At 40.6% G+C, this 278449-nt stretch overlaps 1 protein-coding gene and 2 long non-coding RNA genes across 3 annotated transcripts; 2 read left to right on the forward strand and 1 right to left on the reverse strand.

Moving 5' to 3' along the window:
* Positions 1–55636: 55636 nt before the first annotated feature.
* On the reverse strand, positions 55637–83482 carry LOC122464522. Its single transcript, XR_006288630.1, has 3 exons — positions 83311–83482; positions 68592–68595; positions 55637–55647 (listed from the first exon to the last, which is right to left on the reverse strand). It is a non-coding gene; the product is annotated as an uncharacterized LOC122464522 (long non-coding RNA).
* Positions 67107–236182, forward strand: CTDP1 (CTD phosphatase subunit 1). The gene is given in 15 exon segments (XM_037892990.2): positions 67107–67659; positions 74900–74983; positions 80137–80230; positions 82083–82211; positions 87468–87618; positions 99019–99109; positions 100638–100753; positions 100756–100803; positions 102169–103264; positions 105563–105565; positions 116751–116885; positions 119404–119634; positions 136638–136803; positions 186879–187054; positions 235161–236182. Coding segments are annotated over 15 exon segments (2967 nt in total). The 5' UTR covers positions 67107–67354; the 3' UTR covers positions 235303–236182.
* Positions 236183–248500: 12318 nt separating this feature from the next.
* Positions 248501–276981, forward strand: LOC122464523. Its single transcript, XR_006288631.1, has 3 exons — positions 248501–250768; positions 254954–255079; positions 276323–276981. It is a non-coding gene; the product is annotated as an uncharacterized LOC122464523 (long non-coding RNA).
* Positions 276982–278449: the final 1468 nt, after the last annotated feature.

Raw genomic sequence — 278449 nt, forward strand, 5'->3', positions numbered from 1 at the left:
TAAGTTAATGCTGAATTTGAAACACTGAATAAATCCATCCTTAGTAAACAAATCATTTAAGTACATGCTTAATATTAACTATAACAGGATTACTCACATGCTTAAGTGCTCTTTGCCCTGATTCAGCAAACATCCCTATTCAGCAAAGCACTTAAGCATGTGGTTTTCAATTTCATTGCCTTCAATGAGGCTTAAGCTCATGCTTAAATTTTAGCATATACTTAAGCACTTCACTGAATAAGAACCTAAACATCCAGAACTCTTTTCCACTTCTTTCTACTGAAACAGATAGACCTTAATTCAGGCTCCTTGTAATTTGAGGTGGAAAACAACATACAGTTCAGCGCATCCATTCCCACATCCATACACAAGAGTATAAATGGGCGTGAGCCACAAAGTTTGGATCTAGAATGAGCTAGCTTTCACTTCATTGTGCTGTGGAGGTGGGGACCCAGAGACTCCTTTATAAAGTCTGCATACCATTTCTTTTTCATCCAAATCCCCATTTATCAGAAAGCTTCATGTGTCCCCAAAGACCTTGGTATAAGCAGACTTTTATTGTCAAAGCCATCTGAAGTGGAGGCAAAGCCATTTTTCACTTTTTTAATATAGAGATATTGTTTATATGAATACAAGTGAAAATTACTTTCCCTCGCTGCTTTTGAAACTTCCAAAATCGTCTTAAGTCACAGCCAAAGGTAATGTAGCTAAGTTTCCCCAGGAGAGTGTCAGTACATGGTACTGCTGTGTGAAAAATTCTTACTGCCAGCTAAACTGGTGCGAAATCATGTTTTGGTGGTTTTGTAATAAAACAAAATATTTTGTGGCTTGTTTCTAAAGAAACAAAAGGCAGTTTCTGTAGCTACAAAAATAAGGAAATAGTTCTGTACAACAAAATTATGTTCTAGTCCAACGTTAAGAAAATTCACAATTTTGCCAATGGCAAAACAGTACTGAGGTCAGCAGCTACAGAAACCTTGCTGTGTTTGCAGTTAAAGTCTGTGCTTTTTGGAAGAGATGTTTTCCACTAGATCAGAATTGTGAAGCTTAGTTCTGGTATTTTTGCACAAACACATTTACACTACTTACTGTACAAATAGATTGTACCCAAATGCCTAAACCTGCAAAGATGCTAAAGACCCTCAAAAGCAATTGACTTTAGTGGGAATTACAAGCATTCAGAACTAGAGCTCTGTGGATAACTGAATTTTCAGTTCAGAGCCAAACTAGAAAATCAGGAAAAAAAATTGTTTTGGGTCAACCCCTCCCCCCAATATATATATAAATGAAATTTTTCAATTTTTTAGTTTGCCTTTTGGCAAAAAAATTTTTTTGGCAATTTTGCCTTTTTGGCAATTTTTGGCAAATTTTGGCAAAAACTGAAAAATTTCATTTTGGGTCTTCATCCGAAAATGAAATATTTTGTTTTATTTTGGGGCTTCTCTAACCCTTTTATTTTATAAAACTGCAGTAACATTTTAAATGAAAAGGTGTTTGGAGTTGAAAAATCAAAACATTTCATTTCAAAAATGTCAAAAGGAAATACTGTAAATTTTTTTGGAATTTTTGCTTTGACTGAAACTATTTGGTAAATTCACTTTTTTTTGGTCAACCTGAATCTCCATTTTTTGGCAAAACAAATTATTATTATTTTTTTTTTTACACAAAAAAATTACCCAGATCTAGTCACAACTTCATCACCATGTATTCTCGCTACTTCACAATTCTGCAGTTTTATAAAGGAAGCAACAAGGTTTTTTGCCTGATTCTGCATTCTTTACTGACCCGATTAATCTCACTGGATTATCGCAAAGCTGCAGTTACAAGCCTTTTATTTATGAGATGGTGGCAGCTATAACTGTGAAAGATGTTCTGACAAAAAACAGGGAGTGGGGGAGGTACTCAGCAATATCTGCTCAGAGTTTTCGTAATGGAGAGTCTGCTTACAAACAGGCAGTCTGTTAGGCTGGTTATGCATAATGTGGAAAATATTAAGTAGATCAATACAATAAAATAGGAAATCCACAGCGGGACTGCTGTCAGGATGGTTTTTGATGACATAGCTACTAATAGTACACGTTATTTTGATGGGAAAGCTACAAACATGGAATTTTTATGTTGCAGCGTTATCTTCTGGAAAAATAGCATATGCCGTATTTAGTGAATTAGGGCACGTGTGAGTACCTATCTATCTGGACTGCTAGGTGGGAATACAAAATGATGAATAAATGCTAGTTTTTTTCACTTAAAGTATGTCCTGAACATACTCACATTGCCCCTTGTATGGGCAAATGTGTAAAAAGTATTATGACTATTGTTTAACAGCAATTTCTGCAAGCCTCAAAGCACTGCATTGACTTACAGCGGACAATGGATCACTTTTATAAGGAGCTCATTCACAGAGGGTGAAATTCACCTCTATGTACAGGGCCAGCACCAGGCTTGTATACCACTTACATCTTGACAAAACGTTGCATACATAGTGCATGGGACACCACAAAACCTTCTGCAAAGGGGGGAATTTCAACTTGAGAGAATTTGGGATATTATTGCGGGGATGGGAATGGGCTCTCTGCTCCCCCCTCCCCCAGGTCCCACTGTTTGTTGTTTATCTCTTCTCCCCCAGTTGGCAGTCTTTGGGGAATCTCTCTGCAGGCAGTTGCCCACAAGCTGGGGTTTAGCTCCTGTTCTTCCCTTCCCTTTGCAAGAGGGGAAGGTCTGACTGGACCAAGGACCTGCTTCTCAGGCAGCCCCTAGAGAGGCAGCTCCAAGGGCTCAGTCTCAGATTCTATTGCCCCTTTAAAGGGTTTCTCTTCTATCCCCTCTTCCTGGGGCATATTGCTTTACCATCGGTCAGGGCAGCTTCAGGGGTGGTGTGTCTCACAGCTGATTCTTCCTTGGCTGGATTCTCTCTGTTGCCAGCAGTCCATGGGCTGAGCATCCTTCCTCCTGTTCACCGCCCTGTGGTAAGTTTCCCCCTTTTAAGCTCCTTCCTCTCCAGACTGATCAAGCCTTAGAGGTGTGTCTCGTTAGCGTTGAACAGGACCAGAGGAGCTCATTAGCCTCCTTCACACCAGGGTGAGGGTGTGTCCCTTCACATACCCCACCCCTCAAGATAGGAAGACCATTCAGGGTTGGGTTGTCTCCATGCCCGATCTCCCATGAAAAGAAAGCTGTGTTAGTGTGGTCCTTTCCCTCCCGGTATACTCAGAAACTATAAGGTTGTAGTGCAACATACAATCTCATTATATGAGGGTTCATATCCCCCATGGTCTGGATAAAGCATAGTGGTGTGTGATCAGGGAAAAGGGGCTACCCAACAGGTACCCAACCCTGAAGGCATCTACCACCCATTTGATAGCTAATGACTCCTTTTCAATAATGGAGTATGACTTTTCCCTAGGAAATAGCTTTCTACTTAGGTAAAGGACCAGGTGTTCTTCCCCTTTGAAGTCTTGTGAAAGAATGGTGCCTAGTCTGATGTCCAAGGCATCTGTGTATAGCATGAATTCCTGAGAGAAATTGGGACTGAAGAGCACGGGCATAGTTGTGTTTTCAGTTCTCTGAACGCTTCCTTGAACTTCCAATCCCGTGGATCTTAGGGTGGTTGCCTTTTATGAGGTCCATAAATGGGGCTGCAACTGAGGTGAAGCTGGGAATAAACCACCAGTAATATCCTGCCAGGCCAAAAAAATGTCTGACTCGCCTCCTCGTCTGGGGGACAGGACATGCCATGAAAGCCTGCACCTTATTGACCACCAGCTTCACCAGGCCACCTCCTATGCGGTACCCCAAATAGGTCAATGCGCTTACAGCCACCTTACATTTTGCCTGGTTGGTTGTAAGTCCTGCCTCCTATAGGTCTTCTAACACCTCCCTTAAATGCTGTAAGTGATTTTCGCAGGTGGGACTGTAGACAACGATGTCGTCAATGTAGGCTGCAGCATATTGGTGGTGGGGGTTGAGGATCTTATTCATAAGCTGTTGGAAGGTAGCAGCAACTCTATGGAAGCCAAAAGGCACAGTCTTAAATTGAAAGTGCCCAAAATGGGTGGAGAAAGCCATTTTCTTTTGCAAGGTAGGGGATAAGGAGATCTGCCAGTAACCTTTTGTCAGGTCAATAGTGCTTATGTGCTTCACTGGTCCCAGCCATTCTAATAACACATCGACCCTTGGCATTGGGTAGGCATCAAATTTCATGATGGCATTGACCTTCCTGAAGTCGATGCATAATTGAACCGTACCATCTGAATCAAAAACTATGAGGCTCCTCCATTCACTTTTGGATTCTATAATCATCCCCATCTCCAGCATTGCTCATACTTCCTCTTGGACCATCTCACACATCCTTCCTGGTAAGGGTATAGAGTTCACTTGGACTACGGTAGTCTCTAGGTGATGCTGGACCAAACACGTTCTCCCTGGGCAGTTGGAAAACACCATGACAAAGTCCCCAATTAGTTGGAGGAGTTGTTTCTTTTGTGCAGTGGAGATCCCTTCACCCCCTTGTATTGTTGCTGGAACTTTGCTGCTTGACATCTGGGGCTCCAATTTTGGTTCCGTGCCCTCCAAGGTTTGAGACGGTTCATGTGGTAGACCTTGATTTCCTTCCTCCTCCCTGGTAGATTGATCTCATAGTCCATGGGCCTTACCTGCCTGCCCACTTTGAATGGACCCTGCCATCAGGTCATTAATTTAAACTCAGCTGAGAGCAGTAGTAGAAGAACATGATTGCCTGGCTGAAAAATTTGTAGCCAGGCCCTTTTATTGTAATTTTTTTCGAGGGTGCACTGGGCCTTTCTCAAATTCTCTCTGGTGAACACCCCTATATTTCTGAGTTACTCTCTAAAAATGCACAATATATTGGGTTGTGCTTAAGGCTCCCACATATTGTTCTTCCCACCCTTCTCGCTGCAGGTCTGAGATGCCCTGTAGTTGGCAACCACAGAGCAACTCAAATGGGGATAACTCTGTACAGGCTTGTGGGACATCCCTTATGGCAAATAGGGAGTAGCCAGTCCCACTCCTTGGGTTTGTCGCTGATAAAGCATTTCAACATCCCCTTCGAGGTCTTATTAAACTGTTTTACTAGATAGTCGGTCTGCAGATGGTACACTAAGGTCTTCAGGGACTTGACCTTCAGAAGGTAACATAATTCCTGCATCAGTTGGGAAGTGAAGTTAATCCCTTGGTCCATTAATATTTCACAGGGAAACCCTGTGCATGAGAAGAGATTCAAGACCTCTGGAGCTCTAGCTTTCACTTTTGGGGAGCGGAGAGGAACAGCCTCCAGATACCTGGTTGCATAGTCTATGATCACTAGTATATACTGATGCCCTGTGCAGTTTTTCTAGGGGTCCAACCATGTTTGCCCATATTCTTTCAAAGGGGGTCTCAATCAAAGGCAGAGGGACCAAGGGTGCCTTGGGGATCCCTTTGTGGCTAGCTAGATGACACTCTGGGCAGGAGGAACAATATTCTCTCACTTCATGGTGTACACCTTGCTAATATCTGAGCCAAAGTCTTTTCTCTCCCCAGGCATCCCGTGCAGGGGATGTCATGTGCCAGCTGCAACATGGCCTGGCACGGTACTAGCAGCTAGTCCTGCACCACCCCCATTTGATGATTCTTCACAATTCGACACAAGCATTCCTTCTTGAGTGCAAAGTGTGGGTATTGATTACCTCCCTGAGACACTGTCATTTCTCCATCTATGGGGGCCAGTTGTTCATATGCACAGTTTAACATAGGATTGCTCCTCTGTTCTAACACAAAATTCCTGTCCCATAAGAGGGCTTCCAGGTCCTGGTGGCCTGTCTCTTCTTCCCCTGTGGGGGTATGTGGCTGTGTTGCTCAGGATGTTCCTTCCCTGGGGTCATTGGCTTCTCCAAGGTTTACCAAGCTCCAGAGAGCTGGTATCATTAGCCCCTGTTCTCATTTGCAGCCAGGGTCTGGATTTTCATTATAAACTGGATAATTGCTTTTGCTCCTTCTGATAATTAACATGTAGGAGTTTCCTATGCTAATATGCACCAGTTCATTTTCCATTAGCTCTGTACGTGGTAAAATCCTGACTCCCAGATACAAGCTGGGGTCACTTACACAATTCATTTATTGCCCAAAGCCATGCAGATGTTGAATGTTTGGCCATTTTTAGTACCCAGAAGAAAGCAATGAATTATTACTAGACATTTACATTCACTAGCTTTAGGTTCAGTTTTTCCACAGGTCAGATTCAGAACAAACATTCAGTGTTTGTCTCTTGTGTCCAGTTGATTTGACATGGCTACTTTATTGAAGTACAGTAATTAGATTTGCTCTTTAGTTCCTTATAAGTGTGATGGGGTGTATTGGCCCCGCACTGGTGAGGTGAAAGTTATTTTAGCTGCTCTGGATGCAGGAAGCCTCGCTTCCTCACCTGGGCATGCCCCCACTGGAGGGAGCATTCAAAATGGAGCAGCTCAGTTGCAGCTGACCAAGGAAGAGAGCAGTTGTGTGCAGCAGCCTCCTGGAGAGAAGCCACTGGGACTCCAAATAGCTGGGACGAGGCCTCTCAGCCAAGCCACTGGAAGCCCTTTGACCTCAGGAGCTGAGGGTGACGATTCAGTGCCAGGGGAAGAGACTCTGGAGATGGACCAGGAGAGGTCCCAAGACCAACCTGTGGCAACGATGGAGAGATCAGAACAAGGATAGAAAGCTACCCAATGAACACACATGAGCACATGTAGGGGCTACTGTTTCAAAAGGCCCTGGGTTGGAACCTCCTGGAATAGGGTGGGCCCAGGTTCCCCTACTTCCCCCCTTTATGTTGTAGCTGCTAGGCAAGTCAGCCTTGGACTCTCGCCACTGGGCAACACTATCCTGAAGCGTAGCTGCTAGGCAAGGCAGATTACTCGTCATTGGGCGACACCACCCCCCACCCCAAAAATAAGGTAAACCAGTGATTCCTCTTAGATGGACATGTCAAGTTCACAAGTACAGTGAGTCTGCAAACCAAATGCTAACTGTAAACATAGTTCAATCTGTTTCAAATAATCCAAGATTATTTGTTTAGATTTATAAAGCACAAATATTAGGAGCATCTATTCCAAGCTCTTGGGCCCATTCCAAGCTCTGAAATCAGTGGGAGTGAGGTGCCTAAATACCTTTTGAGGATCTATGTTTGGGCGTCTGTTGAAAGATTTAAAATTTGCAATAATCACAAAAATTACATTAAACTGCTTAAATCCATTGCCACTGACCATCATAAGCACCTGGCCCAAACTTAATTATCCTATGTCCAAAAATTAAGCCCTCACCTCACCTCTTCTCCAAAAGCCTAAGAAAAAAAGACTAATTTTGCAGTAAATCTAGAAGCTTAACAAAGGGTGTTCCAGAGTTGAGGCAGATGTCGCAAAGAATGTCCTGCTGGCAGCTCCCTGGCAGCTTCTACATTGATGGTACTCCAGCTTGAGTGTCTTTGCTGAATGACAACCATGGCTGAATGGTAAGGGGAGAGAGACTGTCTATCAGGTCATCTAGACTTCAAAACATTTATGGCTTTTAAAGGTCAATACTGATACCTTGAATCCTGTAGGCAGCCAGTGCAACTCAAAAAGCATTGGTGTTATGTGTTGTCAACTTAATCGGATTAATAAACAGATGGCATATTCTTAATTAGCATCAACTTCTGAATGGTCTCAAGATGTAACCCAAAGCAGAGTGTGTTACAGTAGTCTGTGGTCTTGTCACCTTGAGATTAGAGCAGCATAGCAAGGTCCAGGTCCAGAGTTAAAAGTCTCACACACTTTACCAAGACCTTTGAGGCTAAAAGTTGGGAAGGAGAGGAATGAGGAGATGTGTTGGGGGCACATAATATTACATCCAGAAAATCTACATTAAAAGAATATTAAGGTTGCAAAGTCAACTCCAGAGTTAGGAAATGACAGAAATAAGGTTCAAACTGTGAAACTTTAGTTCAGTCCCCTTCGTGTGTATGCATTAAGATACAGTGATTAATTGTGTGTTCACGTATTAGCCCCATCTGTTATAATGAATGGTATAGAGAAGGCCATTAATGAGTGGCAATTAACCCTTTCCTGTAACACAAGAATAAAAGTGTGTCCTGTGAAAGTAAAAGAAAATAGATGTTATTACAACTTGAATTAAAAACTTTCTTATACAATCTGTAGTTAATCCATGAAAGTTGCTGGTGCAATGGGTTCTTGAGTCACATCTCTTGATGAAAGATGGCCCCAATCTAAAACCCCATATTCAAGCACCTCAGAACTATGGTTAATTAATTTTGTAAGTGAGGATCCAGACCCAAACTTTGCTGATTGGCCCATATATAATCTTGGTACGATTTATCTTTTTTTAAAAGGACTAGACATTTATATGAACAAGATTAGCAACTGTAATTAAACTAGCTAAGATTAAAGCAGCTTTGCAAATTTGTCCTGTAAATTTACCATCCTGGAAATAGATCTATTTGTCCATGCTTTACTATGCTACTCAAAAATGAAAAAAATTATAATTTACTTGTCTATTCAAAAATAAATTGAAATTGTAAACCTGGGCAACGTTTTTTTCCCCCAAAGCTGGAAAAAAAAACCATGAAGTTGATCAATTCTTATGCTTAAGGATATAAACTGATCACCAGCTAGATAAGGCATTGGTTCCTTGTGATACTGCACAGTTAAACAGGTGTTTTATAACGGTTTCACACCATCCTTTAAAGTGTCCAGGATTGCCTCTGTCAGAGAGAGGCTACCAGAGCAGATGACATGTTGGGTTCTTTGGCATGGAAGCAGTAGAAAAGTCAAGTTTGTGTATGGAAATGCACATCTTGTGTTAAGTACAATTTTGTCTGGACTGTGATGCCCTACTAAAGTTGGCTTAACTCCCATATTCTTCAAAGCTCTCTGACTCTTACAAGATAAATGGGTATTTAAATTGTAGGAAGCACTTTGCTGTGTTGCATTAAAATTAATGACAGGTTTCAGAGTAGCAGTCGTGTTAGTCTGTATTCGCAAAAAGAAAAGGAGTACTTGTGGTACCTTAGAGACTAACAAATTTATTTGAGCATAAGCTTTTGTGAGCTACAGCTCACTTCATCGGATGCACTAACAAATTTATTTGAGCTTAAGCTTTCGTGAGCTACAGCTCACTTCATCGGATGCATTCAGATGCATCCGATGAAGTGAACTGTAGCTCATGAAAGCTTATGCTCAAATAAATTTGTTAGTTTCTAAGGTGCCACAAGTCCTCCTTTTCTTTTTATTAAAATTAATGAAAATCTTGCTGTTTCAACTGTGGTAGACAGAACAGTGGAAAAATATTTAGCTCTGGGACTAATTAATAAAACAGGGGAATTGAATACATGGGGCCAAATTAATCAGACATTGATTTGGCCCATCCTAAATAAATGGTATAATCATATATTTTGTGTGGCTAATGATGTTAAATTCCCATATAATACAGTTCTCTAGACACTTGTGCAAGTCGAACACATAGCTTTATCCAGCCCCACTTACTCAAACTTGCATTTTGTTCAGAAATGATGAACAAGATATGATTAGGGCTGTCGATTTAATCGCAGTTAACTCACCTGATTAACTCAAAAAAATTAATCACGATTTAAAAAATTAATCACGATTAATCGCAATTTTAATTGTACAGTTAAACAATAGAATACCAATTGAAATTTATTACATATTTTTGAATATCTTTTTACGTTTTCAAATATATTGATTTCAATTGCAACACAGAATACAAAAGGTACAGTGCTCGCTTTATATTACTTTTGATTGCAAATATTTGCACTGTAAAAATGATAAACAAAAGAAATTGTATTTTTCAATTCACCTCATACAAGTACTATAGTGCAATCTCTTAATAGTGAAAGTGCAACTTACAAATATAGATTTTTGTTTTGTTACTTAACTGTACTCCATAACAAAACAATATAAAACTTTAGAGCCTACAAGTCCACTCAGTCCTACTTCTTGTTCAGCCAATCACTAAGACAAACAAGTTTGTTTACATTTACGGGAGATAATGCTTTCTGTTTCTCATGGGCGACATGTGAATCATGGGCTGGGGGAGGCCAGCCCCGCCCCTTCTATAGGGTTGCCAACTTTCTAATCACACAAAACCAAACGCCCTAGCCCCTTCCCAAGGCCCTGACCCCCACTCATTACATTACCCCTCCCTCAGTGGCTCACTCTCCCCCACTGTCACTCACTTTCACTGGGCTGGGGCAGCAGACTGGAGTGTGGGATGGGGTGAGGACTTTAACTGGGGGTGCAGGTTCTGGGATGGGGCCAGAAATGAGGTGTTCAGGCTGTGGGACAAGGCTCTGGGCTGGGGCAGGGAATTGAGGTGTGGGAGGGGGTGAGGGCTCTGGGCTGGGGCTGGGGATGAGGGGTTCAGGGTATGGGAGGGGGCTCTGGGCTGGGGTACGGGGGGTGAGGGCTCTGGGATGGGGTGCAGGCTCTGGGATGGGGCCAGGGATGAAGGGTTTGGGATGCAGGAGGGGGCTCTGGGTTTGGTGGGGGATCAGGGCTGGGGCAGGGGATTGGGGCATGGGGTTGGGGTGCGGGCTTACCTCCGGAGGCTCCCAGTCAGCAGCGCAGCGGGGGTGCAAAGGCAGGCTTCCTGCCTATCCTGGCAGTGCGGACCACGCTGCACCGCAGAAGCGGCCAGTAGCAGGTCCGGCACCTAGGGGGACATGCACAGGCGGCTCTGCTCGCTGTTCTCGCCCGCAGGCACCACCCTCCCGGCCAATGGGTGTGCAGAGCCTGTGCTTGGGGCGGGGGCAGCGCGCAGAGCCCTGTGGCCCCCCTGCCCAAGAGCCAGACCTGCTGGCCTCTTCCAGGGTGCAGCACAGTGTCAGAATAGGTAGGGACTAGCCTGCCTTAGCCGGGCAGCACCAGCAGCCAGACTTTTAACAGCCCCGTTGGCGGTGCTGACCGGCTCTACAAGGCTCCCTTTTTGACCAGGTGTTCTGGTCAAACCCTTCCACGTGTCTTCCACGTGCCCCAGTACCCAGAGTGCCCCCCACCGTGGCTCCCAGCCCCCGCCCCAGGCTGGCTAGTGCCCACGGCCCCCGAGCCCCGAGGCACCAGGAGGGAGAGCGTGTGGTGGCGTTGTTGCAGCCTCCCCAGCCCCAGGAAGGCAAGTGGCGTGACCCCAGCCCCTGGAGCCCAGCAGCACCACCAAAGCAGGGCCCTGGGGCGGACTGTGAGCCTGGCTGTTTGGGAAGGCACAGCCGCCCCTACCCGCCGCCCATGCTGCTTCTTATTTACAATGTCCCCTGAAAGTAAGAATGGGAGTTCACATGGCACTTTTATAGCCAGCGTTGCAAGATATTTACGTGCCAGATATGCTAAACATTCATATGCCTCTTCATGCTTTGACCACCATTCCAGAGGACATGCTTCCATGATGATGTTGCTTGTTAAAAAAAAAAAATTGTGACTGAACTCCTTGGTGGAGAATTGTATGTCTCCTGCGCTATGGTTTTACCCACATTCTGCCATATATTTTGTGTTATGGCAGTCTCGGATGCAGATTTGCAGATGTGACAAAACACAAAGAAGGTTCCAGTATCAGATTTCTAAAGATAGCTACAGCACTCGACCCAAAGTTAAGAATCTGAAGTGCCTTCCAAAATCTGAGAGGGATGAGGTGTGGGGCTTGCTTTCAGAAGTCTTAAAAGAGCAACACTCTGATGCAGAAACTACAACCACCAAAACCACCGAACCACCAAAAAAGAATATCAACCTTCTCTTGATGGCATCTGACATAGATAATGAAAATGAACACACATTGGTCTGTACTGCTTTGGATCGTTATTGAGCAAAATCCGTCGTCAGCATGGACGCATGTCCTCTGGAATGGTGACTGAAGCATAGGGTGACCAGATGTCCCGATTTTATAGGGACAGTCCTGATTTTTGGGTCTTTTTCTTATATAGGCTCCTATTACCCCCCACCCTCTGTCCCGATTTTTCACACTTGCTGTCTGGTCACCCTATTGAAGCATGATGGGACGTATGAATCTTTAGCGCATCTGGCATGTAAATATCTTGTGACTCTGGCTACAACAGTGCCATGCAAATGCCTGTTCTCACTTTCAGCTGACATTGTAAACAAGAAGCAGGCAGCATTATCTCCTGCAAATGTAAAAAGACTTGTTTGTCTGAGCGATTGGCTGAACAAGAAGTAGGACTGAGTGGAGTTGTAGGCCTTAAAGTTTTACATTATTTTATTTTTGAATGCAGTTATTATTTTTTACATAATTCTACATTTGTAAATTCAACTTTCACAATAAAGAGATTGCTCTACAGTACTCGTATGAGATTAATTGAAAAATACTATTTCTTTTGTTTTTTACAGTGCAAACATTGGTAATAAAAATAAATATAAAGTGAGCACTGTACACTGTGTATTCTGTGTTGTAATTGAAATCAATATATTTGAAAATATAGGAAACATCCAAAAATATTTAAATAAATTGTATTCTATTATTGTTTAATAGCGTGCTTAATTTTTTTAATCGCTTGACAGCCCTAGATATGATATATCCTTTTTATTACTACTGGATTTTGCCAATGATTTTATTTTCTTATATAGTGCTTTAGGGTTATTCTGCCATCCTTACTCATGCTGACTAGTACTTTACTTAGGTACTTCTCAGTCAAATAAAAGCAGGAACTCCAATGAAACCTGAAGTGTGTATAGACAGCTCTCCCAAACACCAAGTTCTTGGTTCGCCAGTGTGCTTACCTCGACCAAGGGTGTGAGATGATAACAGGTGAAGAAAGGCAACAAGATATGAGCATGCTCCTTTCTGGCTGCTTAATAATAATGGAAGAACATCCTAGCCATGTTCTTAGTGCAGGGGGCAGTGAAGGAGGCAGCTTCCAGAAGAAGCAGTGTGATGAAGTGTATTAATCATAGGACTAGAAGTTGGCCTCCACTACATATTTGATGTGTGGCCTTTAGACAGTCACTCCAACTCAATCTGCCTCAGTTCACCCAATCTGTAAAATGGGAATAATTGTATTTGCTTATCTGCTAACCTCCCTGACAAAGATGCTGAGAAGATTAAGTAACTGGTTAGTGTTTGTAAAACCCTGTGCGTATGGAAGCACTAAATAAGTTATAAGTATTTTTATTTTCAGTCAGTTCAGGTGATTCTTATAATTAGGTCAATAGCAGCACTCCCTGGACAGTCTGGAAATTTTCACTGTCATTTTTTTCTTCCATAGGTTTTTAAACTCTGTGAATAGTGTGAAACTGAAATGAGTGTGAATATTTTCAGTTCTAGAGTATATTTAAAAACAGAAGCACCATTCATTTTCATCAAAGTTAGGATGCAATGGAAGGATTTGGGCTGACCCTAGTGGACCTCCAAAATGGGAAGTGGACTAGCCAAAAACAAGCATTTTTAGTTCACTGCACTGCTGATACTGTCTCAAAATTTGCTGAAATGAAGGGCATGCCTAAGAAGAACAACTGTTGCTTAAACAGCCCCCTAAAATATGGATTGAAGGCAGATGGATGGACACATGCATATTCCCATATACAATAATATCTGCTAAATAAAGTTTACATATAAGACATTAGCAATCCAGAATTGCAAGCTGGCTGTTGACCGTCCCTGGAGTCTACATTCCCCAAGACCTTATGAAATCAGGTTGCCAGTTTATGAAAAGTACAGTGCTGCTCCCACATGTCTAATACAAAATTTCAGGAAATTGCACTCATGTTTCTTCCACCAGCACTCTCTAACAAGACTCACTTTTCAGTGGAAAGACATTCAGAAACACATATTAAACAACTACTACCCTCCACATGGTCTAGGATTTCACAATACTGAAGTAGAGTCTGGCGCATAAACCCCAGACTGCCTTTTACATTTCAAAGCAAGAAGATCATCAAAATGTCATACAGAGCTCTATTACATCAAATCAGTAGAGAGAGCAACTTGCCTCCTACAGCTGAGTGAAATGAAAGATAGAGGAGAAAAGCAGGCAGGCTAGTCATCCAATGGAGATTAGCAAGGCTAGATTAAGGAGAAAAGGACATCCAGCCTGTCAAGGTTCCTTCCCCACTCTGAACTCTAGGGTACAGATGTGGGGATCTGCATGAAAGACCCCCTAAGCTTATTCTTATCAGCTTAGGTTAAAAACTTCCTCAAGGTACAAACTTTGCCTTGTCCTTGAACCCTATGCTGCCACCACCAAGTGTGTTAAACAAAGAACAGGGAAAGAGCCCACTTGGAGACATCTTCCCCTCAAAATATCCCCCCCAAGCCCTACACCCCCTTTCCTGGGGAAAGCTTGATAAAGATCCTCACCAATTTGCATAGGTGAACACAGACCCAAACCCTTGGATCTTAAGAACAATGAAAAAGCAATCAGGTTCTTAAAAGAAGAATTTTAATACAAGAAAAAGTAAAAGAATCACCTCTTTAAAATCAGGATGGTAAATACCTTACAGGGTAATCAGATTCAAAACATAGAGAATCCCTCTAGGCAAAATCTTAAGTTACAAGAAGACACAAATATACACAGGAATATACATTCCATTCAGCACAACCTATTTTACTAGCCATTTAACAAAAGGAAATCTAACGCCTTTCTAGCTAGATTACTTACTAACTTAACAGAAGTTCTGAGCTGCATTTCTGACCTGGTCCCGGCAAAAGCATCACACAGACAGACAGACCCTTTGTTCCCCACCCCCCTCCAGCTTTGAAAATATCTTGTCTCCTCATTGGTCATTTTGGTCAGGTGCCAGCGAGGTTATCTTAGCTTCTTAACCCTTTACAGGTGAAAGGGTTTTGCCTCTGGCCAGGAGGGATTTTATAGTTCTGTATACAGAAAGGTGGTTACCCTTTCCTTTATATTTATGACACGCCCCCCAAATCACAGATAGGGTGAAACACTGGCTGTGATTTCTTCCTGGAGCCATAGGAGAAAACAGAGTTAATAAGACACATGTACCTCTAAATATACTACCAAGTGTATAAAGACTAACAATATTTTCCACATCTCAAGGATGATTTTAACCAGTTGATTCTGGGAAATTTTCACGGGAGAGTGCATCAGCCACTTTGTTAGAAGCTCCTGAGATGTGTTGGATATTGAAATCAAAATCTTGGAGAGCTAAACTCCACCGAATAAGTTTTTTGTTATTTCCGTGGCAATATGAAGCCACTGTGGCGCAGCATGGTTGGTTTGGAGGTGGAAACGTCGTCCCCAAACATATGGGGAGTAGCTTTTCCAGAGCGTAGACAATGGCATAACACTCTTTTTCACTGACTCACCAGTTGCTTTCCCTCTCAGACAGCTTCTTGCTGAGAAACATGACAGGATGGAATTCTTGATCCGGTCCTTCCTGCATTAAAACTGCTCCCACACCACGCTCGGACACATCTGTGGTTACTAGGAACGGTTTGTCAAAGTCTGGGGCCCTTAGCACAGGGTCAGACATGAGTGTCGCTTTAAGCTGGTTAAAGGCCTTCTGACACTCTTTGGTCCACTGAACAGCATTTGGCTATTTCTTTTTGGTTAGGTCTGTCAGTGGGGCGGCGATTTGGCTGTATTGTGGTACAAATCGCCTGTAATATCCAGCCAAGCCTAAGAAGGATTGGACCTGTTCCTTTGACCTTGGGACAGGCCACTTTTGGATAGCATCCATTTTGGCCTGTAGGGGGTTGATAGTTCCTTGACCCACCTGGTGTCCAAGGTAAGTCACTCTGTTTAGGCCTATTTGACACTTCTTAGCCTTAACAGTTAGTCCTGCCTCCCTTATGCACTCAGTGGGGGGAGGGATAGCTCAGTGGTTTGAGCATTGGCCTGCTAAACCCACAGTTGTGAGTTCAATCCTTGAGGAGGCCATTTTGGGATCAGGGGCAAAAATTGGGGATTGGTCCTGCTTTGAGCAGGGGGTTGGACTAGATAACCTCCTGAGGTCCCTTCCAACCCTGATATTCTATGATTCAAAAACTTTTTGTAGATGTTCCAGGTGTTCTGCCCAGGAATCCAAAAATATGGCCACATCATCAAGGTAGGCGACTGCATATTCTCCTAATCCCGCTAGGAAACCATCTACAAGTCTTTGGAAGGTGGTGGGTGCATTCCGCAGCCCAAAAGGGAGTACATTAAATTCATACAGCCCGACATGTGTGGTGAAGGCTGACCTTTCCTTGGCGATTCATCTAGCGGTACCTGCCAGTACCCCTTGGTTAAGTCCAAGGTAGAGATGAACTGGACCCGTCCCAGTTTCTCTAATAGTTCATCTGTGCATGGCATTGGATAGTTGTCTGGGTGAGTTACAGCATTTAGCTTATGGTAGTCCACACAAAAACATATCTCCCCATCTGGTTTGGGAACTAGAACCACTGGAGATGCCCATGCACTGCCAAAGGGGAGAATTATACCCATCTGTAGCATATCCTGGATCTCCCATTCTATAGCAGTTTTAGCTTGAGGAGACACCCGGTAAGGTTGGACTTTAATTGGGTGAGCATTACCTGTGTCAATGGAGTGGTATGCCCGTTAAGTCAGTCCTGGGGTGGCTGAGAACGTTGGCGCTTAGCTAGTGCACAGCTCCTTGATCTGCTGTCACTGCATACGCCCAAGGGTCATGGAGAGGTTCACCTCTTCCACGCCACCAGCACTTTTCCCTTCGTAGCAGACACCTTCAGGCCACTCAGCGTCATGTCCTCCCTGGGCTGTAAACTGACAAACCTTTAATTCTCTGGAATAAAAGGGCTTTAGAGAATTAATATGGTACACCTTAGGTTTTAGGTTGGAGGTGGGTAATGCTATGAGATAATTAACAGCTCCCAGGCACTCTTGGATCGTGAATGGCCCTTCCCACGACGCTTCCATTTTATGGGGCTGGAGTGCCTTTAAGACCATGACCTGGTCCCCTACTTTGAAGGAATGCTCTCTGGCATGTTTATCATACCAGGCTTTTTGCTCTTTTTGAGCATCCTGTAGGTTTTCTTTTGCAAGGGCTAAAGAGGGTCAGAGGGTGTTTTGTAGGTTGGTTACAAAGTTTCTGGAGAAGATGTAAACCCCTCCCATTGCTGCTTCACCAACTGTAATGGCCCCTTAACCTCGCGGCCATACACAAGTTCAAATGGTGAAAACCCTAAACTGGGATGTGGTACAGCTCTGCAGGCAAAGAGCAACTGCTGCAACACTAGGTCCCAATCATTGGAGTGTTCTTTTACAGTTTTCGTATCATGGCCCCCAAAATTCCATTAAACTTCTCCACCGTGCCATTTGTTTGATGGTGATAAGGAGTGGCAACCAAGTGATTTACCCCATGAGCTTCCCAAAGGCTTTCCGTAGTTCCTGCAAGGAAATTAGTTCCTGCATCTGTGAGGATGTCGGAGGGCCAATCTACCCTGGCAAAAATGTCTGCTAGTGCCTGGCACATACTTTTAGCCCTGGTGTTGCTTAGAGCTACTGCTTCCGGCCATCGGGTGGCAAAATCCATGAAAGTCGATATGTACTGCTTTCCTCGGGGTGTCTTTTTCGGAAAAGGACCCAGAATATCCACAGCTACTCGCTGAAATGGAACCTCAATGATTGGGAGTGGCTGGAGAGGGGCTTTGACCTGGTCTTGGGATTTTCCCACTCTTTGGCATACCTCACAAGACCGGACATAGGTAGAAACATCCTTGCCAATTCCTTCCCAGTGGAATGACCTCCCCAAACGGTCTTTGGTCCTGTTCACCCCAGCATGGCCACTAGGATGATCATGGGCTAAGCTCAAGAGCTTTACCCGGTACTTAGCTGGAACTACCAACTGTCTCTGAGGATGCCAGTCTTCCTGGTGTCCACCAGAAAGAGTTTCCTTGTATAAAAGTCCTCTTTCTACAACAAACCTGGATTGATTAGAAGAGCTGAGAGCTGGTGGGTTGCTCCGTGCCGCCATCCAAGATCTTTGGAGGCTTTCATCTGCTTCCTGTTCGGTCTGGAACTGTTCCCTTGAGGCTTGAGACATCAGTTTCTCATTGGATTGTGGATCTGGGCTTGGTCCCTCTGGAAGCAATGTAGGGTATGGGGCTGTTTCCATTGACTGTGAACCACTTTGAACTGGTGCACTATGTTGGGGTTCAGGCTCCGGCTGAGCCTCTTGTGTCGGGTTATCTGCTGCTGCCAGTGCAGGTTCGGTGGGGCCCACTGGTGTTGGGGTTGCAAGTACTGCTGGCAATGGTTATGGTGCTGGTTGTTCCGCTGGTTCCGGTTCTGAGACTGGCTCTGTCTGGTCTCTGTGACTGGATCCACTACTGTTATTGCAGACATTGGCATGGGGTCCGGTTCCATTACCTCTGACCGGGTCCTGGTAGAAGTTTCCGGAACAGAGCTAGGTGTGACAGCTTGCTTAGCCTGGCTGCGGGTAACCATTCCCACCCTCTTGGCTAGCTTCACATGATTGGCGAAGTCTTCCCCCAACAGCATGGGGATGGGATAATCATCATAGACTGCAAAAGTCCATGTTCCTGACCAGCCCTTGTACTGGACAGGCAACTTGGCTATAGGCAAGTCAAAAGACTTTGACTTGAAGGGTTGAATCATCACTTGGGCCTCTGGGTTGATTAAGTTGGGGTTCACTAAGGAAGCATGGATAGCCGACACCTGTGTTCTGGTGTCCCTCCACGTGGTGACCTTCTTCCTGCCCACACTCACAGCTTCCCTCTGCTCTGAGGGTATCTGTGAGGTATCTGGGCCTGAGGACCTCTGGGGTGACTCCAGTGCAATGAACTGTAGTCTGCTGGGGTTCTTGGGGCAGTTGGCCTTCACATGCCCCGGCTCGTTACATTTAAAACATTGTCCAGCTGACAGGTCACTGGGGCGAGGTGGGTTGCTGGAAAATGGTGTGGCAGGATGATAAGGTGTCTGGAGTGTTCCTTAGTGTGTAGTTGGGGCCTTGGGCTGTCCCCGGTAGTAGGGTGAGGTTGGAGGTTGTGCCTTCTGGTCTCCGCTCCAACTGCGACCAGGATTGTTCCTCTCTCCTCCCTCCACCCGTTTTGTTCCAGTTTGCCCCTTCTGATATTCGCCCCAACTGCTACTAGTTTTTTTCTTTTCTGCCACCTCCACCCATTTGGCTCCAATCTCCCTCACCTCAATTACAGTTGTGGGCTTCCCATCTAGGATGTATCTTTCTATTTCCTCAGGAACACCCTCTAAGAACTGCTCCATTTGCATTAGGAAGGGCAAATCTTCTGGAGATTTAACACTTGCTCCTGATATCCAGGCATCCCAATGTTTCACAATGTGGTAGGCATGTCGGGTAAATGACATGTCTGGTTTCCACCTTAGGGCTCTGAACCGCCGAGGGGAATGCTTGGGTGTTAGCCCCATTCTGACTCTCACCTGGGTTTTAAACAGTTCATACTTGTTCATGTGTTCCTTAGGCATTTCAACCGCCACCTCTGCTAAGGGTCCACTGAGCTGCGCCCTCAGCTCTACCATGTACTGGTCTGTACAGATGCTGGAACCAAGGCAGGCCCTTTCAAAGTTTTCTAAGAAGGCCTCGATATCATCACCTGCCTTGTAGGGGGGGAACTTCCTAGGATGTGAAGTAGTACCTGGAGAAGGATTGTTATTCCGCTGAGCCTTTGCCTTCTCCATCTCCAGTGCATGCTTCCACTCTTTTTCCTTTGCCTCCATTTCTTTTTCCTTTGCCTCCATTTCTCTCCTCTGGGCAGCCTCTTTTTCCTCCTCAGCATGCTTCCATTCTTTTTCCTTTACCTCCATTTCTCTCCTGTGGGCAGCCTCTTTGGCTTTTTCTGCCTTGGGTTCTGTCATCTTAGCCTCTCTGTTTTTAACTAACTTTTCACCCGAGAGTTAAAAAAACCAAAAAACTGGCTTGTAAAATTTTTGTGCTGTAATTATGTTCTCTGATAGCTATTCTCAGCCTACAGAAAAATCCTTTGTCTCCAGGCAAATAGACAGAAAAGCCCTCTAGTTGCTCTTAGCTAAAAAAAAAAAAAACCCTCTTCAGGTCCTTGAAAAACTTGTGAATTTCCCTGCAGGAGGTTAACTACTCTGCCTTGAGGTAGAGAAAACTCCAGCTCAAAAAAGACAAATCCCTTTGTTATGCTTACTGCTTTGGCCCCCAGGCAGAGATAGAAAAACTCTAACTGCTTTCAGCTTAAAACCTGTTTCCAAGCAGCCCAAAGAGGGGAGGAGGGGGAAATGTCCTTTTAAAATCCTACTGTGCTTCTGCTTCAAAATGATCTCAAAATGATCCCACTGCTCTGCCACCATGTCAAGCTTCCTTGGGTACAGATGTGGGGACCTGCATGAACTCTAGGGTACAGATGTGGGGACCTGCATGAAAGATCCCCTAAGCTTATTCTTACCAGCTTAGGTTAAAAACTTCCTCAAGGTACAAACTTTGCCTTGTCCTTGAACCCTATGCTGCCACCACCAAGTGTGTTAAACAAAGAACAGGGAAAGAGCCCACTTGGAGACATCTTCCCCTCAAAATATCCCCCCAAGCCCTACACCCCCTTTCCTGGGGAACGCTTGATAAAAATCCTCACCAATTTGCATAGGTGAACACAGACCCAAACCCTTGGATCTTAAGAACAATGAAAAAGCAATCAGGTTCTTAAAAGAAGAATTTTAATACAAGAAAAAGTAAAAGAATCACCTCTGTAAAATCAGGATGGTAAATACCTTACAGGGTAATCAGATTCAAAACATAGAGAATCCCTCTAGGCAAAACCTTAAGTTACAAGAAGACACAAATATACACAGGAATATACATTCCATTCAGCACACCTATTTTACTAGCCATTTAACAAAAGGAAATCTAACACCTTTCTAGCTAGATTACTTACTAACTTAACAGAAGTTCTGAGCTGCATTTCTGAGCTGGTCCCGGCAAAAGTATCACACAGATAGACAGACCCTTTGTTCCCCACCCCCCTCCAGCTTTGAAGTATCTTGTCTCCTCATTGGTCATTTTGGTCAGGTGCCAGCGAGGTTATCTTAGCTTCTTAACCCTTTACAGGTGAAAGGGTTTTGCCTCTGGCCAGGAGGGATTTTACAGCACTCTATACAGAAAGGTGGTTACCCTTCCCTTTATATTTATGACACAGCCCCTGCATGATCCAGTGCTATAGAAGGACAGTAGACTCCTGGGCCTCTCCAGGAAAAGGGGAGTGAGGGTTCTCACGAGAGTGGTCTGTGCCTGTATATATGTAAATAGATATGATGCCAGTAGCTGGCACTCAATAATATGTAGCATAGTTCCTGGATCTTGTACAACCATTTGAACTTGTGTGCTCTACAGATGGTTTCTTCTTTGCAATTTCTTACATCAGCTCTCGTCAAGGGTGTAAGAGAGAGTGGGGCATTCCCCCAAGAAGACAACACAGGTAGGGAAAGGAGGGGTCTATTGGAGGGACTTAGGACCTGTTGTGTGCCCCAATATTTGGTTAATTCAGAGAAGCTTTTGGTACACATTCATACTGAGTCAAACCTTCAGACTTCCTAAGGACTACCTGTCCTTACGGCAACAGAACACAAAAATACAGCAGTGCCTACTGCTTTGTTTTTTAACGTCACCTCCTGGCGACAATGAACATAATTTGTCTGATGGTTCCACGGAGAAGTTACATAATCACAGGCCTATGTTTCACTTGTTTCATTTTATGGAAAACGTCTGGATAATTAATTGTGTAACAACCTTTTGGTCTTAAGAGGTCTGTCAATACAAATATATGTACTTCAAATAATATTAGTCTCATTTAAGGTGGACATTCTGTGGACAGTGAGGTGAGAGGGAACTAAGAAATTAGGCTGTGCTTGCCAGCTGGAGCAAAGCATCTTGAATAATCAGCATATACACAGATAACACCCAACCTATTAGCTGAGCACTAGCCATACACAGGAAAAGTTCAGATCTGGAAACTCCTTCTAATATCCAGAGCTGAATGGCAGAGGGATTTGAAACATGATCCACTGCCCTGCTGGTGCTTGGAGATCTGTAGGCACTGGGGACAGCGTGATTGTATTCTAAATGTCGAGTGAAATATTCTAGTTCAACCACAAGTTATCAGGTTCTGTGCAGGAATCGCTGGGTGAAGTTCTCTGGCCTGTGTTAGAGGAGGTCAGACTTCATAGATTTTAAGGCCAGAACTCAAGAATTTTGCAGTACCTTGAAATGCTTTAGAAAACCTCCAAGAAGACTGATTCATCATGAAGAAACTTTGTTTTATCCCCATCATTACTATTTGATGTACATAGAAGCAAAATACACCCCCGGGCTGCCTTATGCTGAGAACTCACCACTATCTTCTTGAAGTTCCCACATACCAATGGAATGCTCTCAGTTACCAGAACACAGAGGCTGGAGCGGCCAGCTGTGAAAATGGTGGGGTTTCTTTTTTTTTTTTTAAAAAAAAGCTCATTTCAGAAAAATGCCCTGACTCAAATGTTCAGTTGGGTTTGTAGTTGCATGCAGGCATCTGGGTTACACACCAACTGGTTTAAAATTGTTGTTTGTCCACAGCAAAGGCTTTGTAGCAAACTGACAGTGCTGCATGTTCAGCCAAATGCTAACTTGAGCCACACTAAGAAAGAGGCTGAGCTTCAGGAGAGGATTTAATTTACACACTGAAGGAGGCAACAGTTTGCATTAGAAGAAACACTAGAAAACAAAATATCCAGACTGTGTTTCACAACCTGCTTGTAAAAAGCCCCGAAGGGTATGTCTACACTGCAGAGAAAAACCTATGGCGCCAAGTCTCAGACTTGGGCTTGCGGGGCTAACTATAGCAGGGCAGACATTCCCACTCAGGCTGGAGCCAAGACTCTGAAACCTGGCAAGGGGGGGAGGGTCTCAGAGACCAGGCTCCAACCTGAGCGGGAATGTTGAAACTGCTACTTTTAGCCCAGCAGTCCGAGCCCTGTGAACCCAAGTCAATTGGCCCAGGCTCTGAAACTTGGTGTTCTGGGTATTTATTTGCATCGTAAACAAACCCTAAGAAATCATTGTTGGGCTGCAGTTTTGCCAGGTGAATCCATTTTTGGTTTAGCCAGAGACCACACAACATGGAATCGGAGTGACAGGCAGAGGAAGGTTTGAAATGTGATTCACTGCCCTGCTCATGATCAGAGACAGTTGCTCAGATGCCATGGTGATGAGCATGAAATAAATGCCTCGATAGATTAGTTTATGCTTTTTAATATTAAATAAAGGGACTTTTCATTTTTGTGGCATAGCTTTATATATATGAGGTAGCTGGCCTGTGAGGAGTCCTTACTTTTTTTCAGTGTTGCATATGGAACACATGCTATGATGCTTGTGTGCATCTTACTTGTAACAGAGACAACAAAGGGACAATTCGTTCCAATTAGTGTTGGAGGTATTCATTCCTTAAGGCATCTGAAAGCCTAACCCAAATATAATTAAAACCAAGAATTCTTTAAAAAGCAGCATGACCCAGTAAACAGATCCTAGAGCTGGCATAAATCTCTTTTATCTGTCTAGGTGCTTATACAGCCTTAATTACCATAATACCTGAGCATATTTTAAAAAATCCCCAATAACCTAATACCACAGCAACCCATAAATAAGCCCCTGTCTCGAGCCTCATACAAACAAAGGAGAAAGGAACAAAGAAGAATGTAGCAACTTTTGGAAGTAAATTGAGGACAGCACTAGTCACTGGACCTTGATGGAGAAGGCTCTGGTACCTGTCTTCTGAAAAGGACATCACACAATGGCCCGAAGTTTCAACCCAGGGGATCTCAAGTGCCACAGCAAGAGATAGGTCAGTAGACAATATTCCAGATTGGTCCTATATTGTTTTAAGCTTGAATACTATAATGGTCTTGATGGGCCCTCACTGGCAGCCAGCCATTCAGTGCAGCTTGCCAAGCACTGCCAGCATCTCTGACTCAGAACAAATGCCTTGAGCAGTCATACTGCCATATTCTGCATTAGCTACTATCTGCACATTCATGACTGTAATCTAGTTTGCAGTAATAATGGGTGAGCACCACTGTGGTGAGACACATACCTAGAATAAAGGTTGTATATTCCAAAATGTCCAGAGTTGGAAAAAGTCACTTCTGACCACAGAAAAAACATGGGCTTCCATGTTCAACACACAGTTAAACAGACAATAAAAACCACCTCTCACATTGTGAATCATATTTACCTCCTTGAGACAAATCACTTCTATAGAGAGGTTGCCACCGAAGAGGCCGCCACTACCATAGCTGGAGCCCCCGGCCCTTTAAATCAAGATTTAAAGGGCGCAGGGATTTAAGGCCCTGCCTCTTCCGGTTGAGGCCACGCCCCCTGCTCAGGACTCCGGCACACCGGTAAATCCTCTAACTTACTTTCACCCCTGCTGCTAGGCAACATAATGGCACTCAAGATAGAATTGCTGGAGTCTGGAGGATAATAATACAATGCTGGGTACCATCAATGTTCTGATGTTAACTCAGGCCATGACACTGAATCAGCTTTCTGTGTGGATTTATACGCACAATAAACAAAGATCACAAAACCAACCACTACTGTATACAAGAAGGGCTCTTGGGGTAAATGATTTATTACTCAATATCACTGAGTGAAACCTCCTTTGAAGCAATGATAAGGACTCTAGTCCAACCCAGTTAATTGATTAAGTCAGTTCATCAATACCTTGTGGTCAATGATATCAAAAGCAGCTTGATAGATATGACATTGCTTTTATGGAAAGCTGGCTCTCAGACAATGTCATCCCAACTATCAGCCTCTCTGTGCTGTACTGTGGCCTGGAATCAGAGTGGAAGAGGTCAATGAATCCCATTCAGTCCAGATATTCCTGGAGTTGTTCACCTATCACGTTCCTGATCACCTTCCCAAGAAAAGATAATGTAAGACTGGACAATAATTAGGTCCTCAGAATCAAGTGATGGTTTCTTAAGTGGAAGTTGACAATTGGTGTATTTCAACTGCTCTGATATCTTGCCCTGCCTGAAGAAAGCACTATTAGTGGAATTCTTCACCAGGATAATGCATCTGTGGTGGCTTTCACAAGCCAAGAGAGGCAAAGATCTTGACCATGGATCTAAATACTGAGGACACTCTCTGAACACTGTTGAGGCTCTGCAGAAAGGTAAAACAACTGTAAGTTTTACTGATCATGTTTGCTCTGTATGAGCATCCACCTATCACTGCCTAACATCCCAAAGTCCTTTCCAAGCATGTAATGGGCTCAGAGTATAACTATCAATGGATTTCCTGGGAACAGTCTCTTCATAGGCTCTTCCAAAGTTCTTTCTAAAATTTGGCAGGGATTTGCCCAGGACATTACATTCGCCTGTCAGGAGCAGGTGTAAGAACAGTAGTGAGGCAGTGCAGAGAGGCTTGCACATACCACTGCCCATGCTGTACCTGTACTGTGGCTAGACAGAAGATGTCAGTTTTCAGAGATGTCAATCTATTGCCTTCACCATTACAATATTCCTTAAGAAGGAGAATATTTTTAGGTGGAAATATTTTCAGAGCGGCCTAAGGTCCTCATGCCACATTATAGTGTTCACTAGAATAATCCTTGGTTAGTGGTTGTGTCTTTCCTGTTGCTTTTCAGAAACCTTCAGTAGTAGCCAGGTCTTAAGGTGTATTCTTGGCTGGTGTGCTTATTTGATCACTCTCTCTCTCGTTATTAAAACTAGCTAAATAAAATGATATTTCAAAACCATCAGGGACTTTCCTGGTCTGAATGTCTTACAAAAACATTTCACCAACCACACAGAAAACTATTTAAAGAAAAAAGGGAAACAGCATGTTTAGAACAAGCTGAAAAAATAAGCGTGATCTAAACTTCTCCTTTTTTTTTAATTCAAAAGTGTGTCCTTTCCATATTTTTAAGGAAAACGTGCCTATGTGCAACAGTATGCAGTGCCTGATTGTCTCTGAAAGGAGAGATCATCTGTAAATTTTTTAATGGTAGAAAACAATGACAAATCTTTCCTGTTACTCATCAGAACTGAAGTCTTGCTGATGATTACTGCACAGTTTCCTGAGCTATCACACTTGCATTGGTTATAGCTATATTTCCAGAGTATAAGGTATCTGACTGATTTTGTACTTAATTTAGCACAGAATATTTACAGCAAGCAGATGAGTCAAGTCTGAGAGAGCTTTTTCATGTGCTAACATTTATAATAAACTAGGAACAGGAAAAAACTCAATAAGCTAATGTTTAAAGTAAATATTTTATGATTAAAAATGGGAAAATATGCAGCAAATATAATATTTAACAAAAATAAGTAAGGGAACATTTTAACAAAAACTAATCAGGTTTAGTTTTACAGGTTTAGTAAATATTTTAAAAAAATTACTCAGTTAAGTTATATACTTTATCATCACATTTTTGTGGTCTTTTTTTAACTTTTGCTACAGCTTCCATCTGTCACTTTGCTCTCTGATGTGTCTCACAAGGGAAGGAGTCTGGTTAGAACAAGGGAGTTAGCAGCCAGATACCCTGGGTTCTGTTCCCTGCTTTGCCACTGATTGTGTGTGATCTTGGCTAGTCATTTTAAGCTCTTTGTGCCTTGATTTCCCTGTAAAAATAAGTATGCTAATACTTAGGTATTTCTCAGCCGTGTTGTACGACCAAGGGCCTACTAACTCACACATATAAACCTATTGACTTAAATCCTGATCCTGCACAGACTTATGCACAAGCTTAACATTATTAACCTTGATTCAGCAAAGCACTTGGGTTCTTAACTAAGCACTTACTTAATTCCCATTGACTGCCATGGGACTGAAGCACATGCTTAAAATGAAGCACACGCTTAAACACTTTGCTGAATTGGAGCCTGAGAATAATCCCACTGAAAATACCAGGTCTACTCGCTGGCCCCATGTCAGGAAAGCATATAAGACATGCTTAAATCCAGCTGAAGCAAAACTGCAAGCATATTTGTGTCCCTGTTTGAACTCATATAGACATCTAGGTACTGTCAGGTAGTTCAGACAAAACATTTCCAAAGTGGCCTCCTTGGGCCTGATTTTTCAGAGATCCCAAACCTCTACAGCTCCCATTCACTTCAACTAGAGTTGTGAATGCTCAGCATGTCTGAAAATCAGTGCAATATTAAGATTGAGCACCCAAAATCAGTAGACATTTTTGAAAATGTTGGTCTAGGTTTCCACAAGGATGCAGTTGTTGGTACATTTTATATCCAACTTTATTTAATTTCAGCTACAAAATTCTCCCCTCATTTTTGAAAAAGTAACCATAAGACATACGCAGCACTTAAATATGTTAAAATATTTAATATCTACTTCTGCAAAAGGACAGAGGTTCAGATAGGGGCAGCCAGCTCCACCTCAGATAGTGTCTATTATGCCCATTTTGAAAGTCCCCTGCATAAGCAGAATAACTTCATCACATTCACGGACCACAGTGAAAGACAAGAATGGGAAACCATTCAGGTACTCCACCCACATGAGGAATCTGTATCTGGGACATTAACTGTATAGAATTATAACAGACCAGTTCCAGCACAGACATCTACAATGGTTTTGGGAGCCTGCTTAACTACTTTTGAAGGTAGCATACTTGACATACACAGTAGGTTTATGCATTAAAATTCAGCCTGCTGTATGCAGATTTAAACTCATAAATATTTATTGTGGAAGGTCTATTCACTAGCCAATATATGTAGTACCAAGTACAGTTAAACATTCATTTGTAACATAAAAAATAAGAGGATGTAATGAATTTCTGTTTAGATTCTAGACCTGAAACAAATGACAGCTACAGTAACCTTTTAGCCTTTTCTACTATATATTTGAAAAGTAATGGCAACATAAAGAATCAGATTGAAGGAGACATACATGTTTCTGATCTACACCAGTACATAAGAAGAAAGATGAGCCAATGATAGGGAAGATAATGAAGCTATTAGTTAAGTGTCAAAGGAAACAAAATACAGTAGGATATGTCATGGGATTAAGAGATTGATGAACATGAGATCTGGTCAGAATTTTAATTTTGCATGGAAAATTTCAACTTTTTGGTAAAACGGAAATATTTTGACTGAAAACAAATATTTCAATTCAGAAATGCCATTGCAATGCCTCATGGGAGTTGTCATTCCGGTGCCTCATGCACCTATTCTCCTCCATAGGTCAGGCTTCCAGCCTGACTTCGTCTTCCATGGTGCACTAGAGTCTCCCCTCTTGGAGAGGAAAGGCAGTGCACCATGGGAGAAGTCAGGCTGGGGAGCCCAGCCTGTAGAGGAGAATGGGAACATGAGCCCATCGAACTTACAACTCCCCTGAGGCACCAAAGTGGCATATCCAAATCAAAATGTTATGTTTTTCAGCTAAAATGTTTCAGTTTTTGATTTTCAGATATCTGTTTTTTCATAGAGTCACAGATTTCAAGGCCATAAGAGACCATTGTGATCTAATCCAATAGTTTTCAACCTTTTTTCATTTGTGGGCCCCTAAAAATTTTAAATGGAGGTGCAGAACCCTTTGGAAATCTTAGACATAAATCTGTGGACCCCAATGGATCCGTGGACCACAGGTTGAAAACCACTGTTCTGTGGTAATGACAACCTTTCATGGCCCCCTTAGACATAGTCTGCAGACCCGCAGGTTGAAAACCACTAATCTAGTCCTATATAATGCAGGACATAGAACTTCCCCAAAATAATTCCTGGATCATATCTTTTAGAAAAACATCCAGTCTTGATTTAAAAATGGCCAGTGATGGAGAATACACCATAACCCTTGGTAAATTGTTCTAGTGGTTAATTACTCTCACTGTTAAAAAAATGTATGCCTTATTTCCAGTCTGAATTTGTCTAGCTTCAACTTCCAGCAATTGGATCATATTATATCTTCCTCTGTTAGACTGAAGAGCCCACTATAAAATATTCATGCCCCACATAGATATTATAATATATTGTCCGAGTGGTTCAAAACAACTGTAGAGGGAACCAGAATCTGGCCTGCTGTGTTTTTTGGTAAATTCGTTATTATGTGAATAACACTTTGACATCTTTCTAATTACTATGGAGCGATTTATAAATTAAAATGTGGACAAGACAAACAAATTGGAAACTCTTTTTTTCCCTTTAAGAACTCTTGCATTTGTACATACATCACTCAAAAATTTGATGATGTCAATGTGCTGTCACCAGGTCACTTAAATTGCAGTTTTCTTTCCATTGTTTGTTGCTTTGAAAACCTCTGTGAAAGCAGTGTCTGTCACAGAAGCTGGTCTTGCCAGTGAAGCTATGTATGTTGTACAGTGTATTTTGAAAGGATTTAGCTGATGAGGGAGTGGGAAGTGAAGCAAACAGTCGCTTCTCTACTTTCTTACACAGCTCCATCAGAAAAGTCATGTGGGCCTGATCTTTTCCCTAATACTAATCACCTAATAGCTTGTTTTCCCTCCTCTGCAATGATGGGTTGATCCAATCTTTCCTGGGATTCACATGATAAACTAGAAATTTTTCTAACCTGCAATAGAAATTCCTATGCTTCCACACTGCCTTTTACTTTCAGAGGCCTGTGTATTAATACTTGATAAAATGGAAGGAGAAGGTATTATTTGTCTCTTGCTTGAAGAAAAATCCTTAATTTCACAAGGGTCTTCTAGTGAAAGTATCTGATCCTGTTACTATTTTTTTCTTTTAATTGCAATGGAAAGATCTTATCTTTTTACTACCCCCTTATTGTGACAAGTGCTCTAATGGCTCACTCTCCACAAATGGCTTGGCTTATATGTACAACTGGGACAGCAGTTTATTCCCCCCCCCCACACGCCACCCCCTCCACACACACACACACACACACACACACACACCCTTTCCTTAGACTTAATCATTTGCCTAACAACTGAATTCTGCCAAAGTGGTTCATGAATCCCTTCCAGTGCTGCCGTTTCCTTCTCAAATGCCTGTTCTATGTCTGTCTCTCTCTAGTTTCCAGGCACAGAGCAGGCTTGTGACTCCTTCTCTAATAACTGCCTGAGGTGCAGGAGACCACTTTATAGGAATTCAGGGAATTCACACAAGCCTATGTTAAAATAACAGTAAAAAGAAATTTGTGGAGGAAGGGAGCTATCGCATGTGAGGCAAAAGCCCACTACACCCTTAACTCAGCCTCATTGTGGCTTTACACTGTAGTATGTTTAGCAGTGTAAGGTACAGTGTGTGGAAAATATGGTTTTATGGATAAAGCACAGAACCAGGACTCAATAAATCTGGGTTCTCTTCCCAGCTCTGCTACAGACTTCCATGCATATGTCACTGAACCAGTTTGCACTTCCGTTTCCCTACTTGGGCACTAAATCCAATGGCTTAGGTCTTCTCTCTCCACATGGGACACTGCAGCAGCAGGTGGGATGAGCTCACAGGTGGAAGACTCTGGAAATTCCAAGACTTTCAGTGTTCCCAAAACAACCAGCTCCAGCCAGTGTGCAAGGGATAGGTAAGTTAGGGCCTTCTAGGTGTCCCTGCTCCCTCACTGAATCCAGAAATACCAACCTTGGACATTGACCTCTCTTCACGTAAGAAACTGTAGCAGCCAACTGAGGAACCTTCATAGCGTCATGATTCAGTCAATTCTGAAACTTCATCTATGGAGATTTGGGGGTGGGGGAGTTGTTGGTGCCCTTCATCCCGCATCTCTCCCACCACTGCAACACCTCACCTGGACAGCTTCACTCTCCCTGTACTTCATGTTTCTCACTTCCACTGTTCCCTTTCTTCCTCCCATTCACCTCCTTAACCCTTTGTCCACTTCCAGCTCTTACTCCAGCAATCCCTTCCCAGCTCCACTTCAACCACACTGTAATCCAAATCAGACAAGTGCTTCCTCAAAAAGTCAAACTAAAACATGAAAAATAAATACATAGCAAACCTGACATGAGCCTGCCATCGCGGTAGTCACTTTGTTTATGTCATCCTCCTTTCTTTTCCCTTTGTCTGGTTTTGTCTTTTAGATTGTAAACTCTTTGGGGTAGGGACTCTCTCTTCCTGTATATTTGTTCAGCGCCAAGCAGACTGGGGCCCCAATCCTGATAAGGGCCTCTGGGCACTACTGAAATATAAACACTAATAATCTATATAACATGAAGATCAAAATATTTCCCTATCTCACAGAGGCTTTGTGAAGCTTAACTCATTAAATATTGTGGAGTGCACTATGTGGTGTATGTAGCTATGAAATTGTGGTTTCTTTATTTTGGGGGGTACTGTATCTTTAAATGTCTAAGAGTGTTGTCTCTAACAGAGAGAGCAGCCTTTTTGTTCTGAGACCTACCACAGTCTGTTTCAGACGAACACACACACTATGCTCTCTCATAGAGCCTTTGCTCTTGTTCTTTTATGCTGTATTCCATAATCCAAAATAAAATTAATTCAGGCTGAAGACATGGTTGTTCTTGGTCTGTGAAAGAAATTATTACAAATCCAGGAGGGAAGGATAGGGAGATGCCCTGAAGTGAAATTCTCCTCTTTATAGACACAAATGAAGTTTATTTGTAGCTGTCCTGCAGAGAGAAAATTTCAATAATTTTATTAATATTTGCTGAATGCCCCCAATACTCAGTCTAAGATTGGCATCCAGCATCCTGTGTCCTATAAAATGTATCTGTCTCCTTTCAAGTCCTGCAGTATACTTTCCCATTACATGCAGGCTGGAGCTGAAGGCAGCAGGACCATGTCACAGACATCAGAGACCCTCTGGAGTTGTCCTTTACAGGGGGAAGTAAGTGCTGCCTTTTTGTTTTGTGAAGCCTTTGTTATACTGCCAGCAATGCTGCATGTACTGTAAATTTTATTTGTTTAATCTTTCAATTGGTTTAATGTGTTATTTGGAATCTCTGGACACATGTACATCAATTTAAAAACAAAGAATATAGTAACAAAACTGACGAATAGCTACCACTAGAAGAACTCCCTTCACATCGTAATTAAAACTCAAACCATGTGCCTGAAACAAAAGTCGGAGTAATTAGATGAGCCATGCCTATGTCCTGAGTGTAATCCAAATCAGGCTTTTTTCCCCAAGTGGGGGAGAAAGGGGGGGAGTTCCATAGTTAAGGTCTGAGAATGCCCTGCCTCCAGTCCCCTACACTCATATCTGAGGTCTGTTAGCAAATATGCCTCAGCAGACCTCCGCTGTTGGGATGATGCATAAGGAAAGCACCCTTGTTGCCAACCCAAGAGTTCAAAAATCATGAGTCAAGCCTGAAAAAAAATCAAAAGATTGGCTTAAATACTGTGAAATTTTAAAAATAAAAAGTATTGTATTCTTTTTCATTTGCCTTCTCATTTTTGAGCCTCTAGAGTTCACATTTTTAAGCTGTTCACTGCAGCATGAGGGCTAGAAACTTGCTCTTTGTAAATGGAAGTGGAGATTCACACACAATCACAGGAGTTGGGCTTTAAGAAAAACTAGAGCAGGTTAGAATAATTGTGACAAAACCTTTTTTTCATTCAAATTGACTGATTTGTCTTTATTGAAATGGTCTGTGCAATGTTTTGACAAAATTCATTTGGAACCCAGGAAGCTTTTGAAATCTGCCACCAGTGTCCATGACTTCCAGAGCAGCCAGCCAGATAGACTGCCCCAAGGTGGGGATCTTAGGGATTCCAGGGTCTCTGACTCCATAGCAGCCAGGTAAGCAGATGGCCCTGTTGCCGGGGTCCCCAAGGCTTCCAGCATCCACGGCCCTGAGACAGCCAGACCGCCAGGTGGATTGCCCCTGAGTTAGAGAAGTCAGGGCTTTCCCTTTTGTGGAGAAGTTTGAAATTTTTGGTTTCATTTTGATTCTAAATTAAACCAAATTTCAAAACTTCGTAATCCTTCGCTAAATGGAATTACGTTTCTCTGTACAGCTCTAAGAAAAACACAAAATACTGCAAGATTAACAATAAAATCATAAAAGCAGCAAAGAGTCCTGTGGCACCTTATAGACTAACAGACGTATTGGAGCATAAGCTTTCGTGGGTGAATACCCACTTTGTCAGATGCATGTATTCACTCACGAAAGCTTATGCTCCAATACGTCTGTTAGTCTAAAAGGTGCCACTGGACTTTTTGCCGCTTTTACAGATCCAGACTAACACGGCTACCTTTCTGATACGTAATAAAATCATAAGCATTGACAACACTGAATTCCAACTCTAGGGGCTTGTCTACATGTAGTTCTTGTACTGATTGAATTAAATCAATAGAAAAATTGGTTTAGATAAATCAGTGCAACCCTCTGGCATGGAGACAATTATACCAGTATAAAGGTGTTTATACGGGTATAGTTTGTTTCAGTAAAATTTCACAGAATGTTCAGCAATATAGCTGTTACTGCTCTTGGCATTAATGTATCTCTAGCTGATGTTTTCTGCAATGCATGCTCATCTGAAGGCAAATTATTTTTTAAATGTGTCCAGAGGTTAACAGGAGGCTAGTAGCTGTGAACAGCAGTGCCAGAAAGTTGCTTATGGGTTCACAAATCAATAGAATCAACATAAATGGAACCTGGGGTTGAAAGTTTTCTAAACATACTCTTTAATGTACAAATAGGGGACATACTTTTGGAAGCCAACCCCCGAACTCAAAAAGCACTTAATAGCTACAATCTCTACAGTCCTCACAATGTAATTTCGGGTCTCTGCTTCTATTAAGAACCATTTTATACAGTGAAAGTTGTAAACTGATCAATTATATAGTCTGCATAGACGCTAAAATCAGGACTGAGATGCAATTCTGAGACATAATTTTTCATGACAGGATCTCAGAGTCAGCAGCTGCAAGCAGCACTTTCCCCCTGTTCCATTAGGGATATTATAATCCAACCCTATTTGAGAGGAGCCTACTGTATCTTTGTTTTCAAAATGGAAAAAGCATCACTGTTTTTAATTTTCTGTCTAACTATGTTGCCACATGCACACAAGACACGTACACACTGTGCAAATCCAGAGGCAGAAAACTAAAACCTTACACTGCCATCCTGTGGTGAAAGGTAAGAAGACATTATATTGTCCAGCTCAATAGAGTCAGATTATTCTCTACAAAATGTGAACATTGGGCTGCTTTGGAGACCTTGAGGCAGAATTACCAAGAGCTCTGCACTGAACTAGTGATCATGGAAATCAATTTCTTACTCCTTGGAAGAGTAGACCGGGATGTTACGAAGGTGTGACACTCTCAGCTTTGTATGAAGGGAGAAGGTTTTCTGATACTCTGGCTTGGTCTATGCTAGGAATTTAGGCCAGCATAACTATATCACTCAGTGCTATGTCAACCGGGGGGCTTCTCCCATTGACATAGCTACTGCCTCCTGGGGATGTGGAGTACCTATGTTGATGGGAGCGCTCCCGTTGGCATAGGTAGCATCTTCATTAAGCACTACAGTGGCACAGCTGCACTGGTGCAGCTCTGTAAGTATAGACAAACCCTCAGAAGCAATCCCCACCAGGCCCTGATCCTGTCTATGCAGGGATCAGAAATTTCCTGGTTTAAGCATGATTGTTGCAAACCAAGTTCTATAGCTTGTATCCCTGACCACTGTGGATAGGGAATTGTTTTATATTAAAAAAAAAAATAAATCTATGACAGTTTTAGAAAACTCTGTCCACACTGTGTAGGAAAACTATGCTAAAATCCTGATAGCAACAACCATGCACACAACCCAGCATATTTTTGATCCCATTCTGTATGGTAGCGGATGAAGCACATTCTGCTCTCAATTATGCCAGTGTAAATGCAGAGTAACTCTATTGACTTCACTGGAATTACTCCAGATTTTACACCAGCATTGTCGAGAGCAGAATCTGGGGTAGTATTTTATTCATTTATCTCTGTTCTTGAAATAGCACCTGAAACCTACGCACCTTGCAAACACAGAAGACATGCTCTCTGCATTCTGAGCCGAGTTTAGTTAATTTGGTCAGGGTGCGGTCATGTGACTGAGTAGCATTCAGGGAGATGCCACAGAAGTCAGTGGGAGCTGAAGCATTCAGCACTTTGTAGGATCTGGCCCTAAATGCAGTTTTTGGAGTGGTGGTTGTTTTTGTTTTGTTTACTTGGGAGGTGGGGGTGGGGGAGTTTGTTTTTGTAGACTTGTGAAAACAGGGTGAACTCCATTTTGTAAATATGTCATAAATTCCTTTTCACTGGATAAAAGGACTGTTTTCCAATGAATCAACACAGGGCTTTAATTTTTTTTTTTTTTTTAAAAGGAACAAGCCAAAAGGAAAAGACCATAGGTCAGCTAATAGGGGAAAGAGAGAAAAAGAGATGTTATATAGATAATGTGCAAAATATGCAATGAAAAGGTAGAATGTTTACCAGAACGTCTGGTCTATAATTGAACGCTGCAGGGACGGTTCTAACTTATGCTCTGACACTTCAAACATGGTTTTAGTCTGAAGCCTTTAGACCACAATTTATTATTTCAGAAAAATGTGGATTTAGTATGGTGAGCACTATACCCCTGGAGAGCTACTCTTTTCTCTTTCAAGCTGTGGGACATGGAAGCATTTTTTCCAAAAAAAAATATGTAGAACATGCATTTATCTAAATACTTGACAGCTAGGTTTGACATTGAAGCCCACAACTGGCTTCCCCAGTCCTTACCATGTCTCCTTTGAGGTACTGGTCCTATAAAATAAGTCATAAGTTAGGCCTGTGTTAACTCAGGAACTGCCTCTCCATCTGAGTTGTGCTGCAGGAACTGTGAGCTGCTGGCATGTAGTGGCTTAGAGGACCTCAGGTAAAACTACTAAGAAACAGTGGCAAGGCTTTCTAAACTTAGGGTCCTGAGCTATGGAACTGCCTGTCAACAGAGATCAGGATGAGCCCAAGTTTTGCCATGTTCAGGGCATGATGCAAAAGTCACCTTTTCATAAAGGCTTTCCCCAAATAATGGAGTGGAAAAACAACCAGCAGCATTCATATGAGAGACAGAATTTTTGGGTAAAATAAGGGAAAGGAAAGATTTAGATTCCATTTTAGGCAGAATTCACTGTGATTCTCAGTGTATGAACTTATGATAATAGGTTCCTTAGTAATACAGTTAGACCATAAAGAACTCACTCCCACCATCTCAGCCACTTAATCCTAGCTTTACGCTCTCAATCTGTAGTTTGCAGGACAACATTATGTGGCTGCTGTGTGAGCATTCTATATTCATGCTGCAGCTAGTATGTCATCTCTGGTCACTCATGTAGGTATACACATATTCCCCCATCCCACTTAAAAGTACTGGTATCATCCTCTCTTTTGCAAGGCAAAATCCTCACGTTACCCTTCCTCACTTGCTAATGACCATCCTGTGGCCAGTCTCTTTACTCAACAAGAAACTGAAGAAAATTCTCTTCTCATATCTCCCTTCTCAGCGCAGCTTCCTTAATCCCTTTTGCTTTCCTTCATCAGGCTTCTCACTGTACGACAGTACCCCTGGGGTCCGCAGACTATGTCTAAGATTTCCAAAGGGGTCCACACCTCCATTCAAAATTTGTAAAGTCTGCAAATGAAAAAAGGTTGAAAACCGCAGCTCTAGGGTGTTTCTTCACTTTGCTTCAATCTTGGCCATCATTTCTGTGCAGATGAAAAGCACCCTGTGAACCACTTCAAATCTTACCTGGAAATCTTCCTATTCAAATTAGTGGATGAGGAATGTTTTTATTTCACTCATCTCAGTCATCCCTCACTGTGACTAGTGTAAAGGCATGCTTGCATCTTCCCAGTTGAGCATTCTTTTCTTTTGCTTTAGCCATTGTTTTTCATTGTTTTCTCTTTCTGTATAAACAAGAGTTATTAGACCCAATATTTTGCAACTTCATCTCACTCTGTTGAGCATTCTGTGGCATTTTGTGCAGAGGAGCTATAGACAAATATTGTATCATAGGCAGACTTTAAAAGAAGTCCATTTGTGCCACCTTGTGGGAATAGATAATAACACAAGCCACCGTATCTAGCTGCACTACTGCCATCAACTTGTCTTGAATGTGTGTTCAGAAACATTTCTTTTTCATATTTAAAAGGAATAAGGTCTATTTGGCCTGTGGCAGAAGTCTGTAAAGGTTTTTGTTTGAGTAATTGAATCTTTATATATACTTAATGAAAGCTCTACTCTTTTATTTAAAGCGTTGCAGTTAGGAGGAGATCCTGGAGGCAGACTGTGGAAATTCCCCAACCCTTTTGGCTACTTCACCAACGCACCCATAGCTGTGGGTGCAAAGGCTATGTCAGAGCCTTCCCTCATGCTCTTTGGCTCCATCTACTCCAGGATCACTTTACAAAAATCTTCCACTTTTGCTAAACAGGGTTAAGCTCTACTGGTTTAGCAACGTTAGAAGCCTTAATGTAGACATCCCATTAGTGGCTGACACTTCTAAGCACCATCATCTCACCTGCTCAGAGCAAGTGTACTAGACACAATGCATCAAATGGTGTCGGGTGCCGGCAGGCTGTCGTGTCTACACCATGACACTAGCGCTCCTAACAATGGCGGAATTGAACAAGTTTTAGCCTATTGTAGACATGTCCTTTTTGGTCAATGAACTTGTCAAGAACTTTTTAGAGGACCTGTACTGTGATGCTACAGAAGCCTCTATCATGAGCTGCAGCTGTCTCCCCTCCCTACTGAGGGAGGAGGAAATGCTGAGTCATACATCTCCGCCCTACCAAGGGGACTGGAGAACTGCTGAGTCATGCATCTCAGAGAAATTTGAGCTTCAAGGCCTCAAGCCAAATCCTAACAGTCTCATAGAAGTAGCCCCTTGGAAGGCAATGGGATTGCTTTTATGAGTAAGGATGCCTTCCATAAGGATTTACAAGATCAGGCCCTAAGGACTTGCCTGCACTGGAGATGTAGTTGTAGCTACATTCATGTAGATGTGTTAGTGCAGTGTAGATGTATTGCAATTTGCACCTGGTTTGAGACAGGTAAGCTGCACTGGCACAAGTCAGTTTTTACACTGGTGCGCCATATATACACGAGGGCTTTGCATTAGTGCCGCTATGTCTGTGTAGTTGCAGCAGTGCAAAAATACCCCTTTTGTGCACAAAACCCAGCTGGGATCATTTAAATGCTACCATTCATGGACCCATTTCTTTTCTTTCTTTTTTGCTTTCAGGTTTCCTTTAAAATAAATAAGTAAATATAAATAAAGAAGCAAAACTAATCTCTGATATGCTTCCACAGAAGTCCATAAAGTTTCACCAGGGGTGTTTTTGCAAAGAAATGAAATGCAAGAAACTATGCTAACTCAGCAATGAGGCTCCATTTTCAAACACAGAACCTGAGGTAGCATAAAAGTTAAGATTCTCTTAGTCACATTAACTCACTGACATTGCACATGTATAATATTGATGACTATTATTTATTAGGATATTAAGAGTTTGCTTATTCTCCCTAAGGCAATAACAAAGCTTCTGTTGACTTGAGTGAGAAGAGGATTGAGTCTCAAATGTACATTTTATTATATGCAGTGTAACAGAATGAGTGTAGACTCTGCACCTGTAAAATTGGCACAAACCTTGGCAGAGGAGAAGCACGGGAGGAACTGCAACAATGGAAAGCATCTGCAACTGCACCTCCGCTGGGGCTCACAATCAGCCAGTTTAGCTTCAGTATCAGATAGTGTCAGCTGGATAAGAAGTGTGGTTAGAGTGGCTGGGGGATCATACACATCTCCTTTGAAGCCTCCTCGAGGGGGGCTTTTGTGGAGCACCTTGCTGAGATTAAAACTGTCCTCCCCTAGCGCAAATCCCAAGGTAAGGCATGTGGCAATGCCACCGTTTGCCCTCCCTGAGGTGAATCATACCAGCTAGGGTGCAGTGAAGTTATATTAGCCCAGTATGTACAATGCAGGTGAGGTAATACTACTAAGAGAACTGTATCTTTTGAATGTCCTAATGGCTGTGTTCACATGTTTAAACTTAGCTGCACTTAGCCCTGTACTACCTCCCTAGAATTACTACAGTAAGGTATCAGTGCAATTTAAATATGCTATGACAGATCTACACAGCGGAAGTCACCCAAGCTGAACAGAAAAACAGACAGCCATCCTAAAGAGACAGCATTTAATACACATCAAGTTTCTTTGTTAAGGATCGAATGCCTAAAACAGGGTGGGGTATATTTTATTTCAAGGGAAGAGGAGTTCAGGTTAGTGAGGTAGAAGCTAAAATAAGTTAACTGTCAAGTATCTTTTTTACCTTCTCACAAACCAATCCTGTATTTTAAAATTCCTTCAAAGCCTTCACTCATCGATCATTTGAAAATCTGGTTTGCTCAGGGAGATGTAGCTACAAGCCCAATGCCTTACAGGCTGCAGTCCTGGGAAGCTGATATCTAGAGCTAATGACTTTGTTCATGTTATGCAGTTAAATAAGTGGGTGTGGTTAATTCTGATGTCCTTTTCTAACTGAAGACTGTGGAAAACATCTGCTTTTTAATGTAAACCATCTGCTATTACCAGACACAAAGTCAAGCATTTTAACACAGTATATGCCTCAGAATTACACTTGCTGAACGGAACAGCATTACAGATTCGCCTCCCAATGTTCTCATCACACACCAACTCAGGGATTTTCCCTTGCACCTTATCTGGGATTGATCAGTGCAATTATTTTGTAAAGGTCTTTGTCAGTGAATTCAAAATAACTAGAAACAATAATTATTATTATTTAGGATTTAACTTGTAATCTTCCAGCTGAGATGCTGCCTTAGCTTTGCACAGTTACAGGTGCAGCGAAAGTCAAAAATTGTTTTTGTGCAGTTGTGTGTGTAGAGCGAGGGCGGGGGGCAAAGGGTTGCCGAGCTAGTTCATTACTATTTGACATGTGGAATACTCATTTAAATACTTAGCATTGTTGCAAAAGCTACCCTGCTGAGTTTTACAGAGGTCAGGAATTTGCAAACACCAGAGTATTAGGAAGCGTGAGGGAGGTTTTCCTTGCCTTACTGGGAATCACCCCTTCCCAATGGAACAACATTGGCATTTCTAGCCCTGCAGGGCCATGACATATCAGACTTTAAAGTCATGACATTTTTACACCTACAAACCGTGTCACTGGTAAAGGTCTGCATCTTGTCCACTCTGACCCTCAGGAAGCTGTACATTTTTGGATGGTGGGTAGGGTGCAAAGAGTGTTAGGCTGATTTTTAAAAACTGGCAGCGGTTTGGAGTGGCTCATGGTTCAGAATGTAAGAATAAATATTGGAGATGAACTAAGGTGAAAAGAGTAGATGTGGCTGTCAAAGGCTCATGATAAATTCATTCATCACATGGTTCTGCAATTTTGTCAAATGGATCTCACCTCACACTGGATCTTGTTATAGGGGGCTACTGCAGTTTGACAAATATTACTTGTTTAATGGAGGTGATCTAATACAGACTGAGTAGAATTATACTCATTGAGTTTTGGGATACTTTGAGTGGTCTCTTAAGGCACAAGGTTGCCTAATCAGGGTTGTTGCTACTGGTGGAAACCAAACAAATCACTGCCGTAATCAAGAGCTGATCTTGAGTCTCCACTCCCCTTTCCCAATAGGTCCAGAGGATGCAGTTGCTAAGTGGTCAGCTGTTTCCCTTTCCCCCATGACTACTTCTCCCCATGGGATAGAGAGGTTTTCAGTGGCTCTCCACACCCTAGCCTGTCTTATTGCTAGCCCCAAGGAAATTTCCTGAGCAGTTCTCTTGCTCCCCGGTGATATGTCTCCTTCTCTTTTAGCTCTTTGGTCTCAGCAACCTATCTGTTCGTGGGATCCCTTTTCTAATCCCTTGAGCAGAAACAGGGACATCTGAAGAGGGAGGGGCTCACAAACACAGAGAGCAGGTCTCAGCATCCTGCCCAAACACACTGGCACAGGCACTTTGTGCTGCCTACTACACACAGAGGGAGCCGGAGGGAGCCTTATTGAAGAGTGGCAGGAACAAAAGGGAATGGGAGGCAGCAATCAAAGACATAATCTCATTGGTCAGAATGAGAGTTGGGGGTGGGACTCTTCAGGCTAGCACATCCATTGGAGTTCCTGTGCACTGGGGGTCTCAGAGTGCAGTCCAGTGTGTTCTGTTACTCTCCTTGATGCTTGTTGCTTGCATAGGTTTTGATTTCTCATACGCAAAGAGCAAAACATGGATATTTCAGTCTTACTTACTTTTATTTCAGATTAAACCAAAAACAAAACAAAACAAATGAACCCATAAAGTCTCCATGAGGGTGAGAGAGAGAGTGTGAGAGAGAACAGAGACTCACTGTGTAACATTCTGTATCTGAGTTGAAAAACCAAATGCCAAGTGCCTCCTACCTACCCAAGCAACAGTCAGGCAAGATTTCTGTACATTTTAAAAGTGTTGTATGCAAACAAAGAACAGAATGACCACATCTTCTTTCAATTATATTGCTATACTACACACACAAAAACTATGCTAGAAGAACACTATTAAGGTTGTAAAGTCAAGCACTCAAAAGTTAGAAATGTCAGAATTAAGGTTGCCCAACCTTAATTTGCTCGCCTTGTATATATGTGTTAGGGTAGCATCTTTAATTACACTATCACATACTATTTTTTCCTCAGGATCCCTGTCAAATTCAGTGCCCAGGATGGATCTGCTCTGGGAAGGAAGCAGGCTTGTGTAGTAAAAGAGGTTGTCAGTAGGCCCCCTGCTTCATTTGTTGGGGAAGTTAGAAGGTGTGTACTATTTGCAAGTACTGGGACAGGTAGGTTCGAAGGTGGGTAATGAAGGAGGCAGGAGACTGCTGGGAAAGTAAGGAGGGTCTCATAATTAAGGCAGTTGAATGCTGCCCTGGTGGCACACAAGTGGGAGTCATAAGGGGTAGAAGCATGGTGTCTCAGGTGCTCTCTGGGGATTGTGCAATGCACAGTCTGGTCAGCAGTAGGAGCTATCAGAGTCTGAAGCATGCTCATTGAGAACAGAACCTTTGGAGAGTTTAGCTGCTAAAACCTAAGAAAACTCTACTGAGCATGTCTGACCTGTGATTTGTGAAAAACTTATAACTAGGGCTTCTGACTTTTGGTTCTAACCAATAAAACACCGCCAATACAAAAACAAAGGAAAAGGAATAGGTGTTAATCCAATAAACTCTGGAAAAACACTGGAAATGTTTACTTGAATCTAAGGGCTCGTCTATGCAGAGCAGCTATGGGGGTGTGATTTCTAAAGTGCACTAATGTGTTGCACATTAATTGGTCCATGTAGACCCTGCTGGTAAGCCTAAAAGTTCCCTAGTGCACTTCAACGAAGTGTTGTTTGAAACAGTACTATGTTAAAGAGCACTTGGGAACATTAAAAGAGATTACTCATTACGTTATACACTGCTGTAATGAGTCACATATATAACATACATTACTCATTACAGTAAATACAAAAATTAAGATGTAGAAAACCCTGATTGGTTTGGACATCTACATAAAACTTTGCTAAAAAGACATCCCCAAAAATGAAATTAATAATCCCCACCTCCAAAAAGAAGCCCAACTTCCAACTTGGACAAATTTGGGCAAAGAGCCACACTCCTGCCAAATTTCAAGTTCCTCCTCCAAAGCATTAGGGGAGGCAGGGTGCAAAAGCATTTGAAAGAGAAGGAAATGGAAGAATTTTTAATGTGGGAAAAACAACATATTTTCCCCTTCCTCATTCTTGGAAATGGCTGAAAATTTTTGGCTGAAATATTCAACACAAGTATGTTTAGCCTCAGGCAGATGCCCAGCATGGAAACTTTCAACCTGTGCAATTAAAGTTCAGCGAAATTATAAGCAACTGAAAACAGGGGCTTATAATGAGAAGTGTCAGGCAACCCTCATACAGTAGAACCCCATTTATCTGATCCTCCATTATCTGTCTCTCGGTATTAACTGAAACGGGTGGCAGGGCTTGGGCTGTCAGCCCTGGGTGGTGGGGCTGACAGCTGGAGCACCACCTCCTGGGGTTGACAGCCCAAGCCCTGCTCATTCTCCTAATTATCTGAATTTTTGCTTATCCAATCTGGCTGGCCCCAGTCCCAATTAGATTGGATAAATGGGGTTCCACTGTAGTAGGTGGTGCTACCAACCTGTCTATAATTCAGAGTGCTGTGTATATCTATTCAATCTATATTTTCTTTATTTAAAGAGAATTTCTTATACTCATGAAAAGGCACTGGTGGTCTAGAGTTTTCATTGATTATCCAGAAAATAGGTACAAACAGTGGCAGTAAAAGCTTTCTCACCTAATGGGCCTCACTTTGGCCTGAAGAGACATCCTTTGTGTGTGACAGGGTAACTTAATATACAGTCTTTGGCCTTTCTGCTGAGACCACAAAATAGGTGCTAGTAACTCTCAAATGTGGCGGTGGCTTTTGTGATGTGACCTGATGGTTTTTGTGACATAATCATTTCCCATAGACTGAACAGCCATGAGATAGTAATGCCTTTCAGCTACTATTGTCCTGGGCTAAATCTGAATCAGTGACCTAGAGTTCACAGCCTCTCACCCTGATTCTCTGGTACAATGAGGCAGCTTTGTGCGGCTCCACCTGTCCAAACCTGTCCTAAAGTTATCAAAGTGTTATGCTGGAGCTTGGGTAGCTCCCAGTTAGTGTGTCTTTGATCTCTGCATCGTAACACACCTCACTGAGGCGACACCTACATTTTGAGCTGAAGGTGTGATTCCCCCCAGCTTCTCTAGACATGCTAGCAAACTAGAAAGAGTACAGTAGTTGTGGGCGCACAGCCAGTGGCAAGCTGTGGCACAGGCTAGCCATCCTGAGTACATAACCACAGGATCCAGGCGGACTTGTTCTGGGGGCCACGTGCTGCTGCCTGGGCTGCCACAGCTACACTAGTGTTGTTAGTGTGCCAGCTTGATGACAGCTAGTGCCAGTATGTCTGTGTGAGCTGGAGATCACACCCCTAGCTCCAAGTGTAAACATTAGCCTGAGCGTGAGGGGGGTGCTAACTGGCTTCTGTTTAGGCTGAATGAGGGAAAAATTAAATGCTCCTTTGTTTAGTGATCGCTGAAACAACAGATGCCACTAGCCAAAGATTAGACTGAATCCAAATGCTAGAGCTGGGGGCTAACTGGCAGAGCAGTGTGTCTCAGAAACAGCCAGAAAGCAGGCAGAGAGCAGCAGAAAACCAGGAGACAGCAAAAGAAACATGTAGTGTGGCCCTAACAGAAAAGAGGAGAGTGATTTTAGGGTGGAGTGCTGGCTGAAAAGGCAGGCTTGGAACCGCGAGCAAGGGAACTGAATTGTGTTGCCTGTTCCCACTGTGTTTAGGGAAACAGGACTCTATGTACATTTTGTAAATAAACAGGATTGCATCAAAGAAATACCTGACTCTGTCATCCATTTCTCCTCCTAACAGAAACAACCTGGAAGGCCCTGAATATTGGCTAACTGCTTGGGTCAAAAGTTATAACAAAACCTAGCCATGGGGGGTGATTCCACCAATGTAAAGGATTCCTTCAGTGGTGTAAAAACAGTGTAGGGGCTCCTGTGTCAGCAGTGGATGGCAATTCCTATGTCCTGCTAGTCCCTGTGCACTGGACCAGTAGTTGGGGCTATAGGACAGTTTAGACTAGCCTTCTGAACGCTCTAAAATTCACCTAGGGATTGGCCTAATTCTCACCAACTCCAGGAGTGGATAAACTTCTGGCTAATGTCACCAGTACTACTAGTCTCCTGAGAGGGGAAAGGGTGAGGGCAGCTCTGAGATGGCCTGCTATTGGGAGGAGAGGCACATGCTTTTAAAGGGTGGCAGAGTTCCTGTTCCAGCATGCATTTTAGGAGAGTTTCTAAGGAAGATAGCCAGAATTTCTCCAGGGACTCATGCTCCATCATGTGCCCATCATCACCCCTTCTGGTGCCAGCCATAGATTTGTTGCCGCAATGTAGCCCACAGGGTGGTGATGCTGACCCTCCAGAATACATTAGGAGCCAGAATTCTTTCTGGGACTACTAATGTAGCATGGCCCCACTATTTAACCCTTTAGGCCAGTCCCTTTAAAAGTCAAGATAAGGGATCATATTGGTACACAAAACCTTTCCTGGGCTTTCATTTTTCTTTCTATTACTCAGAATGGGGTGACGCTATAAGAAACAGGTAGGCTGCTCTGTTCTCCAATTTTAAGTGCTTTGAGATGCCTGGAAAAAGCGCCAATGTTAACATAAAATTGATCTTGAAAGAACTCCATAGAATATGGGCATGGTTTATGCATCCTGCCCTCTATACCAGTCAATTTGTGTAGGGGCAAGGTTGCGGAAGATTGGCGAGGAGCTAAGTCGCGGACCACATACGTGACTGAATGTAAGTGGAGGATGCAGGCAGTTCAATGAACTTTGTCCAACAGACCCTGCCAAAATACAGTTTAGCATAGTTCAGCATACTTTTTGCCTGTAAACAAGTCAGTTTATATAACAAGCATAAATCATGAATCTAACGGATGTAACCAGCTGTTGACCCCATGTAACCTCGAGATAAGCGCGGAGAATATAACACCGCAGGGGACTCCCCGCAGCGGAGTCCTGCCTGGTCAGCTGTCCCGAACGGCCAAAGTCCCCTGCAGCCTCTCCGCACGCCCTCGGGACTCCCCGCGCAGATTGGAGCATAAGTTCTTTCTTCAATAAAGCGTAGCTTGCTATTCTTAGGCCTGAGTGTCATCCTTTCGCTGGTATCTCCCCACCTTGCGGGCACAATTTGTTAGATCATCTGAGTACCATGTTGCTGACTGATAGAAACTAACATATTTTCATGTCTCTTATTCTAATCAGTCATGATCAGATAGGTGCCAGATGCTTTGACAATGAACACAATCACCTATGTTTGAAGCAGGAAGCAAATATTTCAATTGCTTTTTTGTTAATTATGTAAAGCAGTCTGAGCAATAGTGGCAAAACATTCAAATGAATAGCAAGAAGTTCCACAGAGATGCTGTTTATATATAGAAATGTATATTTGTTCTGGTTTTCTTAGGTAAATATAACAAATGATTGAAAAACATTGTTTCAGCAAACCTATGCAATGGAATTCTGTTCTGTTGATCCTCGTTTGCCATGATCATTTGGCTATTTGGTTCTAACCTTACTTTTCAAAACCTGTTTCATATTGGATTTGCGCCTCACTTATACCAATTTTCGGTTTTAAGGGTCAGAGTGAAAATTATTTAATTGGTACAGTATTTCAAAGGCAGGGAATTTCAATGGGATTTAAACACATGCTTAAAGTTAAGTACCTAATTGAGGAATCAGGCGCTGTGAAAGGAAGAATAATTTTGTGCTTCGAGCACTCTGGACAGGAACTCTGCTCTGGCCCAACTCTACCACAGGCTTTCGGTGTGACCTTTATTTGGAATCAAATTTTTTAAAGTGGCCACTAATTATTGGTACATAATTTTTTTGGATGTCCATCTTGTGTCACCTTAGGCGTGATATTCAAAGTTGAGCACGCAAAGTTAGGGGACACTTTTGAATATTTTAAGCTTAATCTCTCAGCGCCTCTATTCCCCATCAGTAAAACAGAGTTAATTAAACTTCTCTATCTCACATGTGTGTTGTGAGAAATTCATTATTGTACATGAAGGGCTCAAATGATGCAGTCATGAGTACCACTGAAGTTCTTATAAATTTCTTTAAATATATAGTTCATTGGATTTAAAGATCCTTAATCTTTGGTCATTAGTCTTCTGTGTTTTTTTAATATTACCATTTGCTAATGATGTCCTATGCTGAGTTATTTATCTTTGGGTAATTCTGGAATCAAATATCAGAGGGGTAGCCGTGTTAGTCTGTATCCACAAAAACAACGAGGAGTCCGGTGGCACCTTAAAGACTAACAGATTTATTTGGGCATAAGCTTTTGTGGGTAAAAAACCCACTTCTTCAGATGTGAAGTGAAGTGAAAATTGGAGTGAAAATTACAGATGCAGGCTCTCAAGATTCCCTCCCCACTCTGAACTCTAGGGTACAGATGTGGGGACTCGCATGAAAGACCCCCAAAGCTTATTTCTACCAGCTTAAGTTAAAAACTTCCCCAAGGTACAAATCCTTCCTTGTCCTTGGATGGGTACAGCTGCCACCACCAAGTGAGGTCGACAAAGATTCAAGAAAAGGACCACTTGGAGTTCCTGTTTCCCTAAAATATCCCCCCAAGCCCCTTCACCCCCTTTCCTGGGGAGGCTTGAGAATAATCTACCAACCAAATAGGTAAACCAGGTGAGCACAGACCAGACCTTTGGTTTTCTAGGACACTAAAAACCAATCAGATTCTTAAAAAACAGAACTTTATTATAAAGGGAAAAAAAAAGTAGAAGAAACACCTCTGTAAAATCAGGATGGAAGGTAATTTTACAGGGTAATAAGATTCAAAACACAGAGTATTCCCCTCTAGGCAAAACATTAAAGTTACAAAAAAGAGGGATAAACCTCCCTCTTAGCACAGGGAAAATTCACAAGCTAAAACAAAAGATACTCTAACACATTTCCTTGCTATTACTTACTATTTCTGTAAATTAGATGTATCATTCAGTAGGAGCTAGATTACTTGCTTGGTCTCTCTCTTTGTCTCCGAGAGAACAAACACAAAGAGACAAAGCAAAAACCTTCCCCCCCACAGATTTGAAAGTATCTTCTCCCCTTATTGGTCCTTTTGGTCAGGTGCCAACCAGGTTATCTGAGCTTCTTAACTCTTTACAGGTAAAGGAGGGATTTTATGCTACCCTTAGCTGTATGTTTATGACACAGGCATAAATATACTGACACATAAAGAGAAGGGAGTTACCTTACAATTGGAGCACCAGTGTTAACAGGGCCAATTCAATCAGGGTGGAGGTGGTCCACTTCCAAAAATTGATGAGGAGGTGTCAATACCAAGAGAGGGGAAATTGCTTTTGTATTTTTACTATCTGGTTTTTTTTAATATATATAGAAAAAGAAGAAATGCTGAATATTAAAATTGTATATAACTTTTATTCTCTTTTAGACTCAAAAACATTAATGTATTTGAAAACAATCAGTGTATTACATAAAAATCTTTGTTAAAGCTATACATCTGACAAAATATGGGCTCAAACGTATAAAACTTACATAGGTGAGTAACCTTCAATAGGACTACTCATGTGAATAAAGTTACTCGTGTGCATGCTTGCAGAATCAGGTCCCATTTTGGGAATGTATACACAAGTGCATTCATGGCCAAATCCTATATTTCTTAAACAGGCAAAATTCCTATTAAAGTCAGTGGGAGTTCGGCCTGAGTAAGAAGACAGCATGATCTTTTGACCATTGGGAAAAAAAAAAAAAAAAAGAGAGAGAATATTCAGCTCTATCCACTACTCCCTCATGCATCTGTGAGTTGTAGGGTGACTATATATCCGAAAGTAAAAACAGGACGGCCTGGGCTCACCCAAGATGCCCTTCTCCCCACCCACAGGACTCGCCAGAACTACCCTTCGCTGCTCAGGACTGGAGCTGGGGCCGCCTCTCCCCCTTCCCCCGCCTGGGGCTGACAGAAATCCCTGAAACTTTTTAGTATCATAGAATCATATATTTTAAGGTCAGAAGGGACCATTATGATCGTCTAGTCTGACCCCCTGCACAACGCAGGCCACAGAATCTCACCCACCAACTCCTGTAACAAACCCCTAACTTACGTCTGAGCTATTGAAGTCCTCAAATCGTGGTTTAAAGACTTCAAGGTGCAGAGGATCCTCCAGCAAGTGACCCGTGCCCCACGCTGCAGAGGAAGGCGAAAAACCCCCAGGGCCTCTGCCAATCTGCCCTGGGGGAAAATTCCTTCCAGACTCCAAATACGGCGATCAGCTAAACCCTGAGCATGTGGGCAAGACTCACCGGCCAGACACCCAGGAAAGAATTCTCTGTAGTAACTCAGATCCCACCCCATTTAATATCCCATCACAGGCCATTGGGCACATATACCACTAGTAGTCAAAGGTCAATTAATTGCCAAAATTAGGCTATCCCATCATATCACCTCCTCTATAAACTTATCAAGCTTTGTCTTGAAGCCAGATATGTCTTTTGCCCCCACTGCTTCCCTTGGAAGGCTGTTCCAGAACTTCACTCCTCTGATGGTTAGAAACCTTCGTTTAATTTCAAGTCTAAACTTCCTGATGGCCAGTTTATATCTTGTGTCCACATTGATACTGAGCTTAAATAATTCCTCTCCCTCCATGGTATTTATCCCTCTGGTATATTTATAGAGAGCAATCATATCTCCCCTCGGCCTTCTTTTGGTTAGGCTGAACAAGCCAAGCTCCTTCAGTCTCCTTTCATAAGACAGGTTTTCCATTCCTCGGATCATCCTAGTAGCCCTTCTCTGTACCTGTTCCAGTTTGAATTCATCCTTCTTAAACATGGGAGACCAGAACTGCATACAATATTCCAGATGAGGTCTCACCAGTGCCTTGTATAACAGTACTAACACCTCCTTATCTCTTCTGGAAATACCTCGCCTGATGCATCCCAAGACCTCATTAGCTTTTTTCACGATCAACCAACACTCTGAGGTCCTTTTCCTCCTCTGTTACTTTCAAGTAATGCATCACCAGTTTATAACAGAAATTCTTGTTATTAATCCCTAAATGCATGACCTTGCACTTTTCACTATTAAATTTTATCCTATTACTATATTACTCCAGTTTACAAGGTCATCCAGATCTTCCTGTATGATATCCCGGTCCTTCTCTGTATTGGCAATACCTCCCAGCTTTGTGTCATCCGCAAACTTTATTAGCACATTCCTGCTTTTTGTGTCAAGGTCAGTCATAAAAAGATTAAATAAGATTGGTCCCAAAACCGATCCCTGAGGAACTCCACTAGTAACCTCCTTCCAGTCTGACAGTTCACCTTTCAGTGTGACCCGCTGTAGTCTCCCCTTTAACCAGTTCCTTATCCACCTTTCAATTTTCATATTGACCCCCATCTTTTCCAATTTAGCTAATAATTCTCCATGTGGAACCATATCAAATGCCTTACTGAAATTGAGGTAAATTAGATCCACTGCATTTCCTTTGTCTAAAAAATCTGTTACCTTCTCAAAGAAGGAGATCAGGTTGGTTTGACACAATCTACCTTTTGTAAAGTCATGTTGTATTTTGTCCCATTTACCATTGACCTTAATGTCCTTAACTACTTTCTCCTTCAAAAAATTTTCCAAGACCTTGCATACTACAGATGTCAAACTAACAGGCCGGTAGTTACCCGGATCGCTTTTTTTCCCTTTCTTAAAAATAGGAACTATGTTAGCAATTCTCCAGTCATACAGTATAACCCCTGAGTTTACAGATTGATTAAAAATTCTTGCTAATGGGCTTGCAATTTCATGTGCCAGTTCCTTTAATATTCTTGGAGGAAGATTTCCAGGGGCCCCGATTTAGTCCAATTAAGCTGTTTGAGTTTGGCTTCTACCTCGGATGTGGTAATATCTACCTCCATATCCTCATTCCCATTTATCATCCTACCATTATCCCTAAGCTTCTCATTAGCCTCATTAAAGACTGAGGCAAAGTATTTGTTTAGCTATTGGGCCATGCCTAAATTATCCTTAACCTCCATTCCATCCTCAGTGTTAAGCAGTCCCACTTCTTCTTTCTTTGTTTTCTTCTTATTTATATGGCTATTTATATGGCTTCTTATTTATATGGCTTTTACTGTTGGTTCTAATTCCCTTTGCAAGGTCCAACTCTACATGGCTTTTGGCTTTTCTCACTTTATCCCTACATGTTCTGACCTCAGTAAGGTAGCTTTCCTTGCTAATCTCTCCCATCTTCCACTCCTTGTAGACTTTCTGCTTTTTCTTAATCACCTCTCTGAGATGAAAAAAGAAACGGAGTACTTGTGGCACCTTAGAGACTAACAAATTTATTTGAGCATCAGCTTTCGTGAGCACCGCTCACTTCATCGGATGCATGCAGTGGAAAATACAGTGGGGAGATTTTATATACACAGAGAACATGAAACAATGGGTGTTACCATACACACTGTAATGAGAGTGATCAGGTAAGGTGAGCTATTACCAGAGGAAAGGGGGAAAAAAACACTTTTGTAGTGATAATCAAGGTGGGCCATTTCCAGCGGTTGACAAGAACATGTGAGGAACAGTAGGTGGGGGGGAGGAGGAGAATAAACATGGGAAAATTTTCAAAGTTTTACTTTGTGTAATGACACATCCACTCCCAGTCTTTATTCAAGCCTAAGTTAATGGTGTCCAGTTTGCAAATTAATTCCAATTCAGCAGTCTCTCGTTGGAGTCTGTTTTTGAAGTTTTTTGTTGAAGAATTGTGACTTTTAGGTCTGTAATCAAGTGACCAGAGAGATTGAAGTGTTCTCCAACTGGTTTTTGAATGTTATAATTCTTGATGTCTGATTTGTGTCCATTTATTCTTTTACATAGAGACTGTCCGGTTTGGCCAATGTACATGGCAGAGGGGCATTGCTGGCACATGATGGCATATATCACATTGGTAGATGTGCAGGTGAATGAGCCTCTGATAGTGTGGCTGATGTGATTAGGCCCTATGGTGGTGTCCCCTGAATAGATATGTGGACACAGTTGGCAACGGACTTTGTTGCAAGGATAGGTTCCTGGGTTAGTGTTTTTGTCGTGTGGTATGTGGTTGCTGGTGAGTATTTGCTTCAGGCTGGGGGGCTGTCTGTAAGCAAGGACTGGCCTGTCTCCCAAGATCTGTGAGAGTGATGGGTCGTCCTTCAGGATAGGTTGTAGATCCTTGATGATGCGCTGGAGAGGTTTTAGATGGGGGCTGAGGGTGATCTGTTATTTTCTTTGTTGGGCCTGTCCTGTAGTAGGTACCTTCTGGGTACTCTTCTGGCTCTGTCAATCTGTTTCTTCACTTCACCAGGTAGCTATTGTAGTTGTAAGAACGCTTGATAGAGATCTTGTAGGTGTTTGTCTCTGTCTGAGGGGTTGGAGCAAATGTGGTTGTATCGTAGAGCTTGGCTGTAGACAATGGATCATGTGGTGTGATCTGGATGAAAGCTGGAGGCATGTAGGTAAGTATAGCGGTCAGTAGGTTTCCAGTATAGGGTGGTGTTTATGTGACTGTGGCAAATTGCCAGTACGATTATGATGGGTCCCGTGCTTCCTCTTCTTGTGGGGGGGTTCAGGGAGCAGTTTCCTGCCCCAGAACTAGGGTATCTACTGTCCCAGTGTAACCCAGAGAAGGGTAGTGGAGAGGGAGGGACCTGGGCCCACCCTCTACTCTGGGTCCCAGCCCAAGGGCCCTAGGGATAGTGGTAAACCACTTGAACTAGTGCTTCCTTCCCCTGGGCTACTTTCCTCTCCTGCTCTTCAGCTTGTGGGGCTTCCTGCCCTCTCTCTCAGCACAAGCCGGGTGTCTCTTTACCTAGGGTCTTGGTCTTCTAGCCAGCCCCGGCACTTCTCCAAACTCTCCTCTGCTCCAACTCCAAACCACTCTCTGCTCCAACTCCTCCTGGTCTGATTGAAGCAGGGGGGTTTTATCATGTGAGTGGCTTCAGGTGCTCTAATTGGCTTCAGGTGCTTTAATTAGTCTATAGCAAACTTTCTTCCTTCTACAGGGAATAAGGCTCCCTTCTAGTACTCTCCTGCTGCCCTCTGGCCATGCTGTATCACAGTGACCATCACTTATTAGCACTGTAGTGTCCAGGAAGTGGAACTCTTGTGTGGACTGGTCCAGGCTGAGGTTGATGGTGGGATGGAAATTGTTGAAATCATGATGGAATTCCTTAAGGGCTTCTTTTCCATGGGTCCAGATGATGAAGATGTCATCAGTGTAGCGCAAGTAGAGTAGGGGCATTAGGGGACGAGAGCTGAGGAAGCGTTGTTCTAAGTCAGCCATAAAAATGTTGGCATACTGTGGGGCCATGCAGGTACCCATAGCAGTGCCGCTGATTTGAAGGTATACATTGTCCCCAAATGTGAAATAGTTATGAATGAGGACAAAGTCACAAAGTTCAGCCACCAGGTTTGCCATGACATTATCGGGGATACTGTTCCTGATGGCTTGTAGTCCATCTTTGTGTAGAATGTTGGTGTAGAGGGCTTCTTGCTCATCCAGCTTGGTCTACAACTCCTACCTATTAATTTTTTCCCATTTCTTGGGATGCAAGCTTCTGATAGTTTCTGCAACTTTGACTTGAAATAATTCCAGGCCTCCTCTGCCTTTAGATCCACAAGCTTTTCAATCCAATCCACTTCCCTAACTAATTTCCTTAATTTTTTAAAGTTAGCCTTTTTGAAATAAAAAATCCTAGTCACAGATCTACTTTTGTTTATCCTTCCATTTAGTTTGAACTGAATTAGCTCATGATCACTCAAACCAAGGTTGTCCCCTACAATCATTTCTTCTATGAGGTCCTCACAGCTCACCAAAACCAAATCTAAAATGGCATCCTCTCTTGTTGGTTCAGCAACTACTTAGTGAAGGAATCCATCAGCTATCGTATCCAGGAAAATCTGAGCCATATTATTATCACTAGCACTTGTCCTCCAGTCTATATCTGGGAAGTTAAAGTCTCCCATGATCACACAATTCCCATTTGTATTTACTTCATTAAAAACATTAAAGAGATCTCTATCCATATCTAGATCGGATCCCGGAGGTCTATAGAACACCCCAAGCACTATCCCAGGGCAGGCTCTAGTAGTTTCTTCCCCAATGTGATTTTTGCCCAGACAGACTCTATCTTATCAATTCCATCACTTCTTATTTCTTTACAGTCTACCTCATCATTGATATACAATGCTACTCCACCACCTTTGCCTTTATTTCTGTCTTTCCTAAACAGCACATACCCTTCAATACCTGTACTCCAGTCATGACTACTATTCCACCATGTTTCTGTTATCCCTATAATATCTGGTTTCACTTCCTGCACTAGTAGCTCTAGTTCCTCCATTTTGTTACCTTGGCTCCTTGCATTAGTGTACAAACATCTTAATTTTTGCCGTTTGGCTTCACTCACATTCTTTACCTGACTGGGCACAGACATTCTACCACCAATATTACCTATTAGATTGGTATGTACACTGCCCTTCCGCCTTATATCTATTCTCCCACCCACGGCTGTATCCTTTCTTGCTTCGTTTTCTTCCCTCTCAAAGAGAATAACTGGCGTGGAGATTACCTGGACATCTCCCAACCATCTCCCCCACATTCCTAGTTTAAAGCTCTCTTGATCAGTTGTGCCATCCTCCATCCTAGAAGTCTATTTCCCTCCTTACTCAGGTGAAGTCCATCCCGAGATGTTTGTGGGAAATGCTGCCATGTATCGCAAATGCAACCTTCTGTGTTGCAAATGCTGCTTGAATAAAGAATTCGGCTTTGAATGTCTATAAATGACAAAATACTGAACAGTATTTCATCATTATACATCCTCAACTCTGTTATTTAAATTAAGAGCTACGTGGGAATTGGGTTTCTTTTGCATTGCATAGAGTACACCATTTGTTATCAGAGACAGCTTCCCACCCACAAGGAGGAGCTAGAGCTAGAACCTCTAATGGCCTGAGCTGTGCAACGTATTATATAATAGGATGTAAATAGTAAGCACCAGGTAGATTAGAGTAACAAAAGTTAAGGAAGCAGTCAGTGCTGCAGCCCTGTTTGTAATATCTCAGATATATGAAATACAGGTCTGTTATTGAAAAGTTTCAGGGATTTCTGTGTATTATTGACAGAACCAGAACATGGTGTCAAAAGTAAATGTGCCACTGCAAGTACAAAGCAATTAGCAGATCTGATTGTTAGACTTATATAAGCAGACAACTAAACACAAAACTCAGTCATAGCAACAAACCTGCTTCTGTTCCTGAAGCCATGGACATGGAAGGGGATGTGTTCAACAACTGACTGTTCTTCAGAGCACAATTGGAAAATTATGAAATTGCCACAGGACTGAATGAAAAAGATAAAAGAATACGGGCTACAACAGAAAGAATGCCACATGCTCTTGCAGCACCTGGACATGCCACCAACAGTCAGCAAAATTTTGGGTGCACTCTAAAAACATTTTGAACCTACAAGAAATGTTAATATGTGAACACTATCTCTTCCAATGTAAGCAAGCATCTACAGAAACCACTGACCAGTATATTGTCAAGCTGCACAAAATGGGGCAGATTCATGTGAGTACGGCATTTTGAAAGAGGATTCTTTAGTCATAGGAACCAAAGACAAAGTTCAGATAAGAATGCTCAGAAACCCCAAGTTAACACTGGCAGGAGCCATAGAAATGTACAAAGTGAGTGAACAAGCTCTCACTCAAATGAAGATGATAAACACACATGAGATTGAGAGTATACATTATATATACAAATACAGGAATCCACAGGAAATAAATAATAACGCCACATAAGTACTGGAAAAAGGCAAACACACCTCACAATGAAAGCTGTGGATACTGTGGTACAAGACAAATGTCCAGCTTACGGACTATATGCAGGAACTGAAAAGTAACATTGAAGTGGTGGCACAAGGAAGAAATAGAATGCCAAATAGATAGTGGAACATCTGTAAATATAATGGGATAAAAGGACTTCCTCAACATCATGCAAGATGGAGCAGCAAAACTGCAGCCAAACAATGCAAAATTAAAACTGTATGATGGTATCATCCTCACAACACTAGAGCAATGTGTGTTACAGGCAAACCAAGGGAAGGTATACTAGCTAGAATTTCAGGTTGTGAACTCCAGTCAGAAACCACTTTTATCAGCCAGTACAAGCGAACACATAAACCTCTTGCCTACAATTCATACAATCAACTAACAAGCAAAAGAAACCAATGCACACGGACAAACACAACCACGTGGTATCTCCATGACTTGATTCCTGAGGAATTACAATGATGTTTTTTGAAGGAGTGGGGTTCCTCTCAGGCACACTACACTTGCACTGGCTAGGTGGTTGCATCTCTTTGCCACATCTACCATGCAGAATCCCCATAGCATTAAAAGAAAAAAATACTGAAAGCAATAAAACAAATGGAAAAGGGTGGCATTATTGCCAAAGTGACTGAACCTGCAAAATGGATAAACATGGTGGCCATAGAAAAACCAGGAAAACTTTGTATATGCATAGACCTAAGCAATTTAAACAAGATGCTGTTGAGGGCTCATTACCCAGATACCCACAAAAGAAGAAATTATACCTGACCTTGTTAAATCAAAGATATTTTCAGCGATGCATGCAAAAGATGGATACTGGCAAGTTCTACTGAAGGAAGAAAGCAGTTATCTCACCAACTTCCGGACACCAGCAAAATGATACAGATGTCTGATAATGCCATTTGGAATCAAACCAGCTGCAAAAGAATATCAATGCCACCAGCAAGATGTATTAGCAGGTCTCAAGGGGATTAGCATTATAGTTGAGGACATTTTAGTGTATAGGTGTAGAGACACAACGGAAAAGATCCAATATCAGATCATGATCGTAATCTCATTAATCTCCTAGAAAGAACCAGGGAGGTCAACCTAAAACTCAACAAAGAGAAGATGACTCACAGAGGTACCACACATGGGATGCCTGCTGACCTCACAAGGTCTGTGTAGGGGGCAGTCACGCGGCTCCGGCTCAGCAAGGGTTAAAAGCCAGCCTTTGGAGGGGGCTGGGGCTGAGAGCCAATCAGAGAAGGCTGAGAGGCAGCTAATCAGGGCCAGGCTGGGCCCTATAAAAGGGCTGCAAGGCCAGAAGGTAGGTAGTCTCTCTCTAGCTGTAGAGAGAGAAGGACCTAGCTGCCTGGAAGCTCAGGATACTGGGAGTAGCGCAGTGCTGGGGAAAGGCAAGAGGAGTTGGGGAGCTCCAGCCTGGCAAATTCCCAGGCTATGGACCTTGCTAAAGGCCAAAGCAGGTACTGGGGTTGCAGAGGTGCAGCCTGGGGTTAGGCAGAGGTAGCTGTTCCGACCCCCTTGCCAATGATGAGTGGCGATTACAGACTGCAGTCTGCCCCAGAGAAAGGGGGCTAGATGATGACTGGCAGTAGCCACTGAGGCAAGGTGGGCTTAGGGGGATGGGGTTCCCCTGGGAGGGGAAACCCACAGTGTGAGGGTACTGCTGGGGGCAGAACCCTGAGGAAAGTGGCACCAGATCTGGAAGGGATATGGGGGCTTGAGGCAGGCGAGACACTGGCCAACAGAGGGCGCTCTGAGGCTGGAAAGAGCTAATTCCCAGATGACCAGCAGGAGGTGCCGTGCCAGTGAGTCATCGCTCTGTGACCAGATCCAGAAAAGGTGAGAGCAATATAGCAAATTCCCAAACCTTCAAACACCAACGCCTGCCATGGCTTTTAGGATTTGTAAATTACCTGACCAATATCCTTCCTTGTTTTTCAGAGGTATGTGAGCCTCTTAGACACCTACTAGATACACGTGCAATGTGGATTTGGCTACCCAAGCATGACACAGCTCTCAAGCGCATTGAAGACTTGGTCACTGCAACCTTGTACTAAAATATTATGATGTGAAAGAAGCAGTTACCATATAGTGTGGTGCCAGTGAAACTGGACTTGGAGCAGTCCTCCTGCAAAAAACACAGTAAGTAGTCTTTGCATCAAGGTCCTTATCTCTGACAGAATGACAATATGCTCAAATGGAAAGAAAAGGTCTAGCAATAGTACTTGCCTGTGAAAAAATGTATCAGTACATACAAGGTGAAAAATCCATACATACTGAAAGTGATCATAAGCCTCTTGAAGTCATTTTCAAGAAATCACTGCTATCAGCTCTAAAACACCTCCAATATACGCTATTAAATGACAATGTCACAACCTAGGTGTATGCTAATAAAAGGAACCAAAACGTATATAGCATATTTCCTCCCCAGTGAAACTGTGCCTCAAGAAGCAGGTACAGATGAACAAGAAATCCTTAACCTAATTAAAAGAAATGGAAAATATTAATCAAGCCAGCTAGGACTATAGAAAGTCCCTGAGCATAAACTACAGGATAAAGAGCTACAATTTCTGACATCTCTTATGTTAAGAGGATGGCCTGACACACATGAAGAGGCCACTTGTGAATACTGGAACTCTTGTGATGAATTCAGTGTGAAGGACAATATTATATTCAAAAGCAACCAAATACCTAAACCCTTAAGAAGAGAGAGATCCTTCTATACCAGCCCTTCTGGTATAGAAGGTGGTCTGTGAAAAGCTAGGGATGTAGTATTGTGATGGGATCCCCGGGGTACAATCTGGACATGGGGTACCATTGTGTCCCCTTAACTCTCCAGCCTGGGCTGTCTCTCACAATGCTTTGCTAGTGATAAGCAGCAAACCCCTTCAGGCACTGTTATCCCTCAGTATGATAGCATGTGGAGCCCCACTCCCAGCTAAATTGCATGTATGTTCCTTGAGCCAATCAGAAAGAGAGAGGCACTAGCAAATTTCCCAAGCCTCCAGCCTTGCACCCCAGAACTGTACCATCTTGCCCTGGTCAGAAACCTGACCAGTGTAAGTTCATTATGCAGTCTGCCCCTCCCTCAATGTGGAGAGGACACACACTGGCCTTTAACCTGAAATGAGATTTCCCAAGCACTTCAACCAAAACACATTGTTTTAGGTAAAATATAAAACAGATTTATACTACAGAACAATAGATTTTAAGTGGTAGGTACAAATGGTCAGAGATACTTACCTTTTATTTTCTTTGGTAACTATGCAGTCTAAATCTTAAACATTAACAGACTAGATGGTATTTGGATCAAGCACTTTCTTTCACCCCACTGGATGTTGCAGGTAGATTACAGTTCTTAATCATAGGCTTTCCCTTTAAGCCTGAGACCAGTCCCCTTAGTTCAAGCCTTTGTCTTCCAAGGGTTCTTATCGCCTTCAGCATAGGTGGAGGAAGAGAAAGGTAAAAGCACAATGCCACTGTCCCTTACTTTATACCCTCAGTCTATATATGCCTGGAAAATACTAGCGTGGACGTGTCCTGGTGGGCTTTGTTGAGTCACAGCAATACCCCCATTGTGGGATGCTTGCACAGTTCTCTTACAGTTTTGTAAATCTCTTGTTTACAACTCACCTGCTGATTGATGGTCGTTTCACACCCTCCTAGGAGTGGATCATCTTCTTTGCTGTCACTGGAGAACTGGCAGTGCACACCTCTCAAACTTACAACATACTTCAGTGGTAACCAAAGAGCAAAATCTCATAACTTCATACACACTAACAATATACATATTTTGACAGAATAATGGGTTTCAGTAGATCATGACATTTCATATGGTACATGGCATGCTTTTTATGAAATATCACAACAATAGATGAATGATGAATATGGAGGTTTCAGAGTGCTTCTTTGAGGTACAGAGTGGAATTTGCAAATTTTGCTAAAGATTGGACATTTAACCATGTTACAACCTCCCTTACAACAGTCAGTCCAATGGCAAAGCTGAATCAATGATCAAAATGGCAAAAACTCTCTTTAAAAAAATCCTTAAAGAATAAGGAAAACAAATGACAAGCTATCCTAGAACGGAGAAAAACCCCCACTGAAGGCATGACCAGCAGCTCTGTTCAACCTCTAATGTCCAGACACACATGCATACTGGTACTTATAGTCAATGTGCTATTACAGCCTGAAGTAATGGAAGGAATCACAAATCCAATTAGAGAAGAAGCGCAACAAAGCTAAAACTAGGCCAGAGACTTTCCGGAGGTACAATCTGGAGAATCAGTTAGAGTGTGATTATTTCTTTAAGTCAGATCCTGCAGATGGAAATGGGCAACATGTATGGAATAGATAAACCTCCACTCCCATAGTGTTGTGGTTGATGGACATACCTATCATTGGAACAGTGAATTAATCCATCCACTACAATATCCTACAGCCAAGGAAACCTGATATGGGGTGAGGAGAAAGGTAAGATCCTCCAAACACTGATAATTTGAATACATTGAATTCGCTACCTAACAACACACACATGACAGGAGTGGAACCACTAGAATATGCCACCTAACAACATGAAAAGACAAGTAAAACCAACACCAATGACAAGTCAAACACATCAGCCTTTCCTGGCACATGAAGAGACATCAAACCCCATACTTTGTATTGATTGAATGGTAAATGTTTGACCCTCCCAAACTATATCAACTGTTGTTGCAGTCAGGTCTGTTCTGGTATTTGTTGTGTTATGAAATTTTCTTACAGAACCACACTGTGGTGTTGAGGTACACTGCCCTAAACAAACATGATAAAGGGGATGTTATGCGAGATAGCTTCCCACGCACAAGAGGGAGCTGCAGTTAGAACTTCAAAGGGCCTGAGCTGTGCAACATCTTGTATAACAGGATGTAGAAGAGAGAGACAAGGTGGGTGAGGTGAGGTACTGTATGTTATTGGACCAACTTATATCAGTAAAAGAGACAAGCTTTTGAGCTACGCTCAGCTCATGTGTAAGCTCAAAAGCTTATCTCTTTAAAACATAGAACATAGCTGTAATTCTGCAAAGCTGTAATTTGACTCCAACTGGTTCGGTAGCAGCTAATGTTAGTCCCCAGACCCCCATCCCCACTGTAAAGGCAAAGCCGGTGTCCCCTTCTGTCCCCACCTTACAAGGGTAGGATGCCTCGGGTTACAAAAATTGCCCCCTCGGTGAAACTCTATCCTTTAATTACCAAGACTGTTGTGGCTTGCCCAGGGGCAAACTGACGTCAGGCTACCACTATGCAAGTTTACACCCATGTGCCATTCAATCCAATAAACTTAGCAGCTTTTAAAACACAGGCTGGGGAATTCTCAACAAACCCAAGCCGGTTTATTTCAGTCTTTAAGGGGTGCCTCAGTAGTCACAAGCCGAATTAAAACAACTGTAATTACCTCAGACAGCAGGGTTCTTAGGAGGATAAGCCAAATCAGGTTACAGCTAAGGCAAGGGAAGCGTCAGCTTTCAAGCAAAAAAAAAAAAAAAAGGAAGCTATCTGTCAAGTCCCTACCCCAAGCACTCATAAACGGCTCAGGGCATTTCTGGGTATGGCAGGCTTTTGCAAAATATGGATCCCAGAGTTTGAACTATGGCCTAAACCACTGTAGGACTGTGTGTTTTTAAAAAAAAAAAAAAAAAAGGGGGGAGGGGGTGCAAATCATAACCCCTTCTATTGGACCCCAAAGGCTAACAGGGCATTTAAAATCTTGAAAAGAAAGTTAACGAAAGCCCGGGCTCTGGGCCTGCCGAATCTCTCTAAGCCGTTTCAGTTGTATGTACATAAACAAAAGGGGGTGGCCCTAGAAGTGCTCACACAGCTGTTAGAAGCATGGAAACGTCCCGTGGCTTATTTTTCTAAGCAACTGAATCAGGTTGCAAAGGGTTGGCCGGCATGTTTACGGGCGGTCGCAGCTACTGCCCTAGTGCTTAAGAAAGCCAAAAAGCTAACATTGGAAGGGGTTATGCAAATTTATACTCCCCATATGGCTGAGCCCTGCTAGACACCAAGGGTGGGCTCTGGCTCACCCAGGCTCGGATTGCTCGATATCAGGCTAAGCTGTTAAAAAACTCTAAAGTCACCTTACAGCCTTGCCCCTCCCTTAACCCAACCACCCTCTTGCCCAAAACAAAGAAACAGGAACATGACTGTTTAAAGATCATAAATGTCCAGTACTCCAGCCGTCTGGATTTAAAGAATGTACCCCTCCCAAATGCAAATTATAAGTGGTACACTGATGGTAGCAGTACAGTAATAAATGGGCAAAAAAGGACGGGTTATGCTGTTGTAACACTCCATAACACTGTAAAAGCTAAAGGTTTGCCTGCTGGGACCTCTGCCCAGCTTGCCAAACTAATAGCCCTAATCCGTGCACTTAAACTGTCAAAAGAAAAGCGGGCAACATTTTTACCAATTTGAAGTATGCTTTTGGGGTGCTACATGCTCATGCTGGCCTGTAAAAGCAAAGGGAAATGCTAACAGCTCAAGGCTCTCCAGTCAAGTATGGGCCCCAAATCCTCCGGCTCCTAGAAGCCGTACAACTTCCCTCGGAAGTGGAGGTGGTACATTGTAAAGCCCATCAAAGGAAAAATCAAAATATGGCCAGGGTAATGCTAGAGCAAATAAAAAGGCTAAGCGTGCTGCCACTCTGCCATCCCCTCAAACTAAAAACGCACATATGCATGCCCTTATCCCATCAGTAGGGAAGTTTCCAACCCCTCAGTACTCTGGGAAAAAAACCCAGCTAACTGACAAACTCGGTCTCTGGAAAAAGAAGGAATAGCTCCATTCCCCGGAAGGAAAGGTCCTCCTACCAAAGGGCCTAATCCGGCCGATGCTGCAAAAACTACATCAAACCACTCATGCTGGCAGGAAAGCACTTATCCAACTAATGAAAAAATACTTTATCACTTCCAGACTCCAACCCCTGGCTGCCCAGGTACAAGCGGACTGCTTAGTCTGCCAAAAGAATAACCCCCGACCGGGACATCCTGTGCCACCAGCTGCCCTAGAACCCACTCCAGGCCCCGAACGGGTGTGGCAAATAAATTTTACTAAGTTTCCCGAGACCCAAGGGTTCAAATATCTCCTCGTCTTAGTAAATCGGTTCAGCGAATGGCCAGAAGCCTTCCCAGGCCGTAATTGCACTGCCAGAACAGTGGCCCTCAAGTTTGTTAAGAAGATCATTCGTCGCTTTGAACTCCCCCAGTGAATGAAATCTAACAACAGAACACACTTCACGTCAAAAATCATTCAAAGCATCTCACATGCCTTACAAATCCCCTGAAAACTCCATACGCCCTGAAAACCGCAAGCCAGTGGTGTAGTAAAGCGTACCAATCAAACCCTTAAACAACATCTCTCAAAAGTGTGCCAAAAAGTCTCACTGCAATGGCCTGATGCTTTGCCCCTCTTCCTACTCCGTATCCGCGTTCTCCCTAAGGGTAAATTAGGGCTTAGTCCCTTTAAAATTATGTTTGGAAGGGCATGGCCTATAAATGGCACCCCGGTTCTGTCGGGAAATGGAAGTTGGGTGATGTTTTTTTGTCTCAGTATATGTGTTCCCTGTCTGCTGTTCTCTTGTCTCTTCACAGGTATACCAAGAATTCCCAGCCTCTCCCCTTGAACTCTCCCATCCACTCCTTACAGCCCGGTGATTCCGTGCTTGTTCATACCTCAAAAAACAAGCCTCTCCAAAAAAAGTAAAAAGAACCCTATACTGTCCTGCTAATCTCCCATACAGCGGCAAAAATCAAGAAACACAAGAACTGAATCCATCACTCTCGAATAAAGGCAGTACCCGCCCCCTCGTCAGCAGAACAGTGAACCGTCCAACCTGCTGACTCCTCATCTAGTAACAATCTTGGGCTAAAGCTACTGTTTAGAAAACACAAATAGCGGGCACCTTAACGCCAAAATGGGCCCACCCAGGTACTGAAGACCCTGGGTTGGGAAGACTCTGGTAATAATTAATTGGGTAACATTGTTATTCTCTGTATTGTTATTTCCAAACTGAGCTTATCGAAAGCATAACTCCTTTGTTTCGCTTGCGCACCATGTTGCTACTTTAACAAACCAAACTGATTACTGGGTATGTGCTCCAACTCCACTGTCCCCCAAAACGGAAATGCCCCTTAACATGCTGCCCCTGACCCTAGCAAAATTAGCCTCCACCAAAAAGCAAAAAAGAACGAACTTGCCGTTCTGGAACAAGACCTCTTTACAGCAAGCCACCTGTCAGAACCAGAAGTATTCAGTTGCAGCATTCACTAAGAAAGTATTATGTGTTACCCGAAACCAATCTGATCACAATGGGCGTCCTGTGAAAAAAAAGCTCCTATGTTATTACACAGTGGGCTGATTGATATTAAATAAAGACCAAAAGGGAAGGCCAGCAGTGTGGGTGTAATGGTTCCTCCCCTTTTAGGAAAACTCTTACAAATAATCTTACCACAAAAAAAGGGTTTGGAAATATAACTTGCCATCCAGTTAATATCTCCAATGTAGCAAGCCAATGGTGGGCTTGTAGTGGTCCCTATGGCAAGTGTAACTTAAACAGCACAATTAAAAACACTCCCACTTGTATCCAATCAGAAGAATGGGATGCCCCCTAAGGGGCATATAAACTGTTTGAAAAAGCAGCCAAAGCAGCCTTAAATATCCCAAAAATCCCCTTAAAAAACAGTCCTTACTGGGCCCTACAGGGTCACTATTTTGTATGTGGCCAAAAGGCTTACAAGGTGCTGCCAGCCAACTGGACAGGCAGCTGTTATATAGCTCATGGAGTTCCTCATCTGTCAATAACTGCCACACTGCCCAAAGAAAAAATACCTCTGTTAAGTCATAAAAAAAACCCTGCGGCAACTAGCTACGGCATTGGAGGGCAATATAAAAAATTCCCTCACAACCGAAAAGCTTGTAGGGTGCTCTGTACTAAAAATAGCGCCACTGTTTACTGGGCCAGCCATGGCATGCATAGGCCGCTATACTGTAAGGCTGCAAATGGTACTTAAAAAAGTTGCCTTAAAGTTAAAGGACTCGGTTAGTAATTTAGGGTCAGCAGTAAAAACATTATATAAAGAGGTACAGCAGCTCAAAACCTTTTCCCTCCAAAACAGGCTGGCTTTGGATTATCTCTTGGCATCCCAAGAAGGGGTTTGTGCCCTCGTCGGGCCCCGATGTTGTGTATATGCAAATAATAGCAGTTATAAAATCTATGAAAAGGTGGTACAGCCTAAGGCCCATGCCTGAGCCGGAGCACAGGTTGCCTATACTGCCCCCGAAAGCAATTGGTTGCAAACCTTGTTTTCAGGCTGGGGTTTGTCGTTTTGGCTTGGTGGTTTATTTAGCCTGTTATTGAAACTTCTCTTTCCTGTACTGCTTGTATTAATGGTATTATGCTGTGCAGTATCATGTGTCAGGACCCTTTTGCAAATGTTAACAAGTCATTCTCTTCAAGGCTGTCACAAAGTGCTTATGCAAAGTCCTATTGTAAAAAGATAAGTAGCCCAAGTAAGAAAACTCAGAGCCAAGGCTGTTAAGTGTTCTCAAAGAAGGGAGTAGTTGTTGGGGACACTGGGGCATGGCCACTAGGTAACTCAAGGGAATAAAAAACCACAAGTGTCGATAAAGCCCCCTCACACTAGGCCCAAGTGTCCTTGCCCCCCCCCCCCCCCCCGCCTGAAGGCACTCGCAGCAGTTATGCATACTAGGCCCAAGTGTCCTTGGCCCACCCCCGCCTGAAGGCACGCACAGCAGTTATGCTAAGGATCTGCAACAATATGTGGCAGAGTCAAACTGCCTAAAACTAAAGACCAAACAGGGCAAATATAAAAGAACAATACTAAATAAAGCAGCTTTATGTATGGTTTAACAAATGGTACAAAAAACAAGAAAACTAGCTGGTAACTGAATTGGCTGGCTATATAAATACTGAGGGCAGCTTGCTATTAAATAAGTATGCTAAAAAAAAATGTATAAAAGCCTGTGTGCTTTGTGTGCAGGATTTAAGATTCTATTCTCCCTGTACCTTGTTTGCAGCTGCAAATAAACTTTTCTGCTTCTCCACCCCGTTGTAATTATTGGGTGACGCACACCGGGTAACAAACTCCTGCTGTTGTTCGCCTCTGGCACAGGGTGCCGGCAACACGGGATGCTCGTTCATCCAAATTGGATACAATTAATTTAGGCTTGAATAGAGACTGGAGTGGTTGAGTCATTACACAAAGTAAAACTATTTCCCCTTGTTTATTCCCCCCCCCCCCCCCCCAACATTCTTGTTAACTGTTGGAAATGGCCCACCTTGATTATCACTACAAAAGGTTTTCTTCCCCCCCGATCCCCCCACTCTCCTGCTGGTAATAACTCATCTTCAGTGATCACTCTCCTTACAGTAAAAAGAAAAGGAGTACTTGTGGCACCTTAGAGACTAACCAATTTATTTGAGCATAAGCTTTCGTGAGCTACAGCTCACTTCATCGGATGCATACTGTGGAAACTGCAGAAGACATTATATATACACACAGGTTTCAGAGTAACAGCCATGTTAGTCTGTATTCGCAAAAAGAAAAGGAGTACTTCTGGCACCTTAGAGACTAACCAATTTATTTGAGCATGAGCTTTCGTGAGCTACAGCTCACTTCATCGGATGCATACTGTGGAAACTGCAGAAGACATTATATATACACACAGGTTTCAGAGTAACAGCCATGTTAGTCTGTATTCGCAAAAAGAAAAGGAGTACTTCTGGCACCTTAGAGACTAACCAATTTATCTGAGCATGAGCTTTCGTGAGCTACAGCTCACTTCATCGGATGCATACTGTGGAAACTGCAGAAGACATTATATACACAGAGACCATGAAACAATACCTCCTCCCACCCCACTCTCCTGCTGGTAATAGCTTATCTAAAGTGATCACTCTCCTTACAATGTGTATGAAAATCAAGGTGGGCCATTTCCAGCACAAATCCAGGTTTTCTCACCCCCCACCCCCAAACACACATAGATAACACCCATTGTTTCATGTTCTGTGTGTATATACAGCTCCTCACTGTATTTTCCACAGTATGCATCCGATGAAGTGAGCTGTAGCTCACGAAAGCTTATGCTCAAATAAATTGGTTAGTCTCTAAGGTGCCACAAGTCCTCCTTTTCTTTTTTCGTTCATCCCTGCCAGCCTCTTAGCCTCCCGCTGTGCCGTGTAGCCAGAACAGCGCACACCGAGCACCCCGCCCACTCCTCTGCGCTGCAGACTACAGAGCCCAGCATGCAGCGCGACTTCCCTTGCGGGCCCACTCTGAGGCTCGCCCTAGCAAGTTAGTGCGACGGGGAAGCGCGCGGGGGGCAAATGGGAGCAATGCATTTTGGGAGTGGTAGTTCCGCAGGTGCTGGGAAGGTCAATATGGAGATTTGCCTGCCGGGAAGAGTAGTTCTTGTGTGCCGCGTTGCATGCCGGGATTCAGGCGGGTTCCTGAGTGTGTAGAGCACCTATTGAGTTCTGGGCGGTAAGTACGCGCTCGCTGTTGATTGTGAGGTCAGCACGTGGTGCCGGAAGTGTGGGCTGGAGGGGCGTGGCTGTCACTTTCCTTCCCTAGAGCGGGAAGAGTCCATGTGCGTGAGTCTTTCCCTCGCTGGCTCCGGGAAGCGAGTTCTGCGTTACTGTCCCTTTAAGTCTGGACGAGCGCGTGCGTAGAGTGCCCTGCGCGTGCGTATCGGGGCCGTGACCTCGCGCCCAGTCGGCGCCGCTCGTGACTGTTTGGATTTTTTTTTTAGGGGGGGGGCGGGAGACTAACAGCTCAGCGTTCGAGCCCCTTATTGAGTCAGTGGCGCGAGTGTTGCCATAGCGACCTTCTCCTTGGCGGCCTGGGGCCGGGACAAGCCGCCGCCGGAGCCATGGAGCAGACGGAAGAGGCAGGGGCCGCCGAGGGCCCCGGGGCGGCGGTGACCGAGATCCGGGTGCCGGGCCCGCGAGCGCTGCGGTTGCTGGAGTGGAAGGTGTCAGCGGGAGCGGCGGTGAAGATCGGGTCGCTGCTGGCGTTGTGCGCGCCCCTCCCGCCGCCCGGCCGCGCCGCCACCCCCCCGGCCCAGGGCCCCGGCGCCCGGCCCCCGCGAGCGGCCGCCGAGCGCCGAGTGAAGGCGGAGCGGCCCGGCGTGGTGCGCGAGCTCTGCGCGCGGCCCGGACAGGTCATCGCGCCCGGGTAAGGGGGCGACGGGAAGCGCGGCCGCCCTGACTGCGCCGCGGGCTGAGGGAGGCGGGCGGGAGGCGGGGATGCCGCCGCGGGCTCGCAGAGCCGGTGCCGGCCGCAGCATCGCTCCGGCCCGACTGAGCCTGCCGTGACCGCCCCCGCCGGGCCGCAGCCCCGGGGCTCGGGCAGCGCTTCGGCGAAAGGGGGCCTTGGAGGCGGCGGGCTGGGCTGGGCGACTCGCGGGGTCTCTCGAAACCATGCGTGTCTCCGCCGCCCCCCCGTCTCCTGTGGGTGGAAACTTCGTGGCTGCCGCGGGCAGAGCGTCCTCGCGGCGGTGCGGCCCCTCCGCTCTCCCGAGCGACTAGCTCGTGGCGCAGATGCGCTGTCGTAGGGGTGGGAGTTGTTCAGGTGAAATTACGGTTTCGGACCAGTTCAGCTTCAGAGAACTTCGTTTTCTGTTTCCTCTGCTGAGTGTCCGCTGTGTGCTTTGAGCTCCCCTTTCTGCGGCTAAAACAACACAACGATCACCAGTTACACCGCGCTTCTTCCATCTGCTGCTGGTCATATCCCCTCGCTTACGGGACTGGGGCTCCCAGCCCCGAATTCTAAAACGCCCCCACCGAACTGACATAAGTTATTAATCTGTAGTTCACGCCAGTGTAAAAGTTTAAGTAACTTTCAAACACCAGAAAATTTTAATTTAAACTGACAGCATACATTTTACTTGGAAAAAGTTCTATAACCAGGAAGAATGAGTTTAGCGTGTCTGCTGCTATACCACTAAAATGTGGACACTTACAGCAATAGAAGGGATTTTTTGATCACTGTAGTAAGTGCACCTCTTGGAGAGATGTTAGCTTGGTCTAGGGAAAAATTCTTCCCAGCAGAAAACTTTCACAGTCCTGAGTGATGTAGCTAGGTAATCCTAAATTTTAGGAGTGCACTAGGCTAGCCCTTGATACTGCTGATATCTATGTTAAAGAGAAGGCAAGGTGAGTTATAGAAATAGCTTTCATAACAATGTTTCCTCTCTCTCTGCCTCAAATTCCTCATCTGTAATATGGGACAACAATATTTCTATGCCTCACAGGGTTATTGTGTGGCTAAACTATTTCATATTTGTGACCTGTTCAGATCCTATGACGATGAGTGTGACAGAAAAAGCCTATAAAGAATTATACTGATGGTATATGTCTAGCAGAGAAAGGGATAACATAGTCCAGTGGCTGGAGGTTGAAGACAGACAAATACACCCTCTGCATATGCTCTAGAACACCACTGAAACATTGTACGTGGATTATCATTTAGTGTTAATACAGTAGTGCTTTCAACACAGATCTGCGCAAATAGGTGCATGCAGTTTTTAATGTATTTTTGAAGCAGTAGTTTCCTGTTTGTTTTTGTATGTTGCAGGAGTGAAGATCAAATAGTGAAGGAATCTAACATTTTTCTGTTTAAGTTGGAAGTTTAATCTGGAGATCAGTTTTCAGTAATAGAAGAACTCTTGTTTAAAAACTACAACATAGTTGCTATAAACACTAAAATATTCGTATACCAACCCTAGGTATTAAAACATTTTAGTGACCCAGCTCTCATTGAGAGATATTAAATGACAAATATTTCCCATTGTTTAACAGTGTTCATATAAACTATTGATTTGACTTCTGACTTGTTAAAAATGTTAAATAGTTAGTCTTTGCATTCCCAGCTGTGAATAGCATGTTTCAGCTCTCTGGGTGAAATTGGGCTAGTGGCTTGCTACCCTACACTTCAAACAGGTCTTTCTCAACAGGAAACCATTGAAACCTCCTACTTCCTTTGTTTTACGATGGCAAGTTATTTTCTTTTATTGCAGGTCTTTTGATATTTAGGTGGATGCAACCAGGCCTAAATTTTCTTTATGGAAAATAAGTGGCATATACAGAATATCTACGTAACTTTGGGTCTTTTCTAGGATCCAAGAAACTAGTATCAAAGCATATATAAATGATTTTTATCAGTCAGTAATAGAAATAATAATATAAAAGACCACTGAGTTCTTCTTCCCAGTGAGAGCACTTTCTTTTAGTCATTTTTATTCTTGTGATAGAACGGAGTGTGGGGGGGAAATAGAACTACAGGTTTCTACAAGTGCTGCCTCAGTATGAGGCAAAGTATATTTTAAAAACATTATATGTTTTGTCGATACTAATCTGGAACAAGGGTATGCCAGAAGGTTCTGCTAAAGTTATCCAAGGGCTTTGTGGTGGGAAGGATACAGAGCGTATGAGGACTAAAACTCTGAAACAATAAATTGGTATTTAGATGGTGTGGGAGAGATACTAGATGGTGTGGGAGAGATACAGTTATGTACCTTAACCAAAAACAAGGACATCTTTACCATGATGTGTCAGTGCAAGGCTTATATTTGTCTTTCTCATTTCTAAGTCATAGTTAAATTAACATACGTAATCTTATGTGACTTGAGACAACATAATTTTCAGACGGCTTGCACATATTAAAAACTAGTGGAGTGTGGATTTATGTTAGACTTAGTTTCCAGTAAGTATAAACATTTTGATGTTGGTGCATGCACAAAAGTTGTGCACAAATTGTGTGTTGGATTCAATTAATGCTTATCCTCTTGATTGGAATTAACAAATGTTTGCGTTAGACCCTTCAGAAAAGAAATTCACTGGTTGATTTCTGATCTCATAATGTTCTACCGTAGTTGCCATATAAGCTGCGCTTGGTGTTGTAATATTGGTTTGGGGCCAGTTGTCATCTTCTTGAGTTTTGAATATTGAGTTAGTACATTTATTTGTAGGTCACTGTTAACTTAGTATTTTAGGAATAACTAAGAGAAAATTGACGTCCTGTAACAGAGGAGGAGGATGGTCCAGTGATTATGGCTCTAGTCTGGGACTTGGGAGAAACAGATTCTGTTTCCTATTCTATTCCAGACTGTAAAATGTGATGATAGCACTTCCCTATCTCACAGGAGTTTTGTAAGGATAAATATATTAAAGATACTACAGTTAAAGGGGGGGGGCATATTAGTACCTATATAGAAAAATTACATGTGTATACATTGATCTCTTGGGATGTTGGAAGGGATTTGTTGGCCTTTCAGTTTGGTGCAGTTGGGTCAGATGTTACTTCCAGCTTCTTTTGTTAAAAACCCCAGATGTACAGAAATGTTTCTAAACATTGTTTGTTTCTGAAAGTACTGGTGAAAACAGTTTATAAAATTTGTATTTAAAACCACTGTATGGAAATGTTGTTGTTTACAACCCAAACACTTACCATTGAGCTAGTTCGTGACAGCTTAAAAGTTAAATTGACTATTCTCTCTACCTGGGTGGTAACAGAAATACAAACAGTAAGCAGTATAAACCGATTTATATTTTTTTAGAATTATTTCCATTTTAATTCCCTTTAGGCATGGTTAATAACAAAACAAGTAACGACATCTTTAATGTGAGTGTCCCTTTAAGGAAGGTACATTAGGGGTCTTAAGAGGTTGGCAATTTCCCTGTTTAACATTGAACTATGATTAAAATGTCACATGGAGGTGAGGGTGCACCTGTAAATAAAAATAATCTACCGGAGAGATCAAGGAGCTGAGAACTGTAAATGGCAGGGGTGGCAGCAGCAATTGTGTTAACATCAAAGAATTCTCACCAACTACCATGGCAGCAACAATGAAGAACATGCCAAAGAATTGCTGGCCTGTGCTCTGTGTATTTTTAGGGTGTATATTTGCTTCTTTCTTTTTTTAAGTGGCAATGAACTTTTTAATACCAGCTGTTTCCACTGAGGTTAGTGTTAAAGGGTATGTCAGGGCATTGTACTGGAATAGTGTTTTATGTAAGATTACATAAAAAAAACCAAAGCAGTCTTTATAATGTGAAGCTGTTATTCCATCTCTGGGTCCTGATACCTACACAGACCATTTGAGTTCACTTTCATTATTCATGTTGGCAAAACCTCTTAATGGAATTACTACCTCAGAATTCCAAGATGCTTGCCTGCTTTATCTTAATATCCGGCTCTATTTATTATGTGATACATTTTATAGTATATCTTAGTCGTAGCATTCTCCGTTGCTGAAATGTTTTTTAGGATTCCAGTGAAAAAGACATTTAAGAGGCGACTGATTTTTGATCAAAGCGGAAAAAATGTCAGTTGCTAAAAATCTTACAATGTAAGGTGTTGCTGTTTGGATTTTTATTTCATCTATAATTTGACTTTAAGAAAACTGAAGGGAGAGCAGGAATTGGGGTGGGGGAAATGACCTGACTCCCGTTAGCCTCAGGACTTGGTCTGCTAGCTACAGAAAAAAATCTTTGCTCTCACTCCCTCAGAGATACATATTCTACATTTTAAAGGAATAACATGTCTGTGTACTGTTGTGTACTATAGCTTATTTTAACATGATTAGATTTTAATAATATTTTAATAAATCTTGTAGGTAGCTACAGCTAGTCATATAGAAATATTTTCCTACTATATTGTTCGGTACAGTTCCCTTGCATGTGTCAAATATTTGGCCAGCTATAGCGCTGATAGATACGTTTGGTTTATTCATATGCTTTTTTGCAGTATTCAGTCAGTGAAGAAGTTGGTCAAATAACATTTGACCATCACAACGTACTACATCTCTCCAACTTTCTTTCCTCCTTTGACTTCACTCTACTTTTTTTCTTTCTAATAATAGTTCACAATGTATATTTTCCTGTTTTTCTCCCCCCCCCCCCCCCCCCCAATGTCTCCTATCTTCCTTCTCTCTTCCCTTATTGTGCACTCTCCATTTTTCTACAGGGTTTCCCCTATCTTTTCCCCTGTATTTTCTCTCCTCTCCCCCAATTTATATATACACATTTCACATCTCTCTCCATGTATCTCATCAATTTAGTCTTCTCCACCATTGCATAAGGCTTGGACACTCTTTTGTCAGGCATTTGTTAGAGGGCTAAACCTAGCAGCCATAAATAGATATGAAAGATGGTGGAGACTGTCTAAGAGGTAATGCCTAGGGTGAGAAACCAACCCCACACTTGTGACTGAAATTGGAGTAGTTGCTGGGATTCTTAGCAGGATGCTGTAAGTGGAGAGTCTTCCATGTTCTACTCCTTCCCCCATCCTTTTGTTGTGGTGTTTTTGTTTTGTTTTACCCTCCATAGTGGATAGATCCATTCTGTGCCTTTTCTGCTGCTTATAACTTTGCAAAGGAGTCCCAGAGTGAAATTGGCAGCAGTGTAACTGGCAAGAATCAAGTCAATGAGATTCTGGATAGTACCAGTGAAGCCTAGTCAGTTTTCACTCTGGTGCAACTTGGCAAAGCAATGTGCAGGGGTATTGGAGAGTTGTCTGTCTGCAGATGTAGGAGAATAGCACTGCTTACTTTCATATTTATAAAGTTATTTTTGCAACCATAAAGGCTATAAATGCAAATTTAAATTCTGCTGAAACTGCTGGGACCTATCCATGAAAGCGTCTTACTTGCCCTGGATGAGTGGGTTGTCTTGAGGGCAAGTGTGACTTTTTCTTTTTGGTGGTGTTCAGGAATATACACTTTGATGTAAAAATATGACCATGGTTCATGACATATTGCACAAGTTTATGGAGAGTGTCCTTAAATTTTTAATGTTTCCATCTCTTCTTTGATTTTCCCAATGGGAAGCTATGATGATCCTTCCCTTTTAGGGGTTGTTATTGTCTGCAGTGTTGTTTTTATTTTCATGATAGTCTACTGAGACTGACTTGGTATAAAAGTGAAGCTGGCAGTGAATCTGTGCACAAAGCTTGAAAATCACGTATTGCTGGAGCTTTACACATCAATTGGGAAGACTGGAAATTGTCAACAAAAACAAAAGTTAAATGGACTGAAATTGAAGTTAGAAGTAGGATCCTGCTTTTCCAAAAGGAGGAAAAAAGTCTCAACATTAGCATACTGGAATCTGCAATATTATCCTCAATTCTGTGAACACCGCGGTTTTCTTCCCCATCACTATGAAAAATGTGACTATGCTGGAAGTAAGCGTCTGTAGGTGTCTTTTTAAAAATTAATTCCTTGTTGGAATTCTACAACCCATAACGTCTGCGCTCTTCACTGAGAGAAGATTTGAGCACGAGAGTTTGAGCTTTGAGTAGATGCTGGCTTATTATGCCACAGGTTTCAAGCCAAAGAGAATTTATCAGAGCCAAAATATGTACTGGGAAAAGCATAGGGTTAAAAGGGCTGCCATATTATTTTTTCAGCTAGTTAATTTCTTTTTGTATTAAGTCCTAAAATGTTCAGGATATACATTGGGGGGCCCACTGTCATGAGCAGCTTTTGGGGCTTAGTTATATTTTGTCTTTTTTGTTTTTGTGTTTGGTTTTTTTTAAGTTCTTAATAGGTACAGTGCTTTCTGCTCTCTGATTTAGCTCCTCAGAGACTGTTGATGAAATCCAAAAGTCTCTTGTATTTCAGCTCAAATCATTATATTTTAAAACTGTTTTGAAGCTTGAGAGTTGGATTTGAATAATGAAGTACTTTAGTTGCATCACAGTTGAGTCTGCCTGCTGTGTATGCAGGCTTCCTGTGTCGTAGACAAGGTTTGGTCTCAGAAGTGAACTAAGGTCTCTCCACTTCAAGTTTTAATTTTTACATTTGTGCTTTTTGACCTGTTGCCTAAGAAGCTAAATGATGCTGTGTGTATTTCATTTTAACTTACAATACGCACACAACGTGCCTATCAGAGACCTTAGGCGCTTGTGTCATAAAGGAAAATAGTCACATAAAAAGATTGGACCAGTAGATATTCCTAACCCCCAAACAAGAAAATAATTAACCAAAGATTAAATCCAAACTTAATCAGTACCCCTTTCTCTCATGATTAGTGGGATACAGTGTGCAAGTAGCAAGTTGTATCTAAGTGTAATTTGAGGAGAGCTATTTGCCCAAACCTTTTGTTTGGTTAATATACTGTATTCATAGTCTCTGCCCTGGATCCAAACTGACACCATTGCATATTTGGGTGTTTTTTAAAAAGGTTTAATTGAATTATTCAATCAGTAATAATGAACTGTTCTCTTCTTAAACCTTTGAGCCCCAAAGTACATATCTCTTATTGAATGGGCCATTTAAAGCAATTTTGAATCATGATTGAAATGTATACTTCAAACTCAATCGGTTTTTAGATATTGGTGAATTGCTATTAATTTAAATGTTTAATAAATCAGCATTTGTTAAAGAATTCAAGGTGTTTTGTTTTGTTGTTTTCAGAGGCATTTTGGTGAGACTGGAAGGATGTAGCCATCCTGTTGTTATGAAAGGTTTGTGCGCAGAATGTGGCCAGGACTTGACTCAGTAAGTATTATTTAGGCTTTTTTCTATTTACACTGGCAGAAAATTAAGATTTTTTTTTTAATGTTGTTGATCTTAGATTCTCTTCTCTTCTTGTCCCTTCTAAAGCGGTGGACCTTAGCTGCTACTAGCAGCTGTGAATTAAGGGTATAAGAAAACTTGGAATCTGAAAGTATGGTACCAGCTATTGATGGAGAAATCCATGTAATTGCGCTCAAAATATTTCATAAGAGACAAGTTGACAGGGACAGGAAGAGAAGCTGGTACACATAAGCCTTTCTAGATATCACTGAACTAATAGGGTAGAGATCAGCAAGTTCATGCCAATATTTCAGAAAGCTGAGTTCACTACAGTATTTAAAGCACTATATAAACATGATTTCATCCTGAATTGATATTTGTACTACTTGAGGTGCACATCTGTCAGTGTAGAGCAACTTGTTAAATTAATAACTTTTTTCTTCCCTTTAGGTTCACATGTAACTAGTCACAAAACCCAAATAAGTACAGTAAATAGTGTATATTTAGTTCAGCTGTAACTTAGAAGAGATTATATGACTGCAAAGGTTGTTAGTTAATTTAGGGATTATTTAGATAGTCTAGTTAATGCCTGACAAGCTGAGGTGTAAATCTATGCAGCACACTAGAATAGTGCAAATTAACTGGTTGTGTGGCACCTGCTACCCTGCACTGCAAATTCCCAAGTGCTCTTTGGATCTGTCAAAGTGCATGGCATGGAAGCAATTCTGTTCTTGCTGAGTTTCATGAGTAAGGCTAAGATTTTGGCACAGGGAATTTTATTAAAAGTCACAGACAGAATGTGGGCAATAAACAACAAAATCACGGCAATGTACACAGGGCTGGCACTGGGAGTTGCAAGCAGGGCAATTGCCTGGAGCTCCATGCCCCAGGGGGCCCCATGAGGCTAAGTTACAGGTGGCGGGGCTTGGGCTTCAGCCCCAGACGGTGGGAACTGAATTAGTGGAATTTTGAGGAAGTCGCAGAGGTCTCACAAAATCACTGAATCTGTGATCTCCGTGACTGACTCGTCGCCTTACTCATGACTAATGCAGTCGATAAAGTGCCTTTTTATAGAAGGGTATTAATGCAGTGTGTTAATTATCAAAAGATATCGCTTGATGATAGTTTCATTTGAAAGGAACTGCTTTAAGATCTACTGTACACAAAAGAATCCTTAATCTAATAACCCACAATAATGAGGGTATAAATTCAAATAAAACTATATGAGCCAGTATAAATGGCTAGAATACTGAAGTGTGAATTTCTGTTCTGTGTAACAAATTTGACACTGCAGAGATCTAGTTAGTGTTCTCTATTTCAAAAAGATGTGAATAAAGGGGAACTTGTTCTTTGTCTAGTGCAGAAATTAATTTGCTTCCTTGATAGTTCACACTAACAGCTGGTTATCTTCTGGTTGTTGACCACATGTATTTACAATAAGTGGTCCTATGTGAGAAATTATGCAGTCCTGAGCGAAATTGTGGAGACATTAAATCTGATAACTTGGTGCAGTCGTTGCTCAGAAGTGTCTCTCTTCATGATCCCACACACTGAAATGTTTAGTCCAGGTAGTAGTAGTATAATTTTAATGAATTAAAGCAGGTAAATATTAATCTTGTAAGACAAATAACTAATTTGGTAAAAGAAATTAGGCATCTAATAAAATAGGAAAATAACACATACAGCTGTATTGTAATGCAAGTATTAAATCTACCTGTTTCTGGTCCTTAGAATGAGAGTGCCATCCTAATTATAGCATCACTGCTACTATAATTTTCCTTAGCTCCCTATATAATAATTTTAATATTTTCCAGATTAATCTAGTCTGATTATATAGTGAATGTCACTGTCATAAATATAAAGGGAAGGGTAACCACCTTTCTGTATACAGAACTATAAAATCCCTCCTGGCCAGAGGCAAAACCCTTTCACCTATAAAGGGTTAAGAAGCTAGGATAACCTCGCTGGCACCTGACCAAAATGACCAATGAGGAGACAAGTTACTTTCAAAGCTGGGGGGAACAAAGGGTCTGTCTGTCTGTGTGATGCTTTTGCTGGGACCAGAGCAGGAATGCCAGTCATAACTCCTGTAAAGAGTTAGTAAGCAATCTAGTTAGATATGCATTAGATTCTGTTTTGTTTAAATGGCTGATAAAATAAGTTGTGCTGAATGGAATGTATATTCCTGTTTTTGTGTCTTTTTGTAACTTAAGGTTTTGCCTAGAGGGATTCTCTGTTTTGAATCTGATTACCCTGTAAGGTATTTCCCTTCCTGATTTTACAGAGGTTTTTCTTTTACTTTTTCTTTAATTAAAATTCTCTTTTAAGAACCTGATTGCTTTTTCATTATTCTTAAGATCCAAGGGTTTGGGTCTGTGTTCACCTATGCAAATTGGTGAGGATTTTTATCAAGCGTTCCCCAGGAAAGGGGGTGTAGGGCTTTGGGGGGATATTTTGGAGGGAAGACGTCTCCAAGTGGGCTCTTTCCCTATGCTTTGTTTAACACGCTTGGTGGTGGCAGCATAAGGTCCAAGGACAAAAGGTAAAAGTTTGTACCTTGCGGAAGTTTTAACCTAAGCTGATAAGAATAAGCTTAGGGGGTCTTTCATGCAGGTCCCTACATCTGTACCGTAGAGTTCAGAGTGGGAAAGGTACCTTGACAGTCACCTGTATTCCCAATAAAGTATTGGACCGCTTTGAAAATACATTATCAGTTTATTTTGTTCAAAGTGCTTTCTGGGTTTGGTTGAACTTGGGAGTGATAAATGACAATACAGCAGGGAAAACTTCGTATTACGCTTGTCGGAATTACACTAAACGCAACTTTAAAGACTCACCGCTCTTCTTGATTTGAAAAATGGGTTCACAGCCAGCACGTAGCAGTACCTTGTTAAGTGTCTCAATCAGTGATACACGTCTCTTCGTTAAATTCATGTTTTGTGCAATAAATAACCTAAAATGAGTTTTAATGTATTTTTAGAAAAGAGACTAGATATCTGTTTGAATAAACTGTTGGAGGCACACTGGAATATGAACCAAAGAAATGAGGAAGGAGAGACAGGGTGAAATGCATTTTATAGATTGGGTGAAGGGACTAGATAATGAACTTGCGTTTGATTTTGGGAAATCATAGTATTTTCAAATACTGCTTGACTCAATGAAATGGGTCAAGCAGGTTGTTTTTTTTTTTTTCGGACTATTGTTTCCATTATGTAACATTTGCATAATTGTTTCATAATGTACCAACTAGTAGAATATTGGGTGGTGCTGCATGTCATGATGCAATGGGATTATGTGAGCTGTATGGAGAAGCTTGCAGGGGTCTCAAATATGCTGGCAGCCCGCAGAGTTATTTGCTGTGGCTCGCCAAGCTCCCCGCGCCTCCCCCTGCCCCCCCACCCCCAAGTTATTTCCTGTGGCCACCAAGCTCTCCTTACCCACCGCCCCCCCCCCCCCTTCCCAAGCACGCTGCTTCCCTGTTCCTCTGCCTACCTCCAGGCGCTTCCTGCCACCAAAGAGCTGTTTGGCAGCACTTAGAGCTTTCCAGGAGGGAGGGAGAGAAGCAGGGAGCTGTGCACTCAGGGGAGGAGGCGGAGAAGAGGCAGGGCAGGGGTAGGGATTTGGGGAAGGGGTTGGAATAGGAGCAGGGAGGGGGCAGAGTTGGGATGGGGACTTTGGGGAAGGGGTTGGAATGGGGGCGGGAAAGAGGTGGGGCCTCATGAAAGGGGTGGAGTGGGGTCGGGGGCGTCAGTGATGTGACCCTCGGGCCAATGTATTAGTCCTCATGTGGCCCTCGTGGTCATTTGAGTTTGAGATCCCTGCTGTAAACCTTAAGCTTGGCTGTGTCTTCTGTAGTTCTAAAGACCCCTTGCTTTACATCAGTTTAGTGTGTAAAAAATGAGGGGGAAAGTAGTTGTTTTCTCTTGTTTTGTGGATCATCCCTTAAATTGGGTTCTAGTCTTAAAAGGTCTGCTTCCTGTGTATGTACAGGTTTGTTTTTGTGAAACACATTTCCTCCCCACCCTTTTTCTTTCCTTTTATGTTCTTAACAGAAGACTAGATGCTCATAGGAGAGTGAACTTAATTCTGGCTCCAGTTGCAGTACCAGATTCTGGCCTTAGTGACACCTGTGAAACATGATTGAAAACACAGATAAATTTGTTAGTCTCTAAGGTGCCGCAAGTACTCCTTTTCTTTTTGCGGATACAGACTAACACGGCTGCTACTCTGAAACAGGACAGGGTGAAATTTGGTCTGCTGAATCTCTTGTGGGTAGTGAGGCATGAACCAGAAATACAGGAACTTGATGTAGATATCTCAGGATGAAGTTGCCAGGCTGGCAGTTACTTGTAAACTAACCCATTTTATGTAGAAGTTAAGATACCAATATGCTGCCTTGTGGTGTCACTCCTTGGTGAGTTTTCAGAGAAGAATTGCACATTGTAATCTGTCCTGTAGAAGGTAAATGTAGAGAGAAACAAAGCATGTACAGTAGTTCTTTACATTCTTTGTAGAAAGAAATCAGTATGCAGCCATGCTGCTATGGGTATGTAATAGCATTGCCCATATTCTCAAGTATGTGCATGCAAGTTATTGTGTGCTTCAGGGAGTGAGTCATTTTAAGTAACTTCAAACAGCTAATTTGGAGAAGAGAAGTTTAATCTCATACCTTTGATTAACACTAGGTTAAGCATTCAAATTTAAATAAACTGTTTTAATGATGTCCTTTTAAATCTGTATTCAGTAGTTCTAAAATGTTCTAAAATGTTGAGCAAATGCAACAGATGTAAAAATTAATAAAAGATAACTTAATCCTGATGTCCATCTTTATATTCTATAAATTAGTCTTCTTAAGAGTTCTAGTAACAAAAGTTACAGCAAAGAGTTATACTTGTATGATATTATAAGCAAGCTTTTTGTGTTCTCATATCCGTTTTGTTCAGAAATTGGTGCTATAATGATCCTCTGAAAAAGGGTGCATCATACTGAATCAGTATATTAAAATGAAATCATGATTTTTGACAGTGGCTGGTTTGACATTGCAGTTTTTAATAATTAACCACTTTCATTGGTGGAAATTTGTTAGCTGAAATGTACTTGACTGAAACTTTTGATTTTCTTCCCTGTTTGATTAGGCTACAAAGCAAGAATGGAAAACAGAATGTGCCATTATCCACAGCAACTGTATCTATGGTTCATAGTGTTCCAGAACTGATGGTTAGCTCTGAGGCAAGTTGAATCACACTACTTTTATTCCACAGTTTGAGATTTCATTTAGCCAGGGGTTCCTCAAAGAGATGTGCCCATTTAATATAAAATATTGGATTGGCCTCACTTTGAGAAGGAAGCTGAGATTTCAGTAAATATAACTAAGCTCTGCAAGTCTGCACTATAGACATGTATTTAATTAGTTTTTTCTAATAGTGTTAGCATGTACTGATTATAGAAATGCATTAGCAATTGCATCTGATTCTGCAGTATTTTAATGTTACTTACTGCAAGGCTATGATGCCCTTGTGGTGGTGGCGGCAGCTTTGAAATCTTCTGCTTTCCATGTGGTGTTTCTGCCTTTTCAGAAACAAGCAATTGGTGAAAGTCTTATTTTTACCACTTGTAATAACCTCCAAAGGCTGAAATATTTCTGAAACCCAGTTTCTCCACATTTCAAGGGAAGGAAAGAGAAATGACCCATTGTCCTCAGTAACATTTTAGTATCTGTGACATAAACTTTGTATTTGAAAAGCTTGTGAGGCCTAAATATTGCAATAAAACTGAGCAGTGAAGATGTTAAAATAAACAGGAATGTTCCTGTATCACTGGCCTTTTTGGGAAAAGGAGTTGATTATTTTAAATATAATAAAAAAAAAAAATCCCTCCTATTTCCCTGTTTTTTTTCACCAGCTTTCTTTGCTTTTTTCTTTTATACTAACTCTTATTCTTCTTCATTCTATCCTTCTCCTCTGCTTTGTTCTCTTTTTCCTCCTCTTTCCGTTTTAAAAGTTTATAAACAAATAGTTCGGGGGAAGATGCAAGAGTCTAAACAGATGCCGATTTTGGCCGAGCTCTTCAAAGGCACAAAGGGTGGTTAAGACCCAACTCCCATTTGTGCCTTTTAAAAACTCAAACGTAACTTATGTAAATTACTTGCATACATAGCTGGGCACCAGCCAGTTATTCCAGTAAACTAGCTGACCTAAATAAGGAGATATAAGTATAACTCACATTAGAAGGCCAGTTTGTGTTTAATTATAACAACTTGTAAGTATGTTAAAACTTGTATAAGAGAGAAACAAATGGATCTCTTTAGTTCAAAGAAATGTACTCAAATACGGCTTTTCATAATGTTAAATTTGCTTACTAGCCATTGATTTTAAATCTCTTCTTAGAGCTTAAAATTATCTGTAAAATCTCCCATTTGTTCCATTTGACGAACTTCAGTTATTTCCTCTAGCACTTTTTGTCTGTTTTGGAGCACAAGCTAAATATGACTTTATTTGTTTCTTCTTTTTGTCGTATGCAACTTGTATATTTTCATCTGTTACACCAACTTCTGTCTGCCTAGGGTGTTAAAGATAGAAGAATTCACTGAAATGTAGGAGCTTAATTTATTTTCAACTTGAATACTTTATTCTGTCGACGCAGGATGCTCCGAAGGGAGCGTTATTAGAAGTGATTTTCAGTTTTTGGATGCACAGTTTGAGGCACCTGATTTTTTTTGAATATGCTCGGCTCTTTCTGAAAATCAGGCTCTGCTAATGTATCGCAAGTTGTGTATCAAAACTAGTAGGAGTTGCTTTTGAAAATCTTGGCCTTTAATGATTTTTGGTGCCTTGATGTGTGTTGTAGATTGGTTGCTCTTAATATAAGAGTAGCAGAGTTTGACAGGTTTCTATACCTAAATTATGTAGTTCCTTTTACTGAAAAATGTCTGGAAAGCTAGCGAAAGTAAAGTGGGTGGGTGGCAAAATCTCTTCAGAAGTTACTGAGCATTTGGGCTTCTGATGCGTCATAAATTTGATTTATTTAAAATTTAATTGACTTGTCTCAGTTTATGCTTAGTCTGTAAATCTCTTTATTATAGCAAGCTGAACAACTAGGGCGGGAAGACCAGCAGCGACTACACCGAAACCGAAAGCTGGTGCTGATGGTAGATTTGGACCAGACGTTAATCCATACAACAGAACAGCACTGCCAACAGATGTCTAATAAAGTAAATATTATTTACTATTATGTTCTTGCTATTACTGTGGCTTGAGAAGTTTTCTGTTCAGTTCTAACGAAGTGACAGTTCTGTAAGAATGTACATTAAAATGTAGGAGAAAAGCTAGTCAAGGAGTGAAAATACATGAGGGACGCAAGATTATGAAGCATATTTCAAAATTTTTGTCATTAGTTAATGAAACACCTTGATTGTTTAAATTGAAATTATTTTTAAGGTAACTAATTTACTTTCCATCATTTATATAGTTCTGTGCTTTCTGTTTGTCAGCTTGTACAACAAAGCTAAGCTAGTCATTTTTAATTCTTGGTTTTCATGCTAATACGGTGTGTCTTTTCAGGTTACAGCACTAGAAAAAAAAATAGCTGAACAGACTGTCTTTTAATTAAAAATAAAATGAAAATTTCCATTCATATTAGGTTAATTTTGTCCCATCTCGTACTGTGTTTAACTAAACCTACCATATATCTGGTCTAAGCTTCTAGGGTCTTAATTAGTAGGGCATCTTCAGCTTGAAAACTAAGTAAATGAGTTAAAAGTACCTTGGATGCTACATGTCCATCTGTGTGAGTCTGCCAATCCATGGGTTTTTCAATAACATTTAATGTTTTTCTGTCTCTCGTTGCTGCGTGAAAGATTCTCTCTCTCTCTCTCTCTCTCTCTCTCTCTCACAGGAAAATGACTATACAAAGTAAACTACTAAAAATAGACTTTTTTCGATCTTATCTCTTATAGTTCCGGTGTTACTTCTAACTAGTAGGTAAAACATTCTGATGCAGTTAATTTACCCCCCAAAATCCTCTCTGCTGCCCTTTAGCATTTTTTCTGTTTCCCTGACCTCCCACCTAGAAACAGTGCACAGGACGCTTCTAAGGGAGTGTTGTTAGAAGTGATTTTTCAGGATAACACCTGGTGATTTTCCAACTCTGTCTTTATTCTTGCTTGTAAAAAAGTATTATTGTGCTTCTTCAGGTAAGTGTCAAGTTGTTTCCTTTTCAGAGAGGTTGGTAAGCACCTGTTCAGATGAAAATTTACAGTTTGTTTTCATGTTACCTAGTTGGAAACCTTAAAACAAATAGAGTAACTTAACCTCACACTCCCACAGGGTGGATTTGGTTTAAATCATTATTTAAATCACTAATCAGAAAGACTCGATTTAGTCATGAATTTCTACATAAAAGTGCATTCTTGTTGGTTGTTATAACCTTAATACATATTCTTCACAACTCAGAGATAGATGTAGGTTTCATTTTTAGAAGAGGTACACGATACATTTTTAAAGTGATTTATTTTGAAAACTTTTCAGATTATTTTTATAGCTATATCAGAAAATGAATGATTGGTTATTTCATTTACCAAACATAACTGAAGCAGGTATTCCTGAAGTCATTGAGAGGTGAACTTATCTCCAATTCAACAGGTTAATCATTAATATTTGGAGGATTTTTTTGCCATGCTGTACTAGGAGGAGAACATCACCAGACAGACATTTAAATTGTTTTATTTAACTAAAACAGCAATATGTATTCTGGATTTTTTTCTCCAACAGCAAACATATAATATTATAACAAAACAAGCATATGAATTTTTTAATTTAGTTAAACATTCAAGGTTTTTAAAATCAGGTTTGTTTTTATTAAAATTGTTTAACTAAAATAGTTAAATGGAATATTTAAAAACAACAAAAATTAAATCGACTATGTCAGCCAGGTCAACGTGAGAAACTTAAAATATTGGCTTTTGCAGCTAACTCAGTCATCTTCACCTTCATTTTCCTGTTTGTTCATAATCTGGAAAAGAAAAACAAGCTTTCCTGCTTTTTCAGGTCCCAAACGATTTCTCAATTTGAAATAAATTAGTCCAAAGGAAGAAAATATTCTTTCTACACCGGCAGAAGAAGCTACTGCTGTTAAAAGTGAGGTTATCATTTCAACAGTCTCTGAATCCAATGCTTAAGTGACTTCCACCAGTTCACTGGTGTGACTTTCTTTAAAACATCATCAGCAAACATATATTTCTTGAATGGTTCACCCTTAGCTCTGAAGTTTATTATAGTTGGTGTTATGGAGGGATGATTGCTGGATGTCCATGTCATAGCCAACTCCTCTTCTTCAGCAGTTAAGGTTTGACCCTGGTACTGAGTATTGAGAATATTTGTAAGAAAATGAGCTGGAGATAGTGCTTGTCCCATTCGTTTTTTTAATGCTTGTAATGTAACTCTGTCATTGCATATTTCTCTTTTTAAGATCTCACTCAGTTCCTTCCAGATTTCAACAGCGTCAGCAATAAAACACCTATTTTCTGGCATTTTTTTCAAGGCTACAGAAATAGGCTTCAGGGTACTCAGTATGTGTTCAACATTTCTCGTAAGCCCAATGTTGAGAACTTTGGCTGTGACAGTGCCATCTATTTTGTTCACAAACTGTCATCAGATTAGGCCAGTTCTTGATACAGAGCTCAAAACAGTCCACTACTGAGTTGCATCGCACGTCTTGTGGGAGAGTTAGCTTGATTCCTCCCACTTTTTTCAGCTGCTGCAAAGTGGTTGTTACGGAAGTATTTTGTAATTTCAACAACATTAGTGTTTATTTCTGACACAGTGAAGTCTTTGGCTAGGAGGTGCATCAAATGAGCACTGCAACTGTATGTTATTAGCTTGGGACTCTCTTCTAAATAATTTCTTCTTATCTTGGATACATTTGCAGCATTGTCTGTGACCAAGCTGCGTACTAGACATTTGAATTTTTTTTTCAGTTTGTTATAGATTTTACTGCTGCTACTTGTAAGTATTCTGCGGTGTGTGCATTTCCTGATGTATCAATTGTTTCTGTAAGGAAGACATTCCCTTCTTCTGTTGTCACACAAGCACATACAACAGGATCATTGTGGACATTGCTCCACCCATCAAGACTCAGATTATCAATTTTACTCTCTAGACTTTTTGCACACTGCTCAGTTTCTCTTTCATACACTTTTTCCAGCAATTTGCCTGCGACATCTGCTCTGTCGGGTAGACTGTATCCTGATCTTAATGACTGAACCATGTTAATGAAGTATGGGTTCTCAGTCATATGGAAAGGGGAGTTTGTTGCATAAACAAACCGGGCAATTTTTTTCATTGGTTACCTCTTTTTGTAATTTGCTGGTTCTTATCACCAACTTATCTATGGTTGTTTCAGGATGATAGAGGGGGTTTTTTTTTTCTTCTTTTTGCTACAGGTGATATACTGTGGTTATGTGACATACATGATGCGATTGAAACACTATCATTGGCAGATAACTCTGAAACTATAGAAAATGATGGTGGTCTTGAAGGTGGATAGTCTTCAGAATCCTGTATGTTGAGGATGGATTCTCCTAAACAAAATAAGTCAATGCAGTTATTTAATATTACCATACTGCTCATTTAGTATTACTCATTGCATTCACTGACACTCAGTACTACTTTAAAGGTGAAATTGTAAAAGGAAGATCTGCCTATTTCAGCTATTTATTTTTATCACAACTGCATCTAAAATGATAGTACCGTAGAGTAACAACTATATTTTTTGCTCAAACATGAGAATTCAAGAATAGTCCAGAAGGAAGACAAGCAGTCCTTAAGAAAGGAATATGAAATAAAAAAGTTTACCAGCGTAAAGATCCTGCATGTTCCTTTCATCATTTTCAACGCAGCTTCCTCCTGAGAAGGAACACGTCTCATGATGATGTTTCATTTGGGCAACCAGGCCTTGCATTTCTTTGTTACACTGTTTGCATTTTGCACGCATGTCTGTCTTACCCACAGGTAGACATTAAATATTAAAATATTCCCAAACTGGGTCTCTTTTATGGCCTGCTGTCATAATAGGTTTTCTCTTCTAGTGTGAGAATGGTATGGTAGATATCAAATCAATGAAGGCTACACTCAGAAAGACCTCAAGACTTCTGGAATATGCTGCTCACACAGTTTCACTTTTGTTTCCACTGCCTATCCCTCCCTTCTCACATTTATCTCCAGACTTCTTCTTCTTGTCCAGATCTATTCCGCCCCCTACAATCTTCTATGCACTGAACTTTTTTAAACTATTCACTTTTAGCGAGAGGTAAGGGATTGACTCTGTACACAAATTTGCAGAGGGACAGTAGAGTTTAAGGTCTGTTATTTCTCACCTCTATTTATTATTTATTTTAAAACATTTTTGCTGTTAACAAGCATGTTACCTCTGGAGACACAAATCCACAGTTTGAGAACTGCAAAATTAAGCATCTTTGATGGTATCTTCTAGACTGAGCACTGAGTCCCATGGCGTAGATAGAAAGATTAACCTAAATAATCTATACAGAAGCCCCTGGAACCCCATAAGATTGGGTCCCTAATCCATGAACTATTGGAACTCATTTACAAAAGTTTTCTTAAACATTACATGAATATATTGTCTCCTACTAAAGAATTAGAATTTATAATCCCTATTCCATGATGAGATATCTTTGAGCTATAATATATCTTAATTAAAACTATCTTTAGATAGGTTTTTTTCCTCAAAAAGCATTTTATCAAAAAAATCCAATTTAAATAAAACAAATCTATTTATTTTTTTTATTTTTTAAATCTTTGATTGTTATCCACCCTGTACTTCCACATGCCTGATATGGTTATACTTGTTAATGTTTTCCCTCATTAGAGAGGGATCAGTGATGACAAAATAAAATAAATGACCTGCATAGTTCAATGACTGTCTGTCTGGGTAAATCCATGTTTATAAAACAAGTATTCAGGGGGCTCATAAATGAGTGCTCAGCTTACTTTGACATTTCTGTATATCCGTTCCTGAGCTGCTATATGCATTTTCATAGGTAGAGTTTTTTTCATTCAACACAAATTGGCAGTTTGTTTTATTTTTCAGCCCAGTGTGTAGTAAAACTGTCTCACATCATTCAGAGTAAAACAAACTCTTTAAGAAATGTAATTAGATATTTTCATAAAATTTGTTATGTAAACAAACCTTTGACAGCTTAGGTAACTCTTTCAATATTTTAACGTAAACAATTGCTGCAAGTCAAAAATGTGTTGTACTGCCTTATAAAAACCAAAATATGCTTTGGGTCAAATATATGTCCAAATGAAAATCTTATTCAGCTTAATCGGGCTGAAGTAGGATCTCCGAATAAAGCTGAGGTAAAGGGAGGTGCTTTAGGCATGTTTATTTTTGTACTAAACTTAATTGCTTTATAAGTCTTGCTATGGGGTTATTTATTCTCTTCTAGGGAATATTCCATTTCCAGTTAGGTCGAGGTGAACCTATGCTGCATACTCGTTTGCGTCCTCATTGCAAGGAATTCCTAGAAAAGATTGCCAAGCTGTATGAATTACATGTTTTTACCTTCGGTAGCAGACTTTATGCACATACAATTGCAGGTGAGTAGCATGCTACTTGGAATACTTGAGTTATCAGCCTTTAAGATTTGATGTGACTTTGACTTTCTGTTCTTTCCAAGTCTCTGTCCATTTATACCTCGAAAGAAGATTCTGTGCAAACTATAATGCCATTGAAGACCCAAAACTGTAAATTAATAATGCAAATTAAAATATTGAATTGAATAAAGAATAGAGTTCTATAAGCAGAATGCTTAACTTTTTTGGACCACAGTCCATGTACTAATTTCTCTTTTACTTAAATACAGTCCTGTTGTTTATTTTTTAGGAAATGAGCCACAACTTTTCTTCTCTCTCTTTGCATTTAAGGAAGGTCCTTACTGGGTGGATTCGATGAGGTATCTGGGTTTCACCCTATGCCTTCCTCAGGCAGTCTGAAAGCAACACTCCCTTTAGGAGAGGGAGTGAGAGACATAAATCTTTTATCTGCCTTCCATAGAAGTATCAGTGTTAATGTCAATCAGCTGACATGAGAACATAAGAATCCCCATACTGGGTCAGACGAAAGGTCCATCTAGCCCAGTGTCCTGTCTTCCGACAGTGACCAATGCCAGGTGCCCCAGCGGGAATGAACAGAATAGCTAATAGGCAAGTGATCCATCTCCTTTCGCCCATTCCCAGCTTCTGGCAAACAGGTTAGGACACCATCCCTGCCCACCCTGGCTAATAGCCATTGATGGACCTATCCTCCATGAATTTATCTAGTTCTTTTTTGAATTCTATTATAGTCTTGGCCTTCACAACGTCCTCTGGAAAAGAGTTCCACCGGTTGACTATGCGTTGAGTGAAGAAATACTACTTTTGTTTTTAAACCTGCTACCTGTTAATTTGATTTGGTGACTCCTAGTTCTTGTGTTATGAGAAGGAGTAAATAACACTTCCTTATTTATTTTCTCCAACAGTCATGATTTTATAGACCTCTATCATATCCCCCTACTTAGTCATCTCTTTTCCAAGCTGAAAAGTCCCAGTCTTATTAATCTCTACTCATATGAAGAGGTGCTCATATGGAGACCTCAAAGAGGTGCTTATATGGTAGTTCTATTTGTGCCCTTCTCTTGGAGCTGCGATTCAGTATTGGCATTTATTAGAGAATAACGTTTTGTATTTCAGTGTTTTCATATCCTTTCACATCAAGTTCTAGATCTTGTCTCTCACAACCTCATTAAAACTTGTTCTCAAATGTTTTAATTTAAAAGGAAAGGGAAATCTACAGTATCATTTTTCAACAGACATAAATGAATGTTAATGCTAGACACATTACCCTAACATGCAAGTTGAGGACACGACCACCAATACATGATTGAACTGTAAACTTGGCTGTTTTGCCCTCCTGAACCTCATGTTTCAGTGTAGTATTTTGTTAATTTCCTTAGTTTTTGCTTTTAAAAATACTCTGCTAATATTCCGTTAGGATCATGTCAATAGCAGCTAAGTAATTCATTAGTTTGTGACCCCAGTGGAAGAAATAAAAATACACATTAATCTGTCTCAGTCTAGTGAATGTTGTCAGTGAGTAAAATTGTACCTATTGCTGTTATCCATATCCTTTTCCTTTTCCTCCTGTTGTATTGTGTGTTTGTAGAGTGTCAAGCACAACAGGACTCTGTTTTTTATTAGGGCCTTTGGGCCCTGTCTAGATACCAGTGTTAAATAATGACCTGAGATGATAAACTACAAGGGATGACAGACTACAAAATAGGGGATTTTGTAGAGAATTTTGATCCAAGTAAGGCATTGAAGATGCAATTTGATGTACTTAAAGATTGCAAGAGACTCCTGTAACCTGAAACTAATGATTTAGTTAGAGGATCAAAGTAACTTTACTTCTGGAGAGAAGGGAAGGGTGTGTCATCCACTTTGGGACAGAACCACAAGACTTGTTCCCCCATTGATTGTATATCATTCGTTATTTGGTGACTGATATACTTGGTGAAGCTCCCTTTAGAGGCTATCAGTGTCATTATAAATTTTGGGGACAGGGACTGTCTTTATTTCACAGCACAGGACACAATGTTTATATGTTAACATACTCCCCTTTTCCTGATGAAAGTGGTTCTGATTTGTTCAGGGAATGAGGAAATGGGACTTAAGCTTGGTTCTCTTGCATGATAAAATTAGCACTAGATGTGATATGACATTCTAGCTTTTGCTAGTTTCTGCTGTAGTATTCTGTGCTGGCAGGAAGAGAAAGTTGAGCTGCTAATGAGTATGTGAGAGAGTGATGGCTAAGCTGTAGTAATGTGAAACTTGACATAGTCTGTGCATGTCTTGAACACTTGATGGCGGTATTGTTCAGAGAAATAATTTATAGTGGGAAATATTCAGTTAGTATTTAGCAAGGGGTAGCAGATAGCTGGAAGGGAATAGATGAGACAAGGGGAAACAGAAGATGAAACAAAGGAGTCTTTTATCCATATGGAAAAACTTAAACCACTCTGCCTTACCAGATTTCACATACACCGTCTGTATGCCTCCCCAGATCTTCTGCACACACCTTTGATGGCCCCTTCCTGCATGCTCCTGAGATCTTTTTTCTTATCTTGGTGAGGCCCCTATATCTGAGACCAGAAAACACAATTCCCCAGCACGCCTTTGTTTGCCCCTCATGTGCTTCCAGGTCCTGTACCCTCTTCACTGTATCTCTTCCCTTCCATATTTTCTGCTTTTGATCTCCTATTTGTATAAATTTTGCACAAGCTGCCTTATGAAAGGAGACTCAAGGAGCTTAGCTTGTTTAGCCTAAGCAAAAGAAGGTGAGGGGAGATGTGATTGCTCCCTATAAATATATCAGAGGGATAAATACTGGAGAGGGAGAGGAATTATTTAAACTAAGTACCAATGTGGATACAAGAACAAATGGATATAAACTGGCCATCAGGAAGTTTAGACTTGAAATTAGACGAAGCTTTCTAAACATCAGAGGAGTGAAGTTCTGGAATAGCCTTCCAAGGGAAGCAGTGCGGGCAAAAGACCTATCTGGCTTCAAGATTAAACTCGATAAGTTTATGGAGGAGATGGTATGATGGGATAACATGATTTTGGCAATTAATTGATCTTTAACTGTTCATGGTAAATAGGCCCAATGGCCTGTGATGGGATGTTAGATGGGGTGGGATCTGAGTTACTGCAGAGAATTCTTTCCTGGGTATCCGGCTGGTGAATCTTGCCCATATGCTCAGGGTTCAGCTGATCGCCATATTTGGGGTCGGGAAGGAATTTTCCTTCAGGGCAGATTGGAAGAGGCCCTGGGGGTTTTTCGCCTTCCTCTGTAGCATGGGGCACAGGTCACTTGCTGGAGGAGTCTCTGCACCTTGAAGTCTTTAAACCATGATTTGAGGACTTCAGTAGCTCAGACATAGGTGAAAGGCTTATTGCAGGAGTGGATGGGTGAGATTTTGTGGCCTGCGTTGTGCAGGAGGTCGGACTAGATGATCATAATGGTCCCTTCTGACCTTAATATCTATGAATCCCCACACCAGGTATGTCCAGTTGCAATAGGGAACAGTGGGCTGGGCGCCCACTGAGACTGGCTGCCACTTAGAGACTTTCGGGACGTTCCTGTGGCTACCCATCCTTATAAAGAAAAATCATAGAATATTTCCGATTCAGATCGGAGGGGGTAGAATAGATGGGTGATATGTTTCCAACCCCAATATATAGGGCCCTACCAAATTCACAGTCCATTTTGGTCAATTTCAGTCATAGGCTTTTAAAAATAGTCAATTTCACAGTTTCAGATATTTACATCTGAAATTTCATGGTGTTATAACTGTGGGGGTCCCAACCCAAAAAGGGTTGTGAGGGGGTCGGAAGGCTGTTGTAGGGAGCTCACAGTATTGCCACCCTTATTTCTGCACTGCTGCTGACGGTGGCGCTGTCTTCAGAGCTGGGCAGCCACAGAGCAGCAGGCAGCGCAGGTGTGATGGTTGCATGGTATGGGAGGGCCAGCCTTACAGGTGGGTGACTGCCCAGGGCCCCATGGTCAGGGTGGTGTGTTGTGATCTCCCCCGCCGCCCCGAATAGTCAGCCCAAGGCCCCTTTAACTCCCCCAAGCGCTAGGCCCAGAGCCAGGGAGGGGCAGGGCTTAGGTGTAAGGGTGCTGGAAGGTTTGTAGAAGTGAGGGGAGCCGCTGGAGGCTGTGGCCCCCACTTTTTAACATGAGCGTAGTTGAGGGGGTGGGGGACGGGGCAAACTGCAAGCTTCTGACAGGCGCAGTGTGGCATTGACGGGCTGCACTTCACGGCAGCGTTGCTCCCCCAAACTGCAAGCCTTAGGCAGGCATGGAGTGGCACTGGCAGGGGCTGCACTTCATGGCAGGGAAGCTAATAAATACGCCTGTGTTAAAAAAGTGTGGGGGCGTGACCCCTGGCTTCCCCTGTTCTGGTGCCATGGGCTAGGGGTGCCCCAGCTCGGGGCTCCTACAGTGCACTGGCCTCCAGCTTCTAATCCTGGCTGGGCTGAGGAGAGACTGGACTTCCTCTTCTCGTGCAGGAGCTGCTCCTGGGGCTTGGTCAGACCCATCTCCGGGAACCTCCCCTGGCTGCAAGAAGTTCTCTGGCTGCTCCCTGTGCAGTGACTCCTCCCCCTGTGGCTGGAGAGTGGTGGGGGCAGGAGGCGGGGCGGGAATGCGAAGCTTCCTGCAGCCAGGGGAGGTTCCCGAAGGTGAGTCTGATCCAGACCTGGAAGCAGCCCCTGCAGGTGAAGAGGAAGTCCTGTCCCTCCCCAGTCCTTCCAGGACTAACAGCTGTAACTCGATGCATGGTAGGAACCCCAGCTGGGGCACCTTAGCCCTGGCTCTCTCCAGCAGATTTCATGGGGGAGACTAGATGACAGAATTTTCATGGCTGTGAATTTGGTAGGGTCCTTCCAATGTGTTATAACCTGGCTATTTTCTCTCAGTTAAGTGAGTAAACTTTTTCATCACATGTATAATTAGTATAAGTTGTTCGCATAAAATCTCTAGATATCTGGACTTTCAGCCTTATCAGATAGAACCTTTTATTGAAAGTTACATGCTTTTTAAAATGGAATAACTTCTTTAGTTAGCGGCTATAGCTAATTTTATAATATTTATATATAATACACACGTGAATATAAAAATTTAGTGATGCTATGTTATTTAGGCTCATGACATAGCTACTGTGAACCTAGCTACTGTAGAAGTAGCATGGTGATAAATCTAATGAAGATGCTGCATGTGTTGCAAACCTGATTGATTTCCCAATGAAAATGCCTCTTGAGCAGTAAAAATCATATCGCATGACAGAATTTGAAGAATATGAAATAAACATACTTGGCCAGTGCGTCAAACCAGAACAAAAAATAGCATGACTTGCCTATAAATGTAAGTACCGTATATGGGATAATTTTAATACAGATAAGTTCACACCTTCAAATGTCTGATTATAAATTCATTTGGCAATGATTTTTGTTACACATGCCAAATATCTTATGGTATTAACATGATGTGATATGAAACACGTGTAAGATTGTGTCTTTAGTTTATGTAGAAACAACATATGTTCAGCAACTGGAATACACGTTTTATCTGTAACTTTCAGCTGAACATATTGAACCATCTCCAAGTTTTAGCAAGAGTGTAGAGGCTTCTGCCAGAGATGACTGGTGCCTGCTGAGAGTGGGCAGGTCACAATTTAAAGGTTTGGGCTCCTCCAACAGCTTGAGTCAAGGCCCCCCCACCCCCAAGGCACACCTCCCTCTTACGCTCAGCAGGCCCTCCTTGCAACTCCCAGGTGTTAGTTCTGCGTGGAGACACAGCAGCAAATAGCTGGAAGCTGCAGGGGGGGCCGCTGCACGGAGAAAGGCAGCAGCAAAAACAGTGGCTCTCCCTGCTGCTCCCATCTGTTTGCTGCCACCTCTCCCCATGGGCCGCAGCTCCAAGGTTGCTGGTTCCAGCAGCTGCCGTGGTAAGGAGGGGGCCTGGTGGCACCATGTGACTGAGCGGGCCCAGCAAACTCTGGTAGAAATCTGGGGAGGCATGTGACCCCATGTCCGTCCCGTTCCTCCCCTCCCCTCTGCCCCCCCATGCATCACCTCTGGTTTTTGCCCAGCGGGGAGGAGGGTCTTGGGGCTTTAGCCCCGTGGGGTGCACCTCTCAGGGCTAGGGGCTTCAACAGGAGTGGGTCTGAAGCCCCAGCAGGCGCCTCCCACGGAGCTGAAGCCCTGGCTCTTGAACTTCTGAAGATTGTCGTATGTGGCTCGGAGGGTCAGTAAGTTTGGCCATCCCTTATCTATGGCGAAGTAGGTTGTTCTAGAATTGAAATAGGTCACCAGGGGCTGATCCATTGGAGGATCAGGTCAGTAACTCTTGCCAGATTCTACGGTAGATAAGGGAATGGCAGAATTAAAGTTGAGACTTAATTTCTGTGGTAAGCCCATTTTGGTTTTATTTTATATCCCCACTAAGGAAGGCTATGATTTTTGGCATAGGAATTTTTAGTAAATTTTAGGTCAGAGGTGCAGGGGGAAAAAACAATACGTCACTGAAAGGTCGCCAAGTGTAGTTTTCACAACATCAGCATTCATGAGTATACTTTGAGATGCTGAAAGGTCAGGCCCAGGGAATGGGGTGTGGGGATTGGAAAGTGAGTACACGCCACAGCGTTGGTGCCTGTCCCATGGGGCTGGGCCTGGCTCTGGCTCTCTTCTCTGGGTGCTGTGACCTGGAAATGTGTATAATATGGTAGAGGAGGTAACATTTGAACAAAAGCATTCCCATACTGAAACACTAATACTCTAGTTAACATGTCTCCTATGTTGGCCTGTGCTAGATGTTTCAGAGAATGACTACTTCTCTAAAGCAGCCAGCAGTAGTTATGCTCAAGGATGCAGGGAATAAGTCCAGAGCTTTCCTGCCCAAACCCCTCCCATATATGGTCAAAGAGGCACACTTGGGCCACTGGGCCCAGTGGCTTCCTCTCTGAACTGAGAGCAGCAGTAGCAGAGAGATACCTCTACCCACCTCCTGGCATCATCCTTCGTTCAACTCTGAAACTTGGCCTGTGGGACCTTTCTTTATTACTCGCTGTATTGCTGTTCCTCTCCTACCACTGCAGTCCTTCAGCTATCCTCCCATAGTTTCCCTGGGCACACTAACATTTTCTACTGTCCCTTGCTTTACTCACTTCCCTCTTACTCCAGCAATTCTTCTCCTCCCCACTTCACCAATGAGTTGTCACCCCTCAAAATACCCTAAAACTAAGTTTGTTGTTTTGTTTGTTTGTTTTGGGGGTTTTTTGTGGTAGAGAGAAAATATATAAGCAGATACATAACAGACATGTATGCCTACCATCAATCTGATCGTTTTGCTAGTTTGTATCCCTTTCTGCACCTTTCATCTCTTTCTGTCTGTTGGACTGTTAAGCTCTTCAGAGCAGGGATGCATTCTTCCCACACTGTAGCCTAGCACAATATAAATGTTGATAGTTTAATTGTGCAGAAATATAGTATGGGGTGCAGGTGCTGTAATCATTTGCACATTCATCTTCTGTCATCTGATCTTTATTGTAATCAAGACCGTTCATTTTTCTATGACTGAATGGTAAGCCCACCCAAAAGGTGCACAGATGCTGGAGCTATAGGACTCGAGAAGAACCAAAATAGAGTAGATAGACTCATGTGTTATACCCAGAGGCTTCATTAAACATCTTGATTAGGTTTTGGTGATTTTTCTGTGATGGCATCCTAGTTAAATTTTATGGTTTTCCTTCAGATTTATACAAAATAATTACATATGTTTTCTCCCCAGGGTAGCTTGTGAAAGTGTTTAACTTTTTTCCAGTTTGTGACAAGTACTGGGTTGTAACTGTATTCATTCCCTCTTCCTCCTCCTGCAGATATCTGTCCCAGATAAAACATTTCTGTTTACCTTCTGACATCTGATAGACTAGTTGAGCTTTTAAAATGTATTGAGGTCAGATTTAAGGTAGCATACTTTAAAATATTAAATATCACTATGTACCCCTGTGCTCTGTATTCATTTATCTAAAACAATTGAAATAGTTAATTTTACTGCTTAACCAATTACTAACTTTGAATTATAAACTTAGAAACAAACGAGTCCTGCGCTTTAAGAAGTAGGAGACTAATTCTTCTCTCTGTAGTTTTATATTATGATCCATCACCACAGTGTCTGAGCATCTTGAAGTAGAAAAATCAAGTATGGTGATGTATCCGTGGTATTGTCCTCTTTGTCTCTCATTCCCATGTTCTGGTGGTAGTGGTTGGAATTTTTAAAACTGATTGTTACTTTATCTTAATTATTTTTAATGGTAAACAATTCCATAGCAGGGCAAGAAATTCAATGGGCTGCAACAAACTGGGGGACAGGGTGGTGGTAAAGGGGGGCTGTAATGAGTGTCACTTAAAGAATTTTGGATTTCTGTAGAATCTGTGTGTGATGTCATACAGCTATAGAGAATTTTCTAGAAGTATAAAAGCAGGAGAATGAAGAGCTGATTACACAAAGATGACAATGGAAACTGTAATTGATTAAAAATTGTATTCAACAAATGGGTGGCTGCTTAAAAGAATAAGTAGACCTATATAAACTCACGGTTTCCTAGTTAGGACTGTTTCTTCAGTTGTCCACTTTGGTTTCTATCAAAGGCTTTAAATAGTCCATGTTTGCTGTACTTGTATGTGAAATGAGCTTTTTTTTTATGTGTGCTAAGATGTGACTTGATGGGTAAATGTATTAATGAGTAAAATTCATTTGTGAAGCTCAGTTTTAAAATGCTGTTTTGAGATTGTGCATACATTGTGCTATGAAAAATATAGAAAATGTAATGCTAACTAGTGAAAGGTAGCAGTTATAGCCTAACAGGAAATGCTATTTATGGCTTTATTGTTGAAAGCAGGAACACCCCCTATTTTTTTCTTCTAATGTGTAGCTTGATAAGTAATAACATTAAGAGTTTTAAAATTTTTCACTTGACATTTTCTGACATACCTCCCAAGAGGAAAATGTGTGTAGTTCTAATTCTTTTTGTGAAGAGGAGAGAAAACCTTTAGAAATGAACTACAAGGAACTTTGTGTTTAGTCAGTACCTGCTGGTGCATTAGTTGCTGTTTTTTGTTAATACATGGTCTAGCCACTGAGTGTCTCAGTTGTTTTTGTATGGAAGAAACTCACTTCGTAGCCAGTACTGGTGAAAAGTTCTTATTCTTCTTAAGGATTTAAAGACAGACATTTTGTTAAAGCAAATTAACCTTATTCCATCAAAGAAATATTATGTGCCTCCCTTATGCCATTTCTGTGAAATATATAAACAAATGGATATTATACTTTTGTTTTTCCATTGACTTGGCAATGTTTTAGAAAAGTAAATTTGAGAGAGAAGCTCCTTAGTAAAAAGTATGCCTTTTGGTTACTTAGTGTGATTCGTTCAATTTAACACCAATTTATAAGGCTTCACTGAAATTTTGTGTGACTAATCCATATTGAGCTGTATTAGGAACTGGTAAGGTCATATGAAAGCTTAAACTCTTAAGATAAAGATGTAATGGACCTGACTTTTTTCAAATTGGGTTTTCAATTTGTGGGGGGCAGTTTTGCATCTGTAGTGAACTGTCCTCATTTTTCTTTTTACTTGCCATCAGTTGCCAGGAAAAAGCATAAATGAACTAGACTTTTCCCAAAGCCCTGTTAAATAACTGTGTACTTCTGCATCTTCCGTCATTGGCTGTCAACACTTATGTATGTTCAGGTTTCCTACCACATGTAATGTGACAATGTAGCAAGTACTAGATTGTGGTTTCGCTGACGAATTAGGCAGGAATGTACTAATGAGAATGGAAGGCTTCTATTTTACTCGGATGATTGGCGAGGGGGAGGAACAGCTGACGGTGTGACCAGTTGTACAATAATGCCGTATATGATGATTTACATACAGTTTGTCAAAATATATTCTTTCTGTGTGTGGCAATGGTTCTCTGTAGTTAATATTTTCAATTCATTATGCCTAGGTACTGCAAGGGTCTCTCTACAGGGGATGATTCTACATGCGTTTGCTGCAATTCTTAAGCATAGTCGGGTGAGTTAAGGTTGAACTTCTGTCCTTAACTCAGAATTTTCTTGCTTTTTATGGGTTTTAAGTTATTCCAATTACACATTTATATTAATACATATAGGTCCAAATTTTCAAAAGAGATTAGGGATTTTCTTTGCTCAAACTGAGACACCTAAAAGGGGCCGGACTTTCAGAAAGTTCTGAGTACACACGCTTTGAAAATCCATAAGGCCCCTGGAGTGAGCTTCAGATTTGCCTCCCCCCCCACCCCAGCCCCGACATCAGTAGTCACTTCTGAAAATTTGGGCAATAGACTATAACATGGCCACCTTTTTTGAAATTTGTGTTTGCATAAATAAGTAATGATTGTGTTATCTGCAGGAACAGTGAGAAGTTCAAGCTAATCTCAAAGCAGGTTATAATGTAATCAGTTCAGCAAAATGGCAAATTCAGAATAATACATGAAACACCACTTTTTTGTTTCAGAGCAGTTATGAGACCACAATGTCTGCTTATAAAGAAAGGTTAATACATTGACAGAGAGGTCAGCTGCATTACCATGTTTGTATATGGATGAATTTGCCATTTTGCCAAACTAATTGTATTTTATCTTGTCTTTAAATTAGCCACCATACCTTCTCCTATTTCTTCTTAACAAACAGCGCAGTCAGCACAGATTTATGTAAATGGGTCTAACATTTCAAGAAATCGTGTGATTTATTCTTTGTTTTAGTGCATTTGTACTTGAACTACGTTATAGGCACAATTTAAAACCACAAATGCAAGAGTTCAAACTGAAACTGCCCCTTAATTTGCCCATTATGCTTAAGCATTGCAGTACTTTGCCAGCTCACATGAGACTTCTCTGCAGACCCTAGGCACAATGTGCTAAGGACAGGATTTAGTCTTAAAGTGTTCTAAATGTAAGTTGCCAGAACCTTATTTAACTGTCAGCTATGCTTACTTCCTTTTACCTTTATCACTGATGCCACAAGTTAATTTTTGTAACTTCATTATTGCTTTTATGTTAAAGGAATTGGGATTGGATATTAGGAGTCCTACTGAATTAGTGACAGATATCTAACCTACTGTGTTTATTCTTTACCTGGTATATAACAAATACTTCTTGGAGCTTAAATATCTCAATATTTGGTTACACCAATATCACAGAGTTTATTTTAAACTTCTAACTGAAAGGCTGTGTTGCTCCATTTGTATTCTGTTAATGCACAAAGATAGGCTTGGTGTAGTATGGTGTGATAGTCTATGAAAACAGATTATGTAGAATGTTAACAGGGAGAAAATGTTGCTGTGAAGGAATATTAACTTCAAACTCTTCTTTCAAAAGGATTTTTGGACCCTGAAAAGAAACTTTTTTCTCATCGGATATTGTCAAGAGATGAATGTATTGATCCATTTTCTAAAACGGGGAATCTTAGGTATGTATGGGGGTGCGAAACATCTTAATAAATAATCCAGCAGAGGAAATGAAGGCAGAATGTTGGGAACATAAGTATTAAAGGGAGAAATTATCTTTATCCTTCTGTACCCCATAAATCTGTACCTTCACAGAGAGTAATAAAACTGAGAAGTGCGAGCTGATGCTTATAGGCTTCATCTACTTAATGCTTCAGTGGGTGTTACACCCTGTAATGTTCAAGCAATAATTTAGACTCTCACATTCAGTGATAACCTCTGTTTTCAGATGTTTTATGCCTGCAGATAATTGCAACTCAGGGCAAGTCTACACTACAGCGCAACATCATCACAGCTGCACCGATGCAGCTGCGCTCTTGTAGCGCATCTGGTGAAGATGTGCTTTGCCATCGGCATAATTACTCCACCTTCTTGAGGAGCGTAAGCTATGTCTGCATGAGAGCGTCTGGACAGTGTGGACAACACGAAACTTGTGTCACTTGCGGGGAAGTAGGGGACTTTTTCACACCCCTAGGCGACATAAGTTAGATCAATTTAAGTGATAGTGTAGACTGGCCCTACATTTTTTCCCTCTGTGGTTTGCAGGCAACCCGTGTTGTTTTATTTCATTTTGTGGTTCATTTCATAATATAATTTGTGCGTTTTTATATTGTAGAAATTTAAGCCAAGATTTTCCAAAATAGTAGCCTAAAGATAGACTCTTAAATCTGTATTTAGGTACTTACATGGCCTGACTTTGCTGGGTCCGCATCACTTTTGAGTTTCATTGATGATCAGCACTTTTGAAAAATTACACTTCAGTGCTTAAATTAAGCTCCTTAACCCATATTTTAGGCTCCAATTTTTGGCAATCTTGGCCTTTTGTCTGTGTAAAACATAGGATTGCCTGATGTTTAATAATAGCCATATTGGAGCTGTTATGGGGAGGGGAGGATTCCTCACCGCAAATCATACATTTTTTTTTTTCTTATCCTGGGTATATTTTTGGATCTATTTGAGTATTCTCCTGTCAGGTTTATGACCAGTAAATACTAAGACTTCTTGTTTAGAGGTAATCTCTGTGGAATGAATAAGTGTGACCAAGTTACTATATAGGATATTGTTTAAGGTAGAAGAACCTAGACTGAAATTCCGTTGTAATACACTATGTGTACTCAAATTTTAAAACTTTGGGAGGGCTCATATTTTTGACCACTAGAACCAAAGGGGACAAATAAATGTAATTGCTATTTTTTAAAGACTTTTGTGTAACTAACTTGAAAAATTCTTTCTAATAATTGTTCATAAAACTTTTTAAAACCACAAAAAGATGATTGGTAGAGTAACCAGTAAGAAGAGCTGCAGACTGTATGATAACTGTTACAGGTAAATGAATTGACTCATCTGGAATCCTAATAAATATGTTGATTTTTCAGAAATCATTCATGTCTTAATTCCTTTAACACACACAACTAACCAGAATGTCAACCCAGAGTGTTTTAAATAGTAATCTTAAGACAATAAAAACAATTTCGTTTTTTTTTTTTTTAGAAATCTCTTCCCATGTGGTGACTCCATGGTTTGCATTATTGATGACCGAGAAGATGTTTGGAAGTTTGCACCCAATTTGATAACTGTAAAGAAATATGTATACTTTCAGGGTATAGGCGTATTAATGCACCACCTGGATCAAGGGAAACTCAGATGAAAAAGAAGGGTAATTCCATTTTATTTATTTTACTTTTGGAGCAGCAGTTGACTAGCAAACCAAAAGCATGCTAACAAAAGTGTTTGTCTAAAACAAAAAACTAATAGTGGGGTTTTCGATGTCTACCAAACTCATCCATTTTGCATTTGACAGAATTTTATTTTCCGCAATCTGTAAACAGTGGAAGAACAGATGCTATAGCAGTGGTTTTCACCTGAGAAAATAGGTCTGAAAAGGTGATGACTGGGTAGGCCAATATATCCAGGATTTATTGAAACTCATAGAAGTAGCTGGGAAAGGAACCTACTTTATTTACAGTTGAGTATTTTAGAGAGAAGCTTTCATTTTAGGATAGTTCGTATTTTTCTGTACATGTTTAGTTCCTGTTGAGCCTGTTTACCGTTCTTTGCCATTGTTACCATCTAGAAATGAATTCAGTTCTATGTTAATTTTACTCTAGTAATGTTTCATGTGGCTAAAAAGTATAAGAATGGAATGAATAGCCTGACAGTCTGCTTCTCAAAATATAGTATGAGATCAGCATGCTGTAGTGGCAATAGTGGTTACCAAGGGGCAGTCAAGTCACATGTATGCCTTTTATGAACAATATGTGTCATCTCTGCTAAGAATGGCCTTGGCTATTCCTGCCAAGAATATTAACTGCATTTGTCTGCTGCTTGTCAGCTGCCTAAAAAACCTGTCTAAAAGCTATTTATGGAGTAATCCTTTTCCTGCATATGAAGCACAGTGCTCTCGTTTGTTGCATCTCACTAGTGCCTTCTTAAAGGGTTTGATCAACATATTTTGATGGTAGTAAAATATATTTTTCAATTTCTAAAGCATTTTTCTTGGTTGTGTATTCAATCAGTTCTGAAAACAGACTGTAGAAAAAATATGGGCAGAACTTGTAAGTTCATAAAGAGGATGATCTTATGGCTAATACTCTGGATTGGGATTCTGGAAAAAGCTCTGACCTTTGGCACATCATGTGTGTGTGTTTTTTTTTTTTTAATACTTCAGTTGCCCATCTAAATGGGAATGATACTTCCTTACCTAATAAGATAAAGCATTAAGTTTTGTGAGGCAGACAAATAATATGATGATGAGGGCAACATAAACTGGGATTTTCAAGAGGCTTAGGCACCCCACTTCTATTACGTTTCAATAGGAGTTGAGTGTCTATAAATCTCTTACACCCTTTGAAAATCCCAACTGAGAGTATTCTGATCCATAGATATGTTTAGCTGTAGATTGAACTCATTTAATTTATGTAGGAAAGGAATGATGAGTTTCTGAAAGCATAATTGAAAGCTCATCTACTTGGAAGGATAAAAGAGGGAAACTTCATCTTATTTTTTGTGTGTGTTTGTTCAGTAAATCATTCTTCAAAAACAACTGAACCATCTGATCCTGCAGTGGTAACAGCAAAAGATTCTGAAGAATCAAAGAATATTTCGAGTGTGGAAGAACAAAGTAATGGTCTTAGGAAATCTACAAAAGAGATATGTACTACAAATGGTAGTAACTTTATGAGCAGCGAAACTTCTAACTTGGGGTTGAATTCCAATGACAAATTAAATGTTAGAGACTCCTTAAGTGATACCATTGATCATAAAACAAATGCTGCCGTCATTGATTCAACAAATGTTAAGGAGTCTCAGATTTCTTCAGAACAAGATGATAGGACAGTTACAGAGAAGCAGCAGACCCAAGACAAGACAACAAATAACTTGGACTTTGAACTGTCTAGTGACAGTGAAAGTGACAGTGGATTAGATGCTAAGAAGTCGTCGTCCTCTTCTGCCTCAGATAGTGAAAGTGAGGGAAAAAGAAGCTGGAAAAAATCAAAGCAGCCTGTACAAGCTGAAAATTTGCAGCAAGAATGTTGCACTGACGTGAGTGGGGGAAAGGATGGTCAAGTGAACCATTCTGGGGAGGTGACGGCTCCACCTAGTGTATATCCTCATGGCAAGACAGTTGATCTTGAAATGCAAGAAGAAAGCGAACAGGATAGCCTTTGTGATCTGGGAAATGGGTGTGCAGACAAGAAAGAAGCAGAGACAGAGTCCCAGAATAGCGAGCAGTCTGGGATTACAATGGGTGAGTCTTTAGATCAGAGCATGGAAGAAGAGGAAGAAGAAGAAGACACAGATGAAGATGACCATTTAATATACCTCGAAGAGATCCTTGTTCGGGTGCACACTGATTATTATACCAAGTATGATAAATACCTGAAAAAGGAGATCAATGAAATTCCAGACATAAGAAAAATAGTACCAGAATTGAAAAGCAAGGTATTGACAGATGTTACCATAATATTTAGTGGACTCTATCCAACAAATTTCCCCATAGAAAGAACCCGAGAGCATTATCATGCTACAGCACTTGGAGCTAAAATTATAAAGAACCTAGTACTGAATGCTGATGATCCCAACAAGGCAACCCATCTGATTGCAGCAAGGGGAGGTAAGTAGGTGAAATTTATCAGTTTTCTGTTAATAAAAATATTGTTTTCACTCATGATTTTATTTACACAAAAAGTTGGCTGAAGACTTGGAAAGGTTAAATATGGGCCTTGATCTACTTGCCATCTTTAATGTTGATTTAAGTTATGGGGGGAAGTAGCTTAAAGATTTACTGCAAATCATTTTTTAAAAGGTCTTGTATCCTTTTTGCTTCCTTAGGTTTAAGAATTTTTTTAAATTGGTTTTTCTTTTAAAAACAAACATTCATCAAATCTGGTCTGTCTTGGTCTTGCGTGTGTCAGATGGGAAGTGTATTGCTAGCTTTTACCCTTTGGATGAAAGGGGTGGGAAGGTGCTGATTATTCAACGAAGATGTGTTCTAAAATTAGTCAAAGTATTTTTTAACTGAAATAGGTGTAACTGAAAAGAAACAAGTGATAAGCAGTCTTGACTTAAAGTTCTCCTCTCACTTGCTCAACTTTCATAAAATATAAAACACTTTTTAAGTCTCTTTATAACCATGAACAAGCAAACTAAGAACACGAGTCCAGTTTTGTCACCTTTGATTTCTTTTCCTAGCCTGCCTACTTTCTTACAAGATTAGAATATATGCAAAAATAAACATTAACTTCATTTCAAAGGATTACAATATAAAAACATCATAGTATCATTTTTGTTAGCGTGGTGAAGCTTTTTCACCCAAATCTATAACTTCAGTGCAAGCTCATAATATCCTTTCCACTTTAATCATCTGACCAATTCAGTTCTTCTATCTTTTTTCTTGAAAAAGAAATATTTTTTCATATTCATCATGAGTTCTGCACTGAATATTTGAAAACAATGGTAATTTCTAGGTTCCCAAACTTTGATTTGTGGCACATCATGGCAAAGAACGTTTTTGATGAACTTGGTTTCAGTGGTTTAAAAACTGTTTGGCTAGATGAATGGTGATTAAGCCCCTGTCTTCACTGCCAGAAAAAGGGGGTGTTATTACAGTGGGATAACTAGCTTGGATTAACAATCTCATTGTAAAATCCTAGTGGAGACATGGCACAGTAGCTTTTACTGTGCTATTGCCAGGTAAGATATCAATGGGCAAGGTGTGTTTGTAGTGTTGACCTTGGCTAGCTAGGTTGTGGTAAAGTTACCTGTGCCTCACCTCCACCTCACTTTTACAGTGAGATACATAAACCCGCGTTACTTATCACACTTTTTTTAATACATACCTTTCTTAGCTGTGAAGACATTAGCCAAAGTGTCAGGTTGGGAACCATTTTAGATTGAGTGGAGTTGGGGACTTCCAGTGCTTGCAGGTGTGCTAGTTTGGACTGTGCCATTCATATAATTCTCATTTTGTGAATGTGTTTGGTGTATGCCTTCTGAAAACTTGGGTCACAGTATTTCATGACCCTTGGGCTCTGCGCAGTTGCTGTTGAGCAGAGTCTAGTCTGAGAATTGCGCTGATGTCAATGCAACTCCATCATAAGAATTAAGCTCAAAATGTGAGTCACATTCTATTGGAAATGTAAAGGGCTTGAGTATTTTAGTCATAAAAATCACTAAATTGATCTCTGATGTGTTTCTTAGGGTTTTCTATTCCAAATTACAAAATGCCTCAAAGGGGCTTTGCCTCTTATGGCCACTAATCTGTTTTTGTTTTTTTTGTATAAAAACAATAATCCTGAATTTGACCAAAATATTTCCATGACAGATTGTCTCAAGATAATTACACACTTACATTTGCAGCATGATAAAGAAGCTGGAGCAAGGGGAAAATAATGCTTGAATGTTTAAGTATGTGAGGAAAGAATACAGGAAGCTAGCATAAGAACTTGATTTTGTATTTGTTCTTGTCTCTTCTCAGGTGGTGCAAAGTAAAAGCTCAGTGCACTATTTGAGGAACACCTAGTTTTGAAAGGCTATATAAAAGTTTCATAATATACATATTCTACCTTGTTTGCCTTGCTGTTCCATAAATAGGAAGGGAAACTGACGATCCAGTTTTCTGGAAAAAGTCCTTGTGTATTTAGTTATCTAATTTGTAGACCTAGGTATAAAAACCTTGTTCTGCAGGGCTGTTGTGCATATCCAAAAATATTTGTAATAAATTTAAATTGGCATGCTTATTGTTTAACAGTGCAATTAAAACCGCAAGTAATTGTGACTATTTTTTAATCTCATGATTAATTGTGATTTTTTTAAAATCATTTGACAACCTTAATTTTAAATGAAAACTTCAAGTCTGCAGAAATAAATGGCTTGTGTCCCCTCACTCACCAAGAAGAGCTTCCCTTCTCCAGTAGTGAGTAGATATTTTTAATCTCCTCTGTTTTTGAGAGGAGGATCTAGATCTCCAGGCTCTCACTCAATAACGTAATTTAAAAAGCAAAAAAACCCCAAACCAGCTAAATTTATTTTGACTATGTTGGTGGTTTCCATTATTTTGCTCTCAATATTTCACTTACCACGAAGAGAAAACACTTGGTATTGCTTACAAATTAGTACTGCAAACTGTGTTTTATGTGGCCTTTTTTGCATGCCTTTGGTGACTTTAACCTTGCAAGCTTGTAAGTAAAAACATAAGGATGGCCCCACTGGGTCAGACGAATGATCCATCTAGAATCCTTTGACCCCTGCCCTCCCCCCCAAGAATTCTAATAGATTAGTGAGGCATAATTTCCCTTTACAAAAGCTATATTGACTCTTCCCCAACATATTGTGTTCATCTGTCTAATAATTCTATTCTTCACTGTACTTTCATCCAGTTTGCTTAGTACTGAAGTTAGGCTTACCAGTATGTAATTCTCAGTACCGCCTCTGGAGCCTTTTTTAAAAATTGCATTACATTAGCTATCCTCCAGTCATGTGGGACAGAGGCTGATCTAAGCATTTGGTTACGTACCACAGTTAGCAGTTCTGCAATTTCATATTTGAGTTCCTTCAGAACTTTCGGTGAATGTCATCTGGTCCTGGTGACTTCTATTGTTTAATTTATCAATTTGTTCACAAAACCTACTGTTACTGACACCTCAAACTGGGACAGTTCCTCAGATTTGTCACCTAAAATGAATCCTCTGCAGTGAACACAATGTAACAAATTCATTTAGCTTCTCTGCATCTCCTTGTCTTCCTTTGGTGCTCCTTTTGCACTGTGATTCGTCCAGTGGTCCCACTGATTTTGAACAGAACTTCCTGCAGCTGATGATACTTAAAAAAAAAAATAAATAATAATATAATAATTTGTTTTGTTTTGTCTTTTTTTGCTCTTTTACTCTGCTCTTTACCCATGGTGGCAATTTTGATCCTCTGACGGTTCTTTTTGGTTTAGTTTGAGCCTCTATCAATGGTGTTTTTAAATAGTTTCCATGCAGCTTGCAGACATTTCACCCTTATGACTGTTCCTTTTAATTTCCATTAACTAGCTTCTTCATTTTTGTTTAGTTCAGTGCGATTGTGATGGGTTTCTTTGGTATTTTCCCTCCTTTGAGGATGTTAAATATAATTACATTATGTTTATTACCAAACGTTTCAGTTATATGCACTTCTTGAACCAGATCCTATGTGCCAATTTAGGACTAAATCAAGAATTGCCTCTCCCCTTATGGGTTCCAGGACTATCTGCTCCAAGAAGCAGTCATTAATGGCATCTAGAAATTTATCTCTGCATCCCATCCAGAGGTGACATGTACCCAGTCAATATGGGAATAGTTAAAATCCCCCATTATTTTTGATTTTTCTGTTTTTTATAGCATCTAATATCTCTGTGTGTTTCATAGTCACTGTCACCATTGTGGTCAGGTGGTTGGTAGTATATTCCTATGCTAGACTCTTATTATTCAAGCATGGAATTTCTGTCCATAGAGATTCTGTGATAGTTGGATTCATTAATGATTTTACTATATTTGACTCTTCTTTCTTTCACACATAGTGCCACTCCCCCACCATGTTGACCTTCTCTGTCATTACTATGTGTTTTGTACCTGGTATTACCCTCGCCCATCGATTATCTTCATTCCACCAAGTTTCTGTGATGTCTATTATATCCGTATCCTCATTTAATACTAGGCACTCAGGTTTACCTGTCTTACTATTTAGACTTCTAACGTTTGTATGCAAGCACTTATAAAATTTTGTCAATAATTTAGTTGTCTGCCTTCATGTGATGTAATTTAAAGTATCCAATATAACTCTCTACTTCCTTAAGTAGTCCCCTTTTTAAAAAAAATACATTTTTGTCCCAGCTAGTTCCACCATCATAAACACTCCCAATTTTGATCAAACAAAAATATGTTCTACTTTTTGATAACCACTTTTATAGAATCTGTTTTAGCTGTACAAATGTCTCTGCTTTGTAGAATGCTGAGCTTTAGACATGAATGCCCTTTTTAATCTAGTCTGTAGTCACAAATCTCTCCTTCAAAACTCTCCTTAACACTTTCCTCTGCTGTGATGCCTATAACAAATCATCCAGCCAATGCCATGGCTTGGTTGAGTGGGAGTCAGGGATAGCTGATTCTTCCGTATGTGAGGACGGATGTTTGAGCCACTGAATGTGCAATAGCCAGTATACCTACAAAATCTTTTAATCAATTTCCTTCTCTTCCCTCTCACTTCCCTATTGTTTGTTACACTTAGTGTATCTTATTTCAGATTAGATTATCTGGCAAAGAATAATATCCTCCTGAGTGTGCATACAACACTTTGTCCAGTGAGGCTTTGAATCTGTTTGGGGTAGTTGGTCACTATCAAAATGCACAATGATAAAGTTAGATTTTATTTTTTGTTTCCTTATGTACAAAATAAACTTTATGTAGTAGAGCCAAGAAAATATTTCTAAACTCTCCACAAAATTGTTGCAAAAAATATGCATCAGTTTCCAGTTCTGGTTGTTCTTGAAAGCAATTGTACAGATAACTTTCTGGACGTATTTATTGTGATTCTTTGTAAAATTGACCTCTGTGATGTAATTTTAACGCTTGTTCAAAAATATCAGTATTATTCAAGACTAGCTGGAGAGTAAGGCACATAAGGGGTTCTCAAACTTCCTTGCCACCATGACCCTTTTCTGACAACAAAATTACTACATGGCCCCAAGAGGGGGGACAGAAACCTGTGCCCGCCCGAGCCGGCCAAAGCTGAAGTCCAAGGGCTTCAGCCCCAGGCAGGGGGCCTGTAACCTGGGTGGTGGGGCTTGGGTTTCAGCCCGTGGTCCCAGCAAGTCTAAGCCAGCTCCTGTGACCCCATTAAAATGGGGGTCGCAAACCACTGTGGGGTCCCAACCCACAGTTTGAAACAGTGAAACATTTGCGTGTTTCCTTTTTTTGTTTCTGGAATGTATAATTTCACCTATTAACATGATTTTGTTAGGAGTGTATGGTACCTTTCTACCAAAATTAAAAAACAAAAAACCCTGAGACTAAATAAGAACTCAAGTTGCAAAATTGTTTGTATCACAAATGTCCTTTAATGACTGCACATCCTTCAATGAATCATCCACTATTGTTAGCTTAATATAAATATTAGGTTTAACTTTAGGTTTTAAATTATATTAATATGTTACATCATCGTATGTGAACTGAGTATTAATGATTTGAAAACTAATTAACAATACTGTACGTGAACACTATTGCAATAAAAATGAGCCTTCACTGTATGGAGTGTTAAGTAATAGAGAGGGTAGCTCATCTTTACAACCCAATGATCAGGAATGTAGTCCTGTGTAACCGTTTTAGCAGATTTCCATAGCAGTGGTGGGAAAGAGTTCTTACACTAAGGTAACAACATTGTACCTTTTCCCACACTACTACAGAACAATTGAGTCATACAACTTGTATGTGGCTGTGGAGTTACTTTTTCTCTTCTATGTACAGATAGTAGTGATTGCCCTTTGGAGTAGAAATTCTGAACTACTGACCTAAAATTTCTAGGTGGGAACCGTGCCCTTACAGCATAGTTGGGGACACAATTACTCAGCTGTCTTCATGCCTTTCGTGCTCATTCTGTTGTGGCTGCTTACAAGCTGGTATGTGAATTTCACTAGTGCATCTGTGTTATGTTATGGGTAACCAGTAGAAATTTGCAGCTCTGTCTTTTCTTCAGGCAGTCCCGCCCTCTTTAACATTATTTCCACATGGATACCATATGTCTGTGTCTAACAACTGTTGACAAATGTACCAAAAGACCACCTAAAGACATGTGCCTGTGGGATTTGTAGGTAATTGTGTGGCTGGTAATTAGTTTGCAGGACAATCCTGGCTCCTTACACGGAATATATGAAGTGACAAAACAAGTAATATGCTTGGAGGCATTTTGTGACATTAAATCCATGACAATAAACCGCAACAAAGACTCCAGGGGTGCTGGAGTGAAGTCAGAGTCTAAAACATAAATTGTGCACTTTGTTACAGTAAGTTGATAAGCAGATGAAGATGTAAAATGCTGGCTGGATCTTGTTTGGTGTCTAGTGTTTCCTTGAGACTGAGGCACAATGAGAATTTTATACATCCTTAGATTGTAAACTCTTTGGGGCAGGCACAGCCTCTACCTCTGTCTCCACAAATCTATCAAAACAGAACTCTGATCCAGATCAGGGCATGTAGGTGAAAAATAATATAAGTATCCACTCTTACACACACAGACTTTGATGTCTCCTTTTTTCAATCTGAGATAGGTGAGACATTTTGCTGTTTGCCATATAATGGCAGAGCGTTAATAAGCATTTGCAGAAAACTTGAATGTTTCCTTTTAAATATACAGTGTGTTTCTGTGCATTGTGCTGTACGGTCTGACAGCCTTTTTTTTCTTTTTTTGTGGACATATGTTCTGTTCGAGCTTATTTTACTACAATCGGTTTGGGTAAAGTTCAGGTTATACCAGAATTTCCATTTTAACAGGAGAAAAAGGACTATAATAAGTGTTTTTGAGTTAGAAGATCAATTCCAAATGCTTATAGTTTATGAACCACATGAATTTTTATGACAGTTTGTGATAAAATAATACAAGGTTATTTAGACTGTTTCAAAAGTGCTGTGACTAAAATTTTTCTAGTGCTGTTTTTTTCAGTTTTATTTTTAAAATGTATTAAAGCAGTCTGAGGCATGAGTTTAAATGTGAGAGAATTCTTTGGCCATTTGTAGACTTTGGAAGATGTTAAACTTGTCAAATTAAAGCCTGGGCGGGAGGCCACTGGCAATTAAAGACCCATTGCATACTGTAGACAAGGCAAACTTGTTGGCTGATGTGTCCCAAATTATAATCTGGACCAGTTGTGAGCAAATTGTGGGAAAAGGGGCACAAGGGGTTTTTGGTTGCGTGTGAAGAAACTGGCATCCCGTGGACTCGCTGCCATAATAGCAGGAGCGGGATAAAAATAGAGTGGGTATTGTGGGCCAGGAGCGGGATTAAAAAAAAAAAGGTCCCCCTGTGCTGCAAACAGCGCGAACACCACCAACACCTATTCCCATTGCTTCAGCTGATCTCTGAACAAATATGAATAGGCTTGGCAGAATTGTATTTTTATCATTTTAATTTTTTAAAACTTAGAAAGACAATATTGACTATTTTTAAGCTTTTTAAAAAATTTATGTAGTTAATTTTCCACAACTGTAAAAATTCACTTGGGGGGGGGGGAGGCATCAGACCATTATATAACAGTATAGGTTGAGATTCAAAGAGTTAAAACTTCATAACTATTAAAACAAAATTGTCAACATCACATGTCAAAAATATACAGAGTAAAATATCCTTAAATCAGACTGAGTTCTCAAGCAGTACTTTTTTTTTAGCTATATTTGTAAAATTCTGTTTTTAGAAATTGTTTTTACTCTTTGTGGGTGGATGGTGAAATTGACATTGGTTTTAAAAAATCTAATCTTTCTGCTCCTAAATATAAAATGCTTTGAGTGGCTTTCTTCACTGAGCTTTAGCTAGAAAATAAAGCTGAGCAGTTTCTTGACAGGGCTTGTCTTTGGCGATATTGGGGTAGTAGTAAATGGGGCAGTGTCACCAAAATGGTTTCTTTTTTAAAAGCAGAATAAATTTTAGTGACCTTTTTCACCAATTTCATTCCCAAGTTATTACCCAGTCGTCATAATTATGACAAAGCTATAGGACTGTAGAAAGCTACATGACAAGCATTTTAATGTATCCAGTGTTGTAGCCATGTCTGTTTCAGGATATTAGACAGACAAGGTCGGTGAGGTAATATCTTTTATTCGTTGGACCAACTTCTATTGGTGAGAGAGACGAGCTTACACAGAGCTCTTGTTCAGGTTTGGGAATTCAGTGACATTCATTTTGTGAATGGGCCATAATAAGATTTGAAGTCTAGTGACATACCAGTGGTGCTTAGAGATCAAACTGCAGTATGAACTGGAGTTCTTTTACTTCCACCTATTGTCAGTAAATCTTGTTCCTCTGAATTTGGTTCTGCTGATTCATACTAGGCAGGCTCTTTCGTTTAAAGTGTATTGTGGGGGCCAGAGCACTTAGACTTTGGAGACCATCTGAAGAGGTCTGCCAGTCTACTACCTGATTTGGTTTAATACTTTTTAAGGGGTGTCAGGTTTAATATATCTTCAGCATAGGTCTGTGGACATATAACATGGATTGCTCAGACTGAGCTTAAAAAGTCCAGCTTGTGTAATGCATTTAGCCTGGGTAATGACTATAGATAAGTCAGTTTGCTTTCTGGTTTTCCTGCACTAGCTCAGTGCTGCACTGTTGAGGTTGCAAAGGCTACGAAGTGATGGGTAACACGTAAACTTAGTGAGAATTTATAAAGGAGAGAATCATGAAATGTTCTAGTTCTGTAAAACCTTGTTTTTACAAAACATAACTAAGCTAAGTGCCCCTCTAATAGTCCAGCTATCAACTTCATACACACTTAATTCACTTAGGGCAAAATAATTTGTTTTATTCAGTCTTCTCTTAAGATACCATTGTTGTGTAAAAGCTTCAGGATCTGGCTTTTAAAGAATGTAGGCATGTTTACCTATTTATCACTAGCCCCTGCTTTCTGAAGAGGGGAAATACTCACTTAGCTCTGGGAACAGGGTATGAGGCAACTGGTAGGACAGCTAAACATTTTAAATAGTATTGAAGTTGAGTAAATTTGTCCATAAAAATAAAGTTAAAATCTTATTAGTCATTCAAGGCGCTGCAGTATTTAGACTGTTTTGTATTTTAGATGTGCCAGAATAATCTCATCAAAATATTTGTCCAGAGGACTAGAACAATAAAATGTGTATAACCCGAAGATCACAATAAAAATAGTATTGCATTGTTGCTTTTATTTGTTAGTTACAAATTGGGTAGGTCCTGTGTGCAAGTTTTTTGCCACTTTTAAACTGAAAGTGACCAACAATAGGAGTGCTGTTTCCTTGCTTCTGTTGCTAAGGCAATCAAAACAGCTCTGAGAGGGACATTGTTTTCTAGGTATTATGTCCCATGTTGTCATGCTTTTTCTTTACAAAAGGTAGTGAATAGCCTGGGTTCTTTTTTTTTTTTTTTTTTTTTTTTTTTTTTTTTTAATGTCTAAATTGACATTGGTCAACAAAATTTCTTTTGCAGTTTGTGACTGGTATTTTTTTAAAACAGAATGCAAGATAAAATTCTAGGCATGATCACGAAGCTGGAAAGGTTTCATGAGTGCATAGAAACAAGCCTGTTTTTTTAGCTGCAGACACAATGATGTTTATAAGCCAGAACTGTTCTGTTTCCTAGGACCAGAATGTATTAAAATAATAAAGGCAACTTCTATTAAGACTCCTACAGGCTTTATCTCCTTTATTACTGCAACATAGAATTTAAAAGTAAAGAGTCTTTTCGCAATATTATATAAATGCAGTTCTGCTCCTCTGAAACCAATATGATGTCCTGTGGGTTTTTTCATCATAACATATAAACCAGGGGTCTCAAAGTCCGCGCCCCCCCCCCCCCCGCAGCTCCCGTTGGCTGGGGGAGAGGGACAGAGATACCATCACAAGTCACTGGGCAGAGTCAGCGATGGAGGCAGCGTCACTTTTTTCCACAATGAATATAAACAAGTCAAATACTTGAACATAAACAATCTGATGCACAACTTTGCTGCAATCCTGAAGGTTTCAACTGCTCAGTCACTAAGGCCAAACATCAACAAATTGACAGAACTGAAGCATTGCCAGGTGTCTGGCAAACGCTAAAAACTCTCTGGCAGGCAAAGAATGGTATAAAGCTGTATGACCGTTTTATTATTCCTAAGAAATCTGAAATAAAAAATACAGTATAAACATTTTCTTTTCTGAACGCCATCTTCAGTGACCTTATTGGCCCACTGGGAGGATTTGAGGACTGGCACTGGCCCTAAGGTAAATTTGATTTTGAGACCCCTGATATAAACTGTCCTCCCCATCTAGCTCCTTTTTTCCCCACTTCTTGAAGGGATAGATTCAAGACCATTTGAAGCCTAACAGTTACTTGGTGGGGGAAGGGAGAGAGGGTAATCTGCAAAGGAAATAAATCTATAAAGAGTGAGAGTTGAAATATCTAGCTGGTTGAAGTAGTTGTTCCACGCCCCTTCAAAAGCGTTACCAGCTGGAAGGTCTAGAATATTCATAGAATCTCAGGATTGGAAGGGACCTCAGGAGGTCATCTTGTCCAACCCCCTGCTCAAAGCAGGACCAGTCCCCAACTAAATCATCCCAGCCAGGGCTTTTTCAGGCCTGACCTTAAAAACCTCTAAAGGATTCCACCACCTCCCTAGGTAACCCATTCCAGTGCTTCACCCCCATCCTAGTGAAAATTTTTTTTCCTAATATCTAACCTAAACCTCCCCCACTGCAACTTGAGACCATTACTCCTTGTTCTGTCATCTGGTACCACTGAGAACAGTCTAGATCCATCCTCTTCGGAACCTCCTTTCAGGTAGTTGAAAGCAGCTATCAAATCCCCCCTCATTCTTCTCTTCTGCAGACTAAATAATCCCAGTTCCCTCAGCCTCTCATAAGTCATGTGCTCCAGCCCCCTAATCATTTTTGTTGCCCTCTGCTGGACTCTTTTTCCAGTTGTTCCACATCCTTATTGTAGTGTGGGGCCCAAAACTGGACATAGTACTCCAGATGAGGCCTCACCAATGCTGAATAGAGGGGAACGATCACGTCCCTTGATCTGCTGGCAATGCTCCTACTTATACAGCCCAAAATGCCGTTAGTCTTCTTGGCAACAAGGGCACACTGTTGACTCATATCCAGCTTCTCGTCCACTGTAACTCTAGGTCCTTTTCTGCAGAACTGCTGCCTAGTCATTCGGTCCCTAGTCTGTAGCGGTGCATGGGATTCTTCCGTCCTAAGTGCAGGACTCTGCACTTGTCCTTATTGAAGCTCATCAGATTTCTTTTGGCCAAATCCTGTAATTTTTCTAGGTCCCTCTGCATCCTGTCCCTACCCTCCAGCATATCTACCTCTCCTCCTCATCTGCAAACTTGCTTGAGGGTGCAATCCACGCCATCCTCCAGTATTTTTCTTTTGGATTGATACTTTCTCAGTAAGAGTGGGCCTAAAAGTAAAAAGTGCATACGGGGGTTAAGGTTCATGTAGTAATACTCTCTCTCTCTATCCAATTAAATTGACTTTCACTAAGTTTCACTCTAGGAAGGTCATGTATGCATTAAACACTTTAATTCTTTTCGCTAACTGAAATCTTGAGAAGGCAGTCCCCAAAACATCCTCAGTTTATTCAGTGTTCATTACCTTGTTCCATATTTTCAGTTAGCTGTATGATGCAGTTTATTGTAATGGCTCTGCATAATTGCATTGTAGAAGTTGTCCAGGAGAAAACTGGAAGTTTTGGTGTCCAAGTGGGGGACAGTAGGGTTTTTGGGCCTGCACGGCATTTTTAGTGTTCAGTGTTGTTAACCTATAGAAATGAATGGGAGCTGCTCACATCTCTGAAGTACTGTTTCAGGCTTTCTACAGATTAAAGAAGACAATATGGTATCTGTTTTTTTTATTGCTTTCTTCACAATCCTGAGGACTAAAAATAACTTTTTTTTTTTTTTTTTTTAATGAAACGTTAGGTTCTGGAGCACCATTGCACAGGAATATTTGATTCTACAGAATTCTGGAATATGTAGAATCCTGAACGTGGCTGAACTCAATTTTTTTTCCAATCAGTGGGGGTCTGACACGTGCTCTCCATAAATTTATCTCTTCTTCTAAAACTGTGTGGGAGAATTTCCTTTCTTCAATCCCTTACAAATGAAAATGAGATGATGGTGCATATACCCTTTATCACTTATGTGGGACCTGGGCATTATATATGCAGGCAGTTCTGGTCTTTGTGCATCCCACAAATCTTGGGTTCCTCTGGGGAACCTTATTTATTAAATCCTTTTGTCTTTTGTAACTTTGGTAAGGTAGTCTGCCTGAACCCAGAATGTAAAATGTCCAAAATAGTACAGCTAGTCTTCTGACTTATACCTAGTACAAGAGACTGCATCAGCCCAGCCCTCAAACTTTTTGCTAACCTCTTGTTTTTTAATCAAGATAAAGAACTGCTTCCTGTTCTTCAATCAAGAACTTATTCCTCTTTTTCTTATATCTAATCTCTTCCTGTTTGCCTACTTAATACCAGCTCCCTTAAAATATACATTTTCTTCCCTTTTTCTTTTAGTAGGCTGGAGAGCTCCTCTCAGTTTTTACTTGTTGAGCTTGCTGATCATGATAGTTCTCTGGAGAGATCTGTAGCCATCTAGCTGCCTTTTTGCTCTTTCCAGTGACTCTGCTATTTGGTTTTCATCTACAATGCATTATAAATCAAGGCCTTTGGCCACAATGGTTCTAGGGTTCCCTCTTTTTCTTTTGCTGATTTGTTGCACTGTCCCAGGGTGCATGTTGACAATTTGCTTGCCTGTCCTGAGTAATTTTACATTCAGTACTCCCATTTGAAACTGAAGAATCCATGATTTCTGCTTTAGTATAGGAGTTAGCTCATGGCACACTCATGGCAAATCAAAGAGGGTGACCACGTGTTTGACAGTTAGTGTGGTACAACTGCTTGGTATAACAGCACACTGCATACATTAATGTTATGTGAAATATGCTCAGGTTTTTATGGGTACTGAATGGGCCACTCTTTGGCCACTTCTGCTTTGGACTGTGATATCTTTTGATACAAGGCTGTGTTTTTGGAAATCTGTGTCTTTTTTGTTTACTCAGTGTAGAAATGCTCAAGTGTTATGAATTGATTGTTTCCACTTCCCATTTGAATGATCTTTAGCGGAACACTGGCTGTGTCTGCACTAAGGAATTTCACTAATTTTCACCACTAAGAAGCTTCTTGTAAAATACCTTAGTGCAGCCAAGGCTTAAGACTTGTTTTAACATGACCTGTAATGTCTTTGAGCCAGCGGATAACTTTCAAAATAGGTCACAGAATATCCTATTTAAAAACATAAGCCTCTTCTTTTCTATTCAGAACACTGTAATGTTGTGTTTGACTTAATAATAGGCACAGAAAAGTACGGCAAGCTCTGGACTGTAAACACCTCCATGTTGTAAACCCTGACTGGCTGTGGAGCTGCTTGGAACGTTGGGACAAGGTAGAGGAGCAGCTCTTTCCCTTAAAGGATGACTACATCAAAACACAAAGGTAAAATTAGTTGCAAAAAAAAAAAAAAAATGGACCAAAGATAGGTTGATCATTTTTCAACTGGTTTTATTCTCATTCTGTGTAGAGAGTTGATTCATAAGGTATGATGAACCCAAAATTGTATGTGAGATGTAGGGTTTGTATGAAGATTCCATACCATATTTCAGCCAATTTCTTGTCCTGTTTGCATACAGGGACTGTCACTGGGAGGCAGTTGATCCAAGCTTGGAGTTTAGGGAAGTCCCTAGGACTAGTAGTACCTCAAATGGGGACTTTAATTAAGCAGCAGCAGGTCTGACCAGTGGTGCTGCATACTAATGCTGTGGAGGACTAGTAGACACCAGGAATGGAGGTGTAGCATGAAGTAATCATGCAGTCTCCCACCTTGTGAGCACACAGATTCATGGAGTATGAGAAGCCTGACCAGCTAGCCATTTTACACGTGGTAACAAAGAGAAGGAAAGGGAGAAAAAAACAGAATTTAAGAAGAAAAAATGGGGCGGGGGGGAGGTTGGAAGAGAAAAGGGGAGGATAAATATGAGAGCAGAGGGGGAAAACACTGGGAGAACAAAATGGGTGAACTGAAGGAAGGGTGGTAAGAAAGGAAGGAGACAAAAACAATGGAGTGGGGTGAACAGCAAATAGGTAGAGGATAAACCTTGGATGAGAGAGGGGAAGCAGAAGAAAGGTTAAAGAAAAATACCAAAGGGGGCAGAGACCTCTATTGATGATGAGCCCTCTTGAAGGAGGTGATGTGACTGAAAGAGCTGATAGCAAGGGGCTTCCAATGGAGTTTCTGCTTTTGCTTTTTGTCCTATACCTTGTAAATACTGGCTGTGTTCTTGTTTGCACCACATCAGTTGATCTTGTCAATCTTGCAAACTAATCAGAAGGGCCTCACCTTTTTACAGGAGATTGCTTTGGAAAATTCGCAGTGCTGCAAAAAGTGATACTGGTGATTTAATGAATGACATCAGGCTAGGGATTGCTTACTGCCATCCTTTGGTGAAGACTTAAGTAAAGTCCATGTGCATGGATTAATATTTATACCATAAATAGGGTTTGTGGGTGCCCAATATGTCTAAAAATGAGGCAGTTTTTAATTAGAAGCCTAAACTGGAGTCTAGGAGCTTTGAAAATTTTGGCCAAAGTAAATAAATTGTAACTTCACTAGTTTTTAAAATGTTCCATGAGATCTTATACCCCCAAACATTCAATACCTTAGTTTATCCTTTCACCATAGGATGGCGCCTTCAGACAGAAAGTAATCCTTAGCAGAATGTCATTCAGTGAATTGCCAACATCACATCCTCTAAGACCAAAACACTGGCTTTCCTGCTTACTTAAAATTCACACTGCAGTTTCAATGAGATGCAGTGATGGTCTTTTCTTCTATATACTGAACACATTTTTTTTAAAATAAAATGTTGCTCTGGCATCATATACTTTTGTCATATTCTTACGAGGGAGACTTTTAAAATACAAACTAAGAATTGAATTACTAATGTGTAGCAGCATGTGCATTTTTTCTGAAGTCAAATCTTCCGCTGTCAGAGTTGTTTGTGGCAATGATTGCTATCCTAAAGGGCTTACAACTTCAGGTGACGAATAAATTATAAAAGCAGATAAACTCTTGAGAAGAGATCCTGTTCGCAAGTAAATTCATTTTATAAAGAACGTTGGAGAGAAATGGATAATTTTATCTATGAAGTATCTGTTGATCTTCAATCTCAGTGTTGTAGCAGAACTTTAAAAGGCTGGCATATATAAATATGTGAGATTAACTTACTTCTGCTGAACGCCCTTCTTAAGATAGGTTTGCCTCCTTACATCACTATATGATGCATAGCTAGTTCTTCTATCCATGCTATTGTATGTGTCTGTTTCCATATGATATTAATCTAAGTGACTGACATATTTGATGGCATCATTAATGGCTTTTTTTTAAGTAGCCATATATGTGGCTTAGTGCAATAGTGAATTAATTTGGTGTTTTGTAAATAATTTCTTTGAGGCAGAAGTTGCTGTACTATTTTTTGTTTTTGTTTTTGCTTTAAGAGCAATATTGAATAGCAAATATTTATCATATCCTACAAATCATTATACAAATGAACGTGTGTGTGCATGCGCACATTTTATCTGGTTTATATTAGTATCTACAAATTACTGTGGTAGACAAATGTGTTAGTTTTAATGCTACAGAGGAAATTGTTTTAAGATGTTTCAGAAACTTAATTTTGAGAAATGTTTTAAGATAGCTGTTTTAGAATATTTTCATTTTAGTGAATAAGTATGACATTGTCTGTTCTCTCCCTATGCATACATTATTCCTATTAAGTTCTGTGGAATTTTCATATCCCTTTTGCCCTGTAATAATCTCTGTGACTGCTCCAGTGCTCTGTTTTGTCAGAGCCTGATGTGTCCTTTCTCTGAAAGGGAAATCCTAATGCTTCCACTTCCAGGTACAAATAATTAATGTAAATTTCTAATGTAACTTTTTAAAAATTACATTTAACAGAGAGAACAGTCCTGCCACATTTCCTGATACACACAGTGTGTTCCAGACTGCTCTGTTTCACCCGACGCCCATCCATCCAAAGTTTCAGCCGGGTCCTGAAGTTCGGCTTTATGATCCCAACACTGGAAAGCTAATCAGGAAGAGCTCTCAGTCTTCTGTCCAGTCTCCGTATATCCAGTCTCCAGCTCCTCCCCTCACTTTACCGGTCCACGCGGAGCACTCATCCTTCAGGTACATGAAAGTGTAGCTAAGGATCACTTAAGTTTATGTGCAAGTTAAATTTTCTAAGATCCACAGGCTTTTTTGTACTTGATAATATTTCATTCAGTTGACTTAGTTAGCTTACCTCTTTAAAAATAAAAATGATTTCAACTCTTGCAATATCTTACTAAAGGAAATGATCAGAAATAGGTGAACAGCTGTAGTATTACAAATGAGTTTAATTCCTTATAAGGCTTCCTTAACTGTATTTGTAGAAACCCCAAAGAGAATATACTGTTGTTGTATTTTATATACTATAGAATTTATTAGGATAATTTATATCCCAAAACAAGAGTGTTTTGCATGTGAATTTCAGCTCTAAGTTTTATTCATTACTTTGGATTTGTTGTTTGGCTATCAAATAAAATATACAGCTGGCTGCAGTATCAGGTTTGTTTTAGAATTTTTCCTCTTTGCTTACCTCATACACATACTTTCAGATGGGAGATAACTTCAAAATAAGATCCCAGAGTAATGTTTGTTTTTAAAGGGTTAACTGACCAGTGTTACAGTGAGTTTCTACTAGTCAGTCTGCACTAAAAACATTAACTCACCTTTGAATTAAGATACTAAAATAAAAGGGGAGAAAGGCTGGCCTTGTGATTTAAGGAATAGAACTAGCAACTAAGAGATCTGGGAGCCCTGCCACAGACTTTGTGATCTTGGTCGGGTTATTTAAGCCAAGATTTTCAAAAGTGGGAGTCTTAGTTAGGCTCCAAAGTATGGATTTTTGGTTCTTAAATAAGTCACCTAATTTTCAAAAGTGCTGAGCACTCAGCAACTCCTCTTGACTTAAGTGACTAAATTAGGTACCCTCTCTGTACCTCAGTTTCTCCTTCTCTAACATATAATCTGCAATTACTTGGCAAAGTATTGGGGTTAACTTAATTATCTCTGAAAACAGTTGAGATCATCAAAGGTGCTACAGATGTACAAAGTATTAGAAATGCTGAGATGCAAGGTGAACTTTTCTGCATGTTCTCCTTTTCATTGTCTCTAGCGTTTATATTCTTTAAGTTTTCATGTGTTACAGAAATCTCTTGCCACCTCTTTTCTTTGTCAAAAGATTTACATGCTTTCACTTCTCCCTTCCCACTTTCATGGTCTTCCTTTCCTTTTGTCTCCTTCATTCCACTTTCCTTGCCCCTTCCCAACATGAATTTATTAAGTTCCATTCTTTATATTTGAAAAGGAAATTTTTTTTTCAGCTCCTTTTCTAAATCACCACTTTTTACCCTGCATTTCATTCTAATACTCTTTTAAATGACTTGACAAGAAAGAAACTTGAAACAGTCAAGACAGCAAGTATTTTGAAAGAGTAATTAGAAAGGTTTTGTTGTTCCTTATCTGACATTGGGGAAGAGGAATTTGTCTCAAAGTTTCAAGAAGCTGGGAAGCTTTTGTGTTGGACTGAATTTATGTATGACTTTTCTAAAACGCATGTAAAAGTCTGATGTGTTAATGTGTCAATCAACAACTTCAAAAGTGCACGCTCTTAATCTTCATATTCTTCCCTTCTCACTCTCCAAGTTTACAAATTACTGAGCCAAAAATTGACATCCACACAGCTATTTTCATTTTGCTTTGTAATGCGAAACTGGTACCTCGTTTGATTGTCTTCCTCTTTCAAAAGGTATACGTCGGTTGGTATCTTCAGCTGGGAACTTCTTATAAACCAGTCCCAGAGAAGGCTTTTGGAAAATTGTTTCTCCTTGTTAATCATGATTGTTACTCTTTAGCGCTTCTGACAGCCAGCGATTGTGGTACAATTGGGCTGCTTTGATTGTAACCAAAAATACTGCATATTATGTCCAAAATTTTACAAATTCTGTTGGAGAAAGAAAAATCTAAGAATTTAATGACTTCAGGAAGAAGAAAAATGAGATTTTGAAATAAATGGGTATTCTGAATTTTAAAATAAAGAATAATGTGGAGTTCATGGCTTTCAAGATTACAAGTTTCATCGGTGGGGGGTCAAATTTTGGTTTTAATTTGGCCACCAAGAACAACTTGTATATTGGGGGAAAAAACCTAAGGGGAAAGTGACTTCTGCATATGCATGATATATTTTTTTCATGGATTATGCAGATTCCTCAGTTGACCCTGTCTGTTTTCAGATTAGCCAATTATGTAGAACAGTACAAAGAATTAATGCTACCTATGATATAGTCATATAAGAAGCTAACCTGTAGACTTCTCAGATTCACTCCTGTCTTGATGTTAACAGGAGCCACTCTAATCTTTAGTTAATTTAGAATCCAATTTTCTATTTGTCAGACCTTCAGTTTCAGAAACATAGGACTTTTACAAAACTGGTAGAGCACTGACTAATTTTTAAAGGTTCACTGGGGATGCTAGGAAAATTATGGAAAATATTGGATAGAGGAATTTCTGCTTAAGTTATGTTTACTGGGGCTTGACAAATGCACTATCCAACTGGAAATCAGGGGAACTCTTTCCTGGCAAATTGGGGCTTTTCTCATGAGTTTGTGTTTAAATACTTTTTTTTTAACCTTTTATATTGTGGTAGCACCCAGAGGCCAACTGTGTTGAGGTCCCATTGTGTTAGATGCTGTTCAAACATAGAATATATCAGTCCCAGTCCCAAAGAGCTTACAGTCTGAAAGACCAGACATAATGAGTGGACGAGACAAAAGGTGGCTCAGAAAGGGAAGTGGGGGAGAGAGACTAAAACACAGTAGCATGTGCACAATTCTTAGCCACAGAAAAAATAACTATATAGCTTGCTACCTGCCTACTACCCAAGTTTAAACATTTTGCCCATACTGTGTTCCTGCTTAGCAGCACAGAAACTGGGAGGTAACAGTTACACTTCATTGTCCCATTTGCTCAGTTGTGGGATGGCTAGAGGTGACAAATTATGCTTTTTAAAAAACATCGTAAACGCAGCAAGCCAAAATGTTTAAAATTGGGGCTTAAATTTAGGTATCTCTATTCCACTATAGTCAGTGGGGACTGCTGGTGTTCAGAACTTCCGAAATTCAGCCAGGTGAATTAGCTAGGTGCCTAATAGGGTTTTATTATCCTAATTTTGGGCATCTAGTTTTCAAAGTTTTGTTCGGTTGTTTTCATAGACGTCTCCTCCAGGACAAACAGTCACCATAGGTAGAGATGTGCTAAAACAGAACATAATTTCAACAGATTCAAACTTCAGATGCATTATTCTGAACCTGTCCCTATGGCTATGGATGTAGGTCCAATTCAGAATTAGAAAGGACCTATCTTCTGGTTTTGGTTTAGAAGTACCCAAAAACCTGTAACAACTAAATGGGTCAGTTCTGAATGCTAGTTCTGGAAAGTTACTTAAAAACTGCCACTTGTATTAAATGGCATTGCTGTTTCAGCAGGGAGTTTGTCCCTCATACCGCAGAACAGGAATTTGAGACCAAGGGCATACAAAACCAGGTGGGAGGGGATAGCTTAGATACAGCAACGCAATGTTTTTTGAGTGATTGCACATGTCCATTCCACTGTAGGTGTTTGAGCTTTCCAGTGCATAGTTATCAGATTTTTCTCTTAACAGTACCCACTGCGGTGGCCCCAGTGCTCTCTGCTGCCTCACACATCATTCACAGGCATAAAGGGCCAAACCACCTCTGGGTTTCAAGCCCTGCCACTCTCGTGGTAAGGCAATGCTGAATAGTGACCCTCACCCTAGCTGCCTTACTCTTTTGGGCGACGGGAACCTCCCATGTGTGACAGGTGTGTCATTTCTAAGGGCTTTAAGCCCCATTCTAAAAGAGACTGCAGCCAGACTAAAATATCTACTGCTTGAATCAGTGCTACATCCTCCATCTTGAGCCATTAACCTCAGTCCAGATATTGAGCATCTCGGCATTGGTCAGTAGCACACCTCCAGTGCTTCCAGTATCGAGAGGCAGATCAGCATAGCCAGTACCAAAGAAGAGGCATCAGAAATTGGACTCAGTACCAGGATTGTCGAAAGATGCAAAGAGCTCTTCTAAAGACTCAGGAGTGTGTTCAAGGAGAAAGCACTCCCCAGAGCATACCTTTAAGCAGGGGAGTTTGTTGACTCCAGAGCCCAGTATGGGCCTGTTGAGATCAGCTCCCAAAGCACCTTCATTGCCATCTCCTCAAATCCTGTTACCCGAGTGTCTTCCCAGTATCCTCTACTCCTGAGGCATTTGAAAGTTGCTAAAACCTCTTGGTGATGCAGTCACTGCCAGTTAGATACTTGCCCAGCACTGGCGCCCAAGATACTGCCATCAGCGCCTTTACCTCATTACTGGGCAGATTCATTGGATTCAACCATTAGGGAACCGATTTAAAGTGGTATCACCTAGGGGAAAGCCACAGATGATCTCCCCGCTCCCTTTTCTTCAGAGCTTGAGCCTTCTTCACCAGTACTGACAAGTATGGCGCCTTCATGGTCACAGGAAAAGCCTTTTTTTTTTTTTTTTTTCATCAGACTCTGAAGTGGGATCCTGTGTGTCCCAACCTAGCATGTCCCATCATCAAGAGTATGGCACCTGCCCGCCCTGTTTTCAGATTCAGTTGCAGCAAGGGGCATCCCTGCAGCCACCTCAGCCAGCTCCATCTTCTGGTCATCAGGAGCATCAGCACCATAAGCATCATAGCATCAAATACCAAGCCCAGCACTGAACAGATTCAGGATCCTTCTCATAACCAGCTGCAAAAGGAGCAGGAATTGAACCAGCCCTTGGTACCACTGACATCCTCTTCCTCATCTGCTGAGGTGGTGCTTATTTCTCTATCTCTTGATGATTTTAAGACCCATCAAGAATTATTGAGGAGGATGGCAATGGCGTTAGACATCCACCCAAAGGAGGCCTGGGAAAAGTCTCAAAAGCTGGTGGACATTTTGATATCTGTGTCTCCAGCCAGAATAATCTCATTTATAGGGAGAGTTATCTTAGAGCCTACCAAGATTCTCGGTCAGTCCCCAGATTCCCTGCTGCCTTCTGCACACACACACCAAAAAAAAAGTGTAGAAGAGGTACCATGTCCCCTCTCAAGGGTTTGAGTACCTGTATAATCTCTGTCCCAGCTCCCTTGTAGTGGCAGCAATGAATGAGGGAGAGAGAGACGAGCACCAGGTGTCAACCCCCCAAAAATAGAGGACAAGAAGGTGGACTTTTTTGGGAGGAGCCTTTATTCCACAGGCAGGCTACAGCTTTGTATTGCAAACCAGCAAGCTTTGTTGGGGTGTTTCAATTTCATTTCATACAGTTTGAGTTGAAAGACAAGCTCCAAGATGAGATGAAACAGGAGTTCCAGTTTTTAATAGAGGAGGGAAATTTTGGTTGCAAGCTCTGCAGGCAGGTCTCAATGCAGCAGATTCTGCAGCTCACAGCCTGGCCTCTATCAGGATGAGATGCTTGCCCTGGTTACACTCTTCTGGCCTCCCTCCCAAGGTGCAGCAGGCAATCCAGGATTCATCTTTCCCGCTCTTCTCACAAAAGCTGGACAAGACTTTACGTAGTCTCAGACTCTAGAGCAGCCATAAAATCCTTGGACCTTTACACCCCAGAAGTGAAATGGAAGGTGTTCCATTCTCATCAGTCCCAGCATTTTCAGGGGTTTGTCCCTCAGGCCCAAGACCTGCCATGGAGAAGAAGCAGAGGGTACAAGAGACACCCACCACCACCCTCTGCTTCGGCAGCCACCAGTTCATCAAGACAGGCAGCAACGTCTGAGAACTCATTTTAATGGGCAGGTGGAGAGTAGTCTACCAGTTATAAGAGTGCCATCTTTTTCTTTGATTTTTGAAAAACGTCTGTTCCGTTTCTGTCGTACTTGGAGCCACATCACCAGAGTCTGGTAGGTTATTAGCACAGTGGAAGTGGGATATACGCTCTCTGATTTATTTCTACGCCGCAGTCTCCCTCCCTCTTCAAGGTCCCCTCTCATGAGACAGTTGCTACAAGAAATACAATCACTCCTCCTTGTAGCAGCTATAGAGGAGTTCCCTCTTTTGTTCAGGGGAAAAGGGGTTTTATTCCTGATACTTCTAGATCTCAAAGGTAAAAGGGATCTCAAGCCTATTTTAGATCTACAGCAGTTAAATAAGTTCCCAAAAAACCCAAAATAGAAACTCCACATGGTCACAATTGCTTTTATTCTTCCTTCCCTGAAAGTGGGGGATGGGTATGCTGCACTCTACTTGAAGGATGCCTGCTTTCCCATGGTGGTTCATCAGAGTCGCAGAAAATTTCTGAGATTCACTGTCAGCAGGCACCATTATCCGTTCACACAGCTCCCCTTTGGTTTCCTGGCTGCCCCACATGTCTTTACAAAGTGTGTAGTAGAGGTTACAGCTTTCCTTCTGAGGTCAGTGGTCCATGTATTCATTTACCTGGACAACTGGATGATCAGAGGTCAATCCAGGTTGAAGGTGGTATTCAGCATGAACATAATCTGATCCACCTTTCATGCACTTGACTTGCTGATCAACATAGACAAGACAAGCCTGAGTCCAGTAGAGAAAACAGAATTCATAGGAGTTGTTGAGTCCAGGATCATGGCCAGGATCGTGCTACCACAGGCAAGGTTTCAGGCAATGCAAAGCCTCATTCTGGATTTAGAGGCTTACGCAAATCTTCATAATATAATGCTGCTCCTCTTCCATGACATTCTTGGTGAGCAGTGAAATTGTTAACTTACAAAGTATCATTGTCATCTGAATTAGCAGTGTCATCTGAATTGCTTTGAGATATCTCAGAGCAATTGTTCAGGTATCCGCAGACTGCATCTGTTACTTGCTTTGAAGGTTTTGTCTTCAAACATAAAAAAAAGAAGAAAAATCTCTAGTTAATGTTGACTGAAGGCAATTGAGAGTTCTGCCCATACTCTCCTAGGGACTGCATCACACATTTAGGGAAACTCTGCCATAACATAATTGGTTTCTTCCATCTCTGTTTTTCATAATTCTATACCAGTTCTATAGATGCTCCTCTCTCATCACTCTTTGGATCCAGCAGCTCATCCCACCCTGGGCACTGAGGTGGGTTTGGAGAAGTGAGTAAAGTGTCGGAAGTCACAAAGTACAGAGTTCTAATCCTGGCTCTGGCATTGAATCACTGTGTGGCCTCCGGGAATTCTTTGTTTCTTTACCGGTAAAATGGGAATAATAATACTCTTGTCCTGCAAGGGAGATGTGGAGATAAATTCAGTAGTGGGAGCTCTAGAAAAGACCATAAGGAAAGAATCCGTATTCAGAGCAGTGTTAAATTGCGTGGAAGAAAATAAAGCATGGAGCAACACGTTGAACTATGGGGATAAACCAAAACACAGATGGTTGAGCACTGTGCATTTGAGTGAAGCAGGAGAGCTGTGGGGCAAAAGTATGTGATGGTTTAACTGAAGATTGTATCAGAATGCATATGAGATATGGAGGGCAGAAATAAAGTTGCATTGGCACTGTGCTTGACTTTGCAACCTACATGATGTGTGGGTTTTGTTTTGTTTTGTTTTTTAAGATAACTATACAGTTGTGTGTCCTAGGAAAGTCTATGTGGGTTGGGGTTATGAAGCACAATCTGTAAAATGAGAACACTTGTAAGCAAGTCTGCTTAATTCAACCACAATTAGTAAAGCCATCAACATAGAAGTGTTGATTCAGTTTGAGTGTTGCTATCTCTATAAAAGACTTAAATAACTACTCTCCAACAAATATTTATGGTTTCATTTGAGGTAACTGATCTTTAAACATTTTGAATGTAAACAGCTGCAATGTTTTTCTTTGAGTGCTTCCTCATGTTAATTCCATTCTAGGTGTGGTGCGTGCCCACGTGCACAGCCGTCGCATATTTTTTGCCTTACCAGTATCCATAGGGCCAGTCATGGCACCCTCTGGAGTGCTGCGCTCATGCATCAGTATATTAGGCACCACCGGCCCTGCACCCCCTCAGTTCCTTCTTACCGCCCATGATGTTTGTCAGAGCGTCTTCCCCTTGCTTGCAAGTGATCAGTAGTGTTTTCCTAGTGCTATTCCGCCTTCTTTTGTATATAGTTATTCACTGTAGTTAGTCATTAGGTGTTAAGTGTAGTGGTTAGTAAGTTAGAGTCCCTGTTGGGACTTTGCCCCAAGACAGGGCATACGCTGGGTCTCTGGGCTTTAAGCCTTGCTCAGTGTGCAAGGATCTGACTCCCAGGAGCGGTAGGGGATCCAGGCAGCCGATACTGCCTCCCACGGCTGAGGGAGCTAAAGATCAGAGAGCCCCACTGGTGCTACATATGCTGATGGAAGCTGCAAAAGCCCCTCCACCACCCAGATAGGGGTTAAACCGAGCATGGGACCACCTCAGAGGGCAGTAGTGCATCACCGGTCCCCAGAGCAGAGGCCAAGGTCCCTGACTCCGCACCCTAGGTCCCCAGTTAGGACGGCTTAGCTTGCTGGCATCACGGGCAAGATGCAGATCACCCACAATGGGACATTGGTCCACGTATGCCTGGCACTGTTCGCCCTCCTGCCAGATGATGCTGCAGCACAGATCTCGCTCCCCAATGTCATGAGACCGATTCGCTTCACAGCACTAGTCCCTGCATTCCCTATACCGGTCCGCTGGCAGGGGCCATCTCCCCACTCAGGGCACCACTCCCCTGCTCCGAGGGGCCAGCCACCATACTCAGGCGTCCACAGTTCCTCCCTGGTCACCGGAAGGGGACTCTTCGTGGTCGGAGTGGGACTTTAGCACCTCGCCAAGGCAGCACCAATCTCAAGCAGGTCGGTCTTTGCTCGTGACATGACGGTCTGGTTTCTTATCCTCACGTCCAGTACCCTGTCCCTCCTTGGGACCTGAATCTCATGCTGTCGCAGCTCATGGGTCTCCCACCCCTTTGAGCCTCTAGCTTCCTGCTGTCTTCCGCTCCTATCTTGGAAAGTTTCTTTTCTGGTGTCAATCACATCTGCCCACTAGGTCTCTGACCTTAGGGCAGTTACCTCGGAGCTGCCCTATAGAGATTTCTACAAGGACAAAGGTTCAGCTGAGTCCGCACCCGGTTTTCCTGCTCAAGGGTACTTACAATTTCATAGGAGTCAGTGCATATATTTGCCTGTCTTCTTTCCAAAATCTCATAAATTGGAGGAAGAGCACAAATTGCACATTCTGGACATCAGAAGGGCTCTGACCTTCTACATCGAAAGAATCAAGCCATTCCGTAAGTCAACACAAACCTTGTCGTGGTGGCAGACAGGATGAAAGGTTGTCCAGTGGATGTCCTCTTGGATCACCGCCTGCATCCGTTTCTGTTATGGTTTGGCAAAAGTGTCTCCACCGGTGATTGTAACCGCCCATTCGACTAGGGCGCAGGCCTCATTGGCAGCTTTCCTTGTCCAAATGCTAATTCAGGACATCTGCAGGGCTGCTACCTGGTCATCTATCCACACGTTCTCGTCTCATTACGCGCTTACCCAGCAGGCCCAAGATGATGCTGGATTCGGTAGAGCAGTGTTGCAAGCCGCACGACTGTGAACTCTGAGCCCACCTCCATGGATACTGCTTGTGACTCACCTAGAATGGAATCGACATGAGCAAGCACTCGAAGAAGAAAAAACGGTTGCCAATGATTCCCTGACTATAATGGTAGTTTAGAGGGACACTTTTTTTTTTAAATTGTTAAGGTTGGTGACAGCAGTTAAGTGACCACTCTTTTTAGCAGGGAATAGTTAGGATTCTTTTCTTTATATGCAAGTGTCTTGACAATAGGCATCTTAATATAGAGGTTTTTAAAAAAAAAAAATTAATAAATGTTAGGAGTTATAAGAATTAAGAATTATAACAATTCGTGAGATGAAGTAATGTTGTCTGAAAACAGTTGCAGATGGCATGCTGGACTTAACGTGTCATCTTATTTTTACTTTAAACCCCAGTGAACACTAATAATACAGTAAAAGATAAGGACAGACTTGTTAGAAAATGGGTATAATTTACATGTGAAAGGTAAAAGCAGCACTGTGCTTTTTAGGTGACACTAAGAGACCCCAAATATTTTAGCTTATTGAGGTGCGAGCACTTATGGCTGAAGTAAATATTGTGGAATTCATTTAAAAATGCATGTTCATCTGTAGAATTTCTAGTCTTACGTGAGACTTTACGTGCTCAAAGTGCATTTTTTGCTTTTAATGATTTGACAGTAGTCATTAAAATACTAAATCCATGGTTGTTTTCATAACATATTTACATCGATGTGTTTAATATAGTCTACAATGGAACTGAATAGAGAAGAGAAGTCAAAACCCAACTTTTTTAAGCATCTGTGTCTTTCAATTCATATGAATAAAATGACACACTTGGAAGGTCATAAATAAGCACTTCTACCAGTCCCACAAATACCCTGTATGCAGATGCTTAACTTAAAAGAGGTAAATACTCCCACTGATGTTAATGGAACCATTCAACTGTATAAAGTGCCCGTGCATGTTTTTAGGATCAAGGTCTAAATTAACAAAATATATGCAATTGTTAGTGTCCAGCTGTCAGAATTAGTGTTCATTACTGTTCAAGTGTCTAGTTAGAATTGTTTTTAATGCTGCTTTTCCAATGTTATATCTCTTGCCACTGTTCTTAATGATCAATGTAGTTTAAGAATGGTATTTGATGTTCTTTTTAATCCTTTCCTTAGCATAATTTTAGTTCTTACACTGATACCTGTACCAGTGTAGAAGGGTGTAAGATATGTCATCTTCAGAAGTGTGTTCACACATCCTGGACATTAATACGTCTAATAGGGCACTTCAGTGCACAGGTACATGCACATGCATGTGTACAGAATTTTGTGCTCCCCGTTCTGAAAATATATTCCTGAAACTTGTGTTTATTGAATTCTGCTCATACAACTGAGATGCTGGAATTAGCATTCAATCTTTTATTCAACATAATCAGTGGAAACTGTAAAGATTAAAATGTTTAATAAAATAAAAATACTGTCTTCACTACAAGCCTCTAAGAAGTCTCTCTTGTGTTTTGTACTGTTTGGTATGACATCAGTGATGTAAAACCTATTATTCTTTATGTAGTAATAGTGCTCAATTAAGATTGAAAATACTGGAGAAATATTAACAATTGTCAAGCAGTCGCTAGCGGCTATGTTTAACTTTTTTTTCTTGTAAGTTCAGGATGTGCTGATAATAGTGTGAATATACATGAAAATGGATTAGAACATACGTTCCTCTATTCCGCCACTCTGTATGAACAGTAGGGAACTCAGACCTCTTTCTTTGCATCCCTTGTCTGCAGACAGAAATTTTGGTCGTCAGCTGTATGTATTATTTCTGCGTATCATCTTCTCAGACTATATGAAAGTGACTGACTTTCAGGCTATGCCATTTGATAAAGCCTACGTTGGGAAGTAGATGAAAGCAAACTGTATTGTGACACTATAATGCTGATATGGAAGGGCCCTCTACCTCCTCAACCAAAGAGAGACCATAAATTTATTTTATTGGCGCTAAGATAAAATGATCCTGCTTGCCTATCTGCTACATATAATTAAATAAAGTGTAACTTCCTGCCAACTCACATGCTTAAACTTCCAAACTAACTTGTACACCTGTAGTTTTGTTTTGTCGTTCCCTTTCTGAAAGAGAGTTGACTAAAGATATGAATACCATCAGAATCTTTCTGTTGGCTAGGGTATTTATTTAATGAAAAATAAGTAGTCATGTATACTGAAAAAGATGCATATTTTGAAGATTTGCCTTCCAACAGTTGTATTGAGTATACAAGTGACTACTGCATTTTTCTAACTGTAAATAATAATCTCCAGTGCAGTTTCTTACCAAGATGGAATTTTTTCAGATTATATGTGAGAAATTATCTGACAAAGGGAGAAAATACTACAGTGAATAGTCCCTGATGAACTAACCAAATTCTTTTAGGCCCCTTGAAAATCCCAGCTTATGTGAATGAATACTGAATTTGAGGATGTAAGAGGAAAGGATAGCATTTCTACTATATTGTCATATCTCCCATATTTTACATTGTTAAATAGCATTCAGTTGGCAGGAGACTGCAGTGCCATATTAATCACATCTCAACAAGGAATCAGTGACATCTTCTAGTTTGAAATTTAGGGCAGAATTATTTTTATAGCTTTGAAAAACTAAGGTGTCTTTTCCCCTGAGTATTCATGTGAGGTGGTGGTGGTAATGGTGATTTTTTACTATTAAATTACTTTTCCCTTTTTAAAGAGTCAAATTAGTTGAAGTCCGTCTGGCTTCAGATTTTGTGTTCTTTGAAGGGAGAACCTATATAGAATACAGCTTGACATCTAGATGGCTTTCCTCAGAAAGTAGCGTAGATGTTTCACTTAAAGTTAATAAAAAGTAGGCCTTGATCCTGCAGACATTTGTCCATGTGCCATAATAGGCTCATGTGAGTATTCTCATTGAAGTCGAGCATATGCATAAGTGTTTGCTCAGTCTGGGCTTATACATTTCTTGTACAATCAAAGCTTAACAAGGCACAGTTGTTTTGTCTTGTTGCTCTGGCTTAATTTCATAAACTTATACAGCTTCCCAGAACTGTGTATTGATATTGGTGCCCTAACTGGTGGTGACAATTTGAAATGGCTAATGATTTAAGACAGACTTGCAACGTTGTGTTCATCTTTGGTGAGCAATTCTTGTTGCTGTGGATGACATTAAGGGTCATACCCAAGGCATACTTATGGTTCCAAACTTTCTGTTATGAATCTTGGGATCTTAGGCAGCTGGCACAAGTTGGGCCATGCTGAGGCCAGTGTAGCTTGTACCTCAGGCCCAATGTGGAATAGAGAGGCTGTAGGATTGGAAGCACAATAGTGGCTTAAAATGGTTTTGCAGAACAGCTAAACATTTGACTCACAGGAAACAGATTCCACTGTTCCTTCTTAGTGAGATTACACTAAACCAAAAAATAGAGAATTTAATTAAGAGCTGTGAAAATCTCCTGCTGTTTCCTGTTTGTGCCTGCAACTCTATTTTCCTGTCTTGATAGATGTCATCAAGCTTTTTCCTATTGGAATTTGTCATTAAAACAGCAATCCCCTTGCAATTACACAGGTGCTCGATCCATATCAATGGATGTTTTGACATTTCAGGTATTTTAAAACATTCCTTTGTAATTTTCTTGTGTAATTTGTATATGCTGATTAAGCTAATGAAGTAGTAAAAATCAGCAAAATTCTACTTTGGACTATAAATACACCATGCAAAAAGAAGACTGGGTGATTTCCAAAGCACAGACTAACATCAGTGAAAAGTTAGCAAGTCCCTGGTGACTAGGTCACAGATTTAGACCCCATCAGTGCTGTTGCAAACCTCTTAAGATCTCTGATTGTTGATTAAAGAAATACTTTGATCTCAAAGGATGCAAATACCACCTGCAGCAATTGGAGAGCTGACTGAGGATTTGAAATGTAAGAGTTGTTGGTTTTATAGATAAACTCTCAAGAGACTATATGCAATAGAGATTTTTTTTCAAACTTTATGACAGTATGGGGTAACAACATCTCCTATCTTGGAAGCTGTCTGCTTCATCTAGAGTGCAAAAGCTGCTCAGAAAGAAGACAAGGAAGGAGGGACCAAGATTCCACTTTGTAACAATCTTAAGAACAGCCAGACTGAGCATAAGAGCAGTCATAATGAGACTTGCTTCTCTGTAGGGAATGTACAATTGGTATTATTCAGGCATATCATAAGTTGTGCTAAATTCTAGAGATGTTAAATCTATAGAGTCCTGCACAGATACAAAATTTGTATTCGCAAAAGAAGTCCACAGACGTGGATATAAAGTAGATATCTGCAGATTTGCTGAGCTTTATAAATCAATATTATGCTTTGAAAATTTCTCAATGGCTGCTATGAGAACTTAAACCATTTCACAGATGTTAAGCTTTGCAACATTCTGACTGTCTCCTGGGTGATACATAGCAATATCCCTTTTTTACATGTGAGGAAACTGAGGTCAGACTGAATAATGTGTCCAATTACAAGTTACAAATTGGTAATGTCCAAGTCAGGACTAGAATCCAAGTCTCTTGTCCTCAGGACCATATTTTACAAAGGAGGTAATATCTTGCAAGGTTAAATATTTGTTTTGCAGCGCAGGGGTACATGATTGTGTTTGCAAAGGCTTACTTTGAAAAACCTGGGGTGATTGGGGGATAGAGAAGATGAAAGCTCCTCAAGACACTACCAGACTTCTAAAGGTGAAGGCATTGGGGCTTCTTGTGTATAACTATAGTGTTCACTGATAACTTAATTTGTGTATATGTACAAATGAGTGCTAAGGGGAAGATATCCAAAGGCACAAATGTCAGTTACATGCCTTACTTTAAATAGTATGTAGCTGCCCAATTGCCATTTGTGCCTTCTAAAAATTGACCCCTGTATTCTTAGTTGCACACTATAATAAATATATCTGAGAACCTCTTCTTTGGATTTTGTGTAGTTTATTTCATGTAATTATCCACTGAATATAAATCTGTTCACCCTCTTTTTTTTCCCTGCCGTGTTCTTCAGCCTTAAAATATTAGCACCAATAGGAGTCATAGCTGGCCGCAGGAGAAAATGATTGGAAAAGGATGGGGTTGGAACCTAGCTCCATCTCTCAGCTATGCCAGCCATTGAACAAAAATGTTATGTCTCCAAATACAGAAGAACGTTGGATTGAAAGCTCCCACTGGTGCTAGCTAGAGCCACCCTTATTTTCAGCTTTGTTTGTTGACTTAACATATAGTCCCTTTGTGAGGTAGTGAAATGAAATATTTGGGCTGCTAGAAGTTCAGGTTGTTGAATCAAAACGGTACTGGTAGAACAGTGTGTGTGACCTTATAGCTGAGTTCCCCAGCATCTTTTCTAGTTACCTGCTTGCCCAATTCTTCTCTCGTGCCCATGTAAAATTGGGAGTAACTCTGTTGAAAATAATGGAGTTACAGCAGTATAAATCTAGTGTGAGAAGAGTATCAGGGACATGATATACAGCTTTTATTTCAATGCCAGATGAATGGGTATATTTCTTCTGCACTGTAATAAGTATTTTACTATGGATGATGCTTTCTGTGTAAATGGATTGTCCCAGATAATTCATTGGTGCATTGACAACATTGTATTGCTCTCAAAATTTGTCAGTATAAGTTTTGGGGAAGAATACAACTTGAAATATGGCCTTCAGGCTTACAGTTTGGATAGTTGGGTACCCTGGAGACAGAACGGAGCTACAGAAATCAAATACTGGAACAGGCCAATTTGTCAGTCCTAAAAAAAAAAAAAAAAAAATCACAATAATAACCAAAAACATCTAAACTAACTCATGATAAATATATATTAAATGGTTTGACGGGCCAAAACTAGCAGTTAGCGCAGATTAGCATTGTATTTCAGCTCCACCTTGCTCTAAGGTAAAATGTACAGTTTTCCCATGTTGTAATCAATATATAATTAAGTAGAACAGGTGGTGGTAATAAACTCATGCAACTCTTGGACATTATTACTGTTTTTGGAGTACAGTGGATCTAAGACGGTGTACATAGAGGCTGTGGAGGACTTTGCCAATGAGCTTCAGCTCTGTAGCACTGAGATCTGCACCTGTTAACAAACAGTTCTCCATTTCAGGAGAGACTTTATCTTGGTTCATTGTACCCTATTACAGCCATTGCCACAATAAGGAGTGTAGCACTAGTACATTACTTATTTGGTTTTCTTTTTGCTAGTTTAAATACGTACTCTATTTAAAAATGTGGTCTGGTATTGCTAGCATCGAATTTCTGTAATACACAAGCCATCACAATTTGCACTTGTTGGAGACAGAGAGGCCAAGGAACGAATAGACATGGAGACAGATGCAATATCTGTCTTCTCCAGGGTGACGTGAGGAAGCTTGTATTGACATCTTCCTGCACTGTCAACGTGTTTGGATAAATAAATTCTGCCCTCCAAGGCTGTCAAACATTTCACACTGACTAAATTCACAAAACAGCACTGTTTTCTTGTTCAGTCAGGCCAATGTAAAGGAAAATAAGATTTGAAAAGCACGAACTCCCAGTATTACCCATGATGTAGATGAAAGTGTATCCAAAGGCCTTAATAGTCTCCAGTGTTGTAATAAGACCTCGCTCTCACGCTCTCTCTCTCTGTTGTAGACGGAATAAATCACATTATTTACCAGCACTTGAGGTCCATGTGACGATTACCTTGTTTTGTTTGACACATAAGCAAAAAAGATTACTGTTGCTAGTCTGTGGATTCAAGGACAAGAATAAGTGTCTTTTTAACATTGGCTTTAACAGCCAATATCCCTCCTCCTTTTCCTCTTGTCGTTTTTTTTATTTTTTTTAAAGCTCCTGTCCCTCCCAACAAAACCACAGCCTACTTCTAATTTTGAATTTCCCTCCTTCAATCCATGTGTCTACAATATTAATGCTTTAATGAAAGCGTGTGCATTGTTTCTTTGATATCTTACAGATGTAGTATAGCTGTTATCCTTGATATAATGAACATTTTCTCAGAATGCTGGGGAGGAAGGACTTATCTTCACTAGAAAGCTTTACCAGCAAAAGTGCCGCCAGCATAGCGCTACCTACAAAACTATTTGGAAGATTGTGTTAGCACCTGGCTGATTATGCCAGTACCTGGTCCATTCATCTTCAGACTATATTGGCAAAAGACATGCTGCACTGTGGATAGGCATTCCAGTGTCCTGATGAGCTTTCTATATTTATAACTTTTAAATTGGTATAGACAATTCGAATATGCAGATTTTTGTGGGAGGAAGGGAGAAGAATACAGTGAGAAAGAGGCGGTGTAGTGATCAATTTTTCCAACTCCAGACATGTCAGATTGTTCCAATTATTCGAAGGAGGGCATAGCAGTACTTCAGTGAAGCTGTAGCTCTTCCGTAACCGTACACTTCATGTTGAATCTGATTCAGTTCTATGGAAGCTGTAATTCAAAATGATTTTTCTCATGTGGGACCTGTGAAATTTTTCAGAGTTGTTCAACCACATCAGCAGCAGCTGTTTGATGAAGAGGAGTTACCAGCAAATGAGAATGAAGATCAACCTGGTCCATCCAAACGGAAACGCCAGCCAAGTATGTCCGAGACGATGCCACTGTACACGCTATGTAAAGAGGATTTAGAGAGTATGGATAAAGAGGTGAGCTAAACTAATTGTCAGGATTCTAACAGTATAATTGAGTTAGTCAGTTATGCATATTATTTAACTCTGTTAAATTATGCACATACATGAAATGACTTTGCATGTTACCAGGTGCGTGTAACTACTAATGGGGAAAAGCCAACTTACAGTAACTTGAAACAAAAATATTTTAATTGACCTAGAAATACAATTTTTTCAACACTAAGCTGTGCTGTAAAACAAATGTAAACTATGCCACTATAAATAGTTTCATGGATGTAGGCCTGTAAAGTAGTTATTTCACATCAATATAATTTTGGCACAAAAGAAAATGTATGGGATCTTGGTGCATGTTAGTTATGTAAAATATTATACATTATCACATTGAATTTCATATAAATGAGGACCTAAAAACCCTTAAGATCACTGATTTTTTAAAAAAAAAAAAAAAAACCCATCTGCTAGTGTGTGACCTTTCAGAAGGCGCCATAGTTTCCTTTTCAACCTTGTGTAACTGGCATTCAGTAATACATGCAGTATTTGCCTAAAAAAGGAAAAACAATTGTTTCGTGGAGAATTGGATATGTGCATTGTTTGATTCTTAAATTATGGTGAAGGTGACTTCTAGAATTTGAAACTTAGTTTCACCGACCAATGAAAGTCAGTGGGGTATGGGAGTAATCCTTTAGAAATAGGCTCATGTTCAATGCCAACTTCAGACCTTTTAAAAATTAGAAGTACTTTGATTTATTGTTGTTGATTTGTGTAAAATTCTAGATTTATTGGTATTTCTAATGTCTATTTACAGTCTATAGTATACATTCTAGGTTTAATTTACACTTTTTTTTAAAAAAGTGCTGTGTAAAACAATGAGTATTACATGGTAAAATGGATCAGATGCAAAAAAATAAGGCCACTTCATGGAAGGCAGTAAGATAATGTTCTTAATTACAAAATAATTACAATGAACTGTTACAAACTGAATTTACCGTCTGAGGGTATTGTGAAAGGTTAAGATGCCAACCCCTGAGCAAAAGATGTGTATTCATTAAATGCACTGAGAATATCTCCTTTAACTTAATTTTCCAGCTCTTGTTCGCATCACAAATCAAACAGTAAACATAGAAGGGCAGTATATATTAAATAATAGTTTTTTGACATTAGTTGGGACTGGTATTGTTTGCAACTCCATCTCTGCTTGGAGTCTTTGGAATGCCATCTTAGAGATGGATATCATATTTTCCATACAGCTTGGTCAAGAGTCTGCCTTTCCTTTTGCATGCTGGATTGAAAAGTATAATGAAGACTCCCGTTTACATCACATTTGATTGCTGGTTCTCTCAAATAATCAAATATTATTTATAGCACCTGTGGTCCCTAGTTAAAGACCCAGACTGCATTGTCCTACGTGCTGTACAAACACAGTAAAGGGACTGTTCCTGCACCAAAGAACTTTACAATGTAAGTGTAAGACAAGAGATGACAGATGGATACAGACAGACATACTGGGGATGGCGGGGGGGAAGGAGGTACAAGGAAACAATGAGACACTATTGGTCGTCATTGGTCAGCTCAGTACACCACCAGCTTAGCTGTTAAGCTTTTTGTAGGCATCACAGCAAAAAAGTTTTTGGATTTTTTTAGGAGGTTTTTGAATTAGAATAATGTATCAGTTTTGCAGATGTTTACAGGAAGCTCCTTCCAAGCATGAGGGATGGCATGAGAGAAAGCAGTTTTCAAACAAGTATGTTGGAAAATTTAACAAGTGTGTGATGGAGGCTGGCATTGTGGGCGGAGGTAGGCATGAAGGACAGATGATAGGTGGGGTAGGGATAGGCTATAAAAGGGCCTTGAAAGTGAAGTAGCTTACTTTGTGATAGCTGAGGGTAGAGTTTTCTGTTAAGTCATTTCTTAGAGAACCTCTCTTGACTCCTTACTACTTGGACCATCTCTGAAGCTACTGTTCCAAACTCTCTATGTTCATTCCTCACACTTCCATATTTTTCCATGTGCAATGTAAGGGCTGAATAGTGGTCATCTGACAAGAGCAAGCTGCTTATAAGTGTGTTGTGATAGGAGTAGCTATTTTTCTGAATATGGACTGCATTGCTTGCTTTCCTGTTCCTGTGCATGTGACTACTTTTGAGGGTCTCTTGTTTCATGTTTCATCAAGTAACTTAAACTTTTCTTCCAACATCTGGCTCCCAGATGACACAGCTAATCTTCCATTGCTTGGATTTTCCATGTAGGTGCCCTGATGATGAGATTACTTGAACAGGCAATGCTCTCAAGAACAAATGTGATTCTGTGCGAAGTCTAAGAGTCATTGTAAGGAAGTGTTGTCACCTCTCCAATCCAAAGCAGCCATTTATTTCTGGTTGTGTCACTTGGTCCTTCTCACCTGTGCTACCGTAGCTGATCTTCTGGTTAAGCCAAATATGATATTAAAAAACATCAGGAGTACAAAGAATCATAACCTCTGTTCTGACATTTTTGTGCTGAATTTGGAATAGTAATTTTGTGGGGAGAGCTGTAGAGGTAACGGTACTTATTATGGAAAAGTACTGATTGTACTGAAAGCATAATACAGGGAGATTGGTCTAATACTTCAGATAATGATCCAGATTCCTTCAATGACTTGAAGGATTTCAGAATGCCCTGAAATGACAGAAATGCCTGTAATCAGCTCTATCGTGTTTAAATTACAAAGTTACAAGTGACACATGAATGAAACATTAGAAACTTCAAAGTTTTCTTCTATTCTTTGTATTCTGAAAGAGCTAAATGTATTCTAGAGTTCTAGGTGCATTACAAACAAGAGTATGTACTCTGCAGTTTTCCATTAGTTCTTCTTGGTTCTCTTACAGCACACATTAAATTGAGATACTTATCTCTTTTAGTTGATTACTGAGTATTATTGATAACTCCTTCAGTGTTTGTTTGAAAAATCTTTTCTGTAGTTTTTCATTAGATAGACTGCCATTTCTTAACAGTACTTTTTAAAAGTGTGTTTATTTCTTCTGAATGTTGTGACTGAACTACAGGGTGAATGTTTGTACAGAAAAATGTAAGACTTAAAGATTATAGAAACATATCCGTTAAGATCAATACTGTATGAGAACCCCAATATCTGGAACCTTGTCTTGCCATCTTATCCTCATCAGTTTCTTCAGACAGCCCTTGTGAAAGTAATTCAGCTTCATAGCATGGCATCTATACACAGTCCAGGTTTCACATGCATACACATCAGAGTTGATAAGTATTACATATATATGTATGTGCATGTGGTGATACTATGTGGCATGCAGGAGACATGGTGGAATTTGAACACTGAAAGCACAGCTCTTGAGAAAAGACACTGCCTGTTAATGGTCCAGCCTAACAGCAAAGAACTTTGCTCTTTCTTCTGCTCTATCAGCTTCTCTTACAAAAATCATCAGAGATCACCGGTGTGTAGCTAGGAAATGGAGGCAAGGACAAGGAAAATCAAAATGAACCAAAATTAACTACTAAAAGTGAATTTAAGATGATGAATGACCTGTAGGAATTTTACCTCTAAACCCCTAATGATCTCCCTGTAACTTGAAAAAGAATGCATCAAAAAGAAATGCACTCTGTATCAAAGTGAATTAAATGTGCAGTGTTTGACAGCATGGGAAATTTGTTGTTCTAGTGCAAAAAAAAAAAAAAAAAAAGTGTTGTTGGGATTAGGATTATCTTTAAGCATTTAAGCCTCCAAGAATTTTTTTCACTGTAACTAATAAAGAACTTCAGTTAGTAAAGTCTGTTCATGGAGGAATCTGCTTCTCTTGCAACTAATTGCAAATAGATTTATGGAACTAACTTTTTTCCTCCCCTTGTTTGCAGTAGAAAAGCAAATGCACATAGCTGTAGAGTATCATCCCAACAAGAAGGAAGGATGTTCACAAATTAAAGGTTTAGAAGACATGACCTATGAGGAAAGATTGAAGAAAATGGGTTTGTTTAATCTGGAGAAGAGAAGACTGAGAGGGAACATAAGTGTTCAAGTGCATAAAAGGTTGTTAACCTCTGAGGAAAGGACAAGAAGCAATGGGCTTAAATTGCAGCCAGGGAGATTTAGGTCGGACATTATGAAAAACGTACTGTCAGGTTTGTTAAGCACTAGAACAAATTGCCTTGGGAGGTTGTGGAATCTCCATCACTGAAGGTTTTTAAGAACAGGTTAGACAAACACCCCTCAAGAATGGTCTAGTATTGTTTAGTCCTGCCTTGAGTGCAAGGGTCTGGACTAGATGATCTATTGAGGTCCTTTCCACTCCTACACTTCTGATTCCTCAGAGCAGGTGCATTAAGAACAGCTCCACCTCCTACCCCCCTCCCCCAAAAATCCTTCTCCAAAACCCAGCCTTTTCTTTCATATGGATCATAAGTATCTTTTCTGTTTTAGCTGCCACGTACAGATCTTTTTTTACATTAAATAAGCAAGAAGTAGTAAAATTACCAATACTTGACAAGATTACCAGTATCCTTGTACATTTAGAAACCAAGTTTATTACATCCTTTTCAAACCAGTGTTTCTAAGCCTCTTAGATATTAAGAAAACTATACTTCTAAGATTGTCCTTCTATTTAATGGCACTAGGAGAGATTTCTGTGAAGTGTATCAAGTATACAATTAAATAGTTACCCTTATTTAATCAAGTAAAATTTATCTTACTCTCCTCTTGTCTTGTGATGCCATAGATAACCTGTATGCTTGTTGCACAGAATTTCATTGCTGACAGAACTTGGCTTCACATTTTCCTGCAATGGTTTTTACTTAGCTGTTTGCATGGATATCTATCAGGCAACTGAATAGTGGCTTTCAGCCCGAACAGCTTTGTTCAGATTTTTACCCCTTGAAACCACTTTTTTTTTTTTAAGACCCACATTTTGTTACCATGTCTTCTCACAGCCCTTTCACTTACCTGTAAAGAGTATTTCTCATTGTGAGACCAGTTTGTACAATGAATTTTCATTTGACAGTAAGGCAAGCTATCAAAGCCAGGATTTTCCATCCCATTTCCCTGCTCAGCCTCCAGGGAAGCAATCTTCCCAGTTGTTCTTTTGTCTCCTAGTAGCAGCTGCAGAAAATGACCTTCCGATACCTCAGTTCTCTTGCTATCAATACGGAGTCCATTCTGGGCAGAAGTTCCTACTTTCCACTCCCTAGCTTGTGTGGTGATGTCACAGCCATGCCAGACTGAAATGGGAGCAGAAGATAATGAAGCAGATGTTTGCACCACTTGTCAGCAGCCCCTTTCAGCGCTGTAGATCAGAAGAGAACCAGCCCCAGAGGAGCTTCCAGGATGATTTGGCTGATCACATTTATAGGGAAGCCCAGTGATGGGGGGTCTCATGGAGAAAGCAGATGCCAAACCTCTCCTTGGCTCCACTGCATTCTCATCCAGCAGAGCCCTCCTTGCAATTACCGTACTCTGGAATAACTGGTCCTGTGCAGCCTACCTGTTGGGTAAGCATTTCACTTCCTTATTTACCGGAGGTAGAACCCTTTTTGCTGCTGCTGCCACCTCCCACCCTTGAGTTCGCCAGCTCCATCCATCATCTCTAGGATTGTCTTCTCTGCTACCCACAGCAAAAAAAAAAAGAAAAAAAAATTCTCTTCCTCTCAGACAGGGCTCTCTGGGAAGGGAAGAATTGGATCCAAACTTAGTCACACTAAACCCTCCATCTCTTCTGTCTCCTACCAAACTCAGTGGAGATACACTAATTTACACCAGATGAAAATTTAACCCATAATCTGCAAAAGAATACATCACAAAATGTGCATTTTATATTAAAATGGATTTACGTATACACAATGATTCAGCTGAGCAAAACATTCTCCATGTTTTATTGTTTCTAACAAGTACTTGTGCATACCCCTTATACAAAGGTTAATGTAAGAAAAATTGTTGTAATTCATTGGTCCATTTTATTGCTGTCCCTACTACTTCCATCCTGCTAAGCATATTATAGATAGTAGTAATCAGAAGACTTGCCGTTTTGTGTTCTAAATTAGTAAATGTAGCTGTAACTAACATGATGTGAATTAAGGATGAGCATTTCCCTCACAGTTTAATGACCGCTATTATATCCATGACTACTAGCCCTTTGGTTAGGTTAAAATATTAATTGGATGAGATGGATGTGTATCTACTGTAAAATGACAGTTGCCTTGAGCTCACTTACACACATGGCTCTACCAAATTCACTGTCCCTTTTCATAAATTTCACGGTCATAGAGTTTAAAAAATCTTAAATTTCACAGTGTTGAAAGAAAGCATGAATATGTATATTTTAAATGGAAAAATATAAACCCGTAGATCCCTTAAATTTACAAAAGCAGGTGGGGTAAAAAATTGTTTTCAGATCTCATTGAATGTGAGTATGGAGCATCCATTACAATCTACATACCACACAGACTATGCTGACAGCTTGTGCCACACGCTATCAAAGAAACTGCGGAACCACCTGATCAACATCCTCTACAGCAAACAGGGAAAGATTAAGAATGAGCTCTCAAAACTGGATACTCTCATAAAAAACCAACCTTCCACACAAACTTCCTCGTGGCTGGACTTTACTAAAACTAGACAAACCATTTACAACACACACTTTGCTTCTCTACAAAAGAAAAAGGACACTAAACTACTACATGCCACAAGGGGCCACAACAGTGGTTCCCTTAACCCACGCAGTAATATTGTTAATCTATCCAACTATATTCTTAGGACAGATTCTTCTGCTGGGCTATCTCGGGGCCTTTCCTTCTGCCCCTCCACCCCCATGAACATGATACAGTTCTGTGGTGACCTAGAATCCTATTTTCGATGTCTCCGACTCAAGGAATATTTCCAACACCCCTCTGAACAACATACTAATCCACAGAGACCTTCCTACCAACACTACAAAAAGAAGGATTCTGGGTGGACTCCTCCTGAACGTCGAAACAACAGACTAGACTTCTACATAGAGTGCTTCCGCCAACGTGCACGGGCTGAAATTGTGGAAAAGCAGCATCACTTGCTCCATAACCTCAGCCGTGCGGAACACAATGCCATCCACAGCCTCAGAAACAACTCTGACATCATAATCAAAAAGGCTGACAAAGGAGGTGCTGTCGTCATCATGAATAGGTCAGAATATGAACAAGAGGCTGCTAGGCAGCTCTCCAACACCACTTTCTTCAAGCCATTACCCTCTGATCCCACTGAGGGTTACCAAAAGAAACTGCAGCATTTGCTCAAGAAACTCCCTGAAAAAGCACAAGAACAAATCCGCACAGACACACGCCTGGAACCCCGACCTGGGGTATTCTATCTGCTACCCAAAATCCATAAACCTGGAAATCCTGGACGCCCCATCATCTCAGGCATTGGCCCCTTGACAGCAGGATTGTCTGGCTATGTAGACTCCCTCCTCAGGCCCTACGCTACCAGCACTCCCAGCTATCTTCGAGACACCACTGACTTCCTGAGGAAACTACAATCCATCGGTGATCTTCCTGAAAACACCATCCTGGCCACTATGGCTGTAGAAGCCCTCTACACCAACATTCCACACACAGATGGACTACAAGCCGTCAGGAACAGTATCCCCGGTAATGTCACGGCAAACCTGGTGGCTGAACTTTGTGACTTTGTCCTCACCCATAACTATTTCACATTTGGGGACAATGTATACCTTCAAATCAGCGGCACTGCTATGGGTCCCCACATGGCCCCACAGTATGCCAACGTTTTTATGGCTGACTTAGAATAACGCTTCCTCAGCTCTCGTCCCCTAATGCCCCTACTTTGCTAGGGCTACATTGATGACATCTTCATCATCTGAACCCATGGAAAAGAAGCCCTTGAGGAATTCCACCATGATTTCAACGATTTCCATCCCACCATCAACCTCAGCCTGGACCAGTCCACATGAGATCCACTTCCTGGACACTATGGTGCTAATAAGCGATGGTCACATAAACACCACCCTATACCAGAAACCTACTGACCACTATTCCTACCTACATGCCTCCAGCTTTCACCCTGACCACACCACACGATCCATTGTCTATAGCCAAGCTCTACGATACAATCGCATTTGCTCCAACCTCTCAGACAAACACCTACAAGATCTCTATCAAGCATTCTTACAACTACAGTACCCACCTGCTGAAGTGAAGAAACAGATTGACAGAGCCAGAATAGTACCCAGAAGTCATCTACTACAGGACAGGCCCAACAAAGAAAATAACAGACTGCCAGTAGCCATCACCTTCAGCCACCAACTAAAACCTTTCCAACACATCATCAAGGATCTACAACCTATCCTGAAGGACAACCCATCACTCTCACAGATCTTGGGAGACAGGCCAGTCCTTGCTTACAGATAGCCCCCCAACCTGAAGCAAATACTCGCCAGCAACCACACACCACACAACAGAACCACTAACCAAGGAACCTATCTCTGCAACAAAGCCCATTGCCAACTGTGCCCACATTTTTATTCAGGGCATCATAGGGCCTAATCACAGCAGCCACACTATCAGAGGCTCGTTCACTTGCACATCTACCAATGTGATATATGCCATCATGTGCCAGCAATGGCCCTCTGCCATGTACATTGGTCAAACTGGACAGTCTCTATGTAAAAGAATATATGGACACAAATCAGATGTCAAGAATTATAACATTCAAAAACCAGACGGAGAACACTTCAATCTCTCTGGTCATTCGATTACAGACCTAAAAGTGGCAATTCTTCAACACAAAAACTTGAAAAACAGACTCCAACGAGAGACTGCTGAATTGGATTTAATTTGCAAACTGGATACAATTAACTTAAGCTTGAATAGAGACTGAGAGTGGATGGGTCATTACACAAAGTAAAACTATTTCCCCATGTTTATATCTCCCCCCCCCCCCCCCCCCCCCCCCCCCCGGCTGTTCCTCAGACGTTTTTGTGAACTGCTGGAAATGGCCCACCTTGATTATCACTACAAAAGGTTCCCCCCCCCCCCGCTCTCCTGCTGGTATTAGCTTATCTTAAGTGATCACTCTCCTTAGTGTGTATGGTAACACCCATTGTTTCGTGTTCTCTATGTATATAAATCTCTCCACTGTATTTTCCACTGAATGCATCCGATGAAGTGAGCTGTAGCTCACAAAAGCTTATGCTCAAATAAATTTGTTAGTCTCTACGGTGCCACGAGTACTCCTTTTCCATTCTGCAACTGTCTGTCTTCATTCCCTGTTTCTGTGCTGAAAACACTTGTCCATGTTTAGACACTGCTCTCTCTGAATCCATGGAATTCATTGGAATTGTCAGACAGCACGAGCTAGCCTTGCGAGGTGGGGGATTCCGCCTTCCACTGACTTCCAAAACTGTAGCTCAGACAAAGTACATTCCGTTTCATTGGCAATATTTTTGTAAGCAGGAATCTCAAGCCTACAATTCTTGTCAAAGCCAGGAATTGCATTGAGATGTTAAATCCACCATCAACAGGTGCATTTGTGCAGGGTCCGAAATATGCACAGCTTTTAGGAACCTTGCTGCAACTTGTTGAAACCTTTTGATCTGATTTTTTTTCCTACGTAGCTTGACTGTTCCCTACAGCAGTAATATTGTCTGAGCTTCTTTGCCATGCAAGAAAACACCTACTGAGCACTGGCATTTAACTCAACATTATCAGAGTGATTTTTGTTTGACTGTTCAGCCCAGAACAGTACATCCATTACTTTGTTGTACACTTTGGACTGTGACATGCCAAGATTCAAACCAACTTAAGTCCATCAGTCCTCTGGCATTCTTGACAACAAACTGAATTTCCTCATTCAGCTCATTGTTTAGAAGGGTTGAAAGTTCTATTAAAACTGGTATTGTACAGCCCAAAACCAGGAAGTCCAACAAGGAATTACTGGCTCTGGGGGAAATGCAATTTTTTGTTCCCCCATTTCAGTCTTATTTGCAATGTATTGCCTGTATCAAAGATACAGCTAGGGCAGTGTTTAAAGATCTTTTTCATGTAGCTGAGCAGTTTATCAACTTTACCAAACTTGCACCTTCACAGAAACCTTTGGAAGGTAGTTCTGTCATAGATTATTTGCACATGGTAACCAGCTCCTTTTTCATATGTTCCATTGAATGAATTTGCACAGCTTTGGGTGATTAGGTTTTTCCAGCAGTATATTAGCACTTGCAAATGCATCCACAAGTTCCATTGTAGCTAAATGACAGCTCTCGGTCATTCTCTTTAAAAAGAGAATAAGTTGGGGTGGTTGGGGTTTTTTGGGGGGAGGGGGGGAGAGGGAGAGGATTCATTTTGTTTCCCAGCAGTGCACTATCTGCAACCCTTTCTGTTTTGATGGCTTTCTGAGTCTAAGTGGCATTGAATCATTGCTTGCTTGTGCGATCCAGCAAAACATTGTAGCTTGTACAAAACAGTTTGTCACCATCGGTACGTAGAATTTGGCTTCCAGATTCTTTCATACGATCCGCTGCAGTAATGATTGTAGAGGTTTTCGATTTACTTTGGACACTCATTTTAAAATAACCTACTGGAAGGCAAGTGAAATTATCAGTTGAAATCACTGTGCTACAAAACAACCCTGGATACCCATATCTACCAATCAGTGAGTTGAGCCCTGAGTGTTTGCTGCTGTCAAGTGTCAATCAATAAATCCTGTCAAGTTCATGACCTTTCTTTATATTGAAATAAGCTAATAATCACATCTGGAACCTGTAACTATGCATATAATGGCATTGGATTTTACTGTGTGGTAAAAGTACACAAAAGACCAGATTTCACAGAGGAGACCAGATTTCAATGTCCATGATGCATCTTTCACAGCTGTGAATTTGGTAGGAGCCTACTTATCCAGAACTATGGCTATTAAAAATCTGCTCTTACACTTCTGACTTCAGATGTTTCTTACAGGAAATTTCATTATGCATGGCTTCTTAACATACAGTACACTATACATTGCATAGAAATTAATTTTTGATTACTTTCTATAAATTGTTAACTTGGTTAGCTTCAAGAATTTGCAGAGGAGAACCAAATTTTCGTTGCTCTTGTTAACTCTTCTTTCAGTTGACCCATTGGCCTTCTGGAGGTGTGAGCCATGTTTTAAAAGTTATTGCCTTAATTCTGGGTGAAGTGGTTTGAATTTTTTTCAAGGAGGCAGGATGAGAATGGATGAAAGTATGCATGTAGCAGAGTCTCAAAGTTAATAAATGCAATGGGCTACATTGAAGACAATTATGGGTTGTCTAGGCAATATGACAACCATCATGAAAGTAAGTTTGCCAAAACAACTTGTGTAGCTTGTGCTGTTATTTATGTTATTCAGATTATTGGTTTGTCTAGACATTTGGCGGAACCGGTTGTATTTCCCATTTTCTGCTCAAGCACTTCCAGTACCTCCCATGTTCCTGCTCTCTTCGTTTTTTAGTTCTCTTCTTGAAAGGTCCCCTTCTGCAGCCTCCTTCCCTTACATGGTCCCTGAACTTAGCCAAGTCTAGGGGTCTTCAGCCCATCTTGTCTGTCAGCTTCCTGTGTAGGAAAGCTTGATGTCTGCATAGTATGGACATTGATCAGAGACCCATTTCTCTCCCTAGTGTGTCCATTCCAGCCAGCTCACAACGTGCAGTATTCAGCTTTTATTACCTAAAGTTTTAGTAATGCAAGACTATAAATGTCATTTGTTTTTTTTTCTTTGTTTCAATATTTTAATTGGCTGTCACTTTAAGTATATGATAGACAAATGTTAAACCTATGGTGCTAGGACTTTGGCATCCAAATACCCCATTGCATACACAGAGCTCATGTGGTTAGCAGTTGCATCAGAAAATTTACATCAGTTTTGTAATGAAAATAGACTGCCTAAACTGTTGTGGGAATAAGTACGATGTGCTGCTAATTATTTTTTGGCTAAGACTTTTTTTTATTTTTGTAGTTCTACACAGGATTAAAGAATGTTTTGCTGTTTGGTGGCTTGTAAAGTATAATGTCAGACTGGCTATCACACCTATTTTTCTCCTTTGATTATTAGAGAGAACTGTGATAATTGAAGTTGTAGAACACAATTAAGTACATCAACTGCAACCCAATGTCTAAAGGAAAGATCCCAGCTTATTTTGAGTAACAATGAGAAAAAGAAATTAAGGGATGCAACAATTGTAAAAGCACCATTTAAGTCTCTAGGAATGTAAAAGGTGGTGATTTTACCTGTAGAAGAAAAAAATGAAAACCTAGCCCTGGTCTACACTTGGGGGTGGGGGTTGACCTAAGATACGCATCTTCAGCTACGCGAATAGCATAGGTGAAGTCGGCGTATCTTAGGTCAAGTTACCTGGCCATGAGGACGGCGGCGAGTTGACCACTGCCGCTCCCCCGTCGATTCTGCTTCTGCCTCTCGTGAGCTGGAGTTCTGGAGTCAACCGGGAGCGATCGGGGAGCGATTTATTGCATCTAGACGAGACGCGATAAATCGATCCTTGATGGATCGATCACTACCCACCCATAAGAGTGGGAGATGGAGGAACATGGGAGAAGTAGACAGTGGAATAGAAGTTATTTGCTTTCAGATATTTTATATGTTCAGTTCTGAAGAGATTCAGAACATTAGAGAAGACTGGATCTAGACTAGTTCTAATAGTTGTTTATGCAAACTTTCTTTTCAGCTTAAGGGAATTGGAAAAGGTCATGACTATATATTCCAGTAATCAGCATTGATCATCTTTAGGCACTAGAAATCAGTCTAATGAAAAACATTGGAGAATGGAATTAGAAGTCAGTATCATGGCAATTGAAATAAGTAAAGTTAGGAAACAAATGCAGTGCAGACAAATCCGTAGTACAGTTTGAGTTGGTAACTGGCATTTGAAAGATTTATTCACTGTTATCCTAGCAAGTTTTTGTCTGCAGTGTATCAATTTACTGGCCTGGCTCCACAGATTTTTTTTTTTCAGTGGTTTACCAGTTTTAATGTTCGATATGCTTTTTTAACAGGGCATCTTTGCTCAACCATGCTCAAGGCAAAGTGGCTTTTGAATGTATTCTTGCAACAGATTTTTGAAGTACCAAAATGTGTTCACAGGTTTTTAATCATTAAAGCAGGAAATAGATGTGATAGCTGCTTTCATTTCACATCAAATACCAAAATATCATCTCTGTTTATACAAATAGAAAAATCAGTCTCTTTTAGTAAAGAATAACATAGTATACTTAATGCCTGCTCCAGTTAAGGTTTCTGTTTTCTCTATAAAGTTCTGTTTAGGCATTTATAAAAACCCATTCTTCTCTTGAACTTGGTGAATAAAAAAATAGCATGGGGGCAGATTACAGGTATTGTACAATTCTTTCAAAATTGCACCCCTGAAGCATCTGTAGGTTATGTGGAACCTTTTGAAAACCTTTTTGATGTCATTCTGTCAGGAAGAAAGTAGCTGGAGTTTTTATACCTGGTTTTAGCTCATTTGTGGAGAGAGCTTTTTTAAAGAATCTTCACTGTATGTGTGCTGTTATGCTACTGGCAAAATGCTACTTAAGGCAGTGAACCCCACACTTCACTGTGGATTTCTAAGGTTGCTGTATAGCTTCTATCTTCTGGCATGAGATGCTTCCCCAATTAGTCTTGAGCAGTGTTCTGATTATGTGGCACAAAATCACTTTTGGCTCTGACTTTTCAGTATTTTCATTTTTAATAAAAAATCTCATTAGTATATGTAAAATGAAGTATAGCTCTTTAATGGGTGCCTCCCAGAGAATAAGTAGTGTAAAAAAGTAATGGTTTATTGAATATTCTTTTCTAAAACCCTCGTGTCACACATCTAAATGTAAAACAATTTCTTTGTATTCTGAGGATAGTTTACCCTGCCACCTTGGTTTTTGATTGATGATAGAACTCTATGCCTGGTGCCTTCTACCTTAGACCTTTAAAGTGAAGCTTTTAAGTCTGTTTAAGCACAGCTTGTTTCTCCAATGAAGATGAGGCAAAACTCTGTTGAAACGGAATTCAGTAACCATGCTTTAGCATATGTCCCTACTTAGGCTATAACTTCTAAACTGAATGCAGCTAACCCTGTCAACGCTAGCCTGAGCCGTGTTAAAGCACTTTGCAAAATGTTCAGCTAATGTAGTATTATGGTCCTGCGTCTCATCACAGAGTAGCAAAAATTGTTTACTTGTAGATTATGATGTTTAACCCATTGATACTCATCCTGAGGCTCATGAGCCGCAAGTGGCTCTTTAATGTGTCTCCTGCGGCTCTTTGCAGCACATGATATTGGTTAATAATTAAATCAAACAGTGTTTCAATCTAAGTTATTAACCAATCAGGATGCTTTTACTATGTTGTTAACAAATTGTAGAATATGTAGTCTGTCATTTTGCTGAGAAATATATAGTAAATGAAACCATGAATTCACATACTGTGGCTCTTTTGGGTAATGTTGATCACTAATTCGGTTCCTGAACCACTGAGGTCTGAGTATCACTGTGTTACCGTGTGTGTGTGTGTTTGTTACCCTACTCAATTGAAACAGGCTAACTCCAGCATGTCTGTTCCAGTAGCATTTTGGTCTGCTAGTTGTCTGCTTGTGTTTTTTCTCTAATTTACTTTGCTCTGTTTTAAAGTATACTAATTATTCCAATATAGTTTAACCTAAAGAAGACAGTAGCTTTCAAACATTTACTTTAGAAAACATGTTTTATACCAGTCTGTAGTAGATTAATTAATGGAAATTTTAAACTGAAAATGTGTTAAGAGTTTTTGGTCAGTAAAAGCTCAAGGCCAGGCTGTTAGATACTAGATCAAGTTACTTATAAATTAAATAAGGTCATAACATACACAGTTAATGTTTGTTTAATCAGGCTTTCATGGAAAAATCATTTTTTTAATCCCATACCATAAAATTACTTTGACTTTGATATTACACACAGATAAAATTGCTTGCTTAATTGAGCAATTTTTGAAGAAATGTATTGTTCCCCTTGCTTGTTTTTACAGTGTTCATTTTTTGGCCAAAGTTGCCTGTCTCAAGGAGTAATATTTTACTGAATTATCCACTCATCTTTTTTCTTTCTTGGTATGAACTTCTTAAAACTGCAGGAATTCTAATTAATATGTCAGCATTTATCAAGATTATTTGGACTCTGCATAGGTATGGATCATAAAGAGCTTTAGGGCTGGAGCCCTCTACTGTTAGGAAGAAACTGCTGTCACCATGAAGTCCCAAAATGAGTGACTTCCTGGGCACAGCCATATTGCTAGCTTAATGAAATAATTAAGGCTACCTGTATTCACTTTCATGTTTGGATCTTTTTAAAAATAACTTTATTGTATCAAAGTTCATGTTGGTTTTGATTTGGTCTGTGTGTGATGGTACAGTAGCTGTATCCAGTGTTCTCTGTCCCTCTGTAATAGAGCAAATGTGATGTCTTAGGAGATCTGTGCCTGAGCTGGAGGTTGAGCATGAATATCTGACGTATCACTCGCTTCGCCACAGAAATGTTTGACTTAAGTGATGGCTAGAAGCTGTCGTAGAATAGGCAGATCTGCACAAACTGTCATATGTAGCTGAAGCAATGTACTTCTGTTCTGACTGCACTAAAGGGAGCATTGTAGGTCTATGAGTCTCTAAAACAAAGTGCTAGATTTTGATGAATCTGTTGTATACACATATTGTCCCCTGGGGATGAGATTAATAATCCTTTTAATGTGATCAGAGTTCTGATTTGAACATATTCTTTAGAGATGCTGGATTAATCAGTGTATCAAAACCTAAAACATCCTCATTGCACCCACCCACCAACTTGCATGTCACACATTTCACTCCTGTTATACAGTAAAATTACTTTTTCAACAGCGGTTATGCAAGTATAATACAGTGATATTAGCTAACATATGTATTTCGTTGTAATGTGTTCTCACTGACAAACATAAGTTGAGAAAAAGCTAGGGTAGAATACAATTTCAAAGCATAGTTTCTGTGGTGCTGAACATGAAGACTTCTGTTTATGGGAAGTCAGCATAGGCACATACGTTTCTCACTGTGTTCAGTTAATGCTAGAATGGGGGGGGGGGGGAGGGAACGAGAAATGTGTTTAACGGGAATTAATTATAGGAAATTTTGAGAACTGAGATCCAAGGGCCAAACTCTCCTTTCAGATACATTCATATAACTCCCACTGAAGTCGGTAGGTCTTGTATGTATGCATCTTGAGGGCAGAATTCTGGCTTTTAGTGTATTCTTACAAAATACAGAATGACAAGGAAATAATGTTTAATAATGTAAACAACTTGTGTTTACATTGTAGGTATAACTTTCCTCTTTTCCCAGCTTTGCAGGTGCTCAAGTCTTTTGTACACTTCTCTCTCTTTTGTACACGGTTTTCTTTTTCATTGAGGCTTCCCATTTTCTGGTTTCCATAACTGAGCTTTAAATCATTTCATATATCAAAGGAAACATTTAGAAATTCTTCAGTTTTGTGCTATGGGTACTTCGGGGTATTTTTTTGTGCAAATTCTGTATGACACATTTGAAAAATATATTGCACATTCTTGCTTAATGGATTAGTTCATTTATGCTAGTAGTAGTAGTATCTGGAGCTTTGGATCTTGAAATTCATTTTAATAAGGTAAGTAAATCTCACCATGTGCTTGCAAGAAGGGAAAAGGGAGCAAAGTGATGGTATCTCTCCTCCTGATTCATCATCCATTGAAGTCAATTGGGAATCTTTTTTCCATTTATTTCATGGGCTTTGGCTCAGGTACGTTGTGTTCAAGGCCACAGAAGGAGTCAGGGCAGAGAGAGGTGCGTTAAACATACATCCTGACTATAACATATATGATTGGCCTGACCCTGCCTTCCTCTTTAGGGTAAATAGCAATTACTGCTGACGGTAAAAAAAGGGCCAAGATCTTCATATTCTAGTAAAGTAGAAATTGGGGATTTAAAATATCTTTGTGTGTGAAGAAATTTTGATTTCTCACATACATGGTGGGACAAAGTCCACAGGTAGGTCTTTATTGAAGAGGAATTATACAGACTTCAGATATGGCACACTGAACATTTAATAACTGGACAACTTTGCAGCATTATAGGATGTTCGGTATTACCTTTTAATTGAAATATGAGGTGCGCATAATGATGGTCTTAAGTTATGGACAAGGCTTCTGTTTGTCAAGGTTTATTCATTTTTCAGGGTTTATTTTTTAGCAAGTTTTGACTTTTATGTAGGTGTCCAAAATCAGGGGAAGGGAAAGTTCCAGGCTCCCTCTTGTAATGAGAAATCTGTTCACAATGTTTGCTAATGCATTTTAATATAGCCCTGGTTCAAACAGTACTATGTTACAATGCACCAGGGAATTTTTAGTGCATGCCAGCAGGGTCTGCACAGACCAATTTAATGCGTAGCACATTAGTGCACCTTAGAAGTCACACCCCCATAGTTCGCATTACTGCTTCATGAACACAAGCCCGTAAATACAAGTAACCATTTCTGGCGTTTTTCTGGTGTTTACTGGATAAACGCTTTTTATTTATTTATTTTTATTAATTTTTTTTGTATTGGGGGAGTGTTTATCAGTTGAAACGAAAATCAGTTATGGATTATTTAGATCACCTTTATGTAAAAGAAATGTGTTTGGAAATCAATTCATACACTGATTGTTTTTGTTTCAGGATTTCAAAACTAATAGAATACCTTAATAAACAAATAGAATGCTTGAATAAATTCTAAGTAGTTCTTCTGAAAGATTTCCAGGCTAAAGTAGCAATTTCTAAGTGTTTCTGAAGCTTCACTTCAGTAATAGTTTATACCCTTTGGGAATGAATTGAAAGAGAATATAATTTCTTGCAGTTTGTGACAACATTCAGCAGGTATTGATGAGCAAAATAAAATAATGAATATACAAAGAAAGTTCTTATTTTTTTGTAACTTGAGTAGCTTCTAAAAAGCAACCTGCTTATTCTTTTGCTTATGAAATTACTGTTTCTAATAAATGGCAGTTTGTGCACTTGTTGTCTTCATTTTAAGTGCACAGATAGTTACTCTTTATCTTTAGGATCTTCATTTCCCCCCCACTTTCTCCCCAAAAAGTCATGTGACTGTAAGACTGCTTTCAAAATATCTTTTTGATTAAATAATATTAAACTCAACTACTTCAATGTAAACTGCTTAAGCTGATTGTTAAAGTAAAGCAAATAACAGAAATTTCAAAAGAGAAATATTGGGAAAGTTGGATCTGCCAAGGTATTGGGATGGGTAAATTCTACAACCTGATTGTTTTTAGATTATCTATTATGTTTCAGGAGATGCTGTCTGTATTTATAGAATTCTCTTTGGATTAGTTGTAGGATAATGATTGAGTCTTAAGGCTGCTGGATTTTGTAAATCAGTTAGACACTTTTTTTCCTCCTCTTGAGGAGGGGGAAAAAAACCAGGTCATCCCAGTTGCACTTGATAGGATATGCCAGATTTTTCTTAAATCCATGAAATGAACACAAATGAATTTGAGGAAAAATTCTCATTTGCTGTCCAATGGATTTTAACTGTACAAGAGTTATTTGACTTGAACATGGGGTAAAATTTTGTCCCAACATTCCTTAGTTTTTCTTTCATATGTTAGTTTTCTGAGAAGCCTCGACGTTTAGACTTGAGCAATGTCCAGTATAACCTCCCTTAATGCCGCAAGCCTGCAGTAACAATTACCCTAGCAGATGCATTCAGTTATTCGAGGTGGAACTTCACGGAGTAGACAGCATCAAGAGGTAGTGAAAGATTTTTTTCCTGGATATCTGAAAGTTACAAATGAAGCTGTTTGCCAGTGAAGCTATTTGGCCGAAGAACAATCAGGACCAGTCTTCTGTATAAGGTAGTGCCGGGGGAGTTGATCTCCAATGACTTTCCCTTTGCAGCTCACCTTCAGTTGTGAAATCTAAAGAGCTCCAGAGAAATAGACCACACCCTTTTAAAGGATAACCCTCAACTCCTCACCCCTTCCCCCATACAAAAGAGATCTTATAATTTTTAAGGAGGACTAGTCTAAGAAAATCCACATACAACACCAAAATTATTCTCTTTAAGGGACATGTACGGTGCTATATAAAAATGCATGCTATTCATAGCAGAAATGCTCCATTGGTTTGAAACCTCATTTATTTCTCAGAGGGAAGTGGTCTGTGGTATCTTGGCCTTTCTGACATTCAGTAGAATGAAGAAAGGTAGAGAGCACAGGAGACAAAAGGTAGAGAAGGGAGAACTCTAGCTGCCCTGTGCTCTCAGTGATCGTTAAAATTCTGAAAATTTTGACATACTCAGAATAAGCCAAAGATTTTTCAGTATGTCAGGTAATCGTATAGCTTAAGTTAATTTGGCAAAGTTATTTTGAGGAATGCTGAAAGTCCTTTTTCTTCAAAACCGAGAAAAGACACAGTTTCAGAGCACTGCCTCATTCATCTTTAAGATGGCAGAGATATTCGGTCTCTCATGGCCTCAAGAATGCACAAGGAGAGAAACTCAACAAAAGTAAAAAAAAAAAAAAAACACTACGTTACATTTATTTATAAATAAAAGTTGATAGATGTAACACTGTCTTTATGCTTCATGCAATTAAAGCACTGGAGAAATATACTGGGGTCAGTGTTTATTTTAACTAGTATGTGGTGGCCTGACTAAAACTATGCAAATGTTCCATTAATTCTAGGTCAGTTTTTAATTTAATACTTTTCAGACAAGTTTCTGAGCACCATTCATTCATCCTTTAAATTTTCAAGCAACATTGATCGTCGCCTTTTTCTCAGTCTTCCCCACCTGCATCAGTTCCATACTAAGATGGCTTTTTTTTCAGCAAAGTCAGAGTATATCTTGTGAAATTCAGTTCAGGAAATGGTGTTAAAATGGTCTACTGAATGCAAAGAGGACTGTATTGCTTATCCAGTGGTTTATGCCGCATTGTGTCCATTGTGCTTGCTTGTTCATATGCATGTACTGTCTGTTATAAAAACTATATTAGTATTAATTTTTGACAGTCTTGCTTGTATGCAGTGTTGTTGTAGACCAGGATATTACAGAGACAAGGCAGGTGAGATAATATCTTTTATTGGACCAACTTTCTGTTGGTGTGAGAGAGAAGCTTTCGAGCTTACAAAGACCTGCTCTTTAGGTCTGGGAAGCTAATTCAAGAGTGTCACAGCTCGATGCAAGATGGAACAGATTGTTTAGCATAAATAGTTAACACACATTTCAAGGGACATTCAAGGTAAAGTTAACACCCCTCTATTGATAGGGAGGAAAGTAAGGGAGGGGAGAAAAAAACATCTGGATGGGTTGTTAATGGGTTATGGATTGTTGTAATAAGCCAGAAATCCAGTCTCTCTCTTCAGTCCATGATTTTAGCAACGTTATGGATTGAAGAGAGAGACCAGATAACTTTAAACTAGCTCCAAATCTTCCTGTTCATTTGGAGCACTACAGTAAATAAATTGATACTTTCTCTCTGAAATATTCTGTCTGTTTGTCTCTTTCCATCCACCTGCTGAGTCCTGTCTGAGATATATATTGTAAGCTGTCTGCAGCAGAGACCGTCTTCTTTGATGCTTGTCTTTGTGGTGCCTTGTATGTAAGGTAACTGATCCTTTACTGAGGTTCCGAGATGCTGCCATAATTTAAATGAGGATGCAGAATTAACAAAGAAATTTGAAAAAAATTAATGGTGATGTGACCCATGGACCCCTCAATGGCAACTGGCAATGGTGTTAACAACAGTATCTTGATCCTGGTATGTACATTCTGGTTCAACAAATAATATCATGTGAGGTCTTAAATGAAAGCCAGAATCACAGTGGTTGTTAATATTGTTGTAAAATTTATGTACAGATACTATGTAAGGAGATATGTATACTGAAAATTGGGGGGGAGGGGTTAGCCTATATCAAGGCAGAGTTGACAGATTTTCTGTGAGACAAAAGATACTACTTCACCTCTCTGTCAACATGTACGCAAAGCATTGTGAGTTAACACAGCGGCTTCAATATCCCCCATGTGAAGTCAATGGGAGGTGAAATAAATGGGGCAGCAGCACACTGGAAAATAAGCCAGGGGGTTATCCTGACTCAGGGTACAGACAATTAAGTTTGGGGATATAAATAGAAGGCAAAAAGACACACCTTTAGTTTTCCTCTTAGGAAGTAAACAGCATGTTTACATTAATGAGAAAGGGATCTCTGCCAACGTTGATAGAAGACAGTACAAAAGACTGACTTAGCATAGAGGTTAGCCTGTTAAGTTAGTCTCTAGAAAGAATGGTATGATTTTGTGTTATATATATATATAACCCTTCTGTTTCCATTATCCTTACTCACTGTCTCTTATGTTGAATCTTTATAATAAACTTATGCTTGATTTCTCTTGATTGCCTTAGTCTTTAATAAGGCTAAAGAGGATCTTCGGGATAATGGCAGCATGACAAAAGGGAATGAGGATTACCATATCTGAGGTAGAAGCGAAACTCAAACAGCTTAATGGGACTAAATTGGGGGGCCCAGATAATCTTCATTCAAGAATATTAAAGGAATTGGCACATGAAATCGCAAGCCCATTAGCAAGAGTTTTTAATCAATCTGTAAACTCAGGGGTTGTACCGTATGATTGGAGGATTGCTAACATAGTTCCTATTTTAAGAAAGGAAAAAAAAGTGATCCGGGTAACTACAGGCTGTTAGTTTTGACATCTGTAGTATGCAAGGTCTTGGAAAAAATTTTGAAGGAGAAAGTAGTTAAGGACATTGAGGTCAATGGTAAATGGGACAAAATACAACATGGTTTTACAAAAGGTAGATCATGCCAAACCAACGTGATCTCTTTCTTTGAGAAAGTAACAGATTTTTTTTAAACAAATGAAACACAGTGGATCTAATTTACCTAGATTTCACTAAGGCGTTTGATACAGTGCACATGGAGAACTATTAGTTAATTGGAAAGATGGGGATCAATATGAAAATTGAAAGGTGGATAAGGAATTGGTTAACAGGGAGACTACAGCGGGTCCTACTGAAAGGTGAACTGTCAGGCTGGAGAGAGGTTATTAGTGGAGTTCCTCAGGGATCACTTTTGGGACCAGTCTTATTTAATCTTTTTGTTACTGACCTCTGCACAAAAAGTGGGAGTGTGCTAATAAAGTTTGTGGAGGACACAAAGCTCGGAGGTATTGCCAATTTAGAGAGAGACTGGGATATCATACAGGAAGATTTGGATGACCTTGTAAACTGGAGTAATAGTAATAGGATGAAATTTAATAGTGAGACGTGTAAGGTTATGCATTTAGGTATTAATAACAAGAATTTTAGTTATAAGCTGGGGACGGATCAATTAGAAGTAACGGAGGAGGAGAAGGACCTTGGAGTATTGGTTGATCATAGGATGACTGTGAGCTGTCAATGTGATATGGCCGTGAAAAAAGCTAATGCGGTCTTGGGACGCATCAGGCGAGATATTTCCAGTAGAGATAAGGAGGTTTTAGTACCGTTATACAAGGCACTGGTAAGACCTCACTTGGAATACTGTGTGCAGTTCTGGTCTCCCATGTTTAAGAAGGATGAATTCAAACTGGAACAGGTACAGAGAAGGGCTACTAGGATGATCCGAGGAATGGAAAACCTGTCTTATGAAGAGAGACTCAAAGAGCTTGGCTTGTTTAGCCTAAGCAAAAGAAGGTTGAGGGGAGATATGATTGCTCTCTATAAATATATCACAGGGGTAAATACCGGAGAGGGAGAGGAATTATTTAAGCTCAGTACCAATGTGGACACAAGAACAAATGGATATAAACTGGTCATTGGGAAGTTTTAGACTTGAAATTAGAACGAAGGTTTCTAACCATCAGAGGAGTGAAGTTTTGAATAGCCTTCCAAGGGAAGCAGTGGGGGCCAAAGACCTATCTGGTTTTAAGATTAGACTAGATAAGTTTATGGAGGAGATGGTATGATGGGATAACATGATTTTGGCAATTAATTGATCTTTAACTATTCATGGTAAATAGGCCCACTGGCCTGTGATAGGGATGTTAGATGGGTGGGATCTGAGTTACTACAGAAAATTCTTTCCTGGGTATCTGGCTGGTGAATCTGCCCATATGCTCAGGGTTTAGCTGATCGCCATATTTGGGGTCGGGAAGCAATTTTCCTCCAGGGCAGACTGGAAGAGGCCCTGAGGTTTTTTTGCCTTCCTCTGTAGCATGGGGCACGGGTCACTTGCTGGAGGATTCTCTGCTACTTGAAGTCTTTAAACCATGATTGAGGACTTGGATGAGAGGTTTTTCGCAGAAGTGGGTGGGTGAGATTCTGTGTCCTGTGTTGTGCAGGAGGTCGGACTAGATGGTCATAATGGTCCTTCTGACCTTAATATCTATGAATCAATAAATTTATGCAAGTGCTATGATATTAAGTTAAGTGCTTATCCTGAGTTGAGTTATTGAAGCTGGCATGTACAGTGTTCCCTTGGGAAACAGCAGGTCTGGTATTTCTGTGAGTGTTCAGTGGCTACAGGTGAACACTTCAAAGGGCTTGGGGACTGGGTATACCTATTAACTAGAAAGGAAAAGTAAGGGCTGGCATAGTCCAGCAGTGATTGTTTTGACCACAGAATAGAATCATAAGGGTTAGAAGAGACGGCAAGGTCATCTAATATAACCCTCTACAAGATGCAGGATTTGTTGGGTCTGAACCATCCAAGATGGATGGCTATCCAGCCTCCTTTTGAAAACTTCCAGTGAAGGAGCTTCCACAACCCCCCTAGACAGTCTGTTCCATTGTCCTACTGTTCTGACAGTTAGTCAGTTTTTTCCTGAGATGTAATCTAAATCTGCTGTGCTGTAGTTTGAACCCATTGACTATTGTCCTGCCCTCTGTGGCAAGAGAGAACAACTTTTCTCCACCTTTTTTGTGGCAGCCTTTCAAGTATCTGAAGACAGCTATCATCATGTCCTCCCTCAGTCTCTTTTCCAAACTAAACATACCCAGTTCCTTCAGCCTTTGTTCATATGGCTTGCATTCCATCTCTTTGCTTATCTTTGTTGCTCGCCTCTTGATCCTTTCCAGTTTCTCTACATCCTTTCTATACATTGGTGACCAAAATTGGACACAGTACTTCAGCAGAGGCCTAGCCAGCCCAGAGTAGAGCAGTACTATCACCTCCAATGATCTGTATGTTATGCCTCTGTTAACTCAGTGTAAAATTACAAGCAAGTCTCCCTATTGCTGGAGGCAGGATAGGTAACAAGGTGACACTCAGTCCTGAGTACTCCGAGAACTGCCATGGGTGATGAGACTATTCTTAAGTCTCTACAATTATTCAGGTTGCTTGTATATAATAATTCACTTGCATGACTGTGGTGTCACTTCTCAGCTAATTCTTGTTCATTTGGGAGATGGACAGTCCAAATGGACTTGTATAATAAATGCAAACTTGTATTTAAGGTTTTTATATTTCATGAAGTAATTTCTTCATATCCAGGTCTCTGTGAAAGATTCTGTAGGCCTAATACAAAACCTAACCCCCATGTAGAGAAGGGCTATATGCTTGCTTGAGGCTGCTCTTGCTGCAGGCTATGCAACTTGAAGGACACTCTCTTCCAGTCTGGGAAAGGACTATTTGCCTGCTTGTGGCTAATGTGCAGGGAACGGCCACAAAGGCTTGGGGCAGTGGGAAAAGGGAGAGGCGAAAGGACACCATATGTTTGTGGTCATTCACAATATAGAACTAGTTATGGTGTTTTGACAAGTGTCTTCTTCCATGTTTTCTTCCTCTTTCCCAGTGGTAGTTGTGGGTTGATGCATTTTCAGGTGTAGATAAGTGGGGATGGATTCTGCTCAAGTCTGGTGGGAGCACAGTCTGTCTTGAGATTGTGAGGTTCTCCTCACTCTTACTCCATTCTTGACTTTTGTCATTAGTTGGCTTGCTTGCTCCTTAATGGTTTTACTTTGACTTGAAGCTAAAGTGAATGAGCTCTGCTCAAGACTGCATCACTAGAGTAATGAGGCTGTTCCACTTGTCCTTGATTGACATTTAATTCCACCAATAAAAATAAGTTTTAGTGATCTTTTCCCAGGAGCCTTTGAGTAAGATCTGCAGCTCAGTACAAAAAAAAATACTTCCTTTATCTCACAGGAGAATTGTGAAGTGCTCAGATGTTCTGGGAATGTATGAGAGATGCCTATAAATGCCTAACCTTCCCCTCATTAGGGGGAAGATGGCATTTGACCATTTCAAGGAGCAGCTGAAAATCTGTAATTGTCCTGGGTATATGCCGGTTTGGATTCCTCCCTTTTCTTTTGGAATTAAGACCGCGCTGCTCATAGTCATGATCTGCTGTTTTTAGAGTGGGGTCAGCTGACCATTTTGGCCATGTTGGGCTTCTTTTCAGCTTAATAAGACTTATTTATTGATTGATTGTTCTGTGACTTTGCTGCAGGGTGGTCATGATTTGTGGCTGAAATAATAGAACACTCACACAAGTAGCTCTAGGTACCCTTACAATCTAAAGAAAATAATAAATTAAGTATTTAGATTTCTTTTTCCCCTAGAGAATCTAGAAGTTGCCTACACTGTTTCAAGATATGTACCTATGAGATAATTTAATCAGCAATGACAGTTTATGATTCATTTTCAAAGATTTGACCTGTAGCATTTCTTTAAGTGATCTATCCTAGTTTTCATGTGGTTTAATTTATGTATGAGATAACTGGTGAAAAATTCTAAATACAGGATAGAATGTTATCACAATGATTGTTGTGAACATAAGTGAAGGAAAACTTTTTTCATTGTACTGATGATCCTTTATGGTCCAAACAAAAGTTGCTAATAAAAAGCTAATATAGTTAGATTTTCTGAATATTTGACTTCAAACTGCCACTTTTTTGTGTAGTCATATGTTTGACCTTCCTTTTTATTATTGTATGCTTAAGTGAAATGAAATATTGCATTGGTGAGAATGTAGGAAAGATGACTGAAATATTCTCTTCAGAAAGTGGTAATAATGACTTAATTTTGTTAAATGGCTTTCTGAAGAAGATATCTAAATGAGGTAACTTCAAGTTTTAGTGTAACTTCTTCATACAATGAAACTTTGAAAATTAGTAAGGTGGAATGAATGTATACTGTCCTTGCACTATTGCATTACTTAGGTTGAATTTAAATTTAAACTTACTGTAAAATATAAATCATCCTATTTTATAGGGATGAGGGGTAGATAAATTGTAGTGAATGCATATAAAGTTTCTTTGGGGTCTGAAGTTTCAGGGAGACTGTGTGATAGGACTAGTGGGTTATAAGTTAAAAGGTTATAAGTAACAAGGTCAGTTCCTTTTTCTTCTGAGTGACCTAAGACAAGGACTTGTCTTCATCGTAGCATTTCAATATTTGGTAAGAAACATTTTTATTTCATGACTACTACATGCAGGAGGAAAGTGAAGAAGTCTAAGCCCTGGCCTGAATCAAGGATAATGCAATACAGCAGCATTCTGTGCAATACAGCAGTATTCTTCACTGCCATCTCTAATGAATCTCAGTCCTGATGTTACAATTTACTATCCAAATTATTGCTGGGATTCCCTTGAGGAGCGTCTGAATCAGAAACATTAGGTAAAGATTACAATAAAATACATTAGAGAGACAAGGTGGGTGAGGTAATATCTTTTGTTGGACCAGCTTCTTTTGATTAGAGAGACAAGCTTTTGAGATACACAGAGCTCTTCTCCAGGTCTGGGAAAGGCACTCGGTGTCGCAGCTAAATACACTGCAACTTGAAAGGTCCCTTAGAATAGGTGCTAACAGCTTATGGTAAATTATGTGTTCAGTCTTGTATTTAGCTGTGACACTCTGGGTACTCTTATACTGCTATTAGACACCTATGGGTCCATGCCAGGTGACTCAAGCTCGTGGGGTTCAGACTAAGGGGCTATTGAATTGCAGTGTAGACTTTTGGATTCAGGCTGGAGCCTAGGCTCTAGGACCTTGCAAGGTGGGCTCTGAGTACTTTTTCCAGATCTGAAGAAAAGCTCTGTCTCTCAAAAGCTTCTCTCTCTCACCAACAGAAGTTGATCAATAAAAGTTCTCCCCCACCTTGTGTCTCTCATACACTGGGACTGTGACACAGCTACAACAACATTGTATACAATAAAAGACATAGTCCACCATAAAAAATGTTTAATCCTCTCTGTACAGTGGGATATCTAATAATTTTCTTTGTATTTGGTGTGCTACCAGTGTATTTAATATCTGGTATAATTCAGTGTACCTGGGTTTGGGACAAATTGGTTCATAATTATTTTCATAATATTCTATCATGAGATATTAAAAACATGACAGGATGCACTATTAAAATTCATAGGGGAACAAACAAAAGGTTAGCTCTAAAATTCTGTATAAGCCTACAAAATGGGGTAGACTAGCATTTTCTACTTTGGCTTATTACTAGTATGCATTATTGTTATGCACTGATAGATGTGATCGTTTCAGTTAGCAAAAGACAGTCCAAAGAGTGGAGCCCAAGTATAGCTATTCAGGTTGCAGAGGCCCTCTTTCTTAGTTACTTTCATTAATAATCAGGAATTTATTTCTAAGAAAGATCAAAATTACTATTCATTGTGGGTAAGAACTGAGGCTACTCAATTCAGACAGCTGCTCCTGGATCCTGATTTGAAACGATCCAACAGGTAAGTAATAATGTAAATAATATAAAGATCCCATATTTTCATTATTTACAAGTCAAACATTTTATTGTGAAATCTGTATACATGACAGCTGGGTTTAGACCTTTAACCATATGTGAGAACTTGACTGAGGTGCAAGCTGGAACAAAAGGTTTAATTTCTAAGACCTACAATTTTTATTGTAAAAAGATAAGAAAACAACCCAAATGAAAAGATGGGAGAGGGATTTGGACAAAAATTGATGTATATGATTGTGTCTCTATATGGGAAGGGGGAGGCTATGCATCTTCAGTTTCTGCAGCTGATAGAGAATTTTTTTATAAATTATAATATAGATGGCATTTGACTCCCAATTAAGATCCATCATAATTTTTGCCACTAGAGAGGTGTACTGTTGGAGGGTTTTCAGGGAAAGGGGAACATACTTGCCCATGTGGTGGTTGTGCCCAGGATTTAGACAGAGCCCTGCGCAAACACAATTTATATCCATGAATGCGGATAGCCACGGATAAATTGGTATCTGCAGAGCTCTACTGAGAACCGCAGTGGCGAAAGCAGCAGCATGTTGGGCTGCTGCTCGTAGGAGCCAGTGCCCCGTGCCGGCAGCTCCTCTGGTGTGGCTGTACCACCTCCAGCCCCACCCAGTGGGGCAGGCACCAGGCTCACTGGCAGCTGTCCATAGTTGGTTAGGGTGTGCAAGAGCTCTCACGATCCCAGGCAGGAGTCCCTTCCATGCAGCGCACACATCCAAAAGAGGTGTGTGGAATCTAGCTATTATCAAAAAACAATATTTGCATATGAAGATGTACTGTTTCTAGTATGTTCTAATTAAGGGTTGGTTATCCTCAAGGTACCTAAGGAAAACTGCTTCACAATGAGATTTTTTTTTTTTTTTTGAGTAAAGGACACAATTTGTATATATAAACAATAATCAATAACAATTAAATGAATGGAAGACAGTTTTTACAGCAAAGGGTGGCTGTAGTGGTAGGTAGCCTTTAGGTTCCGTGGCCTTTATTGATGCCAGTGGAGTCCACCTGGACACAGCCCCTGCATGAACACCACCTCAGCATGCTGCATTGAGGGAGGACCACCTTCGAACCCCTGGGTCCCATGCCTCCCTCTTTGTGGCATCACAGGCATAGCATTAGGGAAGGGTGCTGGGCTCTAGCCTAGCAGCAGATGCTTCTGAAACATTTGCTGCCTCAAAGGAGACCAGCAACTGGCCTAAAATGGAAAAGGGTAGCTCTTGCCTCACAGCCAATCAAAGAACCCCTTCACTTATCCCATTTACTGTATCTTGTGACCCAATGCAGTCAGTCCAGGATTGGCAGAGTTATCATATTTAACCTCTTTCACATGACTCCGACAAGAACACCTCAGCCCGCTACTGCTCTGCTAGTAAATTTGTCATGTCACTGTCCAAAGCAGACACGGAGGAATTTTAGTATTGCCAGATTTATTATGGTGGTCTGGCTTTTGTTTGAGAACTTCAGAAGCAAAGCACTTACTGACTTTGAGAATTATTGCTGTATAATGAAGAACTTTGAGAATTTCTTTGAAACAGAACAAAGGAACGGAAGATTAAAGATACAGTTTTCTCTATAATCTGATCAAGGCTACAGCTAGAAGTATGAATCAAACAGTCGGACACTGGGACTGCAACAGCTACTCTGCTGACTGATGGAAGCTTCACTTGAGCTCTCATTACCTTTCTGGAGACACTAATTCCCCTTTTGAGACTTTAAATTACTGGATTAAAAATGTCATTGTGAATTTACAGATACTAACTTGTTAGACCTTTAGTCAGCAAGAGTGTGTTCAAGTAATTGCCATCTAGAAAGCTTTGAGGAAGCAGAGATGTGACCTAATATGGTCACCCTGTCAGTAAACGAATCATAAAATGTTGCTTTAGTTGGAGAAAATGGATGCAGGATATTACTGCAAATGCCGGTGTCTTTTAGTCGGACTGTTAAATGGCTGTGTTGGCCTTGTGTGGACTGCTGTTTAACCTTACTTTATTCAAATGTGGAAAAATATGCGTGGGGGAGGGAGGAGGAGAGAGAGGGAGAGGAAGAGACTAATTTGTGAAAAAGGAAAAGTTGAAGGATAGTATCTCAGAGAGAATACAGGGATAATACCCTGCTAAGGAAGAGACAGGAATCTGTTCGGTTATTGCCAGTTATCTCTAGGAGCAGAGCGGGTTTTTGTCAGTTCCTATGATCTAGTCCACCAAGATATTTCCAGTCAATTTATGAGATGTCACAAGTACACCAAATTATTTTAAACCCCTGTCCACATAGAGTAATGTATTTGAATATGCACTGGTCTTAACTATTCAGGCTGTAAATAATCAAATTAAAGGTTACAATTCCAGTGTGCCTGTTACCAAAAGAGGGGCAGGGTGTGAGAATAAGTGTGTCTGTCCACAAAGTGTCAGTTTTCCTTCAGGACATCTGGTACTCTGTGATCAATTACAACTTAGTTATTTCCCCTCATCTTCCAAGCATGGAGGGTTCCTCTGTCATTTATTTTTTTTAAATCTCTCACACTTCACAATGTAGTGCCTGCAGGTGGAGCTGTTCAAAGAAATTTCCCAGTGTCTTACATCAAGGGTGACCGGATACAGTATCATGTGAAAAATCAGGACAGAGGGTGGAGGATAATAGGCGCCTATGTAAGACAAAGCCCTGAATATTGAGACTGTCCCTATAAAATTGGGACATCTGGTCACCCTACTTACATCTACTTGAAGAAGCAGGAGGTTCGTCTAATTTTTCTCCCTCTTCTCACTCAGTGCTCCTTGCAGGAAGAGGATTTTTGTGTACAGGTGTCAACAGAAAACATAGCAGTATAACAAGCCCAGCAAAGATCGAAGGGGCTCTTGCTTATTGCCTATTGCCTAGCCATGCACTAACATGCTGCCTCCCATGCTGTGCAACAGTGTGGCAGGCAAGCCTTAAATTGGTTGGAATTTTAACAGCAGCACATGGCATTCTGGAAGTAACAAGCCAGAGATCCTTGATGTTTTTTTCGTTTCTGATTGGCATGAAATATGGTGTCCAGATGAGCCTTCCAGGTGACTAAGTCAGAGGGACAAGAATCCCATGGCACAGGACCCTTCAAGATCATAGATTGGGAATTCCCAAAATGTTTCACCTTCATGACCCCATTTTGAGCATCTCTGTGTCCCACGGTGTGGTAGAAATTGCACATCTAATCTACAGTGTGACATCAATGGTAGATCAATACTGAGACTGTGTGCTGAATCCAACTTCACACACATAGGTGTTCACAAATGGCACCATCCGTTTCAAGGCGCATTTTGAGAGTGCAGAATACTAATTCTCAACAGTGAACCAGAACTCCAGGAGAGAAAGTTGGGGGCATGTGTTCCTCACAAGACTCAATCTCAGGAAATTTGGTTGAGCTGTTTGATTTCAGCTGCTGTCAAATCCATGGCATCAGGCTTGCACTGAAAGGAGTTTTGCACCCAATCATACTTTCATGTCCAAATTGGGAGGGAAAGAATGCAAACCTGTTCATTCATCTGATTGAGATGCTCAGCCATCACCTCTGTGGGAGCCTGAATAATTTCATTGTCAGCCAAAAATTTGCAGCACAGACCGTTACATAAAATGATTCTTTATCAAGTACCAGCAGAGTACTCAGGGTGGCATAAAAGATGATGTGGGTCCTGCCTTAAGGTGCTTTAAACGCCACTGCAGATTCCCATCTCAGAAAATGTTAGTACAGGCGCCTACCATTTCAGACAGAGAGGTTGCTCTGTTGATAAGACTGCTGCCCACATATAAGGATCTTCTGAATTTAAGTCTCAAAATGGTGGCTCCTGGTGTGGCATTTGTGGAGCAGGTCTGGACATGTTTGAGGACAGATGGCATAGTCTTGCAGGCCAAATCTGGCCTGTCAGACCTGTGACCCATCTGCTCATGGCACAGCCCCATTTGGGAGCACAACCCACAGTTTGGAAACTGCTGTCATAGATGCTTGTTGATAGCCTCCCCATATGAGGTAGTATCTGTAAGTAATCACAGGACCTTTCTACTACTCGAGTCCCTCATCTTCATGTATTTTCAGAGGAGCTATTTAATGCCTGCTCAGGACCTAGCATTCTATCAGACATTCATGTTTCTAGCCCAGTTGCCCAAGGAAAGATTTCAGTTTGTATTTCTTCTTGGAACCCCAAGTATTTGACGTCCAGCTCTAACGAAAGCTCATGGGCTTTCTGATTTTGAAACTGTCCACAAGTCTGGGCATTTCATGGGATTCTGATGTCACTCCTCGTGGTACTTGAAAGGGCAAGAATCCTATTTTGTGTCTCAGCCAGGGATGTATTAAGAGTTCCTTCTGAATGGGTCTGAGTCTTAACTTCCTGGAGGTCCAAGTCTCAGTATTAGGAGACTTGTAACAAATTCTGTACGCTTCAGGACTTTTTTGCAGCACCCTCACATTTCCCAATTTTTTAAGATTCTACTCTGCAGGGATGCCATCAAGAGAGATAGAATGACTATGTTCCACATAATGTGTGAATCTGCTTTTTTTAAAAAACGTATTGGAGGAGTCTTCTCCATGCTTCTAATTTAAATATTTTTTCCTGTTGGCAAGTACGTTGGCAAAGAATAAGTTTGGAGGCATTACCCATCCTGGGTTCCTTTATGTGCAGTTTTTTCCCACATGAGATGATTCTTAGGTCTGCACAACAACTTTGTCCCCCACTTGAACCCACTCATTCATTTGCCTTCCTCATATTCTAAGCCCTCCACAATGAGGAGAATGTTCTACACTTTAAATGTGATTGCAACAATCAAATTAGGTTTATGCAAAACTAATCCTTGAAGAAAATCTGATCAGCACAGTGCTTCAATCAAGTAATTACACTATATGCTTAACTGGTCTTCAGTGCATTTCTTTTGTAACGTTTTAAAATAAAAGGGTTGTCTTTGTCTAATTTTACTTTTGGACTAAAGGTTTTACAGTCTTCCACTACGTAAAAGGTTTTAATGAAAACAAAGAAGTTCCTTAAATGAAGTCTGTGTGTTTAGTTCTAGCAGTAGCTTCTCATGTTTCTAGCTCTGGAGATTCCTGATTCAGTGTTCGGTATCAGCCAAGCTGACAGCAGTCACAATTTTACAATAAGCCAGAGTTCATGTTATTATCCAGTAATTCTTGTTATTCCCTTCCACATGTCACCCTGCCACATTTGTTGACAGAGATCAAGTTCCCATTGTATGTTCTTTGCCCTGTCTACAAGTGAGTGTAGAGATTCAGATTTTTTGAAGGGAGCAACCTGTTAGTGAACCAGGCAGCTGAGACTTCACGTCCCTATTTCAGTCAAGGGAATGGATACCAGAGAGAGCACAGCAATAGCCAGCTGGAACACAATGATTCATTGAGGTCGTGGAGCACTGTTCCTTCCCTGGATAACAGACTTGTTTTGGTCATGAGAGTCCATACATCTAATGGGGTTTTCATAATTAAACTAGGATGAACAAATCAGCCCTATACTACAGAGGAAAAAACTTCTGTCCTGGGCAGAGCAAAGTTCCCAATCTCAGTGTGCAGTGCCCACTAAGAGTCAGATTACCAGACTGAATCTGCACCCACCAATACCTCACTGTCATTTTGGTGGTCTGGTGATCAATCTCTTTGCATCTGGAAACAGTATTTAAAGTGCCCTGTGGTCTCTGTCAAGGCCTAAGATATGAGGTGGAGAATGACCTCTTGCAAAGTTGGACAAGGTCCATGCTATGTTGTCTCATCTTTGCCACTGCTTCCTAGGACCACACACAATATATGAAGGAGAGAGTATCAGTAATACTGTTTTGAGCCTTTTTCTGGCTGTGGAGGCTGTGGCTCTCAGATCTGGCTAACTTCACATTAGACCTTCCAAAGTCTGTCTTGTAGAGCAGACCTGCTACTGGGAAAAAAAAAAAAATCCACTTAGGCCCAGATAGCTTCAAAATAGAGACTTGGCTAAAGTAACTGTCATTCTCATGGACCTTAAAAAAAGTCAACAAATAGAACTTATGCTACTGACTAGTGCAAAGTCTTTAGTTTAACCAGTGTTAAAGTGGAACATAGCCTTGAATTTGTCCAGAAAGGTCTTAATCTCTACGTATGAGTGTCCAAGCAGAAAAGTCAAGTTTCTGTAGTAAAATGCTATCAGCATGCTCAAGAAAGTGTTGTACAAATCCTAACATAGAAATAATTCCAACAACCCTTATTCCAGCCTATCAAGGTCTTAGAACATGACCGTGGAACCTCATACTCTTCTGTATGACACTACCCAGATCAAACCTCTGCAGGAGGTGATGTTATACTTCCATTCCAATTAATAGAGCTCTTAATATCTACTATCTACAATCAGATGAGGTTTTTGAAGTTGGGAGCTTTCTCCGATGAGACCGAGTATTGTACTTTTAGGAGTCCTCACAAGTGTCAATAGCACTCATTCTATAAGAAAATTCAAATCTTCTTTCTATTAAGCATCAAAGTCCAGTCCTTATGACAGAGAAGTTGTGTCTCCTGTGTGGGGATCTGCTAGGCATCTGCATGGCCATCAGTACATAAGTTCATGAAAACTCTCAATATTGGTCAATCCTATCTTTTAGTCAATGCCATTTTTTGACAGAAGGCTCCTCCACATTTCAGTGGCAAGGGGAAGATAATTATAATGTACTTTATTTTGGAGTCCCATATTTAAGGAATCATCCTGCTTCCCACCTAAAATTCCATTGTAATGGATCTGTGGAGCTTTGCACGATGAAGAATAGGAACATTTATCCCTGCTTACCTGAAAATTTTCTTTCTCTGAGTAATAAGGTCTGCAGATCTTGACCGCTTTGAAGACAGATGGATGTCCCCTACAGAATAGAAATAGAAATTGACATCCAAGGATTTGGGTTTGTTTTATTCGGGGGAATTTCCCATTTTCTGAAGTAGGAGAAATTGTTTTCCCCTCAAAGTATAATTGACACAGTCTGTAATTTAGAAAAATAGATTTGAATTATCCTGGCTGTGGAATTTGTCTTGATTGAAAGGAACCTTAGGGGACAGGACATTGCTCTGCTGCCACTGACTGACAGTAGCCCTCAAGCTGCAACCCATTGTAATTACTCGAAAGGAAATTCAGGTAAGTAGAAATAAATGTTTCTGTTCATTAACACACAGGGCTACTAATATGAACCAGCTTCTGGTACGTTTTTATCATCATGCATAATTCTTGCCCTGTGGTAAACAACTTGTGCAAGAACAATGGGTGCCATTAAATTATTCACAATTTTGCCTTTTGCCTAATTGTTACTGTAATAATACAGCAATTAACTACTTGCAAATACTGGCCATAAAGACTTTAATGGTGACCACGGAGTAATAGCATTTTATATTGTGCTGGTACTGCTTTATAGAAGAATGTGTGCTTTCATTTTAATGCATAAATACTTCCTCAGGTTTGGAATGCAGATGGAAATATGCACGTTGGAAACATCTCCACTTCAAATATTCCTTTACTTACAGATGTGTGGTAAAACCTAGTGAAGTGAAGGGTGCTGCTTCAGTGCCATTTGTGTGTTGCAGGTGGATATTAAGCAGGAGTAAGCTGGTAACTTGGTGTGAGCTACTCAGATTTCTCATGTAATATCTTTTTTTCAATAATATAATCTCACACCCAGGAGTCCAGTTAAATTTACTGCAGGGTTTACAGCCATTACTGTACAGTGTTGTTATAAACTGCAACTATTCAGGTTGCTGCTCCAACTCATTTCATAATATGGTCCAAGTGCTTTCTCTGGTTTTGCCAGTGGGAACTCCTCTAAATAACTTCTTATAACATTTTCAAATTGCTGTTTTTCCCTTTTCAGCATGACAGCTGTTCTTGGTGTGGTGCCAATAGGACTTTAAGATTTTTTCATAATTGCTTTTTTCTCCCAGGACAAAGTAGGAGCTCTATATGTATGCCTGTGTGTTCATTCTCTCTCGCGTGCTCTCTCTCTCTCAGTTCAGCTATTTCAGATAGGTGAGAAGAGTAAATGGAATATAGCAGCATGAATGATATATATACAGTTAAAAGAAAAGGAGTACTTGTGGCACCTTAGAGACTAACCAGTTTATTTGAGCATGAGCTTTCGTGAGCTACAGCTCACTTCATCGGATGCATAGCATATCGTGGAAACTGCAGAAGACATTATATACACACAGAGACCATGAAACAAAACTTCCTCCCACCCCACACAGCCAGCGGGGGAGTGGGGTGGGAGGAAGTTTTGTTTCATGGTCTCTGTGTGTATATAATGTCTTCTGCAGTTTCCACGATATGCTATGCATCCGATGAAGTGAGCTGTAGCTCACCAAAGCTCATGCTCAAATAAACTGGTTAGTCTCTAAGGTGCCACAAGTACTCCTTTTCTTTTTACAAATACAGACTAACACGGCTGTTACTCTGAAACCTGTCATATATACAGTTCTCATTTATTGCCAGTGCCTGAATTTTTTATAGTATAACTAGGAAACAGTTTTCAGTTTTTAAATATACAAAATGTTTAAGGGTTTAGAAATACCCTTCCTTCCCCTGCCCCCCTCCCCCCGCCCCCCCCCCACACACAAAAAAAAAAAACCCCAAACAAAATGAGAAGCCACTGGGAAGAGGAAAAAATAGCAGGGTACATTTAAAGTAATGTTTTGTTTGCACAAATCACACCGTGTATCATTTTGTGCTTTCTGTGGTTTATTTCTTATTGCTTATAACAGCACAAGTGGCTTTTTGGGGGTGGAATCTCCAAATATAATATGGCAAAATACTTGGTTTCATGAATTTATCCTAGAATTTAGGCCTAGATTCAGTACTCTGATCTGTTGAACAGTTGCACATTTTCTTTTCCCCCCTTTGGAAATAATGTCTTTCCGAAGAATGTTTGCCTTCCCCCACTGCCCCTTTCCTTCCAGTCCTCACGTGCTCACTTTCATTTGAGTCTGACAGTAGTAGTTTGCTTGTACTGTTTCCTATTTGGCATAGTCAGTATTTCCAATAATTCCCTTTTTCCCCACTATGATTTTAAAATTGTATCTGGGATTCCAAGTGTACTTGAAGAGAGAGTGTGGTTTAGCTAGAAGATTGAGCACAGGTCAAGCAGTCTGGACTAATTCTAGTAGACTTCTTCATATTTTTCCTGTTTCCCTGAGAGCATTCTCTGTTGATTATCTCTTTGTGATCTGATATTTTAAATTAGAGGTAGTTCTGGTTATTGTTTTTGGTTGGAAGAATTTTCTATCATATCACCCCTTCATTATCTCTTTTCTAACCTGAACAGCACTAATCTTTTTGGTCTCTCCTTGTATGGAAGCTGTTCCTTACCCTTCATCATCATTGCCCTTCTCTGAATTTTTCCCAGTTCCACTATATCCTTTTTGAGGTGAGATGAACAGACTAGGCTTTCTTGTGAAATCAATGCAAGAGATTTCTGTAATCTCAGGAAAGAATTAATAGGGAAATGCTACCCATATTAGGAGAGGTCATGCATTCAGTTGAAGTTTTGTGTATTAATAACTGCTATGGGAGAAAAATGAAGTATCAAAGCAAACTGTTCTCTGATGCTCTATTTGCCCTATGATTCTACTTCATTTCTCAGTTCTGTACAAACTGAATTTTTAAACACTTTTTTCATTAAATATTAGGAGCAGTGAATGACTTTTAAGCCTTTATTTCTAAAAGTTTGATTATATCTGTTTCTTAAATCAAGTGATTTGTATTTGTTGCTAGAACTTCAGTGAATATCTAGTCATTGCTTTCCAGAAGACACAAAGCAACATGATGAGCCTATATGTGCTGTAAATATATCCCCCCAAAAAAACCCTGTGAATTTGTTGCAGTTGGAATTATTAATTTATGTGAATACAAGGTACTGTCAGACATTAATGTAACCATAAATTCATTTATTAAATCCAAAGTTCAAATGATATTTATATAATTGCTCTAAACATCTCTAAAAATCTAAATAATAATAAATCCATATAGTAAAAAACATTCATAAGCATTTGATCAAAATACTCATGGGTGGAGATACTCTGTCCAAGAGATACAACACACTCATCCTGACTTGCTCCTGCATGATCAGATAGGATCTTATAAATACTCCTAGCAAGTCTGCCTCCATTATACAGTGTAACAAATAAGTGATGTCACATTGACCGTTATTATCTTAGCTTAAAAAAAAGTGTTTGGACTGTTTGAGTGTGACCCCTTTCTTAGCCTTGGCTAAAACAAGGTATGGTGGTTGGTCCTCCTTTCAGATTATTTTAAAACTAGCTGCACCTAGCATTTTATCATCTTACAGTGACCCATATTTTAAGATAACACTGGTACATTGGAATGTACTATAAGCTTATCACATAACAAAACAACTTCTCTTTGTCTATTAGGACCAGTTTGTAACAGTCTTCTATAATTTAGAGGCCTTTTGTGCAGAAACCTTTATTTTCTCATTAGCCATATTCCAAGCTTAACATGCTTCCAAAACTTGTCTTGTTAAATGCCATATTCCTCTTAACTTTTGAATTTATTTTTCAAGGCCTTGTTACGTTGGCTTAACCACCTACACTAGTTACAGAGCGCATATATTTTTCTTAGCCAACCTGAGAATCTTAACCCTTTTATGCTAAAACCTTTCTATAGCTGTCCTCCAATAAAGTGGTGTTGCTTTTCTTCACCGTTCTTCTTTTAATTTGTTTAAAATACTGGTAAACCATTCCAATATCTTAATTCAGTTTGACTATAAAATTACTTTGCCTCTAAAGTGAACCACTTTTCCAGTGAAAATGGTTTGTTGTTTGGCACTGTGGAAGAGATTTTGCATGTTCTTTTCAACAAAGACTTTGGTGCTCTGTTTGAACTAGGAGGTGTTATTTGTCGTTCATATTTTATATGTGCATGAAGCGGTGTTGGGCTAGTTTTCTCAAAGACAAGAAATGAAGTATCTTTAATTTTCTTTTGGTTGAGTGTTGGATTATTTATTTAATTTTGTTTGCCTTTTTAGGCAAGTACTTCAAGGAACTGTCAGAAGGCTTTTAATTCTGTTTGCTAAAAGACACGCAATTTGCCCTCTTGAAGGGAGACCTTAAGCAGTAACCTTTGGGGATGAATCACTTTTTCTTTTTCAACGTGAATCATACTTGCTGTATTATGTAAGACAGATGTTCCTTACTGTCTTTAGCAGCTATGCAGTGATATTTAAATAAACCAACAATCACTGGACTGTATGTCAGTAAAAAGCTTTAGTATTAATTAAAGCTTTTTTTTAAAATGCCATGAGCAGCATTTCTGTTAGACTGACAATCTAACACTATAAACAGAAACTGAAGATACTATTAATGACTCAATATTCTGTATAACTCATAACAGGTCAAACCACTTTTGAAAATGTTTCCTCTGTTTTGAAAACTGATTATTGTACCAATAAGTTTGCAACACGTTATGTGGTATGGTTTTGCTTGCGGATACTTACATAGGCAAGCTTATTGATTTATTCCAATGTTGTTCATAAAGTTGCAAGAACTGTTTAATAACTACAATAGGCTAGCAGAATTCAAGGATAAACTACTACCAGACCAACATCAGCAATTCCAGGCACTGGTAGAGGAGAGGCGACTGATAGCCAAGGTGGGACTCCAGGCCACTGTGGACATGGCCAACACATTCTTTCACTCTCTAGCAACCGCGGTCATTATGAGCTGGGACTCATGGCTACAGTCGTCTGGCTTTCCCAGGGAGGTCCAAAATACAGCCAAGGACTTCCTCTTCGATAAGCACAAGTTGTTCCACAAAAAGATAGATGAATCCCTCTACTCGCTGAAGGACTCCAGGCCATACTACTGTCCCTTAGTATGTATACCCCGGTCCTGAGACACAGCAGAGGCAACCATTCCTTCCATGCCCACATGCTGTCTACCCAGCCTACTACCACAGCGCCAGCAGGAGGTCCCACATAGGCGGCACCGTTCTCGACATCCGCACTTCCCCGCCTCCACCACAACCACCTCTTTGATTCTCTCCCAATAGTAACCAAAAGCTCAGTTTTGGCGTGCAGGTCGAGACCCGCAAACCTCCCCCGATGCCACCTGCGGTGCCCCATATAGTCTTTGGGGGCCATCTTGTCCTATTTGCCCACAATTGGGGCAATATCACCTGAGAAGTTGGGTACTGGATACTCCATAGCATTCCTCTCATTCCCACCTCATCGACATCACCACCCCCCAGACTGTCGCCGGGGACCCATCCCTTCAATGCATTCTCCAACAAGAAGCAGATGCTCTGTTCCTCAAGGGGGCCATAGAGCCTGTCTCACCTCACTACAAAAGACGAGGCTTCTACTCACTGTACTTCCTCATCCCAAAGAAGGGTAGAGAGTGCCACCCCATTCCAGATCTTCGGGTGCTGAATACCTTTATCAGAAGGTCCAAATTCAGTATGGTTACACTGGCATCGATTCACTCCCTCCCCCAGGGAGCCTGGTTCGTGGCTCTTGATGTGAAGGACACTTAATTCCACATGGATATTCAGCAAACCCCCACCACAAGTTTCTCCATTTTTGGGTAGGACACCAACACTGTCAATTTCGGGTCCTCATGTTCAGCATAGCACCAGCTCCGCGAGTGTTCACAAAGGTCTTTGCTGTGGTAGCAGCCCACATACGCCACCTTGGCTACTCAGTATACTCCTACCTCAACGACTGGCTTCTCGTGGCACTTTTGCTCCAGGAAGTGACCTCCACAATCCTCGCACTCTCCTGGCATTGCTAGGTATTTGCATCAAAGAGGAGAAGTCAGTGTTGATACCTACATAGACGATATACTTTATCGGAGCGCAGCACAACTCCATCGGAGCAAGAGGTTTTTTTCCAGCAGACCGTGTCACAACACTGATGACCATCATTGCGAACCTGCATCCCAGACCCCACATTGTGGTCTGGCTGTCTCTCTCTCCTTGAACATATGGACACCTGCACCTATGTTACACTGCATGCACATCTCCATATGTGTTGACTCTAGGCCTGGCTCTTCTCCATCTACAGACCGAGCACAGCGTATGGAGACAAGGGTCATTGTTCCCCGGACTGTGCTGCCCTCCTAAGCATGGTGGGCCGATCCTTCCAAAGTCATGGTAGGCATCCCCTTCACCCCTCGCACACCACACGCCACCATCACAACACACGTCTCCCTTGGGGGTTGGGGAGCCCACCTGGACTGTCACACGGCCCAGGAACTGTAGATGCCACAGGAGGCACATAAATGTGCTAAACTGCAGGCAGTCCATGTGGTGTGTCAGTCCTTTCCCTCACTTGTTTAGTCCCTCCCATGTTCAGCTTCTCTCCAACATTGTGACAGTGGTGCACACCAACAAGCAGGGCAGTGCCAAGTTTCCCTCCCTCTACTCAACGTCTGTCTGCCTTTGAAACTGGTGCATCAAAACCCATGTGACACTTCAAGCCACGTACCTCGCAAGCACCCATAATTCCCTGGCCGACTCGCTCAGCCAGGACACTCTACTTCAATTACAAGTGGGAGCTACACCATGCTACGGTGTCTCTTTGAGAAATGGGGTGCACACCCCCAGTGGGACCTCTTTGCCATACACAAGAACCAAAAGCTGCCCAACTGTTCTAGAAGAGCAGTAAGGAAGGACTCACAGGGCAATACTCTCCACCTCCCCTGGACAGGCAATTAACGCTATGCCTTTCCTTCCATTCCCCTCCTGCCACAAGATTCACTGGGACCGGTCCACCGTGATACTCATAGCCCCATTCTGGCCCCATCAGTTCTGCTTCACAGACCTTCTCAGACTCTCCACCCGCACACTACTCTGCCACCGCACAGTCCCGGATCTACTCTAACAAGATCAGGGGAGGCTCCAGCATCTAAATCAAGGCCTTCTTCACTTCACGGCATGGTATTTGTATGGGGGTCGAAAGTAGACAAGGCATGCTCCTCCCCAGTATGAAAAATCCTTACTCAGAGCAGGAAAGAATCCACCAGGGCATGCGACCAAGCTAAAGGTAGCTTCGTAGTATGGGCTCACCGCCACCACCACTCACTGGCCACAGTATCTTTACCAGTTGTCCTAGACTACCTTCTCACCCTCAAAACATCAGGCGGAGTCCTCAACTCTGTAGAGGCAGCACTCAGTGCCTATCTCTCCCTCCTGTGGATGGCATCTCATTGTTTACACACCCCAGCACCGTCTGCTACATGAAGGGTTTACTCAACATCTTTTCACCAGTACTGAAGTCCACACCCCTGTGGGACCTTGATCTCTTTCTCTCCACCTTCACAAAGCTACCCTTTGAATTGTTGGCATCCTGCTCCCTCTCCCAATTCTTGATGAAAGTGACATTCCTGGTAGCTATTACTTCAGCCATGCAGATAAGTGAACTAGCACCATGACGACAGACCCTCACCAACACACTATATTCCACAAGGACAAGGTGTCCTTATGGCTACACAATAAATTCCTCCCAAAGGTGGTATCAGAATTCCACCTGAATCAGTGTATCCACCTACTTGTTTTCCACCCCAAACCACACACCTCCCACACTGACAGGATCCTATACTCCCTTAATGTCTGCCATGCACTGGCATTCTACCTACACAGGGCTCGATCCTTTTGCCCATTGCCAAACCTTGTGGGGCCATTGCTGAATTGTCCAAGGGTCAAGCCCTCTCCTCCCAGTGAATCTCCAAATGGGTCTTGGGGTGATTTATTTCAGCAGATCTGACCTAAGCTCAGACTCTGAAGTTCTGTGCCCACCAGGAGTAATATCAAAGTATTATTTATTTAGAACAAAAGCATTTCAGAGAGAACAGATCCTAGAGCAATAAACAAGTCTAGACAGATGCCTGCCTTCCCTAAGGCTTACTAATCCCTGGATTTGGGGAAGGCCCCAACTTCTTTAGACTTCTGCACAGAGAGACTCTCTGTATCAGCGTGTTCCCCTGGATGGCTCCTAAAAATTGACACCCCCTTCGCTTCCTGACAGTGGCTTTTTAACTGTTTATAGCCCTTTTGATCTGTTGATTCCCAGCATTGGCAGAACAACTGTGTCACTTCTGCCTGTAGCCCCCAATGTTTGCTGGGAGGCTGCTTACCTGTAGCTCTTGTGATGTTTTCCTACTTTTCTCTCAGCCCCCTATTAAGCTAGATCAATATATTCCTACAGGAAAGTCCTATAACAAAGTCCTAGTCCTACAATAACTTCACCTCATTGACCATGTCACTTAGTGTTGTTAAAACACATTTCCATATCCATTGGAGCAGTGATATATTTCTCTGCAGCCTTGCAAAATTTTTAACTTCGGTAGTCATCAATTCTGTAGTTTGTAGTTATATTGCTTAGTACATAAAGGTTTTTTTCTGAAAGCTAGACTTAAGCTTTCAGGAAGGACATAAAATATATACAAAATTTTGCTGAGTGAGTTAGTTTTGTACCATGTGCCATCTGTTTGTCATAAGAAAATTTAAATTCTAATACCTCATACAGATATATAAAGTATACTTAGTACTGTACCAGACTTCTGTCTATTAGGTATCTTTCTTTAGATTGTCATGGTATATTAGCTCTTTTGGTTTTGAAAGAATGTTTGTTTTCCACTGAGGCAGTTTCGTTAGAAAATTTTATTAATGTTTTCCTGAGATATTCATCTCGTTAGTTCTTTGTTTGCTGTATCATGAACATAAGAATCACTGTATTAAAACAGAACTATCTTTATCAGTTAGACCAATGGCCAATGCTGGATATTTCTGAGGAAGATGTTAAAATACACTCTCACTCTCCCTATTTATGCAATGGCGTAATGTACAGATAGTTTATCCCTTAGCCAAGCTAATTGTAAATTTCACTTTAATCAAGAGGGAAGTAGATGGCTCTTGTAATTTTCCTAACTAGTCATATTCATTTAATGTATTTTTTAATCTTACTAAGCTACTAGAGGTACATAATTGAGGCTTTTTTAAATAAACCTTTCCAGAGCTCTTTTCTTCATATTTTCTATTATGACTGGATATCCCTGTTATCCATATAAATGCCTAATATCTTTTTGAATCTTTCTACGTTTTTGGCCTCAGTGACATCCTGTGGCAATGAGTTCCATAGTGTAATTATGCATTGTGGGAAATTTCATTTCCTTTTATTGGTTTTGAATTTGCTGTCTTTCAGTTCTGTTGAATGTCCCGTTGTTTTTGTGCTGTGAGACAAGGAGAACAGAGTCCTGATTTCCTTTATATATGCCATTTATTATTTTATCTACTTTTCATCTTGTCCTTTCGAATTTGTTTGCTCTCCAATCCAGTTTTTTTCAGTCTTTTTTTCTATGCCCCTAATGGTCATCTCTGTGTGGTACTTTCCAACAGCATGCTGGACTAGATGACCGATGGTCTGATCTGACATATCAGTTTCTACATGACACAGTTTCTGCCTAATGTTGTAATGAAGACATTACTGGTGTATGAGGTCACATTTAGTTGCTGAAAATATGCATTATGGCTCTTTTACAGGTTTTGTTAGCAAGATGAGATGGTAAACAAAATATTTCAATGCAAAGATATTACAGCATAAGTGTCAACAAAAGGGTCTGTACAAAACAGGGTTAATCAATATACGCTAGTTAACCTGTAAAATTTTACTTTGTATAAAAGTCGCTCTACAAAAGGATAGGATAATGTGGGCTACAATCCTGTTCTGTTACATTATACAATGAATGCAGTAGCCTTATCTCACATGTTTAAAGTTAAAGTTGCTCAGAGCCATAAATAATTGAATCGTAGCTGGCATCGTTTGTCACGCCTTTTAAATGATTTTACTAATTCCAAAAATAGGTATGGTCTCTTTACTTTTAGATAGTTGTGAGGCTGCCACTATTCCTCTTCTCTTACCCCTTCTGAGACACCTGTTCCTAGCAACATAAGCTCAGGAGAAGCAGCAGCAGAAAGTAGCATATGCAGCTGCTCTCTGAAACAACAGTGGCTAAGTATGGAGGGTCTGGGTCCTCCAATATTCATCTTTCAGGCAGGGGACTGGGAAGAATCACTTCCTTTCCCTCTGAACTGCCACAAATGGTGTGGGGGAGGGAGGGAGGGATCCTAAAGAGGTCAGTGAAACTGTCCCACAGAGGTCCCTCTTACAAATCTTTATGAGCCCTGTGATCTGCCTCTACATTCATCCTCTCTGGCCTATCTGTACAACCTGCCAGGAGGGGAAATCAAACAAGGTCCTGAGTCTCTCAAGACCTTCTCTTTTCCTTTCACTTCTTCCTTCTAACCTGGCCTCTTCAATAGATGTCTCTCCACTGAAAAGTGGGGCCGGGGGGAGAATGTGTGTGAGAGAGAAGGGGAGAAAGACTTGTCCTTTTTTGCTTCCTCTGGGAAGCAGAGGCAGGCACTTCTCTGGTTCTGAAGGAGAGGAGTGGGAGGTAAGCATGCTGGTTTCACTGCATGATATTCTGCTTATCACTCCCAGCTACACTCTCCATCCTCTCCTCTGCTTCACACATTGCTTTGAGATCTCAGAAGGAAAAGTGTGTTACTACCTGAGTCTATATATTTTCAAGAACTGCAGCCTGTTTTTTCTTCTAGCTATTGCATTCAGGTATTTATAATATATCCATTACTATTAAAATTACTTTAGAAAGGTTTTTATTTATCTTCCCACTGACACTCTTCTGAAGTGACACCAGCCACACTTAAAATAAGCAAAATAAAACAGGGAGCGCTCTCAATGCAGTGTATCATTGGGTAGTATTTGGTCTTAAGATTTCACACCTCCTGTTTGGGACTTGCAAGAGAAATTATCCTGTAGGGAGATTCCTTGTCCTGGCCACAAAGGATGAAAGAGAAGAGGCAATGGATGTTGTTTAATTAGGCTGCAACTTTATTCACTCAACATATCTGGGAATACCAACAATAAATTGTAGAGTGCAGGTTGTCATTCTTTCCTTAATTGTTTCCACCTGCGAGGGAGGGCTGCCATCAGCTCTTACCCTTCCCATCCTGGTACCATCCAGACTAGGAGCATGCACAAGGTGAGCAAGCAAGGGCACAGCCCACCCCCGGCAATCAGCAGGGGCACAGAACTCCTCTGGGGCTTGGGGAGAGTGAACTCCTATGGGAGAGGGCAGGCTCCTCTGGCCCTGGATCTAGCTCTTCCGCCTGCCCGGTGAGAGTGAGCTCCTCTGTCTGTGGGAGGAAGGGAGAGAGCCAGCTCCACGGGCTCTGGGGCTACGGTGGGGAGAACCAGGTCCTCCAGCTGTGAGAGACACACAGTGCCCCTCCAAAAGCGGCCAGCTTTTTATTCCTTTGCATGCCCCTGACCCAGACCATTGCTGCGACCTGTCAGCCTCCCATCATATGACAGTTAAGAGAGACTAGAAAGGGTGTATGTCTCCATGCTGTGCTGGAAATTAGGAGCTCCAGCCCCCCTCTTTCCATCTTCCTTATGGGATACCATCCTGTAAATCCCCTTTCAACACCTGTTTGTCAGAGAATTGTATCCCCTCTGTGAACATGTACTTGCATAGGGGACACCGGCTACCTACTGAGTTGTGACATCTTGATCTAACCTCTTTACCTCCCCAAACTGCTGTGGGGAAGGCAAACAACCCCACCCCACCTCAGCCAATCTGGCATGCTCCCCACCCAAAAAAAAAAAGATGACTAGCACACGCCCACAGTAGATGATAAAAACCTGATTCTGTTCTGATCTGTGGATGGGAGGGTGGGTGCTAATGATCACTGAGAGAGAATGTTTCTTCTGGATAGCAGGGGTATAAATACCTTCCTCTTCCACCAGTGCACATGATGGGTCACTGTCCCTCTCTGGTCCAGCTATTTACTGTCCACTCAGGTAAGTCCATTCCCTTTTCCCCTCCTTTGTAACCCAAATGCAGTAGGGAGCTAGGAGGAGTCCTGTCTCCCTTTCTCTCTCCTCTCCTCTCCCCCCGGCAACGAGTCACCACATTCAGTTGTGGTTAGCATGTATGGCCCAAATAGAGGGATTGAATATAACAGAGCTGATTTACATGAGTAATGTGCTGTTTTGTATCATGGTTACTCCTGTCCTAAATTCCTCATAGATTTCCACATAAAAATGAGTGTTATCCATGTGACCTAGAATAGACTGTACTGTAATCTCCCTTATTTTTAAAAAAATTATCTTTAAATGGCATAATTGGGGAAAAATGTGTGTATGTGATATTTTTCCAAATGGTCGGACATTAAAACTATTTTTAAAAGTACACCACATCGAAAAGTTAGTGGGTGTTTTTATCTTGCATGTCAACATCTTCAAAGACTTCAGAAATTTTGATTCCTTTTTCTGTTTTTGTAAAAATGCCAAAGAGCTATGAGTTAGAATGCAATGTGGCAAAAGCAACCTCATTTGAAAGACAGTAAATTGATTTTTGAGCTAAAATTAGTATGATTGGAGGGCTAAAATGACCTAGACTGCTCTTTGAGGCTCTAAGTAGTTAATTCCCAGCATTTCTTTTAAGTATCAGCACCAAGTGGCCCTCTTTTGATCTACCGTCCACTGCTGCAAAATCCGTGCCCTTTCTCTTTGGGATTCATAAGGTATACATATTTTGTCACACTGCATGTAGAGAGTCATTTTTGTCAGGTTAAGGAGGTGGGGGCATTCATAGCCTTTGAGAACAGGGTATGGGCATATTGGAACTTGGGAGTAATCGTGTGGTTTGTCTTAAGTGCATATTTTCAGACCCTAAAGCAGTGGCGTGCATGTGGGCACATGGTATAATTGATTTGTCTTCAGTTTACATTATTGCTACTTTGGCGGCTGCTTCTCTCCCACAGTGGAAACAAAAACTATTTCGGGAAGGAGGTTATGACCCTAGCCACCGCTGTATTCACACCCTGCACATTACTGCAATGACATTCGTACAAAATATGCCTGGTGAGATGCCATTTAAAAATTAACACAAGGGTCATAATATCACTGTACAATATATGTAACAATGCTGTACGTGAAATTATGGATACTCACGGATACTAGGCTTTAAAGTCCCTGACTAAAAGGTGTTTAAACCAGGCATGCATGTCAAGGGGCATTGATAAACAGGTTTTTGTCAAACAAAGGAAAGTGGCCACAATCTCAAACCAGTTGTAGCCAAATTCCATGGGCTCTTCATTTATATTAGAGGTTATAGCAGGAATAGATAATTTCCATAGTAGCGGCCACCAGCGTGGGAGGAACCAACATGGAGCCTTATCCTCCAAACCTTGTGGATCATTTACTCAGCATGCATTGGTGAACTTTATCTGGTGGTATCCTTCAGAAGGATATATTTCAGAGAGATCTATAAAGAGAGGGGAAACCACTCCCTAAATTATCCTTCACCTTCAGGAGACAAAGAAACCAAGCAATTTGATCTCTGTGTTGGGTCCTGGTCAGGCCAGCCAGTAAAAAGCTGGAAAGAAGACAAGGGTGAGAGAAACAGCCTTGAACAAAGACTGTATTTTACTAGATTAAGTTTCAGGCTTTTAGATGTGTTCTTCACTTTATTTGCTTATAACTGATCTACCCTTATTTCCTTTATTTGGTATCACATAATCCTTGCTCTTCTGTAAATAAACTTGTTTTACTTCTAATCTAAGAGAAAACACTGCTCTGTTTTGAATTTAAGTGATTAACTCTTGTTAAAGTAATAAGCTGTGCTTTTGTCTCTTTAACGGACCAGTGACCCACTTTACTTCCCTGAGTGTTCCAGGAGGGAGTGGGACACTTCAGGGCAAACATTTTTGGGGAAATTTGAGATTGGGGCTGTGTTGGGGTCACCTTGCAAGTAGTAACTTGCTGGTGGAGATGAGGCTGGGGCTGCTGTGTTGCAGGCAGGCTGCTGGGGTCAGACCTCTGAACCAGGGTTGCACAGCACAGAGAAACTCAAGGAACCACATGCTTGTCTGTTGGTGTTCAGGTTGAGAGCCACAGCAGGAAAACATGGAAGGCACCCAGGGTTACAGGGAGGCAGTGAGACCTCTCACTGGTCTGGGCTTAGCACCAAAACATTACAGGGATGTTGGTTATCCTAACCCCAAAGAAGTCAGGAGTTATTGTATTCCCCCTTTTCCTTTGAATTTGGCATCATCCTGGCTTAAACAGAGAAGGGGGATTAGAAAGATCCAGGCATTTCTTTGAGGCCTGGTGTTTGCCTCCTACAGTAGCTCTGCAGCAGGCTGTGACCTTGGTCAGTCATGGGAATAAGATGACCCTGGTAGGCCTAAAAATACTAGCATGCTGTGGATTTGAGCATTGAAAATGGTTAGACCATTGATAGGCTGGGGGAGTTGGGGCCTTAACCCACCTTCTTTTTCACTGCTGCCAGGACATGTTGCTTTCTGAAGAAAATTTAAGGTTCAGTAAAGTTGCAGTCACTTGTCCCAGAGAACCCAACAGTCCTGCTTCCCTTCTCATTGCCCACTACCATTCTCATTGAGAAGTAGTGTGTGGCAACACCATCTACACCACCTTACTCCTTCCCCACCTGTAGTTCAAATGCTTATTTTTAAAAGTATGGAACCTCTTGAGGCATCTCAACACAGCACATGTATTTGTTGTGTTTTAATGTTTATTTCTGCAGCTGCAAACCTAGAATGAATAAGGGTATTTTAGACTAGTATAAAATCCATGCTAACTTCTTAGAAGCAAAAGACAAACTGCTATTTAATTAAAAGTAGAAACGTTTTGATAGACTTGCCTTCTTAAATGGCAAGCAAGTAGACAGAATCTGATTATAACAGTGTCTTCTGTATCTTCAGTTCCTGTCATACAGTATGATTTGGAAAAAACCTTTTGCTAAAATTAGGTTTTTAAATAGGAATGCCTGAAAAAATAAAAATTCTTATTAACTGAAGATGTACTTCAATATATGTTTTGAACAGATGATCCGCTGTACACTGTTGTGGTGGTGCAAAGTTTGTCCCTTTAATTTCTAAAGATTTTGCCCATTACCAATAATATAACCAAGAATCAGTAATATGGCTTCATGGCTGTTTCTATAGTATTCCTATACATTATTTTAAGTCATTAAAATGGAATTGTATTGGTGGTGGTGACTATAGCTTAGTATGTATCATACTTGCATGAATATAAATTTAGTGTAATCTGCATAAAAATGTTGTCAAGGTTACTGTGGAAACCTTTAACTTGAACTTCATTTTTTTTTAAGCAAACAGAGCAAGAAAGCTGTTTATAAGACATTTTAAAATGGATAATTAAGACAAGTCTAGTAACTGTGTGAGAGAGTGATATAATTAATAACTCAGTAGAGCACATACTGACTCTTGACCAATTGGCAGGTTGACGACATCTTAGGAGAAGGTAGTGATGATAGTGACAGTGAGAAAAAGAAGACAGAAGAGGAAGGAGAGAAAGCACAGAGTAGTGCAACAGAATCGCTAGGAATGAAGATAGAAGAGAGGCCTGGATCATCATCCTCATCAAGTGAAAGGAGCTTAACAGGCAGTATACCCAGGTATGAGTTTGTCAAATGTAAGAGTGGTTTTTATATAAGAAATTCAACAAAATGATATTTAAAATGGGATTCACTTATGCTTTATATGCAGTCTTCTAAAAACAAAGAGTTGGAGTTTTCTACAGAAAATATTCATAAGAAATAAGCACAAGTTCCTCCCCAGCCCTTGTGACCAAAGTCCGCTCTAAGCTGGGTGGCCACCCAGCAGGCTATGAAGTGCTGCGCACTTCAGGTGTCCCTCCCCTCACTGCCATGCTGCTCCTGCCCTCTGCCTTGGAGCTGCTCCCAGGAGCCTCCTGCTTGCTGTGCAGAGGGGGGGAGGTGGCGCTGATGTCAGGGTGTCCCCCTCCTCCAACCCCTGTACCCCATCTCCACAGAGCCGGGGGGGGGGGGGAGGAAGAGGCAGGAGGGAAGAAACACGATAGGTCTCAGGACGGAGGGAGCTTGCTGGCAGCTGCTCTTGTCTGAACGGGCTTATCTACTTAAAGGGGCAGCGTACTTAAAGGAGCAATGCGTCTCTTTCTCTCTGTCACTTCCCAACACATACTTGTGATGTTGTTGTTACTTCTTGATACTTCTTTCAAAGTGTGTTGTTTTAGTTTTTTGACTGGTCTAGTCATTTCGTGATTTTTATTTCTCTTACGCTTAAATTTAATTCTTTGAATAATGTGCTCTAAAACGCCTAACCTGTCCTGGCTGGAGTAATTATCCCTATGGTAACTTTTTAAAAATATATATTATATCTAGGTTTTTGGTTTCTACTGGTGGCATACATCTGCACATTACCACAATATGGTGCACATAACAAAATTCATTCTGCACATGGATGGAAAAAATTAGAGGGAACACTATCAACCAATTTTATATTAAAACCAGAGTTAGCATTAAATCATAAACACAATAAAGGAATGCTATCAAGGTTGAATAGCCCTACATTTGAAGCCCACTAAAACTTAATTTTTCCAAGTCCGCAGCTATATAAAAACAAATAAAGTATTACCTTCAAGATGAGACCATTTATTGTCTTAAAATTCCAACTGATAGGTTCAGTATCCATTTACCACCAAATAGTAAAGACTCAGATGTGACGTGAGGATGCTCATTATGCCTTCCCTCTGCTTTCCTTTGGGTTTCCATTTAGATGATTACATTTATAAGAACTTAGATTTCTTAAATCCCACGTCAGCAACTTAAGTCTGCAGCTGTCATATTGGAAGCAAATACATTTCTCTGTAATGGAAGAGAAATGTAAATTTTAAAGCTGTCAACTTTTGATTGTCTAAATCACCTGTTAAAAAAATTTATTTTTTTATCATAACTCGGAGAAATCTTTCTGTACGGAGTGAGTTTACTGTAATTGACTGAAGCATCTCAGTCTGTGGATTAAATGGTAGCTGTGTGCTTCTGTACATTTAGTGTCCCATAGTCGTATATGAATTAGGCCATAAGTGAATTCACTGGTATTTTAGTGGTACAAGTGTGTGTGTTGGGAAACCACTACATGGTATGACAATGTTGATGCTTTTGAGGAGCGCCGCAGCTGGAACAGCCAGTTTGCTATGGGTTAGTCAGTGTTGAGGAGCTATATAGAAAGCCTCCATAGGACTTGCTATCCTGGTTTTACACTTGATTAATTTAAGTGATCATATATATAAGATTAAGTAAGTTGGTGTGACCGAGTACATGTAAGGGCTACACTGAAAATGCTTACTCGGGCAAACTGCAAGGAATAGTGCAGACAATCCCTGAAATTGCACTGATCTTTTGGTATTAACTGATTTTGGATTGTACAGTCCATCTCTTCGGCTTCTGTCTGCATTTCAGCTAGAGGTGTGATAAACAGCTCAAGCAGAAGTACCTGCATTAGCTTTCATCTAACTGGTTTGTCAAAAATAGAAGTGAGGGTGCGGCAATGCAGGCTTCAGCACAGGCTACTCAAACCTGGCAAACCCTCCTGGGTGTATACTTGCTTCTGCAGCCTGCTCTGAAGTCTGCACCACAATGTCCTCACTTTTCTTTTTAGCAAGATAGCTAGATTAAAACTAGTGTGGGTATGTCTACATGAGCTACTAATCACCTATCTGGCTGCATTTTAGACATAGCTTTAGTGTATTACTAAATATATAATTCTTTATGATAAAACAAAGCAAGACATACATATTTGACCCTCATTCTCCACTATGGTCCCTTTATATCACTTACGTGCAAAGGTTTGTGAGCAAGGTGTTACCTGGCCAGGGTTCCAGGTGTCTGGTTTTTGACCGGAATGCCCTGTCAAAAAGGGACCAGTCAGCACTGCTGACCAGGCCGTTAAAAGTCAGGTCGGTCGCGCAGTGGGGTAAGGCAGGCTCCCTGCCTACTATGGCACCGCTTGGCTCCCAGAAGCAGCGGCATGTCCCTCCTCCGGCTCCTATCCGTAGGAGCAGCCAGGGGGCTCTGCACGCTACACCCGCCTGAAGCGCTGGCTCTGCAGCTCCCATTGGCCAGGAACCGAGACCAGTTGGCGCTGCAGGGACGGCACCTGCAGACAGGGCAACATGCAGAGCCACCTGTCCACGCTGCCGCACAGGAGTCAGGAGGTGGGGACATGCCACTGTTTCTGGGAGCTGCTTGAGGTAAGCACCTCCTGGAGCCTGCACCCCCTCCTGTGCTCCAACCCCCTGCCCCAGGCTTGATCCCCCTCCTCTCTCCGAACCGCTCGATATCAACCTGGAGCACCCTCCTGCACCCCCAGCCCCTCATCTCTAGAACCTGCACCCCCAGCCAGAGCCCTCATTCCCCTCCGCACGCCCCACCCACCTGCCCCAGCCCAGAGCACACTCCTACACCCAAACCCCTCATCCCCAGCTCCACCCCAGAGTCTGAACCCCTGCCCCAGCCCAGTGAAAATGAGCAAGTGAGTGAGCTTGGGGAGAGTGAGCGACAGTGGGAGGGGGGATGGAGTGAGTGGGGGTGGGCCTCAGAGAAGGGGCAGGGCTTCAAAGAAGGGGCAGGGCAAGGGTGTTTGGTTTTGTGTGATTAGAAAGTTGGCAACCCTACCACTGGAGTGCTCAATCAGTCTGGGAGGATCCCCAGGTGGTACAGAGCCATTGTAATGGTTCTGCTTCCCTTTCCTTTACAACCCCTAGCATATCGGATGTTTATAGATGAGGAGGGGAAGAGGAAGTAGAAGTTGGCAGAGCACCTCTCCTTTCAACTATTCTTGGCTGCCAGTGCAGCCCTGTGGGCTATATACAGCTGGTCATAATATACTGCGCCCTTAAAGCTGATTTCTGAGTTTAACTGGCAGCCCTGAAGGTGCAAAATAGGGGAATTAGGTGCCTTATAGACGTCTTTTTTGCACTACTTCCTCTGTTTCTCAGTTCAGCTGAAAAACAAGCCTACTCTGTCTGGTATGGAACAATTACATTATTTAAGAAAACCTGTTCTGTCATAAAATCAGCATTGATTGCATGCTGTTGTATCAGATTACTTTATTTTGGGATTATATTACTTTTGCTTTTATTTAAACTATAACTCATTAATGAGATCTAGTTCTAGTGCCATTTAATTATGGTATCTATTGTATAACTGTTAGCAAGCCCCTTTTCCCATATTTCCTTTTTGATCAAACCATGCTGTGCTGGATTAGGTCTCAGAGCTTGAACAATTTAAGGTGTTGGGCCAAAACTGCAGAGTTCAGGGTGTCAGCACACTTCAGAACGCAAGTGCAATGTGCTTGCTGGATGCAGCAATGAGATCCGTTTGTCCTGGCATATCCGTCCATAATTCAGCATTGTGTACTGAATCCTTTATTGAAAAGGAGTACTTGTGGCACCTTAGAGACTAATAAATTTATTTGAGCATAATCTTTCATGAGCTACAGCTCACTCCACCGGATGCGTGCAGTGGAAAATACAGTGGGGAGATTTTATATACAATTGTTTCATGTTTTCTGTGTATATAAAATCTCCCACTGTATTTTCCACTGCATGCATCCGATAAAGTGAGCTGTAGCTCACGAAAGATTATGCTCAAATAAATTTGTTCGTCTCTAAGGTGCCACAAGTACTCCTTTTCTTTTTGCAGATACAGACTAACATGGCTGCTACTCTGAATCCTTTATTGTGATTTGAATAGAAAATAAGTAATCAGTACAGCATCTTGTGCAGCCATTCCGGTATTCCCTACCCAAGGGTTACTACTTGCCTTTCAAGGTAATTAATAGCAGGGTTTAGCAGGGAAAACACAAAATACTAAACCCTACAAGGTTAAAGAGCCCTGAGGGGAAATCCTCCCCTTGTAACAATCAGCTTGGCCACAGACCTCTAGGAACTCCTTATTGCTGAAGTGGAGCAAATAAGATAACCCCCTGTAAATTTGATCAGAGTTCTTGTTTAATTGTGTCAAATTACTAATCAGGTCCAAATTATTACGTTATTTCCTTAAAATTATTGAACTATATATTTTTTAATAGTTCTAAATATATGTTCACATTTTCACTAACTTGAGAGAATAAAATTATTTTATATCCTAGTATAGGTTTTGTTTGTGCCATGGATGCCACTAAATAGGTTGCCAACTGCTCACACAGCTATTTCCTGTTCTAAGTATAGAAAACTGTGGTAACTCTAGGTGAGAGTTGTTGGAAAATGCCATACTGTTAATGGTAGCTACTGTATTTAGACTTATGGGTATTGCGCAGTACTCCTGAATTAAGCGTAATATTTTTAATGACTTTATTCAAAAATAATTTTTGAAAGATCCAGAGTTAAAAATACCAAACCAAATTTCTGTATATATTGTCCAACTTTGAAGGGATAGATGGATTCCTGTTGTATCATAGATGTAACTTAGCAGGGGAAAATATTCCTGATATTATAAATGAAATTCACAATTGCAGCACCTAGAAGAGTGCTTTAAAATGACTGGAGTGCAACACATTTCTAACAGTCTGGTAACAAACTGGGTTCCTTTTATGTGGAATACGTCAGCAATTTAAAAATTATTGCAGCTTCAGTTAGTTTTTTCCAGTGGCAGTGGTGACACACTCGAGAATGAAATCCAGGATCCTCTTCTGACCACAAGTGTTGCAGTTGGCAGAACATCTTGCTCTTTTCACATGAGCAGGCTATTCTTCAGAATTTAGTGTCACTTCTGTTTGAAAGAGATTTTGGCAAGGGCTTTAAGAGGAGAGGGGCTCTGAGTACGTGCAGCATAATATACTTAGCCATTCATTCTTAATTAAGAGAACTATCAATTTTAAATGAGTGTGCATTGTTAACATTAAAAATAAAGTAGTTACCATTTAGAAACCTGTTCTAAATAAAAGCTCTAGTGTTATCCAAAATCCCTACATAGAAGAATTAATACTGTGGCTTTCAGCACTGATAAAAGCTTTTTGAAGTCTCTTAAACTAATCCATTTATTTCTACAGAAGATAACATTCTGGATTCCTACTCCAAAATGCTCTACTGTCAGTAAGATCAAAGGGAAATCCTTTGAGTCCTATCAAATTAACCCTTTGGCACGAATTGCCAGCAGTGTTTGCAAACCAGAGTATTGACGATACTGGTGCCAGAGGGTTAAATACAGCAAATAGCAGGAGAAGCTGTCTAACAAATGCTTTAATATTGTATATTGAAAAACAGTAATATACAGTAAATCAGCATTTGGTATTAAAATATAATTTCTTAATTCATTGTCTTTGCATAATTATGGAGAAATATATATAAAATTATACTGTGTCTCGCACGCTCTCTGACTAGTGCTCCGAGTTCATTAATGACTTTATTTGGAGGCATGGAGCCTTCTTGGCTATAAGGGTACAACAGAGGCAGTTAGAGTAGATTTTCTGGTGTTTGACATGATCTTCGACATAAAATGGAATCTGATGCAGTGTTGTGAGAAGTTGAAAAGAGTTATTGCAGAACTGTGGCCTGTTAATGAGTTTACGGAGAAGGGGGTCTTAAAACATTTGTCCAAACTGAACTTCTTACAATTTGTTCAACCATAAATCAAAATACAGTAGTATTCATGAGCTTGTCATCTGTGAGATCTTTGCAGACCTATTCAGCCAACAAGAGCTAGAAAGAAAAATGGATGAAAATAGGTCTTCTGAAATAAATGAATTCTTCTCAAAAATGGTCTCTATGAATATTTTATATAGACTTACTGTCTTGGGTACAGGTGCATATAGAACAGGAAATGCATAGGACAGTGTATTAAGTTAATTAACTTTTAACCTTCCTCCCAATTTTTTGACCCTTTTGATACAGTATGTGGTTTTGTATATGCTTTTCATGACTTGGACGCATCTGACTTGATTTTATACCTATTTTGGTGTGCTTGTAGTAATAGCCAGGTTAATACATTTTAATCTAGTTTAAATTTTAAAGTTCTGGTACTTCAACTATTAAATTCTTAGCCATGGTTTAACATGCATTAATTAACATGTTAACTAATACCATTTTAAATTCTAGTTTAGACACTACAAAAATATTTGTTCTGCAACACGTCTTGCTAGTTGTGTTTATCCTCAAATGTTTGTCCTGTATATGCATCAGGATTTACAGTTGTGTTAGTGTAACTCTCTCACCTCCTGAGTGTGCAGTTCTGTCCCAGATATTGGCACTGAGACCACTCAGAGATTAATGAGTTTACTCTACAGCCTTAGCTAATAGCCATATGGCATTTAGCTCATGCAGTAAAGGCTCATGCACTAAGCTCCAGAGGCCCCAGGTTTGAAGCTGCCCACCGACACCTGGGGTCTGTTCGTGTTACAAGTTGGGGCTCATCCAGGATTTCAACTGGGAAGTCTCTGAAGCTCGGGACACGCTTCCTCAGCTAAGGAAAGTATGTAGCCCACATACGTCCTGGGTGTGGTGTTCTGTCCCATCTAGTGGCACCAAGACTACGTAGAGAGAGAGAGAGATTAATGAGTCTGATCTACAGCCTTAGCTAAGTGCTCTATGGCTTTCAGCTCATACAGTAGAGGCTCATGCACTAAGCTCCAGAGGTTTTAGCTTCAGTACCACCCACTGATGATCGATCGGGGTCTGTCGGTGTTACATTAGCACTTTAAAATTCTATTAAAAAATCTAGTGTCACTGTACCCTTGGTATATATCATTCTGAAATACTAAAGATCCCTTGTTTCCTTTCAAAATTAGGACAAATAATATATGAAACTTGCTGCCCCTCGTCCTATATATATTGATCACAATTTACTTTGTCTATTTCTGATGTGACATTTTCTCATCTATCTTCTCTTTAACTTTTCTAGTACATAGAACATTATTAATATTAACTTACTGGACAGAGGACGGTTGTGCTTGGATAACATAGTTGTGACGCTTGTCTTATTTTCTTTGAGTGTCTTTGTTTCATATAAAGTAGGTAGCCTTGGAGTGAAAATACTATACAACATGTGATTTTTTTTTTTCTTTCTAATCTTTGTAGAAATGTTTAGATATTGTGGTAATGGATGCATATCTATTCCAAATGTTCATCAATGCTGTGGACCTTGACTATTAATCAGAATTTGCACTGGTTTCTTAAATAGAGTTCATAGAATTTGAAATGTGCAGCAATCTAAAGGTGTAGAGTGTTAAACAAATTCTGGTCACAAGAAAAGTCACTATCATTAGCTTGTTATATAAAACTCTCAATTTTCTTTTATTTAGGGGGAGATTTCTAATGCACAAAGAGGAGTTAAGGGATTGGGAACTTGATACCTAATTCTTCTTTTGGCCTTGAAAATCTCACCCCCTTCCCCAAAGTAACAGCTACCATTCTGTAGTAATTATAATACTTTTACCTTAGGGAAGTATTTTCCTAACATCCATCAGTTTAGTTATTTGGATTAAGATGTGAAGCATGATGAACTTCTCTAGAACCTGCATTATTTATGTACTGATATAATGTCCCCTTCTATTTTGTCCCCTCTGTAAACAGTCCTAGTCTCCAATATTTTGCTCGATATAAGATCACACAGCAACAAAACTGTACTATAAATTTAAACCAATGTTGATTCATACAGCAAAATAAAATTCAGCATAAGTACCTAACTCTACAGTTATTTTGACACTACAATAGTCATTTGGGCTCTACAGTACTATTCATCGCCACGTTTGCTGTCAGTAAATAGGTGTATGCAGTTTCAAGATTCCAATTGTATAATCAGTTTTCTGGCCATAACCATACTTCTAAAAATCATTTTCATGTTATGGTCTGGTCAAAAACAATACAGTGTGTGCTGTGTGTCGCACAAGTGAAATTAACTTTAGACAGTTGCTAGAGTGATTTCTTCAGGGTCAGCACAAGACTTGTGATACAGAACAAAGTCTGTGAAATAGAACTATGTGCACTTCAGCTCTGATAGACACATTAATTGTATTAAAATATGACACACAAACTTGAGATCCCAAGTTTGAACCATACAAAAAAAATTCTGCCCTCAGAATAATGACTAACAGTTTGTCCTCTTAAAAGTTTAAAATTTGCAAGTTATGCACCATGACACTGTTACAAGAAAATATATTGTCCAAAAATTTGAGTCACTGTAGGGAACTTTAAAAGTGCAGGTGCCCTCTGACTCTTTAAAAATGTTACTGTTATTTACATAACAGGCTTGTAGTTGACTTCACTCAGATGGAATGCATGAGAATAAATGAAAAACCCACAATGCCCAAGATGAGGTGTATTAATATTTTAAGTGTGGTTGAGCACACTGCAACATCCTTTTATATGATTTCAGTATTGTCTTGAATGCCAGTTTTGGGACATTTTATACTGTTTCACCAACAAGGCATTACAAATATAGCTTCAATGTCATTAATGGCTGTACAGTAAAAGGACTTCTACTGTATTTATACTTCTCATTTAGAGTTTTCTTTGCACCATTCATCATCTTGCATATTAAATTATATGCATTCAAGCCCTTCAGTCTTTTTGTACGATAGTGGAAATACTACATTTGCATGACAGAATGATTAGTAGTTCTATCTTCTCATTATAGTTAGGTTAAGCTTTGTTGTCTTTAGTTGTTTATTGCTCAAGTCATTTTTCTTTAATCTAAAGCTATTAAAGAATAAAAATGCCCTTTATAAAAAAGTTCCCTTATCAGAGAGTCGTCTTGATATTTCCAATTATCAACAAAAGTCCAGGGTTCGCTGTTAATTTTTATGCTATTTAAGTAAACTGCTAATTACAGATGCTATATGTATTTTCATGGGGGAGAAGAAGAGAATAGAGGTGAAACCAAAAGAACACTTAATTGGTTTTTGGTCCTTCAGATCATTTTGTTAACAGAAATTTGGTTCTTTTAGCTCTTCACAGCAAACAGAAAAACATAAAAGCTTGGTCCTTCCTTCCAAATTTGAAAAATCAGCTACTATTCTGACTATAATCTGTTCTGCAGCTATCCAGTTACAGAATCTTCTTGTAACCAAAAAAAAAACCCACTAGCTTCTATTTTACGCAGAGTGTTTTAAATACAAGCAACATAGTCTAGAGAAGTAAATGAAGGTTTCTTGTACCAAAGGAGGGGAGGACCCACAGAATTTGTTTTATTTTTCTGCCTAAGATCGTTGCATTTTGCACTGAAATGAAACCTACTTATAAAAATGTAATATCTTTATTTTTAGTAGCATAACTGAAAGTATGCTTTCTCTCTCCATTGATCTAGTGGGTCCAGCTGAGGAAGATAATAAGTTAGAAAACACATGGGGTCTTTCATATTAATCTCCTTGCCATACGTTCCACCCAGACATAAACTATTCTTTTAGAAATGGTCCCTTGCCTATTTTTAGTGCATTGTTCACCTTGGTTGGTGTCTGTCTCCTTTGTTCTGGAAAGTCTTTCTTCTTGGAAAAAGATGACAATTTAATAAAAATATGGTCATTAAGAGAAAGCATGCTAATTACTTTACTGCAATGTCTATAAGGCACATCATCTTGGTAGCTGTAGCTCTTAAGTTTAGGTGATTGAGGAGTTGCTAAATTTCCATACGTGTTTTCTTAGATCCTGGCTCTGTTTGAAAATCTTAGTCTTTTTTACCATCATTTTTCTTTTGCATTAACTTCACTTGTACTGAAATGTGTTTACTGGGACATGGGAGCTGAGCCATCATTCACCGTTTTTTCCATATGGAATTAAAGTGGTTTCTATAATGGTCCAAAGAGAATACATAGAAAAATGAGTTGATGCACCTTTTTTTAAACACACTTTTTAGTTAAGCTCTGAATAGCATTTGTTTATGGAAATAGCTTTATTGATTGGCTTATACTTCACTTACTAAGTCGTCTCTGAATCTTTTTGTCCTTAATACTAAATCATGTATCTCCTTGGCATTTAATATTTTGTATTAACAGTATTCTACTCAGTTTTCCATCTTATTTATCTCTTTTTTGCAACTAATCTGTTCAGCTTGTTTTTATCTTTGTCATGTACGCAGGAACAGGTCTAGTATTGTATAACTTTTTTTCTCTTTCAAAAAGAGCTCCCAATGCCTCATTTATGGACTGATCCTATCCATTTTGTTACTCAATTCTGTGCAGGGTCCCTAGAAAAATTGTGCAAAACACCATTTGTAAATAATTTACAGTTAGTATACATCATAAATTTTTTTAAATAAAAATTGATTGACAATTCTGTTTGCTGTCACAGATGAAAAGCTGAAAAGCAATGAGAAAACTAGGATACATTGTAAATGATTCAGGCAATACATATGCTTATGGGTACACTCATATGAATGCATGCAGAGTATATTTAAACCCTCTAGAGTTCAACCTGCAGCTCAGCTGACTTTGTCTCATAACCAGTAACTTGATCTTTTGCCTGAGGACTGATCAGTAGTTTAAATAGTGTTGACATCTGATGGCACAATCTCACAACCATCCTTCCTGTTTCATTTCCCATCATCAAAGGGATGGCTCTGTATGTGCAAGCTCAGTGTAAATGTAATAGGGGATTTGGGGTTTTGGTTAGAATTATTGGGCTGGATCTTGCTCTCATTTAAATCAATGGCAAGACTACCATTGATTTCTGTGGTGCTGGATCAGATCCACAACACTTTGTATGGAAAAGTTCTTGTGACACATGACCAGAAAGGGTTAAGCATCCGGCAGGATGAATGACTCAAATTCAACCCTTAAAGACATATGGGGAGATAATGTTTGTTTTTGTGTCGTTACATATATATTGGTAGTGGTCAACAATGTAATCAACAGTCCCTGTCTATGCTGTTAATTCAGAGATCAAAAGAACATCTTAACATTTAAATGAACTGTAAACATAGGATGTCGCTGTATTCATCTCTTTGAAATACAGCAAATCATCTGCAAATGGTGGAAAAATAGGCAATTGCCTTATGTTAATCTGTGTGAATAATTACCGGGCAATGCTTAAGAAATAAACCTACTTCAAAGTCGCCCTGATTGCCTATTGTTTACCCAAGACTGTATGGTCAAGTGTATGCTAGAATATTGTATAGAAGACCCATGGGTCCTGATCCTGTCATCTCAGATCTGCTTAAGCTTCATCAGGGGAAGGTTGAGTCAGAAGATTGACATCCCAGTTTAACTGAAACACCCTGAATATGATATTGGATATTTGACTGTAACCTATGGATTAAATTCTAAAAGAACTCTTTGCAGCTACAAAGCTCACCATCTCTGCTATGAATCTGAACCTCACGAATTGAACTCACGTCTGTATGTATATTGATCTTTTAACCATGCTCTCTATCTGTTCTTTTTTTAATAAATTTTAGTTTAGGTAATAAGAATTAGCTGTAAGCATATATTTGGTTAAGATCTGGAATATTCACTAATGTGGGAGGTAATGTGTCCAATCCTTCGGGATTCATACAGCCTTTTTTGTATGATTAAGATTTTCATTAATCCTCCTCATATCTGACTGGGGTGACTAGGTGGAGGCCTGAGGCTGGGTTACTTTAAGGGAACTACGCTGTTGACTTCTGAGTAACCAGTGAGATATAACAGAAACTGTTCTGTGCTGTCTTAGTAAATCTAAGTATTGGAATATCCACCATTTTGGGGGATTGCCTGCCCCATTCCTTGCAGTTCACCCTAATGGAGTGACCTCAGCTGTCTCCCCTGGGATTCCAGTCACAGTTCTATTTACAAAGCTGTATATGCAGAATATGCTGTATTGTGTAAATTGAGTGAAACTAGATTTTTTTAATGACATTTTAGTAAAAAAATTTTCAAAAATTCTTTACTGGAAAGTAGTAGGGCTGTCAAGCAATTTTAAAAATATATCTCGATTAATTGCATGTTAATAATAGAATTCCATTTATTTAAATATTTTTGGATGTTTCTACATTTTCAATTATTTCAATTAGAACACAGAATACAAAATGTACAGTGCTCACTTTATATTTATTTTTGATTACAAGTATTTGCACTGTAAACAAAATAAATAGGTGAATTGCAAAATTCTAATACAAGTACTGTAGTGCAATCTCTTTACCATGAAAGTTGAACTTACAAATGTAGAATTATGTACAAAAAAAAAGCATTCAAAAATAAAACAATGTAAAATTTTAGAGCCTGCAAGTCCACTCAGTCCTACTTCGTGTTCAGCCAATCACTCAGACAAACAAGTTTGTTTACATTTGCAGGAGATAATGCTGCCCGCTTCTCGTTTACAATGTCATCTGAAAGTGAGATCGTGCGTTCTCGCAGCACTGTTGTAGCCAGCGTCGCAAGATATTTACATGCCAGGTGCGCTAAAGATTCATATGTCCCTTCATGCTTCAACCACCATTCCAGAGGACATGTGTCCATGCTTCTGCTTGATAACAGTCCAAAGCAGTGCAGACCGACGCATGTTCATTTTCATCCTCTGAGTCAGATGCCACATGCAGAAGGTTGATTTTCTTTTTTGGTGGTTCGGATTCTGTAGTTTCCACATCGGAGTGTTGCTCTTTTAAGACTTGTGAAAACATGCTCCACACCTCGTCCCTCTGAGATTTTGGAAGGCACTTCAGATTCTTAAACCTTGGGTCGAGTGCTGTAGCAATCTTAAGAAATCTCACACTGGTACCTTCTTCACGTTTTGTCAAATCTGCAGTGAAAGTGTTCTTAAAATGAACAACCTGTGCTGGGTCATCATCCGAGACTGCTGTAACATGAAATATATGGCAGAAAGCGGGTAAAACAGAGAAGAGGACATACAATTCTCCTCCAAGGAGTTCAGTCAGAAATTTAATTAACACATTTTTTTAATGAGCATCATCAGCATGGAAGCATGTCCTCTTGCCGAAGGATGAAGGGGCTTACGAACGTTTAGCATATCTGGCACGTAAATACCTTGCAATGCCGGCTACAAACGTACCAGGAAAAGGCCCTTTCTCACTTTCTGGTGATGACATAAATAAGAAGAGGGCAGCATTATCTCCTGTAAACATAAACAGACTTGTTTGTCTTAGCAATTGGCTGAACAAGTAGGACTGAGTGGACTTGTAGGCTCTGAAGTTTTACATTGTTTTGTTTTTGAGTGCAGTTATGTAACAAAAAAAATCTACATATGTTTCACTTTCACAACAGAGATTCCACTACAGTACTTGTATGAGGAGAATTGAAAAATACTCTTTCTTTTGTTTCATTTGTACAATGCAAATTTTTGTAATAAAAAATAATATACACTTTGATTTCAATTACAACACAGAAAACAATATATGAAACTGTAGAAAAACATCCAAAATGTTTAAATTTCAATTCGTATTCCATTGTTTGACAGTGCGATTTAAAACTGCAATTAATTGTGATTAATTTTTTTAATTGCAGTAAATTTTTTTGAGTTAATCACGAGTTAACGGTGATTAATCGACAGCCATACTGGAAAGTGTTCTATTGGTGGACCTCTGTTTTATAGTGGTTCCTTTTTACTTCCTCAATGGAAATGAACCTTGTAAGCTTTTGTATAAAATAAGCTCATTCAGGAAGAAAACAAATTCTTTAAAGATACTGTACACTCAGGATTCTCGCTCCTGAGTCTCTCACTTCCAGGGCAAGACTCGAGTGAGTATCCTGTGCATATAACCTTCAAGGAATCAGAATTATAGATAAGTGAATTCCCTTCATCGAGTGCCGATTCCATAGCTCCCATTGGCCGGGAACTGTGGCCAATGGGAGCTGCGGGGGTGGTGCCTGCGGGCAGGGGCAGCGCGTGGAGACCCCCTGTTCCCCCCACCTAGGAGCCGCTGCCAGAGGGACGTGCCAGTCACTTTCGGGGAGCCACTGGAGGTAAGCTCTGCCCAGCCAGAGCCAGCACCCTTCATCCCCTCCCACATCCCAACCTCAGCCCAGAGCCCGCACCCAAACTCCCTCCCAGAGCCCTGACCCCCTCCTGCACCCAAACTCCCTCCCAGAGCCTGTATGCCCTCCTGCACCCCTGCCCCAGCCTGGTGAAAGTGAGTGAGGGTTGGGGAGAGTGAGCAATGGAGGGAGCGGGGGCAGGGCCTCAGAAGGGCACGGGGCAAGGTTCGAGCAGGACAGCTAGGGGGTCTCTGAAAAATTTAAAATCAAAATGGGAGTCCTCGGGTTAATAAATTTTGAGAACCACTGAACTAGAGCATATCTTTTAGTAAAACATCCAGTCTTGATTTTAAAATTGCCTGAGAATTCACCGCAGCCCAATTTTCTGTTTTTCCTAACAGGACACCTAGTGTCTTTCGTAAAGTTACACCAATGAGGAAAAAAAGAGAGACAAAGGTACATAAGAGATGTCATAGGCATTGTTTCTCAAAACTGAATTAAACTGAAGTGACATTGGAGAAATGCAGAGGAGGACATCAGCTTTATATTTGTCGGGTTTATCTATTTTTAGTTATTCATTTGAGCTAAGGAAATTCATTGTCACTTTACAGATATGGTATCCTGGTTATTCTCTCTCCTAATTATAGAGGTGGTGCTGAGCATGTAATACTAAATAATTGAGTGTCCAACCTTGCACAATTGCTTAATGAAACAAACCATGTGTTTCTGCATTAATGGAATGAGTTTTTAAAAAAAACTGTTCCCCAGAATAAAAAGTTTTGATTTCTAAGCAGTTCAATTGAACTAAATATGCACACTTTGTAAAATTGTTAGTTCCTATTAAGGAGAGCAACAGTGAATTAAATTTAGGACCTATGGAATTAGGGCTTAATCTAACCTAGCAGGACTTCCACAAAAATCTGCATCAGCTGGAAAGCACAATGAGTTCGTTCAAAAAGTCAGTTACCATTTTCTGCCTCTTAGAACTTTGAACAAAGGGGATGTTTCTTTCTTGTGACACAAATTCTAGTTACTCTGTTTAAAACATGTCTTTAAAAAGGTTGTGTCGAAAGGTAGATATGTTTTGTCCTACAGTGAAAATTTGTCCAAATTTATTTTGGAAATTATATTTCTAAATATCTATAAATAAACATGTTGATATATGGGAAAGTGCCAGGAGTTATTTTTAAAGAGGTGTATTTTTTAGGAGCATAAATGTTTTGATGATGCTGTGTTCCATAGTGTTGTAGTTTGTGTTATATGCACATACTGCTCCGAGGAAAAAAAACAACCTCTTAGCATGGCTTAAATTAGATGTTTGAGGAGCATCAGCTTCATGGAGACAAGTTACATTGTAGTAATAATAAAAACGTCAGTAGGACCAGCCAAAAAACGCCACTACATCATAATTATATAGCAGGTCCTTGATTTTTAATACTGTTTTTCGGGAAGAATGCTCTAGCCCCAAGTAAAAATTAAACTGCCACATCTTGATGAAAATTATTTTCTCCCTTAATTTGCTCCTACATCACATCTGGTGGAGCTACTCTTCCTTATGGGGATTTTAGAGAGAGAAACCTCATCTGATTTACTGTAAGCCTTCAAATCTGATTTCTGTGTTTTCGTCATGTGTCAGTTTCAAGAAAAGGAGGCATTCAGTTCAGATTCTCCTTTCTTCCTGTGTTTTCAGTTTTCATCTGTATAGCCATGCTGTAGTGATGTTTTATTCTGTCTCTCTAACATACACAGATCAAAAATATTCCCATTGGAATAAATACATAGGCTTAATTTATCTATCCACATAGGAATGAAGCAAAAAAAATGTTTGCCCTTACCACGTTTAAGGTGTTATATATCATAATATTATGTAAACTGCTCCAGCAGGTATTCCGAAAACTTAACTACTCAAGGCGTGTAATCATTATATTAGTCAATAATTGGACTGTAATTATTATGATTTCTCAATTAGGTTATGCATTTTGCCTCTGGTTTTTAGACAAATATATATGGAAATAGTGTGTAGTATACTACTGCTTTAATCCGTGTATAAATTGAGCTGTATAGCATTCCATTCAGAGCAATTTAAATCATTTATTTTAATAACTTTTCCATTTGTACTTCAGTTATTTTCTAAAGAAACGTGCATTCTCATGGATTGATTATAACATTTTAAAACATGTTGATTCACAACTAAACAGAGCCTTTACACTAGATTTGGTACATATTTTTGCTACCTAAGAGGGTGGGTTATAATATATACATTTATTTAAGCAATTATATAGCTTATTTTTTTTCAGACTCTTATTAATTGTACTTTTTTAGTATGTTAGAAAATCGTGAATGATATATTGCTTATTTACTAGATAATTAACTTTTTGCTCTTGATTTGTGCTAACCTGTGTTAGGATGGTAACTGGAATTTTTAAACACACAGAACAGCATATAAGATTTATATTTAACAAACAAAACAACCCTAAATGTGGTGGATACATAAACATCCCTTATCAAAACATGTTTCAGATTTACAAATAAATGGTTTACAAATAAATTTGTAAATATTTACAAATAAATAAAAGGAACAGAGGGATTAACTGTAGTCAGTGAATTAAACTGACTATTGCGGGTCAGCCTGGGAAAACTTTCAAATATGCCTAAGTGGAAGTGACTGGAGCTTAAATTCCTACTACCCTAAGTTCCTTGAAAAGGAGACAAGTCTCCTAAATTATTTAGGCTGACCTTCAGACTTTTAAAACTGGTAGATGTTATCCCCTCCCTCCTCATTTTTATTCATAGACTGGAAGAGAGAGACAAGTTTTCCTGATTTTTCAGCTCCCAATCAATTTCTCATCTTTGAGTGAATTAGTCCAAAAAGAAAAAAAATATTCTCTGTGCCTTCAGAAGAGGCTGCTGCTCTCGAAAGCTGGTATAGCACTTCAACAAACTCTGTTTCTAGGTGCTTAGCTAGTGCCTTCCACCAGTTCAGTGGTGTGGCTTTCTTTGAAACGTCAGCAAATATGTCTTGCTTGAATGGTTCACCTCCAGCCCTGAAATTTATTATGGTTGGCATGACTGATTGGGTAATTATTAGATGCCCATGCCATTGCAGCAACTTCTTCAATTAGACCTCTACCCTGGTACTTTGGGTTGAGAGTAATAGCAAGAAAATGAGGTGGAGTTAAGTGTTTGATCTATTTGCTTCTTTACTGCCTACAATTCAGCTTTGTTGTTGGGGATTTCTTTCTTTGATATCTCTTGAAGTTCTTTCCAAATTTCAGCAGCATCAGCAATATAGGAGCGATCTTTCTGTGGTTTGTCCACAGGTATGGAAATAGGTTTCAATATATTCAATATATCTTCTACGTTTCTCTTTAATACGATGTGGACTGTTTTGGCTGTGATAGTTCCATCTATTTTGTCATGATTTTCTTCCCAAAATGTCAGCAGAATAGGCCAGGTCTTAATAAATAGCTCAACATAGTCAATCACTGAATTCCATCTTACATCTTGGAGGAGAATTAGTTTGGATCCTCTTCCCCCCTTCAGTGAAGCTGAAGCAACGTGGCTGTTGTGGAAGTATTTTGCAATTTCCGGAGTTGTACTTAAGTTTTTGGCTAAAAGATGCATCAAATGAGCATTGCACCCATATGTTATAAGTTTCAGGTTTCCTTCGTTATCTTCTTCTATATTTCTTCTCATCTTTGCTACATTTGCAGCATTGTCTGTAACAAAACTATACACTTGACACTTGAATTTTTGTTCAGTTTGTCACAGTTTTACTGCTACTTTTAAGTATTGTGCTGCATGGGCATTTCCTGATGTATCACTTGTTTCTGTAAACTAGACAACTCCATCTTTTCTTGTCACACAAGCACTTTGTACTTGATCATTGTGTGCATTGCTCCACCCATCACGACTCAAATTATCGAATTTCCCATCAATGTTTTTTGCACACTGCTCAACTTCCTTCTCATACACTGTATCCAGCAACCTTCCAGTAATGTCTGCTGTGCCAGGTAGAATGTAGCCTGGTCGTAATGATTGAACCAGGTCCATGAAATGTTAGTTCTGAACAAGACAAAAGGGACAATTTGCATAAGTAAACTGAGCATCTTTTCATCAATGGAGTCTTGATGGAATTTTCTGGTCCTGATTACAAACTCATCCATGCTTTTAGTGGATGATGAAGAAAGACTTTGTTGTTGAGATACAGGTGATTAACTTTAGTGAGTTTAGCATTGTTGTTGAGATACAGGTAACTAAATTTAGTGCAGCACTGCTGGTGGCACTAGCAGATGACTGTTAAATTGGAGACATTGCAGATGATGGATGTTCATAACCCTTTATGTCTAAGCTGGACACTGAAAAAAGATGGGTTTAAAAAAAAATCACTTTCATTCACTATTACTCAGTGCACTACTTTAAAAAAAAAGAGACTGTAAAGGAAAGTCCTTCTGCAGCTGTTGGTACCACTTTTTAAATTATGTAATATATTTTCCCTGTAAAACTGGGTTTAGAATAATTAAGAAATCATTAGGATTTTCTAAATCTATATAAACCCTATCTCTAGTAAACAAAACATGTTTAAAAGTTGATTCATAAATGCCTCATAAAACTTTTGCTTTTGAACAGAAAATGTTCATCTAAGAGGTTTGGTTATACTGAGCAGTAGAAAATCATTTCAGAAGTCCAGCAGTAACAGTAAAAAAAAAAAAAAAAAAAAAAAAAGTAATTGGTAAATACTCCCATAACTAACAAACATACCAATTATATTCTGATCAAAAACATTTTGAAATTCATGAGAAGTCATCTGTCCAAAACACAAATTTATGACAATAATCTAAGTTATCATTTACTAGCATAGTAATACATGGTAGGCAGTGCCTAAGAATGATGCAAAAATAAGTTTACTAACCAGTAGATCCAGATTCTTCAGACATGTCCATATCTTCGTCTCCAAAGCCATTGCCTTCTGAGGATCATTTTTCATAACATTGATTCATTTTGACAACCAGGCCTTGCGGCTTTCTTGCACTGTTTACATTTGGCATGTATTCGTTCTTTTACCCAGAGATACAAGAATTTCTTTAAAATATTCCGAAATAGGGTCTCTTTATGATATGCAGCCATGGCAGTTTTTTCTCCAGTTCCCAGATGTTGAAATCAACACCGGAGCCTGCACCCTGAAGAATGTTGTCATTTCTTCCCACAGTGTCCTGATTTGACACCAGTGTTGCTTCTTTCTGGTTGCACGCTCTGCTCCTTCTCCCTGGTTATATATCCCATCCACCCACTGCTTTCCCCAGGGCGGGGAAGGGGAACTAACAGTCCAAGACTTCTGTTTGTGTAACCCACCTGCCTTTTGCACTGCAGTATTTTATTTTTTTTAAAGACAGAGAGGGAGGCAGTTGAGAAATTAATGGATTTCTGTTTGTATCTCTATCTGTGTACACATGCAAGGAGACAGAGCAAGGCCATTTATCTGAAGTGTCCAGAACCATCCAGAAGCAAAGGCTGGTAGTTACTGGGCACATCAGTGTTTTCCCCTAAACTGGAGAATAAGTTTCCATAGTGGGTGGCATCATAAATATTCATAATGTGAGAACTGTCAGAGCTCTTGTAGGGGGAAGCTATAAAGCAAGAACATGAGACCACCCAGGTGGGCTCAGTACATGATCCTGATGATGAGGTGCATGATGGTGTGTGTCCTACAGGTAGTGTGCATCCCAACACCTGTAATGGCTTTAGCAGTCTCTTGCACCCAGTAGCATAGCCCTTGGGTCTCTTCCCACCCCAGGATCAAGCCCTTAATAGAGTACATGACCTATTGTACTGTATTTACAAAGCTTAACTTCAAAAGTTGGATGTTTTTCCCCTGGTTCTTTCTTTATCTATAAAAGCAGCCTTTAATTCAAAGTTTTTGATGCAGGTTCATGGATTCAGTGTATTTATTTTTTTATTTCAATGTTTTAAGTGATCATGGGATGTTTAGGCTTTAGCATATTTTGGATTAAATTCAGATTTCATTTTAAACAGGTTTATGTGTTAAAAGAAAAACTTAGTTTCAATAACAAAATCCAAAAAAAATCTGATTATTTTATTATTTTCAAAAAATATCCTTGATTTTTATCCACCTTGATTCAGTTTCTAAATGCTGAGGAATAGCAATCATATGAGAGTTTCTGCTGAACTTGTAAAATAGCAGCTCATACTCAACTATGGCAATATGATGACCATTCAGTTTTTCAGTCAAACGATGAAACTATACTTCATTCACCAACTTTAGTAGCATTTATACAGAGTTTCATATGTAGCAGGTTTTATAGAGGTTTTTAATCTATATTTACAAACATTAGGTCATTCTCATCATACCCTTGAGGTAGTCAAGTATTATCCCTGTTTTACAGATAGGGACACTGAGATAAAGAGGTTAAATGACTTCCCAAAGGTCATGGCAAGTTGCTGTCAATCCTAATTTGATTGAGAAAGCTATCTCACTTCAGAGCCTGGGGTGAAGGAAGTGGTGCGTTTGGGTGGGGAAGGAGGAGTCTTGCTGGATCATATTAACATAAAGAAATTTGCAAAATGTGGGCAGACGGGACAGTGAAGGTTAGAAGGAGGTTGTCAAAGGTGAAGAGGCAATAACATGGTTCACAGGTATAGCCTTCAGTATGAGAGGAGTAACTGTTACGTGGTGGTGGTGGAGAAAGTCTGTGTTTCCTGGTCTTTATCCGGAGATGTTAATGGTCATGGAAACAGGGAGCAGACAAAACAAATTTAAAGGGAGAGCCAAGGTTTGGTAACAGTGCAACAAACTGAATAGAGGAAGGAAAGTGATTCTCAGATGTGACTGGGAGGGGAGAAGTTTATTGGGAATCCCACTAGATTGAGAGAAGTTTGAGGCGCTGTCTGTGGGTTGAAGGTCAGATGGGTTGAATGGATGGTTGGAGGGCAATATAAAGTAACACTTAGTGTGCAGCAATGCAAAACAAGGTAAAATGGATTTCTTGCCTACATATAATTAACAAGGAACAAATAAGTAAGTAAATAAGGGTTTTATTCTACAGTTTAAACTTTTCTTTGTTACACATTCAGTATTGTTTCTCTTTATTACCATTTTTGAACGTTAGTACTGTCTTCCTAAGTAATTGACAGCTATCACAGTATTAAAATAGTGTTTGTTGTCAATCTGCTTCAGAGATGATACATTGCAGTACTCTATTTCATTTTTAAATGATTAATGATTTTACCTCTTTGATTATTTACTTAAATTGGGGGGGGGGGGGGGTGTTGTGATGAATAGTAACAGTTATGTAATTCAGTGTGTACTTGACTTAAGCATTGAGTTAATCGGATGGGGCAAGTCCATACTTTGAAGCTATTTCTCTGTCGATATAGTGGCCTAAATTTTCAGGCCATTACTACAAATATGTCTATTACACAATGAATTGCAGGTATAAATGGTAGCTGTTAAACTTCTAGCTATTGATTGCACTTGTTTGTTCAGTTCTCATACAGAATATAAATAAACTCAATTGTTCCGTATAAATGAATAGCCATGAGAGAGTGACAGAGTTATTGAGCCTCATCCCAGCCTCTCATTTCATAATAAAGTGTGTGGACAAAAGGTAGCAACTGGACCTGCATTCTCGTAATAAGTTATCTATACACTGTCATACGTGGTTTTATGTATATGCGATTCTTTACTGTGTATGCATATGCTGTATAATCGAAAGGAGGTGAATGCTCATCTTCATACTTGGGTAGATGCAAGGACGTTCTAATGGAATCCAATAATCCCACAACCATAACGTCACGAAAGTGGATTCTGTAGTTTCATAATATCAAATTGGTGGTATTTGCTTCAATTTTTGGAGATGCAGTAGAGAGACAGTATTATCTACTTGTTAGAAGGGCTGGGAGTCTATGGTTTCTATTCCCAGGTCAGCCACTGACTTGGTGTGTAACCTGTATGCCACAGTTTATCTGTCTTGAAACAGGGAAAATGGTGGTTTACCTCAGAGTGCCAAAGCTTAATTTTTTATAAAGTGCTTTGAAATCCTTAAATGAAGGAACCTAGTGCAGTACTCGTGTATGATGAGCCCTTTTCTACAAGTTTTAAAACAGTCAAGGACTTTTTTTAACCAGTCAGACAGTACAATTACCAAAGCAATGGAAATTTATGCAAATCAATTTAAGGTACGTAAAGCACAATTAGTTGTTTTCTTTACCTCTCAAATCAGTGTAACCATTTCAAACCATAAACCCATTGAATTGGTGATACATTTTAGCTTTTCCTCTGAAAACTATATTTTAAGAACAAAATTTTTACGCAATTACATTTAATTATATAGTTTGTGTGAGAATGTGTTATTGTCTCTTTGGGTTATTCACATAAATTACTGCTGCTTCTATTATAAGATTTCTGAAGATGAAAGGCAAGTCATTGACAGATATATTTTAGTAAAACTCAAGTAATTTAGAAGAGTCAACTCTATTTAAAGGTTTCAGAGTAGCAGCTATGTTAGTCTGTATCCGCAAAAAGAAAAGGAGTACTTTTGGTGCCTTAGAGACTAACAAATTTATTTGAGCATAAGCTTTCGTGAGCTACAGCTCACTTCACTGCATGCATCCAATGAATGCATCTGTAGCTCACGAAAGCTTATGCTCAAATAAATTGGTTAGTCTCTGCCACAAGTACTCCAACTATATTTAAAGTAACTTTTGGCAAGGATGCTGGCCTGGCAAAGCAAGAGATGTTGGTTTTATTAAAAAGAGATTCTAATTTAATTTTGATGCTCCCCTGAGACAGTCAAAATCAAGTTACATGTATTTATACATGGATGGACTATAAGTAGATGAAATGTGCAGTTTTCTTCTGCGGCTTCTGGATAAGAAGGATAGTGTTTCAGAGACTCAACCCACGTACCATCACTGTAGCTAAGAGGTATTAGTTATTATGAAAGGATGGGACAGACTATGAAGCATCATTTTTAATGCAGACATTAGCCAGAGGCTGAGAGGAAAGATAGAGCTCCGAAGCAGTGTCCAGGGACACTTTCCTGGTAGGAATCACAAAAATCTCTCCTTTTCCCAGCAGCTGGTGAGGGGGCACAGAGAGCATTTCTTACCAAAGCATAACCTCTGGGCAGACGCGCCCTCCTATTTGTAAATAAGTCTTTGACTAGTAGGTTTAGTCATATCGCTATTGAATGTCTGAATTTAAAATTCCGATCTTGCGTTTGTATGCAGATGAGGCAGTGTGTGTTGGTGAGAGGGACAGTTTGCTGAGATAAATTTGAAAAGTTTAAGATACTGAGAGATTTTGAGGGTAGTTCTAAAATGGAGAGACAGCAAATACAAGAGGAACGGTAGAAAGCATAATATAAAAAAAAAAAAAAAGGGCTGGAGAGGGAGAGAAATTGGACACTGATGACAGCAAAAGAAGAGATCCACTAAGGATCTCGCCATCCTGGTGTTGAGAGCATGTAATCATATGTGCTTGTACAGCATCTACTTAGCATGATGGCACCACTGTCCTGACTGGAGCTTCTTATTGCTATTGTAATACAAATATTGTAAGATCAGTGCAAGCCTTTTGGGAGGAAAAAATTATCACCAGTTTGACAGCTCATTCTGTTGCTCTCCTCTGATTGGAGAAAGTGGGGATTCTGAAATTTATTTTTCCACTGAATGCCGTAATATTGTTCATGTAATATAGTGCCTTCCTTCAGAGACTTTTTTTAAAATTTATATTACTTTTAAAAGCCCGGTAATTGAGTAGACTTCCTATTATGTGAAACCACTCTTCTGGGTAGAAAGTGCCATAGCATCTTTCTAAATGTAAAAATGTTGAATGAATAATTTCTATGGACTCAATAAGGCTTTTATGGTTTTTGGGTTTTTTTACAGTCGATCACTAATTTTCTGCCTTAAGTATTGTCTCTCATCTTTCTTAGATCATCAGGCTTCAGTGCTGTCAGAATTGTTTCAATTACCTAAGAGAGGTAAATATTTTTAAAGGCAATTCATAAAAACCCTTATATGCCAGTTTGATTTTTAAAGGATACCGTCAACCTTATGATGCCCTCAGAATGATGTGCCTTAAAAATGTAATTCCTACCATGTATGAAAGTCAGAATTATCCCTGACGTTTGTCTTGAGCAGACTGGGATGGTGATAAGATATGAAGAAAACACAAAACCATGATTTCTTAGGCATCTTGACATAAAGCTGTGCTGTACACATGCAGAATTTTGTTTTGAAATTAACTGTTTCCATGATAAAAGCTCTTTTTGCTGATACCGTGGTCTCTCATGTATGCCACATATAAGGTCCTGTGGAAGGAACAATGTTTGTAGCCAGTGCCATGCTGTAACACTGAAGACTAAATGCTGGCTCCTGGTGTGAAAATGTTCATATTTCACGACAGACAATATTACTTTTGTCCCTCTAAAAACCAAGAAGCAATGATGAGTGATTGGCATGGACCTGATAGGAGCAATACTGCTATTTTGGGCCAGGGTAGCAGCCTTACCATGAAGAACCACCATTTGTTTTTATAGGTTGTATGAAATACATATTTTCACTTCAAATATATTTTACAAATGTCTTTCAAATACTCTATCTGGTGCATACAGAATAGTATATAGGACTAAAATATACATGTGTGTTTAAAGTTTTAGGAAAAATAGTATATTTGAGTAGTGTGAGAAACTGTATGTCATATATTGCATAAAAAGAAAAGGAGTACTTGTGGCACCTTAGAGACTAACCAGTTTATTTGAGCATGAGCTTTCGTGAGCTACAGCTCACTTCATCGGATGCATAGCTATCTTGCATGCATCCGATGAAGTGAGCTGTAGCTCATGAAAGCTCATGCTCAAATAAACTGGTTAGTCTCTAAGGTGCCACAAGTACTCCTTTTCTTTTTACGAATACAGACTAACACGGCTGTTACTCTGAAATATATTGCATAGTAACAGAGGGACTGAGTTAGGCTTGTGCATGCAATTTTCTTTGTCATATCTTGGCTGTTGAGTGCTTTACCATGAAACATTTACATTCTTCTAGTGTAGTTTTGTTTAAATAAGTTTTGTCTTTGATTTCTAAAATAAATTCAGATAAAAGACAGATTTAACAATAACCAAGATTGATGGCTGTTAGCATTAGTGTTTTTCTATCATGTGCAAGCCACTGTAGCTTTATAGTGTAGGATTCAAGGAGGGGAGTAAATAAATGGAATCTGGGCATAAAAGATTTTGTGCAAAATAGTTGGTATTGCTGCAGATTTCTACTGCATGTTTTTGTCCATTAAAAGTGGGACAATGTTTTTGAGAGCAGCGCATCAAATATTTCAATATAAAATTGGCAAATACTAAAAAATCTGTAAACATTACTGATGTGTAACAGTGAAAAAACAATATCAGTCACTAGAGGGGGGGGGCAAAGGCTAAGATGCAATGCACCAATCCAGAAACAAAAATATACTCTGCTCCATGAGTCTCTCTGTTCTTCTGTTATATCATGTTTACAGAGACAACACTTAATGACAGTCAATGAAAACATTAAGACAGCATTGTAGATGCAAAGCTGCAAAACAGTCAGAGCTGTTTTTATATAGAAGGCAGAGTGTATTTTAATTTCAGAACAGCTGAAAAATCCAGGCGTATGCAGTATTAGTAATCTGAGACATTTTGCCCTTTTTTTTCCAGTTAATTTCAGAAGCCACAATTTAAGAATATTAAACTCTACCCATCTGCAGTTCTTCTCCAGTGAAATCCAAGAGTCCTGGCTTTATGTAATTTCATAGCGAAAGAATTCCTGCCTGGGAATGGAATTGAGACTCTTCAGTACTTACTAATTTGCCTCTTACAACCCAGGAACTTAATGAGAGGCTTTTTGACTCTTTAGACTTAAGTTATCAGTATTGAAAACAGAAAGAAATGGAAAATTCCTAGCAAACTGTGTCTATCTGGATGCTTCTTGTGTCGGCATTTTGTGGGTTTTCTACTTCACATATCCAAGTTATAAAGCATATCACCAGATCGATGCAAAACAGCCAACATTTTAGACCAAGAATTCTGGACTCCATCTATACAGGTGCCTGCTATAAAAGATGCAAGTGCATGACTGACCATGTGGCTCATCACCATTCATGCCATCACAGTAAAACCATAAGAAAATAAGTAGTTGTGATGGAATGAGGTGAATAATGTCAAATATTAACGATGGTTTTTAAGCAGTGTTTTATAAAAAGCCTTAAGAAAAACAGCTTTTGCCTATTTGTTTTTCTCCTTGTTTTATTTTGGTTTTTATGGGAGGATGGGCATTGATTCTCAAAAGCTTTATTGCTTCTCCACAGGGATTATATTTGTGTATCTTATACCCAAAACATAATTCATTGGCATCTGATTCCAATCAGAATAGTGGTGTTGTGCCAACATAAATGCATGTGAGTTCCAATGTTTAAAATACTGCCACCGTTTGCTGTGAAACAAAGTGAAAATCAGTTGTTTTGTATTCCAAGGTCTGTAGCTATCTCAGCTCCACAACAGATTGAAAATTTTCACATAACACTCCAGGTCCTGCTCATGCTTTGTGGTTGAAACTAAAAGCAGTATGTGCAATGCACTCTAAATTTTGAGGGAGGGTTCTGTGTATATTTTTAAAAGGTGTGAACTTGTTCTATTATCAGATAAAACTTTTCAAAATCTTACAGAAATTGTTCCTTTATTCATACTTGCATTATTTCTGCATGAAATCATGAATACGGTTTTTTCTTTTCCTTCTTCAGAATTGTAACCTGAATTAATTAAACTAACACACAGGTTTTGTGGATAAAATTCACTACATGCACAGTAAATCCTGCATCTTCCAAAGAAAAAATCTTACAAACCTAAAATATCCTGCAGCCTTTGCTCTCCAGTTTTCTTCTTGATACAATATTTCTCCTGTTCAGCAGCTGTTAATTCAAGCACTAGAGCTGGGCAGCAAAAGGTAATTCTTCAAGTATATATCTCTGTGGGTGCTCCACTGCAGGATTTGTGCCCAACTGTGCATCCTCAACCAAAGACTGTAAAGTAGTGTCAGCGGGTTCGCACCTGCACAAAGGAGTGCCTCATGCTCCCGTGAGGGCATATAAGGAACTACAGACCCACCACTACTCAGTTCTGCTCAAGACAGAGCATTTTTGGTATCTGCTGTTCTCAGCTTCCCACTTTTCTCACTTGTGAATCTTTTTTATTCTCTGAAGTTTTTATTTCATTATTTATTTTTCTTAATTTCAGCACATTTGTGTTTTGAAAGGGGATTTCCCTCTCTCCCTTCTGTACTTCTTGTTTAGTGCTTCAGCACTTCCTTGGGGTGTGCCAAAAGCCTTGGTTTTCAATCCCTGCCAGATCTGCCACCGGTCTTTGCCCTGTAGCACAGGGTACTCGAGCTTCGGGTGTCTCTGAGACACCCATGTCCCATCGAAGTGTAAAGTCTGCACAGGGTTCAAAGGAAGATCTCAAAAGAATAGAGGCTATTTTGAAGCTTCTCTAAATGGAATGCTCCCTAGTTTTGTTGGATTTTGCTTCCTTCCCCCCATACATCAGCCTCAATATCTCAAGCTTCTCTGCTAACTGCTTGAGCCCCAGCAGCAGCATCTCCAGAGATGAAGATATCAAAGAAAAAGACTCTTTCCTGTCAAGAAAGGGGTAGTTCACCCATATATATGACTCCCAGAAGACCTCTCATCCCACAAAGGGTACCACTGAAGTTCTGGCTGATATCGGTACCGAGGTGTCATCACCATCTAAGAAACCTCACTCAGAGAAGCCTTCTCTTAGGCAACACAGAGAAGCTCCTACCTCAGTACCGCTCAACACCTCTCGGTGCACCCAAGGCTTCTTCACGTGCTCCAGTACCGTTAGCTTCACATCAGTGCTCTGAGCTCAGAGACGTCCTGTCGGCTTCTCCGGTACTGCATGCAGTGTCTCCAGCATAGTACCGATCCCCATTCCAGGCCCTGGTACTGACATAGGCTCCAACTTCACACTACCATAGAACTCCAAAACCCTCCAGATTTGTTTCCCCAGAGGACCACCTCATATTGGAGGAAACAGAGTCCCCTCTCCTAATGGCCCTTTTGTGGCGCTCCTTTCTCTTGTACCACTTCGACAGCTGTAGCCTGAACCTCCCACATTGGGCCAAGATCAGATCCCCAGCCCTTGGTCCAGGCACAGATATTTGAGGCTCCCCCTTTTAATCTGTGGGATGACACATTCTGAGACTCTGAGGTCTCCATACGGGGCTCTGTTTAGGTAGCATAGCATCACATCCCTCTAGGTTCTTACCATGAGGAGGCCAGCAGACGTCCTACATGCCTGGGATACAAATACCCAGGGGGGCCCTTTCCCTATCCTCCACCTCAGTGGGCTTAATGGAACACCGGGGGGCATTGTAGTAAACTATTTTAGAGGATATCCGCTAAGATGAGACACCAACACTTACCAGTACCATCCCACTCGAAGGCACAATCAGATCTGCCAGTTCCATATGTTGTCTCGGTACCAGAGGAGACCTCCTCCTCCTCTGCTGCAGAGTCTCTGGCTTCTAGGTTGGAAAGGAACTGAGTGGCAATGGGTCCGTGCCTCCTTACATGCCCTTATATGGGAGCACAGCTGCTCTACGCAAGTGCAGGCCCATGGATATTCTTTATAGTCTGTGGCTGAGAGCGTACAGGCACTTGGGTGTTCTGTGGTGGAGCATCCATAGGGACAAAACATCTCGAAGAACTCAAGTTCTTCTTGTATAGATAAGTAACCTCTTTTTCCATTTCATGGAGGGTTTTGAGATTTGGTTTCATTCCAATATTCATATGAATTTTTCTGACAACCTGCAAGCATCTGTGGCTGTAAGGATAAGCAAATGGCTTTAAGAAAAACCCAGGAACTCTACCTTACTCCGTGGAGAATTACTTGAAGTGTGATAAATGTTTTAGAGATACTAAAAGAGTTGATGGTGGATAAGTTATTATAATTATTGTCCTTGGTATAGCCCCAAGACTGATCTGTTATTTGCTTACAAGATTATTAGTTTGTTCATTTGGTCTTTATGAGCAGTATATGCCTAGAACATTTATATCTACACTTGGTTGATATAACTGTTGATTTTATACTTAGGTGGGTCTGGGTGAATTAATAAACTATTGATTGGCTAAGAATAACAGTGTCCTGATCTGAGAAATACTGTGCAAGGCAGCAGTAGACCTAAAAAGAATCAAGTGTTAAAATTATAGCCTCAGTGTTGCCTTATGGATTGGTTCAGTCTTTTTATAAATTTTCAAGAAGTTCAAATACTCATACTCCTAATATTTGTAGGTGTTTTTAAAATTTGTGTGGGTAGAGTCTGAAAAGTTCTGTATTTAATAAAATTATTCTTATTTTTCTCAATAATTTTAACATCAATTCTGCTCCATTTACAAGTGTCACTACAATTTTTGTAACTGTCAGTACTTGCAAATTGAATTGGGAGTCTTAAAGTTCATTCTGCTTCTCTGGATTTCTGTTTCATGCATCCACTATTGCCAACAATGAGGAGTCTGTTGCTATTTAAATGATGAAGTAGAGTAGACTACAGCTTGCTATTGCATAACTTTAATGACACCACAGTGGCAGTGGTAAAAACTTATCAGTACATTTAACCAGACACAGATTGGAACACGCTTATGAATTACTGACATGTTGGTTTGCGGTGGGGACTGTGTGGGTTTTTTGTTTTGTTTTTCACAATTCTCTTTTCTGACTTATCACTCTGCAAGATTGTTCTATGTAAGAGAGATTATTGTGAAACAACATATTTGATATTTCACAAATACGAGCTGCAAGTTATCAGTGAGAAGCACAAAGAATAATGTTATGTATTGTTTCTATTTTGCAAATAGTTTTGTTCTACAGTTTAATAAGGAGACATGCCTTTGGCTATATGTATTTAATATAGATGCTGAGAGCTCTGGAGCATGTTGTATTTCATAAGGAATAAAGGCTACAGTAGATGACCAAAAATAATGGGTGATGAGAGCCAGTATGTTACCAAATCAGTGAATTTTTAGATTAAGGACTGCAAAAAAAAGATTTGAGTAAAAGATATACAGCAGAATTTAGGGATCTGAGGGAAGCTACCAACATAGTTTTCAGTTTACGTTAAAATGAGCTAGCTGATATGACGGCTATGAGAAATACCCTGCTATTTGCCTTAGGATAATTTACCTAGGCATCCTTGCCTCCAGTGAGGTTGCTTTAGTGCAGTTTGTATTCTGGTTAGCACTTAAGGTTTTTCAAATGAAATTTATGGTGATCTAAATGTCTCTTGTGAGCAGGGAGGCCTTTAAAATACAGTAACAGCTATTTAAAAAAGCTTTTAATCCTACATTTTATACCTATATTAAGCCACAATACTGTAATGAGAACAACAATGGTAGTCGGTGCAATACAAAAATGAGACAAGTGGTTCAGAACCACAGCTAGCCTCTATTTGCTCTCTGGTTTCCCTAATGAACTCTCAAAGTACTCTTTGGCTATTCATAATTACTGAAGTGCATTAATCGTTACCACCACATGACTTTAATGGCTGTTAGAAAGCAATGTAAACAAACAGTTAAAATGTCTGCCTAACCTTATGTTGAAAAAATATTGACAGAGAGGTAACGCTCTTCCAGTAATTTAGATGATAAAAAGCAGAACATGAAGACAGATCGTCCCCAAGAACAATTTATGTGAATAATTTACAATTTATAGATCGTATGGTTAAATTCAAAGTAGGCTCTTCCTCTGAGGGTTTGGATGTGTGATCATTGTTTTTTTCCTCATTTTTTCTTGAACTGTGGATTACTTGATTTATGGTGGAGGACAAGTAAAATGTTTTTCAGTCAAATCAGTGTAATGCTTCAGACTGTATGTTTTGTAAATTATATTAGCAACATCAGCATACCAAGATGAGATTAATACAAATATACATAATTAAATACATATTCTGTCATTTCCATCTCTTGATATCTGTGACAGAAAACAAGTCAAACTTCATAGAAAAGTAAAAGTGTGTTTCAGAAGAACACTGATGTATATATTACATTTAATGGCATAGTAGTCTGTTACCCAAAGAAAAAAATTACACATCACCTATCAATAGTTAGCTAAGAGTTAAACAACTGGCAGAGCCCTTTCACCATCTTTATTTATGGTTTTCTTATTCTTGATGCAAGCCTTGATACAACATTCATCTGTCTCTCCCATGTTAATCCAACAAGCCGGCCCAAAATGCTAAACATTGAAGTGTAACACTTGATCTCTCAGGAGATGACTACCTGCATTGGTGTCATCTTATCTGGTAATCAGCTAATTTTACTGGACTTTCTAAAACCTATTGAAAGCACCCAGATTTACTTTAAGAGTTATGAATGTAAAGTACAATAGAAATGGTAATTTATAATTAAACCTAGCCTAGATCCGTTCTGAAGGCAAATGTCTTTAAGTACTAACTTTTTGGACCCAATAACAGCCATTGTCTTGCTAACTAGGTGTAAATAATGTAGCAATTACAGGGCCACAAATTATCTTCCACTACTTATCCTGTTACAGATTAACACTATTGCTGGCATCTCTCTGGTGCAGTGTTGGCCTTCACTTGACTAGACTAATTGTGTACTTTCTTTAAGACAGGATGCTTCTCTCTGTATCTAACTCTGAGTACAGTAATATATTTGAAAGTAACTCTGTTTGGGATCCTCTGAAAGGCATGTTATGCACAAATGATTATATAGAATACAGAATTACTCTTAACATGCTCTACCAATTGCAAATCGGAAATAAAATGTCAACCTAAGTTTTATTTTAAAATACCATTAATTTTTCATCACCACTTGCCCAAGAAAAACTTAATTTCCCCTTTGTCCATACTTGCATTTTCATTGTTTTTCTGCTCTTCTGTCCCAAAAGACACAACCACATCAAGCCCATGTCACTGCATGAAAAGATGAGATTTTGATAGGATGGTGATTCATATTCGATCTAAGAAACCTCAGCCAATTTGTAATTAGAAAAAAAATCCAAACTGGTGTGTCTGGGAATAAATCTGCCTTTTCTAAAGGTAGGTCATGGGCTGTATGCTCCAAGGGATACATAGCACACCTACTGGGTTCTTCTCTGATTTCTGAGAGAAACAGCAATGTCAGTTGAGTGTTACACGAAATGGCAGGTCCTAACATAAGTGTATTCCCCAAACTCTTAAAATTGTACCTACATAGAAAGAGAGCACAAGTTTCCCCCATCTGGGTCCTTGGCTAATCAAGAACAGCATTTGGAGGGGATTGAACGCTGTTAATGCCACCATCAGCTTGCTGGTATTCCCCAAAGTCTCATCTTGTCCCCCTGCAAGAGTTCAGGACTTGGTTTGTGTTGTCTGCAGTATTTAAAAAGACACTGAGCTATTTTCACACCTTGTTCTTTTGGGTAAGGTATCTGTTTTTAAAAATAATCTCTCAGTGAATAAATATGCTAGAAATGTCATGTGTGGTATGTGGGTTTTTTCTCCCAAACACTTTATTTATTTGCAATTAACCCTCAGTAACATACTGATAGCAATGTCAAGGTAATTCAGAAAACAAACATAAAAAAAATGTAATTTAAGAACTTGACAAAGTGCTCTGAAAAATCTATAAAACAGCTTCAGTTCACCAGCACAGGAATTAAGTAATTTATCCTACATATGCTTGTTGACATATAAAAGTCTAATTTATAAAGCAGCTTAATCACAGCCACAAAAGTGAGGAAAGAAATACAAATTCTGAATCTGTAGACTCAGACAACAAATCCTCATCTAAACTATGGTGGTGATCCTTTATTGTATCTCCCTTTTTTCTTTAGTTTTTCAGTCAAGAGCAATTTAACATCATCACATTCAAAGAAAATATACGTTCTTCTCAATGATCATCTGCAATTTAGCAGGGAACAACACTGATACAACAATACCCTCTGACATGAATCTTACATCTGGATGTAATCTGACCTGTGGATCTACAAATACTAGTTTCTTCCTCACTTTTGTTTTTGCTGTATTGAGATTTACTTTGAAGGTTTTCCCCTAAGTCTTTCAAATTACTTCTACACTTCCAGATTGCTCCCTTGATTATCTTAGATGGTAAAGTTATAATTAAAGTTTGGCAAAGTATAGAAAAGGCAAAGCACAGCCATGCATATAATTTTGAGGCAGTATGGAAAATTTCTGTTTGGGGGGTGGAATGGGGACTTAAATTTTTGTTCTAACATAAGCGCCGCTAATTAACTGGAGAGGATTCAACTTCTCATAGTTCAGGTTGACAAAGAATAGGAATGTTGCAGTATTTAAGATTATTTCTTTAAACAGTAGTTTTGTGGTTCAGCAAAAGCGTTATCTTTAACTCCTGTCAGAGTTCTTAATCTGAGTGAGATGTGTTTATGCTGTAGATGAGTGGTCTCCAAGCAGTAGAACACAAATTAGGAAATTATTTGAATCCATGTGAACTTTATTCTTTCTAATTTGAATAAACACATGTGTGACAGTGTTCAGTTGGTGGCATTTTGTGTATGGTGCTTGAAAGTGGCCGTGCACAGCCAGGTAGTCATGGTGGTAAAACTGGATTCAATAATGAATTAAATAACAAGCTGTGATTGATTGCAAGATTACATTACTCATTGTTCGCAAGCACTCTGAAAAATTATAGACTTGGCACATTAGAGAAATAGAAGTAATAACTGTTAACCTCATTTGAATACAGAGGCCTTTGGCATTGTTTGTTTTAAAGCCACTCAATGGATATGATGTAGCATTCTGCATACTAGGATGGGATTGTTGAGCAAAAATAGAGCTTTCCAATCTATCAGAGATCAGAATATTTCTGGAATAAAAAAATTAGAAACACAAACTTTCAGAAAAGGAGTATTGGCTTGACTTCACATTCTTAACTGTGACAGATTGAATCAACAGACTAATGCTGATGATACTTGATGTGGAGTAGAATTAATTTGAAGGAAATATACAAAAACATGAACCTTTCTCTGTCAAGGCTAGGTTCGGCTGATTTCTCCAGCCAGACACTTAATATTCAAATGCCGTGGTCTTTTTGCGAGAGCAAAGAGCAGGCTGCCTTTGAGTGTGGGAGACTGACTTAGAAATAAGATGATGTGGTAGTGGTGTAACATAACTAGTCTGTGCTCATGTGTGTACACCTTCAAAAGGACACTCAAGTTGTAAAAGTTAGAAAATAGGGATAAGAAAATCAAAAACCCAAGCTGTCTTTACAAAGTTGTGAATGAAAATCTGGACAGACTTCAGAAAGCTATAATAAACATTTTATAAGATGGTCATATTCTCCATCGGTTAATCCTGAGGGAATTCTGTGCCAAAAAAATAAAAATTCTGTGCACAATGTTTTAAAATACTGCAAATTATATTTGTCAATAAATTAATTTGGAGGCTCCAGCATGGAAGTGGGGAGCACAGGCCACTGGCTGCATGAAGGAGGAAAATCACCCTGCAGCCCTTCCCCCTCCAAGACACTGACCTCAGCAGTGAGCCCGACACAGTGCAGGGGTCGGGCCTACCCCAGAAACACCCTCGGGCCCCACCCCTCCACACCAGGTGTGGGCATGCAGGGTCAGCTCAGCAGAATCCAAGTGTGGAGGGGATCCACATGTGGGATGGGAGGGTTCTGGATGGGGCAATCTGGGGGTGTGCGGCTCAGTGGAGGGTCTGGGTGTAGGGGGGATCTGAATGCACAGGGGTTCATTCTAGGATTCCAGATACAGGAGCAATGGGATGCTTCAAGGAGTTCCTGATGAAGGTGGTTGGAGCTTGGCAGCAGGGCTGGTTGTGGGGGTGCTCAACAGGGAGGTCCAGGTCCTGGGAGAGTGGGGCTTTGTGGGGTGGAGCTCAGTAGGTTGGTCTAGATGGGGGTGGGTGGGTCACACCCTCTGGGTGCAGGACAGGTGGGGCTCAGCGGGGTGGGGGCTCAAGTGGGAGAGTTTAGTGGGGAGTGGTCTGGGTGCAGGGGTGGGGGTCCAGATGCAGGGGGGATAGGGCTCAGCAGGGTTAAGGGTCCAGGTGCAGCAGGGCGGCTTGGCAGTGGGGTTTGGGTGCAGGGCAGGAGACTCAGCAGGATGGGTGTTCAGATGGGCAGGGGCAAATAGGGGTGCGCTCTGTGTGTAGGAGGAGTTCAGGCTCAGTGGGGGGGCCAGGTATGGGGGCATCCAGATGCACAGGGGTTGGGTGGACGGGGGAGCAGCTCCATGTACAGTGACCCCATCCCCTGTAGCTGAGGAGTGATAGGGATAAGGGGTAAGCTGGTTGTGTGTGCAGCTGAGGGAGATTTCTTGGGGTGGGTCTGATCCGGCCCCAGCCGCTCCTTGCAGGAGAAGAGGAAGTCCCATCCTCCCTCAATCCCAGCCAACCAGGCCTAGCAGCTGAACCCTGTGCAGGGTATGGGCCACCGGCCAGGGCGGACGCATCTGCACTGCTGGGGAGGGGCATGTGACTGCTCTTGCAGCTTCCATTTGCTTCCCTGTCAGTCATTTTTTTGCAGGGAAGTAAAGAAATTTGAGGGGGACATGAATTCTGCACACGCACAGTGGTGCAGAATTCCCCCATGAATAATCTGTGGAGGGAAAGGTGCTGGGAGGAGAACTGGGTATACACCTGAAAAGCACTGGAGACCTGCAAGATGATATTTTCCAGTTTCACATATGTCAAACTCTCTGCCATGCAGCTTTTTATTAAATCCACAAATTTGTTGTTTAGCCAGTTAGTGGCCCATATTTCTGATCTCCATAGTTACCATAGTCAAATTTATTTTAAAATAAATTATATATCCAGTCATTAGTATCCCTGATCAATTTTCTCTCTCAGAATGCACTCAGTATTTAGATAGGAGCCAAAACCACTAAGAGATTACAGCAGAGCTGAATTCTTAACATTATTTTGCAGAACTAGACCTTAACACTGTAGTCATACACTATTTTAGGTTTTCGTAGAGGAAGCTGTTGTTTTTGTTTTAATTCATTGCTTTGCTATTATTATGTATACTTGCAGACTTGAAATTATAAGATGGTGTAAGTAAAGATAAAATAAGCAAATTTAAAGATTGTACATTACATTTTAAATGTGTACATTATATTACATTTGAATCTCCTGTGTAAATATGATTAGAAATAAGCACAGGACGTTATTCTTTGTCATCTGACAATCAGGAAGTGATCTTTCACACATTAGTTTGAGTGGTGAAATTCCCACGCCAAAAGGTTTAAGATAAAGTTAAAGCATGAGATTCTGTTCTGTACCTTATAGAGGTGCAGCACGGAACTTGTAGCCCAGGGTAGGAGGTGAGGCTATGGTGGCTTAAAGCCCCCTTTGCTCACCTCTGATTGTGGGCTGCTCTGGGGGCTGGAGAGGTCCCCCACCACGTAACTTCAACAGCCCTGAGTACTTATCCAAGTTAGGGCAGTGTCTCTAGTGAACATTCATAGTGCTGCAGTCTTGCTCCCAGCATGCACTTTTTGCCAAGATTTTAAAGGGATTCCCTCAGTGTGTCTTTTGCAGTTCTGGGGGAATCTTCAGCGAAATGTGGGGCTTTTCTACCTAGCTTAAAGGGACCGGAGCAGGGGTGAGGCTCTCCTCCAAGTTCACAGGCGTGTGACTCCATATTAACTTTCAAGGACATTAGACGGAGGGCAAAAAGTTAGAAACCCAGGAGGTATAGAGGTATGGTTGCTCTACCATTGCTCCATAATTAGTAGGTTAGTAATTAGCTCTTTTGAGAGAGAGCAAGAGGAAAACTATAAAACATGCATTAGTCTATGCTAATACACAGAGGCTTGCCTACACTGTGGAAATCATCTGTTGCTAAAAATGGGTATTAGCGGTGGGTTCAGCAGAACTAGTGCTAGGAACTGCTTAGCTGCAAGTATAGACAAGGATAGAACATGTTTGGTGTCTTCAAAAAACATGCTCTGCCTTTGTCTAAACTTGCACCTAAGTTTGTGTTCAGCACTGCTTCAACTGCACCAGTAGCTGACTCCAGTTAACAGGTAATATTTGTGGAGCAGAGATGGTTAGAGATAATTTTGTTCAAATAAGGAATGGCAGTTGTAGTTTTTAAAGGAGAGATTAGCAGCTTGGTTGCCATGTATTTTTTTGTCCGAATGTTATCTTGTGCCATATAAGGATATTAGTTCGAATAAAAACAGCTTGCTCATCACAGGAGCAGATGTGTGCACAGATAAGGTGAATAGATCTTTGTGTGTATTTGTATAAAATAGGCTTGAGAGATTACATGCCCAAATGCATCCCTGCCTTTCCATTATGAAAATGTCCAATGAACAATGTGGAGTTCAGTGTATTGGAAAGGAATATCTAATTCTGTGGTGTGTGTTTTTTTTTTTTTTTTTTTTTTTTTTTTTAAAAATTAATACCAAGTGTTTATGTTGTGGTCTAAACCAACCATTCTTGCATTTTTCTTTTAAAGGAGTATTGTCCACTTCAAAATGGTATGTTGTAAACACTTCATTAACCTTAATATAATTAATTATTGCAAAAAGTAAATAAAAAGCAGCAGTTAGTAACAAGTAAAAACTTTACTAAAATATTACTACTAATCAGTGGTAGTAGAAATATAAGTAGAATTTTAAAGATGTAGTTTGCTTGTTATATCTTTGCTCTTTGCTTACTTTTTGCAAGTCTGCTAACTTGGACAATGAAACTCAATGGAGTCTGTTTCCCTTCTAAGTTCTTAATGTTGAAATGTTATATTTTAAAATTTATATTAAAAACATAATACTGTTTATTAAAATCATACATTACAAACCTTTCAGTATTCATAATTTTTTTTTAGTGTTAAAGATTCGTAGATATTAAGGTCAGAAGGGACCATTATGATCATCTAGTCCGACCTCCTGCACAACGCAGGCCACAGAATCTCACTCACCCACTCCTGCGAAAAACTTCTCACCTATGTCTGAGCTATTGAAGTCCTCAAATCATGGTTTAAAGACTTCAAGGAGCAGAGAATCCTCTAGCAAGTGACTCGTGCCCCATGCTACAGAGGAAGGCGAAAAACCTCCAGGGCCTCTTCCAATCTGCCCTGGAGGAAAATTGCTTCCCGACCCCAAATATGGCGATCAGCTAAACCCTGAGCATATGGGCAAGATTCACCGGCCAGACACCCAGGAAAGAATTCTCTTTAGTAACTCAGATCCCACCCCATCTAACATCCCATCACAGACCATTGGGCCTATTTACCATGAATAGTTAAAGATCAATTAATTGCCAAAATCATGTTATCCCATCATACCATCTCCTCCATAAACTTATCTAGTCTAATCTTAAAGCCAGATAGGTCTCTTGCCCCCACTGCTTCCCTTGGAAGGCTATTCCAAAACTTCAGTCCTCTGATGGTTAGAAACCTTCATCTAATTTCAAGTCTAAACTTCCCAATGACCAGTTTATATCCATTTGTTCTTGTGTCCACATTGGTACTGAGCTTAAATAATTCCTCTGCCTCCATGGTATTTATCCCTCTGATATATTTATAGAGAGCAATTATATCTCTCCTCAACCTTCTTTTGGTTAGACTAAACAAGCCAAGCTCCTTGAGTGAAGTGAGCTGTAGCTCACAAAATCTTATGCTCAAATAAATTGGTTAATCTCTAAGGTGCCACAAGTACTCCTTTTCTTTTTGCGAATACAGACTAACACGGCTGTTACTCTGAAACTTTTCATAAGACAGGTTTTCTATTCCTCGGATCATCCTAATAGCCCTTCTCTGTACCCGTTCCAGTTTGAATTCATCCTTCTTAAACATGGGAGACCAGAACTGCACACAGTATTCCAGGTGAGATCTCACCAGTGCCTTGTATAATGGTACTAAAACCTCCTTATCTCTACTGGAAATACCTCGCCTGATGCGTCCCAAGACCGCATTAGCTTTTTTCACGGCCATATCACATTGGCGGCTCACAGTCATCCTATGATCAACCAATACTCCAAGGTCCTTCTCCTCCTCCGTTACTTCTAATTGATCCGTCCCCAGCTTATAACTAAAATTCTTGTTATTAATCCCTAAATGTCTAACCTTACACTTTTCACTATTAAATGCATATGTCTAAGATTTCTTCTCAATTTCAAAGCAAGCATATTGGCTGTAACCGTTTTAAGTGCAGCTACCTGAGAGAGTTAGTTTGCTCACATTTGGCTGTCATGCTACTTAGAAACAGATACTATCAGTCCATTAAAATTAGTGTGTTTCTACCAGGACTTTTTCCTCTAAAATTCATTAAAATTAAAAACATGCAGAACAGTAAGAGACTTAATAGCAAAGATCTAACCTTGCCATACACAAACCGATGAAAAATAGTTCCATTGATGATGATTGAAATTTACAGATGGGCAAAATAAGAAAAATGCTGCTTGAGAATCTATTAGTGTTTGATTTAAGGATATTTACTTTGCATATTTTGACTCGTGATGTTGATAATTTAACTTTTTGAATCTCAATCTCTAGTGTCATTAAATAGTTATTGTCTGATCCCACCCCCACCCCATAATTGTGCACAACTGAAATTTTAAAATTGATAAATTGAAATAACTGCTTAAAAATAACCCAATATTATTCACTGATATTATAAAAAAAAAAAAAAAATCAAATTCTGCCAGGCCTAGTAGTATACAGTAAATATTCTCTGTGTGTTTTTCTTGGATATCATTCTCCAGTCCTGCAGGAATTGTTTGTTGAGCTTAAGAGGAAAAAAGTGACAAGTTCAGAGTTTTTTCTTTTAATTGAATGGTATCATGCCTTTGTTGACGTTGTAGATTAGCAGCTAAAATTGCATTAAATATACATGAAAGGTGGTGTCACTTATCTTATGTCAAGAAAATATAATTGAAAACTTCAACATATCTGGTTGGTAGCTAATTATGTAATTTGTCCTTAAAAAAATATAATCAAAAAACTGTTAATACCCAGAACATGTACAGCCAACATCCCTTTCAAGCCTCTGTGCTTCATTAGTTTTAATCCAATTAGCCAAGTGTTAGGCTGTGGGGGATTTGTACTATGATACAGAGTAAGGTATTTTCTAGTTTATCTGTTCTAATTCATGCCAGCTCAGTAGTGATTGTAGGGTAAATGTTACTGCATGAGGACTGGGCTATCTAAATGAGTTGTTTTCATACATGGCTTGTTCACGTGGTGCTTTAGTCCTCACCAGAGGGGTGTACATTTTATTCCTAGCTAGTGTGGTGTTCACTAACTGGCCTGTGTGAATCCTGCTTATGCATGCTTTAGTGTTCCCCAGTGAGTAGTGAGCATTAACATAGTACTGTGTGAAGGAAGGCTACATTAATGTGCACTAAAGAATTTTTAGTGCGCGCCAGCAGGGTCCACACAGGCTAATTAGCATATGACACACTAATGCAGACTTAAATTTACATCCCTGTGGTGCAGACTAAAGAACTGTGTCTACAAGCCTTCAGTCATTTTCCTAGTGCACTGAGTATCATATTACAAAGCTTACCATTGCTATTCTCTCTCTTGTGCACAGATTCAATTTGAAGGCTATAGACTGTGTGGACATAGAGATTTAGGTGGCCTTTCCGGATTAGAATTCAGAATCATGATTGGGGCAGTGTGGGGAATCTTGCACTGCTGTTGCCTGTACTGTGCCTGTCCAAGGATGTACTGTATGGAGGATATCAGTTCAGTGTCTTTCAAAATTATTAAGGGCTGAGCCCATGACTCTGTGACATGGCAGTGAGAGGCAGAGAAGCCTCTGACTACCGCATACGGGAGCTTCATGCCAGGCAAACTAATCTGGTGACAGAAAGGACTGCTATAAATCTGCTCTGTTGCCTACGGTCTGGACCTTTATAACCCATGAAGGGGGGCAGTGAACTCATGCAAATTAATTTCTCCCTACCAAGCCTTTAAATTGCCCTTTCAAGACCTCTCAGAGACTACTGTAGTTCTGATGTTGCAGTAATTCCTATGGAGCTGCCACAGAGGGCAGTGTTCTCTTCTGGGCTAAGGGACTTGGCCATTTTCCCTACGTTTCCTGGTTGCGTAGGGGTGTATTGGAGACCTGCAGCCCAGCTGCCAACTCCACTTCAGAGCTGTCAGCCTATTGTTCTGTTTGGGCTTGTGCAGCTCCTTACAAGATTTCTGTGGCTGCTGGTAAACAATAGAATAGTCATTCACAGAGACTTGAACGTGTAGTCAGATTCCACACACCTGAACAGAGTTCAGTTGGCCCATAGCCGCTAATGTTCTGTCTCCCATGTGATGACTGCTCAAGCTCCGTTCTCGTAAATGGGAAAAGAACCGCCTTCCTCCAAATTCGACAGGAATGTATTGCCGCCCCCAATGTCTTCAGTGTTATCCTAGATTACCTGCTTGACCACACCTTGAGCAAATGCATTTTAGGCATATGTCTTGAGGATAAGAACCTCACTGTCGCTGACTTTGCTGGCAACGTAGTGCTAATTATCAAATAAATGGAATAGCTAGTTGCGGCACTTAGTCCTGGAAACATCAGCGGCAAAAGTCAGCCTGAAAATTAATTGGGGTTAAAACCAAAATTTTTCAGATCAGCAATTTCAAACACATAGCAGGCTCTAGCTTCTGAGCAGGTAATAAACACCCTGATAAATAGAGAGGTGAAGCTGAGGATATATTGGTGGTCAGTATTTGGACCTATGGGACTGAAATATAGCCTCTCACTGTCAAGATTGAAAAGAAGTTGGACACCATTTAGATGAAGCATCTCTGAATGATCAAAAACATCAATTCACATCAAATGACAAGATCTGTTTCTAATTAAATAGGTCCCACTCTCAAATGGCTGTCCAACACTCTAAGGTGCTATGGTTATCTGCTCTGAATGCCTACCAAGTTCCTTGTGAGAACCATCTTCGACTTTGACCAAGTGAAAGTAGGATGGAAAAGACCCCTCCTGCCCGAAGACCTAAAAACACAATGGTTGGACAGCATTGACAGAGACCAGGCATCCTATCCTGTAACCCGCCAGATTTGGCTCAGGGCAGAACATAACATATTCAGTAGCCTCTAAACTGTCCAAGAGATGGCATGAGAACTAACCATAGCCATTACACAGCTGACCCTAAAGAGGAAAGTACTCCCTTAAGATTTCAGTTCCACAGCTGCAGAACCATTCTGAAGGACAGAACTTCTGTTTTGCATCTAAATATGAACAAGAATAAGACTGAGCTTGTCATAGTTATGTTTGCATTAGCATAACTAAAAAACTTTTTTCCTTAAACAAGAGTGTGACATACCTGGGCTATACTCCAGACTAATGATTACCCATGTCACCCCTACCCTGTAACATGCGGTGCCCTTTACAATGCTTTGCTGCTGTAGCCTCCAACCTGGACTGTTCACAAACAGCCTCCAGCATGTAAATCTTATGTTTGTGTGCTGCAGCCAGCCAGCCACACCTTAGCTTTTACTAGCCTTGGTTATGCTGCAGGGTAACCCCAACACACACCCAGTCCCAGATCTTCCCCCAGAAATGTATGTCCTCTAGTGCCCAGCCATTTTCTCGACAGTACAAATATATTAAGTCCAATTATTCCTTTAGGGGAATAATATGCCAGCTCATTATTTTAAATAGTTATCCAGACACTTCATCTTAAACACACTAGATTAGATAAAACAAGTGTATTAACTACAAAGAGAGATTTTTATGTGAGTACAATTAATGAGGCATAATCAGAAATGCTTACTGATGCTTAATTTAACAAACTGTTAGATTCAAAGCAAAATTTTCTCACCACATGCTTTCAGTAGTCATAGAATATCAGGGTTAGAAGGGACCTCAGAAGTCCAACCCCCTGCTCAAAGCAGGACCAATCCCCGACTAAATCATCCCAACCAGGGCTTTGTCAAACCTGACCTTAAAAACTTCAAAGGAAGGAGATTCCACCACCTCCATAGGTAACCCATTCCAGTGCTTCACCACCCTCCTAGTGAAAATTTTTTTCCTAATATCGAACTTAAACCTCCCCCACTGCAACTTGAGACCATTACTCCTTGTTCTGTCATCTGGTACCACTGAGAACAGTCTAGATCCATCCTCTTTGGAAGCTACTTTCAGGTAGTTGAGAGCAGCTATCAAATCCCCCCTCATTCTTATCTTCTGCAGACTAAACAATCCCAGTTCCCTCTGCCTCTCCTGATAAGTCATGTGTTCCAGTCCCCTAATCATTTTTGTTGCCCTCCGCTGGATGCTTTCCAATTTTTCCACATCCTTCTTGTAGTGTGGGGCCCAAAACTGGACACAGTACTCCAGATGAGGCCTCACCAGTGTCGAATAGAGGGAAACGATCACGTCCCTCGATCTGCTGGCAATGCCCCTACTGATTCTTGTTGAAGGCTAAATCCATTTAATCTGTGGGCTTTTGTGTGATCCACACAGAGAGCAGCCTTATTTTTATTTTTTTAAAATGAGACTACATATAAATATATAACCAGTTTTAGAAGTTACTAGGTGGGGGAGTGAATCTGTGCAGTTTTAGAAGTTTACTTTTTATTGAAACTCATTTTTGTGTCAATATTTGGAGTTTAAAGGAAAAATTCAGCAATCAGTTAATCTTAGCTAAGTAAATATTTATTGAAGATTACTTTTAAAAATGAGTGTTCAAGATGGTTTATGGCTGTCAGTGTTTTTGTTTTTCTTATTTGATGCTTCCATATTGTTTAATAGTAAACAGAAGTTACCTTTAAAAGGCAAGCTAATTGTATTCCCTGCACGCATAAGGCTGATACATTCTCTTTATCATTAAGAGGAAATTAAAAAACCTTCCATTTAAAGTGCAATGCATAGAATCTGGAAATAACGAGGAGTGGACATGAATTCATGAGGAAAATATACATTACAAACTGCTTGTTAACAGATTGTTTTATGCCATCATGGGAATGTGCTGCTTTTCTCTTAGGGTTATAAATTATTCAAGTAATGTTATATCTATTGTCTAAATTTACAAATATAAAATACATTATTTTATCGATGCCCCTTTTCCTCTACCCAAACTAGCTCTGGCTTGATTTCATAATACTAATTTAAATGTTTTTGAATGGCTGTAAAGGTACTGTTGGTAGAGCACAAATTTGTCAAAGGTGTTTGTCTTAATGAGAACAAACATATTCTCAATGGATTTCCCTACATTGTAGCAGAAGACTGATAGTTGGCTTGGAGGTTTCTTTTCAGTGAGTTAGAAAGTTTTCGAATCTAAATTCATCTGAGTGGAGCTGTCATTCTATCTTTTTTTCATCAGAATAAGAACTGACAGGATATATTGCATTTAATCTTCCACGTTTCCAAGGGCTCAGTTCAGTACAACCGAATGGGGGGGAAAGAAATATGTCAGCAGTATCCCTTAAAGCATCATGAAAATTAATTTGTAGAATAGAATTGTGTCAAAAAACAGCTAATTCTACAAGTCATTTTGCTCAACTAATAGATACCTGTAATGACCAAAAGAGAGCTGTATCTTCAAAGGCTGAAATCAGTGAGCAAGCAAAACCCTGCCTGCACATGTTGTTTATACAGTTTTTAATGGAAATGTTCAAAGATATCTATTGGGCAGTTTTAGTCACAGCGCTTCTCATCTTAATTGTATGCTAATAAATGCTGTGTAGAGGTGATTAATACATCTGAGAAATCCTTTTTTACTATGCGTGAGTCTGTATCCAGGGTACTGCAATACCCTCCTTCCCCCACCCCCAAAAAGGTCAGGGTTATTTACAAGAATGATGCATTCAGATCAGTCCTGGGCAAAGCTTTTCACCTCATTTCATTTAGCCTTATTTGGAGTTTTGGTCCAAAATTGAACCTCAAAACTCAGGATGCCTCCATGTGCCATTATCACCACCACGCCCTATTCCCCAAAAGAAGAGTGAGGTAACAGGCAGTGATGCACCAGCAGTGTTTCTGGGGAAAGGTGTTTTGGTCCTACTGGTATAAGATGAAGGCACAAATAAGGTAACACAACCCACTCCACTTCCCTTAAGGTTTTTATTTTGGGATTTGAGGTGAGCCTATCTTGTCATCTTCCTTGAAAAAAGGTAAGGAAGAGGAGTTAAAAGGTTACCAACATCTCATGTACAGACTCCATCATATCAAAGGATCTGGACTTCAGAGAACTTCTGAAGCTTCTTTCCAAAGGAAGAATACATTGAATTGCTCAAAAAAAATTATACTAATTTCATTGCTGTGGATCTCTGACAGGCTTACAAGCTCATATCCCGGTCTGTTCATATCTATATGTTTTTGGAATGCACAGTTCAGAATATTGTTTTTCAAAGTGTACTTGTTGCAGTATACTACATCTCTCTACTCTTGAAGGTACAGTGGGCACTCTGAATAAATGTCTCTTTTCCTTTTTGCTGATAGATAAATATTAATTGAACTAGAGTTATTCACCATTTTATGTGTTGTGGACACATGCACAGGCCAGTATTACCCTACCTAATGGTTAAAAAAGTGGGGGGCTCTTAATTTAAGAGAAACCCACTGTACATGTTCATCTCTGTCTTGATTGTTGATGAGATAGTACACATTACCACCAGGGATATGGCATCTCTAAGGTTCTTTATTTCTAATACATTGAAGCCCAGACATACTAAAGCGCGCACAGCTTTATCCTTTGCTGGTGTGGCCATCTGAGGGTAATCTATACGGACTCAAATTCCTTCTTGGCAAGAGAAGTGGACCTCAGAACCAAATACTTCTGATTATGGATGTATCACAGTTGATGTGTAAGAGCTTCCTTGGTGAGCTTTCACACCCAGGAACATGATTCTTTGAGGAATCTAGGATGCATTTCAACCTCCTATAAAGACTGTGCTTAATTCTTTGGAGACTCAAAAATTTGCAGTCTAGCAGTATTAATCCAAACAGACAAAACAAGCAGTTGGCTGTTACATGAAAGAGGAACATGGTCAACCCTCTTGTGGGGAAGCACACAAATTTATAAATTGGCCAATATGCAGAAAGACGCCTCTTGACAGCTCCATGCCTTGCTAGAAAATATAGCTCTCTTGTAGACGGAGAATCTCATGAAGGTATTCCCAGCTGTTCTCTGTAAACAAGAAACTGGCAAAGCAGGTTTTTCCTTGACTCAGGGAAATCAAGGTGGATTACTTCCCCACAAGAAGGAGCTGCCTGTCTTGTGCACAGGAGAAAAAAGATCCAGTGGCAGTTTGTATGTTCTCCCTTTGGCTAACGAGTAGGAACAGTTCATGCATGCCTACCTTCTAATGACAGTTATAGAAAGGACCCCTCGCAAAGCTTAGGAGAGTTTTAGAGTTCAGTGATACTATTAATGGCCAAAGAATGTGAAGATTCTCCTTCTGCTGGATATAGCCATAGCCAGTCCCAAAAGACTTCTAGCCTTGCCAATCCTGAAAATTCAGTTCCAAGGTAGTTCTCTCCATCCCAGACTTGGTGTTCTTGCTCAAAAGTACTGCTCCTCCCAACAGGGTGGAAAATGAAAAGTTATAATGGTTTGAATTGTGCTCTGGTTTTTTGGCTACTCCAAAGGAGTCTACTAAAGGACACGGAAGTGGTGAACTACTCCTATCTAGTGAATTGTCATTAACAGGCCTTTGCTTTCTCTGTCCAAAGATATTTGCCTTCTGTTTAGTATCCCAGGTTTTATATATAGGATACAAAAAAGTCATTTATTATTTTTAAGGTAGCTTTTGTTTGGGGGGATTGGTTGAGTCTTCTCTTTACAGCTATTTGCTCCCTTTGATTCAGTCACGTTTTTGGGTTTGGGTTCTCATGAAGAAGTTAACTTATCTTACTCCTCATGCTATCTCATGCATGTACTGTACATTATATGAGAACTGAGCTAAGGAGACTGACAAGGGTTTAGTGTTTGAGTGTTAAATTGAACTACCTCATCAAAATCTTACGAGTTTTTGGACAAAAATGGCAAAATCTGACCTTTCAAGGTTTCCATCATCATTCTTTAAGCTGTACCTGAATAAGATCAGGAAAACAGGCCCATTTCATTTTACGAACAGAAGTAGAACTGAAGATGCAGGCTTGCAATCCCCTCTCAGAAATTTTAAAGGGGATCATCCTTTTGAGGCTTATTTCTAATTAGTTTAGACTAGACGTTTACAGGACATTATCAAATACAATAAAACTGTTGGCTTTGCTGGTGTTCTTCATTGTTTTGTAAGGTCTCTAATCTTAGTTCAAATTCTTCTCATTTCCAGTTTTGTTCTTTGCTATTTTTATCTGTACCTATTGCTCTGTATTTCCTATGAGGCACCAGCTAATATAGCAGCATTTCATTTATTTTTGCCTCCTCGTTAAAATTTTTGCTTTTCAGTTTGAATTTCATTTTGACAAAAAGATAGACCCAAAACTTACCTGGAAAATTTGCCTTAGTAATATTTTATTGCTGGTATTTAAATTATAGGGAAAAGACTTTTTTCCTTCATGACTAGGAAAGGAAGGAAATTAAAACAACTTTTTCAGTTGGTCCTTTAAACTTTGATTTGTTAGTTGCTCAGAAAGTAGGAATAATAAATTAACAGTAGCTAGGTGTACAGTATCAAGGTTTACAGTATAGAATAGTGGTTACAAGACCAAATGTTTGTGATCTAGTTCTGTTTGTTAGGAAACAGGTGTTTTATCTTTTGCCTAGATCTGATAACAGCTTCAAAAACCTTAAGCTGCCTGTTTTTCCATTGTTATGGGCAAGTAGATCATCGTGTTCTTGTATTTTCTTTGTCCACGCTTACAGGGGTCACAAGCGTAAACTGGATGAAGATGATGCTGCCAGTGAATCCAGTAAAGAGTCCAGCAACGAAGATGAGGAGGGGAGCAGTTCAGAGGCAGATGAAATGGCAGCAGCACTTGAAGCTGAATTGAATGACTTCATGTGACATTCTTATGAGAGGAGATTTGTAACTGTTTTACTGCTTGTAACAGATCTGATTTCAAATGAGCCCCTTATGTCAGTACTCGAGGTTTTTCCAAAATGTGTGTGTATATTTTGCAAAGCAACACAAGACACATTATTTTACAAAATCAGAAATAGATGTTTTTAAGGTGTTTTACTAAAGGAAAATATGCTTTTTTAAAAGGAAAAGTATTAAAGGGGGACTTGGTGTACTATGCCAAAGACGTGTTATGAGCTCTGTAGAACCTTCATATACCACCAGGACAGTAGTACAAAGGTTTATGATTTAACATACAGTAACTTTTTTAAATATCTCAAGGTATGGTTTTGGGTAACCGGCTTCAAAGGAAAGGAGGCCGCAAAGAGGATGGAATTGCTTGAATAATACAGCAGGAACCTGATGATCTGGTCGTACTTTTTTCCGCAATTAAATACTATCAAATATAAACGAATTTTTAAAATAAAAAACAATTTATATTTGTATAGAAACTGAGAATGTAATATGCAAGCTTTGTGAACTCTGCACTTGACCTACCTGTCACTGGCTTCTAAGAGAATACAAAATGACTGAATTTCATGCTCTTAAGTTACTTTGTGGACTAGCAGGCTCTTTAGGGAGACCACTTAGATTTTTAACTTTGCTTCTCGGTAACCTGGAATTTTAGCACAGCATACTGTGTGATCCTGTACTGCCATAAGGAGCTTATTCACCCATTTGTGTTCTTGGAAGAAATGCGTGCTGCTTTATTCTAGATAGGATTTTATTTCTTTGGGAGATCTGATGTAAAGTTTTTGTATATTCTATTTCATATTTGACCCACAAAACAGATTTTCTTTCATTTAATAAAAATCCATTTTGTAAATTCTGTTTTCATTTCATGGGTTGCAAAAATCAATGACTATATTTCACCTGCTTCCATCACACAAAAAACTACTCACCTTTGCATTATTCTCTGTGAAAATTGTGAATATCCTCTGAAGCAACAGCAAAACTTTAGTTTTTTGATAGATACTCAAATGTCCAAGTTTACAGTGTGCTCATTATCCAAGCTAACATAGAACAGTTACAAAATAATTTGACCAGAAGATCTGTATTTTGATTATCTAAAAGAGCATTCTTTTTATTACTTTTTTCAAATATTTTCAGTATTTTTATAAGATGCATAAATACTGTATAAAATTATGCACGTTGTGGAAAAGATTCAGATAATATAAATATTTACTGCCATTTAAAATATAGAAGGCCCAGGCATGTTGAATAGTATTTGCAGAGGAGGGAAAGAGCTAAAATGCTAAAGCTAATTTTTTCTGATGTCAGATGAAACCCATTTCTTCCCATGAAAAATTATATATATAGTGGATGTTTAAAACACACCGTGGGTCATTGGTGGGAATTGTGTTACTATGAAATAACATTTTGATTCTTCTGTTCATTTTTAGGTCCCTTACTGCTATTGGGTTTCAGACTGAGAAGTGTATTGATACTTATCAGACTAGTAAACCAAACCAGTTCTGACTTCTAATGTATATGGCTTGGGTTTCGGTCTTTAAATTTTTAAATACTAAGTATGTAACTGAATTGATATGTTAGGTCATTGTGAAGGGAGAATTGTGCTAATTAATTATACACATTGTATTGATTTTGCATCAGCTCCAGAGCAGATTGCCAGTTTGTTCTTATGGATTAAGCATCCCTGAGATTGCTTAAGAGTTTGCTGTTCTGTGGTTGCTGCAGCACGGGAGTAAAATCTCCATTACCATGCATTGTTCTGCCATGCTTCTACAGCAAAGGTAACGTCACTGAAGGGACTGAAGAGGCAGGAAAGTGGCACTAGAAAAGATCTACTTGAAACACAGTTCAGGGCTATTTTAATAAAAACTAAGAATTCCTCCCCGCCCACCTCATTTTTTTTAAAAGCTGGCTCCCTGCATTTTGGGAGCTACATTTCCTTCAGATTAGGAACCTCCACTCTTGATTTCCATCCTTTTTCTGAACTAAGTAATATATCTGGGAAATATTTCCCCATCTTATCACCACCAGATATTGAATTGTCTATGATCCCTTAGAGCAGCGAGTCTCAATCTTTTTCATTCTGCAGACAGCTGTTGGAGAGGAAGTGAGAACCTTTCATAGACTTCTCCTTCCAGTCAGCCCCATTTCCCCGTTGCTTGGTTTTCAGAATGTTTAAGTTTGCTGACCTCTAGGGGCCTTAGAACTCTTCATGAGCAAATATCAATAAAGGACATGAGGCTAATCGCCAAAATAGAATTTAAAACCTTACCATTCCAGTAAAGCTGAAATTTAGCAGAACTCAATGTTTTTGTTCCATAAAATAATTAAGAAAATGTCTCCTCTATGAGAATAGCACAATTCAAGCTGTTCTGACAGACCCCAGACAGAGTAGCCACTGTCTTAGTGATGAGCTAATGTGTAACGAGGGAATTGAGAACATTGATATAATGGCTTTGGATAGGAAATAGATGAATGAAAATAGAATCTGAAGGGAAGTGATCATTAGGTGCTCCAATCAAGCCCACTCTAGCTTTTACCTTTTGAACCATGCCAATACCCATTCTTTGGGGGAGCACATCAGAGACGAAGTGGGATAGAACCATTTGGGGGATTGCAAGTTCCATTTGCCTTACGTTTCCACAGCAAGATGCAAGGACGGTATTCCTAATGGGGAGCACCAAAAAATATTTTTCTTAACCAGGAGTTTTTGTGGAAAACATTTGATTCATTAGTAACTTCTGACCATTTAAAATATCCTCATTCTGAGAAACGGACAATCATACAATCCCTCATACAGCCTAAGCCTAAAATGACCTATCCACTGAAATGCTCTCTGAGTACACTGAATGCTACTCCAAGTCAGATTGTAAAAGGGCATCTAGAAATACTTACTAATTAATCTGTCAACAAAATGGGAAGTCAAATAGTAGTCAAAAAGTTTTATGTAGCTTTCATTGTGCAACCTGTTCGGGTACTAGATGAGGTTCTCTTGTGATTAAGCAGAACTTCATCTTTTTAGAATATATCCCCTGTATCTTTATGCCATAAATAAATTAGTTACCTTTTGAAACCCAATGGTTTTTCTTAAGGATGGAATGTCGGCTTTACCATTGAATGGCCTCTCAAGTTCAGCAAGTGCCATTAACTCAATGCTGTTGGGGTTTTGAGATTAGTAGGAGAACTCACAGGTATCACACATATAAACTTCAATTAGATGACTCACAAAGGATAATCACTCTTGCTCTTTTCTGGTTGTAATGTAGAGTGCTATTTTAGAGCCAACTCTGAATGTGAAGTGATGATGTAAAGATCCAGTCAACAGCAGTCAGGTTATTTTAGTGACACAATTTTAAAAATGTTCTATGAATGTCCTACGTATCTTAGGGGGTTTTGTGTGGTGCCTGTCAAATAGCATTGAAGCAATGTTACATCATTTAGGTGAAAACTTTTACATGGATGCTGAGTTGCACTCTAAGGTAGCTGCATTTCAGTGATGGGTGGAGTGATTCCTGTAGATGTAAAGTTTGAAAAGCTCTTTGGGTGAGGAATGCTATATAGAAATGAAAGATATATTTTCTCTTCCCTTTCCTTATTTTATTTATGATCACTACTTTTGGATTAACCAACAGTGAACGTCTAAGCAAGTATCTTACAAATGACCAAGCTTCAGTCGGGCCCAAGATCATATGGAGTCCCGTGCAAACATTGAAGTAGGAGCCTTCATCAAATAGTGAAACCTGCACCTATGTTAAGATCAGCTTCCATTGTCGGGTACAGGATTTGGAAGAGCCTAGAGCTAGCACTGCAAAACTTACTCCTACCAAGTACATGCCTAGACCCCAATGCTGGGGAAGTCAGCTCCATAGAACACAGCTGAAGTCAAAGCCAGACAGTTCTGCAAATTAAGAAAAGACTAAGTATTTCACAGAATATTTTGTTCTTTAACATAATGCATTCAGATAGCTATAATACAATAATAGCATAAATATTTTTCAGGACCCGTGGCTACCAGTGAGTTTTCAGAACGTACCAATCTATTGCCTATCTCTGAGAAAGCCAAGAGAGATTAATCTTGCTTTTGTCTTAAAGCAGAATCTCGCTGTCATTCGGAGAGCCGTTTCTTGTAAGCCAGTCACCAAATTTATTTTGTGATTGTAACTGAAATTTCAAGAGGGCACAAAAAAAATGTCCTGGCTAAACTGCTGGTACGAAGGCACTAGATGTATGAAGCTGTCATTTGCTACCACTAACTTCTGCCTTTTTTTTTTCTCTTCAAGATACAAGTATCTTACTCGGGTTACAAATGTGCTTTATGACATGGCTTCTAAAACTCCTATACAAATGACCTATATGCCTTGGCTTACTGTTCCAAATGTAATTTCACATCCATAGGGCAAATCTTTGTTTCGGAAAAACAAGCTATCTGCTTGACCTATTTCTGTGCATTAGATCCTCAACAATAACCTGCTGCCAGGAAGGAACCCTTAGTGCTAATGTAAAAAGCAGAATCCCACTTAGATCATCTGAGTTAAACTGACCATGCAGTGCTGCTTTGACTAATGGTACTAGGCATGGAAATGGCCACAGAATGAGGATACAGTACATGCTGCCCCGTTAAACTCTCAATTTGACTTATGTCACTTCTCTAACCCTCCAGAGGAGACTGCTTTCTCGTGTTCTAACAACTTTGCCAGAAACCGAAAAGAGAGGAGCAATTTTGTTCATTGTAAGATCTGTAGCTGTACTCCATTTTTCCTCCTTTTCTCAAGCAGTGCTTAATAAAACCCATTCTTATTTTTTAATAGAACCGTGACATGCCTTCACATTTTTATGTGTAGACACCTCATGAGACCTGTGGTATCATAATGAAGATACCAAGTGATGCCCAGGCATTCTTCCATTCAGGAGTCACTGGAAGGGTTCTTAGTCAATGATCGGAGACTGAGCTGAAAGGCTCCAAGTATACAAATACTTCTGCTAGCAGGTTTTGTGCATAGGTGGCGTGGTCCTGGCAACTCCCCAAGTGTTGCATGGAACCAATCTGCAGATGAAAAATCTCAAATTTCCCATAAACTATTAAATCACGCTTATCCGATAACAAAAATTATATTAATATTTATGAAGCAGTTAAAGTATAAAAATGTAAACACTTATTTTTATAAAATACCTGAAATAGAAATACTAAAAAGCAGATTTTTTTAAATATAGAAATAGTCACTTGTAGCTAAACCAGGTAAACAGGCAAAATAAAAATGTAAAGTATATTATATCTAATTGCTGTCTGGTATTTCAGTGAGAAAACTGAAAGCAATAACAGATGTGCACAGTTTCTTGCGCACAAAAAGTGCATGATTTCAATTCCCCTGCCCCCTCTGTGTAGTCTCCCATATCCTATCTTCCTCATTTGCCAAGTCATTCTCCACCTGTTGGGTCACTTCACAGCTTATCTGGCCCTGGTCCCTTGGGCTTATCCCATTCTTTGCCTCTAGCCATGCTGTACACACTCCTGTCACTTGGGGGAACTTTCTTCTGTCAGTCTTGTTCTCCTTTCTCTGTTGATCCCGATTGCCAAATGCTTTAACAAACTTTTCTTCATCCTACTCACCTCTTTCTATTCTTATCAATTCAGATGCACATTGGGCTCCCTTTCAACTGCAGCCTATAAGGTAATGCTTGCTTCAGTGCTTAAGGTAAATGCTTGCTGAAGTGTAAGTAGGGAACAGGCCTTTAGGCCTAAAGTTTAGACTTCAAATTAGCTAAAGCTAAGGATATTAGCATGGGTGACTAAGAGATATCAATAGAAATGACACATGGCATAACCTTGGGTCGTGTAGGAAATACGTTTTTGTGTTAACTGGTTTTAGCAGGTCTTGTAGGGGAATGTTTGGATGTTTTGGAATATCAGTAACTGCAGAATTTGCATTGATGTAAATGGTAATTAGAATGAGTTTTTATATTAATGGACAATAAAGTAGTAGAAGATATTGGGTTTTAGAGTATGGAAGATTAAATATGGTAGCAGAAATGTAGATATGGATTAATTAATTAAGGGGTGTTTTATAATTGATTATAAAAAGGATAGTTCACTAACTTCAGAGTAGTGTATTCATCTACCATCCAGGTACCATTAGAGGCAGCATTATATACCCATTCTCATCCAGGGACTGATCACACCTGAATGCACCAGTTCATCTTGGAATGTGCATTTAAATGCAGTGTGTGGATATATTGTAATGCCCGTTTGCTTTAACTATTTTATTTTAAATAAAGTCTTTAATTCTGTTATTCATTGTGTCATTCACAGTCCTCCGCTAAATTAAATGACCTGTAACTGCCCAAGAGGCTTAAACCTTAAAGAGTTCAGTTTGGGTCTATTTCTTATCTTTATACAAGTAACTGAGAACACATCAAAGTTACAGGTTGGTGACCACAGCAGGACTGTGGGGTGCCTGTTGTGTGATATGGGGGTTCACTGCGGAGTGAGAAAGTCCAGAAAGCTCCAGAGCACTTCTCACAGAATCCTTGATACATTCTGCACCCAGCTGCAAAGTGTTTTGAAACAGTCGGTGGGATTGTTTTGCAAACAGAGCACTGCTTATCAATCCAGAGTGCCTTCTGTTTGCTAGCAGCTGCATTAAACACATTTGTAGCGGTATGTAGGGGAAATTATTTTTTAAGTATATGATTTAATGTTTTTTGTTGGTACTGGAGGCTGTAGAAACCCGGTACTGGCTCAAGGACATAAATCTGAGACCGTCTGGGTACGCTGAGATATCAACAAGCATCTGACGGTTGGGTCCAGCATCTTCCCACAGTCGTAAAGGCCGTAGTGACTGGCCAGAGACATAACATTCCTCGGGGACTGCCAGGTGGTAGCATACCCGAAAGAGAGGAGATGACCGTGCACCTACCTTTGATTCTGGTACTGAAGAGGAGTGTGGGAGGTGAATGGGCATCTACCTCCACCTGTGTTGATTCTGATCCAAAGAGACCACAGACCTTCAGAAGAGTATTTGAAAGCTGACCGAGCACCTATTCTTGATTCAAGTAACCGAAAAGAATGAACGTAGCCTCCACCTTATATTGATTCTGGTCCAAAGAGGGGCCTAAGTTTCAAATAAGGATATTGGGGAAACTGAGTCAGGTTGCTGATATATAAACTTTGATATGAGTTAATATTTACACTAGTAACTGTACTGAGTGAGGAACACTTCCTCAGAAACTAGTGGTACAGAAGCCCTAGGAAAGGACACTTAGAGGTTTACCATGTCCGGGTTCCAGAGGGAACAAGCAATTTTGGTGACTTTAAAAGAAGTCTTACCTTGCCAGTCATGTGGGAGCGGGGGGTGTCTGGACATCATGGTGAATGCAGCAGACCAGCCAGATCCTTTTGGGTTTGTGTATTCATTGAGTACAAAGCTAATGATAAGCAGCGTAAGAGCTGAAAGTTAAAGGGAGTGGCAATGGATTGTTTGTTTATTGCATGCAATGCATTAAAAATAAAATTTTGACAACAGGTAGAGAAACATGAATTAGCTGTAATAGAGGATAAAGATATTACAGACCAGGCAAAGTGCCATGTACAAGCACTGGTGAATCTTACTGCTAGGGTGTCATGATTCTGAAAAGGCTCGGATTAGAAACTGGCATCTTAGAAGGCTTGCCCTCCATTTCCAGATCCATGCCCAGCTCTGGAAGGAAAAAGCTATGGAGCAGTAAGTTTGAGGAATTTTGCGATCTTGCTCCAGAATTTTAGAGATTTGTAGCACAGCTACACAGAGTGAGTTGGCTGAGCTTTGTGCTGTTTTATGTGAAGGGAATCAGGATTTTAGAACAGACGCTCTGAGGATTTTATGTTTTGGGAGATGAAGGCTGATATTCAGCTTCCAAGGGATGTTTTTCTCTAATAGCCAATATGCCCCTGGAGAAACTAGATCTGTGTCTATGGTTTCCCCAGGACTGGAGCTAGAGGAGGAAGAAGGACAAGAGTATAGTGGAATACTAAAAGGATCCAGAGCTCAAAGACTGAGAGAGCAAGCAGTCTCTGGCACAGAGAGCAGTTCAAACCATAAGAGCGTTGGTTTTGTTGAAGGAGCGGCAGGAATCTCAGATATGCCTTCCTCTCTCATCTTGAGATTCTAGACACTGCTGAAAAAAGGATGTTGGAGACTATTACTGTTTTGTGAGGAAGCACGGGCAATACTGATGTTCTCTAGCCCTCTTTATACAGAATTAGATTGCACAAGAGGTCAGGGATGAAGTTCCCTGTAAGCTGTGCAGCCACAGCGAGCCCACTGGCCCAGCCCCGCCCCACTGGAGCTGCCATGGCCAGGGACAGGAGCCCCTCCCACATCCCAGCCTCACCGGATCTGCCATGGCCCAGAAGAGGGGCCTCTCGCCCAGCCCCGAGCTGCTGAGGCAAGAGAGGGCTGGGGGGAGTCCTCGCTCCCCACTGCAGTCTTGGGGCAGCCTGCATCCCAAACCCCTCAGCCCCACCGCACAGCTTGCACCCCAGCCCTGAGCCCCCTCCCACACTCCAAACCCCTCACCCCCGGCCCCACCCCAGAGCCTTCACCCCTAGCCGGAGCCCTCACCCCCTGCACCCAATCCTTTGCCCCAGGCCTGAACCCCCCTCCTACACCCTGAACCCCTCATCCCCAGAGCCTGCACCCCCAGCTAGAACCCTCATCCTCCCCACAACCCAACCCTCTGCTCTAACCCTAAGCCCTCTCCCTCACCCCAATACCCTCATCCCTCGCCCCAAGCCAACGCTCTGCCCCAGCCCTGAGACCCCTCCCGCACTCTGAAACCCTCAGCCCCACCCCCACCACACATCATCTCCATATTGGTGCACATAACAAAATTCATTCCACGCATGGACATAAAAAATTAGAGGAAACACTGGCTGGGGGACTTTCAGGCTATACTAACCTTCAGCTCTCTAGCCTACCATCCACTCACCCCTCTCCAACGGTGACTTAATAACAGATCCTTGTAACTCAGAAGAGGGTGAAGAGTCAGAGGAACCAAATGGGGGACCTTGCCCTGTGGCAGTAGTGGGTGTTAAAACATTGGACTTGGTAGCTAAAAACATTGGTCAATTAAAGAAGGGTGATCTAATTGGTTTGCATGCTATAGGAATTGAGAGTAATAGTCAAATGTTTCCACTGGATTATAGGGTTAGTTTAAAGAGTTTACAAATGCCAGTGGATCCTTCTTCAGGATAAACTCTCGCATCAGACTTTCAGTCAGGAGCTCAGGGTTTTGCTCAGACACTGGCTAAGTTGGAAGCGATTTTATTTGCAGGACAGGCAGGAATGCACAGTTAGCAAATGTTAAACAAAAAGGGTGAGTCTCCTTATGCCTATCATGAAGGATTAGCCACAGCCTGTGATGGCATTGACATTCATGGAGACATTGGTTGTCCTCAATATGTGGATTTATTAATTAATAATGGTTTGCCTGCTTTTAAAAAGAAGATGGATTTTCATATGAACAAGGGATCAACAGAAACCCAGGTGTTGGAGTTGATAAACAAAGCTGCTGACACAGTAGTTGAGAAGGGCTCAGGTCATAAACTTTCCTATAGCTGCAGGAGAAATTGTCCAACCTGAAGGACCCAGTTGTACCCCTGCAACCAAACCTCACCCAATGGTGTGGAGGCTAGAGCCCTTTTAATGTCAGACAAGAGGGAATGCTCCCAGTTAGTCTCCATGTGGGCCCTTGCCCAGGTTTAAAAACCAGGAGCTGAGAGCACAGAAACCCTTTTATGGGCCCAGTCGGTCCTATGGCCCTCTATGCACTTACCCTTCACAGCTCCCTCCTCAACCACTTCACGAGGAGGCTGGGTGAAGCCCAGGAACCTCCGCCCAATCTGATTCATCAAACCAATGGGAAGGCATGATGGCAGAAATTCGCTGAATGAATTGTAGCCTCAGGGAAGGAATTGAAGTGGTCAGACAGGTAACTAGATCCTATTGAAGAAGGGTAGTTGCCTCCACTCTGATGGAATGTGATACCTGGTTTTCTGGACCAGTTGATCAGGCCCCTCTCTCCAGAAACCAGGTCAGGGTGGGACAGTATAGTCATTCACAATTGAGCCAACAGGCCCCACCATGTCTCATAGGGGTCTCCTTAGGTACAGACAGAGCAGGGATACCAACTGTATCAGATCTCAAAAGGGTTGCAGAATAAAATGATATGGGTGCAGGTGTATCTACAGTATATGATCCAGATCAAGCCACCTCTCCTTTGGCAGGGAGAGGAGTCATGCATCTTGAGACTTTCACAAAACAGCCTGTTAAAACAAGGCTGTGACACTCATTGACAGTCCACACAGGGGACTTATGTAGGACTCGTGTGTTTGCTCTGGCCAAGGTACCAGAACCAGGCAACCTGTTGGGAGCAGATTTTCTGGTGAAGCATGAATTAATTTTAGATTTGATCAAGAAATTGATTGGTGAAACAGTAACGAAGTTAGGAAAAGAACCCCTTGGTGGTTCCAGAATACATGCTGCTGCTATGGTTTCTACACCAGCCTCATGTGACCTCAATGTGGTATATAATGACCTGGTGTTTGAGGACATTTTACAGCCAGTTGTACAGCAAACTGTGGTGGCTTTTACTACACACAGACATGACTGTGGGTGTATGGACACACAACTCTTTATTACAGAAGATCCTCCTTCTCAAAAGCTATAGGACATTCCTAGAGAAGCTATATCAGATTTGAGGAAAATTGTATATCCTCGTTGAGTCAAGGGGTTATCAGGAAATGTCATTCAAGTTGTAATTTTCCTTTATGGTTGGTAAGAAAGTCTGATGGCTCCTGGCTCCTTATAACAGGCTTCTGGCAACTTAAAAAAACATTCCTGAGTGTGCTGCTACTGTAGCAACAATGCCAAGCATGCTGAAAGCATTTGGCCCAGAATCAATTTGGTTTTCCACTCTGGACCTTTCGTGTGGCTTTTGGTCCATTCCCTTGGCCACAGAGTGTCAATATTAATTTGCTTCCATGTTTGAGAAGGAGAAATTCACTTGGAATTGGCTCTCCAAAGGATTTCATTGCACACCTGCAATTTTCCATGGGCAATTTTTAAAAGGTTATTGCATGGGTCTTCTAAACCTTCAGCTTTTTTTAATACATAGGTGACATCTGTTTGGCTACAAGACCAATGAGAAGCATGTGATAATGCTGGAAGCGCTGTTGCAAATTCTCCAAAGAACAGGATTTAAAGTGCAACCCCAAGATGTCGGCTTATCTCCAGAAATGTTGTCTTCCTGGGATTCATGCTGTCCAGATTTGAATGCACTCCAGAATGATAAAAGGTGACTGCCATATGCACACTCCCACTACACACTTATGTCAAAGCCCTAAGAGCATTTTTGAAGTTTACTGGTTTATCATCAAGATTGCATACCAAATTCTGCCACTTTGGCATGTCCATTGTATCAGTTACTTAGGAAATGTGTTTCTTGGGCATAGACCAAGGAACGTGCAAGCAGTGGCAGCCCTAAAGAAGTCCTCTGCTCCAGTGTTAATTAGACCAGACCCACCTAAGCTCTATCACTTACGTATAGGTGTTAACGACACAGCTATTGGCATAGTAGTGTCTCAAGAACTTCAGGGAGTACTTCATCCTATAAGCTATGCTCCTAGATGCTTGATGTCTGTTCAGGAGTGTGAGAAATATTTGTTAGCTAAAAGTTGGGCAATTCAGCATTTCACCTTTTTAATTGGTTTGAACCCCATTGTACTGCACTTATCTTATACCCCAGTAAAATTTTTGGTACCTGACAGGGTAAAGGATGGACAGGTGTCCAGTGCACAATTGGCCCATTGGTCCCCTCTTTCGATAGGAAAGGACATCAAAGTGGAACTGGTGCAAGTTCCCTCTCCTTTGCCAGTAAGTTTGCTGTAGGAGGGAGAGCCACATGTGTGCGCTATTAGCAATCTAAATGTTCAGTTGAGCCTATATTTGAACCATGCCTCAAAGAGACTGAGTTTTCAAAATGGTTAAATATTTTTGTAGATGGCTCTAGCTGTTATCACTGAGCGAAACTGCACACTGGATTTGGGATACATCTAGTACCTCCTCAGGGAACAGGTGATGAGTCCTCAGAAATAAGCCATGCATGTACTCCTCATTCAGCTCAGTATGCTGAATTGGCTACTGTTGCTTGTGCCTTAGAACAGTGTTTAACTAAGTGGCAAAGAAGACGCACACTGTTGAAAGATTATGTAGTTCTACTGTATTCAGATTCTGCTTGAGTGTGTAACTCCTTCTGCCTCTTTCTTCTGAGTAATCCTAATCTAATTTACATCCTCCAGTTTCAGAAACTGAACCACATCTGGAAAAGGCAGAAGAAACATACTCTGCAACCAGAACATTGCTCTTGGACTTCAGGCAGATTTTCAGATGCAACCTGAAAAGGAGTATCTTCACAGACTATTGTTTCTATAGTTTGAAGTAGACAATGATATCTTGTTTCAAGTTTGTGTAGCACAAGAATGTCTATTTGGAACCGTGTGGATGTGGAAAGAATTTTAAAAAATGTTAATTATGCATTGCAACAAGAAGGCAAAAAAGTAGTTAACCCAATTTTACAGCATATAGATGGGTTGGCTCGGGAATAAAGATTTACCGTTTTTAGTATGTGTGAAATTGCCACATGATTTAGTGAAACCCAGATTAACATTAATGAATTAATTGCTGTCCATAATGATCAGGCCAAAAAATCATTATATGGAAAAAGAAATAATTTGTTCTGCATTTGGAGAACGTCTTCGACATAGTGACTCAGCCATTACAAAGCATGAATTGGGAAAAGTACCTGATCCGGTTAAGGATAAACAATTGTTGAATTTGTATGGTCCTCATTGCGTGTATAAATATTGGAGAAAAGGTTGGATGTCTTAAGATGTGTAAAAAGTCAGGCGAGGGAGAGGCAGCGCGTTCAGGGGAGCAGGTGGAGCGGAGGTGAGCGGCGGGGGGGAGGAATAGAGGAACTGCTGCCCACCCCAGCTCGCCTCCGCTCCACCTCCACCACCTCCCCGAAGCGTGCCACCGCTAGTCTTCTCCCTCCCTCCCAGGCTTGCCGCGCCAAACAGCTGTTTGGCATGCGGCAAGCCTGGGAGGGAGGGGGGAGAAGTGGAGCAGCAGTGACACGCTCCGGGAAGCAGGCGGAGGAGGAGCGGAGGTGAGCTGGTGCGGCGGGGGCACATTTCTAGGGGCGCTATGACCGGCGCCAGAATGCCACCCCTGGAAATGTGCCATCCCAAGCACCTGCTTGTTTTGCTGGTGCCTAGAGCCGGCCCTGCTAACCATTATAAGCTTTCATTTGGGAAAGCAAGGTAGAAGTGTGCCTTGCACTTGGAATGTAAAATGGTGAGGTCCGCAGTATAACAGAAGTGGATTTCACAGATTTCACCAGTCCTTGAGAAAGCTCTGTCTTCTGCACAATGGAGCATCACTTTTCAGTAGACAGAGCTTTTCTCATGCCAGAGGAGCAGAGTTGATAACTGTGGTCCTGGTTCATCCCCGGATGTGAGGTGATCTTTTAAGCATCCAGGTCCCAGATCATTTCAAGTCTTTTAATGAGCCTAGGAGCTTCAATTTGACACACTATTTGACAGGGTCCATGTGTAGGGAACAGAGGAAAGGTCTGATGTGCTTGCATCATTAATCTTTGTTGCTGAGGAGATGCAGTGCCTCATTCTGTATCAGTTGTAGTTCTCTCAGGCCTATAGCTTTCCTGCCCATACAGAGTATGCTGCTGTATTAATGAGGCATCTTGTGCCAAGTTAGGATGTAGTCTCCCAGCCAGCCAGAGATGACAGAAAATGTTCCTAATGTGATGAACCCATTGTTCTTTCCACTGTCTGTTCTGATTCTGTTTCCTCACAAAGAAGAGCTCTTCACTCAGTAGATGATAAGCACATATTACAATTCAGTCCCAAGAATTTAGAACAGTTAAACAGTTGGGTGAGATTTGAAGGCTGCCATACAGGCAAAGCTGCCATCAAACTATTACTGACTGGTCAGAGAGAGCATTTTGGGGACACCTTTGCAGCCTGGACAGCTACATTTAGAATATATCCAGGTCCACTCTTCAAGGAGTAGAAAAGTCCTATAAGAAGCATGGTGAGGTAAGCCCTTCTCCAGGCATGTGGTTGTTCACTGACTGTCCTGGCCTCTCTCAGTTCATAATGTGGGCAAAGGCAATACAAAAGGAATTTCTGATGAGTCATTTCCCCTTATTAGCTGTCTTTGAAGATCATATTCCAGTTAGATTCAAGTATTTAATTTTTTTTTCTATAGACCGTTTTTTCATTGAATTCTAAAATATGCCATCTCACTGTAGCCCCACAGTAAAATGATCCCTTATGGAAAAGTCCTATAAAATAGGAGATGAACTTAATAGAAATGACCAATAGGGATCTAGAGAAATTACTGCAAAATCCTGTAACTTTAATGGTGCTTCATACATTTTCTCTGATTTTTTTTAACCACTGTGCAGAATTCTACAGAAGAGTTATCATTTTGTGTCAAACTCTATATTACTTGTGCCAAAGGGGGATATCTTCAGTTCTCCTTTAGACGTATTCCCAACATTGATTCTTGGGGAAAAAACGAGTGACCATGTCTCTCATCCAAAAAGGTACCTAGGCACCTAAGTCCCGTTTTCAGGCACCGCTGCAATCCACAAAATTCTCGTTTGGCTGCTACCTATCCCAGTAGGCACACAAATTCACACAGCACCTACTTTATTACAGTAAAAGTTCCCAGGCCCTATATTTCTGCTTCTGGGAATGTGCACTTTTGCCTCAGTCTAGGTGGACTTACCTGATTGCAGCAGGTGGGAGGGAGGGGGAAGCGCTGATCGGCAGGGCCTGCTGATTGGCAGGAGATGCTGGGGGAAGGGAGAAGCTGATAGGACGGCTGCTGTGGGTGCTCAAGCCCCAGAGCAGCCACGGATTTGGCACCTATGAGCTTAGGCAGCTCCCTGCCTAGAGAGCTGGCTTTCTGGATCACATTCCTCTCTCTCCCCATTCATTGTATGAGGAGCCTAGGAGCCTAACTTGGCCTTGTGGGTCACAGTGTTGTTCCTTTGATTTTTCTAGGCACCTAAAAGTGAGGCACTGCAGCACCGAAGTCCCTTTTTGGATGAAGCAATATTAACCAAATTCATGATCCTGAGAGAGGCCAAGTCTGCTTCACTCCCCCTGAATTGAATCAGCTCGGCAGCTCTAAGTTGCCAAGAATGTTTGTCTGCCTCGCCTGTCAGATTTTGGACGGCATCACTCTTTCACAAGCTGCTCATGCTAAAATAAAACCCATCATCCCTATTGATCATTTGTCAGCAGCAAAAGCCTGTATACATCAATCTCCTCATGTCGCCATCAGACCAAGTGCTGGTACTTCTGCAGAGCACGGTGAGACATTAGGCAAGCTTTTTGCATTTTCTGCTCAGACCTATCACAATGGAAATATATGGCCCGTTAGGACAAAAGTATTCAATGTGTGTGTCACTTAGCGCCACTTTAAATGGCCTTGGTAAGTTCATTGTTTTTAATTAAATGAATGTATTTGGTCTTTGTAGGGCTCAACATGTGCTTGGGTGAATGAATGTTTTCAGAATTTAACTCAGTCTCTCCGAATTTTTCTCTGGCACTCCACAATAAAGCTTCCCTTTCCTTGACACTGAATAATGAGTGGGAAAGAAAATGTCCAGATTGTTTGTATACTTTCTCCACCCTGTCCTTGAATCCAAGGATTTTCACTCTCTCTGCTCACAAGGGAACCTCACTGTGCATAGGCAGTGTTGGGGGGTGGAGGGAGGGGGGAAAGGAGGGTGTTGTCCCCTCCCCCAACAGCAAGCCTCATGGGCAGGCAGCCCGAGTATGCAATGCAATGAGTTCTGCAGAGGAGACAGCGGTGGTGCTCCCAGTTTGTGCCCATGAGGCAGGAAGTCAGAATTTTGTTTATTAACAGAGTGATTAACAGGTGATTAAGATAAGAAGGGGCTGTTTCTTATGATCTGTTCCAAGCTTGGTGAACTGCAAAAAGTGAGTAACCTAAATGATAGAAAGTAATTGTAGATTTTTCTATGCTTGTTTCAATTGTTGTATTCAAGCAGTGGTAACAAAGTTACTAATATCTTTCTTTGAGCAGATAACTGATTTTTTAGACAAAGGAAATGCAGTAGATCTATCTACCTGGATGTCAATAAGGCATTTGATACGGTTCCACATAAGAAATTATTAGCTAAACTGGAGAAGATGGGGATTCATATGAGAACTGAAAGGTGGATAAGGAACTGGTTAAAGGGAAGACTACAACAGGTCATACTGAAAGGTGAACTATCAGGCTGGAGGGAGGTTACTTGTGGAGTTCCTCAGGGATCAGTCTTGAGACCAACTTTATTTAACATTTTTATTACTGACCTTGGCACAAAAAGTGAAAGTGTGCTGTGACGTTCCCCTCTGGTTTTATCTGGACCAGTGATATGCTAGTTCACTCCAATCCTTGACTCTGGGAGCCAGCCTTACCCTGCTCTGTGGTGAGAACCCCCACTCCTAGGCTGTTCACACACAGCCTCTGGCATGTAAGCTGCTCCTTGGATTGAGCAACCGAATAACACTAGCCAATATCTCAGGTCCCAGACACAACCCTAGGAACCTCAGTCTTGCAGTGTCCAGTTATGCCCACAGGATGCTGAAAGCTTATATGAGTTTGTCAATTTAACAAAGAAATTGATAGATACCAGGCTTTTGTTATCCCAAGGGGAGTCTCTGACACACTTCAAACCAAACACACTGCTTCAGGAAGAATAAACAAACAGATTTATTAACTACAAAGATAAATTTTAAGTGATTAAGCATAACAAGTCAGATCTGGCCAAATGAAATAAAAACAAAACTCATTCTAAGCTGATCTTAACACTTGCAATGCCCTTACACACTTAGATGCTTCTCACCTCAGGCTGGCTGGTTGCTCTTCAGCCAGGCTCTCCCCTTTGATCAGCGCTTCAGTCGCTTGGTGGTGGTGTCTATAGATGTAAGTGGAAGAGAGAGGAAGAGCATGGCAAATGTCTCTCCCTTTTATCATGTTCTTTCTTCCCTCTTTTCTTTGCCCCCACCTTCAGAGTCAGGTGAGCATTACCTCATCGCAGTTCTAAACTGACCAAAGGAAGGGGGGTGACTCCCTCGAGAGTCCAACAGATTCTTTTGTTGCTGTCTAGGCCAGCATCCTTTGTTCCTGTGAGGATGGGCAGGGTTTGTCCCGTACATGCCCTAATGAGGTGTGAACTGCCTCTCAGCTCTTGGAGAGTTTTTGCCTGGGTTTATTTTAAGCCATGAGGATACAACTACATACATGAAATTATAACCTATAACCTTACGATAACATTACTGTAACAACAATGCTCAGTGTATCCTGAGCCTTCCAAAGACACCCAACATGACAAACTGCACTGGAAACCATACAATCATTTTACAAAGATGAACATGGTGGTGCTGGGTGTTCCCCCAAGGTACAGAGCATCACATGTACTAATAAAATTTGCAGATGACACAAAGCTGTGAGGTATTGCCAGTACCGAGGAGGACCAGAATATCATACAAGAAGATCTGGATGACCTTGAGGGGGCCATTTAGGGATCAGGGGCAAAAATTGGGGATTGGTCCTGCTTTCAGCAGGGGGTTGGACTAGATGACCTCCTGAGGTCCCTTCCAACCCTGATATTATATGACTCTATGACTCTAACCTTGTAAACTGGAGTAATAGAAATGGGATGACATTTAATGGTGCAAAGTGCAAGGTCATGCATTTAGGAACTAAGAACAAAAATTTTTTGCTGTAAGCTGAGGACTTATCAGTTGAAAGTGACAGTGGGCAGCGAAAGAGCTTGGGGTATTGATTGATCACAGGATGACTATGAGCCATCAATGTAATGTGGGTGTGAGAAGGCTAATGTGGTCCTGGGGTGCATAAAGCGAGGTATTTCCAGTAGAGACAGGGAAGTGTTAGTACCATTATACAAGGCACTGGTGAGACCTCATCTGGAATACTGTGTGCAGTTCCGGTCTCCCATGTTTAAGAAAGATTAATTCAAACTGGAACAGGTGCAGAGAAGGGCTACGAGAATGATCCAAGGAATGGAAAACTGACACTGTGAGAGGAGACTCAAAGAGCGTGGCTTGTTTAGTCTAACCAATAGAAGGCTGAGGGGAGATAGGATTGCTCTGTATAAATATATCAGAGGGATAAATACCAGGGAGGGAAAGGAGTTATTTAAGTTAAGCATCCATGTGGACACAAGAACAAATGGATATAAACTGGCCATCAATAAGTTTAGGCTTGAAATTAGATGAAGGTTTCTAATCATCAGAGGAGTGAAGTTCTGGAACAACCTTCCAAGGGGAGTAGTGGGGGCGAAAAACCTAACTGGCTTCAAGACTGATCTTGATAAGTTTATGGAGGGGGTGGTATGACGGGATTGCCTATAATGGTGTGTGGCCCATCAGCGACTCCCAATAGGAAACATCCCCAATGGCTGGAGACAGGACACTAGATGGGGAGGGCTCTGAGTTACTACAGAGAATTCTTTCCCAGTTATCTGTCTAGTAAGTCTTGCCCGCGTGCTCAGGATCTAACTGATCTCTGTATTTGGGGTCGGGAAGGAATTTTCCCCTGGGTCAGATTGGCAGAGCACAGGGCACTTGCAAGTTTAAAATAGTGTAAATGTCCGTTTCTCTGTAATCTGAAGTCTTTAAAGACATGATCTGAGGACTTCAGTTACTCAACCAGAGGTTAGGGGTCTATTTCATGAGTGGGCGAGGTTCTGTGGCCTACAATGTGCAGGTCAGACTAGATGATCACGATGGTCTCTTCTGACTTTAGTAAGAGTATCTGAGCAAGAATATACATTACAATTTTAATGTGTCCCATAAGTGACTTGTCACAAGATATCAAACATGTTAGTGATAGAGCTGAGTGGGTCTAATATTTTTTTAATTTCCTTTCTCGATATAGGAATTAGATACAATGTTCCTGTCAGATATTTCTAAGTTGTTATCTGCAAAAACACTAGAGTTTTCAGTTGCCTAAGTAGCCTCTGGAATCATGGTTAAAATTGCAGCCCCTACCCCAAATCTGAAATGGCACTCCCCTATGGGCAGGCATGGAATTTGTCATCCCCACGCATGGCCCCGTTGGCCTGACTGGAGCCACCCTCCCAGGTATAGAAGTCAAACTACACCTATGCCAATGTGGCATCCACTTATGCAGCAACTTTGTACTAGCTGCACAATATAAGGTCATTCAACTAACATCCTTTTGGGTTGTAACTTGAGTTGCTGTCCTGAGAAAACAGGGGTAGGTCCTGAATACATACCTGAGCCATGGCTGTGTAGCTCCCAAAGAGGGGCCAAAAGCAATTACAAGCCAGCTACCTCAAGTATTTTGTGCAGTAGCTAAAATAATCTGTCAGCTTGATTTTATGGAGCGCTGATAGCATATTTAAGAGTTGGTTCTTTTTGTCATCACTGCTGTGTAATTATCTTTTTTGGAAGTTTCTATTCTTTGCATTGCCTTCACTTCTGCATTTTTAAATTCAGGAAGCAAGCAAACGAAGTTAAAATAGACAGGAAAAGTACTCAACAGTATGGAAATTGCCCAGCACAGAAGAAAACTCTTCTTTGGAGATGGAGATGGAGCATCAAGTATGTATTCAAATGGAATATGTAAGTAGCAGAAAGCAACTCTTTTAGATAGCAGATCACTTCACCAGTACAAGATGTTGAAATACAAATGTTTCTAATTGCAGTGGGACCTATAATGGATCTAGTAGTGGTTCTTTTGCTGTAAGATTTGTATGTCTGTTATCATAAGTAGCTAGTCAGCAATGACCATATTATTGTGTGAAGTATGGAATGTACATGTTTCTCTTCTGTTTCATAACCACTTGGGTTAATAAGGCCCCCACAGTATGGATAACGTCCATATTAGACAACTGGGAACCTTTAAGACTACAGGGAGGAGAACTTCAGGACTATTAACACAGCAGCCTCCAGGTGTTAGATAGGATTAGACAGCAGGGCATCTCTTTTTCCTGTATTTGTGGGACATTGATCTGATTCAGGACTGAAATGAAGGAGGATGGCAACTTGGGTTTGGCTAAGACTATAATTTGTACCATAGCACAGTCATATGTCAAGTGTTTTTTACAACTTAGTGAGAGAAGTGATAGCTGTTACCTTCAAGAAACAAGAATAGTCCTGAACAGAGAGGCCAGCTAGTATAGACTTCTCAACTCCCTTACCACAGTAGAGATGTTCTTCCTAATCTGTCTGCTATTGCAGTTAATGGAGAGTGCAAGTTTAAGTTAATTTCAGATGCTAACTTGTTAGCTAAAAACCAAAGTTTTAAAAAAAAAAATAGCATGTTTTTGGTTCAGGGTGAAGGCTGGAAAGAGTGTTCTTTGTGCCGGGAGCGAAAGAAGCTGTTTCCTCCTATTTTATTCCTTCTGCATTTAGGGACATGGGACTTTGTACGGTCCCTGTAAATAAACAAGATTGCATCTGAGAAATACCTATGGTCAGTTTCTACTCCCAACCGGAACATTCCCCAAGCCCCAAACTTTGGCAAACCACCCAGGTCGAAAAGGGGCAACAATATCCTTTTATTTCATGCCTGCAGTCAATGCAGATGCACTCTCTTATGAGTGTGTACAACGGATCCGAGATAGCATTCTGTGCCCACAAGCCAGCTAGCTAGTCATCTGAACCTTGTTTGCGTTTGTAATTTTTGTTTTTTTCAGGCCCCAAATGAGGTCCCTCTAAAAACGTGGCTCATTATATTAAATAATTTAGACGTCGCAAAGCTTAGTTATTGATTTGAACCTCATTTCTGAAAACATAAAAATAGGTTTTGCACAGCCTGCCTGACAGAGAGATTGTGTGGGCAGGTTGTTCCAGAAGATGACTGTAGAATGATTATTAAGAGCTATACTTTTATTATAATAGCGCTGGGAGGATTCCTTCTGCAAGAATGTTCAGTGAGTTTCAGCTCCTTCCTTGTTGAGAACTGAAGTCAATAATGCGTTGGGTAAGTTTTGACGCATTATCCACTAATAACTGATACGCAGCACTTGAAGGATAAATAATAGAATGTTTTTGCTGCTTCCCCCTCCCCCTTACTTATTATCACATTAGCATCTTCCAATGTGGATTATTGTCATTATCAGCTAATTCACCAAACCACTGCTTTAGCAATCATTTCCTTGCTTCCAGGCATTATGCAAAGATAGCTATAGCATATTCAAATTAATTTGAAGAGTGACTTTGAACTAGATAATTTATTTGAATATTTTTTAGTAGTTATTTTATTTTGCGGAAAATCAAGGCTTGACCAACCATTTGAATGTGTGTGTTTAAGGTGTTCAATTTCTTGCAATCCCAAGTGCAAATTCCCCTCTTTAAGCTTGTACCTGCTTTCAAGCCACCCCCTATACCTGGAACAGCCTATCAGTTCCCATGTGTGAAGTGCCTCCCCTCTGTTTTTTCAAAGCACTGGAAGGCCCATCCCTCTCCTGAAGCATTCCAGATAGGATGATGATATGCCCTTCTATAGTGTCTTCCTTCCGAGGGTCTCCAAGTGATATAGAATCGTTAATGGATTCACCTCCCAACACCCTGTGAAGCAGGGAAGTACTGTTAACCCCACTTTGCACAGAAACTAGTTGACCTTCCCAAGATCACACAGGAAATCTGTGGCAGAGCCACGAATGGAACCCAGATTTCCTGAGACCCAATGTTGTGTCCTAACCACAAATATTCCTCCTGCCTTCTGTTCAGATTTGTTTGGTATTCCCCTTTGTTGGGCCTTTCAGATCTCAGCTCTTTTGGGCAAGGACTTTGTTATATATCTGGCACCTTTTCTCCATTGTGCAGCTGCTGAGCTATGTGACTGATTATCAGCATTCGTGATGAGCTAATATCTTTTCCCAGTTTTAGACATGGGGTAATTTTAACTTTGTGGCCTGAATACCTTTATGTAGAGCTGGGATTGTGAGCCTCAACTGTCATGAGTTAGACCAGAGTCTTCTGTGAGTCACAAACATGAATTATCCCATTATAACGTACACTTCAAAACTCTTTGTGCTGACACCACCTTACATAGTGCCCATTTGAACTCTGTAGTTTGCAGTACTGGCTTTGCAGCCTATCCATATGTCAGGCTCGTCAGTTCTCAGATTGGTACAGTAGGAGAGTACAAAAATATAAAAGAACTGGCAGACCTCTGAAGTGGATAGAGAGCAAAGCCAGTAATGCAAAGAAGAGAGTACATGAAGGGATGTAAGTCAGTAGTTAAAAAGAAAGGCACCATTTCCCATCAGCAGATCCTACCACACTGTGCATGGAGAGACCAGTGTATCTTGGAGCTCAGCTGAACTTAGCTTGCTACTCAATCAGGGAAGCTTCTTCTTGGTTTCTCTGCAGACCACAAAAGTTTTGAATAATCCTGGATTTGTTTGCGGCTTTGTTTTCTAATACTGACAGATCATTTCCAAGAGACACCATGAGCAGCTGCTGGTCCATCAGGCAGCCAGCCTGCCTGACGTTCCCTTTGTGAAGCCCTTTTCAGGGATCACTCTGCAGCTTGGCTTTAAAACCCACAGTTTATTTCCAGGCACTCGGCTCTTTTGTGAGTATATTTACAGAGGACCAGGAAATATGTTTGATGTACAATGGTAAATATTCCAGGCACTACTGAGGAGGAGTTGCATCTGATTTTACTGTTACTTTATTAGCGTATCTCCCAAGTGCAAATGCCAGACTCCTGCTGGTTATACAGCTGAGCCTGCTGCAGCGGCGTCTCCTGATCCGCAGATGCTAAATTGGCCCCCTGAAGCAATGGAGGCTGGTTCCCGAAAACGAGCTCTCTGTTGATTTCTTGTTTGGTTTTAAAGCATTTTTATGTGTGCCAACTCCCGCTTTGGTTTTCTATCAGCATCTGTGTAGGATTTTGTGTGGTAATGCCAGAGGGGACCAAAGCTTTGGGCTGTGCAGTGTACAGAACAGAATTTACCAAGATGTTAGCCAAAAGCTAAGGCTGTACTTTCCAAACCTGGTATTTAGAGTTAGGTTCCTACATTCACATTCACGTGCTTCTCTAAAAGTGGCCTGATGTACAGAGGTGCTGAAGTGACTGCAGCTCCTATTGTTCCAACATGCTGCCTACATCATAAGTCAACGGTCGCTGCAAAGGAAATTCAGGTCACTTTTATTTAGGAGCCTAAGTTTAGGCCGCCAGACTTGCAAATAGTGTTCCTTGTATCCAACATGCTATGGGTGAAATCCTAGTCCCATTGAACTCAGTGACAAAACTCCCTTTGACTTAAATGGGGCCAGGATTTCACCTCATAACTTTAGAAACCACTGTGTGTCGGCACATAGCACCTGGGTGTTTTATTCATAGCAGGAACTCCTCTTGTATTGTGGCAATTTGAATACGGACTCCAATTCAAGATCTTTCTTGATATTCAAGGCTTTTTTTGAAACTGGCCCTCACTCCCTGAGAGCTTGCCCCTTCCTCCCTCAGCCCAACTGTGCATTGCTGGAGCCGCAGCACCATGAAAAACAGTGCGAGGGACATTGGCACAGGAGACAGAACTCTCATAGGGACAGGACGACGGAACGCTGTATCTGAGAGAGGAATGCCCACAGGCCTTCCCGTGTTCACAGCTAAATGCAAGCTCATTCAATCAGTTTGTGTGTTCCACATGTAAACATGTACATCTATAAGCCAGTCAAGCTATTTCTCCTCTAGGCTGGCACAGAAGAAAGAGATTGTTGTTGTTTCTCTTTTTGATGCTCAGATACTACAGTGGTGAGGCTGTATAAGTACCTAGATGGATTAGATTATTGCCTCTTACAGCTTTGACAAATGGAAATATGACTGGCCAAAAAAGCTTTTAAATCCAAGAGCTGTACTTGCCAATAGCTTGTAATGCTTTTTTTAAGTTCCTCATAGAAGTTAGAGACACAAATGACTGAAGATCATCTGTACCATCTCCAATAGTACAGGTTACTTCCCTACAATATTGTATATTCTTCAGTGCTTTGGGTACTTTAGTAAGTAGCCTCCATTTCTGCACATGCAGCTTTCTGTGTGCACTTTTCCTGTGCTAATGCCTGCACACACACCCATCAATTATAGAAGAAGCATGGCCTGGTGTTTGTGTTTGCGTGTGCAAAGCTGCATGCATAGAAATATCAGCACCTAAATGTTTATAATGATGAGGCTTCCATCAGTCCCCTTCAATGCCGTAGTCTAATGGACCACATAGAGCCATAAAAGTTACAGCTGCAAGGGGTGCCTTAGTTCATCCATCCCAGCTTCCTGTTACTGCAGGATTATTCCTTATGGTTCACTCGCTAATGCCTTGTCCAGTCAAATTTAAGGACTCCTAAATGACGGAAGTTCAGTCACCTCTTGGACTATACATAGCAGCTGTCCATCAGGAATATTCAACCTATATTCTCTCAATTTTATTCCATTACTCCTAGTTATTCCTTCCTGCACTATGCAAATAGTTCTTCTTCCACCCTGAGTGTTTACACTCTTTGGATGTCAAATACTTGGTTACAGGTTTCAGAGTAGCAGCCGTGTTAGTCTTGATCCGCAAAAGAGTACTTGTGGCACCTTAGAGACTAACAAATTTATTTGAGCATAAGCTTTCATGGGCTATCTCCCTGTAACAAAACTGAGGCTCTTTAATTCTTTCTTTACTCATAAATCAACCCCCTCTGATCATTTTGTAGCTCATCTTGGTGGCACTCCCTGTTTGACAGCATCATCCTGGTAATACAGACAGGTTTCAGAGTAACAGCCGTGTTAGTCTGTATTCGCAAAAAGAAAAGGAGTACTTGTGGCACCTTAGAGACTAACCAATTTATTTGAGCATAAGCTTTCGTGAGCTACAGCTCACTTCATCGGATGCATACTGTGGAAAGTATAGAAGATCTTTTTATACACATTTTTATGTGTGTATAAAAAGATCTTCTATACTTTCCACAGTATGCATCCGATGAAGTGAGCTGTAGCTCACGAAAGCTTATGCTCACATAAATTGGTTAGTTTCTAAGGTGCCACAAGTACTCCTTTTCTTTTTGTAATACAAACTGCCGCTAAATGAGAGGACAATTTCAGATGTGATACTTCAAGAGCCATACAGTGGCCACTATTACAATCTTTAAAACACCTTCCAAGTAATTAACCTACAGCAGTGGTTGTCAACCTTTCCAGACTAGTGTACACCTTGTAGGAATCTGATTTGTCTTGCGTACCCCCAAGTTTCACCTCACTTAAAAACTACTAGCTTACAAAATCAGACCTAAAAATACCAAGCTGTCACAGCACACTATTACTGAAAATTTGCTTCCCTTCTCATTGTTACCATATAATTATAAAATAAATCAATTTCCATTCTATAGTATATAGAGCAGTATAAATGTCATTTTCTGTATGAAATTTTAGTTTGTACTGACTTTACTAGTGCTTTTTTGTAGCCTATTGTAAAACTAGGCAAATATCTAGATGATTTAATACACCCCCTGGAAGACCTCTGAGTACCCCCCCGGGGTACATGTGCCCCTGGTTGAGAACCACTGACCTAAAGTATTCATGTTGCCACAGTCACACTAGCTCTTTGCAAAGGCAAAATTATGAGGCGTTTAATGACGGTCCCTGTGCATAGCATGACACTTTTGTGTATCCAGCCCAAAATTGCATTGCCCTCTCAACCTACTACCTCTTGCTTATTGTTATAATGTTAGTTGCTTTAATTGCTGCACTTAATGGGACCTTGCACAAGTTCATTAACCCCCTTCATGGAAAGGTTTTGCGCAGGCTCATATTTCACCTGGTAGTTTCCAATTTTTGTTTCCTCATTTCTAGCCCTCATCTTGGAATCTAACATTAGTTCACATGGCTTCCCTATAGCACAACTGCATTTGCAGTATCCACTCTAAAACTTCATTCATATCTCTTTTGTTTCTCTGTATTGATCTCCTTTTCTATTAGTCATTCTGCGCTTTTTGCATACGCTTTCTCTCCTTGCAAATAATAATATTATGCACATGGTAACAGTGCTGGAAAACTTTTCGTCTTGCAGTGCACTCCTCCACAAGTATCTAATCTTATCCTTCTCTATTTAGCTAACTAATCTGGCAGATCCAAACTTCCCCAACATTTGGGTGTGCTTGGATTTGAGGTTTTAATTCAGGCCTATCACTAGAAAGAAAATACTGAAAGGTCACTTAATCTTACTTCAAAAAAGAAAAGGAGGACTTGTGGCACCTTAGAGACTAACAAATTTATTTGAGCATACGCTTTCGTGAGCTACAGCTCACTTCATCAGCTGCATTTAGTTTGTTAGTCTCTAAGGTGCCACAAGTCCTCCTTTTCTTTTTGCGGATACAAACTAACACGGCTGCTACTCTGAAACCTGTCATTAATCTTACTTCGTTCTTGGTATGAAAACATTACTGTATAACTGAATGGTTTAAAAGCATTTTAAAAGGAAAAATGCCTACCTGCAAACATAGCATCACTGCTTTGGCTATGAAAGTGTTTCATTTAAGCCAAGTAGTGGTTTTCTTTTCTCCTTACTTTTTACTGCTTCTTTAAATCTCATTGAAAGCAAGCTTTTCTTCCTGAAATGATATTTCAGGGTTTCCACTCAATGATATTGACTTTCTGTTGGTAGCAAAGGTAAAAGCTAGTAATTTAAAATGTCCGGTCAATTGCTCTCCTGCCTGCATTATATGCCTAATTTCCCAAAGTACATATGCCATTATACGCTATACGATCATTAACACAGCAGGTGCAGTTAGAGACAGCCTGCAGAGTGTTAATAAAAGGTATAATGAAGAACAAAAGACATTTTCCAATGACTACAAAGAAGTTGTCCGAGGGAATTAAAAATTGTTGTTCTGTGTCATATTGTACATTCCATACACTTGCCTGCTCTAATGAGCGTGGCAATCCAGTATCACGCTCTTGGTGCTTAAATATTTGCAGAAATAGACAAGTGAATTTGATAAAGACCTAGGAAAAGGTTCCTCTGGATCAGGGAGCTGGACAAGCCAGATTTTACCTGCAGCAACTAACTCTTTATCCTCTGTTGCTTAAATGCTAATCTGGTCATTAATGGCAGGAGTCAAATAAGCATTTTCTGAGTTCAGTAATACATTTGCACTGAGCCATGTCACCACTGTTAGTACCCTAATTACGTAACTCAGTCCCTGTCCACTGCCTTCATCTTCTATTTTTAATACAGACCGAAGGCTGCTATTCTACATAAGGATGGGGTCATTTTTTAAAATTGCGTAATTATGATCTCTCATTCAAATGTAACATTGTTTCAGATGAAAGCTCTTGCACATGCCACACTTACAAATCCTATTATCATCTGTTGGACAGTTTGACTTCTGGAATAATCAGTTCTGAAGCTTAAATAGAAAACACAGTGTGTTGTGCAGATACCAGAACATAGCGTCCACTTTGGGATTTCTTTTAACTACATCAGGGACAGAACAGAAAACTAGAGTGTTTTAGTTATTAAACAGAAAATATGGACAGTGTTCCCCAACAGTTGCCTATTTTTGCTTCAGCATTCATTTTTTTTTTCATATGTGTTGAGAAACAGAGTGCAGGGAGACACAAATCTTCTGGTAGATCAGCTGCAATTGGTAGCTGAAGTCCAAGGTCCATACACTTCATAGTCTGCTGACTAGTCCGACATTGTCCTTTAGGAGTATCCAAGAATATTTGATGGAGTAGCCATGGCCGGGAAATGCAAAATTCCACTTGAACAAGGGAATGAGAACGATGCTTTCTGAGTGGAAATTGTCCAATGGGATGAATGCCAGTTCATCCCTGGGAAATTGACTGATAAAGCTGTATATGGACACAACCTAGGCAAAATTCTTGTATTCTGTTGAATTTGTACTTTGTGTTTGGTCTATAACATAACCAAAAAATCTTCTTCTCTTTGACTTTTTCTTGGAATGTTCATTTACTTCAGTATCCAGAAAATCTAGAGATGGAAAAGATCTATTGGACTATCTAGCCCATGTATCTACTAGTGCAATATTGTTTTCTTTTGTACATTTATTAGTGTTTTGTCTGGTCAATTTTATTTGAGTAAAGTGATGTTTCTTCCACCACATCTCCTGGGAGACTCTTCCACAGGTTAACAGAATCATCTACTCTGCGGGAGATTTTCCTGACTGTCTTAATTTTTCCTTTCTTAATTTCATCCGTTCACTCTTAGTTGCACTTCCTTTGAATTTGCTAAACAATTCCCTTTTCAGATAGTTAAAAAGTGTTCCTTTGTTCACCTGGCTTTGGCTGTCACTTAGTCTAGCTATAAATGTTTAAGTCTTCTACTCTTTTCTTGTGAATGAATCCCTCTATCCTCCTAACTGTTTGTACTACTCTTCTTTGAACTCTCTCCAGTATACCAGCATCTTTCAGGTAGCATGACCCTAAGAAATGAACGAAGTGTTCCAGATGTGATTGTACCATTGCCATGTACAGAGGGACTTTTACATCCCACGTTTCATGCTATGATGCCTTGGCTATTTTTCCCCTGCCACATTGCTTTGTAAATGTACTACAAGCTACTCCTGTCCAGGTTTCTCCCACTGTGTACAGATGTTTCATATCATTTCTCTCCCCTCCCTCCTTCCGTCTCCCTCCCCCCCCCCCCCCGCCCCCATTTGGATTAGAGTGGCTGCTTTATTTCCACTCTGAATCCCATTTTCTTACTTTCTTCCTAAGTTTCTTATCTCTCTAGGTCCCTTTCTATTATTTCTCTGTAGTCATTGGTGTTTGCAATTCGTCCCAGTTTAGTACATCTGGGAATCTGCTCTTTATTCCCTATTCTAGCGGATTAATGAAAGCACTGTATAACACAGAAGTTAACAGAGGTCTCTGCAGCACCTCCCGAGGCACACTAGTTGGTCTTTATAGTAGCCATTTATTTATACTCCACCTTGTTTACAAACCATGTGACACGTTCATAACCATAGCAATTCATGCTGAGATTAAGGTTTTATAAGACACTATGAAATACGATAATATTTTATGCTATGTATAATATAAAACACTACTCGAATTCAATAAACAATAGGTCGGTACATTACATCAGTTGTTTTCCCTGCAGCTGCTAATTTGACTACTATTACTGTTTGTTGATCTAGCAAAAAAAAATTCGGCAAGCAACATATGGGAGTTGGAGGTTTCATTTTTTGTTGTGTTACCATTGAAGTCTGGTTCACAAAGGATAACATTCACTTGCAGAGAAAAAACATTGCTTTGCTTTTGTTACAAACCATTCCAGACGGCTAGAAATTAGCGATTTAGGGCTGAGGTTTTCAAACACACTCAGCACTGGCCTCTCCCTGATTTCGCTGAAGTCCATGGGACAGCTCCCCTGATTTCAGTGAGCAGAGTTAGGTCAACTCTTGAGTGCTTTTGGAAATCCCTCTCTGAGGGTGAAGTCCTGCCTGGTCCCACTGAAATAAATGGAATTTTAGCCACTGATTTCAGTGAGGCCAAAATTTAACCCTTGGATGCTGTCAGAGAAGGATTCCCCGGGTGCAGGAATATCTGACAGCCATAAGGCTGTCTTCCAAGGGCCCCAGCATAGGAGGTACATCATAGATAGGCTGGGAATAAGGCGGGCAAGGCAGAATTGAAGCACACAGCTCTGTGGACATTCTGGGCAATGCTGCAGCCCATAGGCAACCTGGGAAAACTGTCATCATTTAGACAGGTCCCCAGGGCTTTCTAAATTACGCTGGGTGCCAGAAAGCAGCCCAGGACTGGAGGGGACAAGAGGAGCTTAAACCCAGCATAACCCTCATTGCTCCAAACTGTCAGTTCTGTATTGCTCCTGTTTTCTTCCTCCAAAATTTCCCTGGTAAGAACCAATTCTATCCATATTGTCTGTGTTTCTGGTCTTAGATCTGGTCAGAACAAAATCTTACCATGCACTTGGAACCCACCATGCAACAACGGCAAGGAAGGGTCATTTGTTCCATTTATTTCAGGGAGCACAATTATCCTACCATTCCCCCACTGTATTGTTTAACATTTTATTTCCCGTCCTGATGGGCGAATGAAGACTTAGCTCACTCCAGTTCCTTCTCTCAGACTTTAGTGGCACTTTCTCCTCCTGATCTTCTGACTCTGTTATCCAAAATACTCTCCAAGTTTGTCACCTGTGAGTCTAGGGGTATGTGGAGCCGGGAGGTGTAATTCCTAGCTTGGGTAGACATACCCACGCTTGCTCTCATTGTGCTAGTGCCGTAAAAATAGAAGTGTAGTCACCAGGGTGGCAGAAGCAGCAAGTTGCCCCAAGTACAATCGTGTCTGAGACTCTAGGTACGTACTCAGGGCAGCTAGCCCTTCCTGCTGCTTGCACTGCCACAGCTACACTTCTGTTTTTAGCAAGCTAGCTTGATCAGAGCTAGTGCGGGTGTGCCTACCTGAGCTGGGAATTGCACCTTTCAGCTCCAAGGCAGACATGCCCCAAATTGTTAAACTGAGCATCTAGAGGTGCAGTTTCTCTGTCATTATTTGTTCAATTATTTTATTAGGGATCGAAATTAGACATATGGGAGAAGAATTGCTCTTTCTGTTTTTGAAAATCCAGTGCTGCATCTGCTTCTCTCTAATCTTCTGGCACTCCCTGAGTTATCCAGGGTTTTTTTGTTTGGTTGGTTTTTTTAAAGGCAGTGGTACAGTAATTTGCTAATGCTCTTGGGGCCCAGTTCAATTCCTTTGACATTAATGAGAGTCTTTCAGTTGACCTTAGTTAAATCTTAGTACCCAGCATGCATATCATTCATACTGAATGACTTTGGAGAATGTGAACATATACAAGTATTTACAAATCAGTTTTTTAACAACATGTCTTTTAATAAGTTTTCCTCCCTTCTTCTTTGTCAGAGTTTCTTTTCTTTCTTTTTCTTGCTGACAGCTGATTTTCAAAGCTGCAATTCAGTATCTCAGTATTTTCCATTCATCATTAATTTCAGCCCCTCTATAATTTATTAATGGTATTGTAAAGTTGTTGTTCCTGCAAACACCAATAAAAAAGATGTTTTAAACTACCTAAGGGCTTGATGCTGAATAATCTCCACTCCCACAAATTGTCATATGGGCAGAGTAAGGGTTTGTAGGCCCCAAAGGAGATGAATTGGGCATTTCCAAAACAGATCTGTGACTGTAAAATCAAACCCCAGCACAAAAATGTACAGTGGCAAAAAAAAGATTGAAATTAGTTTAGAGTAAATAGTGAGATCTAAAAGATACATTCTCAGTGGCAACCAATCACTAATACATAACGAAAATAGTCCATTGGTGGTAAATAGTCATTATTGTAAATCTAAGTATTTTAGACATTAATTATGTTTAATTGTCTAGACAGGATTGACAAAGAAAATATTTTCTCTCAAGTCAGCTAAGATTTTGTGCTCAGGAAAGCATTAAATAACAGAGCATCATTTTGCTAGTTAAATTGAACTTTGGGCTTCTTCCTCCATAATAATGAGTATCTGCATCACACGACACATTCCAAAGTTATGAGCTGACGAGCCATTATTCCTTTAAGGAAAAGATTTCACTGAAGATTTCAACTACTTTAATCTGTACTAATGATGAGGAGACTTACAGAAATTCAGTGAATTTTGCAGTTCAGTGACCAGGGGCCTGTTCTGAAGGCCAGTGAAATCAGTTGGAAGACACCCATTGACTTTGGGCTTTCAGGCCCTGTGTGATATTAAGAAAAATCAAGAATACTGCATCAAGCCCATGCACGGCATTTATTATTATCATGGTTAATTATGTATTTGTTTTCCATAGTGCCACAATGTGCTAGGCCCTGTAAAAACAAAAAAGTAGGCCGGATCCCAGCCCTGAAGCATTTGCACTTTAAATTATGTAAAATATTTATCAATTTTTAAATAACATTTTAAAATAAAACAACCCTTTACCATTCTTTCTACATTGTCATTTTTAAAAATTAAATAATGTAAATAATAAAATACATCAGTAATAACATTTCTGTCTGAGAAGACTTTCCACGCTTATTCTTCCTTTTTTCTGCTTCCCCCACCACAAAGGTGGAAAGGGAATCTAAATTGCACTAAAAAAAGAAACAGGAAGTATAGTGCAGTAGTAGCCACACAACAACAATCACAGCACAGCCATCCGAACCAAGTCATTGATCTATTGCACAGGATGGTATTACAACTGAAACTAACAGAACTCCTAATGGGGGACAGGATGTGAACGGGCATAGGCATGCAGACTGAATTTTACCCTCTCATCTTATCAGGTGCTTTCTCCGTATCAGCATTGAGACGCTATGTCATGCAGTGTGGAGATGCTGATACTCCGGTTGTCTGGGCCCCGTGCCCGTTGTATGGCTAAATGGAAGATCTGAGTCTTGGGTGCTCAGTCACTCCAGTATATCACATGAGCATTAAAATTGCTTGGAAAACAAAACGGCACTATATATTGGAGAACTAGCACACGTCAATCCAAAGCAAGTGCACTACTTACACGTCTGTCTAACCCTAACCAGACGGTGTGTGGGATTGGGGGTCAGTGCTTTTAAGGGCTGAGCTCTCCAGACAGAGAGTCTGGGCTGTGAAGCTCTTGTTGTTGTGCACAACCAGCTGGAACTAGACGCAACATATAATTAGCAAGCACCTTAAGCACTGTCATCACTAAACATCACAAACGGCCTCCCTGTGCTAAGCTTCTCTACCAGTTCAGTCCCCTACAATGAGCAGGGTGGATTCAATGAGAAAGTTGTATCCATGTACATCCAGCTGCCATCTCACCCTCCTCAATCCAGGATGCTTACATGAGAGACAGTCATTTGCCATCTCTCCACACTTTTTATTTTTCACGTGCCCTCTTTTTTAAAACAGTAAAACATTTAACCCGCAAAAAAAGAAAAGTAGCAATGCAGTCATTACAAGTAGGGCAGTAACCTAAATGCAGGGTCTCTGATGTGTTGATCTGCTTCTCAGGTGTGCAACTGAGCGTGAATCTTTTCTTCTTCCTTAACTCAGTTACAGTGGTTCTTAAGTGGAACTACATGAGCCTCCTCGTCTAGTCTGTAGTTCAAACTGAAAACAGTTAGAGTCAGGATGCAGGTAAAGCCCAACATTCGTCTGAAGGCATTTTATGTCAGATCCTGCCTGTCAGATTCTATAGCCTCCGATTCAGAAAAGCATGTGGAATTTCAGCATGTGCTTTAACTATAAACACGTCCTTATTCGCTTTGCTAAATTGGGGCCAGAGAAAGGAAAACATGATTTTCTCACTAACATGGTGAATTTGTAATGCACGAAACGTGTCTCCTCAGCACACAGAAAACTTTTATATGTTGCTGATTTCTCCATTGTACAGCTGTTCTGAGACATTCCATTAACTTCCATCTCCCAATACTCTTCTTAGTCTTATAATGAGGATTCAACAACTTTTAAAATTAATAGCCAATTTGTTAGCCCAGTTTCTCCGGCAGATTGGTAATTACAATGGTGAAAATCGACTAATGTTATCCAGGATGGTTCCTAAACAACTTAGCAATTGATTTTCAACCTGTTCCTGACTTTTCCCATTTTAGAGCAAATCCTTAGGTCACAAAACAGTTTTAAAATACAATATTGACCTAATTATTAAACACTGCTCTCGAAGGACCTAGCTTTGCTTCTTTGCTGTTTTAACAACTTTCTAGTGACTTATATTTTAAATGCTGTGGGTTTTCCATATTCTTAAATCAATGTTCTGGCCTTGTGCTTATGTCAACAGCCCTTAGGCCGTGGCTACACTGAATGTGGCAATCTTGTTGTCATTCCTCTAGCAAACTGTGTTTAAACACAATTCTTGCTACAAAGGAGCTAACATGCTTGTCCTTGATATTGCAAACATGGCCCAAGGACTAGCATCAGAGGCACAGTGTAGGAAAATCTATATCCAAAAGGGTAAACTTTTGCCCTAGTGAGTTGTCCAAGTAAAACTATCCAAGGGTATGCCTACACAACCGCTGGGAGGTGTAATTCCCAGTGCCGGTAGACATACACATGCTAGCTCGGCTCGAGCTGGTGCCTAAAAATAGCAGTGTCACCGCAGCAGCTTAGGCTAGTCCCCCAAGTATACAGGATTGTACCTGGGCAGCTAGGCCAAACCAGCCTCTCTGCCACTCTGCTATCTTTAGCACACGAGCTCGATCTGTGTATGTCTGTCCACTTTGTGAATCACAGCTCCCAGCTAAAAAGTTTAATTTACTCAGAAAAATGGAGTAAGAATCCATCTTGTTGTCGTCTTACTCATTTCCACCTGTGTGTTGCCACTCTATTACATACAGACGTTATCTCTTTGTTGTTCATCGCTGTTTCAAACTCCACAATCTTTACTTCTTCTCTGGGTCTCTAACTTGGTATTAAATGAGGATATTGATATAATAGGCATCACAGAAACTTGGTGAAACAGTGATAATGGGACATGGTAATACCAGGGTACAAAATATATAGGAATGACAGAAGTTCATGCTGGTGGGAGTGTGGCACTATATGTGAAAGAAAGCACAGAGTCAAATACACTAAGAATCTTAAATGTATCAAACTGTACCATAGATGCAATGCTAACAATGTCAGGAACCATTAGAAAAGAGATAGATAAGATAGTAAATATCATAATGTCACTATATCAATCCCTGGTACGCCCACATCTTGAACACTGTGTGCAGTTCTAGTTGCCCCATCTCAAAAAAGCTATATTAGAATTGGAAAAAGTAGGGAGAAGGGAAACAAAAATGATTAGGGGTGTGGAACAGCTTCCATATGAGGAGAAAATAAAAAAGACTGGGACTGTTCAGCTTAGAAAGGCAACAACTAAGGCAGCATATGGTAGCAGTCTATAAAATCATGAGCAGTGTGGAAAAAGTGAATAAGGAAGTATTATTTACCAATTCACATAACATACGAATGCGGAGGAAGCCGATGCAATTAATAGGCAGCAGGTTTAAAACAAGCAAAAGGAAGTACTTCTTCACACAACACAGTTAATCTGTGGAACTCATTGCCAGGGGATGTTGTGAAGGGCAAAAGTATAACTGGGTTCAAAAATGAATTAGATAAATTCAGGGAGGATCGGTCCATCAATGGCTATTAGCCAACCCCATTTTCTGGCTGTCCCTAAACTTCTGACTGCCAAAAGCTGGAACTGGATGACAGGGGATGGATCACTTGATAATTGCCCTGTTCTGTTCATTCCCTCTGAAGCATCTGGCACTGGGCATTGTTGGAATACAGGATACTGGGCTAGATAGACCATTAGTCTGACCCAGTATGGCCTTTCTTTTGTTCTTATGTTCTTAAAAGTTCCACGATCTAATTATGCATGCTGTGGGGGAAAAAAACACACTTCCATTTATCAGTTCTGAATTTGAAACCTTCCAGTTTTATTATCCGTCCCCTTGCTTTCTTGTGTTATGAGATAGAAAGAAGAGAAGCTCTAGATCTAGCTTCTCTATACCATTAATACCAGATACTAAAGATTTGGCCTGTTACTTGCCTTGTAAGATGCTTGTTCTGTTTTACAGTTTTGGAGAGCATTATCACTTATTAGGATGCAATAAACATGTTTGACAATAATCCCTCAATGTTTATTCATAAAATGATTTCTAGGAATTTCCAAGGAATGTGGTCAAGTTGCATAACTAAGAAAGGGAGTAAATGATTGAAAGGCTCAGTAATGCGACATGGTGTCTTTTATTTCTAGGGCACTGGCTCAAATCATCTGTACTGTGACCTAGGTGGGCTGAGTCCAGGTGCTAGTAGATAGGTGTCCAAATAACAAGGATGCCAATAGTTGTGAAGGGTTTTCTTAACAGTCTGAACAGAAAGGGCAATGTGACAAGAAGTTGTAGGAAGATAGGTGGTGACAACTGAGATTTTAACGGGTCAAGAGGGCAGATGTGTTATTCATAGGAAAGATAATGGTGTTTTCAGCGGAGGAGAATGAGAATGAGACACGTGAGTTAAGTGACAGGCTTTGGGTGGGTTAAAGGAGAATGAGGCAAAGGGTTATTTCATATTTTAAAAGTATGAGCTCATAATAATCATTAGATAACACTGCCATTCTTCTGTAGAAACCTGAGTAATCAGGAATTCTTCTAGCAGGAAAATATGACAAACAGGAAAATATGCAATCTAGGCCACTATTTCTCAACTACCAGTCTGTGGACTAGCACCAGTCCTGGAGATCTCCCTGACACAGTTTAGGAAGGCAGCAAGCTAGTCCCTGGTATCAAAAAGGTGGAGAAACCCTGATCTAGGAGAGTTAATTAAAAAAACAAAAAAAAAGTCTGAACAGATGGAAGGTCTATAAAATCTTGGCCTGTCACTGAAAGATAAATGAAGTATTTTAAAGATAAAATGGAAAGTAAAGTCTTTCAAATGGAACTCAAATCACCTATGAATTCATAATGCTTCACAAATTCCAAATCTATGAGTAGACTGAAAGCTAACATCAGAACGTACGAATGGCAGAGTGTGTCAGACTAATGGTCCATCTAGCCTGTCTTCTAACAGTGGCTGATGTCAGAAACTTCAGAGGGAATGATCACAACGGCAATTATTGAGTGATCCATCCCTTGTCGTCCAGGCCCCACTTCTAACAGTCAGAGTTTTAGGGACACCAAGAGGATGGGGGTTGCATCCCTCACTGTGAGTTGTGCATGGGTGGTGGGTATTACAGGCCAGGGGAGGCTAAGCCTCCCCAAACAGCCCTGTGTGGTCCATGCTCTGCCCCAAGACCCCCTCCTGCTTGCCACTTCCCCCTTGGCCCCAACCAAGGCAGGCTGCTCCTCTTCCCGGAAGCAGGGTCGGGCTAGAGCGGGCTGGCCTATGGCCAGGACTCGGGGCAGCTGGGGCCGCCCAATGCTGGGGGTCCCCCTGACGCTCCAGGCACTGGAGCCATGGGCCCTGGAGCTCTGGGGCTGGGGGGGCCTGGGGCAGGGGTGCTGGCAGCCACAGTGGGGCTCAGGGCTCCGGCGAGGGGAGAGGGTGGGGAAGGGGGGGGGGGGCAGGTCCGGAGGCTAGTCTCCCTGAACAGGCAGCTCACTCACCGCCCGCCCGTGGTGTTGTGTGAAGAAGTACTTTCTTTTGTTTGTTTTAAACTGCTGCCTAATCATTTCATTGAGTGCCCCCTGGTTTGTGTGTTGTTATGTGGAGGGGTAAATAACACTTCCTTATTCACTCCTATGACTGCCTTTTTCCCAAACTTGCTTCAGTCTTGTTCAAGTCTGCTCCAGCCCTGCCCCTCATTTGGTTCCTGTCTCCAGTTCTCACCCTTGGCTCTGATCCCTGGTTCCTGACTTCAGTTCCAATCACTAGGCCTGATCATCTATGTCTTAGTCCATGATAATCTGAGCACCAAAACTAAACAAAAAAGAGGTAAGGAAGGGGAGTAGCAATGGGTTGATTACTGAAATGGATTCAACTAAGGCCAGCATCTCTCTCTAGGAGATCCTGGTGTCCTACATACCTTATTTCCCAGCAGAGACATCTGCTAGCTTTCTCTTCAGAGACTAATAAGCATGATTGCTACAGCTATAAGTTACCACTGATTAAAAACAATAAAAGAAACTACACATATGCTAATAAGCTTACTAGAGTTCATCCCAGCTCTAACATGGGCTCTGTCAGGAACAGACTTTCAATTTCCCACCGCAGGGGGTTTCTGGGGTTACAAGTTCAACACAGGTTCAGCTCAGAACAAGCACAGTCTCATGGAAGGCCAAGTCCTTCCAATCCTTCCCTAAGCAGTGGGGCTGCCCATGAATCAGGGACCCTGTGAATTGGCTGGATCAGGAAGAAAGCTCCAAGTCCGTATAAATTCAGGCTATTTATCTTTGCTTTGTCGGCTTGCCACTGGAGAATTCAGTTTGAACTAGTAGAAGAGTGTCTCCTCAGGTGCTAGTGGCACGTGGGGGCTTCAAGGCTGGTAACAGAGGAAGTACATTAACATCCCGCCCCCTTCCCCCCCCCACACACACACACGAGAAGGTACACACAATGCCACAATAACACATACACAATTATATTTTTAATACAATGGACCCCAAACATATTAACCCTAATTCAATAAAGTTTATCTTCATTCCATAAGGTTTCTTCAGGATATTGTCAGTCTGTCACAGCAGCTATGCCCCTTCTGTTATCATGCAGAGATGCCTGAAGGCCTTGATGAAACTTACTTTCCTGATGTCTATTTCAACACATTTTCTCTTACTTCTAAGAAACTTCAAGACTGTTCATGGTCACAGATATCTTTGGTATGATTACAGCTACTCCATATTTACAACTTTCCCACTATTTCCCACCATTGACCCACAATAATTTGGTGCATGAGCCTGTTCCCTTATTTACATTGGGTGAAATCCTGGCCCCACTGAAGTCAATGGGGACAGATTTTCACCCCTGACTTTAATGGGGCTCCTTTCACAAGGAGTGCAGGATTAGACCCTTGGGATATATCTACACAGCAAAAAAAACAAAACAAAACAACCCTGCTAAAGCAAGTCTCGGGGCCTGGGTCAACTGACTTGGGCTCGTGCTGCTTACACTGCACAGCTAAAGAAAGGCAGTGGAGACATTCAGGCTCCAACAGCCTCCCTGCTCACTAGGTTTTAGATCCCAGGCTCCAGCCCAAGCCCAGATGTCTACACTGCTATTGTTAGCCCTGTGAGCCTGAAATCAATTGACCTGGGCTCAGAGACTTGCGGCTGCATGTCCTTTTTTTGCTGTTTAGACATACCCTGGGACTGTACAGACTAAGGCATGGCCTATGTTAGAAAAGTTGCACCAGTTTAACTAAACTGACTTTAAACCAATCTAATCAGATCAGGGCAAGCACATAATATAGGTGCAGATATAGCTGCATTTCAATCTGTTTAACCCCCACTTAAATCCTTGCTCTCCTCTATATCTAGTGCTATCAGCCATTCAAATTTTGATTATTTGTATTTGATGGGGTCGCTCTGCATCCTACAACCTAGGTCTGTTGGATTTTAAAAGTCCCCCAAATATCTGTGTTGCTAACTTATTACCATATCAGAATGTTGGATCACAACATTTATGCTTGACAGTAACAAGATGCAAGCTTTGGGATAAAATGAATTGGTCTTGGGGGACAAACTGTAATAGGCGGGACCCTTATATACTGTATCTCTGAAACTTTATAGAGAGTCATTTAAGAAACCAAATATACTTTTTAGGGCATTTCCCTCCACCAAATTGTCTAATTTTGTGGACTAGACTTCTAGATCAGTCCTTCTTATTCTCCAGAGTCTCCCTTGGTGCTTACTTTTGAAGGGACACATGCTATTCCATTTTACCACTATCATTATCACTTCTGTCAGCCATGTGTTAAGATTTATGGATCAAAGCCTAAGGTTCTTAGTTGGTTTTTACTTATTCCTTACTCAAGCAAAACACCCATACACTTTCAAGTGATAGTCTGAGTAAAAACTTCCTGATCTGGCCGATGGGCAAAGCACAAACCTCTATATCTTATTCAGCACTGTTTTTTTCCCAAGTAATTTTTTTATGAGTGTTCAAAATATTTCCCCTCAGGCTACATCTGGTTGCCATCACAATGCTTCATGAGTTTCCAGCTTCCATATCTCTGGAATCTAAATTTAGTGTTGAGTAAACTGACTAAGCTCCTTTTGTGTCTGAGTGGATTTCCTCAGTCTCTCTCTCTTTTTTTTTTTTTTTAAACCGTAAACAAACCTTCTTAGCAGCTATCACCCTCTGCCAGATGAGTGAGCAAGCCTAAGATTGTTTCAGTTTGTCTTCCATGAGCCAGATGGCAAGTGGGCTTTTAGTTTTCATATTGAAAAATCACACACTTTTTTTTAAAGAAGGTCCAAATATTTGCATTATCTACAGGGAAAAATCAAATGGAAAGTTCCTAGCTAGCTAGCAACTATCAAATGTGCAATAGATGAACCTGTATAAAACACACACAGGGCAGACTTGCAAGTTTCCCTCTTTGAATGGGAAAGCTTCCTCTGTGGTTTTTCTGTTGAAGCAGAAAGCAACTCCACACCCACTAAGCAGAGCAGAAGCGACCTCACCACCGTCACCACCTCCATCTGGGCCAAGCCCATCGTTTCTCTCCAGAGTTTCTCGCTCCCCTGCTTTTTAAGGTCTCTTTGATGTCTGGCTTAAAGCTGTATTTCATATTTAGCTTGTCTCATTGCATTTTGTTTTACCATTGTCCATTGGGTTGTCCTTACGTGATCTATTGCACATAATTGTGTGTATGTTGTAAAATAGTTTTGATAGTAACAGCACAATTTTAAAAAGTGTGCGTAATATAAACACTATACAACAAGCATGAGTCTCAGAACCTTTTTCAAGTCACTTGCCGCATCTGAGGCTGACAATGAGCATTCACATATAGAACAAAATGAAGAGGGAGGTAGACCCAAAGAGAGGCCCTCCAGTGATCGTTGCTCTGAAATCCAGCAGCCACCATCCTTGCTGTTCCTGACAGTACTTACTGAAGGGAATAATGGTGCTGAAATTCAGATGAACTCTGGGAAGCAGTTGCCTTCAACTACACTGGTCAAAACCATACTGGGTATTCCTGGGCTATCTCTGACTTGTGATCTACCGTGTTGCAACACATGGCTTGCCTATTTCGAAAGAAAATGTTCACGAATATGGATCTGGTGTCAATTTTCAATTTTGACTGGTATAAATATAGATTGTGGCTTGTGCTCTGTAAAACGAGAAAGGAAGCCTTCTGCCCAGTGTATTGATTTGCCACAGTTCAGAAACTTAGCTTTTGTATCATCTCCTCATTTACATTTGCTTTGATAGGCATGAATAATTGGAAGGACTGTCCTGGAAAACTAGATGTACATGAGAAACTGAATTACCACGGGACTGCATTTCTAAAGTGCACGCCTACACGTGCCAAGTGAATGAAGAGGTTCAGCTACCATGCAATAAAGAAGTCAAGCAAAATACAAATCACAGTTGTTTTTTGGAGCAACTCAAGTGCATCCAGTATCTTATGAGGTAAGGGCGGTAAGGGGGCCTTCAGATGATGAAAGCAGTTTTCAGAAGCTCTTCAGCATTATTTCAACCAACAACAGACTTGACAAAGAAATTAAGCAATGGTTGAAAAAGAAAAGCTGGTAGGCTTCGCGCAACATTTTCAATGCACAAATTACAGAAATGTACTGTCAGGCATTTTTTAAACTTATTTCTGACTGCTTGTCTTTGTCCATATTTTCTTTTGTTATTGATGAAACCAGGGATATGCGTGGTCATGAACAACTTGTGGTTGCTGTGTGGTTGGCTGATGATAATGGAGGTTGCAGAAGAGTTTGTTGGGCTGTGCGGTTGCCCGATGATGGATGTAATATCTCTATTGAATATAATTATAGATGTATTATTGTGAATGGGATGAGACCTCAAAAACATCTGAAAACAGATTTACAATGGTATGAGTGTACTTCAGGGAAAGACTTCTAATGTGGTGACAACCACTGAAGAAATAAAACCGAAAAGCTTTGTCGATTCATTATTTGAATGATAGCCTCAACCTTATTTTCCAAGATGCAACAAAGAGTTGTCTAATGGTTAGAAGCACACAATGAGCAGTTCATTAAGTCCACAACATAATCCATGCCTTTGCAAAACGGCTAGCCATATTTAAAATCATGCAAGCAGCATTCCCATTAGATAGCCCTAAGTCGTTAAAATCCTTGTCTCTAAGTGGACAACAAGAACACCATGTATCAAATCAGTACTGGTTAATTATCAAGCAAACCTCAACATTGGCTAAGCAGCAGTTCAGCAGAAAAGGACCTGGGGATTATAGTGGATGAGAAGCTGGATACAAGTCAGCAGTGTGCCCTTGTTGCCAACAAGGCCAATGGTATATTGTGCTGTATTAGTAGGAGCATTGCCAGCAGATCGAGGGAAATGATTATTCCCCTCTATTCACCACTGGTGAGGCCACACCTGGAGTATTGTGTCCAGTTTTGGTCCCCACACTACAGAAGGGATGTGGACAAATTGGAGAGAGTCCAGCGGAGGGCAGTGAAAATGATTAGGTGGCTGGGGCATATGACTTACAAGGAGAGGCTGAGGGAACTGGGGTTATTTAGTCTGCAGAAGAGAAGAATGAGGGGGGATTTGATAGCAGCTTTCAACTACCTGAAAGGGGGTTCCAAAAAGGATGGAGCTAGGCTATTCTCAGTGGTGGCAGATGACCGAACAAGGACCAATGGTTTCAAGTTGCAGTGGGGGAGGTCTAAGTTGGATATTAGAAAATTCTATTTCACTAGGAGGGTGGTGAAGCACTGGAATGGGTTACCTAGGGAGGTGGTGGAATCTCCATCCTTGGTGGTTTTTAAGGCCCGGCTTGACAAAGCCCTGGCTGGGATGATTTAGTTGGTGTTGGTCCTGCTTTGAGCAGGGGGTTGGACTAGATGACCTCCTAAGGTCTCTTCCAACCCTGATATTCTATGATTCTACGATTCCATGACACACTGGATACTGTTGTCATTGAAGGTGGAGTAACCAAAGAAAAGAAATTTGGGGTGGGGATGGGGGAGAAAAGGACTGATTTAGCTCACGGAAAAATTTGATATATTTGGACTGAAAACTTGCTTTAGTGTATTTTCCAATTGTGAGGAAGTAGCCTGAGTACTGCTGTCAAAGAGCATAACTGCTGAGTGCCTGTCTTGCGTTGCCACCCTTTGTAGACGTTTAAATAGTTTACATTCAAAAGCACGCTTTGCTGAACTTTATACAGGCCTTTGGAAGCTTCAAAAGATGACTAACCCAGTTTCACTGCCAAAAGAGCTACCAAGACCAGAGGTGTGCAAACTACGGTCTGTGGGACCGCCGTGCCCAGCCCCTGAGCTCCCGGCTGGGGAGGCTAGCCCTGAGCTCCTTCCCCGCTGTCCCCCCTCCTACGCAGCCTCAGCGTGC

Source organism: Chelonia mydas, chromosome 2 (genome assembly GCF_015237465.2).
Source record: "Chelonia mydas isolate rCheMyd1 chromosome 2, rCheMyd1.pri.v2, whole genome shotgun sequence".
Lineage (NCBI taxonomy): Eukaryota > Metazoa > Chordata > Testudines > Cheloniidae > Chelonia > Chelonia mydas.